Source organism: Manis javanica, chromosome 12 (assembly GCF_040802235.1).
Source record: "Manis javanica isolate MJ-LG chromosome 12, MJ_LKY, whole genome shotgun sequence".
Taxonomy (NCBI): Eukaryota; Metazoa; Chordata; class Mammalia; order Pholidota; family Manidae; genus Manis; species Manis javanica.
This window is the reverse complement of record NC_133167.1, coordinates 62,410,186-62,698,543: the sequence shown is the minus strand read 5'-3', so window position 1 is coordinate 62,698,543 and position 288,358 is coordinate 62,410,186. Positions and strand designations below refer to the sequence as shown.

The 288,358-nt window shown below is 38.9% G+C and overlaps 1 protein-coding gene and 1 long non-coding RNA gene across 5 annotated transcripts; one reads left to right on the top strand and one right to left on the bottom strand.

Moving 5' to 3' along the window:
• Positions 1-48,025: 48,025 nt before the first annotated feature.
• On the bottom strand, positions 48,026-195,901 carry LOC118973279 (uncharacterized). Its single transcript, XR_005062544.2, has 3 exons — positions 195,793-195,901; positions 61,052-61,237; positions 48,026-49,074 (listed from the first exon to the last, which is right to left on the bottom strand). It is a non-coding gene; the product is annotated as an uncharacterized lncRNA (long non-coding RNA).
• Positions 195,902-195,968: 67 nt separating this feature from the next.
• Positions 195,969-269,780, top strand: DYNC1I2 (dynein cytoplasmic 1 intermediate chain 2). Of its 4 annotated transcripts, none has more exons than XM_017655965.3 (18): positions 195,970-196,118; positions 196,224-196,363; positions 197,464-197,580; positions 199,916-200,033; positions 209,142-209,232; positions 220,286-220,345; positions 222,028-222,143; positions 233,004-233,099; positions 233,304-233,466; positions 233,570-233,669; positions 234,143-234,268; positions 235,152-235,298; positions 235,651-235,764; positions 236,068-236,201; positions 237,032-237,176; positions 260,354-260,494; positions 262,295-262,420; positions 263,962-269,780. In XM_017655965.3, exons 3-18 carry the CDS (start codon positions 197,473-197,475, stop codon positions 264,070-264,072), a joined length of 1,896 nt encoding a protein of 631 aa, XP_017511454.1. In that variant the 5' UTR covers positions 195,970-196,118; positions 196,224-196,363; positions 197,464-197,472; the 3' UTR covers positions 264,073-269,780. The 4 variants fall into 4 exon arrangements, 3 of the variants coding, with proteins under 3 accessions (XP_017511454.1, XP_017511452.1, XP_017511456.1); XM_017655963.3 differs by having other exon boundaries at positions 195,971-196,118; positions 263,959-269,780; XR_005062540.2 differs by lacking the exons at positions 262,295-262,420; positions 263,962-269,780 and adding an exon at positions 237,793-237,850 and having other exon boundaries at positions 195,969-196,118; positions 260,354-260,482.
• Positions 269,781-288,358: the final 18,578 nt, after the last annotated feature.

The following is a 288,358-nucleotide window of genomic DNA, read 5'->3' as shown; positions in this document are numbered from 1 at the left end:
ATTACTAGGGCTGGTTACTTAGCAGTCCTGTGCTTCCACTCCCTCCCCACTCGATTCTTTTCCTCCCACTGGTGAGATGGGGTTGGGGGAGTGCTCGTGTCCTGCTGGGTCACGGCTTTGTATCTTACCCTTTCGTGGGCTGCTGAGTTCTCCCAGATGTAGATGTAGCCTGGCTGTTGTACTGTATCTTCTGGTATTTCTTTTAGGAATAGTTGTATTTGCTGTATTTTCAAAATATATATGGTTTTGGGAGGAGATTTCTGCTGCCCTACTCACACCACCATCTTGAGCACCTTTCTCTGAATTGAATTTTTATATTACATCATACTTTATCACTGACATATTATTAATTTCAGGGGTACTGTATTTCTTTTCAGATTGGTCTTAACTAGCAAGCACTTTTGAGATTTTATAAATATATGGCTCACCCACACCATCACATAATTTTACATATATTAGCTCATTTAATTTAATTTGCAGTTACTCCCAGAGGCAACCCAGCACACATGGCCACATTCTTTCTCTCTCATTTCCAGAGCTCTGAGTTGTGGATGGGGTACAAGTGGAGACTGAACATCACCACTGCAGTGACTGTCTTTGTGGAAAATCAGCTTTAAAGATTTCTTGTCTTTGGAAACAATGTTCTGTAGGAAGAGAATGGACAAATACAATGTCATACTATAAAAAATTTTGTCATCAAAAATTATGTTATAGGTGAATATTTAACAATATGGAAAGATGTTCATAAAATATAATAAAATAAACATATGAAACAATTTGTAAATGTCAGTGTGTGTACATATTATATATATGCATATACACATATTTGAAAGCACAATGTACTGACCAGTTATGTAGTTAGCAATGGTTATTTCTGGGGCAGAAAAGGCTAATAGACCTTTTAAATTTCCCTCTCTTTGTTTTATCTGCATTTCCTATCATTAACACATATTACTTTTGTACTAAGAAAAACATTACAAGTACTGTAAAATATGTATTATCAGAAATCCGTCTGCTTGGTTGACATCATCCAAACCTATGCTTAGTCTGATTTAACAAGAATCAAAGACAATGTTTTTTAAACCAAAATAAGTGCTTTTGTAACACCAGGGAAGAGGAACCAAAGCATTTGCCAAGAACCCAACTTGGTCAGATACCAGACTGACCTGAGAAACCACTTGCCTTTGCCACACTGTTGATCCCCTACGGTAATGCAAATTACCGGAAGCTGGGCAGTGTAGATTAGAATTGTGAGTCGTGGATAAAACAAGATCTGGATTCTTGTAAGAGCTCTATCATGTTCCAGGAGTGTAACCTAGGACAAGTCACTTGATCTTTCACCTACAAAAACAGGCAATTCTCTTTCACTCACCAGTTATTTATTGAGGCATCCTGTGTGCATAGGCTCATGTTAGAACGCTATGATTCTGTATTATTTTATAGACTTGCACCCAAGTTAATTTGTACCAAAATTTCCATCCTTCTGTACAGAATAATCCAGAATTTCAATGCTTAAGCGTGAAAAAAACCTTTTCTGATCTAGGTACTGAGGGCTCCAGAAATGAGAGAAAGTTAGCAGGCTTTGTAAAGGTGACAAAAGAGGCAAGATTGAGTTAAGGGGTAAACTGAGCAAAGAGAAATGGACCAGAAGGGAATTCACTTGGCTCAGAACAGCTTGGAAGAAGGAAGCAAGGGGGAGAAAAACCCAAACAAAATCAATAGGGAAAATTATAGATCATGGTGGTAAATTCCCAAGCATGATACTCCAAATTCCTTTTTCCCTCAATGTACAATTCATTATTCCTCTCAGGCAACAACAATCTGAACTGAATATGTTAATGTGTTTGATATTACTATAAGAGAGGGAAAGATTAAGCCAAACATTTTTGTCCTTGAAGATTTAATACTATACATAATAGCTGAGATAATAATTTTGACAAATATGGGGAACATGAGCCAAAATCAATAGAGACTGGTGTTTTGTTCCAGAAAAACTACACAGAGTAAGCATGAGTAGAAAGGATATAATAGTGTCAGAAAAGTAATTTTTATACTTCTCAGAAGATATTTCAACATATTTCTAGGTACAGTATTTGTTTTGGCTTTGGAGTATGATAATTGTGTTGTTTTTCCTCAGTGCAAAACAACATGCTTACCAAGAAAATTTTAAAGTCTGCCAGTAATAAATAATGGGGAAACAAACTAGCTGGAACATGCTCACATAGGGATATGCACTCACATTCAGACTGGACATACACAGACACGGATAGATGCCATCTGAGAAGTGTTCAATAAGGAAAACTGACCACTAATCAGAAATTTAACTGAGGCCTGTTAAGTATGAGGAGTCAGCTCTAACTCCTGAGCTGTCATATAGTGGTAGAAAGTTTAGCAACACTGTCAACTATGGTAACATGGAAATAGAAAATGTGCAAAGTTAACTGAGTGGCCTATCCAAGGAGATTTTCAGGAAGCATGATGAAGGTGCCACCTAGTTTTTCTCATTTACTGTAGTAAAATGTAACAGGAGAGAGATTAAGTTAAGAAAGAAATGTTAGATATATAACAGCCAGGAATTGCTGGACTTGAAAACAACAATTTCTCCTTCTTCAATTCTCCATATGGCGAATAAAATGCCTTACAGGTAAAAATCGAGTCCAAAGTGGTGTCAGGAAAACATGGTCCAAAGGTAAGGCCAGGGATGTGACTATAAAACTGTTATGACCTTGGAAAATGTTAAGATGCTGCCTCATAGACCTTTGCAAGCAGACAAAAGGCTCACAAAACATAAGGGTGTTGTCAGGGAGCAGCTCTGGACAGTCTCAGGTAGAGAAGGGCTAAAGGAGATTTATGGATGTGGCTTCTGCCTCATGGTCTTGGTTATAATTGATTCATAAGAAACCTACAACATTTTTTGAAGAATCATAATCAGCATGGATTGAAAGGGATATTCAGGCTGTGGGATCCCCAGACTTCTAAGGCAGGAAGCAGTTAAAGTGAGCTAGTCATAGGCAGAGATGGCCTCTTTTAGTGGAGAAAGAACAGCTCGAAAGGTAGAACCAAGAGTCAAGCAGGTAGCACCAGAAGTACGGTGAACGACTTCCAGGAAGTAGTACTGAGTCCTAACAGGGAACTGGCAACCCATGCTCAGCTGGATTTCAGAACTTCTGTGGACCCATGACTACTGTGTGCCTCCTATTTTCTCCTCTTAAACAGAAGTGTCTAAAGCAGTTATCCTGTGCTTGTCCCACTGCTGTATTGGGGGGCCGTGGGTAGAGATAGATGGTTTATCTGTCTCTTGGTGCACAGGTCTTCAGATTAAGAGGAACTACACTTGCAGAACAGTGCTCAAGGAGCATCTGCCCCTTCTGGACTTGGTTTACATGTCCAGATCATGGATCTCAAGCTTTAGCATTATGTTATAGTAGGTACAATGTCTACGTGGTATAGGGAGTGGGTAGTGAGTATATTTTGCATGTAGGGTAAAATATAAATGATTTATGTCCAGTGGGTGAATTGTGATCATCTTAAAACATGCCCACAAATTCTCTGATATTCTTCCCAACAAAAAGTACAGATATGATAAAGGAGTCATGGACATACAATGGGGAAATGACAGCCTCTTCAACAGTTGGTGTTGGCAAAACTGGACAGCTACATGTAAGAGAATGAAACTGGATCACTGTCTAACCCCACACACAAAAGTAAATTTGAAATGGATCAAAGACCTGAATGTAAGTCACGAGAGCATAACACTCTTAGAAAAAAACATAGGCAAAAATTGCTTGGACATAAACATGAGCAACTTCTTCATGAACCTATCTCCCCGGGCAAGAGAAACAAAAGCAAATATAAACAAGTGAGACTATATCAAGCTGAAAAGCTTCTGTACAGCAAAGGACACCATCAGTAGAACAAAAAGACAGTATGAGGGAATATATTCATAAATGACAGATCTGATAAAGGGTTGACATCCAAAATACATAAAGAGCTCATGCACCTCAACAAACAAAAAGCAAATAATCCAATAAAAAAATGGGCACAGGAGCTGAACAGACAGTTCTCCAAAGAAGAAATTCAGATGGCCAACAGACACATGAAAAGATGCTCCACATTGCCAATCATCAGAGAAATGCAAATTAAAACCACAATGAGATGTCACCTCACACCAGTGAGGATGGCCAACATCCAAAAGACAAACAACAACAAATGTTGGCGAGGTTGTGGAGAAAGGGGAACCCTCCTACACTGCTGGTGGGAATGTAAATTAGTTCAACCATTGTGGAAAGCAGTATGGAGGTTCCTCTGAAAGCTCAAAATAGAAATACCATTTGACCCAGGAATTCCACTCTTAGGAATTTACCCTAAGAATGCAGCAGCCCAGTTGGAAAAAGACAGATGCACCCCTATGTTTATCGCAGCACTTTTACAATAGCCAAGAAATGGAAGTAGCATAAGTGTCCATCAGTAGATGAATGGATAAAGAAGATGTGGTACATATACACAATTGAATATTATTTAGCCGTAAGAAGAAAACAAATCCTACCATTAGCAACAACATGGATGGAGCTAGAGGGTATTATGCTCAGTGGAATAAGCCAGGCGGAGAAAGACAAGTATCAAATGATTTCACTCATATGTGGAGTATAACAACAAAGAAAAAACTGAAGGAACAGAACAGCAGCAGACTCACAGAACCCAAGAATGGACTAACAGTTACCAAAGGGAAAGGGACCGGGGAGGATGGGTGGTAAGGGAGGGATAAGGGGAGAACAGGGCATTACAATTAGCACACATAATGTAGGGGGTATGGGGATATGGGGAAGGCAGTATATACAGAGAAGACAAGTAATGATTCTATAGCAGCTTATCACATTGATGGACAGTGACTGTAATGGGGTATGTGGGGGGGATTGATAATGTGAGATTCTAGTAACCATAATGTTCAAATAATTGTACATTAATGATATCAAAAAAATAATAATAATAATTCATGAGTATTATATAACAACAAGGAAAATGATCATGTATTACAGGTTGTAAAACTAGATTCAAGTGATTACAACCGTAAAAATGTACAGATAGGAAATGGGTGGATTTGATTACTGGGTTTAAAAGTAACTTTCCTTCCATTGTCCAAGTTTCTTTAAGATTATTTACTTTATAATATAAAAAAGAGTTTAAAAATTCCATTGTGCATTCCCAGTCCAAAACCAGGGAGGGAGTTGGTTTATTTCTTCACACTAACCTTCCTGCTAGTTAAATGAGGGCAAGAGGTTTGGAAGAAGAACAGGGACAAAATGGCATCCTGTTGCTTGGAGTTTGGAGATCAGTCCTGGCTTCAAATCCAAAATTTCCTGCCTCCCAGACAGCCTGCCATTTCCTCACACTACAGACTCTCAATGCTAGCTAGTTTTCACCTGTATGGGCTAAGCTTTCAAATCAGTCTCACATCAAATGTCCATTACCTAAATAACCAGAAGTCCCAGTTATATGAGCTTAAAGGCCATTTAATCCAATGGTCAAGAGAATTGGACAAAATGCATGGGTTGGAAACCTTGCTTCCATTACATATTACCCATGGTTTTTGCAGATGCAAGTAAGGATCTTGAGAGGAGACCATTCTGGATTACACAGACGGGCCTGAAACCCAATGACAAGTGTCCTAATAAGAAAGGATGACAGAGAGCAGAAGGCCATATGGGGACAGAGACAGGGTCATGTAGTCACAAACCAAAGACTGTCTGGAGGCCCCAGAAGCTGGAAGAGGCAAGGAACAGATTCTCCCTTGGAACCTAACAGGGAATACAGCCTTATGGACACCTTGATTTCAGGTTTCTAGCCCTCAGAACTGGGAGAGAATTAATTTCCATTGTTTTAGGCCACCATTCATGGTAATTTGTTATGGCAGCCTTAGGGATCCAATGGATGAGTGAATCTCACAATCATAACATTGAGTGAAAAAAATTCAAGTTACAGGAAAAAAATATGCTACCATTTAAATAAAGTTTTAAAAACATGGAAATGGATACTTTATATTACTTATAGATACACATATATTGGTAAAAGCATAAAGAAACAAATGGGAATGAAAAACACCAAATTCAGGAGGGTGAAAATTGTGAAGTGATGTGAAGGAAGTAGACACGATGAGGTCACAGAGGCTTCACCTGTCTTGATAACATGGTGTTTCTTGAACTGAGTGGTAGGCTCAAACAGAATCAATATCATATTTTTATACTGTTGTGTAGGATCTAATTATTTCATAATAACCAAATTTAAAATAAAATTTAAAAGGCAAAAGAAAAAGGGGGAGAGCCCCCTGAAGGCGGGGAACTTCTTTCTTGAATAACACATGAGACCCTTCAAGTGTCAGTCAGAACAACATGATTTGGTGCATATGTATCTTCTGATACTTCATAAGCAGATGAAAATCACTTTGTTAATATTCAGAGTTCTGATGTTTATAAATAATTCCAATAGTAACCCTTTTCATTGGAAAAACACCTGTACAGTGCCAACTGATTACTCCCTGTGGATGTTGCTTAGCTAAAAATTAATATATCATACTTCCTAGGATGGCAGACTGTGGGCTGAATTAAGAGAAAACAGTAATTTATAAGATGGAGTAATTACTGGAGGATCCAGGTACTATTTACTGACTTTCTTCTTTGTTCTCAAACCAGCAAAATAATTGAGTCCACATCCCCAAAGTCCTTTATTAGCCTTAATCTTAGGTTGTCTATCAAAAACAATACTGGTGTGGATTAATAAACACTACAAACCCATAATAAACAGCACAGACCCTTCATTTTCTGCCGTAATAAGTGAGCTCAGATGAAGCATCATCAAAGTGTGACAGACTAGCTGGGCTGTGGAGCCCTTGATCTCTTCCTGTGGCTGAGGCCCCCTCCCTGGCTGCATTATCTGGAATATCCACCAGGTGGCAGCAACTCCACAGCTGCCAACCAGTGGCCTCCAAAGGCAAGTGAGGCCTCCTTTGAGTTCCTCACCAGCAGGGCCCATTGTGATTTCAAAGTCAGATTTTGATTGTTTCTTTTAAGTTGGGATTTAGGAAAAAACATAATGACCATTTTCAATTAAATATTATTCAGGTTTAATAACAACATAAAGAGTAATTGGATATCTGGTATAAGCAGCCTCACATTCTTTTCCTTTCCCTTTTCCCCCCTTTTTTCAGGACACTTGGTGAAATTCTTTATTTTAAAAACATGCATATTTCCCAGAGTGCAATAGGCATGTGAATAATTTTAAATAATAAGACATACATTTATATTGGGAAGGTACAGTAGGAGTCAACATCTATAATATTCAGAGAAACAGCCTTTTGAACAATTTGCATTTTATAAAGGGCAGAATCATTGGACAGCAGGTAAATTATAGGTGGTTCCAGTGGTCTCTGCTTGTAGAGCACTATTGCTAGGATACAGATTCGGCTGGGAAATGCCATATCAAGTCTCTAGTTGGATTACTCTGTCTTAAAGGGTACAGATTAAAGCTCTGAACCCTTGAGTACCTACGCCCCCAAAAGGATGATTAAACAATGGTCTTAGGAAATTTCTGAGCTGACACTTCTTAACTTTCAAGTAAAGGAAGACTTTTTCACATCTCTCAGATGTAAACATTCTAAACGTTCTTGAGATAAATAAAGAAAAAACAGACCCTTGAACTAGAAAAGTCCCTTCTCTAAACTGAACATAAAATGTGGAACACTAGAAACAGTATTGTAACAGAGACAATGCTGGCTTTGGCATCTGGGGACACAGGTCTGAGCCCTTTCCCTAAGAAACTGTGGGATCTGGGATATCTCGTTCGTGTAATGGATGTACTAATACCTCTCCTACTAACCTTCTGGGTTGTTGTGAGACTCACAAGAAACGAATAACCTAGATGCTTAATTAGTGTTTGTTTAATATTGTTAAATAAAATGATGGTGAGAGAACTTTAAAAACTGTACTTTAATAAACAACCCAACTACATAACCATAGGGTTTCATAACCACAGCAGATAATGTCTGATGGTTTTCAGAAATACATTAGGTGTAAATATCTTGCCATCCATACTGAACAGTGATTCCCAACTCTGGGAGGTTTTTTAAAATTGCCATTGCCCAGCGTGTTTGGTGGAAACCAGCCACCATTTTTGTGTTGGTTGGTTGCCTGGCTGGTTGGTTGGTTGAAGCCCTCCAAGTGATAGTAACAAGCAGCCAGGATTGAAAACCACTGCTCTAAAGCAAAAGTAAGTTAGTGTCATTGAATATTGACTATAATTAAGTCAGAGTAAAAATGAATTTCTAGCTGAATAAATTTTCTACTATTACGGCCAGAAATACAGGACTGTTTCTTGATCACTTTTCTTTGTTATGATGACTCTCTTTTTCTCCTTGTACAAAAGAAATAGTGTTTGATGCAGAAAATGTGCACAGCATAATGAAAATAGAATGCACCAAAAGAGCACTCTAAATCTGTAACCACTATTAATATATTGGAGCATACTTGTAGGTTTTTTTTCTTGCACATATATGTATATTTTAAAAATGAAAATGTAGACAGCCTTGTTCACTAGGGAGTACGATGTGAACATCTTCTCATGCCAATGAACTTTATTCTGTGACATGGTTTTTCATGGCTACTTTGCAGCTATTAGAAGCACCATAATTTCTTCAATCTCTTGCTATATAACATTAGATTATTCTCACTTATTCTGTTAAACAAATATTACAGTGAATTCTTGTGATTTTTTTTTGCAAAAAGGTCTGATAATTTATTAGAATAATTACCCATCTTTCTTGTTTACTCCTGATAAGTTGGAGTAGACTTTAGATGAATCAACAGACAGATAGATAAACTTCTTTTAAGTGCTGACAGCAGTGACCTACCTCCACATTCCAGAACAAAGTGTTGGTAAGGATGCTGTGCACTGCTAGTGGGAATGCAAAATGGTGCAGAGACTATGAAAAAGAGGATGGAGGGTCCTCAAAAAATTAAAAGTGCCTGCAGAATAACCAGATCTGTTAGCCAATACTGTCAGGTAGGAAAGCTCAAAATTAGCCAAATATTCACCAGGTCAGTGGTTCTCAAAGTTTTTCTACTAAAGTATAGTTGACATACAAATATTATATTACTTTCAGGTGTAAAACATAGTGATTCAATATTTGTATACATTATGAAATGCTGACCATAAACCTAGTTGCCATCTGTCAACATACAAAGTTATTACAATATTATTGACTATATTCCCTACGCTGTACTTTACATCTCCGTGACTTATTTATTTTATAACTGGGAGTTTGTGGGTCTTAATTCCCTTCACCCAGTTTGCCCATCTCTCACACTCTCCCGTATAGCAACCACCAGTTTGTTCTTTATGTTTATGAGTCTATTTTGCTTTGTTTGTTCATTGGTTTTGTTTTTTAGATTCTACAAATAAGTGAAATCACACAATATTTATCTTTCTCTGTCTGATTTATTTCACTTAGCATAATTCCCTTTAGGTCCATCCATGTTGTTGCAAATGGCAAGATTTCATTCTTTTTTTATTATTTCTACTTTTTTTATTTTGATATCACTAATGTACAATTACTTGAACAACATTATGGTTACTAGACTCCCCCTATTATCAAATCCCTACCACATACCCCATTACAGTCACTGTCCATCAATGTAGTAAGCTGCTATAGAATCATTACTTGTCTTCTCGTCTTCTCTGTATATACTGCCTTCCCCATGTCCCCACCCCTCTACATTATGTGTGCTAATCATAATGCCCCGTTTTCCCCCTTATCCCTCCCTTCCCACCCATCTTCCCCAGTCCCTTTCCCTTTGGTAACTGTTAGGCCATTCTTGGGTTCTGTGACTCTGCTGCTGTTTTGTTCCTTCAGTTTTTTCTTTGTTCTTATACTCCACAGATGAGTGAAATCATTTGGTACTTGTCTTTCTCCACCTGGCTTATTCCACTGAGCATAATACCCTCTAGCTCCATCCATGTTATTGCAAATGGTAAGATTTGTTTTCTTCTTATGGCTGAATAATATTCCATTGTGTACATATACCACACCTTCTTTATCCATTCATCTACTGATGGACACTTAGGTTGCTTCCATTTCTTGGCTATTGTAAATAGTGCTGAGATAAACATAGGGGTGCACACGTCTTTTTCAAACTGAGCTGCTGCATTCTTAGGGTAAATTCCTAAGAGTGGAATTCCTGGGTCAAATGGTATTTCTATTTTTAGTTTTTTGAGGAACCTCCATACTGCTTTCCACAATGGTTGAACTAGTTTACATTTCCACCAGCAGTGTAGGAGGGTTCCTCATCCTCACCAGCATTTATTGTTGTTTGTCTTTTCTATGTTGGCCATCCTAACTGGTGTGAGGTGATATCTCATTGTGGTTTTAATTTGCATTTCTCTGATGGCTAGCGATATGGAGCATCTTTTCATGTGTCTGTTGGTCATCTGAATTTCTTCTTTGGAAAACTGTTCAGACCCTGTGCCCATTTTTTTATTGGATTATTTGCTTTTTGTTTGTTGAGGTGTGTGAGCTCTTTATATATTTTGGATGTCAACCCTTTATCAGATCTGTCATTTATGAATATATTCTCCCATAATGTAGGATGTTTTTTTGTTTTACTGATTGTATCCTTTGCTGTACAAAAGCTTTTTAGTTTGATATAGTCCCACTTGTTCATTTTTGCTTTTGTTTCCCTTGCTCAGGGAGATATGTTCATGAAGAAGTTGCTCATGTTTATGTCCAAGAGATTTTTGCCTATATTTTTTTCTAAGAGTTTTATGGTTTCATGACTTACAATTTCATTCTTTTTTATGGCTGAATAATAGTCTATTGTATCTTTTTCTTTATGTATATATGTATCACATCTTTATCCATTCATCTATCAATGGTTGCTTCCACATCATGGCTGTTGTAAATAATGCTGCAGTAAACATAGGGGTGTATATATCTTTTCAATTACTATTTTTGTTTTCTTTGGATAAATACCCAAAGGTGAAATTGCTGGATAATATGGTAATCTCTGTTTTTAGTTTTTTTTTGAAAAAGCTCCATGGTGTTTTCCACTGTGGCTATACCATTTTGCATTCCCACTAATAATGTACAGCATCCTTGCCAACACCTACTTTTTTTGCTTATAGTCATTTTAGCAGGTGTGAAGTACATATCTCATGTTGGTTTTGATTTTCATTTCCCTGATGATTAGTGATATTGAAGATATTTTCATGTATCTGTATGTATGTCTTCTCTTTTTTTTGTTTAAGTATTATTGATATACAGCCTTATGTTGGTTTTAAATATACAAAACAGTGAGTGCTTCACCAGTAACCCATATTATTAAATCCTCACACTCTCTAGTGCAATCACTATCAATGCTATCAATGTAGTAAGACGTTACAGAATCATTAACTGTATTCTCTGTGCTGTACCACTGTCCCTGTGACCAACTTATATTTTGATTGTGAATTATTGTGCCACTTGATCCCCTTCACCCTCCCGACCAACCCTCCCCACAACCCTATGGGTAGTCACTAGTCCCTTCTTGGTGCCTGTGAATCTACTGCTACTTGATCCTTCTGTTTTGCTTTTTTTTAATACTCCGCAAATGAGTGAAATCATTTGGTATTTGTCTTTCTCTGCCTGGCTTGTTTTACTGAGCATAATACCTTCTAAATCCATCCATGTTGTTGTAAATGGGAGGATTTCTCTTCTTTTTATGGCTTTATAATATTCCATTGTGTATACGTACCACCTCTTCTTTACCCATTTATCTGTTGCTGGACACTTAGATTGCTTCCATATCTTGGAAAGAGTGCAGCAATAACCGAAGGGTTGCATATGTCTTTTCAAATCAGAGATTTTGTTTTCTTTGGGTAAACTCCAGGAGTGGAATTACTGGGTCAAATGATATTTCTATTTTGAGTTTTGTGAGGAACCTCCATACTGCTTTCCACAATGGTTGAACTAGCTTACATTCCCACCAGCAGTGTAGGAGGGTTCCCCTTTCTCTGCATCCTCACCAGCATTTGTTGTTCTTAGTCTTTTGGATGGTGGCCATCCTAACTGGTGGGAGGTGATATTTCACTGTGGTTCTAATTTGCATTTCCCTGATGATTAGCAATATGGAGCATCTTTTCATGTGCCTGTTGGCCATTTGCATTTCTTCTTTGGAGAAGTGTCTGTTCAGATGTTCCATTTTTTAATCAGGTTATTTTTTTGGGGGTATTGAGGCATATGAGTCCTTTATGTATTTTGGATGTTAATCCCGTATCAGATGAGTCATTTATAAATATAAATGTAGGGTGCCTTTTTGTTCTGCTGATGGTGTCCTTTGCTGTATATAGAAGGTTTTTAGTTTTATGTAGTCCCACTCATTCATTTTTTATTTTGTTTCCTTTGCCCAAGGGGTAGTATCCAGGAAAAAGTTGTTCATGCTTATATTCAAGAGATTTTGCCCATGTTTTCTTCTTAAAGTTTTATGGTTTTATGACTTACATTCAGGTCTTTGATCCATTTTGAGTTTACTTTTGTGTATGGAGTTAGATAATAATCCAGTTTCATTCTCTTACATGTAGATGTCCAGTTTTCCCAACACCAACTATTGAAAAGGTGGCTTTTCTCCATTGTATATCCATGGCTCCTTTATCATATATTAATTGACCATATAGGCATGGGTTTATATCTGGACTCTCTATTTTGTTCCATTGATCTGTGGGTCTGTTCTTGTGCCAGTACCAAATTGCTTTGATTACTGTGGCTTTGTAATAGAGCTTGAAGTTAGGGAGCATAATCCCTCCAGGTTTGGTCTTTCTCAGGATTGCTTTGCCTACTGGGGATATTTTTGTGGTTCCATATGAATTTTAGAACTATTTGTTCAGGTTCATTGAAGAATGCTGTTGTTATTTTGATAGGACTGCACTGAATCTGTAACTTGCTTTGGGAAGGATGGCCATTTTGACAATATTAATTGTTCCCATCCATGAGCATGGGATAGATTTCCATCTTTTGGTGTCTTCTTTAATTTATCTCATGTGTCTTACAGTTTTCAGGGTATAGGTCTTTCACTTCCTTGGTTAGATTTATTCCTAGGTATTTTATTCTTTTTGATGCAGTTGTAATAATGGAGCTGTTTTTCTGATTTCTCTTTCCGCTAGTTCATTGTTAGTATATAGAAATGTGACAATTTTTTGCGTATTTTGTATCTTGCAACTTTGCTCAGTTCAGTTATTCTATAGTTATTTTAGTGCAGTCTTTAGAGTTTTCTATGTATATCATGTAATCATGTCACCTCCAAATAGTGACATTTTAAGTTTTTTCCTACCAATTTCGATGCCTTTTATCTCTTTGTGCTGTCTGATTGTCATTGTTAGAATATCCAGTACTATGTTGAATAAAAGTGGTGAGAGTGGGCATCCCTTGTTCCCAATTTTAGAGGAAAAGCTTTCAGCTTTTCTCTATTGAGTATCATGTCATCTGCAAATAGTGACAGGTTTATTTCCTCCTTACCAATTTGGATGGCTTTTAATTATTTTCTTATCTGGTTATAGTGGTTGGGACTTCCAGTACTATGTTGAATGTAAGTGGTAAGAGTGGGCATCCTTATCTTATTCCTGATCTTAGAGGAAAAGCTTTCAGCATCTCATTATTAAGTATGATGTTGGCTGTGGGTTTGTCATAGATGGCCTTTATGATGTTGCAGTATGTTCCCTTATTGCCATTTTTTGAGAGTTTTTATCATGAATGGATCTCAAATTTTGTTAAATGCTTTTTTATCATCCTTTGAAATGATCATATGGTTTTATTCCCTAAAATGAAGGGTTTATCTATTTTGTTTATTTTCTCAAAGAATCAGCCTTTCTTTTTTTAATGTGGTGTATGATATAGTTTGATTTATAAATATTGTACCATGCTTGCATCCCTGGAATAATTCCCACTTGGTCATGATGGATGATATTTTTGATGTATTTTTGAATTGGGTTTGCTAATATTTTGTTGAGTATTTTTGCATATATGTTCATCAGAGATACTGGTCTATAATTTTCTTTTTTTGTGGTGTCTTTGTCTGGTTTTAGCCTTAGAATGATCTTGGCCTCATAGAATGATTTTGGAAGTACTCCTTTCTGTTCTACTTTTTGGAATATTTTAAGGAGGATGGATATTAGGTCATTTTTAAATGTTTGATAAATTAAGCTGTGAAGTCTTCTGGGCCAGAGGTTTTGTTCTCAGGTAGATTTTTCATTGCCAATTTGATTTCATTGCTGGTAATTTGGTCTGTTCATATTTTCTGTTTCTTCCTGAGTTAGTCTGGAAAGTATATATTTTTTCTGGGAAGTTTTCCATTTCTTCTAGGTTGTCCAATTTATTGGGATATAATTTTTCATAGTATTCTGCAATAATTCTTTGTATTTCTGTGGTGTCCTTTTTGATTATTCCTTCTCATTTCTGACTGTTTATGTGTGTACACTCTCTTTTTCTCCTGATAAGTCTGGCTAAGGGTTTATCTATTTTGTTTTTTTCTCAAAGAACCAGCTTTTGCTTTCATTGGTTTTTGCTATTGTATTATTCTTCTCTATTTTATATATTTCTTCCCTGATCTTTATCATATTCCTCCTCCTACTGACTTTGGGTTTCATTTGTTCTTCCTTTTCTAGTTTCTTTAATTGTAAATTTAGACTCTTTATTTAAGGTTTTTCTTGTTTTTTTGAGGTAAGCCTGTATTGCTACACACTTTCCTCTTAGAAGTGCCTTCAATGCATCCCACAGGTTTTGGGCTGTTGACTTGTTGTTTTCATTTGTCTCCATGTATTGCCTGATTTCTGTTTTAATTTGATCACTGATCCAATGATTATTTGGAAGCACGTTGTTTAGCCTCCAGGTGTTTGCAGGCTTTTTGTTCTCTTTGTATAATTTATTTCTAGTTTCATACTATTGTAGTCTGAAGAGCTTGATACAATATCACTCTTTTTAAATTTATTGAGCATCTTCTTGTGGTCTAATGTGTCACCTATTCTGGAAAATGCTCCATGTACACTTGAGAAGAATGTGCATCCTGCTGCTTTGGGGTGGGGCATTCTACAGATGTCTGTTAAGTCCATCTGGTCTGGTGTATTGTTCAGTGCCTATCTTTCCTTACTTATTTTCTGTCTTGTTGATCTATTAATGTGAGTAGTGTGTTAAAGTCTCCTAAAATGAATGTGTTGCAGTCTACTTCCCCCTTTAATTCTGTTAGTATTTGCTTTACATATTTAAGTGCTCCTATATTGGATGCATAGATATTTATAAAATGGTTATATCCTCTTGTTGTACTGACCCTTTTATCATATAATGTCCTTTTTTGTCTCTTGTAACTTTCTTTTTTTTTTAAAGTAAATTTTGTCTGATATAAGTATTGCTATTCCTGCTTTTTTCTCCCTATTATTTACATGAAATATCTTTTTCCATCCCTTCACTTTTAGTCTGTGCATGTCTTTAGGTCTGAAATGAGTCTTTTGTAGGCAGCATATAGATGAGTCTTTTTTTAAAAATCCATTCTGCCACTCCATGTCTTTCACTTGGCACATTCATTCCATTTACAATTAAGGTGATTATTGATGGATATGTGCTTACTACCATTTTATTGTTTTCTGGTTGTTTTTATATATCCTCTCTGTTCTTTTTTTCCCCCTCTTAAACTCTTCCCTTGTTATTTGATGTATTTCTTTAGTGTTATGATTTGACCTCTCTCCCTCTTTCATTCTTTTTTGTGTACCTATTGTAGGCTTTAGTTTTGTGGTTACCAAAGGTTGATGGATAGCCTCCTTACTATATAACACTCTATAGTAAATTGCTGATTAGTCTATTTTAAACACAATCTAAAGGTACTTTCCCCCCTTTTTCTTTCTCCTCCTCCACAGTTTTTGTATTAGGTGTCATAAAATGCACTTTTTGTGTATCCCTTGACTGATTTTTGTGAGTAGTTGATTTTGCTTCTTTTAATTTTGTACTTGCTTGGTAATTAATTGGTCTTACTTTTACTGTGGGTTTATTTTCATTGGTGAAAGCTATTTAGCCTTAGGAGCATTTCCATCTACAGCAGTCCCTTTAGCATAGCCTGTAGGGCTGGATTACTGATAGTAAATTCCTTCAACTTTTGTTTATCTGAAAATTGTTTAATATCTGCTTCAAATTTAAATGATAATTTTTCCGGGTAGAGGATTCTTGGTTGGAGGTCCTTCTGTTTCATTACATTAAATATATCATGCCACTCCTTTCTTTCCTGTGAATTATCTGCTGAGAAGTCTGCTGATAGCCTGATGGGGTTTCCTTTATAAGTAATATTTTTTATCTCTCTGGCTGCTTTCAATACTCTTTCCTTGTCCTTGATGTTTGCCATTTTAATTATTATATATCTTGGTGTTGTCTTCTTGGGGTTCCTTTTGATAGGTGCTCTCTGTGTTTCTATGAGCTGAGTTTCTATTTCCTTCCCCAGATTGGGAAAGTTTTTGACAATTATTTCCTCAAAGATACTTTCTATCCCTTTGTCTCTCTTCTCCTTCTGGTACTTCTATTATGTGAATATTGTTTCATTTGAATTAGTCACACAGCTCTTATTATTCTTTAATTCCTGGAGATTCTTTTTTCTCTCTGTTTCTCAGCTTCATTGTTTCCTGCTCCCTAATTTCCATATCATTTACAACTTCTTCAACCTGTGATAATCTGCTTTTAAATCCCTCCTTTGTATGTTTCATTTCAGATCCTGTATTCTTCAGCTCTGAGTAACTTTTTCAGGTCTTCTTTTTGTTGAGGTCCTCCCTGAGATCTTGAATATTTTTCTGTAGATCTGTGAGCATGTTTATAACTTTTCATTTGAAATCTTTATCAAGAAGATTGGTGATTTCTGTTTCATTAAGCCCTCTTTCTGGTGTTTTGTCATTTAGTTTTGTTTGTAACATATTCCTCTGCTTCCTCATTTCGCCAGAGTTTCTGTGTTTTTCCTATGGAGTAAAAGCTTTATGAAGGAGACTTACTTTAGTGCCGAGAAGCTGCAGGCTCTACTTTTCAGTGCAGGGCCCCCAGCAGTTGGTGTGCAGTGGGCAGGGCTGCCTTTTTGTCTGGCTTGTAGTGGGCTGATTCCAGGCAGGCAGTTTGCTTCATGTGTACCTTTGTGATCAGTCTCTGCTAGAGGTGCTGTGGGCAGGGTTGCCCTCTACCTGGCCTACAGCATTGGCAAGGATTGTGGGTGTATAAGACCTAGTGCCCATGAAGAGGAAGGAGCTCTTGGGCCTGGTCCCCACAGGCACCTCCCTGGTTGAGTTAAAATGGAGCAGAGAAAGCTGGGAGGGCCTCCCTCTACCTACCTGGCTGCAAAGTCTGACAGGACTTCTGGGCCAAATGGGTTGTCTACCAGCCATGTGCACAGGGAGGAGCCTCAGGGCTGTGTTGCCAGTGAGGGGGTTGGAGTGTCTGGGGCTCCTGAAAGTTTCTGAACTGTTGGGCCAAGGGCAGGCTGGGGAGGTATCACCCAACTGTCCTTTCTCCTGAAAGTAGAGCACCATCCAACACTCATTCCTTTGGCCACCACTCTTGCTGCTGGGAAGTCTTTCAAACTGCCTTCTCTTTGCTTTTGTTTCAGGGGGCCAGTAGAGAGTACCTGTTCTCCACAAGTGGCTAGAATCTCAGCTTCCCCAAGTGCTCCACCTGTCTTTGCTGTCCAGCCTCACTAATCACCAGAGCACCATGTAATGTGGGCTCATGCTCCTGGAACAGATCTCCAGAGCCAGGTGTTCAGTGATCCTGGGTTTCTATCCCCTCCCCACTCAGTTCCTTTTTTTCCCACCTGTGGGCTGGGCTGGGGGGAGGGCTTGGGTCCCGCCATATCTCAGCGTTGCCACTTTACCCTTTTCTGTGAGGTCTTCTCTTCTTCCCCATATATAGTCAGTTCTGCAGTGTTCAGGTCATTTTCAGGACTAGTTGTATGTGCTGTATTTTCATGTTTTATGTGTTTTTGGGAGGAGGATTCTGCCCTGCTTTCCTATTTCACCGTCTTTTTCTCCACATATATGTTTTCTTTGGAAAAAATGTCTTGTCAGGTGATTTGTACATTTTTTAATCAGATTGTTTATTATTTTTTTTTGGTGTTGTGCTGTATGAGTTCTTAATATATTTTGGACATTAACTTCTTATTGGATATATCATTTGTAAATATCTTCTCCCATTTATGAGGTTCCCTTTTTGTTTTGTTGATAGTTTACATCACTGTGAAAAAAACTTTTTAATTTGATGTAGGCCTTCTTGTTGATTTTTGCTTTTTGCTGTTATTGCCCTAGCCTGAGGAGACAGATCCATAAAAATATTGCTAAGACTGATGTCCAAGAGTTTGCTGCCTATGTTTTCTTTAAGGACTTTTATGGTTTCAGGTCTTACATTTAGGTCTTTACCCATTTTGAGTTAATTTTTGTAAAGAGTGTAAGAAAGCAGTCCAGTTTCATCCTTTTGCTTCTGGCTGTCCAGTTTTCCCACCACCATTTATTGAAGGACTGTCTTTTCCCCACTGTAAATTCTTGCCCCTTTGTCATAGATTAATTGACCATTTTTTGTGAGTGTTTATTTCTGGGATGTCTATTCTGTTGCATTTATCTGTGTCTTTTTTGTGCCAGTACCATACTGTTTTGATTACTATATATTTATAGCATAGCTTGAAGTCAGGGAGCATCATACCTTTAGCTTTGTTCTTCTATCTTAAGATTGACTTGGCTGTTCTCAAAATATAATGTGCATATGAAACACCTGCCAAATGAAGAGCTTGTTAAAATGTAGATCTGGTGTTGTGGCTGAGATTCTGATTTGTCTAACAGGCTACCAAGTGATGCCAATGCTGCTGGACAGTGGACCACACTTGAGTAGCCAGGACCAATATTACAGCCCCTTTAGGCTGAAAATACCTGTATCTCATGTTTGGGCTTCCCAATTTTATAAAACACAATGACTTCCACAAATAAAGGGACAGGGTTGGAATGATTGTCTTCTTTCAATTATGTGATTGTTCAAGCCAGTTCATTTGGACCTTGCTTTGGAAAGAAAAAAAAATTCATCTTTATTTTTAGTGTTCTTTCTGATATTCAGTTTACTATAGGAAGCTTTTCTCTCAATATTAGAACAGTTGATCCCTGAACAGCATGGGTTTGAACTGTATGGGTCCATTTATATGCAGATTTTTTTCCAGTAAGTACATTGGAAATATTTTTGAGATTTTAGATAATTTGGAAAAACATTTTGTTTTGTCTAGCTTACTTTATTGGAAGAATACAGTATATAATACATATACAAGCATGTATTAATAGACTGTTTGTTATTGGTAAGGCTTCCAATCAACAGTAGGCTATTAGTCCTTAAGTTTTGGGGGAGCAAAAGTTAAATGCAGACTTTCAACTGCAGAGCACGTTGCTGCCCTAACTCCGTGTTGTTCAAGGGTCAAATGTAATTCTTTTTTTTTTTTGAGAGGGCATCTCTCATATTTATTGATCAAATGGTGTTAACAACAATAAAATTCTGTATAGGGGACTGAATGCACAGTCATTAATCAACCCCAAGCCTATTTCTCAACAGTCTCCAATCTTCTGAAGCGTAACAAACAAGTTCTTACATGGTGAACAAGTTCTTACACAGTGAATAAGTTCTTACATGGTAAACAGTGCAAGGGCAGTCATATCACAGAAACTTTCGGTTTTGAACACATCATGAACTACAAACAATCAAGTCAGATATGATTATTCATTTGATTTTTATACGAGATTTATATGCAAATCCCACATTTCTCCCTTATTATTATTTTTTTTAAAATGTTGAAGTGGTAAGTAGATGCAAGATAAAGGTAGAAAACATAATTTAGTGCTGTAAGAGGGCAAATGTAGATGATCAGGTCTGTGCCTATAGACTAAGTATTAATCCAAGCTAGACAAGGGCAACAGAACATCCACGGATGCAGAAGATTTCTCTCACAACAGGGGGGTGGGGTAAGGTTCTAAGCCTCCCCTCTGTTGATCCCCAATTTCTCACCTGATGGCCCCCTGCGACTGTGCCTGTCTTAGGTTGTTCCTCCCTTGAGGAATCTTACCTGTCTCTGGCTAACCAGTCATCTTCTGGGGCCATACAGGGAAATGTAAAGTTGGTAAATGAGAGAGAAGCAATATTGTATGAAAAGGTTAGCTTTTTACTTCTTTGCAGATTTATGCCGTGTGGCTTCTATGCCCAGCATTTGTCTTGAGGTATCTTTACCACTTGGAAGAATTATGATACTTAGTAATTTTCGATATGGGGCACAAATTCCACTAAAGGGTTGTAATTAGGAAGGAAGAAGAAAAGCTATAGAAGTAGCAGATGGAAGAAAACATGGGAAGATTGATTATTTCTTTGACATATCTTCTTGTAGAGTAACATAAGCATGTATAGGTTTTAAACTACTAATTAAATTGCACACACACATTAACATAATAGGAATGCAGCTACATAACAAAAGCAGACCTATAATTACCAGCCATATCCAGTGAAACCAAGAAAACCAGTTAGGTACTCTAGGCATTTGTGAAAACTTATCAATGATATGATGGATATTGTCTAACTGAATTTGAATAGTTTGAGAAAAATCAGACAAATTAAAACAACACATTACTGGAAACTGTTCACATCCCATATGTTCTTTTAACAGTAGATAGTCTATGGTTGCATGATTTTGGAGCACTGCAACTTGCACTTCTAATTCTTGGTTGAGTTCTGACAATATAGATCCAGTTAAATTTGTTGTTTTACTGTATGCACAGGCCAGCTTAGATATCTCCTTCTTCATTCCAATGGCAAGTCCAGGAACTGGTGGGATGAATGCAGCTACAACTGCAACAGCGCCAGGATCTTTGTTGAAGTTTTTTGATGATCATCTTCTGGAATGACTCTTCTAGAGGATGTTGATGTTGGAAGTTCTTCTTCATATCGTATCTTAATTCGTTTTCTGTGTAGCCAAATTAGGCTTTCATCCTCTGTATAAACACAAACAAAACCTTTACCCACACTTTGTTATGACCTTTATACCATTGTGAGGAACCTATTGGAGATCACCACACAGGAACTGCTTTTTTTCTTTTAAGAGAAAGGAATATTATCAGCAAAATGTACCTCCATAGCTGATCATCTGACACCTTTTAAAAGATCAAAATTAAGGATATGTAAAGCATGCATTACTCATTGATTTGCAGTTAGTTTTATCCTATCAGGTAGTAATCACCCTTTTCTTTCTCTCTTTTTGTTGTTATCCTTAATCTACAGTTATATGAAGAATATTATGTTTACTAGGCTCTCCCCTATACCAAGTCCCCCCTGACAAACCCCATTACAGTCACTGTCCATCAGCATAGCAAAATGTTGTAGAATCACTACTTGTCTTCTCTGTGTTGCACAGCCCTTTCCTTTCTCCCACTACCCACATTATACATGCTAATCATAATACCCCCTTTCTTCTTCCCCTCCTGTCCCTCCCTACCCACCCATCCTCCCCAGTCCCTTTCCCTTTGGTACCTGTTAGTCCATTCTTGGGTTCTGTAATTCCGCTGCTGTTTTGTTCCTTCAGTTTTTCCTTTGTTCTTATACTCCACAGATGAGTGAAATCATTTGGTATTTCTCTTTCTCCACTTGACTTATTTCACTGAGCATAATACCCTCTAGCTCCATCCATGTTGTTGCAAATGGTAGGATTTGTTTTCTTCCTATGGCTGAATAGTATTCCATTGTGTATATGTACCATATCTTCTTTATCCATTCATCTACTGATGGACACTTAGGTTGCTTCCAATTCTTCGCTATTGTAAATAGTGCTGTGATAAACATAGGGGTGCATCTCTCTTTTTCAAACTGGAGTGCTGCATTCTTAGGGTAAATTCCTAGGAGTGGAATTCCTGGGTCAAATGGTAAGTCTATTTTGAGCATTTTGAGGAACCTCCATACTGCTTTCCACAGCAGTTGAACTAATTTACATTCCCACCAGCAGTGTAGGAGGGTTCCCCTTTCTCCACAACCTCACCAACATTTGTTGTTGTCTATTGGATGGTAGCCATCCTTACTGGTGTGAGATGATATCTCATTGTGGTTTTAATTTGCATTTCTCTGATGACAAGCGATGTGGAGCATCTTTTCATGTGTCTGTTGGCCATCTGAATTTCTTTTTTGGAGAACTGTCTGTTCAGTTCCTCTGCCCATTTTTTAATTGGATTATTTGCTTTTTGTTTTTTGAGGTGTGTGAGCTCTTTATATATTTTAGATGTCAAGCCTTTATCAGATCTGTCATTTTCAAATATATTCTCCCATACTGTAGGGTACCTTTTTGTTCTATTGATGGTGTCTTTTGCTGTACAGAAGCTTTTCAGCTTAATATAGTCCCACTTGTTCATTTTCGCTTTTGTTTTCCCTGCCCAGGGAGATATGTTCAAGAAGAGGTCACTCATGTTTATGTCTAAGAGATTTTTGCCTATGTTTCTTTCTAAGAGTTTTATGGTTTCATGACTTACATTCAGGTCTTTGATCCATTTCAAATATACTTTTGTGTATGGGGTTAGACAATGGTACAGTATCATTCTATTACATGTAGCTGTCCAGTCTTGCCAACACCATCTGTTGAAGAGACTATCATTTCCCCATTGTATGTCCATGGCTCCTTTATCAAATATTAATTGACCATATATGTTTGGGTTAATGTCTGGAGTCTCTATTCTCTTCCATTTTTCTGCAGCTCTGTTCCTGTGTCAGTACCAAATTGTCTTGATTACTGTGGCTTTGTAGTAGAGCTTGAAGTTGGGGAGCGAGATCCCCCCCCACTTTATTCTTTTTTCTCAGGATTGTTTTGGCTATTCGGGGTCTTTGGTGTTTCCATATGAATTTTTGAACTACTTATTCCAGTTTGTTGAAGAATGTTGCTGGTAATTTGATAGGGATTGCATCAAATCTTTATATTGCTTTGGGCAGGATGGCCATTTTGACGATATTAATTCTTCCTAGCATGGGATGAGTTTCCATTTGTTAGTGTCCGCTTTAATTTCTCTTAAGACTGTCTTGTAGTTTTCAGGGTATAGGTCTTTCACTTCTTTGGTTAGGTTTATTCCTAGGTATTTTATTCTTTTTGATGTAATTGTGAATGAAGTTGTTTTCCTGATTTCTCTTTCTATTGGTTCATTGTTAGTGTATAGGAAAGCCACAGATTTCTGTGTGTTAATTTTGTATCCTGCAACTTTTCTGAATTCCGATATTAGCTCTAGTAGTTTCAGAGTGGAGTTTTAATGGTTTTTATGTACAATATCATGTCATCTGCAAATAGTGACAGTTTAACTTCTTCTTTACCATTCTGGATTCCTTATATTTCTTTGTTTTGTCTAATTGCCGTGGCTAGGACCTCCAGTACTATGTTGAATAACAGTGGGGCGAGTGGGCATCCCTGTCTTGTTCCCAATCTCAGAGGAAAAGTTTTCATCTTCTCGCTGTTCAGTATGATGTTGGCTGTGGGTTTGTCATATATGGCCTTTATTATGTTGAGGTACTTGCCCTCTATATCTATTTTGCTGAGAGTTTTTATCATGAATGGATGTTTAATTTTGTGAAATAGTTGTTCAGCATCTTGATAACGATGGAGATTATCATGTGGTTTTTGTCCTTCTTTTTGTTGATGTGGTGGATGATGTTGATGGATTTTCGAATGTTGTACCATCCTTGCATCCCTGGGATGAATCCCACTTGGTCATGGTGTATTATCCTTTTGATATATTTTTAAATTCTGTTTGCTAATATTTTATTGAGTATTTTTGCATGTACATTCATCAGGGAATTTGGTCTGTAATTTTCTTTTTTGGGGGGGTCTTTGCCTGGTTTGGGTATTAGGGTGATGTTGGCTTCATAGAATGAGTTTGGGAGTATTCCCTCCTCTTCTATTTTTTGGAAAACTTTAAGGAGAATAGGTATTATGTCTTCTCTGTGTGTCTGATAAAATTACGAGGTAAATCCGTCTGGCCTGGGGGTTTTGTTCTTGGGTAGTTTTTTTATTACCGTTTCAATTTCTTTGCTCGTAATTGGTTTGTTTAACTTTTGTGTTTCTTCCTTGGTCAGTCTTGGGAAGTTGTATTTTTCTAGGAAGTTGTCCATTTCTTCTAGATTTTCCAGCTTGTTAGCATATAGGTTTCATAGTAATATTTAATAATTCTTTGTATTTCTGTGGAGTCTGTCGTGATTTTTCCATTCTCATTTCTGATTCTGTTGATGTGTGTTGATTCTCTTTTTCTCTTAGTAAGTTTGGCTAGAGGCTTATCTATTTTGTTTATTTTCTCAAGGAACCAGCTCTTGGTTTCATTGATTTTTTTCTATTGTTTTATTCTTCTCAATTTTGTTTATTTCTTCTCTGATCTTTATTATGTCCCACCTTCTGCTGACTTTAGGCCTCATTTGTTCTTCTTTTTCCAGTTTCGATAATTGTGATGTTAGACTATTCATTTGGGATTGTTCTTCTTTTGTTAAGTGTGCCTGGATCGCTATATACTTTCCTCTTAAGACTGCTTTTGCTGCGTCCCACAGAAGTTGGGGCTTTGTGTTGTTGTCGTTTGTTTTCATATATTGCTGGAACTCCATTTTAATTTTGTCATTGATCCATTGATTATTTAGGACCATGTTGTTAAGCCTCCATGTGTTTGTGAGCCTTTTTGATTTCTTTGTACAATTTATTTCTAGTTTTATGCCTTTCTGGTCTGAAAAGTTGGTTGGTAGGATTTCAATCTTTTGGAATTTACTGAGGCTCTTTTTGTGGCATAGTATGTGGTCTATTCTCGAGAATGCTCCATGTGCACTTGAGAAGAATGTATATTCTGTTTCTTTTGGATGTAGAGTTCTGTAGATGTCCATTAGGTCCATCTGTTCTAGTGTGTTGTTCAGTGCTTCCGTGTCTTTACTTATTTTCTGCCCAGTGGATCTATCCTTTGGGGTGAGTGGCTTGTTGAAGTTTCCTAAAATGAATGCATTACATTCTATTTCCACCTTTAGTTCTGTTAGTATTTGTTTCACATATGCTGGTGCTCCTGTGTTGGGTGCATATATATTTAGAATGGTTATATCCTCTTGTTGGACTGAGCCCTTTATCATTATGTAATGTCCTTCTTTATCTCTTGTTACTTTCTTTGTTTTGAAGTCTATTTTGTCTGATACTAGTACTGCAACCCCTGATTTCTTCTCTCTGTTGTTTGCCTGAAATATGTTTTTCCATCCCTTGACTTTTAGTCTGCGCATGTCTTTGGGTTTGAGGTGAGTTTCTTGTAAGTAGCATATAAATGGGCCTTGCTTTTTTATCCATTCTATTTGTCTGTTATGATTGGTGCATTCAGTCCATTTACATTTAGGGTGGCTATTGAAAGATATGTACTTATTGCCATTGCAGGCTTAAGATTCGTGTTTACCAAGGTAAGTTTCTTTAGTATCTTACTGCCTAACTTAGCTCACTTATTGAGCTGTTATATACACTGTCTGTATATTCTTTTCTTCTCTCCCTTCTTATTCCTCCTCCATTCTTTATATGTTGGTTGCTTTATTCTGTGCTCTTTCATGTTTCCTTTAACTGCTTTTAGTGGGTAGTTGATTTTATTTTTTGCCTTTACTTTGTATTTGGTTGGTCTGCTTTCTTTGCTATGATTTTATTTTATCTGGTGACATCTGTTTAGTCTTAGGAGTGCTCCCGTCTAGAACAGTCCGTGTAAAATACCCTCTAGAGGTGGTTTGTGGGAAGCAAATTCCCTCAACTTTGGCTTGTCTGGGAAGTGTTTAATCCCTCCTTCATATTTAAATGATAATCGTGCTGGGTACGGTATCCTTGGTTCAAGGTCCTGCTGTTTCATTGCATTAAATATATCATGCTATTCTCTTCGGGCCTGTAAGGTTTCTTTTGAGAACTCTGATGATAGTCTGATGGGTTTTCCTTTATAGGTGACCTTTTTCTCTCTAGGTGCCTTTAAAACTCTTTCCTTGTCCTTGATCTTTGCCATTTTAATTATTATGTGTCTTGGTGTTGTCCTCCTTGGGTCCTTTCTGTTTGGAGTTCTGTGTATTTCCATGGTCTGTTCAATTATTTCCTCCCCCAGTTTGGGGAAGTTTTCAACAATTAATTCTTCAAAGACACTTTCTATCCCTTTTTCTCTGTCTTTTTCTTCTGGTATTGTTCCTTTTGGATTGGTCACACAGTTCTCTTAATTTTGTTTCATTCCTGGAGATTCTTTTATCTCTCTCTGTGTCACCTTCTATGCATTCCTGTTCTCTGGTTTCTATTCCATCAATGGCCTCTTGCATCTTATCCATTCTGCTTATAAATCCTTCCAGAGTTTGTTTCACTTTTGTAATCTCCTTCCTGGCATCTGTAATCTCCCTCCAGACTTAATCCTTTAGCTCTTGTATATTTCTCTGCATCTCCATCAGCATGTTTATGATTTTTATTTTGAATTCTTTTTCAGGAAGACTGTTAGGTGTGTCTCCTTCTCTGGTGTTATCTCTGTTATCTTTGTCTGCCTGTAATTTTGCCTTTTCATGGTGATGAGATAGTTTGCAGAGCTGGCACGAGTGACTGCTGAAAGAATTTCCCTTCTTATTGGTTTGTGGCCTTCCTCTCCTAAGAGAACAGCAACCTCTAGTGGCTTGTGCTGGGCAACTGCTTGCAGATAGGGCTTCTGCTTCCTGCCCAGCTGCTATGGAGTTTATCTCTGCTGTTGCTTTGGGCATGGCCTGCCTCGGGCTGCTGCTCTGATATGGCCCAGCCGTGTTGGAGGGGGAATGGCCGGGAGGCTATTTATCTCCATGTGGGGCCTCTGTGCTCCCTGCTGCCCATGGATTAGAGTGCCCAGAGTTCATCAGATTCCCTGCTGCTAGACTAAGTGTCCCAGGATGCTTCCATCCAGTTTTGGGGTCCCTGTCCCTTTAAGACTTCCAAAAAGCACTCGCTTTTCTATTCCCAAGTGCGCCGGCTGTAAGGACCCACTCACAGGTCTTACTGTCCTGTTTCCCTAATTTCCAGCATGCAACACATGCACTGTGTCTGTACTCTGGTGCAGATGGCTGTGGATGGCTATTTAGCAGTCCTGGGCTCCCTCTCCCTCCCTGCTCTGATTCCTCTCCTCCCTCCCAGAGCTGGGGTGTGGTGTGTTCTGGTACTGCCAGGCCGGGGCTTGTATCTTACCCCCTTCGCAAGGTGCTGGGTTCTCACAGGTGTGAATGTGGGCTGGCTGTTTTCCTGTGTCTTCTGGTCTCTCTTTTAGGAAGAGTTGTCTTTGTTGTATTTTCGAAAATATATGTGGTTTTGGGAGGAGATTTCCACTGCTCTACTCACCCTGCCATCTTGGCTCCGCCCCCTCCAAATGTAATTCTTTAAAAGAGAAAATTCAAGGATTTATAGTTAAGCCTGATTATATATTGTTATATCAAGAATCCCAAAATTGAATAAAGGAATCTTTTTCTATGTTCATGGGTGACTTATTTTGGAAATCTGAAGTGTGAAGAAAATGCTTAGTAATTGGTATGGTTTTCCAGGAAACATGTTTTTTTTTTACCAGAAAAAACTTCACAGATTTTGTTTTAAAAAGATAATATAACCCATCTACTTTGAATATTGACAACACTTATTATTTAAACAACTTTTATTACAAATGAACAGTTCATGCTTATTGTAGAAAATTTAAACAAATTAAAAAGTAGAAAAAAGAATTACCCTTAAATCTTATTACCCAGAGATAATCATTCTTGAAAGTTTATTACAAGCATCTCCAAGTACCCCAGCAAGTTAGGAAAATCCTCCTTTCCTTTCTGGTTAATAAAATCTACTTCTGGACATAAATATTGTCCAGTTTTTCTGCTCCTATTCCTAGGAAGTAGGCATAAAAATCTGAGACACTCTTATTTCTTCTTCACGTCCTTTATCAGTCATATTAAATGTTTTATTTGGGGAAAATTTTATTAAATAATCTAAAATTTTATGATATTTATTTTTATAGTGAAATTATTCAATTTGTCTTCATAAATAGAAATTTAATTGTCTAATGGTTTCTAAAGTTTTTCCAAAATGAGTTTAGGCACGTTTCCTCTGTGAGTTGGCAGCCTGACACTATGACAAGCTAATTAAATACTTTAACCTCTGCATGTCAGCTCACACACTGTGTTCAATCAGTTAAAAAACTATAGGGTACTGTAAGATAATTACTAGAACCATGATTCAGTCAGTACCTTTGCTTTATAATAGGTTCATATACAGTTCACATGGAATTTAATATGTTGTCATCATAACAATTCTGTGAAACACTAGTTTTATCTCTGTTTTATAAGTGACAAAACTGAGGTTCAAAAATGTCAAGTGATTTGCTAAAAATCTCACAATCAGGGAGTAACGGAAGAGAGAAAGCGGCCCCTTTTTTGATTTTCTACTACTGAAGGTTTTAAAAAGCTTTCATTAAAAAATATGATACAAATATGCACATGTTCATGCTTCTTGCTATGCTGTAATAAATTCCTTTTTCTCTGAAAATAAAATAAAAATATCAGATGTATATGGGAACTCTGCACCACTTGCTCTTTCTGTAAATCTAAAACTTATAAAAAAAAGTTTATTTAAACATAAAAAGTGTGTCCTTGGGAGCCAAGATGGCAGCATGAGTAGAGCAGCAGAAATATCCTCCCAAAACCACATATATCTATGAAAATATAACAAAGACAACTCTTCCTAAAATAGAGACCAGAGGAAACAGGACAACATCCAGACCACATCCACACCTGCAAGAAGCCAGTGCTTCATGAAGGGGGTAAGATACAAGTCCAAGCCCGGCCGGGGTCCTGAGTGCCCCTTCCCCCAGCTCCCAGCAGGAGGAGAGGAGTCAGCAGTGAGGGAGAAGGAGCCCAGGACTGCTGAACACCCAGCCCCAGCCACCCCAGAGTGCAGACACAGTGCATGCGCGGGGTCCTGGATACTAGGGAAGCAGGATGGCAGGACCGGTGATCAGGTGCCTGAGGCTGACACCGGAGAATAAAGAAATGGGAGTGGCCATTTTTTTTCCTTTTTTTTTGGCAAGTGCTTTTTCGAAGTCTTAAAGGGACAGGGATCCCAATACTAGGGAAACAGGGCAGCAAGACCAGTGAGCGGGTGCCTGAGACTGGTGCCTGAGGACAAAGAAAATAGTGTGTTTTACTTTTTTCTATTTTTAAAAAATTATTTATTTAATTATTATCACTATTATTTTTTTTTCTTGTTGTTTTGGTTTGGAGAGTGCTTTTTGGAAGTCTTAAAGTGGCAGGGCAGGACACTTAGTCCAGAGGCAGGGAATCTGGGGATCTCTGGGCACTCTAACCCCCTGGGCAGCAGGGAGCACGGAGGCCCCTTACAGAGATAAATAGCTTCCCGCCCGCTCCACCTCCCATGGGGCTCCACCATTTTGGAGCAGCAGCCGGAGCCAGGTCACGCCCACAGCAACAGCAAAGATAAACTCCATAGCAGCCGGGCAGGAAGCAGAAGCCCTGTCTGCGCAGAGTTGCCAAGCACAAACCACAAGAGGTCGCTATTCTCCCAGGAGAGGAAGGCCACAAACCAAAAAGAAGGAACACTCTTCCAGACGTCACTCGTACCAGCTCTGCAAACTCTCTCTATCACCATGAAAAGGCAAAACTACAGGCAGACAAAGATCACAGAGTCAACACCTGAGAAGGAGACAGACCTAACCAGTCTTCCTGAAAAAGAATTCAAAATAAAAATCATGAACATCCTGACGGAGATGCAGAGGAAAATGCAAGAGCAATGAGATGAAGTCCGGAGGGAGATCACAGATGTCAGGAAGGAGATCACAGAAGTGAAACAAACCTGAAGGATTTATAAGCAGAATGGATAAGATGCAAGAGGCCATTGAAGGAATAGAAACCAGAGAACAGAAATGTGTAGAAGCTGACACAGAGAGAGATAAAAGGATCTCCAGGAATGAAACAATATTAAGAGAACTGTGTGACCAATCCAAAAGGAATAATATCTGTATTTTAGGGGTACTAGAAGAAGAAGAGAGAAGAAAAGGGATAGAAAGTGTCTTTGAAGAAATAATTGCTGAAAACTTCCCCAAACTGGGGGAAGACATAATCAAACAGACCATTGAAATACACAGAACTCCAAACAGAAAGGACCCAAGGATGACAACACCAAGACACATAATAATTAAAATGGCAAGGATCAAGTACAAGGAAAGAGTTTTAAAGGCACCTAGAGAGAAAAAGGTCACCTATAAAGGAAAACCCATCAGACTACCATCAGACTTCTCAAAAGAAACCTTACAGGCCAGAAGAGAATAGCATGATATATTTAATGCAATGAAAGAAAAGGGCCTTGAACCAAGGATACTGTATCCAGCACGACTATCATTTAAATATGATGGTGGGATTAAACAATTCCCAGACAAACAAAAGCTGAGGGAATTTGCTTCCCACAAACCACCTCTAGAGGGCATCTTACACGGACTGCTCTAGATGGGAGAACTCCTAAAAAGAGCGCAGAACAAAACACACAACATATGAAGAATGGAGGAGGAGGAATAAGAAGGGAGAGAAGAAAAGAATCTCCAGACAGTGTACATAACAGCTCAATAAGTGACCTAAGTTAGGCAGTAAGATACTAAAGAGGCTAACCTTGAAACTTTGGTAACCACGAATTTAAAGCCTGCAATGGCAATAAGTACATATCTCTCAATAGTCACCATAAATGTAAATGGAGTTAATGCACCAATCAAAAGACACAGAGTAATAGAATGGATAAAAAAGCAAGACTCATCTATATGCTGCTTAAAAGAAACTCACCTCAAACCCAAAGACATGCACAGACTAAAAGTCAAGGGATGGAAAAACATATTTCCGGCAAACAACAGTGAGAAGAAAGCAGGTGTTGCAGTACTAATATCAGACAAAATAGACTTCAAAACAAAGAAAGTAACAAGAGATAAAGAAGGACACTATATAATGATAAAGGGCTCCATCCAACAAGAGGATATAACCATTCTAAATACATATGCACCCAACACAGGAGCACCAGCATATGTGAAACAAATACTAACAGAACTAAAGAGGGAAATAGACTGCAATGCATTCATTTTAGGAGACTTCAACACACCACTCACCCCAAAGGATAGATCCACCTGGCAGAAAATAAGAAAGGACACAGAGGCACTGAACAACACACTAGAACAGACAGACCTAATAGACATCTATAGAACTCTACATCCAAAAGCAACAGATATACATTCTTCTCAAGTGCACATGGAACATTCTCCAGAATAGACCACATACTAGCCCACAAAAAGAGCCTCAGTAAATTCCAAACTATTGTAATTCTACCAATCAATTTTTCAGACCACAAGGTATAAAAGGAGAAATCAATTCTACAAAGAAAAAAAAAGGTTCACAAACACATGGAGGGTTAACAACATGCTTCTAAATAATCAATGGATCAACAAACAAATCAAAATAGAGATCAAGGAATATATAGAAACAAATTACAACAACACAAAGCCCCAACTTCTGGGGGACGCAGCGAAAGCAGTCTTAAGAGGAAAGTATATAGTGATCCAGGCACACTTAATGAAGGAAGAACAATCCCAAATGAATAGTCTAACATCACAATTATCGAAACTGGAAAAACAAGAACAAAGGAGGCCTAAAGTCAGCAGAAGGTGGGACATAATAAAGATCAGAGAAGAAATACACAAAATTGAGAAGAATAAAACAATAGCAAAAATCAATGAAATGAAGAGATGGTTCTTTGAGAAAATAAACAACATAGATAAGCCTCTAGCCAGACTTATTAAGAGGAAAAGAGAGTCAACACACATCAACAGAATCAGAAATGAGAAAGGAAAAATCACGACGGACTCCACAGAAATACAAAGAATAATTAGAGAGTACTATGAAAACATATATGCTAACAAGCTGGGAAACCTAGGAGAAATGGACAACTTCCTAGAAAAATACAACCGGACCCAGACAGAAACAGAAAATCTAAACAGACCAATTACCAGCAAAAAATTGAAGTGGTAATCAAAAAACTACCCAAGAACAAAACCCCAGGGCCGGACGGATTTACCTCGGAATATTATCAGACATACAGAGAAGATGTAATACCCATTCTCCTTAAAGTTTTCCAAAAAATAGAAGAGGAGGGACTACTCCCAAACTCATTCTATGAAGCCAACATCACCCTAATACCAAAACCAGGCAAAGACCCCACCAAAAAAGAAAATTACAGACCAATATCCCTGATGAATGTACATGCAAAAATACTCAATAAAATATTAGCAAACAGAATTCAACAGCATATCAAAAGGATCATACACCATGACCAAGTGGGATTCATCCCAGGGATGCAAGGATGGTACAACATTCGAAAATCCATCAACATCATCCACCACATCAACAAAAAGAAAGACAAAAACCACATGATCATCTCCATAGATGCTGAAAAAGCATTTGACAAAATTCAACATCCATTCATGATAAAAACTCTCAGCAAAATGGGAATAGAGGGCAAGTACCTCAACATAAGAAAGGCCATATATGATAAACCCACAGCCAACGTCATACTGAACAGCGAGAAGCTGAAAGCTTTTCCTCTGAGATCGGGAACTAGACAGGGATGCCCACTCTCCCCACTGTTATTTAACATAGTACTAGAGGTCCTAGCCATGGCAATCAGACAAAACAAAGAAATACAAGGAATCCAGATTGGTAAAGAAGAAGTTAAATTGTCACTATTTGCAGATGATATGATATTAAACATAAAAAACCCTAAAGACTCCACTCCAAACTACCAGAACTGATATCGGAATACAGCAAAGTTGCAGGATACAAAACTAACACACAGAAATCTGTAGCTTTCCTATACACTAACAATGAACCAATAGAAAGAGAAATCAGGAAAACAATTCCATTCACGATTGCATCAAAAAGAATAAAATACCTAGGAATAAACCTAACCAAAGAAGTGAAAGACCTATACCCTGAAAACTACAAGTCACTATTAAGAGAAATTAAAGGGGACTCTAACAAATGGAAACTCATCCCATGCTCATGGCTAGGAAGAATTAATTTCATCAAAATGGCCACCCTGCCCAAAGCAATATACAGATTTGATGCAATCCCTATCAAACTACCAGCAACATTCTTCAATGAACTGGAACAAATAATTCAAAAATTCATATGTAAACACCAAAGACCACGAATAGCCAAAGCAATCCTGAGAAAGAAGAATAAAGTAGGGGGGATCTCACTCCCGAACGTCAAGCTCTACTACAAAGCCTTAGTAATCAAGACAATTTGGTACTGGCACAAGAACAGAGCCACAGACTAGTGGAACAGATTGGAGACTCCAGACATAAACCCAAACATATATGGTCAATTAATATTTGATAAACGAACCATGGACATACAATGGAGAAATGACAGTCTCTTCAACAGATGGTGCTGGCAAAACTGGACAGCTACATGTAGGAGAATGAAACTGGACCATTGTCTAACCCCATACACAAAAGTAAATTCAAAATGGATCAAAGACCTGAATATAAGTCATGAAACCATTAAACTTGTGGAAAAAAACATAGGCAAAAACCTTTTAGACATAAACATGAGTGACCTCTTCCTGAACATATCTCCCTGGACAAGGAAAACAACAGGAAAATGAACAAGTGGGACTATATTAAGCTGAAAAGCTTCTGTACAGCAAAAGACACCATCAATAGAACAAAAAGGAACCCTACAGTATGGGAGAATATATTTGTAAATGACAGATCTGATAAAGGGTTGACATCCAAAATATATAAAGAGTTCACAAGCCTCAACAAACAAAAAACAAATAATCCAATGAAAAATGGGTAGAGGAGCTGAATAGACAGATCTCTAAAGAAGTAATTCAGGTGGCCAACAGACACATGAAATGATGCTCCACATCGCTTGTCATCAGAGAAATGCAAATTAAAACCACAATGAGATTTCATCTCACACCAGTAAGGATGGCTACCATCCAAAAGACAAACAACAACCAATGTTGGCGAGGCTGTGGAGAAAGAGGAACCCCCCTACACTGCTGGTGGGAATGTAAATTAGTTCAACCATTGTGGAAAGCAGTATGGAGGTTCATCAAAATGCTCAAAACAGACCTACCATTTGATCCAGGAATTCCACTCCTAGGAATTTACCCTAAGAATGCAGTACTCCAGTTTGAGAAAGACAGATGCACCCCTATGTTTATTGCAGCACTATTTACAATAGCCAAGAATTGGAAGCAACCTAAATATCCATCGGTAGATGAATGGATAAAGAAGATGTGGTACATATACACAATGGAATACTACTCAGCCATAAGAAGATAGCAAATCCTACCATTTGCAGCAACATGGATGGAGCTGGAGGGTATTATGCTCAGTGAAATAAGCCAAGCGGAGAAAGAGAAATACCAAATGATTTCACTCATCTGTGGAGTATAAGAACAAAGGAAAAACCGAAGGAACAAAACAGCTGCGGAATCACAGAACCCAAAAATGGACTAACAGGTACCAAAGGGAAGGGGACTGGGTAGGATGGGTGGGTAGGGAGGGATAAGGGGGGAAAAAGAAAGGGGGTATTAAGTCTAGCATGCATGGTGAGGGGAGGGAGAAAGGGGATGGCTGTACAACACAGAGAAGACAAGTAGTGATTCTACAACATTTTGCTATGGTGATGGACAGTGACTGTAAAGGGGTTTATAGGGGGGACCTGGTATAGGGGAGAGCCTAGTAAACATAATATTCTTCATGTAAGTGTAGATTAAAGTTAAAAAAAAAGAAAGAATGAAAAGGGGGATTACTCCTTGATAGGATAAAACTAACTGTAAATCAACGATTAATGCATGCTTTAAATATCCTTAATTTTGATCACTTAAAGGGTGTCAGATGATTGCCTATGGAGGTACACTTTTCTGATAATATTCCTTTCTCTTAAAAAAAAAGCAGTTCCTGTGTGGTGACCTCCAATGAGTTCTACACAATGGTATAAAAGGCATATCAAAGTGTGGGCAAAGAGTCTGTTTGTATTTATACAGAGGATCAAAGCCTAATTTGGCTACCCAGAAAATGAACTCAGATATGATATGAAGAAGAACTTCCAACATCAGCACTCTCTGGAAGAGTCACACCAGAAATGATCATCAAAAAACCTCAACAAAGATCCAGGCGATGCTACAGTTGTAGCTGCATCCATCCCACCAGTTCCTGGACCTGCCATTGGAATGAAGAAGGAGATATCTAAGCTGGCCTGTGCTTTCAGTAAAACAACAAATTTAACTGGATCTATACTGTTGGAACTCAACCAAGAATAAGGAGTAGTGCAAGTTGTAGCGCTCCAAAATCTTATGACTACAGACTATCTACTGTTAAAAGAACATATGGGATGTGAACAGTTCCCAGGAATGGGTTGTTTTAATTTGTCTGATTTCTCTCAGACTGTTCAAGTACAGTTGGACAATATCCATCATATCATAGACAAATTTTCACAAGTGCCTGGGGTGCCTAACTGGTTTTCTTGGCTTCACTGGAGATGGCTGGTAATTATAGATCTGCTTTGGTTATGTAACTGTATTCCTATTATGTTAATGTGTGTGCACAATTTAGTTAGTAGTTTAAAACCTACACATGCTTAAGTTACTCTACAAGAAGATATGTCAAAGAAATAATCAATCCTCCCATGTTTTCTTCCATCTGCTACCTCTATAGCTTTTCTTCTTCCTTTCTAATTACAACCCTTTAATAGAATTCATGCCTCATATAGAATTCACCGAGGATCATAATTCCTCCAAGTGGTAAAGATACCTCAAGACAAATGCTGGGCATAGAAGCCACAGGGCATAAATCTGCAAAGACGGAAAAAGCTAACCTTTTCAAACAATATGGCTTCTCTCTCACTTACCAACTTTACATCTCCCTGTACGGCCCCGGAAGATGACTGGTTAGCCAGAGACAGGTAAGATTCCTCAAGGGAGGAACAACCTAAGACAGGCACAGTCGCAGGGGGGCCATCAGGTGAGAAATTGGGGATCAACAGTGGTGAGGCTTAGAACCTCATCCCCCCTGTTTTGAGAGAAATTTCTGCATCCGTGGATGTTTTATTGCCCTTGTCTAGCTTGGATTAACACATAGTCTACAGGCACACACCTGATCATCTACATTTGCTCTCTTACAACACTAAACTATGTTTTCTACCTTTATCTTGCATCTACCTATCACTTCAGCATTTTATTAAAAATAAAAATAGAGGAGGGCAGAGCCAGGATGGTGGCGTGAGTAGAGCAGTGGAAATCTCCTCCCAAAAACACATAGAGCTATGAAAATATAACAAAAGAAAAATATTCCTAAAATAGAGACCACAGGACACAGGACAACATCCAGACCTCATCCACACCTGCAAGAACCCAGCACCTTGCGAAGAGGGTAAGATACAATCCCCGGCCCAGTGGGACCCGAGCACCCCTCCCCCCGGCTCCCGGCAGGTGGAAAGAAACCGGAGCGGTATTTTTTTGGTGAGTGCTTTTTGGAAGCCTTAAAGGGACGGGCCCCCGTTGCTAGGGAGGCAGGGTGGCGGGACCGGTGAGCAGGTGCCTGGGACCGGCGTCTGAGGACAAAGAATATTCCACGTTTCTCCCTGTGGGACCGGCGGGCGGGTGCCTGAGACCGGCGCCTGAGGACGGAGGAAATCACACGTTTTCCCCCCCTTTTTTTTTTCTCTTTTTGGCGAGCGCTTTTTGGAAGCCTTAAAGGGACAGGGACCCCAGTGCTAGGGAGACAGGGTGGCGGGACTGGTGAGCGGGTGTCTGGGACCGGCGCCTGAGGACAAAGAATATCCCACGTTTTTCCCTGTGGGACCGGTGGGCGGGTGCCTGAGACCGGCACTTGAGGACAGAGGAAATTGCGCGTTTTTCCCCCTTTTTTTTTCTCTTTTTTGCGAGTGCTTTTTGGAAGCCTAAAAGGGACAGGGACCCCGGTGCTAGGGAGGCAGGGCGGCGGGACTGGTGAGTGGGTGCCTGGGACCGGTGCCTGAGGACAAAGAATATCACGCGTTTTTCCCTGTGGGACCGGTGGGCGGGTGCCTGAGACTGGCACCTGAGGATGGAGGAAATTGCGCTTTTTCCCCCTTTTTTTCTCTCTTTTTGGCGAGTGCTTTTTGGAAGCCTTAAAGGGACAGGGACCCCGGTGCTAGGGAGACAGGGCGGTGGGACTGGTGAGTGGATGCCTGGGACCAGCGCCTGAGGACAAAGAATATCGAGCATTCCTTCCCTGCGGGACCAGTGGGTGGGTGCTTTTTGGAAGCCTTGAAAGGACAGGGACCCTGGTGCTAGGGAGACAGGGCAGCAGGACCAGTGAGCGGGTGCCTGGGACCGGCACCTGAGGACAAAAAAAAAAAAAAAAAACATCGTGTGTTTTTTCCTTTTTTTTTTCTTTCTGTTCCCTCTCTCATTGTTGCTGTTGTTGTTTTGGTTTGGAGAGTGCTTTTTGGAAGTCTTAAAGGGGCAGGACAGGTCACTTAGACCAGAGGCAGGGAATCTGGGGATCTCTGGGCACTCTAACCCCCTGGGAAGCAGGGAGCACAGAGGCCCCTTACGGAGATAAATAGCCCCCCGGCCGCTCCCCATCCAGTGGGGCTCCACCATTTTGGAGGAACAGCCCCAGCCAGGCCAAGCCCACAGCAACAGCGGAGATAAACCCCAAAGCAACTGGGAAGGAAGCAGAAGCCCTGTCTGCGCACAGCTGCCCAGCACAAGCCACTAGAGGTCACTATTCTCCCAGGAAAAGGCCACAAACCAACAAGAAGGGAAGCTCTGCCAGCGGTCACTTGTAGCAGCTCTGCAAACTATCTCTATCACCATGAAAAGGCAAAACTACAGGCAGACAAAGATCACAGAGACAACACCTGAGAGGGAGACAGACCTAACTAGTCCTCCCGAAAAAGAATTCAAAATAAAAATCATGAACATGCTGACAGAGATGCAGAGAAACATGCAAGAGCAATGGGATGAGATGCAGAGAAAAATGCAAGAGCAGTGGGATGAGATGCACAGAAAAATGCAAGAGCAGTGGGATGAAGTCCGGAAGGAGATCACAGAGGTCAGGAAGGAGATCACAGAAGTGAAACAATCCCTGGAAGGATTTATAAGCAGAATGGATAAGATGCAAGAGGCCATTGAAGGAATAGAAGCCAGAGAACAGAAACGTATAGAAGCTGACATAGAGAGAGATAAAAGGATCTCCAGGAATGAAACAACACTAAGAGAAATATGTGACCAATACGAAAGGAAAAACATTCATATTATAGGGATACCAGAAGAAGAAAGAGGAAAAGGGATAGAAAGTCTCTTTGAAGAAATAATTGCTGAAAACTTCCCCAAACTGGGGGAGGAAATAATCGAACAGACCATGGAATTACACAGAACTCCCAACAGAAAGGATCCAAGGAGGACAACACCAAGACACATAGTAATTAAAATGGCAAGGATCAAGGACAAGGAAAGAGTTTTGAAGGCAGCTAGAGAGAAAAAGGTCACCTATAAAGGAAAACCCAAGAGGCTAACATCAGACTTCTCGAAAGAAACCCTACAGGCCAGAAGAGAATGGCATGATATACTTAATGCAATGAAACAGAAGGGCCTTGAACCAAGGATACTGTATCCAGCACGACTATCATTTAAATATGATGGCGGGATTAAACAATTCCCAGACAAGCAAACGCTGAGGGAATTTGCTTCCCACAATCCACCTCTACAGGGCATCCTACAGTGACTGCTCTAGATGGGAGCACCCCTAAAAAGAGCACAGAATAAAACACACAACATATGAAGAATGGAGGAGGAGGAATAAGAAGGGAGAGAAGAAAAGAATCTCCAGACAGTGTATATAACAGCTCAATAAGCGAGCTAAGTTAGGCAGTAAGATACTAAAGAAGCTAACCTTGAACCTTTGGTAACCACGAATCTAAAGCCTGCAATGGCAATAAGTACATATCTCTCAATAGTTACCCTAAATGTAAATGGACTTAATGCACCAATCAAAAGACATAGAGTAATAGAATGGATAAAAAAACAAGACCCATCTATATGCTGCTTACAAGAAACTCACCTTAAACCCAAAGATAAGCACAGACTAAAAGTCAAGGGATGGAAAAACATAATTCAGGCAAACAACAGTGAGAAGAAAGCAGGTCTTGCAGTACTAATATCAGACAAAATAGACTTCAAAACAAAGAAAGTAACAAGAGATAAAGAAGGATACTACATAATGATAAAGAGCTCAGTCCAACAAGAGGATATAACCATTCTAAATATATATGCACCCAATACAGGAGCACCAGCATATGTGAAGCAAATACTAACAGAACTAAAGAGGGAAATAGACTGCAATGCATTCATTGTAGGAGACTTCAACACACCACTCACCCCAAAGGATAGATCCACCGGGCAGAAAATAAGTAAAGACACACAGGCACTGAACAACACACTAGAACAGATGGACCTAATAGACATCTATAGAACTCTACATCCAAAAGCAACAGGATATACATTCTTCTCAAGTGCACATGGAACATTCTCCAGAATAGACCACATACTAGCTCACAAAAAGAGCCTCAGTAAATTCCAAAATATTGAAATTCTACCAACCAATTTTTCAGACCACAAAGGTATGAAAGTAGAAATAAATTCTACAAAGAAAACAAAAAGGCCCACAAACACATGGAGGCTTAACAACATGCTACTAAATAATCAATGGATCAATGAACAAATCAAAATAGAGATCAAGGAATATATAGAAACAAATGACAACAACAACACTAAGCCCCAACTTCTGTGGGATGCAGCGAAAGCAGTCTTAAGAGGAAAGTATATAGCAATCCAGGCACACTTGAAGAAGGAAGAACAATCCCAAATGAATAGTCTAACATCACAATTATCAAAACTGGAAAAAGAAGAACAAATGAGGCCTAAAGTCAGCAGAAGGAGGGACATAATAAAGATCAGAGAAGAAATAAACAAAAATGAGAAGAATAAAACAATAGCAAAAATCAACGAAACCAAGAGCTGGTTCTTTGAGAAAATAAACAAAATAGATAAGCCTCTAGCCCAACTTATTAAGAGAAAAAGAGAGTCAACACAAATCAACATAATCAGAAATGAGAATGGAAAAATCACGACAGACTCCACAGAAATACAAAGAATTATTAAAAACTACTATGAAAACCTATATGCCAACAAGCTGGAAAACCTAGAAGAAATGGACAACTTCCTAGAAAAATACAACCTCCCAAGACTGACCAAGGAAGAAACACAAAAGTTAAACAAAGCAATTACAAGCAAAGAAATTGAAACAGTAATTAAAAAACTACCCAAGAACAAAACCCCGGTGCCGGACGGATTTACCTCGGAATTTTATCAGACACACAGAGAAGACATAATACCCATTCTCCTTAAAGTGTTCCACAAAATAGAAGAAGAGGGAAAACTCCCAAATTCATTCTATGAGGCCAACATCACCCTAATACCAAAACCAGGCAAAGACCCCACCAAAAAAGAAAACTACAGACCAATATCAGTGATGAATGTAGATGCAAAAATACTCAATAAAATATTAGCAAACACAATTCAACAGTATATCAAAAGGATCATACACCATGACCAAGTGGGGTTCATCCCAGGGATGCAAGGATGGTACAACATTCGAAAATCCATCAACATCATCCACCACATCAACAAAAAGAAAGACAAAACCACATGATCATCTCCATAGATGCTGAAAAAGCATTTGACAAAATTCAACATCCATTCATGATAAAAACTCTCAGCAAAATGGGAATAGAGGGCAAGTACCTCAACATAAGAAAGGCCATATATGATAAACCCACAGCCAGCATTATACTGAACAGCAAGAAGCTGAAAGCATTTCCTCTGAGATCGGGAACCAGACAGGGATGCCCACTCTCCCCACTGTTATTTAACATAGTACTGGAGGTCCTAGCCACGGCAATCAGACAAAACAAAGAAATACAAGGAATCCAGATTAGTAAAGAAGTTAAACTGTCACTATTTGCAGAACATATGATACTGTACATAAAAAACCCTAAAGACTCCACCACAAAACTACTAGAACTGATACTGGAATACAGCAAAGTTGCAGGATACAAAATTAACACACAGAAATCTATAGCTTTCCTATACACTAACAACGAATCAATAGAAACAGAAATCAGGAAAACAATTCCATTCACCATTGCATCAAAAAGAATAAAATACCTAGGAATAAACCTAACCAAAGAAGTGAAAGACTTATACTCTGAAAACTACAAGTCACTCTTAAGAGAAATTAAAGGGGACACTAATAAATGGAAACTCATCCCATGCTCATGGCTAGGAAGAATTAATATCATCAAAATGGCCATCCTGCCCAAAGCAATATACAAATTTGATGCAATCCCTCTCAAATTACCAGCAACATTCTTCAATGAATTGGAACAAATAATTCAAAAATTCATATGGAAACACCAAAGACCCCGAATAGCCAAAGCAATCCTGAAAAAGAAGAATAAAGTAGGGGGGAATCTCACTCCCCAACTTCAAGCTCTACTACAAAGCCATAGTAATCAAGACAATTTGGTACTGGCACAAGAACAGAGCCACAGACCAGTGGAACAGATTAGAGACCCCAGAAATTAACCCAAACATATATGGTCAATTAATATTTGATAAAGGAGCCATGGACCTACAATGGCAAAATGACAGTCTCTTCAACAGATGGTGCTGGCAAAACTGGACAGCTACATGTAGGAGAATGAAACTGGACCATTGTCTAACCCCATATACAAAGGTAAACTCAAAATGGATCAAAGACCTGAATGTAAGTCATGAAACCATTAAACTCTTGGAAAAAAACATAGGCAAAAACCTCTTAGACATAAACATGAGTGACCTCTTCTTGAACATATCTCCCCGGGCAAGGAAAACAACAGCAAAAATGAGCAAGTGGGACTACATTAAGCTGAAAAGCTTCTGTACAGCGAAAGACACCATCAATAGAACAAAAAGGAACCCTACAGTATGGGAGAATATATTTGAAAATGACAGATCCGATAAAGGCTTGACGTCCAGAATATATAAAGAGCTCACATGCCTCAACAAACAAAAAACAAATAACCCAATTAAAAAATGGGCAGAGGAACTGAACAGACAGTTCTCCAAAAAAGAAATACAGATGGCCAAGAGACACATGAAAAGATGCTCCACATTGCTAATTATCATAGAAATGCAAATTAAAACTACAATGAGGTATCACCTCACACCAGTAAGGATAGCTGCCATCCAAAAGACAAACAACAACAAATGTTGGCGAGGCTGTGGAGAAAGGGGAACCCTCCTACACTGCTGGTGAGAATGTAAATTAGTTCAACCATTGTGGAAAGCAGTATGGAGGTGCATCAAAATGCTCAAAACAGACCTACCATTTGATCCAGGAATTCCACTCCTAGGAATTTACCCTAAGAACGCAGCAATCAAGTTTGAGAAAGACAGATGCACTCCTATGTTTATCGCAGCACTATTTACAATAGCCAAGAATTGGAAGCAACCTAAATGTCCATCGGTAGATGAATGGATAAAGAAGATGTGGTACATATACACAATGGAATACTACTCAGCCATAAGAAGTGGAAAAATCCAACCATTTGCAGCAACATGGATGGAGCTGGAGAGTATTATACTCAGTGAAATAAGCCAAGCGGAGAAAGAGAAATACCAAATGATTTCACTCATCTGAGAAGTATAGGAACAAAGGAAAAACTGAAGGAACAAAACAGCAGTGGAATTACAGAACCCAAAAATGGACTAACAGGTACCAAAGGGAAAGTAACTGGGGAGGATGGGTGGGCAGGGAGGGATAAGCGGGGGAGAAGAAGAACGGGGGTATTAAGATTAGCATGCATGTGGGGGAGGGAGAAAGGGGAGGGTGGGCTGCACAACACAGAGAGGACAAGTAGTGACTCTACAACATTTTGCTAAGCTGATGGACAGTAACCGTAATGTGGTTGTTAGGGGGGACCTGATATAGGGGAGAGCATAGTAAACATAGTATTCTTCATGTAAGTGTAGGTTAAAAATTAAAAAAAAAAAAAAAAAAAAAGAAAGAAAGAAAGAAAAGGGGGATTACTCCTTAACAGGATAAAACTATTGGTAAATCAAAGATCAACGCATGCTTTAAATATCCTTAATGTTGATCACTTAAAGGGTGTCAGATGATCAGCTATGGAGGTACTCTTTTCTGATAATATTCCTTTTTCTTAATTAAAAAAAAAAAAGCAGTTACTGTGTGCTGACCTCCAATGAGTTCTGTACAGTGGTATAGAGGGCATGTCAAAGTGTGGGCAAAGGGTCTGTTTGTTTCTATGCAGAAGATCAAGGCCTAGCTTGGATACCCAGAAAATGAACTAAGATATGATATGAGGAGGAGCTTCCGGCATCAGCACTCTCTGGAGTACTTGTGCCGGGGGATGATCATCAAAAAGCCTCCACAGGGATCCGGACGATGCTGCAGTTGTGGCTGCATCCAGCCCACCGTCTCCTGGACTTGCCATAGGAATGAGGAGGGAGATGTCTAGGCTGGCATGTGCATACAGTGAGACAACGAATTTGACCGGATCTGTACTTTTGGAACTCAACCAGGAGTTGGGAGGGGTGCAAGTTGTAGCACTCCAAAATCTCATGACTATAGACTATCTATGGTTAAAAGAACATATGGGATGTGAACAGATCCCAGAAATGGGCTGCTTTAATTTGTCTGATGTTTCAAGTACAGTTGGACAATATCCATCATATCATAGATAAATTTTCACAAATGCCTAGGGTGCCTAAATGGTTTTCTTGGCTTCACTGGAGATGGACGGTAATTATAGATTTGCTTTGTTTATGTCACCGTATTCCTATTATGTTAATATGTGTGTGCAAATTAGTTAGTAGTTTAAAACCTATACATACTTAAGGTACTATACAAGAAGACATGCCAAAGAAATAATCAATCCTCCCATGTTTCCTTCATATGCTACATCTATAGCTTTTCTTCTTCCTTCCTAATTACAACCCTTAAATAGAATTCGTGCCTCATATCGAATTTACCGAGTATCATAATTCCTCCAGGTGGTAAAGATACCTCGAGACAAGTGCTGGGCATAGAAGCCACAGGGCATAAATCTGCAAAGAAGTAAAAAGCTAACCTTTGCAAACAATATGGCTTCTCTCTCACCTACCAACTTTACATTTCCCTGTATGGCCCCGGAAGATGACTGGTTAGCCAGAGACGGGTAAGATTCCTCAAGGGAGGAACAACCTAAGACAGGCACAGTCGCAGGGGGGCCATCAGGTGAGAATTTGGGGATCAACAGAGGTGAGGCTCAGAACCTCACCCCGTCTGCTTTGAGAGAAATCTTCTGCATCCGTGGATGTTTTGCTGCCCTTGTCTAGCTTGGATTAATACTTAGTCCATAGGCACACACCTGATCATCTGATCATCTACATTTGCCCTCTTACAGCACTAAACTATGTTTTCTACCTTTATCTTGCATCTACCTACCACTTCAGCATTTTATTAAAAATAAAAATAATAATAACAATAAAGGGAGTAATGTGGGATCAACATATAAATCAAGTACAAAAATCAAATGAATATTCATATTTGACCTGATTGTTTATAGGTCATAATGTGTGATCAAAACCGAAAGTTTCTGTGATGAATGCCCTTGTACTGTTCACCATGTATGAATTTATTCACTACATAAGAATTCGTTCACCATGTAAGAAGTTGTTCGTTATGCTTCAGAAGATTGGAGACTGATGAGAATTAGGCTTGAGATGGATTAATGATTGTACATTGAACATTGACCCCCCTATACTGAATTTTATTGTTGTTAACAACCATTTGATCAATAAATATGAGAGATGCCCTCTCAAAAAAGAATGTAAAAAGTGATACTTTTATAAAATTATATACATTACATATAAATATTTTATATAAATATTTATTTCCTAATTTCCATTTCTGCCTTCACTGTTTCATAATCCTGTTATATCCTACAACCACAGACCTGCAGTCCCCTTGAGATTCAAGACTGGATGGCTGAAAAGTGATTCTAAGAGGGAAGTACTTAGCAATACAGGCCTACGTCAAGAAAAAAGACCAATAAACAATCCAACCTCACTACTTATGGAACTAGAAAAAGAACAAACAAAGCACAAAGTTAGAAGGAGGGACATAATAAGATCAGAGAAGAAACAAGTAAAATAGAGAATAAGAAAACAATAGAAAAAAAGTAATGAAACCAAGAACTGGTTCTTCAAGAAGATAAACAAAATAGATAAACCCGTAGGTAGACTTATCAAGAAAAAAAGAGAGGACACAAATAAACAAGATCAGAAACAGAAAAGGAGAAGTTACAACTGACACCACAGAAACTCAAAGAATTACAAGAGAATTCTATAACAAATTATATGCCAACAAATTGGACAGCATAGAAGAAATGGAAAAATTCCTAGAAATGTACAATCTTCCAAGACTGACCCAGGAAGAACCAGAAAATATGACCAGACAAAGTACCAATAAAAAAATTGAATTGGTAATCAAAAAACTCCCAACAAATAAAAGTTCAGGACCAGATGGCTTTACTGGTGAATTCTACCAAACATTTAAAGATAAGCTAGTATCCATCCTTCCTAAGTGTTCTGAAAAAATAGAAGAGGGAATATTTCCAAACTTATATGAGGCCAGCATCATTTTAACATCCAAACCAAGAAGATGTTACAAAAAAAGAAAACAAAGACACTATACAAAAAGAAAAAAAACCTACCAATGTCCTTGATGAACATAGATGAAAAAATCATCAGCAAAATCTTAGCAAACCAAATTCAATAATACATCAAAAATTTCGTCCATCACAACCCAGTGGGATTTATTACAGGGATGCAATGATGGTACGATAGTCATCAATCAATCAATATCATACACCACATTAAGAAAAGAAAGGCTAAAAACCATATGATCATCTCAAAAGATGATAAAAAAGCATTTAACAAAATTTGAGATCCATTCATGATAAAAACTCTCAAAAAATGGCAATAGAGGGAACATACTGCAACATCATAAAGGCCATCTATGACAAACCCACAGCCAACATGATACTTATTAGTAAAAAGCTGAAAACTTTTCTTCTAAGATCAGGAATAACACAAGGATGCTCACTCTAACCACTTACATACAACATAATACTGGAAGTCCTGGCCAAAAACAATCAGATAAGAAAAATAATTAAAAGGCATCTAAACTGGTAAGGAGGAAATAAAACTGTCACTATTTGCAGAAGATATGATATTATACATAGAAAACCCTAAAGACTCCACCAAAACACTATTAGAATGAACAACTGGGTTCAGCAAAGTCTCAGAACACAAAATCAATATACAGAAATCTGTTGTATTCCTGTACACTAACAATGAACTAGCAGAAAGCGAAATCAACAAAACAATTCCATTTACAAATGCATCAAAAAGAATAACATACCTAGGAATAAACCTAACCAGGGAGATGAAGGACCTGTACTCTGAAAACTATAAGGCAAATGAGAGAAATTGAAGAAGATACAAATAAATGGAAATCTATCCCATGCCCATGGATAGGAAGAATTAAACTAGCAAAATGGCCATCCTGCCCAAAGCAATTTAGAGATTCAATGCAACCCTTATCAAAATACCAATGACATATTTCAATGAACTACAACAAAAAATTCTAAAATGTATATGGAACCACAAAAAACTCTGAACAGTTAAGGCAATTTTCAGAAGTAAGAACAAAGTTGGTGATATCGTGCTCCCTAACTTCAAGCTATACTATAAAGCTATAGTAATCAAAACAGTATGGTACTGGCACAAGAACAGATCCATAGGTCAATGGAACAGAACAGAGGGCCCAGAAATAAACTTACAACTATATGATCAATTAATATATGACAAAGGAGGCAAGAATAAACAATGGGGGAAAATACAGTTTCTGCAATAAATGATGTATTGGAAAAACTGGGCAGGCACATGCAAGAGAATGAGGCTGGATTACTAACACTATACACAAAAGTAATCTCAAAATGGATTAAAGACCTTAATATAAGACATGAAACCATAAAACTCTTAGAAGAAAACATAGACAAAGATCTCTTGAACATAAGCATGAATGATTTGTTTCTGGATATGGCCACCAGGCAAGGTAAATAAAATAAAAATAAACAAGTGGGACTAAAATAAAAATAAACAAGTGGGACTACATCAAACTAAAAAGCTTCTGTACAGCAAAGGCACCATCAGCAGAACAAAAAGGCATCCTACAACATGGGAGAATATATTTGTAAATGATATCTCTGATAAGGGATTAACAGTCAAAATATATAAAGAACTCATATGACTCAAAACAAAAAAACAAATTACATAATTAAAAAATGGGCAGAGGATATGAATAAACATTTACCAGTGAAGAAATACAGATGGGCAACAGGCACATGAAAAGATGCTCAATGTCACTGATTATCAGGAAAATGCTAATCAAAACCATAATGAGACATCACCTTACACCAGTGAGGATGGGTAATAGCAAGACAAGAAATAACAAGTGTTGGCGAGGATGTAGAGAAAAGGGAGCCCTCAGACACTTTTGGGAATGTAAAATGATGCAGCTACTATGGAAAGCAGTATGAAGATGCCTCAAAAAACTAAAAATGGAAATACCATATGACCCAGTAATTCCACTTCTAGGAATTACCCAAAGAAAACATAATCTCCAATTCAAAAAGACATATGCACCCCTATGTTTATTGTTACATTATTTACAATAGCCCAGATATGGAAGCAACCAAAGTGTCTATTAATATATAAATTGATAAGAAGAGGTGGTACATATATAAATGGAATATTATTCATTCATAAAAAAGAAAGAAATCCTACCATTTGTGACAACATGGACGGACTAGAGGGGATTATGCTATGTGAAATAAGCCAGGCAGAAAAAGACAAAAACCATATGATTTCACTTACATGTAGAATCTAAAAACAAAACAAAATGAACAAAACAGCAATAGATTCATAGATGCTGAGAAGTGATTGATGATTACCATGGGGAAGGGGCTGTAGTGGGTGGGTGAAATAGGTGAAGGGGGTAAAATGTCAATCACAATATGTTAGTCATGAGGATGAAAATACAGCACAGATTATATAGTCAATAGGTGTATAACATTTTTCTATGTTGACAGTAACTACACTAGTTGGGGCGAGCATTTATAATATAGGTAACTGTTGAATCACTATATTATACACTTGAAACCAATACAATATTGTGCATCAATTATACTTCAATGAAAAAATATTTTAATTAAAAAAAAAAGACTGGACTGCAGAGATCTTCCAGCCAAGAGACAACATTCAGCATAATCTAGAATCTCTAGTATAATGAAGCAGCTTTTCTAATGTGCCAAAGACACAATTCCTTTCTAGGTTTCTAATTCTTTCAGTTCCAGAAATGTGCTGGCATCCATTGGTTAAATCTCACCCCATTAGAGACGAGCATGACTAGGGATGATTGTCAGAACACTTCAGGCCCCAATTCCACAAGCACGTGCCCCTCACTGTCCAAGAGCCCATGCGCCCCATCAGTCTTCTGTGGAGCTTCACATCTGTGGCACACACAATTTCTGGCGACTCTTCTGGTAAAAGTGGGACCCTGTCACAAGATCAGGTCACTTTGCCTGCTTGATAGCATTATACTGAAAGGGGCCTTTCTTTTAGGAGTAAGAAAATATAAGTGTTTAGCAACACCTTTTTGTTCAAGAGGACTCCATTTTGCCCATTCTTTTTCTTATCTTCAGTCTTCCAAGGATGGATTTGCCAGACAGGTTCTTGAGGCTTTGAATTTGGAGAAAGACTGAAAACAAGAAACACTCAGGTTAGTGGTGGTAGAGAGAAAGGCCTCAGAGAGAATCCCTGATTTTTATCTGGGCATGTGGTCTTCTAGAATCTCGGGTTTCCTTCACAGGTGTGGCTGTACGGTGTGGCCAAACGCCTAAGTTTTGGCCAGTGGGATATAGGTCAAAATGATGCGTGCAACTTCTGGGTTATGCCTTTGAGATGTGTGTATCCTCCTTTCTCTCTCTCTGTAAGCGGGAATGCAGGCATGTCAATGAGTCGTTGTGGTCACAAAGATGAGGATGACAATCAGAAGACAATAGAGCCACAAGGGGGAAAAAGCCCAGACCTGCAACTGCTTTGCGGAGGAAGCCGCCGTACTGCCACGTGAGAGAGAAATCATCTTCTAACTTGTTAAAGCCATTGGAAAGCTTTCCTTACCTGAGTGAGTGAGTTTCCTCCCAGTGTTAGTATCTGTGTCAGCTCCTGGAGTACCTTTCCAGCTCCGGGCCCTCCCAGCACCCACTACGTCACTGTGATTAACTAGGCCAGCTTTAAGATACTGTACGGTACAATTTGTTCTGTACCTGCTCTCTTTATTCTCTCCCTCCTGTGGTTCTCAGATATATTATCTGCCAAAAGCATTCCACTATGTTTTTTCCCTTATTCTCTTCTCTGCTCTAAGCTTTCAGTCAATCAGTCTCAGTCCTCTCTCTAAGGATCTATTATTAACTTCACCACCTTTGTGCTGTTAGCGTTCATTAAAGCTGCAATTCTGTCGTTCTGCTGCTCACTCCTGACTGACTGACTTGTTGCATAGTCGAATGGTTCAATTTATTGCCTTCAGAAAACTTAACCTCCACTTACATTAGAAAAGGACAGTCTCTCTCACATAAAACCACTGGGAAGATTACTTTCCCAAGAAAAACAAATTCTCACTGACCTATCTTGTTACGGAGCTGCTCTTGATGGAGATCCAAGAACACATCTCAACTAGATCCAAAGACTGAAATCACTCTCATCACAACCCGCAGGAAAACTTGCAGCTGTGTGTGGGTGGGAGTGGGCCGGGGCTGGGGTGGGTGGAGGATCATTCACTCAAGCCAGGAAAATTGTTTCTTGAAACAGAAAAATTGGTAGTCCAGGCAAGCCTCTGGCACCAGAAAGATGCTTCAGGAATTGCAGCTGTCTCATAACATAGGGCAGGGCATCAGGAGAGCCAGGAGCAAGCTATATTTGGAGAAACAGGCTAGTAGTCAGATTTAGGCAAGTCTGTCAGTACATAACAGAACGGCAGGCATCAGGCAGAAGTCTAAGGACAGGACTTTGGGCCTAGAGTAGAGATTCTCAACTGGGGGTAATTTTTGTCTCTCCAGGGAACATGCCAATGGGCAATGCCTGAAAACATTTTTACTTGTGTTAACTGAGGAATGCTAATGGCATCTACTGAGTAGAGGCCAGGGATGCTGCTAAACACACTGTAATACATGCAGCAGCCCCTATGCACAGACACGCACAATAAAACAGTTGTCCAGCACAACATGTCAGTGGCGCCAATGTTGAGCAACTTTTCCCTAGAGGGATTAATATTGACAGGGCAGGACCCCTATCTCAGGGATCAGGGATCCTGAGCAGTTGGCCAAGGCACCAGATCAAGAACAGGCACTGGCCCTCATTACCAAAGCTGGGTTGCAGGTCAGAGAAGCAGGACTGAATCCCACTGATTAGAATTGAGGCACAGTGTCATAGCCAGACTGGGAGCAAAGCAAACCAATCCCAGTCCCCAGGGCACCCCACTAGAACAATTTAAAGCAGTCGGGAGAACCAGGAGGATTGTTCTACAGCAGGATGCTTCGCTGATTCCACAAAGCTTTTGGAGGCAAGCAAAGGTCCATGCACGCAGACAAGGGGATCTTGATCTTCCTCAAATTATATGCAAAATTATGTGTTTTTGCATTTTCCTGGGGTGAGGATCCAAAGCTAATATCTAAGAGTGGGTATAAGAGCCCAAAAGCTAGAAAAAAAAACACTGCTGATGGCCTATGGCATCAGGTTGAGCCTGTAGGAGGGGAACACAAGGACTTAAGTAAGGGATGAGGAAGGATGTAAAAATAAGGGTACCAGCTATCAGTGATTAAACACTCAACTATGGACAGGTACTGTTCCATTGCCTAACTTGGTTTAACACTTTTAATCTTCACAACATCTTATGAAGCAGATACTTCTCCACCATTTTATAGAAGAGGAAACCCAGGTCAGACTGTCTCTAAGGCAATGCTTTCTGACTTCCCACACATCACAGCACATATACACAAGCTATTATAGACAAAAGCTACTGCAATTCATAAGAGAGTTTAGTAAGTTTGCCTTAAGTAAGATCAACAAACTACAATTGCAAATCTATATTTTAGCAACAAATATTTAGAAAACACAATTAAAAGAAAGATGCCAATTACAATGACAATAAATTATAAGGGATCTTAGAATAAATCCAATGAAACGTGAAATATCTTTATGGATAAATTTTCAAAGAACTTCAGTGACATATATCAAAGGTTCAGTGGGGTAAAAGTATGAAGATGCTTATGACCAAAGAAGACTAAGCCAGGGGCTCCTGCAGCCCCATATTCACCTCACACCTCTCTGCCTTAGCCTCCTCAGGGCTGAGGGTTAAAAACCTCTGAAGCCCATCAAGAACACATTAGTTTGCGAACATGGCACACAAGATAGAAACCTCTGCTATTATCATTAAAGAAACTTAGCTTGCAGTTATAAGTCTTCCAACAAAGAAAATATTAGGTCTACCTCTTTCTAAAAGCAAGCAAGCCAAATATTCAAGAGAGAATTCCAATCATGTGAAATCTTGCAGAATAGAAAAAGAAGGAAAAGTGCCCAATTTATTTGAGGCTAGTTCATCTTTGTAACTAAAACCAGGCAAGACCTGGGAAAAGAAACTCTAAGGCCATGTAAGATGAATAGGTAAGAAATATCTGCAAATCTACATGTTAGCAATAAATACATAGAAAACACAATTTAAAAAATTATACTAATTACAATGAAACAGAAAAATGTAAGTCACCTTGGAATGATCTAACAAAAGAGGTACAAGTCCTTTATGGAAGAAAATCCTAAAACTTCAGTAAAGGACATTAAAGAAGATGTAAACAATATTTCCCTAAAATGACCTGTAGTTAATGATATTATATTCATGGAACTTGATGAGCTGATCCTAAAATACAGGAGAATGAAGAACCAAGAATAGCCAAAACAATCCTGGTGAACAAGGAGAAACAATGATCCTACAACCAAATGTTAAGATTTGTTATTAAGTCATTAATACTTAGGAGCATGTTATCAGTTCAGAGATAGATCTATGGACCAAAACAAGAGTCCAGAATAAGACCCATGAATAGATGAATATACAGAAAACTTCTCTATTACATTGCACATTAGGAGGGGGCAGGGTATTCAAATGAGTATTAATTGATTACCCATAAAAGGGAAAAAGTTAAGTGAACTCCTACCTCACACTACACACAAAAATAAATTCTAGATGGATAAAGGACTTAAAGACAAAACTTTAAAACTTTAGAAGAATATGTAGAATATTATCATTCTAACTTTCAGGTAACAGGATTTCTTAATGCAAAACTGGAAGCATAAATTCAACTACATTAAAATAATAAAACAGCTCCTCCTCAAAAGATAGCAAGAGAGTGAAAACAGAAGCCTCAAGTCTCAGGGTTAGTACACAGATAAGTGAACTTCTTTGAATCAGTAAGAAACATATTTTTTTAATCTAATATAAAAATGGAGAAATATGAATAGCCCTGCATATAAAAACACATCTACACAGTAAATAAAGATGAAAATATGCTCAACCTCATTAGTTACTAGAGAAATACAGTAAGTTCCTGTTTTATACCCACCAGATTAGCAAAAGTTAAAAGTGCAACAATAGCAAGTGTTGGTGAGAATCTGTGGTAATGCTAACTATTGCAAACTATCAGATAGTAATACCCAACCACCCAGTGATTTCTTTTCGGGGCTGCATGCAGACTTCTAAGATAGCCCTCAGATACCCACCTTCTAGTTTTTATGCCCATGTGTAATTCCCTCCCCTCAAGGATGAGCTGTGCCTAGTAACACTTGCTTGTAACTAATAGAATACACCAAAAATGCCACCTCTGAGAAATAACTTCTGCTTAACTCTTTTCTCTCTGTTTCTTCTTGCTTACTTGCAGGAAGCGAGTTGTTGAAGCAAGCTGTACCTATGCAAGGACCCACATGATAAGGAACTGGGGGCTCCAGCCAAAAACCTGAGAGGAACTGAGGCCTTCAGCCGAACAAGCTCAGGGGGAACCCGCTCCTGCCAACAACCAAGTGAGGGAGCCTGGAAGCAGACTCTTCCCCAGCTGGCTGCAGCACCTGTTGGCATTTTGAATAGCAGCCTCATTAGAGCCCAGAGCCAGAGGACCCAGCAGTCATGGCTGGATTCCTGATTCATAGAAACTGTGGGATGATAACTGCATGTTGTCTTAAACTTTTAAATCTGGGGGTAATTTTTATACACAAAATAGCTAAAACACCTAAGTATAAGTACTAGGCCAGAGCCTCCCAGCAGGTGAGCTGAGACATACTGGTATGGGGAGCATGGATTACAGGTGAGCCCAGGATATTGATCCTTCAACCATTAGGACTGTCAAGAGCAGGTAGATCAAAGCAGGGCTGGGGTAAGTAGAGTTCAGTAATAAATTATCCCCTGCCAAGAGCAGCTTCATGTGTGCAGTACAATGTTATTAGGGGTTTGTGTGTATGTGTCATGGTGTGACAAAGGTAGGAAAGTACTGGATTATAAAATAATTGGTTTCCTCTAGAGTATTTTTGGTAATTTATATCTTCTAGGACAATATTCCCAATGTTTCAACAGCTGGAAATTTGCTTAAAATACACATTATCAGACTCCATCTTAGACCTACTTAGTCAGGAGCTGTAGGGGTGGGTCCCAGCATTCTGTGTTTTTAAATGTCTTCCCAGTGATTCTTTTTTTTAATGTAAATTTTAATTGAAGTAAACATACACAGGAAAAATAAATGAATCTTATACATTTCAATAGACTTTCACAAAATGTACCTAGTCATGTAAAAAGCATTTAATTAAAGAAATAGAACATTACTAGGAAAAAAAATTACTAGAACCTCAAAGTTCCTTCATCCCATTTCCAGACACTATACCTCCACCTAAATTTGAACAAATGTTGGTTTTACCTATTTCTGAACTTTATAAAAATGGAATCATACTGTATGTTCTTTTCAATCTAGATTCTTTTTCTTCCTTACTATGTCTGTGACATTTATTTATTTATTTTTAAATTTTTTATTAAGATATTTTTTGATATACGCTCTTTCACTTCCTTGGTTAGGTTTATTCCCAGGTATTTTATTCTTTTTGATGCAACTGTGAATGGAATTGTTTTCCTGATTTCTCTTTCTGCTAGTTCATCGTTAGTGTATAGGAAAGCAACAGATTTCTGAGTATTAATTTTGTATCCTGCAACTTCGCTGAATTCAGATTTTAGATCTAGTAGTTTTGTAGTGGATTCTTTAGGGTTTTTTATGTACAATATCATGTCGTCTGCAAGCAGGGACAGTTTTAACCTCTTCCTTGCCAGTCTGAATGCCTTTTATTTCTTTGTGTTGTCTGATTGCCGTGCTCCAGTACGATGTTGAATAGAAGTGGGGAGAGGGGGCATCCTTGTCTTGCTCCCAATCTTAAAGGAAAAGCTTTCAGCTTCTCACTGTTAAGTACAATGATGGCTGTGGGTTTGTCATATATGGCCTGTATTATGTTGAGGTACTTGCCCTATATACCCATTTTGTTGAGAGTTTTTATCATCAGTGGACGTTGAATTTTGTCAAATGCTTTTTCAGCATCTTTGGAGATGATCATGTGGTTTTTGTACTTCTTTTTATTGATGTGGTGGATAATGTTGATGGATTTTCGAATGTTGTACCATCCTTGCATCCGTGGAATAAATCTTACTTGATCATGATTGATGACCTTTCTGATGTATTTTTGAATTTGGTTTGCTAACATTTTGTTGAGTATTTTTGCATCTATGTTCATCAGGCATATTGGTCTGTAATTTTCTTTTTTGTTGTTGTCTTTGCCTTTTGTTGTTGTTTTGGTATTAGAGTGATGCTGGCCTCACTTCTTCTATTTTTTGGAAAACTTTAAGGAGGGTAGATATTAGGTCTTCACTAAATGTTTGATAAAATGCAGTGGTGAAGCCATCTGGTCCAGGGGTTTTGTTCTTAGGTAGTTTTTTGATTACCAATTCAATTTCGTTGCTGGTAATTGGTCTGTTTAGATTTTCTGTGTCTTTCTGGGTCAGCCTTGGAAGGTTATATTTTTCTAAAAAGCTGTCCATTTCTTCTAGGTTATTCAGTTTGTTAGCATATAATTTTTCATAGTATTCTCTAATAATTCTTTGTATTTCTTTGGTGTCCATAGAGATTTTTCCTTTCTCATTTCTGAGTCTGTTTATTTGTGTAGACTCTCTTTTTTTTCTTGACAAATCTGGCTAGGGGTTTATCTATTTTGTTTATTTTCTTGAAGAACCAGCTCTTGCTTTCATTGATTCTTTCTGTTGTTTTATTCTTCTTGATTTTATTTATTTCTGCTCTAATCTTCATTATGTCCCTCCTTCTACTGACTTTGGGCCTCATTTGTTCTTCTTTTTCTAGTTTCAGTAATTGTGAGTTTAGACTGTGCATTTGGGATTGTTCTTTCCTGAGGTAGTCCTGTATTGCAATATACTTTCCTCTTTGCATGGCCTTCATTGCATCCCACAGACTTTGAGGTGATGAATTATTGTCATTTGTCTGCATATATTGCTTGATCTCTGTTTTTATTTGGTCATCGATCCATTGATTATTTAGGAGTGTATTGTGAAGCCTCCATGTGTTTGTGTGATTTTTCATTTTCTTTGTGTAATTTATTTCTAGTTTCATACCTTTGTGGTCTGAAAAACTGGTTGGTACAATTTCAGTCTTTCTGAATTTACCAAGGCTCTTTTTGTGGCCTAGTACATGATCTATTCTGGAAAATGTTCCATGTGCACTTGAGAAGAATGTGTATTCTGATGCTTTTGGGTGTAGAGTTCTGTATATATCTGTTAGGTCTATCTGTTCTAATGTGTTGCTCAGTGCCTCTGCCTCCTTACTTATTTTCTGTCTGGTTGATCTGTCCTTTGGAGTGAGTGGAGTGTTGAAACCTCCTAGAATGAATGCACTGCATTCTCTTTCCTCTTTTAATTCTGTTAGTATTTGTTTCACATATGTAGGTGCTCCTGTGTTGGGTGCAAAGATATTCATAATGGTTATATCTTCTCGTTGGATTGACCCTTTTATCATTATGTAATGTCCTTCTTTGTCTCTTGTGACTTTCTTTATTTTGAAGTGTATTTTATCTGATACAAATACTGCAACTCCTGCTTTTTTCTCCCTTTTAGTTGCATGAAATATCTTTTTCCATCCCTTCACTTTTAGTATGTGTATGTCTTTGGGTTTAAAGTGAGTCTCTTGTAGGCAGCATGTAGATGGGTCTGGTTTTTTATCCATTCAGTGACTATGTGTCTTTTGATTGGTGCATTCAGACCATTTAAATTTAGGGTGATTATTGATAGGTATGTACTTACTGCCATTGCAGGATTTATATTCTTGGTTACCAAAGGTTCAAGGTTATGTTTCTTACTATCTAAGAGTATAACTTAACTCACTTAGTATGCTGTTACAAACACAATCTAAAGGCTCTTTTTTTCTCCTCCTTTTTCTTCCTCCTCCATTCTTTATATATTAGGTATCATATTCTGTACTCTTTATCTATCCCTTGATTGACTTTGGGCATAGTTGATTTAATTTTGCATTTGCTTAGTAATTAACTGTTCTACTTTCTTTACTGTGGTTTTCTTACCTCTGGTGACAGTTATTAAACCTTAGGAACACTTCCATGTATAGCAGTTGCTCCAGAATACACAGTAGAGATGGTTTGTGGGAGGTAAATTCTTTTAGCTTTTTCTTATCTGGAAATTGTTTAATCCCTCTTTCAAATGTAAATAATAATCTTGCCAGAGAAAGCATTCTTGGATTGAGGCCCTTCTGTTTCATTGTATTAAATACATCATGCCACTCCCTTCTGGCCTGTAAGGTTTCTGCTGAGAAGTCTGATGTTAGCCTGATGGGCTTTCCTTTGTATGTGATCTTATTTCTCTCTCTGGCTGCTTCTAATAGTCTGTACTTATCCTTGATCTTTACCATTTTAATTACTATATGTCTTGTGTTGTCTTCCTTGGCTCCCTTGTACTGGGAGATCTGTGCACCTCCATAGCCTAAGAGACTATCTCCTTCCCCAGATTGGGGAAATTTTCAGCAATTACCTATTCAAAGACACTTTCTATCTGTTTTTCTCTTTCTCCTTCTTCTGGTATCCCTATAATGTGAATATTGTTCCATTTGGATTGGTCACACAGTTCTCTCAATATTCTTTCATTCTTTGAGACCCTTTTTTCTCTCTGTGGCTCAGCTTCTTTGTATTCCTCTTCTCTAATTCCTATGTCATTTATCATCTCCTCCACCATATCTAATCTGCTTTTAAAACTTTGCATTGTATGTTTCATTTCTGATACTGTGTTCCGTAATGATTGGATCTCCTACTGGAATTCATTCTTGAGTTCTTGAACATTTTTCTCTACCTCCATGAGCATGTTAATGATTTTTATTTTGAAATCCCTTTCAGGAAGATTTATGAGGTGGATTTCATTTGAATCTTTCTCAGGTGTTATATTCATAATTTCACTTTGAACCAGGTTCCTTTCGCTTTTCATATTTGTATATGGCACCCTCTAGTGCCCATAAGCTCTACTCTCTGGAGCTGCTTAGTCCCTGAAACAATGTTGGGGGTTGCATGGGAATAGTGTTGGTCCCTGGGGGGAAGAGCTGTTTCCTGCTTCCTGGCTGCTATGCCTGTCTCCACTGCCTGAACCATTGGGCCTAGCACACAGGTATAATCCTCTATGCTTTGCATTTATAGTTGTTGTAGACAGGGCTTCCCTCTGGCTGGCCTAATGCCAGGGTAGTGTTTGCTGGTTTGTGAGTCAGGTGGGGCTGGCTGGGAGAAAGGTGCAGTAGGCTGTGTATCACAGGGGGCATCCTTGGAGCTGTGTAGCCAGCCAGGGAGCTGGAGTGCCTGAAGATTGTGAAAGTTCCCAACCTGCTGGACAGAGTGCACCTGGACAATTTTGTCTACCTGTCCTTTCTCCTGAGCAGTAAGCTCTGTGCAATCCTTGCCCCTTTAGCAGTCCTCTTGCTGTTAGGAAGTGTCTCAGACTGCTCACCTTTCTTTTGTCCCAGAGCAGCCAGATATAGATCCCTGCTTGTCACAAGCAGCTGGAATCTCAGTCTTTTCAGGTATTCTGCATGTCCTAGCTTTCCAACCCTCTAATCACAAGAGTACCATGCACCACGAAATGTATTTGTGCTCCCAGAGCATATCTTTAAAGTTAGATATTCAGCAATCCCAGGCCTCCACTCCCTCCTCACTCCATTTCTCTTCCTCCTGCCAGTGAGCTGAGATGGGGGAAGGGCTCAGGTCCCACCAGGCCACAGCTTTAGTATGTTACCCTGTTCTGTGAACTTCATTCTTTTCTCCAGGTGTATGCAGTTTGGCACAGTCCTCTTTCCTGTTTCTCCTTCAGGATTAGCTGTATTAATTATATTTTCATATTATATGCACTTTTAGGAGGAAGCCTCTGCCTCAGCTCTCATGCTGCCATCTTTAATCCTTTCTTCCCAGTGATTCTGATAAAATGCTAAAGTTTGAGAAACACTGTTTAGGAATTTGTGCATTTCACATGTTTTCAGATTTATTGGCAACAGTTTCCCTGTGGAGAATTTGGGGTTCCTATAGCCAGGATCCTCAGTGAACTTAAACCACCTGATGATGTAACTGCCAGTTGCTAGGCTACCGCTTCCACACCTTTAACCAATAAGCTATTATTGCACTATATAGAGAGCTCCGCCCAGTGTTCTGGGCAGAGGCAGAGACACTAGAGCTCAACCTGCCAACAGGGGAACAAGCCAAAGAACGTTTTGCTGTCAATTTCTTTGGTCACATTGAATCCACAGCAAACTTGCCCAGAGCTGAAACCCATTGGCAAGACATTCCCAAACAATTTTTTAGATCCTTTTAGCATCCAAATAACGTCCTCTTTTCATTACTAATATTGCTTGTATTTTCTCATTTTTGGTCAAGATCTCCAAAGGTTTGTCACTATTATTAGTCTGTTCAAAATATGTACTTTACTGTTTCTTCATTTTCTATTTCATTAAGTTTTTCTTCTATTATTTCCATCCTCTGCCTTCTTTAAATTTATTCTGATATTCTGTTCCTGTTAACCAAATATTTGGGAGCACTTTTAACCTTTATTTGGCTTAGGTTTATTCGTGGGGGGGGGGGGCAACACAAATGGTATAAATTCTAGTCCTAAACACATGTGATAATAAACGTGTGCTTAGATATTCCCCAGGTATTTTCCCCATTTTTAATTTTCCTTTAAGTCTAAAGATAATAGGCAAATTCTCCCCACTGTCTTTCTCTCTAGGGCACCCCTACCCTCACCAATGTACCCCAGGTCAATGCTCTTGAATGAACCTAGTATAACTTCTCTGAAATTCTGGCTTCCGAAGATGTTTTCCAGTCCATTCCCTCAGCTTTTATAGGGTTTGTGTTTTTGTCTATCCTCCTCAGCATATGGCTATCTAAGAGCCAGAAACCTCCATGAAAAACACCAGCATCAATAGGCTTATCTCAATGGGTTTATACTGTATTAATCTACGGCAAGGATATCCTTCTTTTTCCCAATAGACCAGCCAAATTTTTTTTTGTTAAGATATGCTTGATTCAGAATTTTTAGTTCCATGCTTGAAGATCTTATCAAACATCTAGTCTTCTATATAACCAGAAAGGGAAGGTATATTTATAACTCAACATTTTCTTTGTCTTTTTCTAGCTTTTTAAGTTGGATGCTTATTTCATTTTTAAAGCTTTCTTATTTTTTAAGCTACAAATTCCTCTGTGAATATTTTATAACACAATAATGATCAAGATAACAAAATTTTATTGGGTACTTACCATTCAATGCAATATTATTATTATACTTACTATTACTATATTACTATATTAACATTACTATTGCAGAGGTGCAATGCAAAATACTCCTTATATATTATGTCATTAATCTTCACAAAGCCCAAGATGTGGACTATTATTATTCCTCATTTTATCAGTGAGAAAATTGAAGTGAAGAAAAATTAAGTAATTTCCCTAGGATCACAAAGAGAGGTAGCATGCAGGAAAGCTAGGTTTCCAACCCAGGTTTGCCTGAATTCAAAGAGTTCTTGCCTCTAACTCAGTGTATTTTATAGGAAAAAATGGAACAGAGAAGTGACATCATTTGGCTTTAGAGTAGTGTTAGAGTAAAAAAGCACCTCACAATTTAAACTAAGGGAGAGAAAAAGATACAGTTTATTAAGGGAATAATAACAATGCAACCCAAATTCAGAGAGCACAGTGCAAAGAGCAAGCAGTAACAGGTGTGCACAAACACCATCTGGGTTTCCAGGAACTTGATAGAAACCCCTTTTTCCCTACCTAATTCAAATTGTTATTAATTTGTGCTTTCCTGGCAGTATCTCAATTTACAAGAAAAAAAACCCAATTTTAATCCAAATGGCCATATTTTTAATGTACAGAACCATCACTGACAAGCATATTTTTATCCCAGAATAAAAATCGTCTGCTAATCCCAGACCTTGGCTCCAAGCCAGCTGGCTTTTTGATTTTATTATTTGCAACAGAATCGAAGATTCAGAGGGAATAAAAGAGCTGAACAGGAATATAACTCCCGACAATATTGTCTCTGCGCCTTGCACACTTACCCTTTTTGTCTCTCCCCAGGGGAAAAGCAGTTATTCTCACTTATGCCAAATCCAGTTGTTCCCCATAGCGGCGGAGTAAATCTTGGCACCAAGCACGCAGCCCAATAAAAAGTCAAGGCAGTGGGAGGTGCTCACGCAAGAGCGGCAGGTGGCTCCAAAGCCCCAAACTGTTCCATCCATTTTCTCCTAAAAATAAAAGGCTCTATTCACCAAAAACTTTTATATATTCTTGTAATTTTTCTTACAAAAAAGCCAATATGATAAGCAGGCAAAGAATAACAACAACTGGTTCACAAACCACGCCATCCTCTCATTACCCAGAGTAAGCAAATAATCCGGAGAGAGAACAAGTGGGAGAGGTTCGGCGTTCACTGTGTTCGCCAGACAAAACACGTCCTCTGCCTAAAGGGACCTGACCTCAAATTAGACATCTAAATTGCTCAGTTTGAGGAAAAGAATGTCCTTTCTGCACACCCATTTAACAGGAAATGAACCACCCAAAGCCTATGAGAGATGTGATGCTTTGTTTTAATATGATTTCTAAACACCATAGATTTCTTGTCATTTCTTCCCAGCCAGGGAGAATTGATCAATTGGAATTTACCAAAATTCAAGTTATTTAACCTTATTCTTGTCTCCTCCCTTCCATTTCCTCTCAATCTTTAAAAATCATTTTGTTGTAAATCCCCAGTGATTGTATGTAATTTTAACACAGTAACACTAGCTAAAAATTTTAGAGTTAAAATAATCACAATCCCACCCCACTGTAAAGTCAGCTAGTTTTCATTTTCCAGGCTTCCTTTCTCCTCTGAATTTGCATGCATTCAGTCTACATAGTGTAATCCTAGCATAGATTGATTTTTTTTAAATCCCTAACATTTTATCATGTTCTGATCTCTTTCTGTTTCTGTCTTCCTTAGTATCTATCTTCCTCAAGGATTGGGAAAGAAGGAAAAATCCAAACTAATGTTTTAATTATTTTACTAGGTATGATTGCTCTTGCCTATAAAAAGAATATGCTTAGATAAATGTTAAAGATACTAGTAAAAATGATGTGGTTACCTTATCAGTGGATTTCACTTATTTTACAGGTAAAATGGAAAGAATTGGTCATGTAGAAAAATCTAGTAATGAAGCTATTTTGAAGTTTGGTTGTACTGTGGATTGGATCGTTTCCTGTGGAGCAAACGATGTCCTGCAAGTACCACACTGGAACTCAGGAAATCTGTACCATGAGTATCCTGGAGCCCAAATACCAGCATTTTAAAGGGGATTTCTGTACTGTGTTGCACAGGTTGTAAGAAATTTAATTAAGATATACAAGTATTGTAATATAGCAGATGGCATTTTGCAATCTTGATTAAGTTTTTCTCCTCAAGCATTCTTGTAACCATTATATTCCTGTTTCCTTCCAGACAGCAGGTAACTTTCCATGCTTGCTGTCTTTAGGAAAAGAGAGTATGAAGGCAAGAAGAAAAAAATCATTGTTCAGCTCTGAGTCCCAATTCAGAGTCTTAACAAAAGTAGTCTTGGAAGTAAATTTTCTAACACAGGAGCCAGACAGGTTGAAAGAGAAGTCAGGTCTTCTCCAAAAGGGCTCAGGGCCTGCAAACCTGAGAGAGCAACCTGAAGAGAGAAGTATGGACACACAAGAGCAGGTTACCTGTCCCTCAAAAGTGAATTTTGAGCAGGGAAAGGGTGGGAAAGATTATAGAAGAACTCATCCACTACTTGGGTTTCATTCAGCATGAGCTAATTCATGTGTGACAGAGTCCAGACTATTAAATGGAAGCTAACATTTGAGGGGCTCTGTGGACAGAGGGGCTGATCTGGTGCCCAGGACTGCAGCTAGGGGGAGTGCAAGCCTCACAGAGAAGTGCTGTATCTCACATATCTCTGAGCAGACAGTGATGGCTGGGGGTGGGAATGGGAGTGGGAGGGTTCAGGCAGATACTAGATGTTCTGTGACTAGATTAGGGCATCCTCTCACATTCGGTGAATTCCTGCATGGTTTGGAAACACCGTCAAGAATCTCAGACCCTCCAAGAGAAAGTGGAGTTAATTAACATATTAGGTCACTGAACGAGGAAGACACACAGTGCAGGGGCAGCCGCAGAGCTGCTGGGCTTACAGCTCTCAGCCAGGGGTGCAGTAGCAAGAAAGGAACCCAACCAGGGCCACATGTGCCTCCAGGGGAGGGAGAACGTCTCACAGGCCAGAGCTCCCTCCTGATGCCAGGACTCCATGTACATGCCCATTCCTCTCCACGTGGGAATTTGTGTTCCCCCAGACAGAAAGGAAGGAAAAGAGGGAAGGGAGAGTTCCATACTTAATGTGTATTCACCCAAAAGAAGCTGAGTTGAAACCAAAGACAACAGTTGAGATAGAAAAACATCCCTGCACATATGTGTCCTCAGACTCTAAAATTAATAGCAGCTATGGAAGGATAAATATGCAAAGAGACCTTGGAAAATCCAAATAATTATTCCTTAGAAAAAGCAGAACGGGTAGCTGGGTTGGGCTACAGCAGCTTCTCGCCAGTGGCTAGCCATCAGTGGGGTCCAGCTTCTTGCTCTTCATGTGTCTGCCACCTCCTCTGCCCTGCCAGCGAGCCCATCTTCCCATGTGTGCAGATCAGCTTGCCTAGAGAAGGGATCGCCTTGGCCCAGCTCGCCTATTCGCTCCAAAGACTTCCTCAGGTGAGTCCCGCTGCCTGTCACAAGCTCTCTGCCCCCCCACCCCCACCCCATGCAGGCACACACATAGACCAGCTGAAGTTGAGTGAGGCAAACTTGGAGAGTAATATTGCCCGTATCTATATTAAATATGGAAGAATAGTACCCATTACATGAGTCACTGGGATCTAGATATTCCTGTTTGTAAATATGAGCTTTAATGAGGTAGTTTATGTGAGTTCTTCATGCAAGGCCTAATGTACAGAAGCCCTCAGTGTTAGCTGTCATTACCAAAAAAATTAGCTTAGAACAAAACCTTTGCCTGCTTTTTATTCTAAGTCTGCTTGAAACCTTGTTTTTTTCTTTCTTTCTCCCCTCTCTTTTTTCTTTAACTTTCCTCAGAAATTCTCTAATTATTCTCTGTAATTATTCCACACAAAAATCCTACCTCTCTAACAATACCAGAAAATCCTTTAGGAGTCTTTGCTGTTTTCTTCTGGAGCCTCCCCAACCCTGGAGGAGCAGTGTCAGGGCATAGGAAGTGCTTACATGACGGAACATTTTCAGTTATTCGTTTGCTTCGCTAGTTATTCATTTAATTGAACTGAAAATTTATTGAATTGAATTTGTTGAATTGGACTGAAATTTCCCATTAAAAAGACAGTAATTATTTGAAATACATAGGAATTTTACTAATGATACCTCTATAGCAGTGAGGCACTATGTGTGTGTGTAGTCTCCCAGACATGCCAGCCTTTTCCAGGCCTGTCTGACTTTGCTTGTGCTGTCAACCTGGAAAACACAATTTCATTCTTTCAAGATGTGTGCAAAGCCCATCTTCTTTATGAAACCTTTTTTAACATCACCCCAAGGTATAATGGACCAATCCCTTCTTCAGACCTCTCTAAACATTGTGCCTACCTTGTTATTATAGTAATTTATTTACTATGAATCATATGAACACCTCCTCCATGACAGTGTAAGCTCCCTGAAATCAAGAAGTATATTTTATTCATCTTTGTACTTTCAACATCTTCCATGGTTCTTTTGATGTCAAGATCATGTCATAGCATTCATTGAATATCAGATTGCTGCTGGACACCTACCTACGTGGTTTTACAGCTAGTGTAATGGGAAAGCAAGTTTAAGTAACCAATACAGAGTGAGAAAGCAAGTCAGAGAACAAAGAAGCTCAAGGTGATGCCACCATTTCTATGCTCCAGACCTTCTGACATGGGGAATCAAAAAGACACAACAGCAGAAAATACAAAATGGTTTCAGACCTACTTTATGAATCTAAAAGATAAACTGTCATTTTTTAAACATTTGTCATGGGAAACTTCAGATATACACAAAAAATAGACAGAATAGTTTAATGGAATCTCCAACTTCAAGAGTTATCAACATGTGGCAAGTCATACCATCTATGCCCTGATTCATTTTCTCTCTCTACTAGATTACTTTAAAGCTAAATCTAGACATCAAATCATTCCTTCTGTAAGTATTTCATGATATAGCTCTAAAAGATAGTGAATCTTTTATTAGAAATAATCATAATGTCACTATCCTAAAAATATTTTCTTAGTGTCATCAAATATACAGTGTTCAAATTTCTTCCATAGCCTCGTTATTGTTTTTTCAGAGTTTAATTATCAGAATCCAAATGGGGTCCACACTTTACATTTGGCTGGTGTATTTCTTATCTCTTTTAGACTATAGGTCTTTCCCTTTTTTCCCCTTCTAATTTATTTGTTGAAAGACCTGGGTAATCTGTCCTATAGAGTTTCCCACAATCTGGATGGGGTGAATGAATCCTCATACTATGTAAATCATGTCCTCCAGTTCCCTGTACTTCCTGTAGACTAGTAGATAGATTTTCAGCCCTGATAAGTAGAATTTTTTGTTATGATGGAAATGTTCTATATATCTGTACATGTGGCTGCTGCACTAGTGTGATTGAAGGATTTAACTATTTTATTTTATTTTGATTAATTTAAATTTATGTATCACAAATGGCTAGTGTCTACCATACTGGACAGCACATAGAGGTTAATTCAAATTTAAATTGAAATAGATACATGTTGCTAATGGCTACCGTATTGGATTCAGGTTTTCTTATCAAGAAAACTTTACAATGGTGAGCTTCCACTAGGGGGTGAAAATGCCTGGTTGTCTGTAATGTTAGCTGCCCATTGATGATCATTATAGATATTCATTAATTCACTGGGGGGTAGCAAAATGATCATATGCTATTTCTATCATTCCTTCCTCATTTATTAGCTTACATCTATCAAGAGAAATTTCTCATCAGCGATTTGATTGTTCTGAGGTATTACTCATCTTGATGCTTGAATTGCTCCATTTTTGGCCCATGGAAGCCTCTTCAGATTGGCTCCTGGATCCTTTGTCATGACACCAGTAGTCTTCCATAGCTTCCTTCCTTTCTGATGTAACAAGATATTCCAAGATTGCCATAATCACTTACTGCCCCAGATAATCAGCCACTTCCTCAAGAGGCTCTGGTTCCTTTTGTAGGGAAGTTGTATTTGGAAACCACAGTCTGGGGGCTGGGGTGGATCACTGAGACTGGGTTCATTATTGGTCCTAGGACTTTCCAGTAGACAGAACTAGGAAATATTTTAATAGAAAATAATTTGAATTCAAATTTAGGATTTCATGGTTTTTACTTAACTTCTCTGATTTGCATTTGTAACTCTTTTATGTTGAAAATCTTGGACCTTAATGAATTAACATAATTATTTGTCTTCTTTATTCTATTACATACATAATAGTTTAGAATAACTATACCAATATTATTATTAACAATGTGGCTACTGGAAAAAATTTGAGTTTGTTCATTTTTGCAGTTCTTTTTGTCTTAGGGTACAACTCAGTCCAAATTGTTGTTTTAAAATATCTTGAAATAATTCTTCTCAAGTAGTTAAGCTACCCACTCAATCCGCAATTGGGTTTATTAATCTCATTTTTTTATTTTCATAGTTATTTTATTTTATTTTAATCATGTAAAATATTTACATGACTCCAAAATCTCTAAGAAAAGTATTTCGGAAATGTCTAGCTTCTATCACTATCTCTCCTTGTGTCCCTTTCTACCTCTCTAGAAAAATTTTTTTAAATTAAATTTTAGTTTATCTTCCACTTAAACTGTTAAGTCTGGAACTTAAAAAAATTACCTTGAGCCACAAGCATCCCCACTTTATTTCAGCAGGCCTGTTCTGTCCTTCCTTCTTTCCATTTGATTTGCCCAAGGTGAGAAGGATGGCGGGAACACCACCAATGACAGCTTGTGTGAATGTGGTTCTGGTCAGCAGTCAGAAATACCAAGTTGTTTCATACTGCTTTTAATGTTTGTTAGGGTCACAAAGTAAATCTGAAACCATTTCATATTTTCTGCTGTTATATCCTTTGCTCTCTCAGAATCAAAATGACTGCAGCCATGAATCAGCAGCATCAAAAGTAGTATATCGTCAGTGAGAATTTCAGGATCATGCAGTTCCTGAATCCTGGGAAAAGAAATCATTTGGGGAAATAGTTTAGTCATTATTCTGCTAGGTCTGCATTTTATGCACTTTAGGTAACTATTATTATAATCAACACCAAGAATAGAGCTTTCATGATAACCATGAAAATGAACCTCAAAGATCTGCAGCTACAGGGAATGCAATTGACTGGGACCCCTAGCAACTGATGTGCTCTGAAATCTGTTGCAGCATTTTTCAAAAACAGTGTCTTTACTCAGATACTATATATAAACCATAAAACTCATCCTTGGAAAGCATACAATTCAGTAGTTTTTTTGTACATACACAAAGTTGTGCAACCACCATCATTATCTACTTCCATAACATTTTAATCACGCCAAAACAAGTACTGTAACCATCAGCAGCATCCTCATTTCCAGCTCCCTTCAGCTATGGAAACCACTGTCTTACTTTTTGTCTCCATGGATATGCCTAGTCTCAATATTGCATATAAATGGAATTATATAACATGCAGTCTGGCTTCTTTTGCATCCCACAGTGTTTTCAAGTTTCATCCATTGAATTGCTGAGCATACGTTTAACTTTTTGAGGAACTGTTAGACTGTTTTCCAAAGCAGCTCCACTATTTTACATTCTTACCAGCAATGTGTGAATGTTCTCCTTTCTCCACATTATGGCCAACACTTGTTATTGTCCATCTTTGTAATCATTGTCCATCCCAGTGGATGTGAAGTGTACCTCATTGTGGTTTTTATTTGCATTTTCCTAAGATTAGTGATGTTGAGCATCTTTTCATGCTAATTGGTTACTTGTGTATCTTAATTGGAGAAATTTCTATCCAAATCATTTGCCTACTTTTGTGTTACTCATCTTTTTATTATTGGATTGTATGCTTTATATATTCAGATACAAATCCCTGATCGGATATTTGATTTGCAAATATTTTCTCCTGTCTTGTGGGTTGTCTTTCACTTTTTTGCCCATCATGGCAGTTGCACAGAGACCATGATGCTCATAGCTGCTCCCAGCCAATGGCTGAATAGGGTATGATACTAAGGCAGCCTCATTCCTAGCAGATGCAGGACTACTCAACTTTGGCTCAAGGTGAACCTGGCTCAAAAGTCATTATCTCCATAGCTGAGTTTACCTCAAGAACTCCTGGAAGACTTATCAACCCTTCTTAAGACTGCTCCGTGGTAGAGGATGCCTCCATCCAATCTTCCTTCCATTTCTTCTTCATTGGGATCAGACTTGCATCATAGTGTGACAGCTCTCAGTCTTTCCCAGCTTCTGCCCCATATTCTCCACATCAGCATTTCCCCTTCTAAATCTTTGCAAATCGAATTCCATCTTGGGTCTGCTTCTTCGAGGAGCTGTACTAACACACTGTGCACTGGCAATCCCTACAGTAAAAAATGAGTTTAAAGGTTCAAGTTTTTTCTCATCAGCGATTTGATTGTTCTGAGGTATTATTCATCTTGATGCTTGAATTGCGCCATTTTTGGCCTTCTGCAATAGATGGTGGTAGTAACCACAGGCAAAAGCAGAAGTAGAGATTTGAACTCTAATTTGCTATGATGTTTCTAATCAGAGGAAAGAACAATAATTTTTTTAGCCAGATGGATCATTCAAGCTCTGCCACTTGCTAATTTTGTGATTTTTTAAAAAATTTTATGTTGGTATCATTAATCTACAATTACATGAAGGACATTATGTTTACCAGGCTCCCCCTTCACCAAGTCCCCACCACATCCCCGTTCACAGTCACTGTCCATCAACATAGTAAGATGCTGTAAAATCAAAAATCACTACTTGTCTTCTCTGTGTTCCACATCCCTCCCAGTGCCCCCCCAAGCACTATACATGTTAATCGTAATGCCCCTTTTCTTTTTTACCCACCCTTATCCCTCCTTTTTCATTCGTTCTCCCAAGTCCCTTTCCCTTTGGTAACTATTAGTCCATTCTTGGGTTCTGTGCTTCTGCAGCTGTTTTGTTCCTTCAGCTTTCTTTTATTCTTATACTCTACATATGAGTGAAATCATTTGGTGCTTGTCTTTCTCCACCTGCCTTATTTCACTGAGCATAATACCCTCTAGCTCCATCCATATTGTTGCAAATGGTAGGATTTGTTTTTTCTTATGGCTGAGTAATATTCCATTGTGTATATGTACCACATCTTCTTTATCCATTCCTCTACTGATGGACATTTAGGTTGCTTCTATATCTTGGCTATTGTAAAAAGTGCAGCGATAAACATAGGGATGCATCAGTCTTTTTCAAACTGGAGTGCTACGTTCTTGGGGTAAATTCCTAGGAGTGGAATTCTTGGGTCAAATGGTATTTCTATTTTGAGCATTTTGATGAACCTCCATACTGCTTTCCACAATGGTTGAACTAATTTACATTCCCACCAGCAGTGTAGGAGGGTTCCCCTTTTTCCACAGCCTCACCAACATTTGTTGTTGTTTGTCTTTTGGATGGTAGCCATCCTTACTGGTGTGAGATGATATCTCATGTGGTTTTAATTTGCATTTCTCTGATGACAAGCAATGTGGAGCATCTTTTCATGTGTCTGTTGGCCATCTGAATTTCTTTTTTAGAGATCTGTCTATTCAGCTCCTCTGCCCATTTTTTAAGTGGATTATTTGCTTTTTGTTTGTTGAGGTGTGTGAGCTCTTTATATACTTTGGATGTCAACCCTTTATCGAACCTGTCATTTACGAATATATTCTCCCATACTGTAGGATACCTTTTTGTTCTATTGATGGTGTCCTTTGCTGTACAGAAGCTTTTCAGCTTGATATAGTCCCATTTGTTTATTTTTGCGTTTGTTTCCCTTGCCTGGGGAGATATGTTCAAGATGAGGTCACTCATGTTTATGTCTAAGAGATTTTTGCCTATGTTTTTTTCTTAGAGTTTTATGGTTTCATGACTTGCATTCAAGTCTTTGATCCATTTCGAATTTACTTTTATGTATGGGGTTAGACAGTGATCCAGTTTCATTCTCTTACATGTAGCTGTCCAGTTTTGCCAGCACCATCTGTTGAAGAGCCTGTCACTTCCCCATTGTATGTCCATGGCCCCTTTATCGAATATTAGTTGACCATATATGTTTGGGTTAATGTTTGGAGTCTCTATTCTCTTCCATTGGTCTGCAGCTCTGTTCCTGTGCCAGTACCAAATTGTCTTGATTACTGTGGCTTTGTAGTAGAGCTTGAAGTTGCGGAGTGAGATCCACCCCCACTTTATTCTTCCTTCTCAGAATTGCTTTAGCTATTCAGGGTCTTTGGTGTTTCCATATGAATTTTTGAACTATTTGTTCCAGTTCATTGAAGAATACTGTTGGCAGTTTGATAGGGATTGCATCGAATCTGTATATTGCTTTGGGCAGGATGGCCATTTTAACGATATTAATTCTTCCTAGCCAGGAGCATGGAATGAGTTTCCATTTGTTAGTGACCTCTTTAATTTCTCTTAATAGTGACTTGTAGTTTTCAGGGTATAGGTCTTTCACTTCCTTGGTTAGGTTTATTCCTAGGTGTTTTATTCTTTTTGATGCTATTGTGAATGGAATTGTCTTCCTGATTTCTCTATTAGTTTATTGTTAGTGTATAGGAAAGCCACAGATTTCTGTGTGTTAATTTTGTATTCTGCAACTTTGCTGAATTCCGATATTAGCTCCATACTAGTTTTGGAGTGGAGTCTTTAGGGTTTTTTATGTACAATATCATGTCATCTACAAATAGTGACAGTTTAACTTCTTCTTTACCAATCTGGATTCCTTGTATTTCTTTGTTTTGTCTAATTGCCATGGCTAGGACCTCCAGTACTATATTGAATAACAGTGGGGAGAGTGGGCATCCGTGTCTTGTTCCCGATCTCAGAGGAAAAACCTTCAGCTTCTCACTGTTCAGTATGATGTTAGCTGTGGATTTATCATATATGGTCTTCATTATATTGAGGTACTTGCCCTCTATACCCATTTTGCTGAGAGTTTTTATCATGAATGGATGTTGAATTTTATGGAATGCTTTTTCAGCATCTATGGCCTTGATCATGTGGTTTTTGTCTTTCTTTTTGTTGATGTGGTGGATGATGTTGATGGATTTTCGAATGTTGTACCATCCTTGCATCCCTGGGATGAATCCCACTTGGTCATGGTGTATGATCCTTTTGATGTATTTTTGAATTTGGTTTGCTAATGTTTTGTTGAGTATTTTTGCATCTATGTTCATCAGGGATATTGGTCTGTAGTTTTCTTTTTTGGTGGGGTCTTTGCCTGGTTTTGGTATTAGGGTGATGTTGGCTTCATAGAATGAGTTTGGGAGTATTCCCTCCTCTTCTATTTTTTGGAAAACTTTAAGGAGAATGGGTATTATATCTTCTCTGTATGTCTGATAAAATTCCGAGGTAAATTCTTCAGGCCTGGGGGTTTTATTCTTTGGTAGTTTTTTGATTACCGCTTCAATTTCGTTGCTGGTAATTGGTCTGTTTAGATTTTCTGTTTCTTTCTGGGTCAATCTTGAAAGGTTGTATTTTTCTAGGAAGTTGTCCATTTCTCCTAGGTTTCCCAGCTTGTTTGCATATTGGTTTTCATAGTACTCTCTAATAATTCTTTGTATTTCTGTGGAGTCCGTCGTGATTTTTCCATTCTCATTTCTGATTCTGTTGATTTGTGTTGACTCTTTTTCTCTTAATAAGTCTGGCTAGAGGCTTATCTATTTTGTTTATTTTCTCAAGGAACCAGCTCTTGGTTTCATTGATTTTTGCCATTACTTTATTCTTCTCAATTTTATTTATTTCTTCTCTGATCTTTATTATGTCCCTCCTTCTGCTGACCTTAGGCCTCATTTGTTCTTCTTTTTCCAATTTTGATAATTGTGACATTAGACCATTCATTTGGGATTGTTCTTCCTTCTTTAAATATGCCTGGATTGCTATATACTTTCCTCTTAAGACTGCTTTTGTTGTATCCCACAGTAGTTGGGGCTTTGTGTTGTTGTTGTCGTTTGTTTCCATATATTGCTTGATGTCCATTTTGATTTGGTCATTGATCCATTGATTATTTAAGAGTGTGTTGTTAAGCCTCCATGTGTTTGTGAGCCTTTTTGCTTTCTTTGTACAATTTATTTCTAGTTTTATGCCTTTGTGGTCTGAAAAGTTGAATGGTAGGATTTCAATCTTTTGAAATTTACTGAGGCTCTTTTTGTGGCCTAGTATGTGGTCTATTCTGGAGAATGTTTCATGTGCACTTGAGAAGAATGTGTATCCTGTTGCTTTTGTAAGTAGAGTTCTGTGGATGTCTATTAGGTCCATCTGTTCTAGTGTTTTGTTCAGTGCCTCTGTGTCCTTACTTATTTTCTGTCTGGTGGATCTGTCCTTTGAGTGAGTGGTGTGTTGAAGTCTCCCAGAATGAATGCATTGCATTCTATTTCCTCCTTTAATTCTGTTAGTATTTGTTTCACATATGTTGGTGCTCCTGTATTGGATGCATATATATTTATAATGGTTATATCCTCTTGTTGGACTGAGCCCTTTATCATTATGTAATGTCCTTCTTTATCTTTTATTACTTTCTTTATTTTCAAGTCTATTTTGTCTGATACTAGTATTGCAACACCTGCTTTTTTCTCTCTGTTGCTTGCATGAAATATCTTTTTCCATCCCTTGACTTTAAGTCTGTGCATGTCTTTGGGTTTGAGGTGAGTCTCTTGTAAGCAGCATATGGATGGATCTTGCTTTTTTATCCATTCTATTACTCTGTGTCTTTTGATTGGTGCATTCAGTCCATTTACATTTAGGGTGATTATTGAAGGGTATATACTTGTTGCCAGTGCAGGCTTTAAGTTTGTGGTTACCAAAGGTTCAAGATTAGCTTCTTTACTATCTTACTGTCTAACTTAACTCACTTATTGAGCTATTATAAACATGGTCTGATGATTCAATTTCTCTCCCTTCTTATTCCTTCTCCTCCCTTCTTCATATGTTGGGTGTTAAGTTCTGTGCTCTTTTTAGGAGTGCTCCCATCTAGAGCAGTCCCTGTAAGATGCCCTGTAGAGGTGGTTTGTGGGCGGCAAATTCCCTCAATTTTTGCTTGTCTGGGAATTGTTTAATCCCTTCTTCATATTTAAATGATAATCGTGCTGGATACAGTATTCTTGGTTTGAGGCCCTTCTCTTTCATTGCATTAAGTTTATCATGCCATTCTCTTCTGGCCTGTAGGGTTTCTGTTGAGAAGTCTGATGGTAGCCTGATGGGTTTTCCTTTGTTCGTGACCTTTTTTTTCTCTCTGGCTGCCTTTAATACTTTGTCCTTGTCTTTGATCTTTGTCATTTTAATTATTATGTGTCTTGGTGTTGCCCTCCTTGGATCCCTTGTCATGGGAGTTCTGTGTACCTCTGTGGTCTGAGAGGCCATTTCCTCCCCTAGTTTGGGGAAATTTTCAGCAATTATTTCTTCAAAGACACTTTCTACCCCTTTTTCTCTCTTTTCTTCTTCTGGTACCCCTATAATGTGGAAATTGTTCCTTTTTGGTTGGTCACACAGTTCTCTTAAAATTCTTTCATTCCTGGAGATCCTTTTATCTCTCTCTGCATCAGCTTCTCTGCATTCTTGTTCTCTGTTTTTCTAGTCCATTAATGGTCTCTTGTATCTCGTCCATTCTGTTCTGAAGTCCTTCCAGAGCTTGTTTTATTTCTGTATTCTCCCTCATTAGTTCTTGCATATTTCTCTGCAAGTCCATCAGCATGGTTATGACTTTTGTTTTGAATTCTTTTTCAGGAAGACTGGTTAAATCTATCTCCCCAGGTTCCTTCTCAGGGGAAGATGTAGAAGATGTCGAAGCTGTCTGGGTTAGTCTTGTCTGGATCAAATTTTTTTGCCTTTTCATGTTGATGGGTGCAATTATGAACTATGGACTCATCTGTCAGCTGGCAGAACCAAGACTTTCCACTTGCTCCTGGCCTCTTTACTGGGACAACTGTGACCCCTAGTGGCTTGTGTTGGGCAATTGCGTGTAGACTGGGTCTCTGTATCTTGCCCAGCGATATGGAGGAAGCTCCCTTGCTGTGGGCATGACCAGCCTCAGGCTGCTGCTGTGCTATGGTGGGGCCCCAGAGGGGTAATGTACGGGCGGCTGTTTGGCTGTTTACCTCTGTGAGGGGTCTCAGAGCTGTTGCCCAGGAGGTTAGTGTTTCCGGAGTTCCCTGGAATTTCCAGCTGCTGGACTGTGACCCGGGATGCTTCCATCCAGCTGTGGGTTCCCTGTCCCTTTAAGACTTTCAAAAAGCACTCGCTTTTCTTTGTCACAGGGGCGCTGGCTTTGGGACCCACTCACAGGTCTTACTGTCCTGTTTCCCTAGTTTCCAGCACCCCATGCATACACTGTGTGTGCACTCTGGCATGGATGGCTAGGTCTGGGTGTTTAGCAGTCCTGGGCTCCCTCTCCCTCCCCATCCAGCTCCTCTCCTCCCGCCGGGAGCTGGAGTGAGGGGCCTCGGGTCCCATCGGGCTGCGGCTTGCATCTTACCCCTTTCACCAGGTGCTGGGTTCTCACAGGTGTGGATGTAGTCTGGCTATTGTCCTATGTCTTCTGGTCTCTCTTTTAGGGATAGTTGTATTTGTTGTATTTTCAAAAATACATATGTTTTTGGGAGGAGATTCCCACTGTCCTACTCATGCCGCCATCTTGGCTCCTCCTGCCAATCTAATTTTGTGATTTTGATGAGTTATTTAACCTCCCTGCACCGTAGTTTCCTTATCTGCAAAATGTGCACAACAGTGCTGTCTCCCTGAATTGTTTGGCAAGTTAATTAAGATAATGTAAAAAGCTTCTAGTCAAGTTCTTGTCACATAGTGGGAGCAGACCAAGTGTTAGTATCCTTCCCATGGGCCCTCAGCTGGGACTCAGCAGCATCACGTTCAGCTAACTGTTCCAAGGCAGGCAACAGCTTCCCTCTAGGATGAGGCGCACACACCTGGTAGGAGTGAGCAGGGTGGCAGCAGTCAACTTCTCACTTGTGTGTCCCTTGGGCTCCCTTTCCCTGATCTGGTCTGGCCCAGCCATTGCCCTCACAGGCTCCTGGCCACTGGGGGCATGTGCCTTTTTGATCAGGGTTCCGAACCAGGTCCGGGCACAGAGCTTCCCACCAGGGCAGCTCAGACTTCATGCTGGCAGAGCCTTCCCCCCACTTCCCTCAGTAGAATGTTTGTGCTGCTCTGGATCGGCTCCCATTCGCTTCCAGTCACCATTGGCTTCCCAAGAGCTCTGCCTCTCACCTGCAGTTTTAACCAACTTCCTGCTTTCTTTCTTTTTCTTTAATCTTTAAACAAAGTCTGCTCCTTTCTATTGTGGTAAACTTCTTCATACTGGCACCCCTCCAATCTGTCTCTTCCCTTCCACAGACACTCAAAATTCCAAAGAGTCTTTGCAGTAAGGAGGAATTTTGAAGAAAATCTCTAGGCATCCTTGCATGTCCCAACTCCAACAAAAATCATGTTGTGGTTGCAAGTGTAGATTATTGGTATATAACACTGTGCGGTGAAGATTACAAAATTAGTTTTTACCTATCAGAAAGTACATAGAAAATAAAAATATAATTTTAATTCTGTAAGCTTATATTTTAAAGCTTTAAACTCTATAAACTCCCTGTTAGCTAGAAATGGTCTAGAAAGTATAATTTAAAAGCCAGGATAATACCTAAAGAAAAATAACTTTCACCGCCATGTTAAGTAAAAACATCTGACAAAGTATGGGGTTCTGTGTAAAAAAAGAGTAGGGTGACCCTACGAGGCAGATGGGACCCCAAACCTGGACCAAGAGTCAAATAATTTGTTTCTCAATACATCACCCTTTGTCTGGTCTATATCTGATGAGTAAATAGAAATCTCAGCGAATTCCCTTCACAGATCCCAGGGAGCGCTCTGGCTCTCCGTCAGTCTTCCAACCAACCCCCGGCGCTCTGCCTGTAGCCTTGGCCACCTCTTGGGCCCAGCAGGCCGTTTCTGTGTCCAGTCCCCCCCCGGACTCACCTCCCCTGCCCTCCTGCATCCTCGGCACCCTCAGACTCCAGAGGTAGGAGGGGAAGCAGGAGAAAGGAATACCATCTGTTAGCCACAGGCCCTTTCTGCTCCTTTCTATGCTCCTGACTTACTTCAGGACACAATGGTCGGCTACAAAGCCCAAAGGAATCTTAATAAATCTTAAATAATCTAAATTAATTATTTGAAACCAACTCAAGCATTTGCTATTATTTTATTTACCCTCTTGCATGTACTAAGTACTCATATGTACAACTATTTTTAAATTATAGTGTTTTATCTTTTGATTTTGTAAATAATATAAGCTTATTAAAAAATATATCAAGTACATAAAATTATAAAGATAAAAACCACCTGAAATCCCACTATCTAGAAATGGCCACTTTGTCTAATTTAGCAAACATCTTTCATAATATTTCTATATACCACCCATGTATTTAACCTTCTTCCAATAAATCTTGGCTAGAGAACACAAGGTGGGGGAGCTACTTATTTAGGACACATACATCCGTGTATGTTGGCTTATAGCTGACATTCTCAGAGGAGAGACAAAGGCGATACAGAACTTTCCTGAGATTTGAATTGCATCTATCAGATTCCGCAGAACTTCTCTCCCTTTGTCCCCCTCTCCCAGGGCCACCTCCTCCGTGAGCACCTGCGTCCCTATCAGAGAACATGTAAGGGTTGGCTTCTTTCTCTTGGGACCATGTTGTGTTTCAGGGGCTCAAAGGCCACCTCCTCTTTTCCTTCAAGGCAGTGTTTTTATTGGGTACTCTTCTGTTCTTAGGCCAAGAAACTTGTCAACTCTGAGGTCATTTGGGAAAACAGATTGTTTTTTTGTTTATGGAAGCATTTGAAAGCCTGATGTTTTCTTGGGAGCCTTTAGCAGCATCTTGTGTAAATCGTGGATACCACTGTAAATAGGAAGAGAATTTCCCTGCATTTTTCACCTCTGTAAGTCTGTAGAATAAATATTTGGAAGACAGGAAGTGGCTTTAAATTAAATCTTCTTCCCTTACTATTTCTAAATTATGAAAAATAAAACCACTAAACATACCAACAATTCTCAAAGTTTGGGGTTACTTCTATTCACAAGAGGAGCTCAAATACACATATTTTTAGGCCTGAACCCTAGAAACCCAATCAGAAGGCCTTGGATGGGTCTCCAGAATTTGTATCTTTAACAAACACAACAGGGAATTCTGAGGAAGTAGCCTTTGTTGTGGGTTGAACTGTGTCCCCCAAAAAGATTTGATGAAGTCCTAATCCTTGGTACTTGTGAATGTGGCATTATTTAGAAATAGGTTGTTTGCAGATGTAATAGTTAAGATGAGCTCATATTGGACTGGGACAGGCTCTAAATCCAATGACCGATGTCATTAGAAGGAGAAAGAGACAAAGACACAGACATACAGGGAACAAGACCATGTGAAGACAGGAGTTTGGTCGGGCAGCTGTGTCTGGGGAGGTCGCTCCCTGAGCACTGGGTGAGACCTCAGCCTGGACGGGGAGGCTTCTTGACTCTGGTGGAGAAAGAATTCAGGAACAGGTCTGACAAGAATAGGTAAGGAAGGAATTCTTCAAGCGAGAGTAGTAGTGAATGGCAGCAGCCGTGCAGGCAGCAGAGAGCGAGGAAGAGCAGAGGGAGGAGGGGGAAGCTCACTGAGTGCCTTCTCAGCACTGGACAGATCCCTTGTCCACTCCAAAGCCAGGCTCACCTGGCGCCGGTACCTGCACAGCATGAGAATTAAGCCCCTACCACCCCAGGATTTGGGGGAACTGCAGAGCACTGGATGGAGTGAGTTTATGTTCTGAAAACTTCCCAAAGACAAAGAAAGGAGATTTTGGGGGCAGGTTACTAAAGAGCATGATTGTACAGCCACAGTCCTGTCTGGGTCACCCAGGTGACAGGAACTTGCAGGCCCAAATCAGAGCTCTCAGCAGCCCTTCCCTACTTGTCTGAAGTAGGACAGAGAGAGTGAAGACTTGACTTAAGTGTAGAAAATTGAATGAAATAGTGAAGTAACAAAGATGCTTATCACTGGAAGAGGGAAGAAATAAAACACAATAATTTGTACAGTGAGAAGTATTTATTTAAGGCAAAGTATACACTCGAAGGAAGGGGAGTGCGGGTAACTTCAGAGAGGAGGTGCACTTAAGGCCTTAGGATTCTGTCTTTTAAGGCTTTCAAGAATAGGGCAAAGGGGTGGTGTAGACTTGACTTGTGGTGTCATGATGTCTCTCTCTGGTGAGAGACATTATGTCACCATCCATAGTCTGTCCTCTAGATGTTCTGTAAAATTAACTTAACACAAGGAATTTTTTGATCCTGTTCTTCTCCAAGGTAGTGGTTACCCTCAAGCAGTGGGGACATATCATTTAGGACTGCTTGCCCAGCCTTAAGATAGGGTCGGTTATTGGCTGATTACCATAAAGTATGTTAGGAATCTTACCTCTACTCCCTGGTTTAGAAATGGAGTCTTAGCCTTAAGAAAGAGTCACTTCATTCTCACTATACTGTTTATATCTGCATCACAGGCAGGAAAGCTTAATCACGATGCTTGTCCCGTGTCCCTGCCCCAACTCAGGGGCAGAGATCAGCTTTGCCTCCACAGGCCCAGGGGACACCAAAGACTGCCAGCAACCACCAGAGGCAGATTCTTCCTTAGAGCCTTCCGAGGGAGTTTGTCCCTGCTGACACCTTGATTTCAGCTTTTTAGCCTCAAATACTGTGAGAGAATAAATTTATGCTCCTTTAAACCATCCTAGTTTGTTATGAAGCCATATGTTGCTGAAAGGTTCATTAAAGTCACCTTGAAATAAGGACCGGGTTTTAATTGAGCCAAACTAAGGATTTAAGCCTGGGAAGCATAGCTTTTGCTAAAATAGGATGTGCTCCGACACGCTACAATCATATGATGGTTGTATATCCTTGGGGAGACAAGCAAAAAAGAACTTCAAAGGGGTACATTTCTTTACATGAGATACATGATGTGAAGAAATGGGGGTAGAATGCATCCTGGTGCTGAAGGAAGCTGAGAGGAAGGGCACACATTCTTGCTTATATTTCAGCAGGAATCAAGATACTGATTGTTTAAATTTTAAGTTAATTAGCAGATGAGTTTTCACTAAGTTTTGTTCAGTTTTCATGGATGGCCATTTTGAAATACCCACAGTTTATGAAACCTTCAGTACTTAGGCTTTTTTGGTGGTCCCTAGTTTGGTAGCCAGCTTTTCTTCAGTTCACACCTAGGAGATTAATAATATGCCTCACACTTCATTTTAGGAAACATTGCTATGCATAACTAACACAAACATGTTAAATACATATCAATTTAATGTGCTTAATGGTTGATTCTATGACATTTCAAATTAATGAGGAACTGGGAGACTTACCCATGGGTACCTTAGGTTGTGCTAGACAAACATTTGACGATGGTTAATAATCTAGAGAGACCCATTCTTGTTCTTCGGTGCCAAGGACAAATGCTGTCTAAAACATTTAATAGTATCTGTATTAGATTTCTATGGGTGCTAAAACAGATTACTGTAAACTCAGTGGCTTACAACAACACACATTTATTAGTTTACAGCTCTGGAGGTCAGCAGTCCGAAAGGGGTATCACTGAGCTTAAGTCAAATTGTTGGCAGGGCCATGGGGAGGCCTTCAGGAGGCTATAGAATCTGTCTCCTTGCCTTTTCCAACATGCATTGCTTGGCTTCTATATGTAAAACCAGCAATGGCTGGTTGAATCCTCCCACATCACATTACTTTTATACTGACTCTCCTGCTTCACTCTTCCACATTTGAAGATTTGTGATTCCATTGGGCCTACCTAGATAATCCAGGCTATTCCTGTATTAAGGTTAGTTAATTAGCAACCTTTATTCCATCTGCAGCCTGAATTCCTCTTTACCATGTAATGTAGCATGTACAGGTCTGCAGGTTAGAACATGAACATCTTTAGGAGGCTGTTATTCTGCTACCACAATAACCAGTCTTTGTACTCATTTAAAATTCTTTGTCATTTCCTCCTTTTAAAAATCTTTACAATGATTCTCTGTGAGAAATCAGATATAATCACCATTGCTGTTTTATAAATGGGCTGAGAGGTAGTAAGAGGTAATGATAAACCCCACATCACTGAGGCAACTTGTTTTTTAATTCAAAAAATATTTATAAGTAATAGCAAAGTTGGAATTAGAACCCAGATGCCTGGTTCTCTACCAAGTTTTCTCTCCACCATTTGACTCAGCTCTGCTCTTCTCAAGAAATGATTTAAAACTCATGGCCAAGTCAGTTGATGGAGATATTTAAGTCTATATTGTCTCACAGTTGTTAAGAGATTCAAAAGAATAAAAAGATCATTCTTCTCCTCCTGCCTCCCAAAAGGAGAGCCAAACCTAAGAGCTCTGGGTCCGGATCCTGGGTCCAGCCCCATAGCTCCACAGCATCACACTCCACCACTCCTTCAGGGAGGGGCGTTATGGGCTTTGTGCTATAGGGACTACTTGGGGTTTTTTTTGAAAGGTTGGCCCCAGGAGAAGCTAAGCTAACTCTGCTTCCTGACAGCAATGGTGACGTGGCTAGCATGTGTGTTAAAGACATGGTGGATCACCTAGAGTGGAGAGTGTCAACTGTCTTGAGACTGGAAAGGGAGAGGATTGGGGTTATGGGAGTTTCTGTGAGTGCCGGACTCCTGGCACCTACTGGTAAGGAGCACTGCAGATGGAATGGCTATGTGGATACTCTAAGGCAGCTGAGTAAGTAGGTAGTGTTAAATAAATAGTTATTAAATAAATGTAGCTGAAATTCTAAAACTGGCTCTCAATAAAAAGTGAATTAAGCTGTGATTTTGTTGTATCTTACTGTGATCATTAAATTTTATGTGTCAACTTGGCTAGGATATGGTACTCGTGTGTTTGGTCAAACACTAGTCTAGATGTTATTGAAAAGATGTTTCATAGGAGTGATTTCTATATACAATCAGTTGACTTTAAGAAAAGGCAATTAAGCTTGATAATGTGGGTAGGCCTCATCCAATCAGTTGAAAATTTTCAGTGCAAAACTGAGGTTGCCAAAGAAAGAAGGGATTCTGCCATGAGACTGTAGAACAGAACTTCTGCCTGAGGTTCAAGGCAGCTGGCCTGCTCTCTGCATTTCAGACTCAAGACAGCACCATCAACTCATGCCTAGTTTTCAGCCTACTGAGCTGTCCTAGAGTTCAATGTTGCCAGCCTTCACAATCACATGAGCCAATTTCCTAAAACCTCTCCCTATGCACAACACAGAGGAAATGCCACTGTCACTCACTTTAAAGGAAGACTCATCATAAAGAGGTAAATGAAAAAAAAAAGAGAGTCTTTATTAAATTAGAAGACACTGGAAACTGGGGGCTGTCATTCTGCTCTGATGGGTTTTAAGGACAGGTGGTTTTTTCAAACCCCGAAATGGCTATTTGAGGCTGGTCAGCCATCTCCATCCTGATTTTCCTTTATACTGTCTGTGCCCCATGACACGTCCCCATTCTGCCCCACACAAGCTGAACCAGCTTAAGTAGAGGGGGGAATTCATTGATTCCTGTAGAAGTGCTGGACCATAGACAAAATGGACCGAATCCAGAGTCTGGAACCTGGGCTCATACTCCCTGGTCTTGTCTCTAATTGCTTTTTAAGTCTGCCTCGTTCTCTTCTATTCTAGAAAATTCAACCATATTGATTTTCTCCATGCGCGGAGGAAAGTGACCTCTAGCAGGTCTGGGCTTTCACCTTCCCACTGTCTCCCATGTCAGAGAGAGGGTGCGCGAGCTTCTTGTAAGGCCCAGACAGCATATACTGGAGGCTTTGCAGGCCTCTGGGGGTCTTCGGTGTCTTTCATATGGTCTTTATTGCAAGTATTCAATTCTGCCATTGTAGCTTGGAGCAGCTGTAGACAATATGTAAATAAATGAATAAGTTTATCTATGCTGCAATAAAAAGTTTGTGTATGAAAATCAGAGAAAGTTCTAAAAAAACTTTGCTTACTAGAAAAGGCAGCAGATAGACTGGAATAAAATATTTGCCAAGCACGAATCTTACAAAGAACTCCTATCTAAAATATGCAAAGAACTCTCTAAATGTGACAATAAGAAAAAAAATGATCCAATTAGAAAATAGCAAAAAATTTGAATAGGCACTTTACCAAAGAAGATAAACAGATGGCAACTAACCACATGGAAAGATGTTCAAAATTGCTAGTCACTAGGGAAATGCAAATTAAAACCACAATGAGATATTACTACAAACCTGTTGAAATGATTAAAATAAAAATACTGACAGTTCTAAATGGTAGCAAGGATGCAAAGAAGCTGGGTCTGTCACATGTTGCTGGACATATGATCCAGCAAGTGCATGCCTGAGCACTTATCCTAGAAAGTGAAAACTTTTCACGCAAAAGCCTATATACAAATGTTTATTTTTAATAGCCCAAAACTGCAAGCAACCTAAATGTCCTTCAAAAGGTGAATGGTTAAAAAAACTGTGGAACATCCATATCATGGAATACTACTCAGCTGTACAAAGGAACAGACTACTGACACACATGACAACTTGAATGGCTTTCAAGCATGAGAGAAATAAAACAAAACAGAAAGAAACTACTCAGCTCTGTCATTGCAGTGCAAATGCAGCCATAGACAATACAATGAATAGGTGTGGCTATGCTACATTAAAACTTTATTTCCACAAACAGGCAGTGGTGGTGGGCTAGATTTGGTCTTTAGGAGGTCCAAGCTGTAGTGCTGCTTTTGTCATTTGAACTTGGTTGTATCATTTAAACTCAGTGAGCCTCACTCAGTTTCTTCATCTGTAAAATGAACAAGTTACACTTGATCTCAAAATCTCTAATAACTCCATGACTCTACAATTTCAGACCATCACATTCTTTTGCACTCAACTTCTAGCCTGAATGTATTTTTTGAGGTGTGTATGTACTTTAAGAGATACATAAAATACTGAAAATTTATTTCACACAGTGTCTTACAAAAGCCAGAAAAAACTAACTAAAAAATATACAGCAATTAACCATTCTTTCTCCAAGTTTGACGGAAAGTAGGGGAGAAAACTGCTGGGAGAGGAAGCATCAGGTCCTTCTACAGTTTATAGAATTTAACAGATTAAATACAGCAAGCAAGTTAGTGAATGAGTTCCAAGTATACACTCTCATTGAACCAGAACACAGGGTATTGGGGCTTGATCACAGCCGTCACACAAGAGGAAAATTGAAAGTCTTTCTTTGGAAACTTCACAGCATCACTTATTAAATAAGCACCCTGGGAGCTAAAGAATTATTTAGCTCAACAGCAGCAAGACATCATAAAAAGAGGAATGGCGACATGAGTCCTTCCAACAACTGAGCAGTTTGTTCAGAGGAGGGAAGTTAACATGTTAAAAAAGCAGTATCAGTTATAATGATAGTAATAATAACTGAGTTTTATATATGTGTTTAGGCTACAACCTACTTTCAAGGAGAACTGAGTACATTAACCCTCTCAACCCTACATTGCTGGAATACTAACAAATACTACACTATTATTCTCATCAAACAGGTGAAAAACCAATAAAGGCACTCACATCACATTTACACATGTTCAAGTTTCAGTATGCCCAGTATAATTTCAGGGGACATATTTCGTTGAATATTGTATGGAACTTATTCCATATCACAAACAATATACTATTTTGGTAGGAATAGTAAACAATAAATAGGAACAATAAAACTCAATTTTCAAATAAAAGGTTCCATGTTATTTTAATCCTTACAATAACCCAGTAAGGTAGGCTGAATTTGTGATGTGAATCCCAAATGATAGCTGAGGAAATTGATGTACAGTGAGGTCAAATGGCATGCCCACACTCACCTCACTAGCCAGAAGCCCTAAATGAATGCCAGAATCCAGGTCACCTAGCTTAGAAAACAATTCCATGTGTTATTCATAATTCATAAGCAGAAGTTTCATCTTGGATGACTGAAGTGAAATAGGAACAGTAATGTGTCTTTAGGACTGGCATCATAAACTGTCTCTTCAAATACCCACATTTTTTTATATTGACATCTTAAGGTGGGTGCATGTATACTAACTGTGGTCCTACACATGGAAAGTGTCCTGTCACAGTCACATAGCAAGGTTGGGGGAGTAACAAGAGCCAGAATAGTCAACTGAGGAGATGAGAGGGTACCGCTCATGTTTTTCTCCAACTCTGCCCACAAAGGCATTAACCAATCTTTCTCAGCATACACAAGTATTCACTAGTTCCTCCACCCTGAATACTCTGCCCCCAATCAGTTATTTCCAACCCAGTCCTCAGCTTTCATTTCAAGCACCGCTTCCTTAAGGAAGCCTTCTCTGACCTCTGGTCCTTTGCAATGTGTTCTTCTTTTCTTCAGCACACTTAACTTAGCTAGCACTTATGTATCCACTTTGGTGATTATATGATTATTGTCACTCTTCCCAGCTACAGAAGTTGGAAATCCCATGACAGCAGGAATCGTGTGTATATTCACTCATCACCACATCCCCAGCACTTAGCTAAATGTCTGGCCACATGGTGGCACCCAATAACTATTTACTGAATAAATCTATAGATGGATAGATGGGTGCATGGACAGACAAATGAGAAAATTTATGGTCTAACACAGGATGGCTGGGTAAAATGCAGGATGTCCAGTTAGATTTGGATTTCAGATAAACACTTACATGTATATCACTTACTTACAAGTATGTCCCATGCAGTATTTGGCACATACCTACCCTAAAGAACTATTCATTGTTTATGTGAAGTTCAAACTTACTATATTTTTATTTGTTAGATCTAAATGTTGAAGCTGGAAAAACCTTGGAAACAATAGTCCAAATCTTACATTTTAAAAGAGAGAAATACTAACAGACAGCTACAGAACTCTACACCCAAGAGCAGCAGGATACACATTCTTCTCAAGTGCACATGGAACATTTTCCAGAATAGACCACATACTAGGCCACTAAAAGAGACTCAGTAAATTCAAAAAGATTGAAATTCTACCAACCAATTTCTCAGACCACAAAGGTGTAAAACTAGAAATAAATTCTACAAAAAAAAACAAAAGGCTCACAAACACATGAAAGCTAAACAACATGCTCTTAAATAATGGACCAATGATCAAATTAAAATAGAGATCAAGCAATATATGGAGACAAATGACAACAATAGCACAAAGCCCCAACCTCTGTGGGATGCAGCGAAGGCAGTTCTAAGAGGAAAGTATATAGCAATCCAGGCCTATTTAAAGAAGGAAGAACAATCCCAAATGAATAGTCTAAAGTCACAATTATTGAAAATGGAAAAAGAAGAACAAAGGAGCCCCAAAGGCAGCAGAAGGAGGGACATAATAAAGATCAGAGAAGAAATAAACAAAATTGAGAAGAATAAAACAATAGAAAAATCAATGAAAGCAATAGCTGGTTCTTTGAGAAAATAAACAAAATAGATAAACCCCTAGCCAGACTTATTAAGAGAAAAAGAGAATCTACACACATCAACAGAATCAGAAATGAGAAAGGAAAAATCACAACAGACCACACAGAAATACAAAGAATTATTAGAGAATACAATGAAAATCTATAAGCTAACAAGCTGGAACACCTAGAAGAAATGACTGACCAAGGAAGAAACAGAAAATCTAAAAAGACCAATTACCAGCAAAGAAATTGAATCAGTAATCAAAAAACTACCCAAGAACAAAACCCCTGAGCCTGGATTTACTGTAGAATTTTATCAGACATATGGGTATCTCTCTTTAGAGAAGACATAATACCCATTCTCCTTAAGGTTTTCCAAAAAGTAGAAGAGAAGGGAATACTGCCAAACTCATTCTATGAAGCCAGCATTACTCTAATATCAAAACCAGGCAAAGACCACAACAAAAAAGAAAATTACAGACCAATATGCCTGATGAACATACATGCAAAAATACTCCACAAAATATTAGCAAACCAAATTAAAAAATACATCAAGAGGATCATACACCATAATCAAGTGGGATTCATCTCAGGGATGCAAGGATGGTACAACATTCAACAATCCATCAACATCATTCACAACATCAACAAAAAGAAAGACAAAAACAACATGATCATGATCATCTCCATAGACACTGAAAAAGCATTTCAACAAAATTCAACATTCATTCATGATAAAAACTCTCAACAAAATGGGTATAGAGGGCAAGGAACTCAACATAATGAAGACCATATATGATAAATCCACAGCCAACATCATACTGAACAGTGAGAAGCTGAAAGCTTTTCCTCTGAGATCGGGAACAAGACAGGGATGCCCACTCTCCCCACTGTTATTCAACATAGTACTGGAGGTCCTGGCCATGGCAATTAGGCAAAGCAAAGAAATACAAGGCATCCAGATTAGTAAAGAAGTCAAACTGTCACTATTTGTAGATGACATGATATTGTACATACAAAACCCTAAAGACTCCACTACAAAACTACTAGAACTAATATCCAGATTCAGCAAAGTTGCAGGATACAAAATTAATACACAGAAATCTGTTGCACTCCTTTACACTAACAATGAACTAGAAGAAAGAGAAATTAGGAGAACAATTCCATTCACAATTGCATCAAAAAGAATAAAATACCTAGGAATAAACCTAACCAAGGAAGTGAAAGACCTATACCCTGAAAAGTACAAGAGACTCTTAAGAGTAATTAAAGAGGACCGTAATAAATGGAAATTCATCCCATGCTCTTGGCTAGGAAGAATTAATATTGTCAAAATGGCCATCTTGCCCAAAGCAATCTACAGATTCGATGCAATCCCTATCAAAATACCAACAGCATTCTTCAATAAACTGGAACAAATAGTTCAAAAATACAAATGGAACTACAAAAGACCCCGAACAGCCCAAGCAATCCTGAGAAGGAACAAAAAAGCAGGGGGTAATCTTGCTTCACAACTTGAAGCTCTACTACAAAGCCACAGTAATTAAGACAATTTGGTACTGGTACAAGAACAGACCCACAGACCAGTGAAACAGAATAGAGAGTCCAGATATAACGTGAATGTATATGGTCAATTAATATATGATAAAGGAGCCATGGATATACAGTGGGGGAAATGACAACCTCTTCAACAGCTGGTGTTGGCAAAACTGGACAGCTACATGTAAGAGAATGAAACTGGACCATTGTCTAACCCCATATAAAAAAGTAAATTCGAAATGGATCAAGGACCTGAATGTAAGTCATGAAACCATCAAACTCTTAGAAAAATACATAGGCAAGTATCTCTTGGACATAAACATGAGCGACTTCTTCATGAACATATCTCCCTGAGCAAGAGAAACAAAAGCAAAAATGAACAAGTGAGACTATATCAAACTAAAAAGCTTCTGTACAGCAAAGGACACCATCAATAGAACAATAAGGCATCGTACAGTATGGGAGAATATATTCATAAATGACAGATCTGATAAAGGATTGACATCCAAAATATATAAAGAGCTCATGCACCTCAACAAACAAAAAGCAAATAACCAGATTAAAAAATGGGCAGAGGAGTTGAACAGACAGTTCTCCAAAGAAGAAATTCAGATGGCCAACAGACACATGAAAAGATGCTCCACATCGCTAGTCTTCAGAGAAATGCAAATTAAAGCCATAATGAGATGCCACCTTACACCAGTAAGGATCACCACCATCCAAAAGACAAACAACAACAAATGTTGGCGAGGATGTGGAGAAAAGGGAACCCTCCTACACTGCTGGTGGGAATGTAAATTAGTTCAATCTTTGCAGAAAGCAGTATGGAGGTTCCTCAAAAAATTCAAAATAGAGATACCATTTGACTCAGGAACTCCACTTCTAGGAATTTACCCTAAGAATGCAGCATCCCAGTCTCAAAAAGACATATGCACCCCTATGTTTATTGCAGCACTATTTACAATAGCCAAGAAATTGAAGCAACCTAAGTGTCCATCAGTAGATGAATGGATAAAGAAGATGTGGTACATATGCACAATGGAATATTATTCAGCCATAAGTAGAAAACAAATCCTACCATTTGCAACAACATGGATGGAGCTAGAGGGTATTATGCTCAGTGAAATAAGCCATGTGGAGAAAGACAAGTACCAAATAATTTCACTCATATGTGGAGTATAAGAACAAAGAAAAAACTGAAGGAGCAAAACAGCAGCAGACTCACAGAACCCAAGAATGGACTAACAGTTACCAAAGGGAAAGGGACTGGGGAGGAGGGGTGGGAAGGGAGGGATAAGGGTGGGGAAAGGAAAGGGGGCATTACAATTAGCATGTATGATGTGTGGGGGGTCATTGCAAGGGCTGTACAACACAGAGAACACAAGTAGTGGTTCTAAAGTATCTTATTACACTGATGGACAGTGACTGCAATGGGGTATGTGGGGGGAACTTGGTGATGGGGGGAGTCAAGTAGACATAATATTCCTCATGTAATTGTACATCAATGATACCAAAATAAAAATAATAAAAAATAAAAAGTAAAAAGAGAAAGAAAGTGGGACCAAGAGATATGAGTGTAGAGGGAGATTTTTCTTAATGGTGATTGTAAGTGTAACCTCCAAGAGTTCAAATTGTAGTTTCCTTTGTAGCTCATCTACTCCTTCAGAGGAAGGTGGAGCCAAGAGATAAACAAAGAGAGGGGACATTGAGATCAGGGACCCAGCAAAGCCTGAAGCAATTCTTGAACTTTTCAGTAAAAATTCCCTTTACCACTTGAGCTGCTTTGAATATTATTTCTGTCTCACTAATATTTTAAGTGCTTCCATATTTTCTTATTAACTTTGTTAGGCTAATCATCATAGCACCATTCACATAGCAGAAACTCAATAAATACTAAATAAATCATAGCCTTGGTTTAGAATTATTTCATATTACCATTTAAACATTTTGCTTACCCATACTACGTTGTTATTTTTTTAAGAAAGTCTGAATTTCTTTGCCTGAGCACAAAAGAACTAAACTAAATATATATATATATTAAATGTAAACATGCAAAATAAGGAAACCAAGGGTCAAATTATATATCTGTACCACTTTCTGGGAATAGCTTGAGCATCAAAATATCCAGATTAAAGAATTTTATGTTTACAAACTATTTCCATTCTTCTCCAATTATTCTCAATTTCTCAGAGTAAGACACTGAGAGACCTCCATAGTACTTTCAGGAACATAACAGGAATTTTAACATTAATACATTCCTGGATAATATATTTCTAAACCTAAAATCCCCTTTCTTATAATTTATTAAATTTCTTTCTCAGGACAAGCCTCAACTTTACAGAAGGGTGACTTCAGTATATTTACTTATTCACACCCACATGTAAACACTTAGCCTCATGCCTGAAAAGCCACTTATATGGCTGAATTGCTCATTTCGTTTTCCTTTCCCTTTCTCTTAATTCCCTAAGGCACTTACATTTCTGAATCCAGATTTTGCTGTCTTCCTTCAAGCGGCAGACTTTCCATAGCTGAGCTTCCCAGACATTTGAGAGCCAAATTCTGAGATAGTTTATACCCAATTTCACGTGAATATCTATTTCTGGATTCAAAATGGACCCACATGTGCAACTAAGCACAGTCTTCCAAACAACATGGTTTCCAAACATGACTTTCTCACCCCACTAACCCCCACATCAAATGAATCAATTGCTTTAGATTGGATTCCAGATCATTCCATCAATAGGCAGTTCTAAATCTTTTTCACATTAACATCTTGTTTGGGTTGCTGAGGCTTTTCCTAGTAAAATTAACATCTGAATAAAATGTTCGAGAAAAACATAATCCTTTAGATGATTATATCTTGTTTAGTATGCAAACCCTAAATCTCAATGTTGTTGTTAAAAGTGAATTTTCTTAATATGATGATGTTGCTCCAGCAGGGAAGGTATTCCTGGCCCTGGGGTGAATCCTCTAGGAAGCCGGCGAAACCAAAATAAATCAAGGGAAACGATAGGTCAGGAGAAAACGTTTTTATTGCTCACAGCTTGCTTGAATTTGCTAGCTCTGCCTGGCTTCATTCATCTTCTCCGCCACTGCTCATGCTCTGCCCCTCAGCATGCTCTCTACTTCCTGCTCACACCTTCTGGAAGGAGCTCCATTGGGGGGTTCTCAGTGACTGGCAAATGCCAGACCAATTATGTACCAGGAATGGAGGGGAGGAGAATATGGCTGTTTCTCTCCACCCCTTGCTCTAAATCAACAGGAGGCTTTGCAGCGGTAAACCTCTAGTGATATGTAAACGAACTAAGGCTAGGTGGAAGATTCTGGAAATTCTGCAATTTACTCCACACATGACAACAAATATGCTTCTCATTCCAGTGAACACCATGACCATTTGAATAAAATTGATAACTATAATGTTTGAGGAACTTCAGTAGTTTTCCCAAAAAGTTGTTTGTCCGTCTTTCTCATGTCTTACTCTAAATTTACCAGGCTTTCTCTGACCTTCAAAAATAAAAGCCTTGAGATTCATTTTGCCTGTGAGTTCCTGTAACATTTAAATTAAACATTATGAGGTTTGGTTATTTGTTTTCATTTTTGTTTGGTCTGTTTTTTAGAATCTGAATTGTCACTGTTTCCTTAGGCCTTAGGCTGCTAGAAGGTAGAGTTTGGTCACATCTCAGTATCGGGGGTTGGTTGGCATCATTTGTGCCAAGAGTTTTGCAAGTTCACAGAAGTCCAATGCCATTCAGCAGAATTTTGTAAGCTTCCCACTAGGGTTAGAAACACATATTTTTTGCTTGATATCTGATTAGGTTCTTTCAGTCTTTTTTAAAATTAAAGTATCATTTATATACAATCTTATGATGGTTTCAAATACACAACACAGTGATTCAACATTTACCCATATTATCAAGTCCTCACTCCCTCCATTGCTATTACTGTTTATCAATGCAGTAAGATGTTATAGAGTCATTAATTGTGTTCTTTGTGCTGTACTACCATCCTCATGACCTACCTATATTGTGATTGTGAATTATTGTGACCTTTAATCCCCTACTCCCTCCCTTTGTACCCTCCACAACTCCTCCTCTTTGGTAACCACTAGTCCCTTCTCAGTGTCTATGAGTCTACAGCTATTTTTTTCCTTCTGTTTTGCTTGTTTTTATACTCTGTGAATGAGTGAAATCATTTGGTATTAGTCTTTCTCCAACTGACTTATTTCACTGAGCATAATACCCTCTAAATCCATCCATGTTACTGCAAATGGCAGGAATTCTTTTCTTTTTATGGCCGAATAATATTATAGTGTATATATGTACCACTTCTTCTTTATCCATTCATTGATTGATGAACACTTAGGTTGCTTCCATATCTTGACTATTGTAAATAGTACAGTGATAAACATAGGGGTGGATCTGTCTTTTCAAATCAGGAAGTTTGTTTTCTTCAGGTAAATTCTTTGGAGTGGAGTTACTGGGTCAAACAGTATCTGCATTTTTAGTTTTTTGAGTAATTTCCATATTGTTTTCCACAATGGTTTCACCAATTTACATTCTCATTGCAAGTGTAGGAAGGTTCCCCTTTATCCACATCCTCACCAGCATTTGTTGTTTCTTGTCTTTTGGATAGTGGTCATCCTAACTGGTGTGAGGTGATATGTCATTGAGGTTTTTTAATTTGCATTTCCCTGATGATTAGCGATGTGGGTCATCTTTTCATATGCTTGTCAGCCATCTGGATTTCTTCTTTGGAGAAATGTCTGTTGAAGTCCTCTGCCCATTTTTTAATCAGGTTGTTTGTTTTTTGGGTGTTGAGGCATATGAGTTCTTTATATAGTTTAGATGTCAACTCTTTATCAGATGAGTCATTTATGAATATATTCTCCCATACTGTAGGATGCCTCTTTGTTTTTCTGATGGAGACTTTGTTGTACAGAAGTTTTTAGTTTGATGTAGTCCCACTTGCCATTTTTATTTTTTATTCTGTTTCCCTTGCTCAAGAAGATGTGTTTACGAAAAAGTTGCTCATGTTTATATTAAAGAGATTTGTGCCTGTGTTCTTCTAAGAGTTTTATGGTTTCATGACTTACATTCAGGTCTTTGACCCATTTTTAGTTTATTTTTGTGTATGGGGTTAGACAATAATCCCATTTCATTTTCTTACATGTAGTTGTCCTTACACCAGTTGTTGAAGAGTCTGTCTTTTCCCTGTGCATTCATAGCTCCATTATCATATATTAATTGACCATATATGTATGGGCTTATATCTGGACTCTCTATTCTGTTTCATTGATCTATGGGTCTGTTCTTGTGCCAGTACCAAATTTCTTTGATTACTGTGGTTTGTAGTACAGCTTGAAATCAGAGAACGTAATCCCCCCAACTTTGTTCTTCTTTCTCAGGATTGCTTTGGCTATTCGGGTCTTTTGTGGTTCTATATGAATTTTAGAACTATTTATTCTGGTTCATTGAAGAATGCTGTTGGTATTTTGATGGGGATTGCATTGAATCTGTAAATTGCTTTGGGCAGGATGACCATTTTGTCAGTATTAATTCTTCCTATCCATGAGCATGGGGTAGATTTTCATTTATTGATGTTTTCTTTAATTTCTCTCATGAGTGTCTTGTAGTTTTCAGAGTATAGGTCTTTCACCTCTTGGTTAGGTTTATTTCTACATATTTTATTCTTTTTATGCAATTGTAAGTGGAGTTGTTTTCTTGATTTCTCTTTCTGCTAGTTCATTGCTAGTATCTAGGAATGCAACAGATTTCTCTGTATCAATTTTGTATCCTGCAACTTTGCTGAATTCAATTATTAGTTCTAATAGTTTTCTGGTAGAGTCTTTAGGGTTTTCTGTGTATAATATCAGGTCATCTGCAAATAGTGACAGTTTAACTTCTCCCTTACCAGTTTGGATGCTTTTTTGTTTTCTGATTGCCATGGCTAGGACCTCCAGTACTATGTTGAATAAAAGTGGTAAGAGCAGGCGTCCTTGTCTTGTTCCCAATCTTAGCGGAAAAGTTTTCAGCTTTTCACTGTTAAGTATGATGTTGGCTGTGGTTTGTCATATATGGCCTTTATTAGGTACATACCCTGTATACCCATTATGTTGAGAGATTTTAGCATGAATGGATGCTGAATTTTGTCAAATGTTTTTTCAGGATCTATTGAAATGATCATGTGATTTTTGTCCTTCTTTTTGTTGATGTGGTGTGTGATGTTGATTGATTTTTGAATAGTACCATCCTTGCATCCCTGGAATAAATCCCACTTGGTCATGATGGAAATTTTTTATGTATTTTTGAATTTGGTTTGCTAATATTTTGCTGAGGACTTTTGCATTTATGTTCATCAGGGAACTAGGCAATTCTAAATTATTGTCTATAATTTTTTGTGTGGTGTCTTTACCTGGTTTTGGTTTTAGAGTGATGCTGACCCCTTAGAATGTGTTTGAAAATATTCCCTCCTCTTCTACTTTTTAGAATACTTTAAGAAGGGTGGGTATTTGGTCTTCTTTAAATGTTTGATAAGATAAATCTGGGAAGCCATCTGGGCCAGAGGTTTTGTTTTTAGGTAGTTTTTTCATTACCAGTTTGATTTCATTGCTGGTGATTGGTCTGTTCTGACTTTCCTGTTTCTTCCTGGGTTAGTCATGGAAGTTAATGTTTTTCTAGGAAGTTGTCCACTTCTTCTAGGTTGTCCAATTTATTGGCATATACTTTTCACACTATTCTCTGAGGATTCTTTGCATTTCTGTGGTGTCCACTGTGATTATTCATTTTTCATTTCTGATTTTATGTGTTTACACTCTCTTTTTTTCTTTGTAAGTCTATCTAGGGGTTTACCTATTTTGTTTATTTTCTCAAAGAACCAACTCCTGGTTTCATCAAGTCTTTCTATTGTTTTATTTTTCTCAATTTTATTTATTTCTGTTCTGATGTTTATTATGTCCTTCCTTCTACTGACTTTGGGCTTCATTTGTTCCTTTTTTACTTTCTTTAATTGTGAGTTTAGACTGCCTATTTGGGTGCTTATGCTGTTTAACTTTTTTGAGGGACCTCTATACTGCTTTCCACTGTGGTTGAACCAATTTGCACTCTGTAGACTGTTTATTTGGGGTTGTTTTTGTTTCTTGAGTTAAGCCTGTTTTGCTATGTACTTTCCTCTTAGAATTGCCTTCATTGCCTCCCACAGGTTTTGGGCTGTTAAATTATTTTTTCATTTGTCTCTATATATTGCTTGATCTCTGTTTTAATTTGGTCATTGATCCATTGATTATTTTGAAGCATGTTGTTTAGCCTCCATATATTTGTAGGCTTTTTTGTTTTCTTTGTGTTTATTTCTAGTTTCATACCATTGTGCTCTGAGAAGCTGCTTGATACAGTTTCAATCTTTTTTAATTTATTGAGGCTCTTTTTGTGGTCTAGTATGTGAGTTATTCTGGAAAACATTCCATGTACACTTAAGAAGAATGTGTATCCTGCTGATTTTGGGTGGCATGTTCTGTAGATGTCTGTTAAGTCCATCTGTTCTAATGTATTGTTCCATGCCTGTGTCTCCTTACTTATTTTCTGTGTGGTTGATCTGTCTATTGATGTGAGTAGTGTGTTAAAGTTTCCTAAAATGAATGTGTTGCAGTCTATTTCTCCCTTTAATTCTGTTAGTATTTGTTTTACATATTTAAATGTAAATACTTCTATATTGGATGCATAGATATTTATAATGGTTATATCCTCTTGGACTGACACTTTATCATTATGTAATATCCTTCTTTGTCTCTTACTATTTACTTTCTTTGTTTTGTAATCAAAGTATTGCTATTCTTCCTTTTTTCTCCCTATTATTTGCATGAACTATCTTTTCCCATCCTTTTTTTTTCTTCTATGTTTTTTTTTTGAGAGGGCATCTCTCATATTTATTGATCAAATGGTTGTTAACAACAATAAAATTCTCTATAGGGGACTCAATGCACAATCATTAATCAACCCCAAGCCTAATTCTTAACAGTCTCCATTCTTCTGAAGCATAATGAACAAGTTCTTACATGGTGAACAAGTTCTTACATAGTGAATAAGTTCTTACATGGTGAACAGTGCAAGGGCGGTCATATCACAGAAATTTTCAGTTTTGATCATGCATCATGAACTATAAACAATCAAGTCAGATTTGATTATTCATTTGATTTTTATACTTGATTTATATGTGAATCCCACATTTCTCCCTTATATATTTATTTATTTATTTAATAAAATGCTGACATGGTATGTAGATGGAAGATAAAGGTAGAAAACATAATTTAGTGCTATAAGAGGGCAAATGTAGATGATCAGGTCTGTGCCTATAGACTAACTATTAATCCAAGCTACACAAGGGCAACAAAACGTCCATGGATGCAGAAGATTTCTCTGAAAACAGGGGAGGTGAGGTTCTAAGCCTCCCCTCTGTTGATCCCCAATTTCTCACCTGATGGCCCCCCTGCGACTGTGCCTGTCTTGGGTTGTTCCTCCCTTGAGGAATCTTACCCGTCTCTGGCTAACCAGTCATCTTCCGGGGCCATACAGGGAAATGTGAAGTTGGTACGTGAGAGAGAAGCAATATTCTTTAAGGAGGTTAGCTTTTTACTTCTTTGCAGATTTATGCCCTGTGGCTTCTATGCCCAGCATTTGTCTTGAGGTATCTTTACCACTTGGAAGCATTATGATACATGGTAATTTTCAATATGAGGCATGAATTCTACTAAAGGGTTGTAATTAGGAAGGAAGAAGAAAAGCTATAGAAGTAGCAGATGGAAGAAAACATGGGAAGATTGATTATTTCTTTGACATAACTTCTTGTAGAGTAACATAAGCATGTATAGGTTTTAAAAAACTACTAATTAAATTGCATACACACATTAACAGAATAGGAATACAGATACATAACAAAAGCAGACCTACAATTACCAGCCATATCCAGTGAAACCAAGAAAACCAGTTAGGTACCCTAGGCATTTGTGAAAACTTATCAATGATATGATGGATATTGTCTAACTGAATTTGAATAGTTTGAGAAAAATTAGACAAATTAAAACAACATGTTACTGGGAACTGTTCACATCCCATATGTTCTTTTAACAGTAGATAGTCTATGGTCGCATGATTTGGGAGCACTGCAACTTGCACTTCTAATTCTTGGTTGAGTTCCGACAATATAGATCTAGTCAAATTTGTTGTTTTACTGTATGCACAGGCCAGCTTAGATATCTCCTTCTTCATTCCAATGGCAAGTCCAGGAACTGGTGGGATGAATGCAGCTACAACTGCAACAGCGCCAGGACCTTTGTTGAAGTTTTTTGATGATCATCTTCTGGAATGACTCTTCTAGAGGATGTTGATGTTGGAAGTTCTTCTTCATATCATACCTTAATTCGTTTTCTGGGTAGCCAAATTAGGCTTTGATCCTCTGTATAAACACAAACAAACCCTTTGCTCACACTTTGATGTGACCTTTATATCATTGTGAAGGACCTCTTAGAGACCACCACAAAGGAACTGCTTTTTTTTTTAAAGAAAGAAATATAATCAGAAAAATGTACTTCCATAGCTGATCATCTGACACCCTTTAAAAGATCAAAATTAAGGATATGTAAAGCATGCATTAATCGTTGATTTGCAGTTAATTTTGTCCTATCAGGGAGTAATCCCCACTTTTTTGTTATCATTAATCTACAATTACATGAAGAATATTATGTTTACTAGGCTCTCCCCTACACCAAGTCCCCCCCACAAACCCCACTACAGTCACTGTCCATCAGCATAGCAAAATGTTGTAGAATCACTACTTGTCTTCTCTGTGTTGCACAGCCCTCCCCTTTCCCCCACCCCACACATTACACATGCTAATCATAATACCCCCTTTCTTATTCCCTGCCCTTATCCCTCCTTACCCTCGCATTCTCCCCAGTCTCTTACCCTTTGGTAACTGTTAGTCCCTTCTTGGGTTGTGTGATTCCGCAGCTGTTTTGTTCCTTCAGTTTTTCCTTTGTTCCTATACTCCACAGATGAGTGAAATCATTTGGTATTTCTCTTTCTCTGCTTGGCTTATTTCACTGAGCATAATACCCTCTAGCTCCATCCATGTTGTTGCAAATGGTAGGATTTGTTTTCTTCTTATGGCTGAATAATATTCCATTGTCTATATGTACCACATCTTCTTTATCCATTCATCTACTTATGGACACTTAGTTTGGTTCCAATTTTTGGCTATTGTAAATAGTGCTGCGATAAACACAGGGGTGCATCTGTCATTTTCAAACCTGAGTGCTGCATTCTTAGGGTTAATTCCTAGGAGTGGAAATCCTGGGTAAAATGGTAAGACTATTTTGAGCATTTTGAGGAACCTCCATACTGCTTTCCACAATGGTTGAACTAATCTACATTCCCACCAACAGTGTAGGAGGTTTCGCCTTTCTGCACAACCTCGTCAATATTTGTTGTTGTTTGTCTTTTGGATGGTAGCTATCTTTACTGGTGTGAGGTGATATCTCATTGTGGTTTAAATTTGCATTTCTCTGATAACTAGCGATGTGGAGCATCTTTTCATGTGTCTGTTGGTCATCTGAATTTCTTTTTTGGAGAACTGTCTGTTCAGTTCCTCTGCCCATTTTTTAATTGGATTATTTGCTTTTTGTTTGTTGAGGTGCATGAGCTCTTTATATATTTTGGATGTCAAGCCTTTATCGGATCTGTCATTTACAAATATATTCTCCCATACTGTAGGGTACCTTTTTGTTCTATTGATGGTGTCTTTAGCTGTACAGAAGTATTCAGCTTGATATAGTCCCACTTGTTCATTTTTGCTTTTGTTTACCTTGCCGAGGAGATATGTTCATGAAGAAGCCACTAATATTTATGTCCAAGATATTTTTGCCTATGTTTTTTTCTAAGAGTTTTATGGTTTCATGACTTACATTCAGGTCTTTGATCCATTTTGAATTTAATTTTGTGTATGGGGCTAGACAATGGTCCAGTTTCATTCTCTTACATGTAGCTGTCCAGTTTTGCCAACACCAGCTATTGAAGAGACTGTCATTTCCTCATTGTATGTCCATGGCTCCTTTATTGAATATTAATTGACCATATATGTTTGGGTAAATGTCTGGAGTCTCTAATCTGTTCCACTGGTCTGTGGCTCTGTTCTTGTGCCAGTACCAAATTGTCTTGATTACTATGGCTTTGTAGTAGATCTTGAAGTTGGGGAGTGAGATTCCCCCCCACCATTTTATTCTTCTTTCTCAGGATTGCTTTGGCAATTCAGGATCTTTGGTGTTTCCATATGAATTTTTGAACTATTTGTTCCAGTTCGTTGAAGAATATTGCTGGTAATTTGATAGGCAGTGCATCAAATCTGTATATTGCTTTGGGCAGGATGGGCATTTTGACAATATTAATTCTTCCTAGCCAAGAGCATGGGATGAGTTTCCATTTGTTAGTGTCCTCTTTAATTTCTCTTGAGAGTGTCTTGTAGTTTTCAGGGTATAGGTCTTTCACTTCTTTAGTTAGGTTTATTCCTAGGTATTTTATACTTTTTGATGCAATTGTGAATGGAATTGTTTTCCTGATTTCTCTTTCTATTGGTTCATTGTTAGTGTATAGGAAAGCCACAGATTTCTGTGTGTCAATTTTGTATCCTGCAACTTTACTGTATTCTGATATCAGTTCTAGTAGTTTTGGAGTGGAGTCTTTAGGGTGTTTTATATACAATATCATGTCATCTGCATAATAGCGACAGTTTAACTTCTTCTTTACCAGTCTGGATTCCTTGTATTTATTTGTTTTGTCTAATTGCCGTGGTTAGGACCTCCAGTACTATGTTAAATAACAGTGGGGAGTGTGGGCATCCCTGTCTTGTTCCCGATCTCAGAGGAAAAGCTTTCAGCTTCTCGCTGTTCAGTTTGATGTTAGCTGTGGGTTTATCATATACGGTATTTATTATGTGCTTTCCCTCTATACCCATTTTGCTGAGAGTTTTTATCATGAATGGATGTTGAATTTTGTCAAATGCTTTTTCAGCATCTATGGAGATGATCATGTGGTTTTTGTCCTTCTTTTTGTTTATGTGGTGGATGATGTTGATGGATTTTCAAGTTTTGTACCATCCTTGCATCCCTGGGATGATTTCCACTTGGTCATGGTGTATGATCCTTTTGATATATTTTTGAATTCAGTTTGCTAATATTTTACTGAGTATTTTTGCATCGACGTTCATCAGGGATATTGGTCTGTAATTTTCTTTTTTGGTGGGGTCTTTGCCTGGTTTTGGTATTAGGGTGATGTTGGCTTCATAGAATGAGTTTGGGAGTATTCCCTCTTCTTCTATTTTTTGACAAACTTTAAGGACAATGGGTATTATGTCTTCTCTGTGTGTCTGATAAAATTCCGAGGTAAATCCGTCTGGTCCGGGGTTTTGTTCTTGGGTAGTTTTTTGATTACCTCTTCAATTTCTTTGCTCGTAATTAGTTTGTTTAACTTTTGTGTTTCTTCCTTGGTCAGTCTTGGAAGGTTGTATTTTTCTAGGAAGTTGTCCATTTCTTCTAGGTTTTCCAGCTTGTTCGCATATAGGCTTTCATAGTAGTCTTTAATAATTCTTTGTATTTCTGTGGAGTCTGTCGTGATTTTTCCATTCTCATTTCTGATTCTGTTGATTTGTGTTGATTCTCTTTTTCTCTTAATAAGTTTGGCTGGAGGCTTATCTATTTTGTTTATTTTCTCAAAGAACCAGCTTTTTGTTTCACTGATTTTTTTCTATTGTTTTATTCTTCTCAATTTTGTTTATTTCTTCTCTGATCTTTAATATGTCCCTCCTTCTGCTGACTTTGGGCCTCATTTGTTCTTCTTTTTCCAGTTTCGATAATTGTGATATTAGATTATTCATTTGGGATTGTTCTTCCTTTTTAAAGTGTTCCTGGATTGCTATATACTTTCCTCTTAAGACTGTTTTCGCTGCGTCCCACAGAAGTTGGGGCTTTGTGTTGTTGTTGTCATTTGTTTCCATATATTCCTTGATCTCTATTTTAATTTGTTCATTGATCCATTGATTATTTAGGAGCATGTTGTTAAGCCTCCATGTGTTTGTGAGCCTTTTTGTTTTCTTTGTAGAATTTATTTATAGTTTTATACCTTTGTGGTCTGAAAAATTGGTCGGTAAAATTTCAATCTTTTGGAATTTACTGAGGCTCTTTTTGTGACCTAGTACGTGATCTATTCTGGAGAATGTTCCATGTGCACTTGAGAAGAATGTATATCCTGTTTCTTTTGGATGTAGAGTTCTGTAGATGTCTATTAGGTCCATCTGTTCTAGTGTGTTGTTCAGTGCCTCCGTGTCCTTACTTATTTTCTGCCCAGTGGATCTATCCTTTGGGGTGAGTGGCGTGTTGAAGTCTCCTAAAATGAATGCATTGCATTCTGTTTCCCCCTTAAGTTCTGTTAGTATTTGTTTCACATATGCTGGTGCTCCTGTGTTGGGCGCATATATATTTAGAATGGTTATATCCTCTTGTTGGACTGAGTCCTTTATCATTATGTAATGTCTTTCTTTATCTCTTGCTACTTTCTTTGTTTTCAAGTCTATTTTGTCTGATACTAGTACTGCAACCCCTGCTTTCTTCTCTCTGTTGTTTGCATGAAATATATTTTTCCATCCCTTGACTTTTAGTCTGTGCTTGTCTTTGGGTTTGAGGTGAGTTTCTTGTAAGTAGCATATAGATGGGTCTTGCTTTTTTACCCATTCTATTACTCTGTGGTTTTTGATTGATGCATTCACTCCATTTACATTTAGGGTGACTATTGAAAGATATGTACTTATTTCCACTGCAGGCTTTAGATTCATGGTTACCAAAGGTTCAAGGTTAGCTTCTTTAGTATCTTTCTGCCTAACTTAGCTCACTTATTGAGCTGTTACATACAGTGTCTGGAGATTCTTTTCTTCTCTCCCTTCTTATTCCTCCTTGTCCTCCTCCATTCTTTATATGTTGGTTGTTTTATTCTGTGCTCTTTTGTGTTTCCTTTAACTGCTTTTAGTGAGTAGTTGATTTTATTTTTTGCCTTTAGTTAGTATTTGGTTGGTCTGCTTTCTTTGCTGTGATTTTATTTTCGCTGGTCACACCTGTTTAGTCTTAGGAGTGCTCCCATCTAGAATAGTCCCTCTAGAATACCCTGTAGACGTGGTTTGTGGGAGGCAAATTCCCTCAACTTTTGCTTGTCTGGGAATTGTTTAATCCCTCCTTCATATTTAAATGAAAATCATGCTGGATACAGTATTCTTGGTTCAAGGCTCTTCTGTTTCATTGCATTAAATATATCATGCCATTCTCTTTTTCCTGTAAGGTTTCTGTTGAGAAGTCTGATGATAGCCTGATGGGTTTTCCTTTATAGGTGACCTTTTTCTTCTCTCTAGGCATTTAAAACTCTGTCCTTGTCTTTGATCTTTTCCATTTTAATTATTATGTGTCTTTGTGTTGTCCTCCTTGGGTCCTTTCTGTTGGGAGTTCTGTGTACTTCCATGGTCTGATCGATTATTTCCTCCCCCAGTTTTGGGAAGTGAGTGTTCAGCAATTATTTCTTCAAAGACACTTTCTGTCCCTTTTCCTCTCTCTTCTTCTTCTGGTACCCCTATAATGCGGATATTGTTCCTTTGGCCTTGGTCACACAGTTCTCTTAATGTTGTTTCATTCCTGGAGATCCTTTTATCTCTCTCTACGTCAGCTTCTATGCGTTCCTGCTCTCTGGTTTCTATTCCATCAATGGCCTCTTGCATCTTATCCATTCTGCTTATAAATCCTTCCAAAGTTCGTTTCACTTCTGTAATCTCCCTCTGGACTTCATCCCTTAGCTCTTGTATATTTCTCTGCATCTCCATCAGCATGTTTATGATTTTTATTTTGAATTCTTTTTCAGGAAGACTGGTTAGGTCTGTCTCCTTCTCAGGTGTTGTCTCTGTGGTCTTTGTCTGCCTCAAATTCTGCCTTTTCATGGTGATAGAGATAGTTTGTGGAGCTGGCACGAGTGACCACTGGGAGAATGTCCCTTCTTGTTGGTTTGTGGCCTTCCTCTCCTGGGAGAACAGTGACCCCTAGTGGCTTGTACTGGGAAGCTGCATGCAGACGGGGCTTCTGATTCTTGCCCGGCCGCTATGGAGTTTATCTCCACTGTTGCTGTGGGCGTGACCTGCCTCGGGCTGCTGCTCTGATATGGCAGAGCCGCGTAGGAGGGGAAACGGCCGGGAGGCTGTTTATCTCCATGAGGGGCCTCTGAGCTGCCCTGCTATCCAGGGGTTTAGGGTGCCTGGAGTTCCCTGCTGCTGGGCTAAGTGTCCTGGGATGCTTCTGTCCAGCTGTGGGGTCCCTGTCCCTTTACGACTTCCAAAAAGCACTTGCTTTTCTTTGTCCCCAGGGCACTGTCTGTGGGGACCCGCTCACAGGTCTTACTGTTCTGTTTCCCTAGTATCCAGCACCCCACGCATGCACTGTGTCTGCACTCTGGTGCGGATGGCTAGGGCTGGGTGTTTAGCAGTCCTAGGCTCCCACTCCCTCCCTCCATGCTCTGACTCCTCTCCTCCCATGGGGAGCTGGGGTGTAGGGCACTCGGGTCTTGCTGGGCCATGGCTTGTATCTTACCCCCTTTGTGAGGCACTGGGTTCTCACAGGTGTGGATGTAGTCTGGCTGTTTTCCTGTCTTCTGGTCTCTCTTTTAGGAAGAATTGTCTTTGTTTTATTTTCAAAAATATATGTGTTTTTGGGAGGAGATTTCCGCTGCTCTATTCACGCTGCCATCTTAGCTCCCTCCTCCCCTTTCACTTTTTTTTGGTCTTTTTTTGTTTTGCTATTATTAATGTACAATTACCTGAGCAATATTATGGTTACTAGACTCCCCCTATTATCAAGTCCCCACCACATACCCCATTACAGTCACTGTCCATCAGTGTAGTAAGATGCTATAGAATCTCTACTTGTCTTCTCTGAATATACTGCCTTCCCTGTGTCCTCCCCCTGGTACATTATGTATGCTAATCATAATACCCCTTTTCCCCCTTATCCCTCCCTTCCCACTCATCCTCCCCAGTCCCTTTTCCTTTGGTAACTGTTAGTCCATTCTTGGGTTCTGTGATTCTGCTGCTGTTTTGCTCCTTCAGTTTTTTCTTTGTTCTTATACTCCACAGATGAGGGAAATCATGTGATACTTGTCTTTCTCCATATGGCTTATTTCAATGAGCATAATACCCTCTAGCTCCATCCATATTGTTGCAAATGGTAGGATTTGCTTTCTACTTATGGCTGAATAATATTCCATTGTGTATATGTACCGCCTCTTCTTTATCCATTCATCTACTGATGGACACTTAGGTTGCTTCTATTTCTTGGCTATTGTAAATAGTGCTGCAATAAACATAGGGGTGCATATGTCTTTTTGAGACTGGGCTCCTGCATTCTTAGGGTTAATTCCTAGGAGTGGAATTCCTGGGTCAAATGGTATTTCTATTTTGAGATTTTTGAGGAACGTCCATACTGCTTTCCACAATGGTTGAACTCATCCTTTCACTTTTAATCTGTGTATGTCCTTAGGTCTGAGATGAGTCTCTTGTAGGCAGCATATAGATAGGTCTTTTTTTTTTTATCCATTCTGCCATTCTATGTCTTTTAATTGGTGCATTCACTCCATTTACACCTAAGGTGATAATTGATAGATATGTGCTTATTACCATTTTAGGCTTTAGGTTTGTAGTTATCAAAGGTACAAGGATAGCTTCCTTACTATATAACAGTCTATCTTAAATTGCTAATTACTCTATTTTAGAATCAATATAGTGATACTCTCCCACCCCATCGTATTATTATTATTAGGTGTCATATTCTGCCTTTTTGTGTATCTCTTGACTGATTTTGTGTAGTTGATTTAATTTCATGCTTGCTTGAAAATTAACTGGTCTACTACCTTTACTGTGGGTTTATTTTCACTGGTGAAAGTTATTTAGCCTTAGGGACATTTCCATCTACAGCAGTCCCTTTAGCATAGCCTGTAGGGCTTGCTTAGTGGTGAATTACTTCAAATTTTGTTTACCTGAAAATTGTTTAGTACCCACTTCAAATTTAAATGATAATCTTGCCATGTAGAGGATTCTTGGTTGGAGGTCCTTCTGTTTCATTGCATTGAATATATCATGGCACAACCTTCTGTCCTGTAAAGTTTCTGCTGAGAAGTCTACTGATAGCCTGATGGGGTTTCCTTTACAAGTAATATTTTTTTCTCTCTCTGGCTGCTTTCAATACTCTCTTCTTGTCCTTGATCTTTGCCATTTTGATTATTATATGTCTTGGTTTTGTATTCCTAGGCTTCCTTTTGTTAGGGGCTCTCTGTACTTCCATGGCCTGAGTGTCTATTTCCTTCCCCAGATTGGGAAAGTTTTCAACAATTGTTTCCTCAAAGAGACTTCCTATCCCTTTGACTCTCTTCTCCTTCTGGTACCCCTATTATGTGAATATTTTTCCTTTTGGATTGGTCACACAGCTCTCTTATTCCTAGAGATCCTTTTTCTCTCTGTTTTTTGGCTTTATTTTTTCCTGCTCCTTAATTTCCATATCATTTACAACTTCTTCAACCTGTGATAATCTGCTATTAAGTTCCTCCTTTGTATTTTTCATTTCAGATACTGTATTCTTCAGCTCTGAGTAACTCTTTCACAGGTCATCTATCCTTTTGTTGAGGTCCTCCCTGAGATCTTGAATATTTTTCTGTAGATCCATGAGCATGTTTATGACTTTTACTTTGAAGTTTTTATATAGAAGGTTGTTGATTTTCATTTCACTCCATCCTCTTTCTGGTGTTTTGTCTTATAGTTTTCTTTGGACCAAATTCCTCTGCCTCTTCATTTTTTTCAGTGTTTCCTATGGGATAATACCTTTATGGAAGAGGCTATCTCTAGTGTCCAGAAGCTCGAGACACTTCACTTTCCAGTGCAGGAGCCCTCACTGCCACCATGCAGTGGGGAGAGTGCCTTTCTGTCTGGTTTGTAATGATCTGATTTCAGGCAGGCTGTGTGGGTTGTCAGGTGACTGTGCACACAGGGAGCAAACTCAGGGTTGCACCACTGCCCAGCCTGCAGCAATGGCAGGGGCCACAGGTGAGCTGGACTGGAGCCTGCTGGGAAGAAGGAGCTCCTGGGGCTGGATCCCACGGTACTTCCCTGGCTGGGCCGCAACAAGGCTGAGAAAGCTGGGAGGGTCTCCCTCTGCCTTCCCACCAGCACTGTCTGCCTCTACTGCTGGGTCAGGTGGGCCACACATGCAGGGTGGGGCCTCAATGCTGTATGGCTGGAGCTGCCATGGGTAGAGCCTCCCCCTTCCTGGCCTGCAGTAATGGCAGGGGCTCCAGGTGAGTGGGACTGGCACCTGCTGGGAGGAAGGAGTTCCCAGGGCTGGCTCCCAGGCAGTTTTCCTGGCTGGCCCAAAACATGGCTGAGATTGCTGGGAGGGTCTCCCTCTGCCTACCTGGCTGCAAAGTCTGACTCAAGTGCTGGCCAACCACAGGCTACATGCCACAGGGGAGCCTCAAGGCTGTGTTTCCAACCAGGGGGATGGAGTGTCTGAGGGTCCCGAGAATTCCTGACCTGTTGGGCCAAAGGCAGGTTCAGAGGGTATTGTCCACCTGCCCGTTCTCCTGATCAGAGAACTCTGTGTACCCTTGCCTCTCTGGCGCCTCTCCCACTGCTGGAAAGTCTTTCAAACTGCTGGCTTTGCTTTTGCCTCAGGGGTCCAATAAAGTGTGCCTGTTCTGCTACTTTACCCTTTTCTGTGAGATCTTCTATTCTTCCCCAGATGTGCATAGTCAGTTCTACAGTCTTCAGGTCATTTTCAGATATAGTTGTATCTGCTGTATTTTCATGTTCTATGTGATTTGGGAGGAGGACTCTGCTTTCCTTCTTACTCACTATCTTTTTCCATAGTCCATCTTTTATTGGATTATGCCTTTCATTACCTTCTTGCAAGGCTTTGGAAGTCTCTTGGTAAATTTTAGTCTGCCCTTTTTCTCTACTACTTGTCCCTGGTCCTCAGATCACAGGTTAACCCTTTCTCAAAACTGTGAATGACTCAAGGTCTTACTCTTCTGATTTTCAGCTTTATCCATCCCCATGGCATATGCAGAGTAACAAACTGGACAAAATAAAATCTGAAACCAAGAGCTGGAAGGGGTATTTCCTAGAAAGGCAGTAATGTTTTTCAGAACTTGTCACTTAAAAAGTAAGGTCTGGGATAAATCCTTCTTTCTGCCAAAGCTGATCCTGCTCAAATGACCTGGGACTTAACTCTGTCTTCCAAAAATTGTGGGATGGAGAATCAGGATAATGTCCACAGAGAATTTCAATTTAAATGTTTCTGACATTTACTGGCTCTCTCAGCAAGGGGAAAAACATTATGTATGTTCTTTTAAAAGCTATGTTTTTGAAATTGCATCTTTTGATACCTGCTCTTGGTCACTGTTACCCACTAGGATGACCTATATGCTAGTTCCAGCAAATGGCAGCAGTTTCCTGGGCTGAGACTACTCTCAAAGCTTATGGGAGAGAGGAGAGAAAGCAATTAAGTTGAGGTAGGCTTGTAAAACAATGAATTAAACTCCAAAGGGAGCAGAGAATGTACTAATTTCTTTGCCATGGCAGTTTCTCTTTATTATAAATGTCCTTTTTTTTTTAACATGAGTTTCCAAGGTGCTAAACCAATTAAATTGAGGATATGCTTAAATATTCTCTCTTAAGGCCTATTTTAAAATGTAAAGTAAAGCTTGACTTGAAATTAACCTTTCTGAAATAAATAGTTCTGACTTTTTACTGGGGAATGAAAGAGTTAGCTACTGTCACACATGTATTTTCTTACAAAATGTACAATTACAGTTTGTAAAAATCTGAACAGAGAAGATAAAGGCAACTTGGTTTCAGAACTATTTCAGGTAGCTGTCGGTTGATTTTACAGGTGAATGTAATATTGTCATCATCTGCTCTTTAGATATGTTTATGTCTTGGATGTCAAATTTCTGTTGATTTCCTTTGTGTGTGTGTGTATGTGTGATATTTCTTTATTGAAATAGCATTTAGGAATTAACCATAAGCTGAGACGTGTTAGGAACAGCTCTACTTCTGTCCAAATGTACATAACATTCACACTGAGCAATTTTTTCCTAATACTTCTTGCTTCGAATCTTAACCAATGTTTTCTAAGCATCAATCAATAATTTCAATGTTATTTTTCCTACAAATAAATACATCTTAATTTTTTTTGCCATATTGTTTTCAGTCAGCAAGTGTTTCTCTATGAGTGTCTGGCTTTTTCTCTTGCCATTACATAAAAAGTCTCAAAAGAGATTTCAAACATGTATTATTAAGTTTAATAACATCTAACAAACAGGACTGATTTTTCATGACTTTTAAACATTGCTGAAAAGCTGTAGAGATGTGCTTTCTTATTTAGGGTATTTAATATTTTTTATTTATTTATTTTAATTTATTTTGTTTTTATTGAAGTATCATTGATATTCAATCTTATATTGGTTTCAAATACAAAACACAGTGGTTCAACAGTTACCCATATTATTAAATCCTCACCCCCTCTAGTGCGGTTACTGTCAACATAGAAAGATGTTACAGAATCATTGACTATATTCTCCATGCTGTGCTACTATCCCTGTGTCCACCTTATATTATGACTGAAAATGTTTGTGTCCCTTTAACCCCCTCACCCTTCCCATTTACCTACCCTAACCCTTCCCCCATAATAACCACTAGTCATTTCTCAGTGTCTATAAGTTTACTGCTGTTTTGTTCATTCTGTTTTGCTTTGTTTTCATATTCCACAAATAAGTGAAACTATATGGTATTTGCCTTTCTCTACTTGGCTTAATTTAAAATTCAAGATATGAGCACAGGGGTGACCAATCTGAGCCATTTATGGCTCTTGAAACCTTGTCTAACTAACCTTTTATGTACATTTTGAAAATTTTGGACTTGCTTCTACTTTTTAAAAAGTCATTATTAATTATATGACTGACACTGAATGAAAATAACATATCCTTCAGATGATTTAAAATGACATTACAAGGCAGAGACGCATGAGGGCACTGTAACCAACCCCAGCAATCTGAGAGGTGTTTTCAGAATAACCTTTGTGAGGTGGTGGGAACAGATGAACAGAGGGAGAATGGGTGAGGACGGTGGGCTTTTAACCATGACATTGGTAAGTTCTGACTTCTAACCTCAGCCAAGAGGTTGCATTGGCTTCCTTTTAAAAGCCAATTCAACGTTTGTTTGTTTTTTAAGGTTGCTTTAATGATATTTGCTTTCCTAAGTGTAGCCACATTCTTTGGAAAAGAAAAAGAAGAAATGGTGATTATAATACAAAGCAAGTAGCAACAGTGTGAATGGTCAGCAACTCAGTGTAAGTCACAGATTGGATATATAGGTCAACTTAGAGAAAGGTTGACCTGGAACCAAAAGTGAGTCCTTTTAGACATGCCAGGAAGGAGCGGGGACCCAGGAGTAAACCTCCCCCTCATCTGAAATTGAGGTGTGTGGGCTGGTGCTGGAAAAATTACGGAGGGCAGAAACAGAAAAAAGTACACTGCACCAAGGGTTCTCCTGCTCTTGGTGGTTCTGTTTGTTGGTTTGTTGCATGGTGTTTGCCTGTAGTGGCCATTTGCATCAGGGGCTGCAGGGCTTCAAGTATACTCAACTGGATATAGACCGCAGTGTCTGAGTGCTTGGACTATAGATCGCAGTGTCACTCTCACCTGCATCATGGACTGTGACCTCCAACAGCCTCCCAGCAGCCCAGCAGCCGCATCTGAGCTGCGCTGTTTTCCAGGGCCTGTGCGATGTCCGCCTTGGTTTACTCTTGCTCTTGCACGAGACCGTGCTGCCGTGAGCTGAGGGCCCCAGGAAATAAATGTTGGCTGGCATGACTGAGGGCCACGGCACCAGCCCTTACTTCATTATGACTCCAAGCAATTATTTGTCAGCTGTTCAAACACAGCCCAGGCTTTTGCTAATGGAACAGATATTGTTTGCCTTCAGTCTGAGTCAGTGAGACGGGTCCTCACAGATTTCTACATAGGTTTTAGGTAGATGTTTATTCTTGTCAAATGCATTTAAGCTTTACATACTTTTATTGGGCCTGGCTTTTAAAAAATAAGTCTTATTTTAGGCTCTAATTCTCCTTTTAAAATTAAAGCTGAGCTCACTTTTTTTCACATTAATTACTTATCTATGTTTTCAGTTCTTATTTACACCTAGTCTGAAGGCCAGAGTTTCTGAAAACATTAGAAAGTCACCAAAAGTGGCTTTGTAAAATTTACTCTAAAAGAACTTCTTGAAAAATATTTTCTTTTTTCTTGCAGTCTTTAAAATTATGTGTATGAGTCAATTAACTTTGAGGGCAGCCAAGGTCAAACCCAGATGCCAATTTGCCCCTCATAAAGAAATATATTTTTATTCTTTGCCTACATAAAATAAGAATATTTTCTCTTTTATTGGTTTGTTAATGGGTCAGTTGCTGGTAATTTAACAAAGTGGTTCAGAGGGAAAATATTTCAGTTCATTTTAGCATTGGCCCATATTATGTAGTATTTAAAGGTGCTCAAAGGAGTTGGTTTGCAGAACATTTTGTGTCTTTGTTACAAGCCAGTCTCATATGCAATTATCTATATGCTTTTGTGTGAATCTATGTAACAGTAATGCAGGCATCCTTTGTGCTGATTTAAACTTTGTACATTCCTAGACCTTCCTTCTATACCCACTGAATTAGATTCTGTAGAGACTGGGCCTAGAACCTGCATTTTCAAAACATTCCTCATGTTTTTTATTACAGCAAATTTTTAGAAGAAGCATTCTAGAAAGTATATAAGTATAATCAGTTAACCTTGGTTAATTATAGCAACTGTATTTCTATTTTCCAAGTGTATAATGATTAATAACTCAAAATGGATCACAGACTTAAATGTAAAATACAAAACTATAAAATTCCTAGAAGATAACATAGGAGAATACTTAGATGACCCCTGGATATGACAATGACTTTTTTTTTTGAAGTTGGATCAGCTGATCTAGAGTGCCTATCATTTACTGATTACTTTTATATGTCAGACAGATTATGCAAGGACCCTACAATGTAGGAAACTGAGACTTAAATAAGTGAACTGCCCCCAGTTCTTGCTGCTATGAAAAAGAGGAGACATGTTCAAAGCCCAATACACTGGTGTCAGAACTCATTATTCTGCCCTGCCCTGCGGCGTCTAGATCAGCAGCTTATCATGAAAGGACATAACTTAGGAACAGCCAGATGGAAGAGATGTAGAGGGCACGGTGTGTAGTAAGAGGTGAGGACCTTCCATGTTTTCTCTAGACATACCACTCTCCTAGAATCTCCATGTGTTCACCAACCCAAAAGCTCAGAGATGACATTTTCAGATACACCAAAAGCATAATCCATCTAGGAAATAATTGATAAACTGGACCCCATTAAAATAAAAAACTTCTGCCCTGTGAAAGACAATGTCAAGAGAATAAGAAAACAAACCAGACTGGAAGAAAATATTTGCAAAAGCCACATCTGACACAGGACCATTATCCAAAATATACAAAGAGCTCTTAACACTCAACAATAAGAAAACAAACAACCTGATTAAAAAATGGGCCAAAGACCCTAATAGACCCCTCACCAAACAAGATATGCAGATGACAAATAAGCATATGAAAAGACGCATTACATTATGTATCATCAGAGAAATGCAAATTAAAACAAGGAGATACCACTATCTCCTTGAACTGTGGTAACATCAAATACTGATGGGGATGTGGAGCAACAAAAGCTCTCATTTGTTGCTGAGGGAAATGCAAAGCTGCACAGATACCTTGGAGTATAGTTGATGGTTTCTTGCAAAACTAAACACACTCTTATCAAATGATCTAGCAATGGTACTCTGTGATATTTACCCAAAGGAGCTGAAAACACATGAACACCTGCATGTGAATGTTTATAGCAGCTTTATTCATAATTGCCAAAACTTGGGTGCAACTAAGACATCCTCCAGTAGATAAATGGATATATAGGCTGAAGTACTTTCAGACAATGGAATATTATTCATTACTAAAAATAAATGATCACTCAAGCCATGGAGAAACCTGAAATGCATACTGCTAAGTGAAGAAGCTGATCTGAAAAGGCTACACACTGTATAATTCTAACTATATGACATTCCAGAGAATGCAAAAGTATGGATACAATAAACAGATCAGTGGTTGCCAGGTGTTGGGGGAAGATGGCTGAATAGACAGAGCACAGAGGATTTTAATGGCAGTGAAATGCTCTGTATGATACAACAATGATGGATACACGTCATTCATGTACACATTTATCTAAACCCATACAATACGCAACACCAAAGTGAGTCCAAGTGTAAACTATGAACCTTAGTGTTAATGATATGTCACTGTAGGTTCATCAGTGGTAATAAATGTACTACTCTGGTGAAGGATGTTGATGATGGAGGAGGCTAGGCATGTATAGGGGCAGGGGATATGTGGGAAATCGCTGTACCTTCCTCTCAATCTCTGTACTTCCTTCTCTGAATCTAAAACTGTCTAAAAAAGTCTTAATTAAAAATATGTGCCAGTGGAAGAAGACTGAGGGCTCTCCCAGGAAGTCAATATTTTATATCTGGAGCCTTCCAAAGCACACCGCCAAGACACCAGGTAGGTAGGTGTTTATTCTCTGCATTAGAGAAGATGGATTGGTGACATTTCTAAGTGCAATATTTTTTGAGATAAAAAATACTTTTAGCCCCATCTGGAAAGTTCTTCTTTCCTTTTCTCTGTCTTTCTATTATTCTACTTTCTAGCTTCCTATTTCTTCTGACTTTTTGTACTCCTTTTTCCTTGGGTTATTAAGATTTCCCATTAACACATTGTAGACTTGGATTAAGCTGATAAGCACAAGTAAGGGTCTCAATTGTGCCATTTGTAAAATCAGAATTATTTTAGCTCTAAGAGTAGAGCTGAGGTGGTGTTGGCTTCTTCTGTCTGAAATATTTTATAAACTAAAAATACATGTATATTTCATCATCCAAGTAAATTAAAGAAGAAAAATAAAATGAACTCCTCATACACACATTTGCCCATTGTTTGCCTCTCCCTACTCCCTCCCCCTACTTTCAAATAACCACTATCCTAAAACTGTATTCATGATTCTCTTGTTTTAATTTTATGGTCTTACCACATGTAGTTACAATCCTAAACAATATGTGGTTTAGTTGTGTACATGTTTGGACTTCATTTAACATGCTTTATATTTCTGCAATTTGCCTTTCCTCTCAATATCATGTTTATACGTTTCACCTCTTGATGTGAGCAGCCATAGTTCTCCTACACTGTTCTGTGGGAGTGTATAATATTAACACATCACCATCCTTTTGTTGGGAAACATCTGAGTTGTTTCCAATTCTTGTATACTACAAATGTCTGTTTTTTATGAATATATGAATACATTTCTGAATGTAACTATCTATATATTAGTTGCCAACATACTAGATGTAAAATGGTATCTCCTTGTGATCTTAATTTGTGGTTCCCTGATTACTAATAAGGTTAAGAGTCTTTTCATGCATTTATTTGGTATCCATATTTCCTGTCTGTGAAATGCCTGCTCATGCTTTCTGCTCATTTTTCTATGGGTTGTTTTTTCTTTCTATATTGCTATGTAAACTTTTTATGTTCTGAGTGACAATAATGTGTTAGTTATGTATGTTGCAAATATCTTCTTCCAGATAACTTGTCTTTTCATTTTCATTTTTTTTAAATTTACTGAGATATAATTGACATACAATTTTATATTAGTTTCAGGGGTACAGCGTAGGGATTAAACATTTGTATATACTGAAAACTGTTCACCACAATAAGTCTAGTTCCCATACACCACCTTCCAAAGTTAATACAATATTATTGACTATATTCCCATGATTTATTTATAGCAAGAAATTTGTACTTCTTAATTCCTTTCATTCACCCAGTCTGGCTTCCCCTCACCCCCTCATTCTGGCAATCAATCTGTTCTCTGTGTCTGTGAGTCTGGGTCTTGTTTTGTTTTTTAGATTCCAAATATATCATGTGATATTTATCTTTGTATGACTTATTTCACTTAGCATAATACCCTCAAGTTCATCCCTGTTGTTGCAAATGGTGAGATTTCCTTCTTTTTATGACTAAGTAGAATTCCAGTGTGTGTGTGTGTGTGTGTGTGTGTGTGTGTGTGTGTGTCTACATATATGTATATATACCATAATCTCCTTTATCCTTTCATCCATTGAGGGACACTTACTTAGGTTGTTTTCATATCGTGGCTATTGTAAATAATACCACAATGAACATAGGGGTGAATGTATCTTTTTGAATTATTGTTTTCATTTTCTTCATATAGATACCCAGGAATGGAATTACATATCATATAGTAGCTTCATCTTTTATTTCTTGAGGAACCTCCGTACTGTTCTCCATAGTAGCAGCACCAATTTACATTCCCACCAACAATGTACAAGGGTTCCCTTTTCTCCACATCCTTGCCAACAATTGCTGTTTCTTGTCTTTTTGATAATAGCTATTCTGAACAGGTGTGAGGTGGTACTTCATTGTGATTTGGTTTGCGTTTCCCTGATGATTAGTGATTCTGAGTATCTTTTTCATGTGCCTATTGGTTCATTTTCTTAATGGTGGTCTTTAGATGATCAAAAGTTCTTAATTTAAATGTAATAAAACTCATCAAACTTTCTTTGTTAGAACATGTGTATCTTAAGAAAACTGAGGTCATAAAAATATTCTCCCATAATTACCTTCTAAAAATTTTAAAGTTTTGCTTTTTACATTTGAATCTTTAATCCAAACTGAAATTGAGACTTGGGATATGGTACAAGGTATGGAATCCAATTTCATTTTTTTGCCATATGGCTATCTAAGCACTATTTCTAGTAATATTAGTTGACCAACCCTCCTTTCCTGAGTGCTCTACAACACTACCTCTGTGCTTGAGAATTTCCTCACATGTGTGGGTCTGCTTCTGGGCTTTTCATTCTGTTTACCACTACATCAATGCCCCAGTGGCTTAATTCCTATAGCTTTATATTAAGTTTTGCTATCTGGGTAAAATAGGTCCCCTTACTTTGTTATTCTTCAGGAGTACTTAGCTATTCTTAACCTTTGCTGTTCCTTACATGATTTCAGAATTAACTTGCCAAGTTCTATTAGCAAGCCCTGTTGGGATTTTAATTGTAACTACATTGATTTTTAGATCAATATGGAGAAGATTTATACCAGAAGAAGATACATCAGAAGAAGATATTGATTCTCTCTTCCTATGATTACCATATTTCTCTTCAGTTTACTTAAGTCTTCTTATTAAACTCTCTGTATTGAGTTTTATAATTTTGCCTATTAAAATCTTGTGCATATATTGTTAGGTAAAATCTTAGGTACTTTATGTTTTTAATTCTTTTCAAGCTACATTTTCTTACTCCTTGCTACTGGTATATAGAAATAAAAAGTCAGTTTTTGTATTTCTCTTGTGTTAAACAACCTTGATAAACTATCTTATCACTCTAATAATTGGTTTGTAAGTCATTACCTTTTCTTATCTAATTGTACAACCTTGATCCTCCAATGCAATGCGGAGCAGAAGTTGTGACATCATTTGTTTGTTCTTAGTTTACAGAGAATGCAATTATCTCACTACTGAGTATAAGGTTTGCTATGTGTTGATGAAGCTTCCTTCTATTCCAACTGTGCTAAGAGATTTATTTATTTAACTTATAAAGAGCTACTGAATTTTATTAAATATTTTTCCACCTATTTGTTGATAATATGGTTTTTCTTAATCTAATTTTTAAAATATTTTATAAATTCCCTGACCTATGAACATAATGTATTTCTCTATTTATTTACTATCATCTTTAATGTCTTTCAATTAACTTTTATAATTTTCTCTATACAAGGCTCTCATGTTTTTCATTTTATACCTTTTTGAACAGTATTTTAAATGAAAATTATTTTTAGAATTACATTTCCTTCCTGTTTCTGGATTCTAGAAATGTATTGATTTTGAGGGTCTTGATTTGTAATAATTTATCTGTATGTTCTTTTAGCTTTTTTATGTAGACAATCATATCCCCTGCAAATATTGACAATTTCACTTATTTTTCTTCCTTCTTTCCTTCAGTACAAAATTGAACTGGAAGTAATAATAATAAAGGCATCTGTGTCTTCTTCACAACTTTAAAGAGGATGACTTTAACATTTCACATAATGTTTGCTCTGTGATTGGTCGATACCTTTTATCAGAGTGAAAGTTCCTTCCTGTTCTTGTTTTGCTAAGCATAGTTTAAAATCATGAACTCTTCTCATTGTATATCAAACCCTTTTTCTATATTATCAAAATATTCATGTGCTTTTTTTCTTAATTTTGCCAATATGGTAATGATAAAAAGATTTTCTAAAGTTAAACTAACTCTGTTTTCCTGAAATAACCCTAACTTTATCATGGCTTATTATCTTTCATATACATTGCTGGATTCGGGCTGCCAATATTTGATCTGTGATTTGTGCACCCATGTACATGAGAAAATTGCCCTGTAAATTTTCTTACTTATACTTCCCTTGTCTGGTTTTGGAGTCAAAGGTATACTGGCTTAATAAAATGAGCTAAATAGTGTCCTCTGGTTTTCTATCCTCTAGAAGAGTTTGTTTAAGACTGGAAATCTCTTTATTGAATGCTTGTCCTATTTGTCTCTGTGCTTTTTGGTTTCGTTCCTCTCATCCATCTCCCCAGTCTTGCTTTCCCACATCTTTCTCTCTTGTTCCCTCCTGCTCTATTCACTTTTTCCTTAAAAACTTCTTTGACTTAAAAGCATTAAGGAAATTGAGCTGAAGCCCAAATATCAGGATATTTTAACTCATGTTTTTAAGCAAAAAACATTTCTTTATGTTCAATGTGACTGATTAGTACTGCCTAGATGTGAAAAAACAATCTTGCAGTCATTTAAAATAATACTGATTGTTAAATGAGAATTTCAATCCTCTGCTCATAACTACCTATTTTGAAATATTTTGAAACCAGTTCAGTCACATTCATTACATGGTAATTCTAGACCTCTGCCTGGTGACACTCAACAATGAAAGGAAACAATTCCACTACATAAAGAACACATCAAAATTCCATGGGGGCAAGAGCCTTTTCACAAATAAGCTATGAAGATTTACAGGTTTTTCTATAAACCTTCAGTTCCGTTTTTTTATTTCATAGATACATATCCTCTCCTTTCCTTTCAGATAACACAAACGTAATTTTTCCTGATAGATCATTATTTCTGAATGGTAAAGATTAATTCTCTGTAAGAAAAACCTGGAACTCTTCTTTCCCTTTTATTTTAGTTTAAATGTAAATATTTAAAAACCCTCCTTATCAATTCGATTTTTTTCTTCTAGTACTTAGTGGCTAAATACCAAGTGCTCTTACAAAATGCAAATCTCTATTCAAAATATAACTAAATTATAGCATACACAGTTTCTAAGCAACTATAGTCACATAATGTGTATAATGTGGACTTTTTTTTGTAAAAAGTCCAAAAGTGCACAGCTACCACATCAGAACAAATAATACTATAGTTCTTTTAGGAAATGAGAAATTTTTAAAATAAGAAACTAGAGCAAAAGCACCATTTCTAGATAAAAAGGTAAAGTAGGTTTCTCTGAAAGAATACCAGTTAAGCCTGCCTCTATGGGTATTTTGCAGGGTCCTGACAGTTATCTAAGTCACCTTACACTGAGAACAGACATCAAACTCAGAATCTTAACTCTTATTCATGTGTACTGACTGTTAAGATTACTAGTGTACGTTTTGTATTGCTTCTTGTAAGCAGTCCCATCCCCAAACAACTTAACTGGATTAGAATATTCCAAAACAGACTTCTGAGATTTCACTGGTTTAACCAAAAACCCCATTTTTCTCAATCTTAGTGTTTATAGACACTGTGATGAGTTGTCCAGATCCCTATTCAGGGTGAGGGACTTTGTTTTAGTTTCCTAGGGATCCTGGGGAAAAAAAATGGCACAAAAAACACAAAAACTTATTTTCCCCCAGTCTGGAGCCAAAAGTCCAAAATCAATGTGCCAGCAGGATCTCACCCTCTCTGAAAGCTCTGGGGCAGAATCCTCCCTTGTTTCTTCTGCCTTCTGATGGCCCCAGGCATCCATTGGCTTGTGGTTACAAAACTCCCATCTCTGCCTCCACCATCACATGGTCGTCTTCCCTGTGTCTCTGTCCCTTCTCTTCTCTCTTTTATAGGGACACTTGCCACTGGATTTAGGGGCCAGCCAGGTAATCAAGAATGATCTCTTGAGATCTTTAACTTAATTACATCTGCAAAGATGCTTTTTCCAAATGAAGTCACATTAACAGGTTCTGGGGGTGAGCATGGGACATATCTTTTTGGGGGCCACGATCCAGCTTGCTGCAGACTTATTCTGGTAGTGGGAAGGTAGTCTCTGCTGTCAGAGCTCTTTTGGGGATTGCGTCTTTGTGGAACTGCCTTGTCCAAGGCTTCCTCCTCGGGCAGCCCACATCCAAAACTGATCAAAGTGAATAAAAAGGCCAGGCCCCTTTGGGCCAATCTGGAACAGCGCTAAAAGACCACTTCAGTTCTAGAGCCCCCCTACCCTTGTGGTTAACTAAGGCCCTCAATCAGACTGCACCAGAGCTCAACTTCTCTGCCTGATTGTTTTATTCCCTCCCCTGCCTCCCTTACCTCCTCTCTGTCTCAGTGAGTCTGCTTAATAGGAAACCCAGCTCAAAACAGTTTGAAATGATGAGAATTATTCATTCATTTATTCAGTCATTTATTGATGCAATCACTCAATTTATTTGATTATGTCAATAAATATTTATTGATCACCTCCAGTGTGTGAGGTGCTTCCTTTCATAAATATGACACAGTGAATATATTTGATCTTTCTCTGGAGAATCAGAATCTCTTAGTGCCTAAAGCCGACTGTCCTGGGGCCTCTTTTGCTATAGATGCTAAAGGCTTAGGAAAAGACCTTACAATTTGTCTTGAGAGCTCTCTTCTGTTCTGAATAAATCCCAGTCTGATGTAAGCTTCTTTTGCTGTGATTTTCAGTTTCCCCCTGACAAAGGCACCCACAAAATCTGTCAACTGGGGGTCCTGATCTGTCAGAGTTTGCCTTAATTCTAGACATTCTGTGTTGTTTTAGACCTATCTCTTAACCTTATTAAATCTCAGTATGGTGATAAGGAAAGAGGAAATAATGACAGATTTACAGTGTTAAAAGGATCACAGAAGGCTGAAGTTCTGTCCGAACCAAGAAGTTATGTGGCCAGCCCAACTTCATTTGACTGCAGTTGGGAAAACAAACTTCATCCTATAGTTGCCCGAATCACTCAGTGTGTGGGACTTCTTTCTGATTGCTTTATATCAGGGCAGTCATGTCACCATCTAGTTTGCAAACTCCTTTTGGGCAGAATCTGAATCTCATACTTTCTACTCTGCTTGACATCTAGAAAAATAAGAGGTGGATTTTGAGTAAATGACCGATTGAGCCCTTTTCATCCAGAATAATTGCTTCAATCACATGGGTAGAGTCTTAATCTTTTATATGCAAAAACCTCTAGAGGAAATCCAATAACCTCCCTCATCACTTGAATCCTAGGCTTAACATTTGAAGGGCCCCCACCAGTAAGATGGTGAACTTGCGGCTTCTCTTCCGGGTCCTCAGTTCCCAACGGTGCCACCTGAAGACCAATCACCTCTCTCCCCCCTCCCACTCCCAGCACCTTGCCAATAGCCACCAGCCCCGTAGAAGTAACACCACAATCACCCCATGCCCCTTCCTATATAACCCAGCACCTTTCCCTAATAAAGTGGATTTCTCCGGTGAATTGCTGCTGTGTGTCGCTCCTTTCCTTTCATTGGTGCCAAAACCCGGGAGATGGGACACCCCAATTGGGCCCCATCTTCCCCCCAACACCAGCAGCAGCTTTCCCTCATCCTCTTTTTCCGGCACTGGCTCATCACACTCACCACTCCTCTCTGGCCTTTAGGTAAGTTTTCCCCCCAGAGTGGGCCACTCTTCCCCGAGCTATCGCAGTGCCATTGACCGTGATCATCCGGCAAGGCACTGACGCTCAGGGATGAGGAGGGAACTCGCCCCGCCTCAGGCCTTCACAGCTGCGGTGGACCCTCAGGCCCCTCCTCCAACAGCCATAAATCCCTGCCTCAGGCCTTCACGGCTGCGGCGGACCCTCAGGCCCCTCCTCCAACAGCCATAAATCCCCGCCTCAGGCCTTCACGGCTGTGGCGGACCCTCAGGCCCCTCCTCCAACAGTCATAAACACACTCACCGTCCCTTCCATCAGTGCGTAAACTTTTTAAGCAAAATTTCCCTGGGGTGGGCCACTCTCCCCCGAGCTATCGCAGTGCCATTGACCGTGATCGTCCGGCAAGGCCCTGATGCTGGGGGACGAGGAGGGAACTCTCCCCGTCTCAGGCCTTCAGGGCTGCGGCAGACCCTCAGGCCGCCCTCCAACAGCCATAAACGAGGTGACTCCTTTGCGGATGAGAACGCTCCCTTTTTCCCCCCTCCTCCTTCTGTTCCGTCCGCCGAAATCTGTTCTGTCTGCCGAAAACTCCTAGTACTAGGTACCTCGTGACTCCGGCACTCTGCCTTCTTAGAGAAGTCTGGGTGACGACCCACACTTTCTAAGAAATTCCGACTCGTATACGAGTTTCCACAGACCACCAAGGATCATCGGGGACGCCCTTTGTCTCCTTGCGGTCTGCTTCCAGTCCGAGGATCTCTGTTCGTCTTCCCCTGTTTGTCTCCTTCTCTGTCCTTTAGCCATGGGAGCCTCCTCATCCTTCCCTGAAAGTTCACCTCTTGAATGCCTGCTTAAGCATCTGGCTACCCTCTCCCTGATGCCTGATATAAAACCAAAACTTCTCTGTAAATATTGCTCCCAAGATTGGCCGACATACCCCCTAGACAATAACAACCAATGGCTCGCAGGGGGAACTCTTGATCCTAACACAACTCGCGATCTTTTTAACTACTGCCAGCGCCTGAAAAAATGGAAGGAGATTCCCTGTATCAAAGCTTTTTGCCTCCTAGCTCAAAATCCCAGCCTCTGCACCACCTGCTCCCTGCCCCAAGTTCTCCTAGCCTGCAAGCTGTCTCCCTCCCCTCCCCACACTCCCAGTCCCTCTTCAATTACCTTTGACCCAGCTAAGGAGCCTCCGCCATACAGGCTTCCCCCTTCGGCCCCTCCCTCTCCTACAACCCCTCCACCCTCCACCACAGCTGCTGCCTCCACCCCCACAGAAGCCTCCCGTCCTCTCCCTTTCCCCTCTTCTCCTACAACAGCCCCTCCCCCTTCCTCTACCTCCGCCGCCGCTGCTGCCTCCACCCCCACAGAAGCCTCCCGTCCTCTCCCTTCCCCCTCCTCCCCTCCCTCCACGACGATCTCCTCCCCCACCTCACCCCCTCCTCCTCCTTCCCCCTCACCTCACCCCCTCCCACAGATCGAGCCTGAGCCTTTCAGCCCCCCTCTAACTAATTTCCAGGATCCTCTCCGTCTTTGCCCCCTCAGACTCAGTACCGAGGGCCTCCCAAAATTATCGCGTCTTTGCCCCCATCACCTGTTTCCCCCCCACAGACTGAGCCAGAACCCTTCAGTCCCCCTCAGACTCAGTCCCAAGGGCCTCCCAAAATTATCTACCCCCTCCGGGAGGTAGCAGAATCCGAAGGCATCGTGCGCGTTCACGTCCCTTTCTCCTTAGGAGATTTAGCTCAACTAGAGAAACGCCTAGGTTCCTTTTCCACTGATCCCATGACATACATCAGGGAGTTTCAATGGACCCTCCAGTCTTACAACCTCACACATCATGACATTTTCATGCTCCTGGCCAATACTCTCCTCCCTGAAGAGCGTAGACGAGTTTGGGACTTCTCCCAAATGCACGCTACTGAAACCCACAGGACTGACCCCACCTATCCCCCTGGCCCCACTGCTGTCCCCGAACAAGACCCACACTGGGATTATAACAGCGCCATGGGGCTCCGCTCTCAAGATATTTTTGCCTCCTGCTTAATAGCAGGTCTGAAAAAGGCAGCTCGTAAAGTAGTCAATTTTCAAAAGCTCCAAGACTTAAATCAAAAGAGAGACAAACCCCCTCCAAGTTCTTAGACAGACTCACTCAAGAACTATTACAGTATACCAGCCTGGACCCAGAAACACCTGAAGGAAGACATGTCCTTATGACATACTTCCTAGCTCAAAGCTACCCCGACATTAAAGCTAAACTCAAAAAGTTAGAACAGGGCCCTGCTACCCCACAGACTGAGATCCTAACAGTGGCCTTTAAAGTCTTCCATAACTGGGAGGAGGAGAAAGAACGCAGTAAACAAAAGGCTGATCAGGCCAATTTCCAAATGTTGGCCCAGCTGATAAAACCACAACCTGGGTGCCCCTCTACAAACAAGACTCCCCCCAGGAGCTTGTTTCAAGTGCGGAAAAGAGGGACATTGGTCAAGGGCATGCTCCTTCCCCAGATCTCCTACCATCCCATGCCCCAGATGCCACAAAATGGGCCACTGGGGGTCTGATTGCCCAACCATCTGAAGGGGGGGCTGGACAAACAACCCCCATCCTAAGCCTGCCGTAGTGGGGCTGGCAGAAGAAGATTGACGGGGCCCGGGGGCTTCTTGCCCGACCATTTCCATCACCAAACAGGAGCCCAGGGTTACTTGAACAGTAGATGGTTGCCCCATCTCCTTCCTCCTAGATACAGGAGCCACCTTCTCAGTCTTGCGAGAATACCGGGGTCCTACCACGCCAGCCATTACTCCTATAGTTGGGATAGGAGGTAAACAGATTTTCCCATTAAACCCCCCACCTTTTATGTACAATCCAAGACAATTCCATACCTTTCTCCCACTCCTTTCTGGTTGTGCCCCAGTGTCCCAATCCTTTACTAGGACGGGACATCCTTTCTCTCCTCCATGTTTCCATAACTATATCCACTCCCACAGCCCCCAGTACTCCCTTTCTGATGGCCCTCATAGCCAACGACCCCCCTCTACCCAATGAAAGCTCCGGTTCCGCCCTCATACACCCTGTAAATCCCAAAGTTGGGGACATTACAAGCCCCTCTGTGGCCCTATGTCCCTCTGCCTCTATCAAATTACGTGACCCCTCTCAGTATATCTGTCACGCCCAATACCCCCTAACCACTTCAGCCCTCATAGGCCTCCAACCCATCATTCAAGATCTCTTGAACAAAAATTACCTCAGACCCACTCACTCCCCATTTAATACCCCCATATTAGCTGTTAAAAAAACCAACGGGGGGGCGGAGCCAGGATGGCGGTGTGAGTAGAGCAGTGGAAATCTCCTCCCAAAAACACATAGAGCTATGAAAATATAACAAAGAAAAATCTTCCTAAAATAGAGACCACAGGACACAGGACAACATCCAGACCACATCCACACCTGCAAGAACCCAGTGCCTTGTTAAGGGGGTAAGATACAAGCCCCAGCCCGGCGGGACCCGAGTGCCCCTCCCCCCGGCTCCCAGCGGGTGGAGAGAAACCGGAGAGGTTTTTTTTTTTTTTTTGGCGAGCGCTTTTTGGAAGCCTTAGAGGGACGGGCCCCCGTTGCTGGGGAGGCAGGGTGGCGGGACCGGTGAGGAGGTGCCTGGGAACGGCGCCGGAGGACAAAGAATATCCCGCGTTTCTCCCTGCGAGACCGGCGGGCGGGTGCCTGAGACCGGTGCCTGAGGACGGAGGAGGTCGCGCGTTTCCCCCCCCTTTTTTTTTCTCTTTTTGGCGAGCGCTTTTTGGAAACCTTGAAGGGACGGGGACCCCAGTGCTAGGGAGTCAGGGTGGCGGGACTGGTGAGCGGGTGGCTGGGACCGGCGCCTGAGGACAAAGAATATCCCCCGTTTTTCCCTGCGGGACCGGTGGGTGGGTGCCTGAGACCGGCACTTGAGGACAGAGGAAATCGCACGTTTTTCCCCTTTTTTTTTTCTCTTTTCTGCGAGTGCTTTTTGGAAGCCTAAAAGGGACAGGGACCCCGGTGCTAGGGAGGCAGGGCGGCGGGACTGGTGAGCGGGTGCCTGGGACCGGCGCCTGAGGACAAAGAATATCCCCCGTTTTTCCCTGTGGGACCGGTGGGTGGGTGCCTGAGACCAGCACCTGAGGACGGAAGAAATCGCGCGTTTTTCCCCTTTTTTTCTCTCTTTTTGGCGAGTGCTTTTTGGAAGCCTTGAAGGGACAGGGACCCCGGTGCTAGGGAGGCAGGGCGGCAGGACTGGTGAGCGGGTGCCTGGGACCAGTGCCTGTGGACAAAGAATATCAAGCATTCCTTCCCTGCGGGACTGGTGGGTGGGTGCTTTTTGGAAGCCTTGAAAGGACAGGGACCCTGGTGCTAGGGAGACAGGGCAGCAGGACCAGTGAGCAGGTGCCTGGGACCGGCACATGAGGACAAAAAAAAAAAAAAAAATCGCTTGTTTTTTTCTTTTTTTTCCTTTTTTTTTTTTTCTCTTTCTTTCTGTTCCCTCTCTCATTGTTGCTGTTGTTGTTTTGGTTTGGAGAGTGCTTTTTGGAAATCTTAAAGGGGCAGGACAGGTCACTTAGACCAGAGGCAGGGAATCTGGGGATCTCTGGGCACTCTAACCCCCTGGGCAGCAGGGAGCACAGAGGCCCCTTACGGAGATAAATAGCCTCCTGGCCGCTCCCCCTCCAACGGGGCTCCACCATTTTGGAGGAACAGCCCCAGCCAGGCCAAGCCCACAGCAACAGCGGAGATAAACCCCAAAGCAACTGGGCAGGAACCAGAAGCCCTGTCTGTGCACAGCTGCCCAGCACAAGCAACTAGAGGTCGCTATTCTCCCAGGAAAAGGTTACAAACCAACAAGAAGGGAAGCTCTTCCAGCGGTCACTTGTACCAGCTCTGCAAACTATCTCTATCACCATGAAAAGGCAAAACTACAGGCAGACAAAGATCACAGAGACAACACCTGAGAAGGAGACAGACCTAACTGAAAAAGAATTCAAAATAAAAATCATGAACATGCTGACAGAGATGCAGAGAAAAATGCAAGAGCAATGGGATGAGATGCAGAGAAAAATGCAAGAGCAGTGGGATGAGATGCAGAGAAAAATGCAAGAGCAGTGGGATGAAGTCCGGAAGGAGATCACAGGTGTCAGGAAAGAGATCACAGAAGTGAAACAATCCCTGGAAGGATTTATAAGCAGAATGGATAAGATGCAAGAGGCCATTGAAGGAATAGAAGCCAGAGAACAGGAACATATAGAAGCTGACATAGAGAGAGATAAAAGGATCTCCAGGAATGAAACAACACTAAGAGAAATATGTGACCAATACGAAAGGAAAAACATTCATATTATAGGGATACCAGAAGAGGAAGAAAGAGGAAAAGGGATAGAAAGTGTCTTTGAAGAAATAATTGCTGAAAACTTCCCCAAACTGGGGGAGGAAATAATCGAACAGACCATGGAATTACACAGAACCCCCAACAGAAAGGATCCAAGGAGGACAACACCAAGACACATAATAATTAAAATGGCAAGGATCAAGGACAAGGAAAGAGTTTTAAAGGCAGCTAGAGAGAAAAAGGTCACCTATAAAGGAAAACCAATCAGGCTAACATCAGACTTCTCAACAGAAACCCTACAGGCCAGAAGAGAATGGCATGATATACTTAATGCAATGAAACAGAAGGGCCTTGAACCAAGGATACTGTATCCAGCACGACTATCATTTAAATATGATGGTGGGATCAAACAATTCCCAGACAAGCAAAAGCTGAGGGAATTTGCTTCCCACAAACCACCTCTACAGGGCATCCTACAGGGACTGCTCTAGATGGGAGCACCCCTAAAAAGAGCACAGAACAAAACACACAACATATGAAGAATGGAGGAGGAGGAATAAGAAGGGAGAGAAGAAAAGAATCTCCAGACAGTGTATATAACAGCTCAATAAGCGAGCTAAGTTAGGCAGTAAGATACTAAAGAAGCTAACCTTGAACCTTTGGTAACCACGAATCTAAAGCCTGCAATGGCAATAAGTACATATCTCTCAATAGTCACCCTAAATGTAAATGGACTTAACGCACCAATAAAAAGACATAGAGTAATAGAATGGATAAAAAAGCAAGACCCATCTATATGCTGCTTACAAGAAACTCACCTTAAACCCAAAGATAAGCATAGACTAAAAGTCAAGGGATGGAAAAACATATTTCAGGCAAACAACAGTGAGAAGAAAGCAGGGGTTGCAGTACTAATATCAGACAAAATAGACTTCAAAACAAAGAAAGTAACAAGAGATAAAGAAGGCCACTACATAATGATAAAGGGCTCAGTCCAACAAGAGGATATAACCATTCTAAATATATATGCACCCAATACAGGAGCACCAGCATATGTGAAGCAAATACTAACAGAACTAAAGAGGGAAATAGACTGCAATGCATTCATTGTAGGAGACTTCAACACACCACTCACCCCAAAGGATAGATCCACCGGGCAGAAAATAAGTAAAGACACACAGGCACTGAACAACACACTAGAACAGATGGACCTAATAGACATCTATAGAACTCTACATCCAAAAGCAACAGGATATACATTCTTCTCAACTGCACATGGAACATTCTCCAGAATAGACCACATACTAGCTCACAAAAAGAGCCTCAGTAAATTCCAAAATATTGAAATTCTACGAACCAATTTTTCAGACCACAAAGGTATGAAAGTAGAAATAAATTCTACAAAGAAAACAAAAAGGCCCACAAACACATGGAGGCTTAACAACATGCTACTAAATAATCAATGGATCAATGAACAAATCAAAATAGAGATCAAGGAATATAAACAAACGACAACAACAACACTAAGCCCCAACTTCTGTGGGATGCAGCGAAAGCAGTCTTAAGAGGAAAGTATATAGCAATCCAGGCACACTTGAAGAAGGAAGAACAATCCCAAATGAATAGTCTAACATCACAATTATTAAAACTGGAAAAAGAAGAACAAAGGAGGCCTAAAGTCAGCAGAAGGAGGGACATAATAAAGATCAGAGAAGAAATAAACAAAATTGAGAAGAATAAAACAATAGCAAAAATCAACGAAACCAAGAGCTTGTTCTTTGAGAAAATAAACAAAATAGATAAGCCTCTAGCCCAACATATTAAGAGAAAAAGAGAGTCAACACAAATCAACATAATCAGAAATGAGAATGGAAAAATCACGACAGACTCCACAGAAATACAAAGAATTATTAAAGACTACTATGAAAACCTATATGCCAACAAGCTGGAAAACCTAGAAGAAATGGACAACTTCCTAGAAAAATACAACCTCCCAAGACTGACCAAGGAAGAAACACAAAAGTTAAACAAAGCAATTACAAGCAAAGAAATTGAAACAGTAATCAAAAAACTACCCAAGAACAAAACCCCGGGGCCGGACGGATTTACCTCGGAATTTTATCAGACACACAGAGAAGACATAATACCCATTCTTCTTAAAGTGTTCCACAAAATAGAAGAAGAGGGAATACTCCCAAACTCATTCCATGAAGCCAACATCACCCTAATACCAAAACCAGGAAAAGACCCCACCAAAAAAGAAAATTACAGACCAATATCCCTGATGAATGTAGATGCAAAAATACTCAATAAAATATTAGCAAACAGAATTCAACAGTATATCAAAAGGATCATACACCATGACCAAGTGGGGTTCATCCCAGGGATGCAAGGATGGTACAACATTCGAAAATCCATCAACATCATCCACCACATCAACAAAAAGAAAGACAAAAACCACATGATCATCTCCATAGATGCTGAAAAAGCATTTGACAAAATTCAACATCCATTCATGATAAAAACTCTCAGCAAAATGGGAATAGAGGGCAAGTACCTCAACATAAGAAAGGCCATATATGATAAACCCACAGCCAGCATTATACTGAACAGCGAGAAGCTGAAAGCATTTCCACTGAGATCGGGAACCAGACAGGGATGCCCACTCTCCCCACTGTTATTTAACATAGTACTGGAGGTCCTAGCCACGGCAATCAGACAAAACAAAGAAATACAAGGAATCCAGATTGGTAAAGAAGAAGTTAAACTGTCACTATTTGCAGATGATATGATACTGTACATAAAAAACCCTAAAGACTCCACTCCAAAACTACTAGAACTGATATCGGAATACAGCAAAGTTGCAGGATACAAAATTAACACACAGAAATCTGTAGCTTTCCTATACACTAACAACGAATCAATAGAAACAGAAATCAGGAAAACAATTCCATTCACCATTGCATCAAAAAGAATAAAATACCTAGGAATAAACCTAACCAAAGAAGTGAAAGACTTATACTCTGAAAACTACAAGTCACTCTTAAGAGAAATTAAAGGGGACACTAACAAATGGAAACTCATCCCATGCTCATGGCTAGGAAGAATTAATATCGTCAAAATGGCCATCCTGCCCAAAGCAATATACAGATTTGATGCAATCCCTCTCAAATTACCAGCAACATTCTTCAATGAATTGGAACAAATAATTCAAAAATTCATATGGAAACACCAAAGACCCCGAATAGCCAAAGCAATCCTGAAAAAGAAGAATAAAGTAGGGGGGATCTCACTCCCCAACTTCAAGCTCTACTACAAAGCCATAGTAATCAAGACAATTTGGTACTGGCACAAGAACAGAGCCACAGACCAGTGGAACAGATTAGAGACCCCAGAAATTAACCCAAACATATATGGTCAATTAATATTTGGACATACAATGGCAAAATGACAGTCTCTTCAACAGATGGTGCTGGCAAAACTGGACAGCTACATGTAGGAGAATGAAACTGGACCATTGTCTAACCCCATATACAAAGGTAAACTCAAAATGGATCAAAGACCTGAATGTAAGTCATGAAACCATTAAACTCTTGGAAAAAAACATAGGCAAAAACCTCTTAGACATAAACATGAGTGATCTCTTCTTGAACATATCTCCCCGGGCAAGGAAAACAACAGCAAAAATGAGCAAGTGGGACTACATTAAGCTGAAAAGCTTCTGTACAGCGAAAGACACCATCAATAGAACAAAAAGGAACCCTACAGTATGGGAGAATATATTTGAAAATGACAGATCCGATAAAGGCTTGACGTCCAGAATATATAAAGAGCTCACACGCCTCAACAAACAAAAAACAAATAATCCAATTAAAAAATGGGCAGAGGAACTGAACAGACAGTTCTCCAAAAAAGAAATACAGATGGCCAAGAGACACATGAAAAGATGCTCCACATCACTAATTATCAGAGAAATGCAAATTAAAACTACAATGAGGTATCACCTCACACCAGTAAGGATAGCTGCCATCCAAAAGACAAACAACAACAAATGTTGGCGAGGCTGCGGAGAAAGGGGAACCCTCCTACACTGCTGGTGGGAATGTAAATTAGTTCAACCATTGTGGAAAGCAGTATGGAGGTGCATCAAAATGCTCAAAACAGACCTACCATTTGACCCAGGAATTCCACTCCTAGGAATTTACCCTAAGAACGCAGCGATCAAGTTTGAGAAAGACAGATGTACTCCTATGTTTATCGCAGCACTATTTACAATAGCCAAGAATTGGAAGCAACCTAAATGTCCATCGGTAGATGAATGGATAAAGAAGATGTGGTACATATACACAATGGAATACTACTCAGCCATAAGAAGTGGAAAAATCCAACCATTTGCAGCAACATGGATGGAGCTGGAGAGTATTATGCTCAGTGAAATAAGCCAAGCGGAGAAAGAGAAATACCAAATGATTTCACTCATCTGAGGAGTATAGGAACAAAGGAAAAGCTGAAGGAACAAAACAGCAGTGGAATTACAGAACCCAAAAATGGACTAACAGGTACCAAAGGGAAAGGAACTGGGGAGGATGGGTGGGCAGGGAGGGATAAGGGGGGGGAAGAAGAAGGGGGGTATTAAGATTAGCATGCATGGGGGGGGGGAGGGAGCAAGGGGAGGGTGGGCTGCACAACACAGAGAGGACAAGTAGCGACCCTACAACATTTTGCTAAGCTGATGGACAGTAACCGTAATGTGGTTGTTAGGGGGGACCTGATATAGGGGAGAGCATAGTAAACATAGTATTCTTCATGTAAGTGTAGATTAAAAATTTAAAAAAAAGAAAAGAAAGAAAGACAGAAAAGGGGGATTACTCCTTAACAGGATAAAACTATTGGTAAATCAAAGATCAACACATGCTTTAAATATCCTTAATGTTGTTCAGTTAAAGGGTGTCAGATGATCAGCTATGGAGGTACTCTTTTCTGATAATATTCCTTTCTCTTAATATAAAAAAAAAAAAAAAAGCAGTTACTGTGCGCTGACCTCCAATGAGTTTTGCACAGTGGTATAGAGGGCATGTCAAAGTGTGGGCAAAGGGTCTGTTTGTTTCTATGCAGAAGATCAAGGCCTAGCTTGGATACCCAGAAAATGAACTAAGATATGATATGAGGAGGAGCTTCCGGCATCAGCACTCTCTGGAGGACTCGTGCCGGGGGATGATCATCAAAAAGCCTCCACAGGGATCCGGACGATGCTGCAGTTGTGGCTGCATCCAGCCCACCGTCTCCTGGACTTGCCATAGGAATGAGGAGGGAGATGTCTAGGCTGGCATGTGCATACAGTGAGACAACGAATTTGACCGTATCTGTACTGTTGGAACTCAACCAGGAGTTGGGAGGGGTGCAAGGTGTAGCACTCCAAAATCTAATGACTATAGACTATCTATGGTTAAAAGAACATATGGGATGTGAACAGATCCCAGAAATGGGCTGCTTTAATTTGTCTGATGGCTCAAGTACAGTTGGACAATATCCATCATATCATAGATAAATTTTCACAAATGCCTAGGGTGCCTAAATGGTTTTCTTGGATTCACTGGAGATGGATGGTAATTATTGATTTGCTTTGTTTATGTCACCGTATTCCTATTATGTTAATATGTGAGTGCAAATTAGTTAGTAGTTTAAAACCTATACATGCTTAAGGTACTCTACAAGAAGATATGTCAAAGAAATAATCAATCCTCCCATGTTTTCTTCCATATGCTACCTCTATAGCTTTCCTTCTTCCTTCCTAATTACAACCCTTCAATAGAATTTGTGCCTCATATCGAATTTACCGAGTATCATAATTCCTCCAGGTGGTAAAGATACCTCGAGACAAGTGCTGGGCATAGAAGCCACAGGGCATAAATCTGCAAAGAAGTAAAAAGCTAACCTTTGCAAACAATATGGCTTCTCTCTCACTTACCAACTTTACATTTCCCTGTATGGCCCCGGAAGATGACTGGTTAGCCAGAGACGGGTAAGATTCCTCAAGGGAGGAACAACCTAAGACAGGCACAGTCGCAGGGGGGCCATCAGGTGAGAATTTGGGGATCAACAGAGGTGAGGCTCAGAACCTCACCCCCCCTGCTTTGAGAGAAATCTTCTGCATCCGTGGATGTCTTGCTGCCCTTGTCTAGCCTGGATTAATACTTAGTCCATAGGCACACACCTGATCATCTGATCATCTACATTTGCCTTCTTACAGCACTAAACTATGTTTTCTACCTTTATCTTGCATCTACCTACCACTTCAGCATTTTATTAAAAATAAAAATAATAATAATAATAGGAGAAATGTGGGATCAACATATAAATCAAGTACAAAAATCAAACGAATATTCATATTTGACCTGATTGTTTATAGGTCATATTGCATGATCAAAACCGAAAGTTTCTGTGATGACTGCCCTTGTACTGTTCACCATGTAAGAATTTATTCACTATGTAAGAATTCGTTCACCATGTAAGAACTTGTTCGTTATGCTTCAGAAGATTGGAGACTGACGAGAATTAGGCTTGAGATGGATTAATGATTGTACATTGAGCGTTGACCCCCCTATACTGAATTTTATTGTTGTTAACAACCATTTGATCAATAAATATGAGAGATGCCCTCTCAAAAAAAAAAAAAAAAAAAAAAAAACCAACGGATCTTTCCACCTTGTCCAAGACCTTCGCCTCATCAACATGGCCGTTGTCCCTATCCATCCCTTAGTTCCAAATCCATACACCCTTTTATCGCAGATCCCTGCCTCGGCATCCCACTTCTCAGTACTAGATCTCAAGGACGCATTTTTTTCTATCCCTCTGGACCCCTCCTCCCAAGATTTTTTCGCCTTCACCTGGATGGACCCATGCACCAGACATTCTGAACAACTTACTTGGACAGTTTTGCCACAAGACTTCTGAGATAGTCCCCATATTTTTGGACAAGTCCTAACTCAGGACCTCTAACAGTTTCATCATGATCACTCCGAGTCCACTTTATTACAATATGTAGATGATCTTCTACTCTGCAGTCCCTCGTGGGAACAGTCTCAACTTGACACTGCCTCTCTACTTAACCTTCTAGCTTCCAGAGGTTACTGGGTATCCCCCGTCAAAGCTCAAATATCTTCCCCTTCTGTCACTTACCTTGGATTCCTTCTGTCTCAACAAAGAAAGTCCATTACCTTAGACAGAAAACGACTCCTCTCTGACCTGCCCGTTCCCAAAACCAAGACAGAAATCCTTTCCTTTCTAGGCCTGGATGGGTATTTTAGAGCGTGGATCCCTAACTTCTCCCTGTTGGCAAGACCCCTATATGACCTCAGCAAGGGCCCCCCTGAAGAACCATTATCATCCTCACCCCGACACTCCTTCATTAAGCTCCATCAAGCCCTTGTGGAAGCTCCAGCTCTCCATCTCCCTGATTTGTTTAAACTCTTCTCATTATACATTCATGAGAGGTCCAGTCAAGCTCAAGGAGTCCTAGGCCAATATTATGGCCCATCCTTTGCCCCAGTAGCTTATCTCTCCAAGCAATTAGACCCCACTGTTCGGGGATGGGCCCCTTGCCTACGGGCATTGGCTGCTGGGCAGCTCTTGCAGAAAGAAGCTCATAAACTAACATTCGGGGCACCCCTTACCATTCTGTCCCCACATCACCTAAAAGATCTCTTGACCTACAAAAGTTTACAGACTCTCCCTCCCTCCAGACTCCTGACCTTACTGTCCTCTTTCCTCCAAAATCCAGACATTTCTTTCCTCCCCTGCCAGCCCCTGAATCCGGCCACTCTTCTTCCTCTACCCTACTCTCCTCATACTCCCTCGCATGATTGCCCAGAAGCTCTTCACAACTTCCTTCCGTGCCACTCCATGATCTCCGAAGGAGCCCTCTCACACTCCAACCTCATCTGGTTTACTGATGGGTCCTCCTTTAAACATGAGGGCACCCACTATGCAGGATATGCAGTAGTCTCCCTCGAAGATGTCATTGGGGCATGAGCCCTACCCCCTGGTACAACCAATCAACAGGCCGAACTCATTGCAGCCACCAGAGCTTGCACTCTGGTGCGGGACATGTCTTTCACATTGTACACTGACTCCAAGTACGTATTCCACATTCTCTTGTCTCATGCGGCAGTATGGAAAGAGGCCTCCTCACCACAAAAGGAAATTCCAGAACTAATTCAGCCTTAATTACTAAACTTCTAGAGGCTTCACAACTCCCACACCGACTAGGCATAGTCCACTGCAGATCACATCAAAAGGATGACTCCCCAATTGCAAGAGGTAACAACAAAGCCGACAGAGTAGCCTGGTCAGTTGCCCTATCAGAAGACACACCAGACAACAATCCATCTGCCCTTGCAGTTTTAGCCTTATCACAAGACACCCTCTGCTCCCAGGACAAAGAGTCTCTCTTCCACCTCTTACATGATCTGTTCCATCCCAGCCCCCAATCCTTGATCCATTTTTTACAATCTTTTTTTTCTCTCTCTCCTGAAGACAAAACCCTACTTAACCAAATCACCTGCAGGTGCACCATCTGCCAACGCACTAACCCTAATACCCCCCTCAAGGCCCGACCCTTCCCAGCTCATCAAGCAAGGGGTAATGTCCCCGCCGCAGATTGGCAAATAGACTTCACTAACATGCCCCCTGTTCAATGTACCAGATACCTACTCGTGTTAGTAGATACATTTTCAGGATGGGTCAAAGCTTTCCCCACCACTAACAAACGAGCGTCCACGGTTGCCTCTATCCTCCTCACCCAGATCTTTCCTAGGTTTGGGATGCCCACTTCCCTCCAATCAGATAACGGCCCTGAGTTCACTGCCCAAATTATCCAGAACCTCTCCAAGTTGCTCTCGCTCCCCTGGCATTTACATTGTCCTTATCAACCACAAGCTTTGGGAAAAGTAGAAAGAGCCAATAGGACTCTAAAGGACATCCTGACCAAACTATCTCTAGAACTACACCTTGACTGGGTTCGCTTACTTCCCTTAGCTCTACTCCACATTCAGGCCCTCCCAAAGAAACCTTCCTTCTTGTCACCCTTTGAGATCATGTACGGCCGCCCGATTCTACCCCTGGGGCTCCCTTCCCACAAAGGACCAATTCCTCCCAATACGGCCCTTCCACTACTCTCTCTCCTCCGCACTGAATTGTGGAAATATCAGGATTGGCTCCTTCCTGATCCATCCGCCTCCCAAAATCCTCCTGTCTTACAGCCTGGCCAACTAGTGTTTTATAAGCCACCAGAGGATCGGCCCTCTCTCACCCCGAAATAGGAAGGTCCACTCCCAGTTATTCTCTGCACCCCCTCGGCCGCCAAGCTCTCACTGCCTGATAACTCTGTCAACCCTTGGATTCCTATCTCCAGGTTGAAACCAAATACCCAGGACCCACCTTCTCTGGACACCGAAGACCCATCAGTCACAATCCAGAGTCCTTTGGATACAGCCCAAGACGCTGTCTACTCTACCACGCCTCATCCCTCTGATCCCTTGAAACTCCACATCTCCTGTTCACCCCCTTTGCCATCCATACCCGAATCATGACTTTTTCCTCCTTTACTGCTCTCTCACTTTTTTTCCTCATTCCTATTATCTTCCCCGCCACCCCAGCCTCCTTTGTATGGTGATTCAAAGTCAGACAGACTTACACACAGCATCAAACAAAAGTTACTGCCCTCATTGCCACATCAGACTGCCCTCTGAAAGGCTGCTCTGAGCCTTTATACCTCCACTTTCCTCCCTCCACAGAAGTGTTCACTAACAGCTACCTTTATTCTCCCTACCTCTGCTTCCTCTATGACCAAAAACAAGCCTACTGCAGGCGATGGCAAGACACCTACAGGGGATGTCCCTACTGGTCTTGCGCCATTCACTACATGGGTAACTTCCAGTACCCACAGTATTACTCCTCCAACCATTTCATGAAATATGCCAACGGCTCATTCTCCTTATCAATCCCAGATCCCTGGGACTCTCGATGGGCCGCTGGAGTCACAGCCTCAGTTTACTATGGAGGGTCCTCCACCCCCCACGGTACCCTTCATATCTCTCAAGAGTATGTTCCCTCTCACTCCCAGATCTCTCAAGTTGCATCAGATATTGGACATTCCGAAAAAGTCATTATCCAAACTCTTGACGGTGCCTCTTCATCTTCTTATTCCTCCTACTCTTGGTTACAGCTCATTCAAGACACCACCATCTTTCTTAACCACATCCTCAACACCGCCAATTGTTTCTTGTGCGCATCACTACAGCGCCCACTGCTGGCCGCCGTGCCCCTTAATATTTCCAACTACTACTTCCATGCAGAAGGACAACCCCTCCTCCCCCTGGCAGACATACCCCTATGGGAACCAGAATACGCAGATAATCTCACCATCCACCACTGTGTAGGCCCAACTCCACCCCCCTCCAGCGCACTTCACTGCCTCTCTTTCTACACCCCTACCTCCGGCTCTAAGACTTTCACGCAACTGGGACACTTCTTTTGGTGTAATGGCAGTCTTTTCAACTCACTGCCTCCCAACTCCGATACACCCTGCATTCTCATCACCCTAATCCCACAGGTTACACTTTACAGCATGGCAGAATTTCTTGAGCTCCAACCTCCCTTGCCCTCGCGCACAAAAAGAGCTGCTTTCCTTCCCATCATGGTCGGTATCTCTTTGATGACCTCAGCCATTGGGGCAGGGTTTTGGGGAGGAGCCTTGGGTCACTCTCTATGTGCAGTTAGAGATCTCAACACCAAACTTGAGGGAGCCCTGACATCCACTGCTGATTCCCTAGCCTCTCTCCAAAGACAGGTCACTTCGCTAGCTAAGGTCACCCTTCAAAACCAGCGGGCCTTAGATCTGCTTACAGCCGAGAAGGGCAGCACCTGCGTCTTCCTCTGGGAAGAGTGCTGCTATTACATCAACGAATCCAGCATTGTAGAAACTGACATTACCAAACTCACCGACCCTGCCTCCAGTCTCCACTCTGCTTCCAATTCCAACCCATTCTCATCAATACTAACAAACCCCTTCCTCACCTGGCTCTGGCCCATTGCAGGCACCATAATAATCATTCTTCTTGCCTGTCTCTTCTTACCCTGTATAATAAAGTTCATCAAATCCCAAGTCAGAAAAATCTCTAATCAAGCTTTCAACCAGCTTTTACTCAGGAATTATCAGCTTCTGGCGACAGAAGATCCCTCACCCTCACGTGACCTCCTCACCACACGCTGAGATGGACCCCTCTCTCCGCTGGAAATTGTTCCTGAAAACAATGGCCACAGACGCCTGGCTCCTGACACCCATATCCTCTTGGCACCATTGGAATCAACAGTTCCTTGACCTATGGTTACAGGGAACCTTCATTGATTTCCAACCTGAAGAAGTCCACATCTACTCGTCCTTACTGTGGGGAGTCCTATCAATCCTTTCCTCCCAATCCTCAAGCCCTCACTCCCTTCTCCGCCCCTGTTCAGCAGGAAGCAGCCAGAGAGAAAGCAACATCCACAACCCCATAGAGGAGAAAGGGGGGAATGAAGGGCCCCCACCGGTAAGATGGCGAACTTGCGGCTTCTCTTCTGGGTCCTCGGTTCCCAACAGTGCCACCTGAAGACCAATCACCTCTCTCCCCCCTCCCACTCCCAGCACCTTGCCAATAGCCACCAGCCCCATAGAAGTAACACCACAATCACCCCATGCCCCTTCCTATATAACCCAGCACCTTTCCCTAATAAAGCGGATTTCTCCAGTGAATTGCTGCTGTGTGTCGCTCCTTTCCTTTCAACATTGATCACTGTCAAGTAGCTCCACTTAAAAAAATGAATCAGCCTTGCAGAATGGCCCAAAAGTGTCATAAATATGTACATTATTTGTATTAGCCCTGTTCCTTCATTAGAAGTTCACAGGTAAGAACGCAGGTTAGAAATAAAATCACCATTTTTAAATTTAAGTGTTTATAAAGCTACTTAATCATTATTATTCTTATTCTACCTCATTCTAAAAAGGTCATTTACAATAGAACACATATCTCAATATATTAAAAAAACAAGAATGTGAGAAAACTGAGGTAGAAAGTAAGATAAAGCTTGGTGTAATGTTAATATCCAAAGTTCATGACATTTTTAGTGATAAGCCTAAAACCTGGCTCTGAGCTTTGCAATTAATTAATAGCAGTTGCAAATGAGTGGTCCAAGCTCCCAAATCATCAGTTTCTGTCTCACCCCAGATAATTAATCTAAGTCAATCATGATAATCCTTCCTCTTATCGGTAAGTGGTTTAAGAATGTGCATATGACCTATTTCTGCCACAACAGACATGGGAAAAAGGCTTTTGGAGGTCGGGCAAATTTCTAGGAAAGGTCTTCTCATTCTTATCCTTAAAGGGGAGACAGGTAATTTATGGTCCCTTTCTTCCTCTGGATGTTGTTGTGTCTGGATTTGATTCATTCCTGGAACTGATGAGCTATCTTGGTATCAGCCTGAGAAAGAAGCAAAACATAGGAGAGAGGTGGGACACAGCCAGGGCAAATCCCTGTGTGAGGGGAGCTGGGCCCCGACACTCTGCCCTGGAGCCACATTCTCTCTAGACCTCTGGCCGTTTTAATTATGATATTTTCTTTGTTTAAGGCAACTTGAGTTGGGACTTTTCTGTTATTTGCAGACAAAAACATCCTAAATGGTTTAAAAGCAGCTGTTCAGTTTAAGGCTTTGAAATCAAACATGGTTCTACCATTTAACTTGTTTTATGGAAAAAGAATTAAAATCCTTAAGCATCAGTTCTTTCACCTGTATTCTGGGGATGTAATACCTACCAAAGAGAGTTGTACAAATTTAGTGGAGAAAAAAAAGCATGTGAAATGTTTAGCATAGAACCTCATGCATTATAAGTGCTTAATAAAGAGTAGATTTTTTAACACTGAAGAGAAACACAATCATACTTGAGGGACTGGCTCTTTCAAACAGCAACTGAACTTCCTCGGCCTGTAATTTAGGCTCTCAATCTGTCTTTAGTGAGGATGGAAGACAATTGGCCACGTCTTGCTTGTAAAACAATCCATACATGCTGGAAGGTCATTATTAGAGGTCTCATTTGTTAAACTCACCTAAACATCTAAAACCAAAACTGTGAACTAATTGACTTGCATCCAGTTACCTGTGCTCTTACTAAAGGGACACAGTAGTGTGACGAGGGTAGGCTCATATGTCACTGCCAAGTGTCCAACAGTCACCAACATGGTTTCTACTGTGTCAGCTCCTCTGGGCTCCCGTCTCCTTGTCTCTGCACACAAATCCTTTTCAAGTCTCCTGGTTTCTCCTGATGCTGGCGACGTTGGTGTGAAGCTTCCTTCTTCCTGCAGGCCTTGTGCAACCAAATTATTTCAAGCCAGCCCCCAAGAGATTTTGACAATATTGTTTTGTTGTTTTCAAGGGGCTGCATATGGTCAGTTACTAGTCCAGCGATCTCCCAACATCAGGTGCTGTCCATTCTCCTGGAAGAGGATCTCTGTCTAATGCTGAATGATCCAACTGACTAAATGATTTAGTGGCAAGGTTTGGGAGGATGGATATGAAAAGAGGTGTGGGCTGAGGGGAAAATGCAGCTGACTGCCCTAATCACGTTGTCTGTCTATAGACCTGCTTTTTACCTTTCTCCAGGAAGCAGTGAAAAATGGTTAGTTTTATTTTGTTTCTTGGGAACAAGATTGTGTCTTCATTGGCTGAAAGTATTGAGAATAGCTGGCTGTTGTTCTTGAGTAATATCTTTCTTTTTGTTTTTGTTATATGTTGAATACTGTTAATTTAGGAAGAAAAAAGAAAGCATTTCTCTTCCCAAGCCCCCACCTGCACCACCACAAAGTTAGAAGGCTGAGTGGGTACTTGGGCATTGAGCACTAAGCCCCAGTGAAGGTCCCTGTGGCCACACTGAGCAGAAAGCAAGTGGCTCCCAGCAGAGCTGTCCATCTTCAGATGGAGCATGCTACCTCAGTAAGGAGAATCAGGGCCACCAGCCACAAGGAACTGAAGAGCAGAGGTCGTTCTACAGTCTGCTAGGGCTTCTTTTATAATATAAAATTACTGAGATTGGAGTTTCACAGTTTTAAGAGAATAACTGCAAAGCCAGATGGAATTCTAGTACTTTTGGTGCTATGGAAAAATTCATGCCTGTTATATTTGATATTTTTTTAGTATACAAATCAAAAATAGAGAAAAAAGAAGAAAATAGAATTCACAGATATCTCACCACTCAGAAATCACTGTAATATTTTGGTGACTACTTTTCTTAAAAACACATACATACACCCATATATATATATATTCCTGTATGTGGGCTCATACTTATATTCTGTTGTATAAATTGGGCACTTTTTTATACAGAGCAGAACATTGCAAATAAATTTCCATATCAGTAAATACATTTCTGCAATTCTATTTCTACAATGTAATTTTAATTAGCTATATAGTGTTCAATTATATAGAAGCTATATGCTCTATTTTATAAATAATGTGCACAACCAAACCATCAGTGTGGGATTCTTACAGTTTTCCAATGTTCTTGTTGTTACTAATTAATAGCACAATGATAATTGTAACTAAATTCCTTTAAGCTTCCTTATTAAACTCTTAATTTCTTTGATGTAATTTCTTAAGAGTGGAATTGCTAGTTCAAAATGTTTATACAAATGTTCAGTTTTTAAATATATATTGCAAACATTAATAGGCACACATATTTTGGTGGATTATATTCCCTGCTTAGAGAAAATTCTATTGGCCTATTAAATCATCATACCAAAATTTTCACTTTCTTTTTCTATCTTAATAGATTCATAACAAGTTTACATTTTGATGGCAATGAATTTACTACCCTGAAATTGTAATAGGTCTTATTTTTACTCAAGTTAAAATTCTTTTATTTACTAGCTGTTCACATTCTCAAATTTCTTCTGTACTTGGAATCTCAATCCTGAGTTTGTAGCCAATCTTTTACAGACAAATCTCTCTAGTATTTCTAGTAATTTTTTGATTAAGTCAATCTTATTGTATATAAGAGTAAACTGCCACTATTTAAATTAAGTGAATTTGAAGTAGAACATGCTAGGCCTTTTTGATTTGCAAATTTACTTGTAAAAGCAACATCCATATAGCAGTTAAATAAATGCTCAGTCTTTTGATATTAGCACAGCATGAAAAGCAACAGTTTTTATGTTTAAGTAGCATACATTAATTTTAAAAATACAAATATATATATTTAAAATATAAATAAATGCATATATTTAAAAATATAAATATATATACCACATGCATTCTAGAGATATGCTTACAAATATAGAATGAATTATTTGATTACAGAGCTGTCTTGCCAATGGGTTTCAGCCCCAGACAATTTCACTATGGATTCAATGAGAGTGAAAAATGACAATGGAACGTCCTTGGGGTGAAAGGATTTATACCTAACTTTACTCCCACAGTGGCAGGTCAATCACTAGAATACCGCCCGCTCAGAGCGAGTCCAAATGCAGCAAGCCAGTCTCTGCCTCTGGGCCTCTCTGCCCCCCACAGCTGTCTAAGTGTTCTTGGCACTGCCACCACTCCAGCCTCTGCTCTCCTGCAGCCCTGCTATACTTAACAGATTCATAACAAGTTTACATTATGATGGCAATGAATGTACTACTCTGCAGCCATGCCCCCCTGATTGCCCAGAGAACTGGGCGGAGCTCTTTACATAGAGTCAGTAACAATGTACTGCCCACACCTGGGCAGCGAGCTAGCTGATCAGAGCCAGCTGAGAATCCTGGCCACAGGAACCTTCACTTTCTCTGCAAGAGCCAAAGTTTTGAAAATGTGTTTTGTTACTGCTTCTAATCTATATAAAAGACCACTAGCTTAAAGAGCCCTTTTCTGCTATCTCAACCTTAGCAAAAAAGAGTATAATTTAGCCCTTGGCTGGTCAAAGGCTCAGAAAACACTAATGGTTAGATAAGGGGCAGAGTGTTTTAACTTTAAATTTTAGCCTAAGTTCACAGTGTGGACTACTTCCTCATTCACATGAAACTGAGAAAAGTGTAGGAAAATATGACCTGTTACAGACAAGGATTATGACGTGTAGTTCCCTAAAGTAAATGTAATGCAAGCATACAAGATGCATTAAGAGACAATATACTAATTCTATGTATTTGGGAAACATCATGGACATGGGAATTGGCAGATCATTTTTATAGGAAAATCTGATTTTTAGAAACACAATAAATTGAGCAGTGGTATTATAACTTTAATCATCTGAATGAAACAATGAGTTAATTATGTGTAATGACTCAGTGCTATACTTTCAACACCTTTGGGCATCAATTTCACCCAAAAGTGAACAGAGCCAGAACCACATGGTCTGCTATCAAGCCCCGACCTCTCTGATTCAAATGCAAAATGCTGTTGCAGATAAAATTCACTGGGACAAAATGTTCAATAGAATGATTACATTTCCAGTGGGGCTCTGCTAACATCTCATTAAGTCTTCCATACCAAGTCTTGGATTTCAATCAACATTGAGACAGAATTCTATAATCCCGTAGCAAGAAAGTAGCTAGAGCTTTGTTTCCCATAGCATTACACATTTTTCCCATCTACAATAAAATCTTGAAAAAATTTCTGAGGAAATAGATATGGAAAGAAATAACCTTATAGTCATTTTAATGTCGGCCACACAACGCATTCAGTGAAGCCGCTGTGGCCTGGTAACTGCCTCTCACTAGGGCAGGAGGAGGTTACATCATTTACATTTAGTCCAACAAGTGAAAAAGCCTGAAATTCTCTGCACTGTAAATGTAACATCAATTCTTCCACCTTTGCAGCCCCACCTCCCATCATTAATACAGTCCTGTCATTTTATCCTCTTCCCCTAGAAGTAATTTACTGACTTAATGGAAATGTGAGAGATTTGCTTTAACAGATTTTATGAATTTAAGCAAAAGGTCCCACTGAACATTTCCCTCTGGAGAGAGGTTATTCTTTGGCCAAGAGACATTTGTAATAGTTCAGTAATCAAAAAAAGATTTGCCTCCAACTTGCTAATTTTCCCAGTCTCTTAAATAACAAAAAGGTCTAAACTCTGCCTCTCAATTTAAAATGAACCAATAAAAGCTTCCAGTTTAGCAAGAAATGTAAGAATCCACAGTCTGAGCTTTTAACCCCATTTCAATTTGTGCAACTGTAATATCATTAGGGACTGATTTCTACTACCAGGTAGCAAGCTGTGGCTGTTGATGGAATTCATTCTTTATCCAAAAGGTGGTGGGGTGGGAGGACACTTTGAAGAAGGCAAACTACTGCAGAAATAAAGCTTGGTTCCTCTGAAGGATCAACAGCTGGGAACACCACAGATTTCATGGGAAAGTCTCTTCCCTATGAAACTTTTGGTCAAATGTAGCCAGGTGAGAACTCTGGATTAGATTTTGATTAGGGGGTGGAAAATTCCACTGTAGTTTTCTTAATTTGTATGGCTGCATCTGAAGAAGATAAAATCAGGCAAAATCATGACACTGTATCCACAGCTGTATTGCCAGCAACTAGACCAGAGCCAGGCACTGGGATGCTCAGTAAATACTGGCTGAATTACTGAACTATACTTGAACTGAGCCACTGTCATTGTCTGGTTGGGGAAGGACACTTTGCCTCAAGCTGCGTATCAACGCCCTGCTATTCTTTGGCTTCTTTGGGCTGGTTGCTCCAACTCCTCTTGCTTCCAGATAACTCTCCCTGGATCCAACTAATCAAGCTGCTCATCATACTGGGAAAATGTGTAATAAAGATTACATCCTCTTAATCCAGAAAGCAAGGAGAGGACAATAACCTATAAATCTATGATCTTGCCCAACAAACTTGGTATATTTTTAAAAATCTACACAATTGAGAACATGGGATAACCGTATTTACTGGAATTCCTGTGTGGGTAAAACTGTAATATTTCCAGAACCTTTCACTTGGTTTTAGTGCATCTCCATGTCAACAGGTGTGTTTCTAAGGGGAGGAGAGAAGTTGTTCATCTCCATATTAGGGGGTGTGGATAAAATGTAAGTTCCTGTGGCCAGGATTCTCACCCGGCCCTGGTTGGCTAGCTCACTGCACATGTGTGGGCAATGCATTGCTATTGACTCAATATAAGGAGCTCTGCCCAGTGCTCTGGGTGACATGATGGCATGGCTGCAGGAGAGCAGAGCAGGGTCTGAAGCAGTGGTGGTGCCAAGGATAGAGCCAGAGGACAGCTGTGCTGGCAGAGAGGCCCGGAGCCAGAGACCAGTCTGCTGCATGCAGACTCGCTCTGAGTGAACAGGATTCTAGTGACTGACCTGCCACCATGGAAATAAAGCTGGGTATAACCCTTTCACCCCAAGAACATTCTACTATCATTTCTTTGGTCACATTGAATCCATAGTGAACCTGCCCGGGGCTGAAACCCATTGGCAAGACAGGGTGTAATTACCTGGGCAACCAAGGACTTACATGAACCTGAGAGGTTGGGGGGAGGTTTCACTTGTTTTACTTGTTCTGCCAGAGCAGGAGAGAGACATCCCCCAGACAGCAGTTTGTAAGCAATAAACAGGTTTTAAACTTTGACTGATTGTGGTTTCAGCTACGTATTTTGCTTCGGGATTTCCTCTCCTTGGAGTTACATCTGGTAGTAGTCGGCAGATCCTCTGAATCTGAAATCTGTCTAAATGGGTGCAACTTTTGGGAGGGTGCCCCTAGAGATGGTGGGGAGATGCCCAGAACCCCCAGCCCCCAAGGATGGTGGGGAGGCCCCAATGGGTGCGGCAGCAGAGGATGCAGCTTCACCTGTTATTGTTCCCCTATTTGTGGGGCTTCCAATTTGGGAGCCCCTAGTGGGGAATTGGTCTAGCGTAAAGTACCCCCTAGAGGGGTGGGGCCTTCCCCACATCTGGGGAAGGGTGGAGACATGGGAAGCTGCAGAATTAGCCCTCCATGAGATAAAGACTGCTTAGAGACCCTTAATAGCCGTGTAGTAGCTGGTATTATAGGGTCTCTTTTCCTCTAGATAGTGGAAAGTGTTATCGAGGAGAGAGAGAGGGTTACACAGGAGACAGAGAGAGCTATCAAGAAGAAAGAGAGGGTTATGGAGAAGATTAGTGAGGAGAGAGAGGGACTTAGGCGGGAGAAAGACACACTTCAGCATTGCTTGGAGGAGCTGGGCAATAACCTATGGGATGCCCTTAAGGAAGAGAGACAGGTCACACTCCTGGAAGATTCCTTAGCAGCAGAGAGTGGGGAGGCAGCAGGAAAAGCTGCATTGCAGCAGGCCGTGGGGGAGGAGGAGGAAAGAGCGGTGCCTTCAGCCCGGAGATGGTGGAGGACCCTGGGGAGGTGGGGGGTAGTGAGGGGCGCAAGGAGGTGGGGCTGAGGGCCAATCTGCTGCCAAAGCCATCACCCCAGGCACCAGCCTCTCCTGTATTAAAGGCCAACCTGGCTGTAATTAAGAAAGTAAAAAGCGCAATAACCGCAGGCTCCTCAGGGGGAGGAGCGGCCCTCTCCCAAGGCTGTGGAGTGCTCCATGCTTCCCGCCTATACCCAGGATGAGCGGGTGGACATGAGCGTCCGATATCGGCAGAGGCCATCGGAATCTCTGCCTACATGGCTTTTACATCTCTGGGATATGGGGGCGGAAAACATTGCTATGTCAGGTACTGACATGAGTAGACTGGCTTCCCTGATGACTCACCCTTCCCTCAGACAGCGGTTGCAAAGTGTCTGTCACACCTCAGGGAATCAGACACTTTTGGAATGGCTGACAGCTGCCATCAGGGAAGTCTGGCCTAATTAGCCTCATTTAGCATATTTACCTACTAGCTGGAAAACATATGTAGAGCTCCAACAGCAAGAATTGATATAAAAAATATCATCTATAATATGCATGGAGGATGGAGAGGAGAAGAGCAGCCAATGGGCTGAGTTGGGGACAGTATGGCTTGTGATCACCCAGGAGCCTTCCCCTGTAGTTGTCTGCACTGACAGCTGGGCCATCTATAGGGGCTTGACCCTGTGGCTACCAACATGGTACCATGCCAACTAGATGGTTGATCACTGACCCCTTTGGGGGCAAGAGTTGTGACAAGACCTATGGGCCTCTGGTCAGACTAAGACAGTTGCCATATATCATGTGACTGACCACTTGCCTTTGGCATCCCCAGGGAATGATGAAGCAGCTACATTGGCCCAGGTGTGCTGCTACAAGGAAAAACCTGCCTCTGATGTGGCCCAATGGTTACATCAGCATTTGTTGCACATGGGGCAAAAGACAGTGTGGGCTGTAGACCATCAATAGAGCTTGCCATTGACCTCTGAAGAAGTCAGCAGAGCCCGGAAGGAGTGCATTGTGTGTTCTAAGAGGGACTTACACCGAGTCTGACAGCAACATGGAACAGTAGTAAAGGGGCCGATACCCTTGTCAGGTGGCAGATAGACTGTATTAGGCCTCTGCCCATATCAGAAGGATATCAGTATGGCATAACTTGTGTGGACACGGCTATTGGACTATTGGTTGCTTTTCCTGAATGTCATGCAGATCAACAGACCACCAATAGGGACCTGGAGCATCTCTTTGCAGCCTATGACTGGCCACATATGGTTGAGAGCGATCAAAGCACCCACTTTACTAGACATGTATTACAAGAATGGGTGCAGCAATTAGGAATAAAGTGGAAGTTTCATGTATCATATAACCCTACTGGGACGGGCATGATAGAGAGGTACAATGGTTTGTTGAAATCTGGCCTGAAGTCAGACACCAATAGTCTATGGGGCTGGTCAGTTCACCTATGGACAGTGTTGCAGTGTTTGAACGAGAAGCCCCGAAAAGGAGCCTTGAGCCCTGTGGATATGCTAACACACATTACTTCCTCTCCTATACAACTGTATGTGTAAACCAAAGAAAAGTTATTGAAGCCGGGATATGGCCAGCAAAGCAATATTCTGCTGCCAGCTCCAACTGTATTAAACCCTGGAGACACCGTTGAATGGACCTGGCCCTGGACATTTCAACACATGTACCAATGATGGCTGGCCCTTCTGGCACCTTGGGGAACAGGCCTGGAAGCTGGCCTTCTGTGTATTCCTGGAGTAATAGCAGAGTGGTCCCTAAAGATTACAGTAGTGTACCAAAAACATCCAGGAGGTAAGAGCATCTTACGGGGAAGTTCATTTTGTCTTTATGGCCAGTGCATGTACCTCCTGTAGCCCTATATACTGACCCATCTGTAGCTCCCACAGGGAGTGGAGTGAAAGTCTGGTATACTATACCAGGATGAGATCCATTCCTGCCACTGTTCTGTGACAGCACCACTCTCTTACATGTATCCTACCTGATGGACAAGATTCGCCTATGCTGGTGTCATTAAAACAAAATCTTATCACCCTTAAGGTTATTTTCTTCCACAGTCCTTGTGGCCTGGGTGCATTTCTTCCACAGTCCTTGTGGCCTGGGTGCATCCACTGGCTGCAGCTGCCACATGATGATTGCTCTGAAGTCCCTACCTGTTCACCTCCTGACTGTCTGTGGAATGGGAGAGCGACAGACTTAATCTGATAGGACTTTGAACCTAGCTGAATCCTCCGGTTTGAGGATTATCATGATTTTATTGCTGTTGCTGTTGTTATGTCATTGGTCTGGTCACATTGCTCCAGTTTTCTTGCCCAGGACCATTGCAGAAGAGGGAGAACAAGTAGATTGTATGGCGAGATTTCTGGAGGGGTGGCCTGTGGGTAAAATTGTAATATTTCCATAATCTCTCACCTGGCTTTAGTGCCTCTCCATATCAACAGGCGTTCTAAGGAGAGGAGAGAAGTAGTTCATGTCCATATCAGTGGGTAATTACTTGGGTGACCCAGGGCTTGTGTGAACCTGAGAGGTTGGGGGAAGGTTTCGCTTGCTTCTGCCAGAGCAGGAAGGACGCAGCCCCTGGACAGCAGTTTGTAAGTGATAAACAGGTTTTAAACTTTATTTCTCCCTTTGATTGATTTCACTATCAGCTCAGTATTTTGCCCCGGGATTTCCTCTCCCCAGAGTTACATCCTGTTTTAATTTTTAAAATCTTATCTCACTGCTTCTTAAATCATTTACTAACCATGTATTCATCATAGACTGGAAGGTAGGGAGAGAGAAAAAATAAGACAGGAGAAAGGAGAGAAGTTTTGCTTAAGTTTAATTGAATGGAACTATCTTCTCTGGATATGTCTTTCTGAGAATTGCTAAAACCCCCACAAAGCAAACACAGACCCTCCCCTCCCAGATAAGGTAAAAGGGTTAATAAGGCAAGTATCAGTCACTCAGCATCTTCTGATACCCAAGATACTATCAGTAGTAGTGAGACTAGTTATGTTTGTTTCATAAATGTATATGAAGAACCAACTAGAAAGAAAACATGGTACACAGCTGTGGATAAAGTGAAGGTTCCTGTGGCCAGGATTCTCACCTGGCCCTGGTCGGCTTGCTCATTACACACATGTGGGGAAAACATTGCTATTGACTCTATATAAAGAGCTCTGCCCAGTGTTCCGGGCCACACAGTGGCACAGCTACAAGGCTGTAGAAGAGTAGAGATGAGACTGGAGTGGTGGCAGTGCCGAGAACAGAGACTGAGACAGCTGCTGTGTAGAGAGCCCCAGAAGCAGAGACTGGCTTGCTGCATGCAGACTCACTCTGAGTGGACAGGATTCTAGGGATTGACCTGCCACCATGGAAATAAAGTTGAGTATAACCCTTTCACCCCAAGAATGTTCCATTGTCATTTTTCGATCTCATTGAATCCATGGTGAACTTTCCTGGGGCTGACACCCATTAGCAAGACAATTAGAAATAGTCAGCAAGATTCATTACTGATCAAGGAAAAGAACAGGCTTCCCTCATGGGAGGAGTGTTTCAGTGGGCTGTGTCTATGGATGGGGAGACATTCGAGTGTCCCCGGGTGGATATGTGGTCCAATGTGGCTTGTCTCCTAGTGGACTGGGACCCACCCCTAGACTGGGAAGAGTTGAGGCATAGGCAACACCAGAGGCAGTAAAGCTGGCCCTCAGCAAAATAGGGAACTCCTTAGAAAAACAGAGTGCCCACGAGGCTGCAGGAATGGTAGGGAGTTTTCTTCTCACAATACTGAGAAAGGCTATAAGGGAGAAAAACACCCTCCTGCAGGAAGTAGGAGAAGAGGCAGCATGAGAATGTGAGCTGCAAAGTGCAATTGAGGAGGTAAAAACTTTGTTGGTGACTGAAATGGCATCACTATAAGGTGCTGTGGAAACGGTAAAGGACGCCATGGAAGCCCGAGAGGAAGTAGCTCAAGAAGTGGAGGCTGGAGAAGAAGCAGCATGAGAGCGCAGGCTGCCAGGTGCCATGGGGCAGGTGAAGGATATAATGGAGCTGTCAGCCCCAGAAATGGAGGAGTGGAGGTTTGATGGACAGTGGTGGTGGAGGCCCTTCCAGTGCCAGAGGCATAAGCCCCTCCTCAGTTGAAACCCCACCTGGTTGAAAGCCAGTGGAAAGCCTGAAATTAAATAAAGACTTGGCAACTGTGGGTTCCTCCAGGAGAGGTGCAGCCCCCTCCCCGGGTCATGGAGTACTCTGTGCTCTGCCCCTATACTCAGGCTGAGCTGGTAGATTTGGGCTCCCAGTTCAGGCAGAAGCCCTTGGAGTCAGTATCAACTTGGCTCCTGCATCTGTGGGATTTAGGGGTAGATGGAATTGTTCTGTCAGGATCAGAGATGGGAAAGCTGGCTTCCCTGACAGTTCATCCTGCCTGAGGCAGGGATTACAAAATGCACATCAGACCCCAGGAAATCACTCCCTCCTCAATTGCCTTATGGATGCACTTTTTGCTGTGTGCCCAGTCAGGGTGATTTACCATCCTCCTCTGCTAGATGGCAGATGTATGCTGAGCTCCAATAGGTGTTACGAGAGCTAGGCATAAGAAATGCCATCTATACTCCAGGGAATTATGACCCAGATGAGGAACCTTTTACTGCAGGGATAAGAAATGCTGTGTTTCAAATGGCTCCCACAACCCTCTTTGGACCTCTAGTGCCCATTCTCTCCCCTCACTTAGGGCAGCCCATAAGTGAGGTTATCCTTACAGTAGCAGACTTAGAAGAGACCGAAGCAATGAGAGAATGGAAATAAATAAGTTCTGCTACTCAGAGGAAGAATTTAAAGGGCCCTATGAAGGTTATGAGGATCCAGATGTGGGTTGATTTAATACAGGCAGGAGCAGACAGAAGTAAATCAGGTAGGAAGTCCAATAGAAACTTAGTGGAGGTGTGGAAACAACTGAAACTGGAGCAGCAATTCCAGCCATTAACAACAAAGAGGCAGGGGCCAGAGACAGGGCCACAAATCTGGCCTGTGTGTTTACAAGACTTCCTGCTGGAGAGTGAGTCTACTCACTTGAACTCACACAAGAAGATGATTGGGGAACACCATTAGATTGAGGAGAAGGTCAAGGTACCTGCCCTGAAGGACCTGGGGCATGTTGAAATAGCAATACACTGGTCCCCAGTGAACTACAATGTGTCCTGGCTCTGGTGGACACAGAGGATGAATGTTCACTGATTTACGGCAACCCTGGGCAGTTTCCTGGGACCCCTACTATTATAGATGGATATGCAGGTAAGGCTATCAGAGTGAAACAAGCCCAAATCCCTTTGGGAATAGGGCATCTACCCCCAAAGGAGTATAATGTATATATCTCTCCCATCCCCAAATATATTTTGAGGATAGATATCCTGCAGGGTCTATGGTTGTAGACCACTGCAGATGAGTTCAGACTGCGAGTAAATATGGTGAAGACAGTTCTGAGGGGATGAGCTAGGCACCCGCCCATAGCTTTGCATGTGCCTTGGCAGGTGACTATTAGCAAACAATAAAAATTGCCTGAGGGCATAAAAAATTGGAGAAACCCTCCAGGAATTGGAAAGGGTGAGTATTATAAAGCCCACCCATAGTCCTTTCAATTCCCCAGTGTGGCCAGTAAAAAAGCCAGATGGCTCCTGGCATATGACTGTGAATTACAGAGAACTGAATAGTCATACCCCCTATGCATGCTGCTGTCCCCTCTATTGCAGGCTTGATGGATACCCTCAGCCATGAACTAGGAACTTACCATTATATGGTAGATCTTGCTAATGCCTTCTTTTCCATTGACATTGAGCAGGAAAGTCAGGAACAGTTTGCCTTCACATGGGAAGGATGACAGTGGACTTTCACCACCCTTCCACAGGGATACCTCCCTAGCCACACCATCTGTCATGGACTTGTAGCCCAGGACTTGGCTACATGGGAGAAACTGCCCAAGGTGCAGCTGTACCATTATATTGATAATATCATGGTCACATCTGATTCTCTTTCAGATTTAGAAGGTGCAGCACCTAGACTGCTACAACATCTACAGGAGAAAGGATGGGCTGTGAACAGCACCAAGGTTCAGGGACCTGATTTATCAGTCAAACTCTTGGGAGTGGTTCTGTAGGGTAAGACTAATGTTATACCAGAGCAGTCATAGATAAAAGTCAAGGTCTTTCCTACCCTTACAACTCTAGCATTGTTACAGGAGTTTTGGGGTCTTCTAGGCTACTGGAGAGTGTTTATCCTGCACTTGGCACAAATTCTGAGGCCTTTTATACCAGTTGGTATAAAAGGGCATAACTTGGAATGGTGATGAGTGTTGGAGACGGTTGAAACCCAAAGGGAACTGAGAGAGGACAGCTGAGGGACTGGGGTGAAAGAATGGTCAAGGGATAAGGGAACTCACTAAGAAAAATAACAAGTCCCAGTTGAGTCTGAGCGTGCTGAGATAGGATCTATCCTGAGGACAGAATATGCTTGTTTTGCAAAAAGGTATGTCAATACTCAGGCACATGCTTCTTGATCCTTGGTTAACCTACCCTTCCTGAGTGTGTATAAAAAAGAGGAGAATAAAAGCTATACGTTACGTTCCAGCTTGACTGGGCATCTTCTCAGAGTGAGTTGTACATATAGTCAGCTCCACGCCTCCCCTTCGTGACTGTTCAACTTTGACGGCAGGCACCATCAGATGCATGCACATCTGCCTTTACTACAGCAAACAGGCAGTCAAGGCCATGCAGGCCTTGAGTGTGATAGACCCATCAAGGCCCTGTGAGCTTGATGTTCATGTGACCGAAGACAGTTATGGCTGGGGTCTTTGACAACAGCTAGAACAAACTCACCAACCTATTAGATTCTGGTTGCAACTTTGCAAAGGAGCAGAGGTATGATACACCTTGATAGAAAAACAATTGGCTACCATGTATCACGCCTTGCTGGCTATAGAACCCATCATTGGGATGGCCCCAATAAGGGTAATAATCACCTATCCATCATGGGGTAGGTACAAGACTGGACCCAAAAGCCACAGAGTGACATGGGACAAACACCTACACTGACCAAGTTGGGTATGAACCTACAGCAGTGTAGCACCCTCTCTAGTAGGCCCTTGAGTGAAGAACTCCAATGCTCATTGGGGCCAGTGACATATGCTAGTGACAAACAAGAAGAATTTGCTTTAGAACCATTATTAGCAGAGAGTCCTTTTCAGGAGGGAAGAGCCCCTATACCCAAAGATGCATGGTACACAGATGGCTCCAGCCATGGGCAGCTCCCAAAATGGAGGCCACAGCTTTCCATCCTAAGACTGAGACAATATGGATGGAAGATGGTGAGGGGAAGAGCAGTCAATGGGCAGAGCTGTGGGCAGTGTAGCTTGTTATCAGCCAGGAGCCCTCCCCTATAGTTGTCTGCACTGACAGCTGGGCCATTTATTGGGGCTTGACCATGTGGCTACTGACATGGTACCATACCAACTGAATGGTTGGTCACCTACCCCTTTTGTGGCAAGATTTGTGGCAAGATTTACGGGCCTGTGGTCAGACTAAAACAGTTACAGTATATTACGTGACAGGTCATTTGCCGCTGGCATCCCCAGGAAATGATGAAGCCAACACATGGGCCCAGGAGCATTTGCTAGAAGGAAAGCCTGCCTCTGATGTAGCCCAATCATTACATCAGCATTTGTTGCATGTGGGGCAAAAGACAATGTGGACTGTAGCCCATCAATGGAGCTTGCCTTTGACCTTTGAAGAAGTCAGCAGAGCCCAGCAGGAGTGCATCATATGCTCTAAAAGGGACTTACACCAAGTTCCACAGCAACATGGAACAATAGCTAAGGGGCTGAAAACCCTTGTCAGGTGGCAGATAGATTATATTGGGCCTCTATCCAAGTCATAAAGATATCAGTATGCCATGACTTGTGTGGACACAGTACTGGACTTCTCGTTGCTTTTCCTACCCGTTGTTCAGACCAGCAGAAGACCAAAAGAGGCCTGGAGCATCTCCTTGCCACCTGTGGCTGACCACAGGTAATTGAGAGTGATCAAGGCATTTACTTTACTGAACATGCACTACAAGAATGGGTGCAACAGTTGAGAATCAACTGGAAGTTTCATGTGCTGTACAATCTCACCATGGCAGGCATGATAAAGAGGTGTAATGGTTTAAAATCTGGACTGAAGTCAGACACCAATAGTCTGTGGGGATGGTCAGTCCACTGATGGGCCGTGCTATGGCATCTGAATGAGAAACCCCAAAAGGGAGCCCTGAGCCTTGTAGACAAGCTAACACATATGGCACCTGCCCTATACAACTGCAAGTACAAACCAAGGAAGAATCATTGGAGTCAAGGTTTGGCCACCAGAATAATATCTTGCTGCCAGCACCAAATGTACTAAGCCCTGAAGACTCCATTGAGTCTTGGACATGGCCTTGGACCTTTTGACACATGGGCCAGTGATGGCTGGCCCTCCTGGCACCTTGGGGACAAGGCTTGGAAGTTGGCCTACTGTGTATCCCTGGGATAACAGCAGAGTGGTCCCCAAAGATCACAGTAGGATATCCTAAATGGCCTGAAGGTAGGAACATCTTAGTGGGGGAGTTTTGTTTTATCATTATGGCCAGTGCCTGCACCTCTGGTAGCACTATGTATACACCCCTCAGTAAGCCCCCCACAGGGAGAGGGGTAAAGGTATGGTATACTAGACCTGGACAGGCCCCCTTCCTGATACAGTCCTATCACAGGACCACTTTCTTGCATGCATCCTACCTAATGGACAAGATTTGCCTATGTTGCTGTTGTTAAAACATGTGTCTTAAAAAGGTCTTTGTGGATTAGGCACATACCCTATAAAAAAAAAACTGCTACTCACTGGGGTGCATGGAGCTCCCTATCTGTACTATTACTAAGTGAGAGTCATGAACTTATCTAAGTAAAACTGGTTTTGAATATAGCTGAAGAAACCTCCTCAGGCTTGAGGATTATTATAATTTGTTACCTGTATCAAAACTTTGTTGTATATTAATTTTTGTTATTATCTCTATGTTGATGTTATCCTCTGTTGCTGTTGTGGAATCTGGTTACAATGCTCAAGCTTTCTTGCACAGGGACCATTGCAGAAGATTGAAAGTGTGTATACTGTGAGGTGAGAATCCTGGAGGGGTGGAATGTGGATAAAGTGAAGTTCCTATGGCCAGGATGTTCACCTGAACCTAAACTAATTGATGATGTAACTGGATGCTGCTAGGCTACTGTTTCCACACCTGTGGGAAATAAGCTATTATTAACTGAGTCACTGTGTAAAGAGCTCTGCCCAGTGCCCTGGGTGGAGGAAGAGATGAAGGAGATTACAGACGTGCAGACGTAATTCTAGTGCTCGACCTGTAGTTGGGAAAACAAACCAGGTTTTCCCAAGAATGTTCCACTGTCATTCCTCGGTCTCATGGAATCCATAGTGAACTTCCCAGGGCTGAAACCCTTTGGCAAGACAGGGAGTTGAAAATCTGTGTATAACTTTTGACTCCACAAAATCTTAACTACTAACAGCCTATTGTTGCCTGGAATCCTTTCTGATAAGATAGTCGATTAACACATTATTTTGAATATGTATTATGTTTTAAGTTACAATAAAGAGAACTAGAAAAGAAAATGTTTTTTCCATTGTCACAAATCTCCAAAATTTTTTCTAATATATTTATTGAAAAATATGTGTGTGTAAGTGGACCCATGCAGTTCAAGCTTGTGTTGTTCAAGGGTCAACTGTATACTATAAATACATTTTTTGTCAACATTTTGTCTTCTTTTCAATAATCACCTCTGTGTTGCTGTCTTGCCAGTGGGTTTCATTGCCTTTGTAAAGCACCACCTGAGGACCTTAACCTGGTGTGACTCACTGGCTTGTTAAATGTGTAGGGGAAATGGAAGTTCCTATGGCAAGGATTCTCACATGACCCTAAATTACTTGATGATGTAATTGGCCTACTGCTAGTCTACGTCTTCCACACCTGTAGGCAATACACTATTACTGACTGAGTCACTATATAAAGAGCTCCACCTAGTTGGGCAGAGACAGAGACAGAGGAGGATTATGGACCTGCAGACTAGGGGATACAGACATGATTCCACTGCTCAACCTGTTGCTGTGAGACTAAAGCTGGGTTGTAACTCTGGGGGGGAAATCCTGGGGCAAAACACCTTTGAAACTGAAATAAAAGGGAGAAATAAAGTTTATGAAATCCATTTATTTCTTACAAACAGTCCACTTCTGCTCTCCCAGTCTCTAGTGACCTAGCTGCAGAAGAAGCCCCTACCCAACCTCTCCAGATATACCCTAGCACGCCCTTGTAATTACATATTGATACGGAGATGTACTACTCCTCTCCACCCTGTGGATAAAATGAAAGTTCCTGTGGCCAGGATTCTCACCTGGCCCTGGCTGGCTGCCTCACTACACACGTGTGGGCAATATGTCATTATTGACTCTATGTAAAGAGCCTTGCCCAATGCTCTGTGTGACATGGTGGCATAGCCACAAGGTTGCAGGAGAGCAGAGCAGAGGCTGGAGTGGTGGCAGAGCTAGGAGAGAGGCCCAGAGGACGGCTATGTGGGCAGAGAGGCCCACAGAACAGCTGTGCAGGCAGAGAAGCCCAGAGGCAGAGACTGGCTTGTTGCATGCAGACTCATTCTGAGTGGACGAGATTTTAGTGATTGACCTGACACCATGGAAATAAAGTTGGGTATAACCGTTTCACCCCAAGAATGTCCTACTGTTATTTCTTTGGTCACACTGAATCCATAGTGAACTGGCTCAGGGCTGAAACCCATTGGCAAGACACAACCCCTGGAAACACACATTGTATGGAGATGCACTAAAGCCATGCTAGAGATTCTGGAAATAATGCAATTTTATCCACGTGCCATCCCTACAGAAATCTTGCCTCAAAATCTACTCTTTCCCCATCTTCCTCAATGGCCCCTGGGCATGAAAACTGGAGCATTGTAACTAGACTACTAACATAAAATCATGATAGTCCTCAAGCCAGAGGATTCAACAAGGTTCAAAGTCCTATGTAGATTAAGTCCATAGCTCCCCTGTTCCACAGGCAGTCAGCAGAGCAATCATCACATTACAGCTGCACCCAGGGGGCAGGTCCAGGCAACAGGGACACCAAAGAAAATAACCTTAAGGGTGATGAGATACATGTTTTAATGACACCAGCACAGGCAAGTCTAGTCCATCAGGTAGGGTGCATGCAAGACAGTGGTCCTGTGATAGGACAATGGCAGGAATGAGATCTCATCCTGGTCTTGTATACCAGACTTTCACCCCATCCCTGTGGGAGTTACCAATGGGCCAGTATATAAGGCTACAGGATGTACATGCACAGGCCATAAAGATAAAACAAAACTTCCCTGTAAGATGCTCTTACCTCCTGGACTTTTGGGGTATGCTACCATGATCATTGTGGGCCACTATGCTGTTATTCAATGTGGGTAAAATTGTAATATTTCCAGAATCTCTCACCTGGCTTTAGTGCATCTGTATATCAATAGGTGTTTTCAAGGGGTGGAGAGAAATGGTCCATCTACATATCAGTAGGTAATTACAAGGGTGTGTAAAGGCTTATCTGGACCAGAGAGGTTGGGTAGAGCTCTCTTCTCTTCTGATGCAGCCTGGTCAAGAGACAGAGATGGGACGACTGCTTGTAAGAAATAAACGGGATTATTAACTTTATTTCTCTCTTTGATTTTGGATTCAAAGGTATTATGGCCCAGGATTCCCCCCACCCCTGGAGTTACACTCAGTATTACACAGGAGGCCACTTTCCAGGCCTTTTCCCCAAGGTGACAGAAAGGCCAGCCATCACCTGTCCATGTGTTGAAATGTCCAGGGCCAGGTCCACTCAACAGTGTCTCCAGGGTTTAAAACAGTTAGAACTGGCACAGAATGTTGCTCTGCTGGCCATATCCTGGCTTCAATAACTCCTCTTTGGTTTGCACATACAGTTGTATAGGAGAGGCAACAATGTGTGTGAGCATATCCACAGGGCTCGAAGCTCTTTTACAGGGCTTCTCATTCAAATGCCATAGCACCGTCCATAGGCGAACTGAAGAGCCCTATTGTGTCTGACTTAAGGCCAGATTTCAACAAACTGTTATACCTCTCTATCATGCCTGCCCCTGTAGAGTTATATGGTACATGAAATTTCTACTTCATTCATAATTGCTGCACCCATTCTTGTAACGCATGTCCAGTAAAGTGGGTGCCTTGATCGTTCTCAATCACCTGCAGCCAGTTGAAGGCTGCAAAGAGACACTCTTGGTGGTCTACTGATCTGCATGACATAAAGGAAAAGTGACCAATAGTCCAGTAGCCACATCCACACAAGTCATGGCATACCAATATCCTTCTAATATGGGCAGAGGCCTAATATTGTCTATCTGCCAGCTGACAAGGGGTATAGGCCCCCTTACTATTGTTCCATGTTCCTGTTGGACTCAGTGTAAGTCCCTGTTAGAACACACAAGGCACTCCTTCTGGGCTCTGTTGTCTTTTCCAAAGGTCAACGGCAAGCCCCACCAACAAGCTACAGCCCACATTGTCTTTTGCCCCACGTGCAACAAATGCTAATGTAACCATTGGCTATATCAGAGGCAGGGCTTTCCTTCTAGCCTTTCCCAAATCAACCCATATATGGGTCCTGGAGACTTCCATGGGGCCCTTTGTTCCTCTTCTTTCAGTTGTAGGCCATACTTCCATCTGTGCTTTTATTGTTTCAACCTCCCCCAGATCTGCTAAAGTAAAAGTAGCCTCACTTATGGGTTGCCCTATGTGGGGGCAAAAGTATTCACTAGGGACCCAAAAAGAGAGGTGGGAGCTGTATGCAGCACCAGATTTCTCATTCCTAAGGTGAACAACTCCTCATCCAGGTCCTAGGGGTCCATATTATAGATGTTGTTCTTCATGCCCCACTCCCATAACACCTACTGGATCTCTGAATATGTTTTCCAACTAGTGAGTAAGAATGGTAAATCAGGCTGATTAGGCCAAACTGCCCTGATGGCTGCTGTCAGCCAATCCAGAAGCATCTGATTCCTTGATGTTGACAGATACTTTGCAACCACTGCTAGAGGGAAGGGTGAGTCATCAAGGAAGCCAGTCTACCCATTTCAGAACCTGACATAATGTTTTCCACCCCCATATCCCAGAGACACAGAAGCCATATAGGCAGAGGTTCCAATGACTCATGTCCACCAGCTCATCCTGGGTATAAGGGTAGAGCATGGAGTGCTCCACAGTCTGGGGAGGGGGTGGCTCCTGCACCTGAGGAACCCATGGTTGTTGTGCTTTTACCTTCTTAATTACAACTGGGCAGGCCTTTAATACAGGAGAGGCTGGTGCCTCAGATGGTGGCCTCGGCAACAGATCAGCCCTCAGCCCCCTCATCCTCTCCCAACATCTCTACCATCTCCAGGGCTGAAGGCACCACTCTTTCCTCCCCAACTCCCACAGCCTCCTATAACGTGGATTCTCTGGCTGCCTCCTCCATTGCTGCTAATGTATCTTCTATCTTCTCAATAACTGTCTCTTTCTTAAGGGTATTGCAAAGGTCATTGCCCAGCTACTCCAAGCGATGCCAAAGTGTGTCTCACTCCTTTTGAAGTCTCTCTCTCTCTCTCTCCTTGATAACCCTCTCTCTCTCCTTGATAACATTTTCCATTATCTCGAGGAAAAGAGATCCTACAATCCCATCTGCTACATGGCCACTCAGGGCCTCTATGAAGTCTTCTATCTCATGGAGGGCTAATTCTGCAGCTTCTGGTGTCTCCACTCTTCCCCAATCCTGGGGAAGGCCCCACCACTGTAGAATGTGCTTTACCCTAGACCAATTCCCCACTAGGGGCTCCCCAGTTGGAAGTGCCACATATAAGGGGTTCCCGAGTGGAGCTGCACCCTCTACTGCTGCAGCCACTGAGGCCTCCACACTGTCCCTAGATGCAGCCCTCCCAAGGGTCATACCCATGGAGACAGATTTCGGGTTCAGAGGTCCTGCCAACTACTGCCAGATGCAACTCCAGGGGCAAAATACCTTTGAAGACTAAATCAGTCAAAGGAAGAAATAGAGTGGGAGAAACCCATTTATTTCATACATGCAATCGTCCCACATCTCTCTCCTTCTGACTGCTGAAGAAGAGAGATCCACCCAACTTCTCCAGTCCAGATTAGCCCTACTTGCCCATGTAATTACTTATTGATATGGAGATGGACTACTTCTCTCCACCCCTTGGAAACACCTATTGTTATGGAGATGCACTAAAGCCAGGTGAGAGATTCTGGAAATATTGCAATTTTACCCACACTCCCCCAATCCAAGTTGTAGTTACTCCTAGTGCTTTACCTACAGTGCAGGAAGAAACCTCTCCAGACATAACTGTCCAACAACAGTATGCTATCATCCTATGGACTTTTTTTGTATCATTACTGTACAATTACATGAGGAAGATTATGGTTACTAGACTCCCCCCATTATCAAGTCCCCACTACATACCCCATTACAGTCACTGTCCATCAGCATAGTAAGATGTTATAGAATCATTACTTGTCTTCTCTGTGTTATGCTTCCTTCCCCGGGCCCCATACACACATTATGTGTGCTAATCATAATGCCCCTTTTTCCCCCTTATCCCTCCCTTCCCACCCATCTTCCCCAGTCCCTTTCCCTTTGGTAACTGTTAGTCCAGTCTTGGGTTCTGTGAGTCTGCTGCTGTTTTGTTCCTTCAGTTTTTTTTTTTTGTTCTTATACTCCACAGATGAGTGAAATCATTTGATACTTGTCTTTCTCTGCCTGGCTTATTTCACTGAGCATAATACCCTCTAGCTCCATCCATGTTGTTGCAAATGGTAGAATTTGTTTTCTTCTTATGACTGAATAATATTCCATTGTGTATATGTACCAAATCTTCTTTATCCGTTCATCTACTGATGGACACTTGGTTGCTTCCATTTCTTGGCTATTGTAAATAGTGCTGTGATGAACATAGGGGTGCATATGTCTTTTTGAGACTGGACTCCTGCATTCTTAGGGTTAATTCCTAGGAGTGGAATTCCTGTGTCAAATGGTGTTTCTATTTTTAGTTTCTTGAGGAATCTCCACACTGCTTTCCACAATGGTTGAACTAATTTACATTCCCACCAGCAGTGTAGGAGGGTTCCCCTTTCTCCACATCCTCACCAACATTTGTTGTTTGTCTTTTGGATGTTGGCCATCCTAACTGGTGTGAGGTGATATCTCATTGTGGTTTTAATTTACATTTCTCTGATGATTAACAATGTGGAGCATCTTATGTGCCTGTTGGCCATGTGAATTTCTTCTTTTGGAGAAGTGTCTGTTCAGATCCTCTGCCCTTTTTAATTGGATTATTTGCTTCTTGTTTGTTGAGGTGCATGAGCTCTTTGTATATTTTGCTTTATTCTTCCTTCTCAGGATTGTTTTGGCTATTCAGGGTCTTTTGTGGTTCCATATGAGTTTTTGAACTATTTGTCCCAGTTCATTGAAGAATGCTGTCAGTATTTTGATAGGGATTGCATTGACTCTGTAGGTTGCTTTAGGCAGGATGGCCATTTTGACAATACTAATTCTTCCTACTCAAGAGCATGAGATGAATTTCCACTTATTAGTGTCCTCTTTACTTTCCATTAAGAGTATCCTGTAGTTCTCAGGGTATAGATCTTTCACATCCTTGGTTAGGTTTATTCCTAGGTATTTTATTCTTTTTGATGCAATTGTGAATGGAATTGTTTTCCTGATTTCTATTTCTGCTAGTTCATCGTTACCGTATAGGAATGCAACAGATTTCTGTGTATTAATTTTGTATCCTGCTACTTTGCTGAATTCAGATATTAGATCTAGTAGTTTTGGGGTAGGTTCTTTAGGTTTTTTTATATACAATATGTCATCTGCAAACAGTGACAGTTTAATTTCTTCCTTACCAATCTGGATGCCTTTTATTTATTTGTTTTGTCTAATTGCCATGGCTAGGACGTCCAATACTATATTGAATAAAAGCAGGGAGAGTGGGCACCCCTGTCTTGTTTCTGATTTAGGAGAAAATCTTTCAGCTTCTCACTGTTAAGTATGATGTTGGCTGTGGGTTTGTCATATATGGCCTTTATTATGTTGAGGTACTTGCCCTCTGTACTCATTTTGTTGAGAGCTTTTGTCATGATGAATGGATGTTGAATTTTGCCAAATGCTTTTTCAGCATCTATGGAGATGATCATGTGGTTTTTGTCCTTTTTGTTGATGTGGTGGATGATGTTGATGGATTGTCAAATGTTGTACCATCCATGCATTGCTGAGATGTATCCCAGTTGATCATGGTGTATGATCCTCTTGATATATTTTTGAATTTGGTTTGCTAATATTTTGTTGAGTATTTTTGCATCTATGTTCATCAGGGATATTTGTCTGTAGTTTTCCTTTTTTGTGATGTCTTTGTCTGGTTTTGGTATTAGAGTGATGCTGGCTTCATAGAATGAGTTTGGCTGTATTCTCTCCTCTTCTATTTTTTGGAAAACTTTAAGGAGAATGGGTATTATGTCTTCTCTAAATGTCTGATAAAATTCAGTGGTGAACCCATCTAGTCCAGGAATTTTGTTCTTAGGTAGTTTTTTGATTACCAATTCAATTTTATTGCTGATAATTGGTCTGTTTAGATTTTTTGTTTCTTCCTGGGTTAGTCTTAGATGGTTGTATTTTTCTAGAAAGTTGTCCATTTCTTCTAGGTTATTCAGTTTTTTAGCATATAGATTTTAATAGTATTCTCTAATAAATCTTTGTATTTGTGCGGTGTCCATCGTGATTTTTCCTTTCTCACTTCTGATTCTGTTATGTGTGTAGATTCTCTTTTTCTTTTAATAAGTCTGGCTACAGGTTTATCTATTTTGTTTATTTTCTCAAAGAACCAGCTCTTGGTTTCATTGGTTTTTTCTATTATTTTATTCTTCTCAATTTTATTTATTTCTTCTCTGATCTTTATTATGTCCCTCCTTCTGCGGACTTTGGGCCTCATTTGTTCTTCTTTTTCTGTTTCAGCAATTGTGAATGTAGGGAAACTGCACACAGGGAGCAGCCTCTGGTTTGATCCCCTGAGCTGCCATGGTTGAGATGGCCCTTGGTATGGCCTAGGGCACTGGCAGTGGCTGCAGGCGAGCAGCCCATGTTTGCCACTAGAACAGAGACCCTATGTGCTTCCTGGACTCTACTCCAGTTTCGTCTGCCTGTGCCCATCAAGCAGATACAGGGAGCAGCCTCTCGGTTAATCTTCTGAGCTGCCAGGGGCAATGCAGCCCCTGGAATTGCCTAGGGCACTGGTGGTGTTTGTAGGCCATCAGTGCATGTTCACCATGAGAAAAGAGCCCCTACATGCTTCTTGGACTCTGCTCTGGTTTCCCCTGCCTGTGCCAATCAGCCACACACAGGGTGCAGCTCCTGGGTTAATCTCCTGAGCTGCTGTGGACAGGGCGACTCTCAGGATGGCCCAGGGCACTGGTGGGGGTTGCAGGCAAGCAGTGCGTGGTTGCCACAAGAGTAAAACTCCTCTATGCTTTCTGGACTCTGCAGTGGCCTCCGCTGTCTGTGCCAGTCAACTGCGGGCAGTGGACAGCCTCTGCATCTGGCACAGTTAGCCACGTGCTGGGAGAAGCCTCTGTCTGGTGCTGTGGGCAGGGCTTTTCCCTGGCTGCTCTGCAGCAATGGTGGGTCAGCCAGTTTGCTTGCAGTGCCAGTCGGGGGTTGTGAACAGCAGGTTGCTTATTGCCGTGAGGGGCTTCAGAGCTGTGTTGCCACCCAGGAGGTTAGGGCGCCTGAAGTTCCTTGAGATTTCCAGCCTGCTGGGCTGAGTGTGCTGGGACGATTTTGTCCACCTGTTAAACACTTGTCCCTTTAAGACTTTTAAAGCACCCGCTTTTCTTTTGCCCCAGGGAGCCAGCTCTGGGGACCTGCTCACAGTCTCATTTTCGGATTTTACTTTTCCGTTTCTCTAATATCCAGTACACCCTGCAATGTGTGTCTGTGCTCCTGGTGCAGATTACTAGGGCTGGTTATTTAGCAGTCCTGTGCTTCCACTCTCTCCCCCCTTTGATTCTTTTCCTCTTGCTGGTGAGCTGGGGTGGGGGAAGTGCTTGGGTCTTGCCTGGTCACAGCTTTGTATCTTACCCTTTATGTGAAATGCTGAGTTCTCACAGATGTAAATGTAGCCTGGCTGGTATACTGTATCTTCTGGTCACTCTTTTATGAATAGTTGTATTTGCTGTATTTTCAAAATATATATGGTTTTGGGAGATGATTTCCACCACCCTTCTCACCCCGCCATCTTGAGAATCCCTCTCCATCCTATGGACTTTCATTCAGCTGTTTCTGTTCATAATTGGACACTTCTCTTACCTGAAAATATACATGTTAAAAAAATACCTTTGAGAAAGCATATCTTCATCTCTGTAAGAAACCTTATGTGCTATAATCTTGTGTGCTATTATCTTGTGTTTTCTTAAAGAGAACTTCATAATTGAGATTTAGAAGAGGCCATTAATAACTAATGATTTTCCATCTGTGTGAGGATCTGAGATCATTAAACCTTTTCAGGAATGTCTTCCTCACTAATACACTTTTAAATCCCTTAATGGTGCCTTAACTGGTCCTTTTACTGACTGCAGCAGCTCAGTTAATGTTTTTAATTCATCTTTAGCTTTACAGTAATGAGTAATATCCACCTAATCATCACTTCCAACAAGTAGACTCCTGGCCTTGTGCCTCTGGATATTGAGTATAAATTTGGTCTAATACTTCTCCACCACAAGAATATGAGACCCTGATGGCCAGGGCCTTGTCTTATAGATCTCTGCATTTGCCATAATGTTCAGCATAGGCCTGGACACACATTATTACTCCATGAATGAGGCTAACAGCTATTTAAATTTTCTTTAAAATGGGTATGTGTCTGTCTCCACATCTGGTATCTGTTGTAAATGCAGCTGACTTGCTGTCCCACCACCCCAGGGTTTATGCTAGAAGGGCTCTTAAGGATCCTTAATCCCAGTCACCAAATTATGTGCAATATTTTTTGTGTAGGTGAATTTATTCAAAGAGAGATTGTATTTCACATCACCCTTTCTAATGAAGTAGAAAAGTTTAAGGACTACTGCTCCAAAGGCTTTTAAATCTCAAATAATCTGGTTACAAATACAGGTGGAGACATTACTAATCATCAGGGAAATACAAATTAAAACCACAATGAGATATCACCTCACACTAGTTAGGATGGCTAAAACCCAAAAGACAAGAAATAATAAATGCTGGCAAGAATGTGGAGAAATTGGAATTCTCCTACACTGTTGGTGGAAATGTAAATTGGTGCAACCATTGTGGAAAGCAATATGGAGGTTCCTCAAAAAACTTAAAAATAGAAATACCATTTGACCAATAATTCTACTTCTAGGAATTTACCCAAAGAAAACAAAATTCCTGATTCAAAAAGATATATGCACCCCTATGTTTACTGCTGCACTATTTGCAATAGCCAAGATATGAAAGCAACCCAAGGTCTATCAATAGATGAATGGATAAAGAAGTGGTACATATAATATACACAATGGAATATTATCCAGCCATAAAAAGAAAATAAATCATAAAGCAGGGGGGATCTCACTTCCCAATTTCAAGATCTACTACAAAGCCACAGTAATCAAGAAAATTTGGTACCAGCACAAAACAGACCCATAGACCAGTGGACCAGTACAGAGAGTCCAGATGTTAAATCAAGCTTATCTGGTCAATTAATTATGATAAAGGGGCCATGGACATACAATGCAGAAATGATAGCCTCTTCAACAGTTGTGTTGGCAAAACTAGACAGCTACATATAAGAGAATGAAACTGGATTATTGTCTAACCCCATACACAAAAGTAAACTCAAAATGGATCAAATACCTGAATGTAAGTCATGAAACCATAAAACTCTTAGAAAAAAACATAGGCAAAAGTCTCTTGGACATAACATGAGCAAATTCTTCATGAACATATCTGCCCAGGCAAGGGAAACAAAAGCAAAAATGAACAAATGGGACTGTATCAAACTAAAAAGCTTCCATACAGCAAAGGACAGCATCAGTAGAACAAAAAGACATCCTACAATATGGGAGAATATATTCATAAATGACATATCCGGTAAGGTTTGACATCCAAAATATATGAAGAGCTCATTAATGCACCTCAACAAACAAAAAACAATTAATCCAATTAAAAAATGGGCAGAGATTCTGAACAGACACTTCTCCAAAAGAAGAAATTCACATGGCCAACAGGCACATGAAAAAATGCTCCACATCGCTAATCATCAAAGAAATGTAAATTAAAACCACAATGAGATTTCACCTCACACCAGTTAGGATGGCCAACATCCAAAAGACAAACAACAAATGTTGGTGACGATGTGGAGAAAGGGGAACCCTCCTACACTGCTGGTGGGAATGTAAATTAGTTCAACCATTGTGGAAAGCAGTGTGGAGATTCCTCAAAAAACTAAAAATAGAAACACCATTTGACACAGGAATTCCACTCCTAGGAATTAACCCTAAGAATGCAGGAGTCCAGTCTCAAAAAGACATATGCACCCCTATGTTCATCACAGCACTATTTACAATAGCCAAGAAATGGAAGCAACCAAGTGTCCATCAGTAGATGAATGAATAAAGATGTGGTACATATACACAATGGAATATTATTTAGCCATAAGAAGAAAACAAATTCTACCATTTGCAACAAAATGGATGGAGCTAGAGGGTATGATGCTCAGTGAAATAAGCAAGGTGGAGAATGACAAGTATCAAATGATTTCACTCACCTGTGGAGTCTAAGAACAAAGAAAAAACTGAAGGAACAAAACAACAGACTCACAGAACCCAAGAATGGACTAACAGTTACCAAAGGGAAAGGGACTGGGGAGGATGGGTGGGAAGGGAGGGACAAGGGGAAAAGGGGTTATTATGATTAGCACACATAATGTGTGTGGGGGAACGGGGAAGGCAGTTTAACACAGAGAAGACAAGTAGTGATTCTATAGCATCTTACTATGCTGATGAACAATGACTGTAATGGGGTATGTGGTGGGGACTTGATAATGGGGGGAGTCTAGTAACCATAATGTTGCTCATGTAATTGTACATTAATGATACCAAAATTTAAAAAATAAGAAAAGGAAAAGAAAAGAAATCCTCCCATTTGCAACAGCATGTATGGATCTAGTGCTTATTATGCTCAGTGAAATAAGCTAGGCAGAGGAAGACAAATACCATATGATTTCACTTATTTGTAGAGTATAAAAACAAAGAAAAACAGAAGGAACAAAACAGCAGTTCACTCACAGACACTGAGAAGGGAGTAGTGGTTATCAAGGGGGAGGGGTTATAGCGGGTGGGAGGAGGGGGTGAAGGGGCAAAGGGGTACAGTAATTTGCAATCATAATATAAGTATGTCACCAGCATGGAAAATACAGCTAATGATTCTGTAACATCTCTGTACATTGACAGATTGTAACCACTGTAGAGGGGTGAGGATTTAATAATATGGGTAGCTTGAAGCACTGCGTTGCATATTTGAAACCAACATAGACTGTATATCAATGATATTTTAATTTTTAAAAAAGTACAAGTGGAGAAAGGTCCTACCTATAGGCACATTCCCTCTATCCTTGAATTTCCTTGCAAAGTGGTAGTAGTAGTAGCAACAGTAAAAACAAACATTCACTGGACTCTTACTATGTGATGGTCATTTTTCTAAATACTTTTCACGCATTTTTTTTCTTATTTGCCCTGAAACCGTATGAGATACGTCAGTCAAATAATAAATTTAAGAAAGACAGATACAGTTGTAGTTTGGCATGGACCTTGTTATTTTTCTAGGTTTTAGCCTCAAGTTTTGTATGATCATCTGTTTACTATGTATGTAGGCATTTCCTTTGACGTTTCTTTAAATAGAACCAACACAGTGTCAAAATTTATGATTTGAAGCAATACATCTTAGTATGCTCATCTGGTTGAGAAATTGGATGTAACAGATACTTTATCTTTTCAATTAACTGATAGTTTACCAATAAATGCTTCATATGTGCATAAATCAAAAATATTCATGAATAAAGTGTAGAGACATTTGCCTTTGGATATTTCCTAAGTTTGGGGCCCTATTTCACTGTTATCAAACCTGATCAGGCCACACTCTTGAATGACTTCTTACTGCCCACTAGCCAACTCAGATGTTATCAGGGGCCTCACAGTCCGAGAAGAGGCTAAAAGTTAAATCAGAGTATCTTTCCAACTTTGGGCAAATTCCCATGTCTTCCTAATTTCTGCATTCCCCACCTACCCCCTTGTACATGCGCTTAATAAAAATCCATTAAATTGAACTCAGAATCTGTGTTAGTTCATTCCAAATGAGTCATTGGGTCTCTCTTAAAACTAGTTCACTAAGGTAACCCTGACCAAGTCGGATACAAATAGTGTAGCATAAAACGGTGTCACAACTTGAGCAGCCTTGTTTAACAGATTGTGGTTTCCTTCTGGAATCTGCAGCTTACACAGTACCATCTTCTCTCACCTACTTTTCTACATTATCTTTTTACAATCATGTTCTTCCACCTGTTCTTTGAATTCTAGTGTTCTCCAATGTTTCATATAGAGATATCTTCTCTTTTTACATGCATTAAACTGAAGGCATAATTATCCACATGTATCTTCCACTATCATTTATCTGTATGCATATGACCCTCAAATCTACATTTCCAGCCAACATCTCTCTTAAACTCCAGATCCATATACAACTGCCTATTATACACCCTTATCTTGATGCCCACTGGCTCCTCAAGTCAAACACTTCCCAAACTAAGTCACAACTTTTCCTCTCCCCTTACATTCCATAGTAAGACCCAGTTAGCCAAGACATTGGCTTCTATTGGAGAAAAACCTCCTTTCTTCTCACTGTATGCATGATTCCTTGTGGTGAGATGTCTTCCAAAGTACCACCCCTGACCTCTTTCTAATCCCTCCCTCACTCCTCCCTGTAGGAGGAGGAGCAAATTACCTGATTGGTGAGTTTGGGAGAAAAAACCTGTGTATAGTTGGCTTCCTCCTTCCTCTCTACTTTCTTCTTTCCTTTGGCATCTGTGTGCCTAAATAAAAAACCCATATGCATTCCACTCTGTTCTCTGCTGTGAGTTTTCTAGAAACAGGACCCCCAAGGAGACCTGGTGCTATTCAGGGCTGCCAAAGACAGAGTGGATGAGGCTGCCTAATTCAAAGGTGAATATTAGCATCCACATCATCCAACAGCTTTACCAATAATAAGGTCATGTTTTGATCCATCTGCCTGAATTTGTCTCTCTCTGTCTCTCAGTTTCTCTGCCTATCTCTTTCTCTTCTCTTCTCTTCTCTTAAATGACTCTACATTTTGGTGGAAAAATAGGATTGGATGGGTCTATCACCATCAAATATAATGCCTTTAAAGTATTCTACAGTTTTCCATCTCCTTTACTCCTCTACATTCAGTCAGTTCAAAATAAAGGTCAGTATTGGGCTATTGCCCAATAAGAGATCCTATTATTTGAATCAATTAGAAACATGGTATAAATTAACTCAGGTTTCCACATGCAATTTCTTACATAAGTGGTAAAATATACATTGTTCTCATTCCTGGAAAATGTTTCCCTTGACTAGTAAAAAACAAACACACGTACATACATGTGTAACACACACACATACATACACCCCTTGCAAGCATTGTTCAAATCTCCATTGTTTTGTCATACGCACCTACCTTGAGATGAGTTGTTTACCTAAAGTCAGTAACTGTAGTTAGCTGAAACCCAAACCTTAATAATGCAAAGTTATCTACCAGATGCAAGTGCTTTATTGCATGATCTGAATTAAAACCTCCTTAATATGTCATCTGATATTTTCCATTTGCCCCTCCAGATGTACTTTCCACCTTCTCCATGCTGCTTTCTGCCTCAGGAGGCTGACCTGCATGGATCCTCTCCTGTGTCCTCTGGCTTTCAGTTGTTTTGGCCAATAGGCAGCCCCAAGAGATCAAAGTGAGAGTGACATCACCATACTTATTCCCTTAGTTGCTTCCCTGTGGGATCACCTTGAGCTGCCTGGGTTCCTGGGTAGAAGGTCACTGCTCCTATCCTAGGATGCAGCTCACACCCTAGCATCATCTCTCCTCTTGGGATTCTGTATTCTCCTTTGCCTTATCTTTCAAGCCTTGGGACTGGTGCATTCCAAGCTGGTTCCTTCAGTATCACTTGTAGTTCTTTCATGCCTAGGAAATTTATAGTGCTTTGGCAAATAAACCCTCCCTGAATTATTCTAATTGAGTGTGTCATCTCTTTCAGCCTGCTAAATTCTGCTGTAGCCAATAAAAATTAATTCATATACAAATTTATACATTCATTTGTTTCTATATTCAAAATCTATTTCATAGAAAATCATTTGTTTCCTAAACACATTAAGTAAATGTTGAGCAAAATTATTATGCTTATAACTTTCATGTGTCCCATGCCCTGGAATCTTACTGATTCTGCCCTATAAATATATCTCAAATCTATTCTAACTCTCCTGTTGCCTTCTTTCATCTTATCCTTTCTTATTTATATTACTAACTGGTTTCTCTACCTCTGTTCTTGCTTTGCCCACCTGTCAATCTTCTATACAGCTAGTAAAAGTATGTTTTAGAATATAAATTAGAACATGTCACCCTTCTGCCTAAAAAAGCCTAAAAAAATTAATCAGTGCATTTTATCAAATATATAAAGAAGAGCTAATACCCACCCTTCTTAAAGTATTCCAGAAAGTAGAAGAAGAGGGAATACTTCCAAACTCATTCTATGAGGCCAGCATCACGGTAATACCAAAATCAGACAAAAATACCACAAAATTACAGGCACATATCGCTGATGAACATAGATGCAAAAATCCTCAACAAAATATTAGCAAACCGAATTAAAAAATACATCAAAAAGATATCCATCATGACCAAGTGGGATTTATTCTAGGGTTGCAAGGATGGTGGAAATCAATCCACATCATCCACCATGTTAACAAAAAGAAGGACAAAAATAACATGATCATCTCAATAGTTCCAGAAAAAGCATTTAACAAAACTTAACATCCATTTATGATAAAAACTCTCAACAAAATGGGTATGGGGTAAGTACCTCAACATAATAAAGGCCATATACAACAAACCCACAGCCAACATCATACTTAACAGTGAAAAGCTGAAAGCTTTTCCTCTAAGATCAGGATCAAGATAAGGATGCCCACTCTCACTTTTATTCAACATAGTGCTGGAGGACCTAGCTACAGCTATCAGACAAAACAAAGAAATTAAAGGCATTCAGATTGGTAAGGAAGAAGTTAAACTGTCACTGTTTGCAGACAACATGATATTATACATAGAAAACCCTAAAGAATCTACCAAAAAACTGTTAGAACTAATAACTGAATTCAGCAAAGTTACAGGATACAAAATGAATACACAGAAATCTGTTGCATTCCTACATACTAACAACAACAAATTGGCAGAAAGACAAACCAGAAAAACAACTCCATTTACAATTGCATCAAAAAGAATACAATACCAAGGAATAAACCTAACCAAGGAGGTGAAAGATCTATATTCTGAAAACTGCAAGACACTTACGAAAAAAATCAAAGAAGACACCAATAAATGGAAATATATCCCATGCTCATGGATAGGAAGAATTAATGTTGTTAAAATGGCCATCTTGCATAAAGCAATCTACAGATGCAATGCAATCCTTATCAAAATACCAACAGCATTCTTCAATGAACTAGAGCAAATAATTCTAAAATTCATATGGAACCATAAAAGACCATGAATAGCCAAAGCAACCTTGAGAAGGAAGAATAAAGCTGGGGGGATTATGCTCCCTGACTTCAAGCTCTACGACAAAGTTACAGTAATCAAAATAATTTGATACTGGCACAAGAACAGACCATAGATCAATGGAACAGATTAGAGAGCCCAGATATAAACCCAAGCATATATAGTCAATTAATATATGATAAAGGAGCCATGGATATACAATGGGGGAATGACAGCCTCTTCAACAACTGGTGCTTCGAAAACTGGACAGCTACATGTAAGAGAATGAAACTGGATTATTGTCTAACTCCATACACAAAAACACTTAAACTCAAAATGGATCAAAAACCTGAATGTTAGTCACAAAGCCATAAAACTCTTAGAAGAAAACATAGGCACAAATCTCTTGAATTTAAACATGAGCAACTTTTTCCTGAACACATATCCTTAGGCAAGGGACACAAAATAAAAAAATGAACAAATGGGACTACATCAAATGAAAAAGTTTCTGTACAGCAAAGGGCACCATCAGCAGGACAAAAAGGCACCCTACAGTATGGGAGAACACATTCATAAACGATTTATCTGATAAGGGGTTGACATCCAAAATATATAAAGAACTCACATGCCTCCACACCCAAAACACAAATAACTTGGTTAAAAAATGGGTGGATGATCTGAACAGACACTTCTCCAAAGAAGAAATGCAGATGGCCAACAGGCACATGAAAAGATGCTCCACATCACTAATCATCAGGGAAATGCAAATTAAAATCACAATGAGATATCATCTCACAGCAGTTAGGATGGCCAATTACCAAAAGACAAGAAACAACAAATGCTGGCATGGATGTGAAGAAATGGGAACCCTCTTATTACATGCGGTGGGCATGTAAATTGATACAACAGCTGTGGAAAGCAGTATAAGGTCCTTCAAAAAACTAAAAATAGAAATACCATTTGACCCAGTAATTCCACTCCTAGGAACTTACCCAAAGAAAACAAAATCCCTGATTCAAAAAGACGTATGTACCCCATGTTTATTGCTGTACTATTTACAATAGCCAAGATATGGAAGCAACCTAAGTGTTCACCAACAGATGAATGGAAAAGAAGAAGTGGTACTTATACACAATGGAATATTATTCAGCCATAAAAAGAAAAGAAATCCTGCCATTTGCAACAACATGGATGGCCTAGAAGGTATTACGCTCAGTGAAATGAGAGGTGAGAAAGACAAATACCAAATGATTTCACTCATTTGTTGAGTATAAAAACAAAAGCAAAAGTGAAGGAACAATATAGCTGTCAATTTGTAGACACTGAGAAAGGACTAGTGGTTACCAAAGGGGAGAGGTTGGGGAGCGTGGGTGGGAGGGTAAAGGGGATTAAGGGGCACTATAATTTGCTATCACAATATAGGTAGGTCATGGCGAAAGCAGTACAGCATGAAAAGGCAATGGCTCTATAACATCTTACTATGCTGATAGACAGTGACCGCAATAGAGAGGGTGAGGACTTGATAATATAGGTGAATGTTGAAACCACTGTACTGTTTATATGAAACCATCATAAGATTTTGTATCAATGATACTTTAATAAAATTTTTTTAAAAGCATCAGTGCTTTTCTATTGCCTTTAAGATAAAACACAGACTCATTAGCCTTTGTAATATGGACTTGACTCAACTTCCTCAATTTTTGCAGTGGGCAGCTTCAGGATGTGGACTGTGGACCACAGCCCTGGGAACCAAAAGGCAGCAATTTTCTCTGTTTTTAAACAGCAGAACTTTTCTTTCCCTAATAAAATTGACATTAAAACCACAATATGCAAGATAGATAAGGTCGGAATTTTATCAGCATGTGTTTTTTATTTCATACTTCTGGCTTGGTAACATTTACTTATTATAAAGTTAAGCAAAGAGCACACTTTTGATAAACATAAACATTTGAAACTGAGGGTAATGGATGACAATGGCAGTCATTAACAGCTGTAAATGTAATAAACATTGAAGAAATTTGAGCAGAGGCTTATGGACTTTTCAAAGCACTTCTACAGAATTCTGGGGTTATATGGAACACAGTTTAACAAACACCGTTTCAGCATCAAGTTCTTCCCACAAGGCAGGACTTTCTCAGCCTTCATTGTCCAGAAGCTGCTAAAAATGTCACATTCTCTAATGTCACATTCCCTATGTCTGTTGTGTAGATGATATACTTTCTGAGAAGGTTTGAATCTCCCTGATTGGTTTTTATATCCACACCTACTTGATGAAATTTTTCCCTTTAGGACCATTTAACTCTTCTTTGACAACTTCTCATCTGAGTCCTGTTTCTCACTACCCAGAGGCTCTCACTGTTAACATTTGGGGGAATTTCTCTCTAGTTTTGCTCTGCATAATTCTTTGCAAGTAATTGAAATCATACTCTATATACAAACTTATAGTCTTTATTTTTTCACTTGCCATTATAACAAAGGGTTTTCTCACATTATCAAAAATTTCAGAAACATAAATTTTAGCAGTGGTAAACAGTTCTGCCATTATGCGTGCATTATCCTCTATAGTTGGACATCTAGATTGTGCCTAATTGCTCACAATTATTAAAAAATCCATGAAAATCTTTGTAAATATTCTTTCAAAATTATTTATTAGGATAGACTCTTGGGTACTGAACAAACTATTCAATGATGCAAACATTTTTCAAACACTGAAAATAATTTTCCTAATGACTGCAACAATGTGCACACTTACATCTGAGAGTGTCTACCTCAGAGGCCTACAAGTTCTAAATAGTTTCTAACTGGACAGTTACAAAATTATATTTCCTCGTTTAAAGTGGCATATCTTCACTACAAGGGGTTGAACATTATCACACATATTAACCATTTATAATTACTCTATTGTAAACTTTTTCTTTGCCTATTTATTTTCTAGTGTACTGGTAATTTTTCTGATTTCTATGAGTTCTCTGAATGTCAAAAGATAATTTATAAGTAGCACATTTATTGATTTTAATCCAAACATTTTGCTACAGAGCTGCTTGAAAATAATATATTGGGCATCACTCCTAATTCTCATTTTTACTTTGTAACAATTTTAAAAAGCGACATTACAGTTCATGATGTCTGAGCTTTTAGAGTTGTAAATCTGCAAGATCCAAATTTGTAAGTACCACTATAATTACATTGTAATTCATCAAAAATTCAACAACTAAAAAAAAAAATTCAACAACTAGTTCTTAAGTGTTCACCATGGGCTGGACACTGTTTTCAGGCTTGAGGAAGGTGGCCTGCCCTCTTGCAATTCACTGTCTCTACTCAGATACCTTGACAGTCTAGAATACACCTGAGAACAGCCAGATCAATGGCACAAATACTTTTCTTTTGAAATTGTGCAATTATTCGGAAAAAATCTTCTTGACCAGTAAGTTAAAATGGTGAGGGACTAATACAGAATTATACATGGCACACAGTGACAGCTGATATCATGACCTCTCTGGCCCCAAAGTCCTAGAAGCCAACAGTTCAGACATCTAACCCCATCTGTCCCTTCATTCCTATTCCAGCTCTGAGATTAATTTGACTCCAAGGCCATGGAAATATAAGGACTAAGGGATCCATAGCTCTGAGGCTCAAGTCACCCTTATTGCTGATGCAGTTCTCACTTTATATCTTCTAGGGTGGCTTCTTGTTTTTTAGGCCACGTGTGACCAAGTCCCTGTCTACCATCCCAATTCTAGGAACATATCCCATATCTTATGTCTTCACCAGTGACTTCCCTCATCACTACCTAATTTTCCGCCTAACCAAATACTTCTCTGAGCCCGGGCTGTCTTGTTTGAACCTTAGCACCATTAGTCCCTGTGGCTGAATTCTCTTTTCCTGCTGCCACACTTCTTTCAGGATAACCAGGTGTCTGGACCTGGTGCTAGCTAGAGTCATGTCTGCTGCAACCACAGATGTCTTTCTGTTGCCTCCAAAAAATATTTAGGAGAAGGAACCATCAGTAGTAGATGTGGGAGAGATGAAATCTGAAAAGGATGATTTTGCAGGACTGTGGCTTAGATGTCTATAGAAATGACGGTTGCATTCAGTGAGACTGAGAACAGGTGGGAGCAGGCTTGCTGGGAAAGAGGATAGGTCAGTTTTAGACACATTGAATTTGAGGAGCCTGTAGGATCTCCAGGAGAGAGCCAGTGGAGAGTCGGATGTATGGCTTGGCTCAGGAGATATATTACATTGTGTAAACAATTCTTAGGGCATAAATATGTGTGTGTGTGTGTGTGTGTGTGTGTGTGTGTGTGTGTGTGTGTGTGTGTGTATAACTACATATATACATATATATATTTATATGTTATACAGATAACATTTCAAAAGCTAATTATCTGTAAGTCATCAAGATTTCTATATTCATGTATAGCTGGAAAGATCACTGAGCAAAACAAACCAAAGTTCTTTCACAATATGCAAATTTGTACATATTATTAATCAACTGTTCTGTATAATTAGAGGATCATTTCCATGTTAATGTAGAAAGTATCAACCACCCCGAAATTTGCCTAAAGTCAGTAAGGTCAAATGTTGAATAAATATGTATTCAAAGAGGAATATTACAGGTCAATGCTTCTAACCTGAAAATTAATCAGTCTGGGTCTGATTTGGGTTTTACATAGGCTGGTTTGAGGCTGTTTTAACTGTATTTCATTTGCCAATTATTATTTTCTACCCTACATCTGAAGACAATATATAATACCCAAGAGTAACTTGTTAAAAATGATACAAGATTTGATTCTACCACGAGAAACTAAATCAACCCAATAAATTTTGGAGGAGAAAGTGTAACTCCCTATTACCCTTGTGGGGTATATACTCCTTTAATGAGACACCCATAATTCCCATTACAGTTAATGGGAGTTGCGTGTATGTATCAAGAAGCACACATGCCACACTGTCTCTATCAGAAAATGATTCCTTTTGTGTTGATCTTCCAGCTGTGTTTTCATTCTACCTTTTAAAACCATTACCTAACAGAGTTTTGAGTGCATTACAGGTAACTTTAAGAAGCTGTGATTATCTCCTCTCTCTTAACCACGTAATAGAGGGTAGAAAGTGAGAGCACAGAACATACACCACGCTGAGGAGAAGGAAGTTGCCTTGAATTTTTGAACCCTCAGCCTATTTTCTGTAATGCTCGGTGGTGAATCACTCCTTAAGTGCTCCATCATTCACTAGGATATGTGCTTCCTGCCAAAGGTTACCAGATTACAAAAGTATCCTCAGCTCAGAAGAGACTCAAAATTTATCATCACCTTATTTTGACACTAAGAAGAAAATATGTGCATCAAGACAAGTAGAACAAATAATGAAAAAAAAAACCTATATTAAGTTAACAACGTAGCAAACACTCCAAAGGAAAAAAGACAGACTAGAACAATAATAAGGATAATAGAAAAGTAATGTTGTTAAGTTATGGAAAGAGATTTGCTGGTCAGCTCACGAACACCCCTCTGAGTGAAGATGATTTCTTAAAGAGCTTCCCTTAGGCATGAGAGGAAATGGGAAAGTTAAGATAGTTCCTAAAGTTGGAAGAAAATAGTTTTTCTATAAGGCAAGGTAAAATACATTTCTTGAAGGTGAAGTGGAAGTATTTAGAAAATATTAAAAACATAAGTGAATTAGAAGACCTGTTAAAATGCAAAAGATGAGTACTCTCAAATTCACAGAGTGGTGGGAACCTCATGAACTAAGATGACCAAAGTGAAATCTCTGAAAATCTCTGAATAACATGTGGAAAAAATAAGAGATACGATATTTATGAACAGGTCCTGGGAAATGTGCTCTTTGCCCAGTATGAATTTGGGTACATTACATTTTAGCAAAGTTATAACTAAATAAGTGACATTTACAAAAGCATACTAGAAGTTCAATTTACCAGAAAGCTTCCTGCACTGCTAAGGCAGTTGCAACTTTCTTTTTTACAACATAATTTCATTATCAACTTACTGTGATGAGTGTGCATATCACAAGGTTGTTGACAACAAACAGTTATAAATGCTATAGTTGACTATTTGGGAAAGACTTACTGGGATCCCTTAAATATTTTGAGATGCCCAGATCACCGAGCAACAGAACACTTTTCTAACCCTTTCAAATTCTTCCTCTTCTGATTTGGGTATTCCACCTTGCAGATGGCTTGTATGTTTGTTTATTTGTTTAAGTGCCACAGTTTAGTATGCTACTTTTTTCTTAACTTCTCTATTGAACGTGGCATATATAAAGAGGACTCTTCAAAGAGTAGAATTTTTTATGGATTACACAAACCCATAACATTTGTACAATGTTATGATGTAAAATGAATTTTTTATAGATTACATAAATTTGTGTAATCCCCCCACCCAGATCAAGATATGGAACATTACCTGCGCTTCTCAAAGTCCTTTTCCAGTAAACACCCCCATACTTCAATAGCTACTACTCTTAGATGGTTACATTAGTTTTGCCTGCTTTAAAACCTTCAAATAAATAAAATCTTACAGTATGTTCAAGTTGTTATTTACATAAAATTTTTCCAAATTGGGAATAATTTTAGATATGGATGTGTTCCACAAACACAATTTTTATCTATTCCTATCCTCCTTACAAACTATTCTGAGAAGTTTTAAAATACAAATGTCCCAACTGTCCCAACAAAACAAAATACCAGTAATGCTTACTATGACTCTTCCTCTGCCCTGTCACCAAAAGAAGTAGGAATAACATAGTGGTTTGAGCTAAGTAATATCTGGAGTATTAACCTTTTCTCAGACATTACAGTCTTTCTAATCAATGCTGATAAGGGGTTTTTAAAGTGTTAAAAATGAAACAAAACAAAAATGAGTAGGATTTTTGTTATTATTTACATATTTAAAAAAAAATTCAAGTGGGCCACAGGAGAAAGTGTTTTGCTTTAGATCCCAAGAGTGCTAAGCCTCTTCTCTAAAGACAGTCATTATTACTCACTTCTTATATATCCTTGCAAAAATAGCATATACATGGATATGCTTCTTTTTTACACACATGAAATCACATTATGCAAATTGTTCTGTACCTAATTTTTTTCAATTATAAATTATATTAGAAGTTATTTGCCATTAACACATAGAGAACTACATGTCAGTTTTAATGGCTTCATAGTACTGTGTTCCACAGCTGTTCATTTATTTTCTTAATCAGATTTTAAGATTTGAAAAACAGGTAAGCAGCCTTATTTAACCAGTGATTTTTTAATCACAATAAAATAGAAATTTTAGGACACTAAGAGATAGAAACAAGTTAAAGCATTTCACATATCATTTATATTCTATTAAGTGGATGGAAAATCCAAGCAATATCTAGATATTTCCCATACCACTTTTAGACCCCTGCCTGAAAGCAGGTATCTTCTTTGGTCCCTGGAACACAGAGCTGACACAATTCCCCAGGGTGGGCAAGGCCAAATAATAGGTGAGAGGTTGTCCATAGTTTTAGAGACCAAACTCCACATTATCTTGGCTACTCTTCCAATGAAAGGAGAGGCATTCTGATTTTTAGTTTCAAGACAAAATGTTCCCCTAAGATTAGGAACAAGGCAAGGATGCTCTCTTTCATGATTTTTATTCAGCATTGTACTACAAGTTCTAGTCAGAGAAATTAGGCAAGAAAAAGAAATAAAAGGCATCCAAATTGGAAAGAAAGAAGTAAAACTATCTCTTAGCATGTTACATAATCATGTGTAGAAAATCCTAAATAATTTACAAAAAAACTGTTAGAGCAAATAAATGAATCCAGTGAAGTTGGAGGATACATTATTAACACACAAAACTCGGTTGTATTTTTATACAACTGCAATGAACAATTCAAAGAGGAAATTAGGAAACCAATTACATTTAAAATAGCACAAAAAGAATTAAATAGGTGAAATTTAATCAAGGAGGGCAACACTTATATACTGAAAACCAGAAAAATATTGCTGAAAGAAATCAAAGAAGGACTAAGTAAATGGAAAGGATACTTTGCGATTATAGATTGGAAGACTTAATATTGTTAAGATGGCAATACTTACCAAAGCTATCTACACATTCAATACAATCCTAACCCAAATCCCAAAGAGATCCCCAAGTCCTTTTTTTTTTTGCATAAATAGAACTATACATCCTAAAATTCATATAAAATTTCAAGGGACACCAAATAGCCAAAACAATCTTGAAAAAGAGGAATAAAGTTGGGGGTCTCCCACTTCTATATTTCAAAACCTACCACAAAGCCATAGTAATCAAAACACTCCCATCACTCTAAAAAGTTCCTTTATGTCCCATTGGCAGCCACGCTCTCCATCTGAGCCCCCAGCAACCACTGATGTGTGTTTGTGACTGTAGGTCTGCCCTGTCTAGGATTTCACAAAACACAATCATATAGTATGTACTCACTTATGCCTGGCTTCATTCACTCAGTATGATGTTTCCAAGATTCATTCTTGCCTGCTGCACACATAAGTAGATTATTCATTTCTGTTGCTGAGTAGCATTCCATTGAATGGATATATTACAAATTCATCCATTACCAGTTGATGGACATTGGGTTATTTCCAAGGTTTTTGTTGTTTTGTTTTCTTTTCTACAGATTTAGTCTGCTGTGTCAAGTTCTAGATTTCACTTACCCATTTGCCACTAATTCCTTTTATTTTTTCAACGTCCTAACAATATTTATTTTCTATTCTGATAATTCTAATATCTCTTTAGGTCTTGCTCTTCTATTGTTTTGGTTGGCTGGCTCTTGCTGTTGGTTTCTTTCTTCTTTGTGTGTTTTGTGGTTTTGAGTTCATATTTCTTGAAATTTATCTATGAGGAATTCTTCAAAGCCAGGAATAAAGATGGGCTTCTACAAAAAATTTTGTGTTTGCTTCTCCTAGGCACATGAGTACATAACAGGTCTGGGACAACTTGAAACCAAATTTTCAGTCCATGTTTTTATGCACCATCCAAGTACTGAAATTTCAGGCTGAAAATCCCTGTGGAGTCCCACTTGTGACTGTACATTTTCAGTGGAGATTTGGCTCCTCACTCCCATCCCACTCAGTGCAGAGTTTTCAGAAGTGGGGGTGGATTTCTTACATCAAGGATGTATTGGGCAGTTTTCTTTTAAAACTCCAGTCTAGGGTAGGCCTTGGGTTTTGTCTCCTGTTGTCTGAGCCCTACAGGGGCTGTGAAAATTCAGCAGGTTAGGCAAATGCTCTCTAGGTTTCCACCTTCTTTTGTCCCACATATTCCTTACTTTCTTGTCAGCTAATTAAATCAAGAAGGAAAGTGTTTTATCCTGCAATTTTAGTTGTTTTCAGTGGGAAAGTCAGTTGGGGGTACCTAGTTTGCTTTATTACTATAAAAGTCTTACACACCCTTAATATTTCTTCAGTCTATCTATTTTTCTTAATTCCCATTGGTAATGCATTGGTTTATACACATGCAATTTCTGGCTCCATCCAAAAGCCTTCCAATTGTATTCCCTGCTTCCAGTTTCTACCCTGCCTTTTCTCTCCTTTTCCCATCCCTCCAACCAAACTTTGTCAATAAGAGTCTAAGCAAGAAACAGAATTTACCTAGATTCTTCAAACATACTTTAATGAAAGGACCGGTTACAGCAAGGCTGGCAAATAAGGTTGATGAGACTAGCTAGAGAGGATGCTAAAGAGACAAAGGGAGAACATAAAGTTTCCAGAGTCCATTAAAAAGTAGAACTAGAGGAGGAGTCCCCCAGCAGGAACTCTAGCCATGTAGGGACAAAGCTACTGCTGGATATGCAACAGCAAAAGAGCAGAGTGGGGAAGAGATGCCCATTCACTTTCCACCTATCTTCTGATACCTTGCTTAAGCCTTTCTTTGGTCAGACCCAACCACAAGGCAATCTTCAGAGAAGCAGAGGTCAATCCCCAGAGGCACAGAGCTTGGCAAAGAGGGCAGAAAATGAGTCTGAAGGTCAAAGACAAAATACTAGTATACCAGCTTTTTCTTCAGACCACTTTGAAAGATTAGGTGTCTGATATACTAAGTTCATCATACCATCCTCCTACTTAAAATCTGTCAGTGGATTCACATCATCTTCAGGACTAAATACAAACTGGCATATGTGACTTGTTCCTACTTATGGCTTCATTCCCCCATTCTGATCCCTGCCTACAACCATTCTGAACTATTTCCAGATTCTCCAGTAGTGCTTGCTCTCATAATGCTGTACATTGGCCATATTATTTCCTCTTCCTAAGGAAATTTCTGGCATAATTCTTTGCTTGGTTAATGGCTAGTAGGCCTTCTAGAATCAGAGTTACCTCTGGAATCACCCTCTCCTGAAAATTTTCTTTTCCAGAGTGTTTCCATTACTTCCCTACTTAATCCCATCATAATACTTAGTTGAATTGAGTGTCCTGATATCTTACCCCATTGAGAACAGAGAAGTACACATTTTAGGTCTTAACATACAGCACCCAGCAACAGTCCTGGCACATGCTAGGCAATCGATAACAATTTTTCAAATTAATTAATGAAACCTAAATACTAGGAAAGAAGAGAGAAAACAAAAAGGTAGTATGGTTATGTGGGTAAAATTGTAATGTTCCAGAATATCTCCCCTGGCTTTAGTGCATCTCCATATGAACAGGCCATCTTAAGGGGTGGAGAGAGGTCGTTCATTTCCATATCAGTGGGTAATTACCTGGGCAACTGAGGGTTTATCTGAACCTGAGAGGTTGGGGGAAGGTCTTGCTTGCTTTTGCCAGAGCAGGAGAGAGAAATGACCTGGACTGCAGTTTGTAAGCAATAAATGGTTTTAAACTTTATTTCTCCCTTTGACTGATTTCGGTGGTCTTGCAAATGGGTTTCAACCCCCGGCAGGTTCGATATGGATTCAGTGTGACCAAAGAAATGACAGTAGAACATTTCTTTGGGGTGAAACGATTTATTAACTGACTTTTTCTCCTGGTGATACATCGAGCCCTAGCATCTCTGCCTCTGCCCAGAGCACTGGGCCAAGCTCTCTACATAGTGCAATAATAGCTTTTCGCCTACGGGTGTGGAAGCAGTAGCCTAGCAACAGGCCAATTACATCATCAAGTGGTTTAGGTTCAGTGAGGATCCTGGCCATAGGAACCCCAACTTCCCTACACTCCACGCCTCCAGGATTCTCACCTTACAATCAACATGCTCTCAATCTTTTGCAATGGTCCCTATGCAAGAGACTTGGAGCATTGTAACCAAATTCCACAACAGCAACAGACAATAACAACAACTTAGAGATAATAACAAAAGTTAAGATACAAGATTTTGAACAAAATATAACAATCTTCAAGCCAGAGGAGGTTCCCAATCCACAAATACCTTAGGGGCGATAAGGCACATGTTTTAGTGACACCAACAAAAGCAAATCTTGTTCATCGGGTAGGATGCATGCAAGAGAGTGGTCCTGTGATCAGACTGTATCAGGAAGGGGGTCCCATCCAGGTCTAGTATACCATATCTTAACCCCTCTCCCTATGGGAGTTACTGAGGGGCCTATAGTGCTACTGGAGGTGCATGCACTGGTCATAATGATAAAACAAAACTCCTCAGTAAGATGCTCCTACCTTATGGCTGCTCAGGATATACTACTGTGACCTTTGGGGGCCACTCTGCTGTTATTCCAGGAATACACAGAAGGCCAGCTTCTAGGCACTGTCCCCAAGGTGTGAGGAGAACCAGCCATCACTGGTTCATGTGTCAAAAGGTCCAAGGCTACCTCCACTCAGTGGAGTCTCCAGGGTTCTGTGTAGTTGGTGCTGCCAGCAAGACATTATTCTGGTGGCCGAACCTTGGCTTCACTGATTCTTCCTTGGTTTGTACTTGCAGTTGTATAGGGGAGGCAGCCATATGTGTTAACATGTCTAAAAGGCTCAGGGCTCCCTTTCAGGGTCTCTCATTCAAATGCCATACCACAGTCCATAAGTGGACTGACCATCCCCTCAGACTGTAAGTATCTAGCTTTAGTCTAGATTTTAACAAGCCATTGTACCTCTCTATCATGCCTGCTGTGGTAGGATTGAATGGCACATGAAACTTCCATTTGATTCCCAGTTGTTGCACCCATTCTTGCAGTGCATGTCCAGTAAAATGGGGGCCCTGATCACTCTCAATTACTTGTGGTTGCCCATAGGATGCAAAGAGACGCTCCAGGTCTCTTTTGGCTCATCTGCTGGTCTGAACAATGGGAAAGAAAACCAACCAGAAGTCCAGAAGCTGTGTCCACACAAGTCATGGCATACCAATAATCTTCTGACACAGGTAGAGGCCCAATATAGTCTATCTGCCACCTGACAAGGGGTACAGACCTCTTAGCTATTGTCCCACGTTGCTGTGGAACTCATTGTAAGTCCCTTTTGGAGCATACGACACACTCCTGCCAGGCTCTACTAACTTCTCCAAAGGTCAAAGGCATGCCCAACCAACAGGCTACAGCCCTGTAGCCTTACATTGTCTTTTGTCCCACATGCAACAAACACTGATAAAACCATTGGGCTACATCAGAGGTAGGCTTTCCTTCTTACCAACATATCTGGGCCAATTTATCCACTTCATCATTTCCTGGGGATGCCAGTGGCAAATGACCCATCACATGGTATACTGTAATTATTTTAGTCTGACCACAGGCCCATAAGTCTTGCAACAATTCTTGCCCTAAAGGGGTCAGTTACCAACCAGCCAGTTGGCATGTTAACAGGTTGTAGCCACAGGGTCAAGCCCTGATAGACAGCCCAGCTGTCAGTACAACCAACTATAGGAGAGGGCTCCTGACTGATCACAAGCCACATGGCCTGCAATTCTGCCCATTGGCTGCTCTTCCCCTTACCATCTTCCATCCACATTGTCTCAGTCTTAGGATGCAAAGCTATGGCCCTCCGTTTTGAGGGCTGCCCACAGCTGGAGCCATCTGTGTACCATGCATCTTCAGGTATAGGGGCTCTTGCCTCCTGATAGGGGCTCTTTGCTACTAATGGTTCAAAAGCAAGTTCTCCCTGCTTTTCACTAGTATATGTCACTGACCCCAATAAGTGTTGGAGTTCTTCACTAAAGGGACTACTAGAGAGGGCACTACACTGCTGTAGGTAAGCACCCCACTTGGCCAATGTGGGCATTTGTGCCACACCACGCCTTGGCTTTTGGGTCCAGTCTTGTACCCAACCCAAGATGGGATAGGTGGTTATTACCTTTATGGGGGCCATTCCAGTGATGGGTTCTATAGCCAGTAATGCATGATACATGGCAGTCAGTTGTTTTTCTATCAAAGTGTATCATAACTCTGCCCCTTTCCAGAGTTGTGACCAGAATCCAATAGGTTGGCAAGTTTGTTCAAGCTGTTGCCAGAGACCCCAGCCATAACCATCTTCAGTCACATGAATGTCCAGCTCTCAGGGCCTTGATGCGTCTATCACACTCAAGGCCTGCATGGCCTTGACTCCCTGTTTTGCTGTAGTAAAGGCAGATGCACATGTCTCATCCCAGTCCCACCTGATGCCCTTTCATACCAATCAGTATAAGGGCTTCAGAATTTGTGCCAAGTGTGGGATAAACACTCTCCAGTATTCTAGAAGACCCAAAAACCCCTGTAACAATGCTACAGTTGTAGGGGTAGGAAAGGCCTGGACTTTATCTATGACTGCTCTGGTATAATATTAGTCTTACTCGGCAGAACAACTCCCAAGTGTTTGACTGATAAACCAGGTCCTTGTACCTTGGTGCTGTTCATAGCCCATCCTTTCTCCTGTAAATATTGTAGCAGTCTAGGTGCTGCACCTTCTAGATCTGAAAGGGAATCGGACATGTGCATGACATCATCAGTATAATTGTACAGCTGCACCATGGGTAGTTTCTCCCATGTAGCCAAGTCCTGGGATACAAGTCCATGACAGATGGGGCTGTGGAGGTATCCCTGTGGAAGGATGGTGAAAATCCATTGCCATCCTTCTCACACGAAGGCAAACTGTTCCTTACTTTCCTGCTCAATGTCCATGGAAAAGAAAGCATTAGCAAGATCTACCACATAATGGTAAGTTCCTAGTTAATGGCTGAGTGTACCCATCAGGCCTGCAATAGAGGGGATAGCAGCATGCATAGGGTATATGACTATTCAGTTCTCTATAATTCACAGTCATACGTCAGGAGCCATCTGGCTTTTTTACTGGCCACACTGGGGAATTGAAAGGACGATGGGTGGGCTTTATAATAACCCTTTTCCAGTTCCTGGAGAGTTTCTCCAATCTCTTTATGCCCACCAGGCAGTTTGTATTGTTTGATATTAGTCACCCACGGAGGCACAGGCAAAGCTATGGGCAGGTGCCTTGCATGTCCCCTCAGAACTGCCTTCACCACATGTACTCTCACTCTGAACTCACCTGCAGTGGTCTGCAACCATAGACCCTGCAGGATATCAATCCCCCAAATATACTGAGGGTTAGGAGACATATACACAGTACACTCTTTTGGGGGTAGATGCCCTATTCCGAAAGGGATTTGGGCTTGTTTCACTCTGATAGCCTTACCCACATATCCATCTATGATAGTGGGGGTCCCGGGAAACCGCTCAGGGTTACCATGAATCAGTGAACATTCAGCCCGCATGTCCACCAGATCCAGGACACTTGTATGTTCACTAGGGACCAATGGATAGCTATTTCAACATGTGGCCTCTGGTCCCTCAGGGCAGATACATTGACCTTCCCCTCAGTCGAACCATGTTCCCCAATCATCTTCCTGTGTGGGCTTGAGTGAGATTGGCTCGCTCACCAGCAGGAAGTCTTGCAAACACACAGGCCAGACTTGTGGCTCTGTCTCTCTCCTCTGCCTCTTGTGTCTTAATGGCTGGAACTGCTGCTCTGGTTTCAGTTGTTGCCATAGTTCTAGTAAGATCCTATTTGACTTCCCATCTAATTTCCTTCCATCTGCTCCTGCCTGTATTAAATCAACCCACATCTGGGTCCTTGTAAACTTCATGGAGCCCTTTAAGTTCTACTTGTGAGTAGCAGACCTTATTTCTTTCTGTGTTCTCAATGCTTCAGCCTCTCCTAAGTCTGCTACTGTGCATGTCACCTTGCTTATGGGCTGCCCTAAGTGAAGGGAAAGAATCACCACTAGAGACCCATAGAGGGATGTGGGAGCCATTTAAAGCACAATATTTCTCATCCCAGAAATGAAAGTCTCTTCATTTGGGTCATTTTTCTCTGGACTACAGATGGCATTTCTTATGCCTAGCTCTCGTAATACCTGTTGGAGCTCAGCATACATCTGCCATCTAGCAGAAGAGTATGGTAGATCACACTGATTGGGGCACACAGCATGAAGTGCAGCCATAAGCCAATCGAGGAAGGAGTGATTCCCTGGGGTCTGATGTGCACTTTGTAACCGCTGCCTCAAGGTGGGCTGAACAGTCAGGGAAGCCAGCTTTCCCATCTCTGATTCTGACAGAACAATTCCATCCACCCCTAAGTCCCATAGAGGCAGGAGCCAAGCTGATATTGACTCCCAGTATAGGTATCTACCTAAACCGGGAGCCAAAATCCACCAGCTCAGCCTGAGTATAGGAGCTGGGCATATAGTGCTTCACGACCTGGGGAGGGAGCTGCTCCTCTCCTTGGGGAACTCTTGGCTGCTGGGTCTTTATTTTCTTTACAACCACTGGGCATGCTTTCAATAGAGGAGGAGTCAGTGGCCCCAGCACCACCCCTTCATCTTTCCCCAGCTCCTCCATTTCCAGGGCTGATGGCAACTTTCTCTCCCCTCCCCCGAGTGCCTCCTCTGCTACAACCTTTACCTTTCCTGCTGTGCCTCGCAGCAATGCCAGCTCAGTCTTCAGCAGCTCTCCTACCTTCACCTCAATGCTTCACAGCTGGTGTTCTCGTGCTACCTCCACTTGTGCTTCCCTCAGGAGTTCATCTTTTTCCTTTATGGCCTTTTCTTCCTTCAGAGCATCTGGCAGCACTGCCATCTTGTTCTGTAAGGAATCTTTTGCCTCTTCAATGGCACCTTGCTGCCAGCATACTTGTGCTGCCTCCTCTCATATTAATGCCATTTCTTTCATCAGGGAATCCACAGAAGTTTGCAGCTCACATTCTCATGCCACTGTTTCATGGGTCTTTTTCAGGTGCATGTCCTTCTCTTCTGTAGACTTTTTTAATATTGTGAGGACCAGCCAACCCACAGTCCCCACTGCCTCATGGGCACTCTGTCTCTTAAAAGACCTACTTACTATACCAAGGGCTATTCTTACTGCCTCAGGTATCACTTTCACTTGCCTCCAGTCCTGGGGTGGGGCCCAGCCCTCTAGGAGGCAAGCCACTTCACACCACATACCCATTGGGAAACAATCCACTGTCTCCCCATTCATAGGGGCAGCCCTCTGAAGCACCCCTCCCATAAGGGCAGCCTGTCTTTTTCCTTGGTCAAAAATGAACCCTGATGACTTCGCCAATTGTCTTGCCAATGAGTTTCAACCCCTGGCAAGTTTGCTATGGATTCAGTATGACCAAAGAAATTACAGTAGAATGTTTGTTTGGGGTAAAAGGGTTTATTACCCGGGTTGTTCTCCTGGCGGTATGCTGAGCACTAGTATCTCTGCCTCCACCCAGAGCACTGGGCTGAGCTCTCTATATAGTGCAATAATACCTTATTGCCTAAAGCTGTGGAAGTGGTAGCCTAGCAACAGGCCAGTTACATCATCAAGTGGTTTAAGTTCAGTGAGGATCCTGACCATAGGAACCCCAACTTCTCCACATCATTTTAGAGGTATTTTGCCCCGGGATTTCCTCTCCCTGGAGTTACAAGTTATAAAGCTTTTTAAAATTTTACATTATGGGGGAAAGTCTTAGAATTTAAAGGAGTTTCTTTCTCATATATGTTTCTGAGATACTTATCTTGCATATGGACAGAGCAAGATATGGAAAAATGTAGACACAGGCCTAAGGACATAGAATAGAATATGAGTCCTAGAGGCTAATCCTAGACTTGGGCAATGTCCTTCTTGAAAATAGGATGGACATTATTTTGGTGTTTGCTTTGTGTTGCCAAATAATGCTATAAAGCTTTTTTTTTTTTGGTATCATTAATCTACAATTACATGAGGAACATTATGTTTACTAGGTTCCCCCCTTCACCAAGTCCACCCCATAACCCCATTACAGTTACTGTCCATCAGTGTAGTAAGATGCTGTAGAAACACTACTTGTCTTGTCTGTGTTGCACAGCCCTCCCTGTGCCTCCCCCAACATTATACATGTTAATTGTAATGCCCCCTTTCTTTCCCCTACCCCATTATCCCTCCCTTCTCACCCATGTTTCCCAGTCCCTTTCCCTTTGGTAACTGTTAGTCCATTCTTGGGTTCTGTGAATCTACTTCTGTTTTGTTCCTTCAGCTTTTTCTTTGTTCTTAAGACTCCACAGATGAGTGAAATCATTTGGTATGTGTCTTTCTCCACCTGGCTTATTTCACTGAGCATAATACCCTCTAGCTCCATCCATGTTGTTGCAAATGGTAGGATTTGTTTTCTTCTTATGGCTGAATAATATTCCATTGCATATATGTACCATATCTTCTTTATCCATTCATCTACTGATGGACACTTAGGTTGCTTCCATTTCTTGGCTACTCTAAATAGTGCTGCGATAAGCATAGGGGTGCATATGCCTTTTTGAGAGGGGGCTGCTGTATTCTTAGGGTAAATTCCTAGAAGTGGAATTCCTGGGTCAAATGGTATTTCTATTTTGGGCTTTTTGAGGAACCTCCATACTGCTTTCCACAATGGTTGAGCTAATTTAGGCAGTATAGGAAGGTTCCCCTTTCTCCCCAACTTCGCCAGCATTTGTTGTTGCTTGTCTTTTGGATGGTGGCAATCCTTACTGGTGTGAGGTGACATCTCATTGTGGTTTTAATTTGCATTTTCTCTGATGTCTCATGATGTGGAGCATCTTTTCATGTGTCTGTTGGCCATCTGAATTTCTTCTTTGGAGAACTGTCTGTTCAGCTCCTCTACCCATTTTGTAATTGGATTATTTGCTTTTTGTTGTTGAGGTGCGTGAGCTCTTTATGTATTTTGGATGTCAACCCTTTATCGGATATGTCTTTTATGAATATATTCTCCCATACTGTAGGATGCCTCTTTGTTGTATTGATGGTGTCCTTTGCTGTACAGAAGCTTTTTAGTTTGATATAGTCCCACTTATTCATTTTTGCTTTTGTTTCCCTTGCCCGGGGAGATGAGTTCATGAAGAAGTCACTCATGTTTATGTTCAAGAGATTTTTGCCTATGTTTTTTTCAAAGAGATTTATGGTTTCATGACTTACATTCATGTCTTTGATCCATTTCAAATTTACTTTTGTGTATGGGGTTAGACAATGATCCAGTTTCACTCTCTTACATGTACCTGTCCAGTTTTGCTTACACCAACTGTTATAGAGGCTATCATTTCCCCATTGTATGTCCATAGCTCCTTTATCATATATTAATTGACCATATACGTTTGGGTTAATGTCTGCAGTCTCTGTTCTGTTTCACTGGTCTAGGCTTCTGCCTAAACTGGGAGCCAAAATCCACCTGCTCGGCCTGAGTATAGGAGCTGAGCATAGAGTGCTCCATGACCTGGGGAGGGGGCTGCTCCTCTTCTTGGGGAACTCTCAGCTGCTGGGTCTTTATTTTCTTTACAACCATAGAGTGGGTCTGTTCTTGTGCCAGTATCAAATTGCCTTGATTACTGTGGTTTTGTAGTAGAGCTTGAAGTTGGGGAGTGAGATCCCCCCTACTTTATTCTTCCTTCTCAGGATTGCTTTGCTATTCAGCATCTTTGGTGTTTCTATATGAATTTTTGAACTATTTGTTCCAGTTCATTGAAGAATGTTGGTAATTTGATAGGGATTGCATCACATCTGTATATTGCTTTGGGCAGGATGGCCATTTTGATGATATTAATTCTTCCTGGCCAAGAGCATGGGATGAGTTTCCATTTGTTAGTGTCCTCTTTAATTTCTTTTAAGAGTGTCTTGTAGTCTCAAACTATTCAAATTCAGTTAGACAATATCCATCATATCATTGATAAGTTTTCACAAATGCCTAGGGTACCTAACTGGTTTTCTTGGTTTCACTGGATATGGCTGGTAATTGTAGGTCTGCTTTTGTTATGTAGCTGTATTCCTATTATGTTAATGTATGTGCACAATTTAATTAGTACTTTAAACCTATACATGCTTATGTTACTCTACAAGAAGATATGTCAAAGAAATAATCAATCTTCCCGTGTTTTCTTCCATCTGCTACTTTTATAGCTTTTCTTCTTCCTTCCTAATTACAACCCTTTAGTAGAATTCATGCCTCAGATTGAAAATTACCGAGTATCATAATTCTTCCAAGTGGTAAAGATACCTCAAGACAAATGCTGGACATAGAAGCCACAGGGCATAAATCTGCAAAGAAGTAAAAAGCTAACCTTTTCAAACAATATGGCTTCTCTCTCACTTACTAACTTTCCATTTCCCTGTATGGCCCCAGAAGATGACTGGTTAGCCAGAGACAGGTAAGATTCCTCAAGGGAGGAACAACCCAAGACAGGCACAGTCACAGGGGGGCCATCAGGTGAGAAATTGGGGATCAACAGAGGTGAGGCTTAGAACCTCACCCCCCATTTTGAGAGAAATCTTCTGCATCCATGGATGTTTTCTTGCCCTTGTCTAGCTTGGATTAATACTTAGTCTATAGGCACAGACCTGATCATCTACATTTGCCCTCTTATAGCTCTAAATTATGTTTTCTACCTTTATCTTGCATCTACATACCACTTCAGCATTTTATTAAATAAATAAATAAGGGAGAAATGTGGGATTCACATGTAAATCAAGTATAAAAATCAAACGAATAATCATATCTGACTTGATTATTTATAGTTCATGATACGTGATCAAAACTGAAAGTTTCTGTGATATGACTGCCCTTGCACTGTTCACCATGGAAGAACTTATTCACTATGTAAGAACTTGTTCACCACGTAAGAACTTGTTCATTATGCTTCAGAAGATTGGAGACTGATGAGAATTAGGCTTGGGGTGGATTAATGATTGTGCATTGAGCATTGACTCCCCTATACAGAATTTTATTGTTGTTAACAACCATTTGATGAATAAATATGAGAGATGCCCTCTCAAAAATAAATAAATAAAAATAAAAATGACCAATTCAAAAATAAAAAAGAGTGTCTTGTAGTTTTCAGGGTATAGGTCTTTCACATCCTTGGGCAGGTTTATTCCTAGGTATTTTATTCTTTTTGATGCAATTGTGAATGGAATTGTTTTCCTGATTTCTCTTTCTGTTAATTCATTGTTAGTGTATAGGAAAGCCTCAGATTTCTGTGTATTAATTTTGTATCCTGCAACTTTGCTGAATTCTGATATTAGTTCTAGCAGTTTTGGAGTGGAGTCTTTAGGGTTTTATAGGTACAATATCATGTCAACTGCAAATAGTGACAGTTTAAGCTCTTCTTTACCAATTTGGATTCCTTGTTTTTCTTTGTTTTGTCTAATTGCCATGGCTAGGACCTCCAGTATTATGTTGAATAACAGTGGGGAGAGTGGGCATCCCTGTGTTGTTTCCAGTCTCAGAGGAAAAGCTTTCAGCTTCTCACTGTTTAGTATGATGTTGGCTGTGGATTTATCATATATGGCCTTTATTATGTTGAGGTACTTGCCCTCTATACCGATTTCTTTGAGAGTTTTTATCATGAATGGATGTTGAATTTTGTTGAATGATTTTTCAGGGTCTATGGAGATGATCATGATCATGTGGTTTTTGTTTTTCTTTTTGTTGATGTGGTGGATGATGTTCATGGATTTTCGAATGTTGTATCATCCTTGCATCCCTGAGATGAATCCCACTTGGTCATGGTGTACAATCCTCTTAATGTATTTTTGAATTTGGTTTGCTAATATTTTGTTGAGTATTTTTGCATGTATGTTCATCAGGGACACTGGTATGTAATTTTCTTTTTTGGTGGGGTCTTTGCCTGGTTTTGGTATTAGGGTGATGTTGGCTTCATAGAATGAGTTTGGGAGTATTCCCTCCTCTTCTATTTTTTGGAAAACTTTAAGGAGAATAGGTATTATGTCTACTCTGTATGTGTGATAAAATTCCAAGGTAAATCCATCTGGTCCAGGGTTTTTTCTCTTGGGTAGTTTTTTTATTACTGCTTCAATTTCTTTGCTCGTAATTGGTTTGTTTAGATTTTGTGTTTCTTCCTTGGTCAGTCTTGGAAGGTTGTATTTTTATAGGAAGTTGTCCATTTCTTCTAGGTTTTCCAGCTTGTTAGCATATAGGTTTTCATAGTATTTTCTAATAATTCTTTGTATTTCTGTGGGATCCGTTGTGATTTTTCCTTTCTCATTTCTGATTCTTTTTTGCTCTTAACAAGTCTGGCTAGAGGCTTATCTATTTTGTTTATTTTCTCAAATAACCAACTCTTGGTTTGATTTATTTTTTCTGTTGTTTTATTCCTCTCAATTTTGTTCATTTCTTCCCTGATCTTTATTATGTCCCTCCTTCTGCTGACTTTAGGCCTCATTGTTCTTCTTTTTCTAATTTTGATAATTATGACTTTAGACTATTCATTTGGGATTGTTCTTCCTTCTTTAAATATGCCTGGAAGCTGTATACTTTCCTGTTAAAACTGCTTTCGCTGCATCCCACAGAAGTTAGGGGTTTGTGTTGTTTTTGTCATTTGTTTCCATATATTGCTTGATCTCTATTTTGATTTGGTCATTGATCCATTGATTATTTAGGAGCATGTTGTTAAGCCTCCATGTGTTTGTGAGCCTTTTTGCTTTCCTTGTACAATTTATTTTTAGTTTTATGTCTTTGTGGTCTGAGAAGTGGGTTGGTAGAATTTCAATATTTTTGCATTTACTGAGGCTCTTTTTGTGGTCTAGTATGTGGTCTATTTTGGAGATGTTCCATGTGCACTTGAGAAGAATGTGTATCCTGTTGCTTTTGGATGTAGAGTTCTATAGATGTCTATTAGGTACATCTGTTCTAGTGTGTTGTTCAGTGCCTCTGTATCCTTACTTATTGTCTGTCTGGTGGATCTGTCCTTTGGAATGAATGGTGTGTTGAAGTCTCCTAAAATGAATGCATTGAATTCTATTTCCCCCTTTAATTCTGTTAGTATTTGTTTCACATATGTTGGTGCTCCTGTGTTGGGTGCATAGATATTTATAATGGTTATATCCTCTTGTTGGACTGAGACCTTTATCATTATGTAATGTCCTTCTTTATCTCTTGTGACTTTCTTTGTTTTGAAATCTATTTTCTCTGATACTATTACTGCAACACCTGCTTTTTTCTCCTTGTTGTTTGCATAAAAGATCGTTTTCCATCCCTTGATTTTTAGTCTGCGTATGTCTTTGGGTTTGAGGTGAGTCTCTTGCAAACAGCATATAGATGGGTGTTGCTTTTTTATCCATTCTATTACTCTGTGTCATTTGATTGGTGCATTCAGTCCATTTACATTTAGGGTGATTATTGAAAGATATGTACTTACTGCCATTGCAGGCTTTAGGTTCATGGTTACCAAAAGTTCAAGGTTAGCTTCTTTATTATCTTACTGTCTAACTTAACTCTCTTATTAATCTATTATAAACACAGTGTGATTCTGTATTTCTCTCCCTTCTTATTCCTCCTCCTCCATTCTTTATATGTTAGGTGTTTTATTCTGTGCTGTTTTGTGTTTCCTTAGACTGCTTTTGTGGGTGGTTTATTTTATTTTTTGCCTTTAGTTAGTATTTGATTGTTTCGATTTCTTTCTGTGATTTTATTTTCTCTGGTGACATCTGTTTAGCCTTAGGAGTGCTTCCATCTAGAGTAGTCCCTCTAAAATACCCTGTAGAGGTGGTTTGTGGGAGGCAAATTCCTTCAACTTTTGCTTGTCTGGGAATTGTTTAATCCCTCCTTCATAGTTAAATGATAATCATGCTGGATACAGTATTCTTGGTTCAAAGCCCTTCTGTTTCATTGCATTTAATATATCATGCCATTCTCTTCTGGACTGTTAGGTTTCTGTTGAGAAGTCTGATAACCTGATGGGTTTTCCTTTGTAGGTGATCTTTTTTTCTCTCTGGCTGCCTTTAATACTCTGTTCTTGTCTTTGATCTTTGCCATTTTAATTATTATGTGTCTTTGTTTTGTCCTCTTTGGGTCCCTTGTGTTGGGAATTCTGTGTGCTTCCATAGTCTGAGAGGCTATTTCCTCCCCAGTTTGGGGAAGTTTTCAGCAAGTATTTCTTCAAAGACACTTTCTATCCCTTTTTTCTCTCTCTTCTTCTTCTGGTACCCCTATAATGTGGATATTGTTCCATTTCGATTGTTCACACAGTTCTCTTAATGTTCTTTCATTCCTGGAGATCCATTTATTTCTCTCTGCAGCACCTTCTCTGCGTTCATGTTCTCTGATTTCTATTCCATTAATGGCCTCTTGCATCTTGTCCATTCTGCTTCTAAGTCCTTCCAGAGATTGTTTCATTTCTGTATTCTCCCTCCTTAGCTCTTGCATATTTCTCTGCAATTCCATCAGCATGGTTATGACCTTTATTTTGAATTCTTTTTCAGGAAGATTGGTTAAATCTATCTCCTCAGATTCCCTCTCATTGGAGGTTGTCTGTGTGATTCTGGTCTGTATCAAATTATTCTGTCTTTTCATGGTGATAGAGGTAGTTGTGGGCAGTTGGCATGTGTTTCAGCTGGGACATCCAAGACCCTTTCCACTTGCTTCTTTCCTTCCTTTCCTGGGAGAACAGCAACCCCTAGTGTCTTGTGCTGGGCAGCTGCACACAGACCAGGCCTCTGAGTCTGGCCTGGGGGTTGCAGAGGATGCTCTGCATGGCTGTTGTGAGTGTGGCAGGTCTCAGGCTGCTGCTCCACTATGGTGGCCCACACTGGAGGGGGAATGGGCTGGAGGCTGTTTATCACCATGAAGGGCCTCAGAGTTGCGCTTCTGCCCAGGGGGTTAGTGCACCCAGAGTTCCCCGGGATTCCCAGCTGCTGGGCTGAGTGTGCCATGATTCTTCCATCCAGCTGTGGGGTCCCTGTCCCTGTAAGACTTTCAAAAAGCACTTGCTTTTCTTTTGTCACAGGGACGCCACCTCTGGGAACCCACCCACAGGTTTTACTCTTCCATTTCCCTAGTATGCAGCACACCACGCACTGTGTGTCTGAGCTCCTGGTGCAGATGGCTAGGGCTGGGTATTTGGCATTCCTGGGCTCCCACTCCCTCCTCCCTGCTCTGACTCCTCTCCTCCCGCCAGGAGCTGGGGTGAGGGGCTCTCGGGTCCCGCCGGGCCACGGCTTGTATCTTACTCCCTTCATGAGGCACTGGGTTCTCAAAGTTGTAGATGTAGCCTTGCTGTTGTCCTATATCTTCTAGTCTCTCTCTTAGGAATAGTCGTACTTGTTGTATTTACAAAAATATATATGGTTTTGGGAGGAGATTTCTGCTGCCCTACTCACGCCACCATCTTGGCTCCTGCTCTCTGCTTTAAGTTATTTAAATAAACATTTAAAAAATGTGTATCAACCCATACATTCTGATAAATTCATATTCCAATAATTTTGCTTTCTTTGTTTATTAAAAAAAATCTAACTGTGGAAACCATTCTTGCTTGGTTTAGCTTTCAACAGTATAAAATTCTTTCTGTTCAAAATTCTTTGAGAAGAATGCAAAATAGACCTACCACACTGACAAAATACAGAATTTTATTTGCAACTTTGGTTAATATAGTGTGGATAAAACTGTAATGTTTCCAGAATATCTTGCCTGGCTTTAGTGCATCTGTATATCAACAGGCGTTCCTTGGGGGTGGAGGAAGGTTCTTCTCCATATCAATGGGTAATTACCTGGGCAATGGAGGGCTTATCTGAACCTGAGAGGTTAGGAGGGAGGTCCTGGCTTGCTTCTGCCACAGTAGGAAAGATGGCTCCAGACTGCAGTTTGCAAGCAATAAATGGATTTTAAAACTTTATTTCTACCTTTTACTGATTTCAGTTTTAGAAGTATTTTGCCCTGAGATTTCCTCTCCCTGGACTTACATGTAGAATTATTTATTGCAACTGAAATCATTTAATTTATAGGCTCAAATGGATATTCCGTGTGTACATGATGAAATTTAAAAGGAATAAAGGAATCAGAAGTTTGTATTACTAATTTTCATAACTGCAACACTCTAGCTCATCAAGTTTACACCCACAAATGCTAGTAAAAACTGAGTAAAGATTTACAAATCTTTTTGTGATAAAACAATTTCTCACATTTTTTTGACAGAATGGTGTTACACTAAATTTTCAAACTTTATATTTTACATTTTAGATATTGCTTAAGCTGCCCCCACGAAGCCTCTGTAAGACTTTTTTTTTCTAAAACTGGTGTATATACCCTAAAATGTGTTAACCAAATGTGCAGTGGAATACATAGGTTCACCACTGGAAAATAACCCTTCTTAAAACTCGGCAGTACTGAGTCAAATAATTTAAGATACATTACCACATTGTGAGCACTGACCAATGCACGAGAATCCATTAAAGAGAGGTGCTGGAAGGTTCTCTTCAATCCTGAAGGAAAAAGGCCTCGAAATGGGAAATACTACAAGACCCAGCATAATTTGCGACCACCATTGATAATTCCCAGAATGCAGTGCTCGCCCGCACTCAGGTTTCCCTTGGAGCTGGGGCTTGTAGTTCTCCTGCATTGTGTCAGACAGTTCGGCAATGGCAGTAGTTTCTTACCCTGCCGGAGGATATTAGGTGTAGTCTTCCAGCTTTTGGCAAAGCGGGAACTGACCCTGCGCCGGCCGGGTTCTTTCATCTCTTGGCTGCTGCTTTACCCAGGTAAGTCACGGAGCGGCTACAAATCCCCGCAGCAAGGCCCCACCCTCCCTTTCGGGGAGCGACCTCGTTCTACTGAAGCCTTTTGTCCCTGCGCTCTCGCCGTAGAAGCCGCCGCCTATCCTCCTTTGTGTGCTTCAGGAAGTCGCGGAGCTGGTGGCGGCAGCTCTGGGCGTTGGGGGCGAAAGAGAGGGAGTGACCGAGAAGTCGCAGGCGCACCGATTCATCCTCGTCCCGCCACTTGGCAGGTGGGTTAACTGTTCTCTCCTCAAGGCTGTTGTGTCTGCTGTTTCTCGTCCTGGGGCTCTCAGAGCAGGTTGGCAGTTGCTGGTGACAGCGCCGCCCTGCCCGGCTCCTGAAAGGAGAGGCGCGGACAGCCGGGTGCGGTGACACGGGAAGGCCAGGGGTACGAGCCCGTCGCCTTCCCTCTGCGACCCTGCGCAGGTGGCCTGAGGAGCCTCGAGGCTTGTTTGGCTCCCACGGGCCCCCTCGCCCGGACGCCTTATTCTGGACTCGGCGTCTGGGCCGTGACCCCACGGGAGAATGACTTCTTGCTCCAGTTTGTAAATAAAAGTCATTACTTCTTGCGTTGACAGCGTTTTCAGTCACTGTGTGTGTGTGTGTGTGTGTGTGTGTGTGTGTGTGTGTGTGTCTCGGAGAGTACCCAAACACGGGGGTTGTAGCACAAAATTGCAGAGAATTTATTTTCCTTGGAGTTTTAAAAAAGTGAACTTATTGATGGAGGCTCTGGCCTCCGTGAGAATGAGCAGGCTGGTCAGCTGTATGTAGTTCGGCCAGTCATACTCCGTTGGGCCTTGACCGAAAATACACTTACCTTAACTAAGTATATTTAATTGCTAAAGATGGTAATTTTTGTGTTTTGCTTGTCCTTAGTATTACTATTAAATGGCAGCTACAGAATTTACAGAAATTTTCTGACTGCATATTGTTGTTACCAAATTTCTAGGAATGAATGAAAAACTCTGGTAATAGATTTGTTTTGTGTCATATAACCTAAGAGCTTCTTAATGCCAACTCATGTCCTCTGTTTTAAGGACCAGCGACATTGGGTTAAACTTGGGCATGTGAGCATTAAAGAAGTTACTATGTGGTAGTTACTGTGCTCAACTCTGAATATTTATTTATTATACACATTTGTTTAAGATGTTTTTCAAGTCTTAGTGACATATATGCTTCCACTATTTCAAAAGTAGAGATTATATAAAGTTCCCCTTAAAGAACATTGGAATTCATGGCCTCTTGAGACAATTCTTGAAGACTAATTTTCTTAAAAAGTGATGCCTTTACCAGTGTAATGATGATTATAAATGATTGTATGCTTCTTAAGGTCACAAAGATGTCAGACAAAAGTGAATTGAAGGCAGAGTTGGAAAGAAAGAAGCAGCGGTTGGCCCAAATCAGAGAGGAAAAGAAGAGAAAAGAAGAAGAAAGGAAGAAAAAGGAAGTATGTTTGATTTTTTAGAAAATAAACTGAATATTAAATAATTGGATTTATCTCAATTACTTATAGTTTTATGTAATACTTTCAGAATAGTTAAAAAATTCAGCAGGTGCCTATAGCACTATAGCACTATAGGTGGATCTTTGAAGAAACCAGGTATGTGAAAATGACAAAACTGGAAAGGAAAATGTTTTTTTTACTGAATAAAAATATATATAGGTTAATGCATTTCTAGGATTTGATTCATGAAAGTTCAATTTACATATTTACTCTTCTAGGAGTATGTTTATCATATAAAATAAGGGGCATCTGCCTTGTAATAGCTCATACAACAGCATATATCATAACCTAGTTTGGATTTTGAACTTATTTATCTGAACATTTTACTAGTCTGAAATGCTAATAATTTGTCAGAATAGATAACAGCAAACAGAAACATACAATAGATTATTTAATTGATTAGGGGATTTGTTCTTACCTCCTTTATCATGAGTTAATCATTGAAATATTTTTATCAAGTAGTTGGTTTGATACTGCCATAAAGGTGGACCAGGTACTTATGTCATCTGATTTTTTACATCACCTTTTATTGTGTGTGACAAGTATACACTGGCCCTGAGCTGGAGATATTTCATGTGCCCCTATAATGAAATGTACATTTATCGCTATGGAAACTTTTTAAACAGATGGGTACACTTTTACCACACATATATTTTAAATGGTCTGGGTAAAATAGTTTGGCCTAAGTGTCCTAAGATATTAGTACTACGTTTTTCTATGTGATAGCCTAAATAATAGCCAAGATTTCTAGAAATCTCAGGGGAAAAAAATCAATAAAAGAAAAAAAGTAGAATTTACGTATATCATTGCCATGAAGCTGTAAAAGCTCCTAATTGAAGAATTTTCTAGTTTATTCTGAATCTTTCTGTGGTACATTATTATAAGGGGGTTTGAGTTTTAAGTTAGCTGTTTGATTAAAAACCAGCTTATAGAAACATGAGTCAGACTGGCAGAGCTATTTAAGTAGTATCCATACCCTTCAGTGCTGAGAGCAAATTTGATTTTTGTTTGCTAAGGATGGCTATAAGTGGCATAAGTGGTCTCTAAGGGGTATCTATTACATGATTAATATCTAATTTAAGGTTTATAAAACATTACAAAGAGATAATTTAATAATGTTGAACTATGAGTCTACTAATTTATTTTTACATACAGCTAAAGTGTCAACTTGATAGTATTGCCTGTTTGGCTATTTTGATGAAACTTTCTGAGACTTCATTAGGTTAAAATGGTGTCATAGACTATTATGGCTTAGGAAATTCTCTGCAGACAATTGTATGAGTAATAACTGTGTAGCTGAAATAGACATTTGAAGTGTGTATATAAAACCTTTCCTTTAAAGTCTTAATTTCACTTGAGATGTTTTGATGATCTGAGGGTATCGAGGCTTATCTAATTTAACTGGAAGATTTTGCTAAAACTATAAATGGCTGAAATAAAAGCTGGAAAGAATTTCAATAACAAAATGTTCCGTGCTGTGTAGAAGTGAATTTTAATTTTACCAAACCCAACCACATTTATACTATTGTAAAAAAAAGACATATAGTTTGAAAAATAGAAATAAAAACCTTTCTCCAGATGAATTTTTGACAAAGATCCTCCAAATAAAGTTGCATAAATAAAATGAAAACTTCATACAGCAATTTAGGGTATTTTTCAACAAATCAAATTGTCCATTTACTTAAAATTTGCTACCTCTTAAACAATTCCATTTTTTTCTCATAGTATTGTGATAATTATATCTAAGCTTTTGTGTGTCTGGGGGAGATTTCCACAGTCCTGACGGGGTATAGCATTTTCACACTACATATAATTAGAAGTAGTTGTGCTTTTTGAATGTACTTATTAGGAAAATTTTTGTTGGCACTCCTTGATTACATATAAAAATGAATCGATTTAGTACCTACTGTTTAGAAATTATTTACTAGAGCTCTATTAAGAATGATTTTCATATACTGACTATAATATGTATTCAAAACTAAGTCCACCCCCAAAAGTATGCAGTATTAGTACATTATTTAAAATACATTTTTTTCGCAAACAGACATGTAAACTTTAGTTTTGTTTTGTTTTTTGTTTTTTTTTTTTTGGTACCCTTAATCTACAATTACATGAGGAACATGATGTTTACTAGACTCCCCCATCACCAAGTCCCCCCCACATACCCCATTATAGTCACTGTCCATCAGCATAGTAAGATGCTATAGAATCACTACTTGTCTTCCCTGTGTTGTACAAACCTCTCCGTAAACTTAAGTTTTTAACTTAAAAAATTTAGACGGATCAGAAGAAAGAAGCAGTTGCTCCTGTGCAAGAAGAATCAGATCTTGAAAAGAAAAGAAGAGAAGCTGAAGCATTGCTTCAAAGCATGGGGCTCACTCCAGAATCTCCCATTGGTAAGGATACGAATATATCCATTTATATATGAGAGAAACATATAGTCTGTTCAGCTTAGAAATACCTGAGATGAGTGAATTGACAGTATATTTTGCATATTTTTTCTTATTTGTGTCTTAAAAATCATTAATCTTATAATTATTTGGATTGTCTTTCTTTAGATATGCTAATACATGGTTATTTTGTTGGTCAAAAGAGCTGCAAGATTAATTATATTTATTAACATATACCAAACAACCAATGGACTTTTCTTGTTAAATAGTAATTTATTTCAACAAACATTTGTTAAGGCAGTTTTCAATGCCATTATGTATTATGTTCAAAGATGACTGTGATTCTAATTTTAATTCTATATTCCTTTCTGTAAGTTAAAGAGAGATGTAATGCATCAAATTTCTAAAAGCATTCTAAAATACAGGAGTGGAAGGAGAAGCTGATAGATAGCTTTCTGCTCTAAATTCCAATAAGGGAAATACTGACTGGTAGCTTATTTTTGGCAGTGATTTGACTTAATCTTATTCTTTTTTTTGTGCTGTTCATTTTGGAAACCGTAGACCAAAAAGCTGAAATAGTGGAGGTACTGAAGACAATCTAGTTACATATGAGAAAGCATTAAATGCTTATTTAACATAATTCTAAGATGGGTGCTAGTACATAGTATTTTAGTTGGATGTAATCTTTGTAATTTAGGGACCTAAACTTCAGGATTGGTTCATAGGCTAATTCCATCTAGTCCAGGGAACAAATACCAGAGATATTAACTGCTGTGTACCTGTTGTTCTGAAACTGCAACATAACTGTCTTTAGACCTGTATTTCTAAAAGGTTTCAAGATGGACACTCTCATAGTCTGCTTCATTGTTCTTTTGGCTCATTTGCCTTTTCCTTAATGATAGAATTTGAAGATTGAAATAGATTAATTTTTGCCTTTATTTAATGTTTATGTTACATATTGCAATTTTAAAAGTAAATAAACCAGAACACTTATTTAAAACAAAACAAAACCCTAGTAATTAAACCACGCTGTTTCTTGGTTATATGGTATTTGAGTGATCTGTTTTCTGAGACTGGCTTTATTTTTCCCCTATGGGATTTTTTTTTTCTATTCTGTTTAGGACCTCAGTTTCACTGAATTCATGGCCCACCTCCATCAATTCTTGAAATACTGTTCTTTAGGGAGTGTGTGTGTGTGTGTGTGTGTGTGTGTGTGTGTGTGTGTGTGTGTGTCTACCTACCTCATTTCCCATCTCCAGATTCCATCCTCTATCCCAGTATCCCAGTATTGCATTAAGTACCCATTCTTGCATTTTTAACATATATCCATTTGATCTGTCCTACATGTGTTTACCTTTTTCAAGGTTTCATTATCTATGTGTACATATGCTTTATGTACATAAATGGCACTGTGCTGTATGTGTCATCTGTCAAGCAGCATTGTATTTGAGATCTACCCAAGTTACTGGATCTGGTTATTTATTTACAGATCTAGGTTATTTATTTCTGACTGCTGCATAATAGTCCATCACATACCGTGTTTTACTTGTCCATTCCCCAGTAATAGGCACTTACACTGTTTCTCTCTCTTTACTTTGTTATACTGCAAAGAACATATTCTTTCTCCTTGAGGAATGTGAAGAGTTTCCTACAGTATATGCCCATGAATTGACTTGTTCTGTCATTGTGTATAGGTTTATCTACATTTATTAGGTTCTATATACCTCTGAAGAATGATTACAAAAGTTTACTCTCCCACTATCAGTGCATGAGAATTACTATTTTGCCATATCCACATCATCACTTGGTATTACCCAACCTTCTAATTTTTGCCAACTTGTTGGGTTTAAAGTGGTATGTCAAACTGTGTTAATAGCATAAAAAACATTTATGTGTTTATAGTGAGGTTGACCATTTTTTCATACATGTATTAACCATTCAGATTTTCCCTTCTATGAGTTGCATATTCATGCCTTTTATCCATTTACTATTGGGGGGTCTTTATCTTGCTGTAGAAGTTCCTGTATATTTTTGGGAAGGACTTCTTTTTTAAAAATACCTTCTCCCAGTCTATTGCCTGTTAACTCTGTTTATAGTACCCTTCACTGACCAGAATCCTTCATTTTGATATATTCATATCCTTTATTTTGATAATTGTCAGATCTACCTATTATAACTCTTTTTGTGTGTTTATTTTTGCCTCCTTTACCATAATTGCCCAGGTAGGCATGGATTTATATGCAATGAGGGAAAGACAGTCTTCAATAAATGGTGTTGGCCAAACTGGACAGCTACATGCAAGGGAATAAAACTGAATAACTATCTATCCAAAAGTAAACTCAAAATGGATTAAAGACCTAAAGACATGAAGCCATAAAACTCTTAGAAGAAAACATAGGCAAAAATCTCTTGAACATGGGATGAGTCATTTTTTTCTGGGTACTTCTCCCTGGGCAAGGTAAACAAGAGCAAAAATAAACAAATGGGACTGCATCAAACTAAAAAGCTTCTGTATAATTTGTTATAAAAAATCACACCCTCATCTTTCCTCTTTTTCAGAATAGCTCTAGCATCACAAAATTTTTCTTCCCCTCAAAAAAATTAGCTTATTAAGTTGTCCCCTTCAAAATCTTGCTGCACCATACATTGCATTCAGTTATATGTCTTTAGCCTATCTAAATTTAGAAGATCCTTCTCACACATACTACTTTTTTTGCCCCTTTCCTCAAGTTGTTGAGTGGGCCAATTGGTCTCTAGAATGTCCTTCCTCCTGGGTTTGTCTCTCACATCTTTTATTTCTCTATTATTAATATTTCCTCTAAACAGGAAATAAGATTTAAAACTTTATTAGCTTCAGGTTGAACATATTTGGCAAGAATATCTCATGAATGATTCTGTGTACTTCATACTGCATCCCATTAGTAGCGCATATGTCAGGTTATTGAGCTATTAGTGGTGCCAAGATTGGTTTCTGGGTTATGATTGTGACAAATAGGTTTCTCCATTATAATCACATTTTTTTCTCCTTATGCCTAGCAAGTAATATTTGGAGGTGATACTCTGGCACCGAGTGAATATTCATTTCTCTGTCGGCGTTTCACCAAATCATTTTAATACTTACTGATGATCCTTGTCTAAACCAGTTATTTAATTAGGAGTTGCAAAATTGTTTTTGTAATTCCATAATTCCTTTTACATTTATTGGCTGAAATTTTTCTTGAAGTTGAGTTTTTTCTCAGTAACTAGGACTATTTGGTTACCCTAAATGCATTTCCTATTAGAAAAGCAGAAGACATACTTCATTTTTTTTCATAATTATTAATAGTTACCTCCAGGGGTGGCAGATGAGTTTTTGTGTGTATTTTTAAAATGCATTAACTAATATTTTATTGAGAATTTTTGTATATATACCCAAAAATAAAATTGGCCTGCAGTTTTCTTGTATTGTCTGTGGCCATCATGGTTATGGTGTTAAGTAAACAGGGCAGCTTTCCCTTTTGTTATTTTGTAGAATAGCTTATAAAAGGTAGATATTACCTCTTCCTTAAAAACTTGATAGAATTTGACTGTAAACTGCCTGGGATTATGACTTCTTACCCAAGGGGATAGTGAAGAAGCAGGGGTTATTCCCCATTTCAAGTTTTTTTAAATGATTATAATCATCAACTTTTTAGTGGTTGTAATCATCAATTCTGCCACATTCTGTTGCTTGGAAAAGAGTCTTTAAGTCCAGTCCACATTCACAAAGAATTTAGACCTTCTGTAAAACCACCAAGTTTTAGGTCTCTTCATACACTTTTTTTTCTCAATGTATTAATATGATTTATATTGGTAGATTTTCTAATGTAAAAGCATGATTACATTCTAGAATAAATCCATTAATTGTGAAGTAATTTTTTCTTGTACTGCTGGATTCATTTGCTGACCTTTTATTTGAAAGTTCTTCTTCTGTACCCATGAGAGAGTCAGACCTGTAACTTTTTTTTCCTTTTACTGTATCTCGTATGGTTTTATTATACTAGCCATAAAACAAGTTATGTGGTTTTCCACCTTCTTCTGTTCTCTGACAGATGCCTAAAGATCTTTCTGATATTTATTTAAAATTAGGCCTGAAGAATACAGGTACAGATGAAGGCAGCAGTAACTCACAATAAATAATACATTTTGTATCACGACCCAGGATACTTGTTTTTTTTTTCACTATAGAGTGTATTTATCAAATATTTTTTAATTGTATAAGCATAAAAAAACACTACTACAATATTCAAGAGGACGTATTAAAAACAGCAATCTATTGTTTTCCTTTTTTTAATGGACTTTTTTCCCTTTTTTTAATTCTACTGAAAATAATTTTTTTAAAAGATACAGCCATAAAACCTCTCTTAGCTTATTTTTGTTGGTAGGTTTTTAATAATTTGGTCATTTGACTTCTTTATATCAGAGATCCTTGAGAGCAGGGACAGTATATTAACATTTGTACCCCTGATGCCCAGCACTGGCTAGACAGTTCAGTGTCTGTTTAGTTACTGTTAAGTCACATGTCCTCCCACCTGGTGAAGCCCAATACAAACCACCTGCTTTAAAAGCAGTGGTAACAACAAATTTCAGGAAAATGCGTAATAGAAATTGAAATTTGAATATTTCATAAAAGAGTTATGGCTTGGTTTGTTTGTTTTTTAATTAAACTTAAGTGGCCAGTCTTAAAGTTAATTTTAGGTACAACTTTCAAGACTTATTTTTTCAAGTGTGTAGTTCTTAAATGTTGATGATCAAAAAAAATTAAGTGAATCTCTTTTTGTGTATGTAACTGCTGTTTTAACCATCTTGTAAAGAGGTGAAAACAGACATTGTCAGATTACACTGTAGCCTGAATATGTATCAATAGAGCAGAGTACATTGATTAATGTGATAGTTTATTAACTGGATTTTCTTTTATTAGGAAGAAAAAAGGTTGCTAGTCAAAATAAGTGTGTCATTTATTTCCCTCCCTCTCCTTGTAACTTCTGAATATTTTTAATTGATTTTTTCCAGTTTTACATAGAAATAATAAACATACATCACTGTATGATTTTTTGTCCAGTTTTTCTGAAAAATTATTGACATACACTGTATGTCATCCTGTATGTATAAGGTATACATCCTGATAGTTTGATCTACACATATTGTGAAATGATTACCACAGTGTTGAGTTAACATCTGTCATCCCATGTAGATACAATAAAAAGCAAAGAAAAAAAGCTCATGATGAGAACTCTTAGGATCTATTCTTAACTTTCCTATATATCTATCATATTACATTTCCTGTATATCATGTTAACTATAATCATATTATACATTACATCCCTGATACTTCTCTTATTATAACTGGTAAATCTGATTTTTAGATAGAATACTGTCCATGTACTAAGTCATTTTTTCAAGGTTAGTCTAATTTTAAAAAGGGGTTCCTTGTATGTTTTAGTACTATAAAATTTTATTTTTTTATTTCTTTAAAAATTGTATCTGATACTCTGAATTACAGGAAATGAAATATTTAGGGGAGATTAGTGGAGAGTGTTGAAACTTCATTATCAGGAGAAGAGTCCGTAGGAAAGGGAGAAATTAACATTTAAGAGAGTTAAGGTTTAAAGCAATTGGTTTAAAGCAATTCCTTTCAAGACAAAGAGTAAGGTATGAAAAAGTTACCTCAATGTCGACATTCCAGGCTAGGAACACTTGTATCCACAAGAGGGCGTTATTGTAGTGCGGGCTGTGTTTGAGTATTAAGTATCTGGTGAGCTAGAGAGGCCTCACAAACTTCAGGTTCTCAGAATCTCACTCCTTCCATTTCAGTGTCTTCTACCAACACTCCCACGCCCCTACATTCACTTTCCTTGGCTGTCTGCTTTTTCTAAGGCCTTCCTGGCAGAAGCCCCTTCTTGCCAAAGGCTTTCTTCTACTTGAAAAATGATTGGGCTGTGTACTTTTCTTCATCTCTGAAACTTCTGTATAGTTCTGAGTGATTGACTCAATTCTAATTCTAAATCTAGGTACATTCCCAAGTCCATTGAGGTTTTAAAACATTCCACTTATTTCTTCACAGCCCAAAGACAGCAGTGTTAATTTTATATCCTTAGAAAGACAAGATCTAAGCTGGCAGGAAAGGCCTTCTTGATTGCCTTTTTGTTCTAGACTTTCAGTATTACTTACATGATCACTGAATGCCATAGTGTATATTTTTCAGTTTACTTCATATTTCTGCTTTGGTCCTCAAAGGAAGAAATAGGTGCTTTTGTTTGAAGCTTAAATTCATTCATATACTCATGGGTTAATGTTAATTTTTTATTTTGTACCACTTAATGGTTTTTTTAGGCTTTTAAATACAGTACTGTGGAGTAAAGGTAATTTGATTGAATCACTGTTCTTACTAAGCAAATCCTATCAGATAATTTGGCAAAAACTAATTAGTGGCTTATATTATTGTTAAAGCTGTTTGGACTCTCAACCCATCTTTAAGAATGAATTCTAGAATAGAGTATTTTCTGAGATTTGAGGGTCTGGGTTCATTTTTCTTTAACCTAGATTGCATGCTTTTATTTGTTCTTAGGGTCTTTTGTTGGAGTCTGGGAGTGTAGCAGCATTGCTTTATTGCCCAATTACTGTATTCTTTGATTTTTCTAGACTGTGTGAGTTAAAATATGATTGTCATCAAATAATGCTGCTATTCCAATTTTTTCTATTAACATTCCTCCTTTTCCAGTGATAGTAATTTTCTTTTTCTAGATTTGTCCCTTCTATGGTGTATATTATTTAATATTGCAAGATGAAGTTAGTGGGTCCAGATAATAACTTTGATTCCTTAATGAGTCCTGTCCATCAACTGGCCTGACAACTATCTTTTGACAGAAAGAATATAGTCTGGGATGGAGAAAACTATATTTTTATCTAATTACAAATGTGAAATGGCAGTTTATTTTGCTCTGGCTGAGAAACTGTGATAATTTGGTAACCTCACCCTTGTAATTTTTTTTTTGAAACTTTTTTTGGCTAGATTAGTGTATTTTTTGTGTATGTGTAATTACTATTTAACCTGTTTCCATATAGGATTTGAAGAAACATTTTTAAAAAATGTAGTCTTAACCAAGTAAGATGCTGTTGAACTTGCTGAGTGGAGTCTTTGATACTTAAAGTCACCAGAAAGGGGGGAAAAACATTAAACTGGAGAAGAATTTTATAATTCATCAGAAATATTTTGATTGTTAGAATATTAGTATTTTCCTGTAATCTTTCTATATGTCTACTTAGAAAAATTATTTTCCTAAGCATGAGGTATGTAATTTAAAGAATACAAAATTTCTTGTTGGAAAAGCTGTAGTATGAAAACATTATGGTACCTCACTATAATTTAATAAACACATATTTGTGCTTATAGCATAGTAGGCAAACCACTGTTAGTTATTATTCTTTATTCCTGTATCATTTGGGACTTGGACTAGGGGAAGTCTCATAGTAAGAGATGGACAAAAAGTTGAAGAAATGAAACCTAAGAGAAGTTAGGGGACATTAATATTCTTTTACTTTAGATACAAGTCAGGTCTAGCTACTTTGAGTTATACATGTAGCACCTAGCACAATGCCATCTGCATGTGAACTATATGAAGGTGATCTCGTTTTATCATTGTTTTGGACAAATTTAATCACAAAATTAGAAACATTTGAGTATGTTTCATGGTTCCTTGCAGTTTAAGCAAGAGTTAACCACTGCATATCAGGAAACATTCTAGCTATTATTTGTTTTCTTCTAATCTTATTATGGTTATCAGTATATTTGCCATTGAAAAAATAAAGATGTTCAGTTTATACCTATGTTTAAAATGTGATTCATCATACTATACTTGTACATTCATATTGGTAAACCCACTGTTTTTACTGAGTATGTAAAAAACATTTAAACATAATTTTATGGGCTCAGTGACTGTAATTATTCTCCAAGTATAGGCTTTTAATTAAATGCATATAGATTAGTTCCTTAATAAGTAGGAACTTACCTTCTTTTCAGTAGACTATTAAAAAAAGGGCTGGCAGCTCAAAATAAAATGCATTAGTCACTTAATGTTGTACATTGAAAAATTATTTTAAAAAGATACTTGGGATTGGGGATATTTATGGTAAAATTTAACCAGAAGATGGCAGTGATGATCCTTCTATACATGCCCTGCAATGGTAATCAAAAAGTTTTACAAATGTAATAGCATGAAATACGCACATTCAGCAGTTCGTGTATAATGTTAAAAGTGAGAATTTAGAGGAAAGCATTTGTTGTTTGTTTTATATACTATGAAAAATGTGTATTTTTCTATAAGAAGGGATTAAGAATATTTTGGGTGTCTGTATCTTTGTCTGTACACTTCAGTTTTTTCTGAATACTGGGGTAAGGAAGTTACCATAAGTCTTGCCTTGTTTTTAAGTTGCATGTATCACTTTATGTTATGCATCATGTCTAGAAGGCATGCTGTTTTATAGCCTGTTTGGATTTTTCACCCAAGTAGCTGGACACTAATGGACATTTTAAAGGAACTACAGTCATTTCTCTAAATTGGCCTTTTTTTTTTATGGGGGGAAAATGAAATAATTTAAGACATGAAAGAAAAAAATTATTAGTCAAAAATTAACATTTTAAAATAAGTTTCAGAAAACCAGAGAGTAAATGACCTTTCAAGTGTATTTCAGAGTTTTGATTTTGACAGCAAGTATGAATAATACCTGTAATCTAGTGATCTAAAAAGTGAGACTTTAGGAAGGGGAGAAGGAATGCTCTCCTTTGAAAATTAGTGCCCACATTTGGTGTTGGTTTGAATAAATATGCATCCTCCATAATCTTGCTTTTTTTTTCTCAACATAAATCCCAAATGCATTTTGCCAGAGAAATTGCATGAATTGTCAGCATGCATTGTTAACTTTGTCTTTCTCCTCTTCTTTCCGTTGTTCATTTTCATTCATGTATTTATGTTTTTTGGTTTGCCATTACTCTTTCTTTTTTGTGAATTACTTCATGTTAAATTACTTTTGAAACGTCATAAGCTGAGCAACCTCTCCTTGTAGTAACAGCAGATACCTGTCTATTTCACTGTTTAGTCCCTGCTCCTATGTCTCCATCCTCCAAATCTGTGAGCACACCAAGTGAAGCTGGAAGCCAAGACTCTGGAGACGGTGCAGTGGGGTCCAGGTAAAGTAAATTTCTTCTGATATTTTAGTGGTAGAATGCATTTAGTGCCCAGATACTGTCAGTGCTTTAAAGAGGCTCTACATAGTTATGTTGAGGTAGCCCTAACATTTTGAGATCTAAATGGTATAAAAATTGTTTGTTATAAATTGGTGATGTGTGTGTGGGGGGTGGGGGGGGTTACAGTATTTTAATGGTCATACTTGATTAACTTAGTATTGAATAGCTAAATGACTTTATGCTAATGATATTACATTAAAAATAGAGGTATTAATAGATTAAGTTTTTTTTTCTGTTTAAGCAAACTTTATACTGGTTATTACATGGATGTTTTAGGTATGAATAATGTAAAACCTCTCTGCTGTGCTTAACTCCCCATTCAGGAATTGAAAATCTAAACAATTTATATAGCCCAGTTCTGGTCTATTAACTTGGTACTTCTAATTAAGATAAAAAATAATACGTAAAATACCAAGATTAAGGAAAATTCCTTATGAAACGTTAAGAGTGTTTATACTGCTTTGAGGGCATTATGCTAGGTGAAATAAGTCAGAGAAAGACACTGTATGATCTCACTCATGTGGAATCTAAAAGATTCTTATAGATACAAAGAATAAAGTGATGGTTGCCAAAGGCAGGGGATGGGGATGGGTAAAATGGGTGAAAAGGTTCAAAGGTACGAACTTCCAGTTATAAAATAAGTCATGGGGATGTAACATACAGTGTGGTAACTACAGTTAATAATAGTGTATTGCAGATTTGAAAGTTGGTAAGAGTAGATCTTAAAAGTTCTCATCACAAGGAAAAAAATTTTGTTGTTATAGTGACAAGTGTTAACTAGACTTACTAGGTGATCATTTCACAATATATACAAATATTGAATCATTACATTGTATGCCTGAAACTAATGTAATGTTAGATGTTAGTTATATCTCAATTTTTTAAAAAGTGTTTACTGCCAGGTTTTCCTGAATTCTCATCTTCCTTGTAAAACTTTTTTTAATGTTTGTTTTAGGATGCTGCACACATTTTGGGACTTGCATTTCAAAAGTTCAGTACGATTTCAGCTTCTTTTCAAAGATTGTATTGGGAAAAGTATTATTACTTACTCTCTTTGTCATATACACACATGCACACACGCACAGTAATAGCAAGTGTTTATTTAATAATGCACTTTTTGACTTCTGTGAAAGCTGAAATGAGATTAAACATAGCTAGTTAAAATGTTTATTCAGAATCCTTATTTTGGGTCCTGGAATTAAATGGCCTCTTAAGGAAAATTTCTTAACACACATTTTGATGAGAAATAAAATGAGAAGTTTTATCTGGTTTGTGCCTGAACTCCTGTGATCAAAGTTACAAATAAGTAATGAGTATGTAAAAGACAGGACAAGAAAAAAAGAAGCAAAGAAGGTAGATAATCTATAAACTCAATATTTTAGTCAATTCCTGAAGAATCAGGTCATTAACAATTAGAAGGCACAGAAGGCTCACTATTTGAATTTGAGATGTGTTTTCCAGAACTGTTCTGTATGTAAAGCCAAAATGATGAATCTAAGCAATATTATCATTAGAGATAAATGACATAAATCTATATCATTTTGAAAAAAATCAAAACTTTCTTTTTAGAAATAATATTACCTTATAAAATAGTATGTGTTACAAAGTAAAAACTTAACTTGTTTAGTCTAAGTTCATTTTTAAACCAGATTTGTTTCATATTTCAGTATTTTTATATAAATATGTTACTATTCCTTTGCTGATAAGCAAGTGATATTTTCAAGAGAAGGGTTTTTCCTTTTTGTAACATAACAAAGTAAAAATATCCCGCAAATAAAAAAACTACATTTATTAATTTATTGGATATTATATACTTTTTTTTATAGTGATACTATACTCTGTTCATGCCAAACTCAGTATTTTTTATTTTGAATAGGAGAAAGATGATTTTAGTGCATTGTCAATAAGCTCTCTTTCAAAAATACTATGTAACATCTTGGCTTTTTAAGTCTTTGTGAATTAAAACATGTCCTCCTGAGTTTTGTTGGAAAACCTAGAGATTATTAGAGACCCAGTAGGATATTGTAAATTGGTGCAGGGAGTAAATACTGTGAAGAAAAATATTTTTGTATAGAATACATATTCAAATTGCCAATTTAATGTTAAACTATAGGCTACCACTGAAAATAAAATGTTCATGACCCTTACCTTCATGGAACTTACATTGTAGTGAATACATCATTAATTTAAAGATATTCGCTGTATTGAAAAGGTCTAAGGATAGTGTGCTAACTTGTGATTAAACTGTAGATTTTTTTTTATTAAGCTATCATTGATATACAGTCTTATGTAGGTTTCACATGAGCAACGTTGTGGTTACTACATTCACCCATATTATCAACTCCCCCACCCACATCCCATTGCAGTCACTGTCCATCAGCATAGTAAGATACCCTAAAGTCAATCCTTGTCTTCTCTGTGCTGTATTGCCTTCCCCATGACACCCCTATATTATGTGTGTTAATCATAATGCCCTTTAATCCCCTTCTCCCTCCCTCCCCCATCCACCCTCCCCAACGCCTTCATTTTGGTAACTACTGGGTCTTGGAGTCTGCTGCTGTTTTGTTTCTTCAGTTTTGCTTTGTTCTTATACTCCACAAATGAGTGAAATCATATGGTATTTGTCTTTCTCAGCCTGCCTTATACAGTGAGCATAACACCCTAGTCTAGCTCCATCCATGTTGTTGCAAATGGTTGGATTTCTTTTCTTCTTATGGCTGAATAATATTCCATTGTGATTATGTACCACATCTTTATCCATTCATCTGCAGATGGACTCTTAGTTTGCTTACACATAATGGCTGTTGTAAATAGCTCTGTGATAAACATAGGGGTGCATATGTCTTTTTGAAATTGGGATCTTGTTTTCTTTGGGTAAATAGGAGTGGAATTCCTGGGTCAAATGGTATTTCTATTTTTAATTTTTTGAAGAAACTCCGTATTGCTTTCCACAATGGCTGAACTAATTTATCTTCCCACTAGAAGTGGAGGAGTTATTTATTCCCCTTTCTCTGCATCCTTGCCAGCATTTGTTGTTCCTTGTCTTTTGGATATTGGCCATCCTAACTGGTGTGAGGTGATATCTCATTTTGGTTTTAATTTGCATTTCCCTGATGATTAGTGATGTGAAGCATCTTTTCATGTGCCTGTTGGCCATCTGAAATTCTTTGCAAAAGTGTCTGTTCATATCCTTGACCCATTTTTTAATAGGTTTATTTGCTTTTTGGGTGCTTAGGTGTGTGAGTTCTTAATATATTTTGGATGTCAATCCCTTATCAGATAAATTGTTTATGAATATGTTCTCCCATACTGTAGGATGCCTTTTTGCTCTGCTGATAGTGTCCTTTGCTATACAGAAGGTTTTTAGTTTGATGTAGTGCCATTTGTTCATTTTTATTTTGTATTCTTTGAGGAAATGTGTTCAGGAAAAAGTTGCTCATGTTTAAATTCAAGAGATTTGTGCCTATGTTTTTTTCTAAGAGTTTTATGGTTTCGTGACTTACATTCAGGTCTTTGATCCATTTTGAGTTTACTTTTGTGCATGGAGTTAGACAGTAATCCAGTTTCATTCTCTTACATGTAACTGTCCAGTTTTCAAAGCACCAGTTGTTGAAGAGGCTATCATTTCCCCATTGTATATCCATGGCTCCTTTACCATATATTAATTGACCATATATGCTTGGGGTTATATCTGGGCTCTCTAATCTGTTTCATTGATCTCTGGTCTGTTCTGTGCCAGTATCAAATTGTTTTGATTACTGTGGCTTTGTAGTAGAGCTTGCAGTTGGAGACCATAGTCTCCCAGCTTTATTCTTCCTTCTCAGTGTTGCTTTGGCTATTCATGGTCTTTTGTGGTTCCATATGAATTTTAGAACTAGTTGTTCCAGTTTGTTGAAGAATGCTGTTGGTATTTTGATAGCGATTGCATTGAATCTGTAGATTGCTTTAAGCAGTATGGCCATTTTGACAATATTAATTCTTCCTACCATGAGCACAGGATGTATTTCCATTTATTGGTGTCTTCTTTAATATCGCTCATGAGAGTTGTGTCAGTTTCAGGGTAGGTCTTCTACCTCCTTGGTTAGGTTTATTCCTAAGTATTTTATTCTTTTTTGATGCAGTTGTAAATGGAATTGTTTTCCTGATTTCTCTTTCTGCTAGTTCATTGTTAGTGTATAGGAATGCAACAGATTTCTGTGTATTAATTTTGTATCCTGCAGCTTTGCTGAATTCAGTTATTCTAGTAGTTTTGGGGTAGATTCTTTAGGGTTTTTTACGTACAATATCATGTCATCTGCAAACAGTGACAGTTTAACTTCTTCCTTACCAATCTGAGTGCCTTTTATTTTTTTGTGTTGTCTGATTGCTGTGGCTAGGACCTCCAGTACTATGTTGAATAAAAGTGGTGAGAGTGGGCATTCTTGTCTTGTTCCCAATCTTAGAGGAAAACCTTTCAGCTTTTCACTGTTAAGTATGATGTTGACTGTTGGATTTTTATATATAGCCTTTATTATGTTGAGGTACTTGCACTCTATACCCATTTTGTTGAGAATTTTTATCATGAATCAATGTTGAATTTTGTCATGTTTTTTCAGCATCTATTGAGATGATCATGTGATATCTGTCCTCCTTTTTGTTGATGTGGTGGGTGATGTTGTTGGATTTTTTAATATTATACCGTTCTTGCAACCCTGGAATAAATCCCACTTGATTGTGATGGATGATCTTTTTGATGTATATTTGAATTCAGTTTACTTATATTTTGTTGCATATTTTTGCATCTGTGTTCATCAGGGATATGGGTCTGTAATTTTCTTTTTTTGTGTTGTTTTTGCCTGATTTTGGTATTAGAGTGATGTGGCCTCATAGAATTGGTGTAGAAGTATTCCCTCCTCTTCTTTTTGGAAAACTTTAAGGAGGGTGGGTATTAGGTCTTCTCTAAATGTCTGATAAAATTCCGCATTGAAGCCCAGGGTTTTTTTTCTTAGATAGTTTTTTGATTACCAGTTCAATTTCATTGCTGGTAATTGGTCTGTTCAGATTATCTGTTTCTTCCTGGGTCAGTCTTGGAAGGTTGTATTTTTATAGGAAGTGTCTGTCCATTTCTTTAGGTTATCCAATTTGTTAGCATATAATTTTTCATAGTATTCTCTAATAATTCTTCGTATTCTGTGGTATCCATAGTGATTTTTTCCTTTCTCATTTCTGATTCTGTTTATGTGTGTAGACTCTCTTTTTTTTCTTGATAAGTCTGGCTAGGGATTTATCTGTTCTGTTTATTTTCTCAAAGAACCAGCTCCTGCTTTCATTGATTCTTTCTATTGTTTTATTCTTCTCAATTTTATTTATTTCTGCTCTGATTATATCCCTCCTTCTACTGGCTTTGGGCCTTATTTGTTCTTCTTTTTCTAGTTTCATTAATTGTGTGTTTAGACTGTTCATTTGGTACTGTTTTTCTTTCATGAGGTAAGCCAGTATTGCAACATACTTTCCTCTTAGAATAGCTTTTACTGCATCCCACAGGTTTTAGGGTGTCGAGTTGTTGTTTTCATTTGTCTCCATATATTGCTTGATCTGATTTTATTTAGTCATTGATCCGTTGATTATTTAGGAGCATGTGGTTAAGCCTCCATGTGTTTGTAGGCTTTTTTGTTTTCTTTGCATAATTTATTTCTAGTTTCATACCTTTGTGGTCTGAGAAGCTGGTTGGCACAATTTCAGTCTTTGTGAATTTTACTAAGGTTCTTTTTGTGGCCTAGTATGTGAACTCTTCTGGAAAATGCTCCATGTGCACTTGAGAAGAATGTGTGTCTTGCTGCTTTTGGGTGGAGTGTTTTGTAGATGTCTGTTAGGTCTGTCTGTTCTAATGTGTTGTTCAGTGCTTCTGTCTCCTTATTTGTTTTCTATCTGATTGATCTGTCTTTTGATGTGAGTGGAGTGTTGAAGTCTCCTAAAATGAATACACTGCATTATGTTTCCTCCTTTAATTCTGTTAGTATTTGTTTCACATATGTAGATCCTCCTGTGTTTGGTACATAGATATTTATGTGTATATATATATATTTAAAAGGTTATATCCTCTTTTTGGACTGACCTCTTTATCATTATATAATGTCCTTCTTTGTCTCTTGTTACTTTCTTTGTTTTAAGTCTATTTTGTCTGATGTAAGTACTGCTACTCCTGCTTTTTTTCTCCCTAGTATTTGCATGAAATATCTTTTTCCATCCCTTCAATTTTAGTCTGTGTATGTCTTTGGGTTTGAAGTGAGTCTCTTGTAGACAGCATATAGATGGGTCTTGTTTTTTTATCCAATCTGTAACTCTGTCTTTTGATTGATGCAGTCAGTCCACTTACATTTAGGATGATTATTGATAGATATGTACTTATTACCATTGCAGGCTTTAGATTTTCATTACCAAAGGTTCAAAGGCAGCTTCCTTACTATCTAACAGTCCAACTTAACTCACCTATTATGCTATTGCAAAAACAATCTAAAGGTTCTTTTGGCTTTTTTCCTCCTTTCTTCTTCTTCCTCCACTCTATATATTAGGTGTCATATTTTGTACTCTTTGTGTATCCCTTTACTGACTTTGTGGGTAGTTGATTTAATTTTGCACATGCTTTGTAATTAACTGGTCTACTTCTTTTACTGTGTTTTTTTCCTCTGGTGACAGCTATTTAGTCTTAGAAGCACTTCCATGTATAGCAGTCCCTCCAGAATACACTGTAGAGACAGTTTGTGGGAGGTAAATTCCCTCAACTTGTGCTTATGTGGAAATTTTTTAATCCCTGCTTCAAATTTAAATGTTAATCTTGCTGGGTAGAGTATTCTTGATTTCATGCCCTTCTGTTTCATTGCTTTAAATTTATCATACCATTCCCTTCTGGCCTGTAAGGTTTCTGCTGAGAAGTCTAATGGTAGCCTGATGGGCTTTCCTTTGTATGTGATCTTTTTTCTCTTTCTGATTGCTTTTAATACTCTGTCCTTGTCCTTGTCCTTGATCTTAGCCATTTTAATTATTGTGTGGTCTTGGTGTTATATTCCTTGGGTCCCTTGTGTTGGAAGATCTGTGTACTTCCATGGCCTGATAGACTATTTCCTTCCCCAGATTTGGGAAGTTTTCAGCAATTATTTCCTCAGAGAAACTTTCTATTCCTTTTTCTCTCTTCTTCTTCTTCTTCTGGTATCTCTATAATGCAAATATTATTCTGTTTTGATTGGTCACAGAGTTGTCTTATTATTTAATTTCAGGAATATATAAAAGTTGAAATATTATTATTTCATTTCATTTTTTCTCTCTGTGCCTCAGCTTCTTTGTACTCCTGTTCTCTATTCCATTTACCATCTCCTCTACCTCTTCTTATCTGCTTTTAAACCCCTCCATGGTATGTTTCATTTAAGATACTGTTTTTTTCCAAAGTTTCTGTCTCTTTCTTAACATCATTCTTGAGATCTTGAATATTTTTCTCTAGCTCCATGAGCATGTTTATGATTTTTATTTTGAAATCTTTATCAAGAAGATTGGTGATTTCAGTTTTACTTATCCCTCTTTCTGGTGTTTGAGGCATCTTTGTACAAAATTCTTTAGTTTTTTCATATTTCTAATGATTATTAAGGAATAATAACTTTGTGTAGGCATTTCCCTTTAGTCCCCAGAAGCTCCACTTTCTGGAGCTCTCCAGCACCTACAGCCATGGCGGGGCTTGCAGGTGAGCTGTGCCAGTGCCTGGCAGAAGGAAAGAGCTCTTTTCTGCTTCCCGGCTGCAGTGCCTGCCTCCACTGCCAGGGCCAGTGGCCAGGTGCACAGGGAGGAGTCTTTCTGTTATGCCCCTGTAACTGCCATAGGTGGGGCCACCCTCCAGCTGCCTGGCCCAGTGGGGGCGCAGCAGGTGAGCACACCAGTGCCTGCTGGGAGAAAAGAACTCCTTTCTGCTTCTGGCTGCAGTGTCTGCATCCACTGCCAGGACCAGTGAGCCAGGCATGCAGGGAAGAGCCTCTGCATTAAGCCCCTATAGCTGCTATAGGTGGGCCACCCTCCAGCTGGCCTGACGTGATGGTAAGGGCAGCAGGTTTGTGAACCTTTGACAGCCAGGTGGAGGGTGTGGCAGGTTGCTTATCACAGTGGGGAGCCTCAGCACTACATTGCCAGCAATGGGGATGAAGCACCTAAAGCTCCTGAAAGTTCCCAACGTGCTGAGCTGAGTGTGCCAGGATGATTTTGTCCACCTGCCCTTTCTCGTGAGCAGCAAGTTCTGTGTAATCCTTGTCCCTTTTTCAGCCCTCTCGCTGTTGGGAAGTCTTTCAAAGTGCCCACCTTTCTTTTGTCCCAGAGTGGCCAGTTGTTCTCCACAAGCAGCTGGAATCTCTAGAGCACCATGTAATGTGGCTTCATGCTCCTGGAGCAGATCTCCAGGGCTGGGTGTTTAGCAGGCCTGGGCTTCTACTCCCTCCCCGCTCTATTTCTCTTCTTCCCGACAGTGAGCTGGGGTGGTGGAAGACTTGGGTCCCACCGGATCCCGGCTTTGCTACTTTACCCTTTTCCATGAGGTCTTTTTTTTCCCCCAGATGTAGGCCATCTGTTGCAGTTTTCTTTCTGGTCACTCTTTCAGGATTAGTTGTATTTGCTGTCTTTTTGTATTATATGTAGTTTTGGGAGGAAGTTTCTGCCTCACTTCTCACACTGCCATCTTTTTCCCAGCATGCTGAACTGTAGATTTTTAATGGTAAGTTGTAAAACAAGAGAACAGGTTTTGAAATATCTTTAGGGGTATTTGTTCTTATTAGAAAATGAATACAAAATTATTTATTGTGAGTTTAACAGGAGAGGAAAAAATAGTCTTTCCAAATGAGGTAATTTTATATCTTTTTAATCTTAATGCATACATGGTTTCCTTTGAGAGCACAGATTCTTTTTTAACCATTAATTTTCAAGAGGGCTAAGTATGCTCATTATATATATATATATATATATATATATATATATATATATATATATATATATATATACATGCACACAAGAGTAGAAAAACTGAATTTCAGTAAATCTCCAGATTCCGTAGTAGAGAGATCATTAATATTATTGTTTAATCGGTGCTACCAGCAGTAAAATAATAGCATTTGTAAATATATGGGTTTTAAAAGAAATGCAAGGATCTGAGAAACAAAATGAACTTGAATTGAGCAGACATGATGATGAAAGAAAGAATAAGAAGAAATACCATAGGAGAATGCATGAAGATGTGTGAGATGTATGAAGCTGCACAAAACGCCTATTGGCTGGCCAAGACAGTCTGACATTATTGTACCCTGAGAGTAGGAAAATATACATAAGATATTGCCAAATATGATGCTGAAACATGTATGAATCAATATTTGTAAGTGCCAAAATTTTCTGTTGGTCTTGGTGGTAATTTATGAATAAGTATATAAAAAGCCATGAAAAGTGCTATTTCCCTAACTTTGTACTTCAGGAAGTTGTATTTCATTAAGTTTCCCTGTCTCAATTACTTCTATTATCTCTAAAATTTAGGTGAGTTATTCAGTTGGTTAATCTATGCCTCTTGTTCCCTTTTTCCATCCTTGATCAGTTTATCTCTCAGGCTTTTGGATTATATGGGAATTTTGCTTTATATGTCTGTGGATGCCTTTAATAAATACTCAATGTTGGGCAAGTGTTTTCAGTATTGGTTGTATTTTGAGGTAAAATTTAATAGATGTTAGACTAAAATGACATCCTCAACAAGGAGCTCTATGTCATTGATAACAGAGCTCTCGTGTAATGTAAAAGCTGTAGATAGCACATTCTTCAGGAAGCATCTCATAGAACCCCTCTGATTTAACAAAGCCTACATTTGTTGCTGCTCATTGCTTAGGACAAAGTAAATCATCGTTGTGGCCTATTTCTTTGTGTACACACACCTGTTTAAATGCCAAGACCTTTTCTTTGTGTTTTTGAAGTGGACAATTTCTCTAGTTCAATTCATCTGATTGTTCTTACTGATAAATTGTATAGGCAAGTATAGAAATCATTTTATGGCAGTTTTAATTATACATTATAATTTATTTGCTATACAAGTCAGAAACAAATACATCTGATAAAAATGATAGCACTGACTATATTGTGATTAATTTTTTTAATAGGGACTGTGAGCATGATATAGTACGGCATATAATTATCTTACATGTTACTAACCTACAAGAATGCCAGTGGGATAAAGTACCTTTGTTCTAGTAGTGACAAGATTTAGCTTAAGTGGAAAAGATCTCATGTAAGTTATTTGCCTAGCAGTGAAAGCTAAGACACAACTGAATATTAAGGATTGATATTTTCTAAAGGTTTGATTAGTTTAGGTAAATTCTTTGAAAATAAAATACATTTTCTGGGAAAAATCTTTTTTTTTTTCCTTGAGACATAAATATATTGTTGCTTTCTAAAGCAGATGACATGTAAGCCAAGGCAGTGTTTAACTCGTAAATTACACAAGGGTCACATTTTGGAAACTTTAGCTATTTTGTGTCCCAGTGGACTAGTCTTCCATTTTCTTCTCAAAAGGCTTATGTGTTGATTCATTTCCTTTACCAATATGACAATTTCCTGGACATATTTAGGGCTTTGGGCAAGATTATACTATGTTAATTAAAATGTTTTTACTAATGTCTTTTTAACTGTTTATAGCCTAGATTGTTCTAGGCTGTGTCGTTTGGGTTGTTGGATGCTTTGGCTGTTCTTATCCATTATTATCCAATGTTAGTTTCCTATAGTCTAAAAATATTGCCTTTTAACTATTCTGGGTTGTATGTTTGCATATTTAACCATATTGTGCTTACTGCGTACACTGAGCATTGAGTAATTCCTGGTCTTTTTTTCATACTAACGATAATAATGTGTTTAATTGTGAACAATATTTTAGCTTTAGCTATTCATAAAATGTTTTCGCTTGACTAACATATGGCCTTTTTTGCTAATGCTTCATGGTTGTCCTACAACCATTTAGGACGCTGCATTGGGATACAGATCCATCAGTTCTTCAGCTTCACTCAGATTCCGATTTGGGGTATTGAATAGATTTATTACCTTTCCTCTTTATAATTTGATGCCGTGTGAAACTATCCTCATTTTATTTTGCTTAAGTTCTCGATATGCAGTTTATAGTTAGGAAAGTTATATTTTTATTGTGACACCTCATTTATCCTCTATCATTAGTGAAAGAAATATTTTGCATATCTGATTTTCTAGGTACCCTAAGTTGACCCATTTCTGTCCAGTTTCCTTTTATTATTTCTACATTTTTATTAGATGTTTTTCTGAGATGTGTTAACAAACATTCCAGACTTTTTCTAATACATATTCTACATGTCATTGAACCTTCTTTTCTAGGTTAGTTGATGTTAATATTAACTAATTTTCCAATATTCAAATCCATTGATTATTTCTAAAGTTTTGAGAGGAACAGAGCTGTTGACCTTTATACTCTGGGCCCAGATTTTTGTTGATTTATTAATTTATTTATTGACTCATCTGTTTATTCTAGTTTCAATGCTGCCATTGTACCTTACTTAGCTCTCTTCTCTTGATAATTTGCAACTTCAAAAACATATGACCAATAGCTTATGGAATTATGTTTAAAGTAAGAGTAAATAGGCCTTGAATTACAGCATATAAGAAAAGTATATGAGCTTCTTATATGTTGACTGGAAGGCCTCTCTGCCCTGAGGCTCCCCCCGCCCCAACTTGCTTCCTTATTGTCAGTAACAGTGGCTTTTGGATAAGTGAGGTACCACCTCCCTACCATTTTACCCCTAAATCTTAGACTATTTTGTTTGTTTGTTCTAATATTGTGATTTTTATCTGTTAGATCCTATATGCACTCAAATTAGTAACTTGTTCCTAACATTGTTAGCTTGACCATTTACTTTTCATATAGTTTACATTTTAAAAATCAGAATATAAAATTTCTTTAAATTTTATTCATAGAAACTAGATTACTTCAAATATACTACATTCCCCATTTAATTCTTTGATTATACACTTTTTTTTTTCCTTTAGGGCTAAGATATTCCTGAAGTAGAAAACATATTAAAAATTTCTTATGGCCCACATTTGGGACCTTTGAGAAAATTAATTTTTTAAATGTACTGATCTTCTATCCTGCTTGATATTCTGGGACTTACAGCAATGTTTTTATTAAATATCCTTTTAAGACAACTTCATAATTGAAAACTTCTTTGTGAGTTTGGAAGCATACTTTATTTGGTTTAGAGTTTATGCATTTAATATAATAACCAAAAAAAGATACCCCAGATATCTAATAAAATATATTTTTCATTTGGTCCATTCTCCTCAGCTGTAATTCTATTCTTCTGTTTGTCAAAAAAGAATGTATTCCCTTTATTTAAAACAGAAGTGACTTTAGTCATTTTATGGTATTCAAAGATCTGTTGCTTTAGTTTAAGTATAAAATACCTGCACTGTAGATACTCACTTTAAAACTGTCCTTTTAAAAATGTAAAGCACCTTGAATGATTCATAATATATTTGTTTTGCTACCTTCTAATTCTTCTATTAAAATAAAGTCAATTCATCATTCATCAGAAATTTGTTGAATAAAGCAGGGATTTAAATTATAATGTTGGATATACAGTATTAAATTCTTATTTTTCCAAAATAACATGGTTTAATTGTAGTTAAAATATATCAGTTGTTGTATTGAAAAACGTTTGTGTTCACTTTATTTAGACGAGGACCTATTAAACTTGGAATGGCTAAAATTATGCAAGTTGACTTTCCTCCTCGAGAAATCGTCACATATACAAAAGAAACTCAGACTCCAGTTATGGCTCAACCCAAAGAAGGTGAATATCAGTTATTAATGTGATTGTCACTAAGTCATATTAAATAGTTCTTCTTTCTCTTTTTTTCTTTTTTTGGTATATTTTCTTAGGGAAACATAAAACTAATGCTTTAGGGTTTCTGTACTTATGTGGTTTTTAGTTTTAAAACTTTTCCTTTTAGAAGTTAATAAAAGTATAACCTTTTGTTGACATAAATTTAAGTCTTTCAGTCTTCATTTTGTCATTGATATGTGCTGCTTTAGAAGCATAAATGCTTGAGTGTTCTATTTCTGCATCATCAAGCATAATTCTTGTCTAAAAGAGTGTATCCCATAGTAAATGAAATTACGTAACTTATTTTTTGTATAGCATACTATATTCTGATATGCTGCTATTGTTAACCATATTAGTGAGCAAATCTAGGCCTAATTCTTAAACTCCTTATTATATGATCTAAGGGCTCTTCTATGTTGATTGTATAGCAACCTTTAAATCTGTGTGTTGGAGGGAAGTATACACAGATATAATATTGAATGTGAATGTGGTGTTCTTTGATTGTTAAACCAGAAGAAGTTAACATTTTTATGTTGGGACCAATTTTAAAATCTCATCAGATAAGCTATTCAAATATAAAGTTAATATGATAGTTCTTGTTTTTCCCAGTGAGTCTAATAAATTTCTGTCACACTTAAAAGAGGTTTACATTAAAGATTTCTAATGCAAGTCCATAGTTTCTTATCTTAAACTATTAGAGCTATATATATATTAGAATTCAGAATTTTTCAGACTTCAGAAAAGTAACAAAACATATGTACTCTATGTAAACACTCCAGCAGCATCTTGGGCATTATTATTTTAGCAGCAAAATATATGAATATTCAAACTAAGTGGGACAAATAATGATTACAAATAGTTTTACTTCTTGTCATATCAGGTTTACCACTAAATGAGTTAAGGATTTTAGAGTTGATACTTTGGGATTGTGGGTCATAATAAATTATTCTTTTAGCAGTGTGCATAAAGAACGTATTTTCTCCTTAGCCAGGAAAATTTATTCCTATTTAATTAGAGAATATCAAATATTAAAACTTTATCAAATGTTAAATTTACTTTTAAAATTTCAACTAAATTAGCACATTTCTCCATTAAAGAGAAACAAAAGTAATATTCATTGCAGAAAACTCAGAAGATACAGGTAAGCCAAGGGGAGAAGTCCTTGAAATCCCTAGCTATTACCAAAGAAAAATCTTTAAATTTTCATGTTTATATATCTCAAAAGAAAATAGGCTTATAACTGTTTACCTTTCTTGACCATCACGTGCACATTTACCAACTCTCCTTTCCCTGCCCACTAAGGAATTGAAATAAATACCTTGAACTTTTCCTTTCACTTCCATCTTATCCTCAAAAGGAGTAGACATTATCATACATACAATTTACACTTTGAAAAAATTTGAGGAAGTCAGGATAATGTTTTTATCCAACTGATTTTTTACTCAATCATATGAATGTTCATGTCCGTGGATACTTTTTTTAATTCGCACTGCTCCGTTGACTGGTAAGATAGCTTTCATGGATGCAAAATCCTCATCTTAGCAGAACAAAAAGCCACTAATGGTAAACTTTGTTGAGACATAAGCAGCTTAAAAGAAAAACAAAAAAGGAAAGATAAAGTGTTGAACTGTCAGTATGGAGAATACTAACACTGTAGGATTCCATAATTTCTAGAAAATATTATTATCTAGTATATTAATTCAAGTATTATAATGTCTGTCTTCTTGGAGCTGTATTAGATACATTAACTCAGAAAGTGAGTGAAATAGCCATGATGAGGGCACAATGACTCATTTTAAGAACAAATTAGACTTTTTTTTCTTCACCTAATGATTTGGAGATTAATTTTTAGTTATACCATCATACTTATGAAATGCATTTTGGATTGTTTCAAATGTAAAGCATTCTGAAGCTATTTGGGGTAGTGGCTGTTATACCTATAATATTCCGTTTAAGTGAAAACTTACCTTTTTTTAAAAGATTTTTTCTTATTATTATAGTATGTTATAGAGAGTTTAGGAAAGAATGAAACTGGACTACCACTACCTTAACACCATATACAAAAACAAATTCAAAATGGATTAAAAACTTGAATGTAAGACCTGAAACTATAAAACTCCTAGAAGAAAATATAAGCAGTAAGCTCTGACATTGGTCTTAGCATTATATATATTTTTGGACCAGTCTCCTCAGACAAGAGCAATAAAAGCTAAAATAAACAAATGGGACTACATCAAACTAAAAAGCTTTTCCACAGTGAAGAAAACCACAAAATAAAAAGGCATCATACTAAATGGGAGAAGATATTTGCAAATCATATATCTGAGAAGGGATTAATATCCAAAATATATAAAGAACTTAACACAATTTAATATAAAAAAAAACAGACACTTCTTCAAAGAAGACATACAGATGGCCAAGGGACACATGAAAAGATGCTCCACATCATTAGTCATCAGGGAAATGCAAATCAAAACCACAGTGAGATATCACCTTTCACCTGTCCGATTGGCTATTATCAAAAAGACAAATAGCAAGTATTATTGAGATTGTGGAGAAAAAGGAACCCTTGTATACCGTTGGTGGTAATATAAATTGGTACAGCCACTATGGAAAACAGTCTGGAAGTTCCTCAAAAAATTAAAAATAGAACTACCATCTGACCCATCAATTCCACTTCTGGATATTTTTCTGAAGAAAGAAAAACACCAACTCAAAAAGAGATAAGCACCTCTAACTTCATTGCAGCATTATTTACAGTAGCCAACATAGGAAGCAACCTAAGTGTCCATTGATAGATGACACTTGGATAAAGAAGATAATGTGTGTACGTGTGTGTGTATGTGTATACACATAGCCTTTGTTTTGACCATAGAAAAGAATCAAGTCTTGCCATTTGTGACAACATGGATGGACCTACAGGGTATTATGCTAAGTGAATTCAGACAGAGAAAGACAAATACTGTATGTTTTCTCATATATGAGATCGAAAAACAAACAAACATACTTACATACAGGAAACAAACTGTTCGTTATCAGGGAGTAGGCAGAATAGATGAAGAGGATTAAGAGATACAAACTTGTACGTATAAAGTCAGTCAGTCATGGGGATATAATATACAGTATAGACAGTATAGTCAATAATACTGCAATAATTTTGTATGGAAACATGATAACTAGACTTACTGTGAGGATCATTTCATAATGTATAGAAATATCAAATAACTGTGATATACAGCTAAAACTAATAGGATATTGTATGTCAGTTATACTTCAATAAAAACAAAGGCTTAAAGAGGAAATGTCTGTAATACCACTGTGAAATAGCCCTTGTTAGTATTTTGTTTCCAGTTTTCTATGATAGATTTTTTTAATTCTACAAATGTGTATGTATACACACACACACACACACACACACACACACACACGGTTTTATAGCCTACTTGAAATTTGCATTTTTAATTACTTATTTTTAAGATGCATATAAATTTTTTAATGTAAACAGCTTTTTAACTCATATGAATGTATAGTTGCAATATAAGCTGGCCTTTTTCACTAAATTCTCTTTCCCATTTTAATTTTGTAAGGAATTAAAAATTTAAAAAGATCATAATTTGTTAGGTAAGCTAATGATCCAGAAGCACAAGATGATGTGATTATTTTCAGTTGGAGATTGCTTGGCATCATCATACTTTAGCCTCTTTGCCAAATTCTCCATGAGTTGAAGGGACTGTTTCTTCTTCATTGCTATAATGACTGGTCTGAATAGGGCCTGGTGTGTAGTAAGTACTCATTACGTTTTTGGTAAGGAAGAAGGAATTAATTGCTTTTACCTACTCAGGAAAATCATTTTGCTTACCTGAGATAACTATTTCCAGGCATTTACTCTGAAAGTAACTACTTGGAAAATAGGTTATTTTCAGGTGTTAATACTACAATATTATTATTAATGTTGGGTGAAAGAATTGGTCTCAGTTCTTAGTTTTTAATATATCATATTCTAATCATTATTTGCTCTTAGATCTATAAATGAAACCATTGCAGGTTCTCCATTATAGTCTTCTTGAATTAATGATGGCATACTTGCTCTGTAGATATAAACATGCTATTTTGTGTTCTTTGTATCTTTCTGAATGCTGTGAACAAATTGAACCTGTTAACATTCAGCTACATTAATTTAGGTATTCATTTGTACAGTTCTTCAAAATTCATGCTTAAATTGATGACTGAAAATTTTAACAGCAAAGAGTGCCTACTACATATCAAGTATAGTGTAAGGCACTTTACATTATCTCTTAGTTCTCTCACCAAAACTTTTAGGGTTAAGTATTGGTTCTTTTTACACATGAAGAAGCTGAAGCTGAAAGAGATAGTTTATCAAGGGTCACAAAGCTAGTAGTTAAGATTCTAAACCAAGTCTACCTGAATCCAAGGTGTGCTGTCTCATGCTGCCACTGAAGCAGCACTTTCATGCATTTATGATAATAGCCTGTGGTAGGGAACAGTTTATGTTACAATCCAGTACATAGATACCGATACATAACTGAAACAAAAGTTTTATGAAATAGCACTTTCCTGTCTCTTAACTGTATTTCATCTTTTAAAATGTTGACCATGATGTACTAAATTTATTGGCTTAGGCTCGTAGTTTGAAAAACACTTCATTAAAGGGTTCCTGGTTTAGCTAACTTATTTACTGATATATCTGCATCAGGATACCACTTTATACTGATTGCCTAAGAGAAATGAATAAACAGCTTTAATCTTCCATAGTGTTAAATAGAGTTTTTGTTATTTTCACTGATAGAAGGTGAAAATGACAGGATGGGTGTTGAGTCCAGTTTCTAATGGATATGTCTGCATCAACACCAGTTCCTTTAAAATTTTCCTATGAGGGCTAGACTTAGATGATAATTTTTTTAAGATCCATGTTTATTCATTTGCAACAGAACAAGTATTCACTGATTCTACAGGTTTATTGAGTATACACTACATAAGAAGGCATTAGATTATCCTTTCTTTTTTTTTTTTTTTTTAGCTTCAGGTGAGTTGTATAAGTGAAGGTGAACAAAAAAATGTATCCTGATACATGGAAGCCATCCTTACCCTTTTGGAACTATTTATAAAAATTAGATCATTTCCTTTCTATATCATTACAATTATTTTCCAGTCTAGAGTTCTTACATTAAGTTTCTTTTTTCAGTGTGTGGAAGTTTTGAAAGAGGGAAAGAAAAAAAACCCTGAAATTTAGGCTTTATAATGAAAACACTGTGTTTAACTATACTCATACTTATCCATTCCTTTAATACAGTGGTCTCATACTTAAGCTGGCTGATTTCCATTCAAGAATTATGTAACAAATTCCAAAACTCACCATGAGACAAAATTGCTGAAATCACAACATAAGTGTAGCAGAAAGTAAATTAAACTCCGATAGGCAGTGTAATCGGTGCAGAAATAATGTGAGTTACCAAGTTAAAGATAAAAAACTGATCTGCTACTTAACTCTCCTATTTAAAAAAAAAACGGCTGAATCTGTTCTTTTAAAAAGCACTGGTTTTTATTCTCCCTTGTTTCATTCCCCCCATTCTAGCCATCTTCTTGCTTTCAAGTTTACTCTGTAAGTTGGTGGTACTGTGTCTGAACTGAGGTGCTTTGCTGTCTTAAAGCACCTACTGTGAATTAAATTGACTAGGAACATGTGACCTCAGTCAATTTTGCTCTCAGCAGGTAGGATTCTCATAGCAGGAGCAATGTGTCCACAGATACATTCCTGGAAAAGTTATTATTTTCCCTTAACTTTTACAAGTTTTTAACTCTTTTGAAAGTGGCATTATTTTTTCTTACCCACCTCTTCAGTATGGATTTTTTAATGCTATTTTTAGACCCAGATTTTTAAAGAGGAAGAAGTCCTAAAAGCTACCTAATTCAGTCAGTTTGTTTACACCCTAGGGAAATTGAGGTCCAGGGAAGTTAGTTGAGGAGCCTATATGATCATAGTGTGAGAGAATTATCAGGGCTACAACCAGAACCTTGCTTTTAATTTACAGTGAAGCACTGTTTTTCTTACACCATTCCATTTTCTTATCTGGGTGGGCTTTTATAATTAATTGGTGTTTCCTCAAGGTGCTTGTTGATTAGCATTTGTAATGTGTTGAAAAGTATCATATGTAAATAGATCTTAATTTTTTTATTGCATGACCTCAACACCTGGTAGCCATGCTTTCCAAGGAAATTAAATTTGTAGGCCTTCTGGCTAGTATTATCATGTCTAAAATGGATTTTTTTTAAATTCTGGAATAAATAAAACATTGAATGAATTAGTTTTAATCCTCAGAATCTAAGAATATGAATGCAATTGAAAATTGAACCATTTGTTCTTAATCCTTCTTGAAAGTCTTTAATCAGCATATCTGAAATTATGGCCTCAGAAAAATGTAATATTTATGAGATCACAGATAACAGGATCTATGTAAGTGATGCCAGTACTGCCTAAGTAAAAATCTAAATTTTATATTAAAAAAAGACCATGTAGAAGGACAAATTGTGTTAAATGGTATAAAGTATTATTCATTTTTTATTTCCCTCCAAATTAGCATTAGATCTGTATTCAAAATATTTCCTGATTTAAAAAATCTGCTATATATTTTCCCTTGTTGAAGATCTAAATTATTAAGGAACCTCAAGTGACCTTGCAGCTTATTCTAGATGTTTAAAAAAATCATTCCTTTTAAGGATATTTAAGATTCTCAATATTGATTTTAAAGAATAAAGCATAAGAAACTGAAATCATGAACAAATAGATTGAAATGAAGTGATTCCAAATGTTAACCCAGAAAAGAAAGGATTATTTTGAAAATATTGAAGGAAATTCATTCATGTTAACCTTTTTTTATTCTCATTTTATGAAATGTTTTTGAAGTTATTCAAAAGTTGACTTTTTGCACATTAAATCATAATTTTATATGCAATGAACTTCCTATTTTTAGAACTTAGGGTCAACTTCCTTTGTACCATGAATAATCAGACTACTTTGTAAATTAGGAATTCTTCGTAAGATATTAAACTCTCTTAAAATAGGGTATACCAGTATAATGAAACTATGTAATAAATTTATAGGCAACAGATGTATTTCCTAAACAACATTAATGCACTAATGGATTTGTCACTTCATAGTGAGAATTAATCATGATAAATGAAAGTTTAAGAAGAATCAGTGTTCAGTGGCAGTTTTCTGTGATCTTGCATATTACCTGTTAAATGTGTTTGTAATATTTTTAAATAATTCCGAGTATACTTTGTGGCTTATTCTTAGCTGTCTCTTAAGTGTAATATGACATTCAGATGAGAAAACTTGCTCTTGAAGATTTCTTCCTTCAGCTTAACAAAAGCCACCCATTTCACAGATGATTTAACTTTGATTAACCTACCCCATTGTAACAGATTATTCTGACAACTGGAAATTCATTCTTTGGTGTTATTTCTAGGTGCAGCTTAATTTACAGAATAGCTTTTCTTTCCATCTTACCAAAATACATCACAATTTTGATGTTAACTCAAAGTAAAAATTCAATGGTTCATTAAACCTAGTCTTGGTATTCATTGTCAAGAGATTTGTCATTTTAAAAGTAACTGCTACTTTTATGCATTCTTTACTGCTCAGTTTATAACCTTAGAGTCCCTGTCAGAGAAAGCATGGAGTTAACCACTTAGCATATTGTAATGAATATTCATCAATAAATTGATGTGACATGGCAGTCCCATTTTTCAGTCTTCCTGCTCTCTTGCAGTCTTTCTCAGTTTTAAATATATTATAGTTCATCATGTAATAGGGACTAGCTTTGAAACCTTTGGAATTACAATACTGTATTTTTGGTTGTGTTAATAGTCCTTTAGTAGCTGTCATTTTAGTTTTTAATAAGTGTGTTTGTTTCAGAAGAATATTCTGTAATCTTATGTTACTGATGTATTTTTGCTAAATATTTGGTATATATAGATAATGGTTTAAGACCAAGTTTATAATAAAAATAATGTGTTCTGCAGTTTTTAAGAACAGGAGGTCATTTGTTTTTATTTTCCTTGAAATTTTCTTTAGCTTAATCTTTTTATGAAGGCTGATTTTAAAGTACCTGTTAAAGTTTGTAAATCAGTTTTTAATCCAAGGGAGATAAGTATATTTGTTTTAAAATCAGATCTTGAAAATGTGTATTTAAATAGCTAATACTCATCATTCAACTATAATTAAAATATATGGACAAATAGGTAAGGCAAATGCCATGTATTAGGCAGATATAGATCACTGTCAACATAATCTACATTTTAAATTTTAAAAGGAAAAGAGTATCAATACAGATTGTTTCTGTTAAATATGTAGATTATGAGGTCACTTAGCACTAAAATACTGACCATATGCATTATGACAGGAATTTGACACCTGTCATCAGGAATGGTACTTAGAAGCCATATAATGCAACAAAGTTGAGGGAGGAAAATATGATGGGGATGGGAGGCTATAATTTATAATTCAAGTGCTCAAGAATGACCTGTCCAGAGAGGCTTCAAGTCCCTATCTTTGACTTTAGGATTTACATACAGTAAACCGTACTGGTGAACAAAATTGATTAGAATAACTGGTAGTATTAGCAGAAAATGGGAAAATATATATTTTTTCAGACTTAATTTTTAATTGAAGTAAACATCCTATTACTCTAAAAGTCAACTTTTAAGTTAAATGTAATTATTTTCTTACATTACTCCTGCAGGTGTTTTTATGGTAGAAGTTCATCCTAGTGTTTGAGCAGTATGGTAGAAAATTGTTACTAGTTATACTGTTTTCAGATTAATAATCTGTTGTATATGAAAATTCATCTAAAAAGGAGTACTGCCTTTCTGTTTCCCTGTGTGATTATTTTGCCCAAAAAAAGCTTTCATTTTTTTAAGTAGCACAAAAGCTGTAATTGGCATGCTTTGTAAGGAAGTGTCAATGTGCAAGAGAGTGGCGATCACGAAGAATTCTTTTACGTGTTCTTTCCCCTTTGCACCACCGCCTCCTCAGCAGGGTCACTGAGATCACTAGCTTTTCTTGAAATGGCCATTTTCACTGGCAGGTGCATTATACCCTGTATTTTCAGATTGTTTTTCCATTCTGAATGTTTGGCAGGTTGATTGCTCTGGCTGCATTGACGGAGAAAGGGCTGACAAATGCGGTTGGGCTGGCTGAAAAGACAGTGATTACTGTTTTCCTTTGTAGCTGATTGAGGCCCTTGAAAGGAAAAATTTTAACCTTCACCATTTGGTTCAAAAGTATGAGCATATATTGAAATCATTCGTGCCATTTATCCTAGTTCTGTAAACTTGTCAGAACGTAAAAATCGCTCAATTTCAAGTAATGTAGGATTGGCATACGTCATTATCATTTTGATTAAGTTGGAGGTTGTATCATTGTGTGCATTATACAGTGTCATTTAAAGCTTTCTTTCCTACAGGTACAGTATGTTTTTATTGCTTATACTATGGAGTTAGAAAGATTTTCATAGCCCTCCAAACCTAAGACTATGCGTGTGGTTTGGCAGCTGGTGTGGCCTACAAGCTGCATTTTGTTTGCAGCATAAAGGCTTATCTGTAGGCCTCCTGGAGTGTGGGTAATTGCACAGGCTTGCTATTGGGGATAGATGGGATTGGAGGCAGTCAGGCAGAAGAATGTTATGCCATCCTGTTGCCACCTTGCAGCAGAAAGACACAATCCCAGCAGTGCCATCTGGTTGTAGCTGTCTAGTCAGCTGGCCTGGCTGCTGGGACCATGACTTGGCAGCTGGTTCCCATCCTTGACCATTCTTTTGTGAACATTGTATATATGTGTGTTTTAGGTAATTTTGAACATGGGTCGGGGAAATGACTATAACTAACAAGACCCTATATTGAATAGGCTCTCATTACTGCAGATACAGTCTGCTGCAGATGTCTGCTGCCAATCCCTTATAAACAAACGACACATCTGTGTTAGCAATAAAAATAAGCATTTTCTTCATAAAAATCCATCTCAGTATGTAGTGAAAGAGAAGGTAGGCAGAGTTTATGTTCCATAACATTTTAAAATAAGTGATTTTGTTATTTTCTTATAAGAGGAGATTTTAATAATTTTTTTAAAGTCTTACTATAAACATTGTATACTATCTCAATATGTATTTTTCTTCAAGGAAACATTTTAAGTGCTTATTGCCACATCGTACAACAGTAGATAATTAGACTTGCATTTAAAATGACAGAATAGAAAATGTGGTCTAATAGCTATTATCTTTAAAATCTTCCTCTCAGATAGCAACCTGAGACTTAATGTAAGCCGTCTTTATGCCATATGAAAACCCATTTGACATTGATGGTTTCAGATCACAAGTAAGCAGCCAGCTCTGTAGGCTATTTTAGACATTTGATTTTCTTCATTCTACAATATTAATGTGTCAGCTTGCTATACAGAACTGTGCAGGAGCTGCATGTTGTTCTGTCTGGAATGATAAATGCTTGAAAGCTTTGAGAGATTCCCATGAGGAATTCATCTTAGTTGCTTGTGTTTCAGTTTATGTAGCTACAGAATTGAGTATGACTACTGATGAGGTATCATATAGGTATGTATAAAAACCAAGAGGTCTCACTTAATTCTTTCTTTAAAATTGTGTTGATAAAATTCATTTTATTGGTACTTGTTCTGTCTTATCAATGGTTTACTTTTGCTTTTGTCTAAAGTTAGTTGAGCTGCTTTCTGAAATACTACCTCAAATATTATCAATTATTTTCACAAAAATAATTTTTGTGTTATACTGGTTTTTTCAGATGAAGAGGAAGAAGATGATGTAGTGACTTCTAAACCACCAGTTGAACCTGAAGAAGAGAAAACTTTAAAAAATGATGAAGAAAATGAGAGTAAAGGTATGTTAAAGAGTTTAACTTTTAAAAGTTTTGGTGATTCTTATTAAGATTTCTTTTATTACTTATATATTAAAATACAATAAAATGCTCTAAACCAAAGGGGTGAATCTGGTGGATGTGGCATTCATTGACCCAAACTATGATTGTTAGTTGACATGATATGACTGACGTAAATCAGACTTCAGAAAAACATTTGTTTTCCAGCTCCCCCTCATGAACTGACTGAGGAAGAAAAGCAGCAAATCTTGCACTCCGAGGAATTTTTAAGTTTCTTTGACCATTCTACAAGAATTGTAGAACGGGCTCTTTCTGAGCAAATTAACATCTTCTTTGATTACAGTGGAAGAGATTTGGAAGACAAAGAAGGGTAATGTTTAATTGCAAAAATTATGGCTTTAGCAATGCTAAATTAAGATTAAGAGTGAGAAGTTATAACACCATCTTTTTGGGGGTTTGTTCTTTTTCTTTAGAGAGATTCAAGCAGGTGCTAAACTATCGTTAAATCGACAATTTTTTGATGAACGTTGGTCAAAGCATCGGGTTGTTAGTTGTTTGGATTGGTCATCTCAGGTAAATTGTAACAAAAATTGGTTGCTATTAACTCATTTTTTAATTATAATTAGCAGGTAGTTTTACTTTAATTATGGAAATCTTGTGTAATTGATGTATGTCATTTAAAATAATGGTGGTTCTAATGTCATATTTATTTTGTCTTATGTACTTTGGAAGAAAGGATACATTATATTTAAAACTCAAGATTTTATTTATGCCACAATCCAGTTTTTTACCAAATTTCAGTTTTTTACCAAATCCTTTGGATAAGATAGCAACACATATTTTAATATTAAAAAATTTTAAATAACTACTAATTTAAAATTGTATTAACATCCCAGTGAGCCTGGCTAACTGTAGATATATTTTTCTTGGTGAAGTGTTAGATATTTGTATTTTCAGAATAATTTGATAAAGACAGTTGAGTAACTAGGAATGTAAAATAATTCTTACTATACATAGCATTTTTTTCCACTTGATTTTGTGAGCAGTACCCAGAGTTACTTGTGGCTTCCTATAATAATAATGAAGATGCTCCTCATGAACCTGATGGTGTAGCCCTTGTATGGAATATGAAATACAAAAAAACTACCCCAGAGTATGTGTTTCACTGCCAGGTAAGATGGCCTTTTAACAGTCTTCCCCAAGTTTAAGAATTCATTAATGAATTTAGACAAGTGCCTTTTTTCTTTTCTTGTCAACGTAATGATTTCATTGGATTGGCATTTACTAAACCACCCTATATTTGCAAACAGATGTTAACGGAAAACTAAAGACTTCTCAGTTCAGCATGATCTGCCTTTTGTAGCTTTTCTGACATCTCTTATGTTTAATCACACCTAAAGTCCTTTGCTGTTGTGATTTTCTGTTATTGTGATTGATTGCATAAAAGGAATCTTTTATAAAATGTCTTTTCTACAAGGAGTTTCTCAGGAACTTATTTGTTGAATATACAATTAGACGGTTGGCCCACTGAATTACTTATACATAGCCTGAGGAATTGGAGCTAAATAGTTTTAAGTAGAAGCATATGTTTGAAGTAGGAAACAGATCCAGATTTTAAAAGTGGAGTTAGTGGGAGGTTAGAATTTGCAAGCCTTTTCTGGTTGCATAAGTTACAATCTTTTAATAATATCATAATTCTGAAAAAACACTTAACTGAATAAAAACCAGTATATACTCTGTTGTCAGATTACTGTCAGTGACTAATGCAGGGCCATTTGTCTTTTGATCTAATGCTGTAATCAAATGAATAATTTTTTGCTTTTTTCAAAAATTGCTTAAACTTATTTATGTAAATATATTACATTTTACTTTTAGGCAAAGCTATTTTAAAGATAATTTTTATATTCTGAAACAAAATGAAAATTTTAAGTGAAGTTATTATTTTTATAATCTCTTACAATAAAGAGGAAAATATTTTGGATATAAACTTATTTTTCTAAGTTGTCAGGCTTCTTCTATTTGAATCTTAAGCATAAAAATTTTACTTATTTGCAGTCAGCTGTAATGTCTGCTACATTTGCAAAATTTCATCCAAATCTGGTGGTTGGTGGTACATACTCAGGCCAAATTGTGCTGTGGGATAACCGTAGCAATAAAAGAACTCCAGTGCAAAGAACTCCACTGTCAGCTGCTGCGCACACAGTAAGTAAAGAGGTTATTTCCATTAGACTTCTGAGCTCCTTCACCATTAAATACATAGTAGTGTCCATTAGAGTACTCTCAGGATGTGGTTTCTTTGATATATGAATTCCTCATCATTTAGCAACCATGAAAGAATATCCTCTGTATTTTTGGAAATCTTTTATTAGAAACTCATCTGTCTTCTGAGACAAACTTTGGTAGGCAAAAGAATAGCATCAAACTTCACATTAAAAATACCCTCAAGATACGAGATTGTTTTGATATGAAGCAGAATACCTGTGATTATACAGTAAAATTTGTTTCATTTTTGGTAAAATAATTCCAGAAAACTGTCCTTACTGTCTTTGTTTAGCATCCTGTGTATTGTGTAAATGTTGTTGGAACGCAAAATGCTCACAATCTGATTAGCATCTCTACTGATGGAAAAATTTGTTCATGGAGTCTGGACATGCTTTCCCATCCACAGGTAAGTTAGACATAGAAAACTTGGAATTTTTTTAACAAATGTAATTTTTTAAGTCTGCATAAACCCAGCTTACATTTTTTCATAAATGGTGTATAATAGTATTATGGTAAGAGTGTATAAACCTAAACATGTGTTATAGTTTGTCATGTTTATACTTTATTTTCAAACCTGCTTCATTTAATCAGATTTATGTAAGTAGTATGATAAAAGAATTGTTTACAAGCCAATTAATAGTAGAGAGTTTCTTTAAAAAGTTAAAAATTGCAAGCTAACAAAGTAATTTTCTCAATTTTTCCTATGTAGGATAGCATGGAATTGGTTCATAAACAGTCAAAAGCAGTAGCTGTGACATCTATGTCCTTCCCTGTTGGAGATGTCAACAACTTTGTTGTTGGGAGTGAAGAAGGTTCTGTGTACACAGCATGCCGCCATGGCAGGTAAATCTAAACTGGAATTTCCAATTATTTAAAATTCTCCTTTGAATAATCTCATTAAAACAAATTGCCATTTGTTTAAGTAGAAATCTCTCCTGGAGTCACTTACTTGTGACAAATTATTTGAGTTTAGGTATATAAAATTAAAACAAACACTTTTTAAAAATGAAAGGTTATTTGGATCATGATGTGTTCTGGATTTTGGTGGTCGTGGTATGTTGTGGTTGTATATGTGTGCATGTGCTCGCAAAAGTTAGTGGTAGGAAGTAACAATATGTAGATGTCATCTACTGACCTTTAAAGTTGTAAATAAGATTTTCAACCATTTTCCATTTTGATTTATTTGGATATTGAGCTTTAGTTCAATCCTCCTGATAATTGTACAGTAATGCCACATACACATTTTAAGTTGACTAATATTTCTCTTGCTGTTCAATCTGTTTTGAAATTGTATAGCTGTACTTTATCAATTACTTCCTTAAAAAAATTGATTATTCAAATTTCATCTTAAATACAGATCAACTACACTTCAAAGCTTTTGATTTAAAAGTAGCCCAAATTTTCTCTCTTAACATGTACATCTCTTTGTCTCTACTACACCACTTCAGATATTAGACTTTTGAGTTCTTTCTTCAACAGCATGATCTTTATTTTATGGTTCCAAAATGTACTTACTGCCCTAGTAGTGTTTCAGATCTGGATAGAGTAATGCTCAACATAAGTTGTTCTTATGTGTTATGAGCACAGAGTTAAGTTTGTTGAAATTATGTCAAAGTCTGATATATCCATGATCTACTTAAGATTTCCCTAACATTTTTACTTTTGTGAAATAGTAAAGCTGGAATCAGTGAGATGTTTGAGGGACATCAAGGACCAATCACTGGCATCCATTGTCATGCAGCTGTTGGAGCAGTGGACTTCTCACATCTTTTTGTGACTTCATCATTTGACTGGACAGTAAAACTTTGGACAACTAAGGTATCTAGAAATGATATCTGCTTATTTGATCAGGTTTCTGACACAAGGTGGTGCTCTAATACTACACGGGAAAGGCAGAAAGCTTTCTAACAGCTTAGAATGATTTACTGATAAATCAAACCTGGTAAGAAGTTACAGAGAACATGAATGAGGTGCTACATGTTGTATATGTATATATGCTGACAAATATGTTAACCCGAGACATAACCAAAGACCAGTCTTCCCACCACTTCCAGCTTTTCAAGCACAGAACTGTTTATCCTGATCTCAGTTGGGGAAAAAGCCCCTGAATGTCTTCCATAGCACCTTACCTAGCTCTCATACAGTGCAGCACAAAAGCCATACATTTGCTCCTTGAAGAGCTTTTAGAGGCTTGTTCAGAACTACAGTTGCTCTCTGAACTGATGGAAAATGGAGGAAGACAGATAACTGATGTACAATAAGTCTTACACAATAAGGCTGTACATAGTAAACTTGAATTATATTGTGTAAAGGCATGGATGCATATGTATTTTTGTTTTCCACAATAAATAGTTTAAATAGCTTGTTTTGGTTTTAGTAAGCTTCAATTATTCAAAAACCCAATTATGTTATAAAGTGCTTTCTGATCCTCCAGTAATTCCAGATAAATGTGACATTGGCCTGTCTCATTGGAAGTCTCAAGGCAAATCCAGGTAGGGAATGTTACTTCCTGTCGTAGGCCTTTTAGTTTCATTTGACCCCATTTTAAAGTTAAAGTGCCTTGACTTTGCTGTTTAGCTTTTCTCACAGTATTACGTTGTTGCTGGCAAAACTGCATATTTGGAATATCAGATTGTATTTAAGTTAAATTTTAAGCTGTATTTTTTCATCTTCCCATCTGCCTTATCCTATATGCTAACATTTGAATAGTTTGTATGAAACAAAGTTTAGAGACCTTATTTGGTTCTTCAGTTAATCTTTCAGAAAACCTAGTGGTCTTGAGCTCTTCTTCACTATTACAGTGAACTCCTACTTATTTGTCAAATGCTGGCCTCAGAAATCTCAGATGAACTCACTGTTCACTCTTGTCCTTTCAGCGTGCTTTTTTTTTCAGCCTAAGATGGAGTGAGTTAGAAAACTGTGCCTCTAAAAGCTTGCCTTTTAAAATTGAGAGTTTTCAAGTTTGGCAACAGATGATAGAAAAATAGCACCTACCTTAAGTGTAATGAAGGAAACATAGAAAAGTGCTTACCACAGTGTCTAGCATGGAACAGGTACTTAACAATGTTCAGTTCCTCCTTTTCCCCTTCTGGGGATCAGAGAAAGACTGAATGCATTCAGTCAATCATCTGTTTTCATTCTGGGATTGTTCTTGAATTTTTGTTCTTTTAATGAGATTTATACAGTGGAAAGGTAGAGCAAGATGATGATTTTCACAACCACAGGCAAAGACATGCATAATTAGCTAACAAAACCAAAGCAAGATGAACAATTGGAAAGATGAAGCCAACCATTTCTCTCTACATTCTGGCAGCCATATAAATGGCTAGATTTCTAGATATGCTTTTACCTTAGTAGTTCTTTGTGTAGACACAGGAGACCATTACATTACATCTTTGTTAGGTTGCCAGCTTTCATTTTCAATTGAGTCTTTTATCTGTTTGTAGATTTATTATTTTTAATACCTCAGGGCTTCAGTTTGCCAGCCTTTATTTAGCTTTAAATTTGAGGCTTCCATCATTACATATACTATCAACAGGACTAGAAAATGAAGAGTTTGTCTTCCTAAACAACAGAACTTATATCTGCGATAGCAGACTGATGCCTGCTCCTGTGGTACTACACAGCTGGTTAATTGGTGGTTGATATTTTTTGTTCTTATATTTTGCTGTATTTCAACCTAGAACTGCCTGAACTGAGTACTGAGTAAGAATGACAGGCAGGTGTATCTCTTCCTTTGCTTATTGAGCTAGGCATTGCTTCCTTATGTGAGCTTCATTATTCACTCAGCTGTGATATATGCCTCTCCCTATCCCCTACCAGACATCCCTCCCCATTAGTGGCCAAAGGATAGTCAAGCCAATATAGAATAGAGTGTTTTCGTACATGTCCAACGGCCCTCTAAAACTTAATCAGAAGAATTACTTTTTTTTTTAAATTCATAGTATTTATTTTGCATCACAAAATTTCTTCCTCATACAATTTTATGATTTGCTTGTAATTAACAACAATGGTATAAGGTACAGCTACATAGTTGTGTAGGCTTCACTATTCTTTGAAATCATGCTTTGACACTTTGCTATGGAGCTATTTGGAGGTCTGGCTCTAGTTGAGTTTATTTATTTCTTTATTTATTTTTAATTTTTAAACATTTTATTAAAGTGTAGTTGATATACAATTATTATATTGGTTTCAGGTATACAATGCAGTGATTCAACAGTTACCCACTTTATTAGATCCAGACCCCAATTAGTACAGTTAGTATCTATGAACATAGAAAGATATTACAGGATCATTGTATTCTCCATGCTGCACTTCCATCCCTGTGACCAACTTATACTATGATTGAGAATTTTTTGTTTGTTTGTTTGTTTCTTTGTTTTTGTTTTTGAGAGGGCATCTCTCATATTTATTGATCAAATGGTTGTTAACAACAATAAAATTCTGTATAGGGGAGTCAATGCTCAATGCACAATCATTAATCCACCCCAAGCCTAATTCTCGTCAGTCTCCAATCTTCTGAAGCATAACGAACAAGTTCTTACATGGTGAACAAATTCTTACATAGTGAATAAGTTCTTACATGGTGAACAGTACAAGAGCAGTCATCACAAAAACTTTTGGTTTTGATCACGCATTATGAACTATAAACAATCAGGTCAAATATGAATATTTGTTTGATTTTTATACTTGATTTATATGTGAATCCCACATTTCTCCCTTTATTATTATTATTATTATTATTTTTAATAAAATGCTGAAGTGGTAGGTAGATGCAAGATAAAGGTAGAAAACATAGCTTAGTGTTGTAAGAGAGCAAATGTAGATGATCAGGTGTGTGCCTGTAGACTATGTGTTAATCCAAGCTAGACAAGGGCAATAAAACATCCACGGATGCAGAAGATTTCTCTCAAAACAGGGGGGGTGAGGTTCTAAGCCTCACCTCTGTTGATCCCCAATTTCTCACCTGATTGTGCCCCTGCGACTGTGCCTGTCTTAGGTTGTTCCTCCCTTGAGGAATCTTACCCGTCTCTGGCTAACCAGTCATCTTCCGGGACCATACAGGGAGATGTAAAGTTGGTAAGTGAGAGAGAAGCCATATTGTTTGAAAAGGTTAGCTTTTTACTTCTTTGCAGATTTATGCCCTGTGGCTTCTATGCCCAGCATTTGTCTTGAGGTATCTTTACCACTTGGAGGAATTATGATACTTGGTGAATTCGATATGAGGCACGAATTCTATTTAAGGGTTGTAATTAGGAAGGAAGAAGAAAAGCTATAGAGGTAGCAGATGGAAGAAAACATGGGAAGATTGAATATTTCTTTGACATATCTTCTTGTAGAGTAACTTAACCATGTATAGGTTTTAAACTACTAATTAAATTGTGCACACACATTAACATAATAGGAATACAGTTACATAACCAAAGGAGATCTATAATTACCAGCCATCTCCAGTGAAGCCAAGAAAACCAGTTAGGCACCCTAAGCATTTGTGAAAATTTGTCTATGATATAATGGATATTGTCCAACTGTACTTGAAGAATCTGAGAGAAATCAGACAAATTAAAACAACCAATTCCTGGGAACTGTTCACATACCATATGTTATTTTAACAATAGATAGTCTGTAGTTGTAAGATTTTGGAGCACTACAACTTGCACTTCTCCTAATTCTTGGTTGAGTTCCAACAGTATAGATCCAGTCAAATTTGTTGTTTTGCTGTATGCACAGGCCAGCTTAGATATCTCCTTCTTCATTCCAATGGTAAGTCCAGGAACCAGTGGGATGAATGCAGCTACACCTGCAGCATCACCTGGATCTTTGTTGAGGTTTTTTGATGATCATCTTCTGGTATGAGTCTTCCAGAGACTGCTGATGTTGGAAGTTCTTCTTCATATCGTATCTTAGTTCATTTTCTGGGTAGCCAAATTAGGCTTTGATCCTCTGTATAAACACAAACAGACCCTTTGCCCACACTTTGATATGCCCTTTATACAATTGTATAGAACTCATTGGAGGTCACCACACAGGAACTGCTTTTTTTTTTTTTAACAGAAAGGGATATTAACAGAAAAGTGTACCTCCATAGGCGATCATCTAACACCCTTTAAGTGATCAAAATTAAGGATATTTAAAGCATGCATTAATCGTTGATTTACAGTTAGTTTTATCCTATCAGGGAGTAATCCCCCTTCTCTTTCTCTTTTTTTTTTTTTTTTGTTATCTTTAAAGTACACTTACAAGAAGAATATTATGTTTACTAGGCTCTCCCCTATACCAGGTCCCCCCTCTAAACCCCTTTACAGTCAGTGTCCATCAGCATAGCAAAATGTTGTAGAATCACTACTTGTCTTCTCTGTGTTGTACCGCACTCCCCTTTCTCCCACCCCCCCATGCATGCTAATCCTAATACCCCCATTCTGCTTCCCCCCCCTTATCCCTCCCTACCCACCCATCCTCCCCAGTCCCTTTCCCGTTGGTACCTGTTAGTCCATTCTTGGGTTCTGTGATTCCGCTGCTGTTTTGTTCCTTCAGTTTTTCCTTTGTTCTTATACTCCACAGATGAGTGAAATCATTTGGTATTTATCTTTCTCCACTTGGCTTATTTCACTGAGCATAATACCCTCCAGCTCCATCCGTGTTGCTGCAAATGGTAGGATTTGCCCTCTTCTTATGGCTGAGTAGTATTCCATTGTGTATATGTACCACATCTTCTTTATCCATTCATCTACTGATGGACATTTAGGTTGCTTCCAATTCTTGGCTATTGTAAATAGTGCTGTGATAAACATAGGGGTGCATCTGTCTTTCTCAAACTTGAGTGCTGCGTTCTTAGGGTAAATTCCTAGGAGTGGAATTCCTGGGTCAAATGGTAAGTCTGTTTTGAGCATTTTGGTGAACCTCCATACTGCTTTCCACAATGGTTGAACTAATTTACATTCCCACCAGCAGTGTAGGAGGGTTCCCCTTTCTCCACAGCCTCGCCAACATTTGTTGTTGTTTGTCTTTTGGATGGCAGCCATCCTTACTGGTGTGAGGGGATACCTCATTGTAGTTTTAATTTGCATTTCTCTGATAATTAGTGATGTGGAGCATCTTTTCATGTGTCTGTTGGCCATCTGTATTTCTTTTTTGGAAAACTGTTCAGTTCCTCTGCCCATTTTTTAATTGGATTATTTGATTTTTGTTTGTTGAGGCGTGTGAGCTCTTTATATATTTTGGACGTCAAGCCTTTATTGAATCTGTCATTTACAAATATATTCTCCCATACTGTAGGGTTCCTTTTTGTTCTATTGATGGTATCCTTTGCTGTACAGAAGCTTTTGAGCTTGATGTAGTCCCACTTGTTCATTTTTGCTGTTGTTTTCCTTGCCCGGGGAGATATGTTCAAGAAGAGGTCACTCATGTTTATGTCTAAGAGGTTTTTGCCTATGTTTTTTTCCACGAGTTTAATGGTTTCATGACTTACATTCAGGTCTTTGATCCATTTTGAATTTACTTTTGTATATGGGGTCAGACAATGGTCCAGTTTCATTCTCCTGCATGTAGCTGTCCAGTTTTGCCAGCACCATCTGTTGAAGAGACTGTCATTTCGCCATTGTATGTCCATGACTCCTTTATCAAATATTAATTGACCATATATGTTTGGGTAAATGTCTGGAGTCTCTAGTCTGTTCCACTGGTCTGTGGCTCTGTTCTTCTGCCAGTACCAAATTGTCTTGATTACTATGCCTTTATAGTAGAGCTTGAAGTTGGGGAGTGAGATCCCCCCTACTTTATTCTTCTTTCTCAGGATTGCTTTGGCTATTCGGGATCTTTGGTGTTTCCATATGAATTTTTGAATTATTTGTTCCAGTTCATTGAAGAATGTTGCTGGTAATTTGAGAGGGATTGCATCAAATCTGTATATTGCTTTGGGCAGGATGGCCATTTTGACGATATTGATTCTTCCTAGCAATGAGCATGGGATGAGTTTCCATATATTAGTGTCCCATTTAATTTCTCTTAAGAGTGACTTAGTTTTCAGAGTATAGGTCATTCACTTCTTTGGTTGGATTTATTCCTAGGTATTTTATTCTTTTTGATGCAATGGTGAATGGAATTCTTTTCCTGATTTCTCTTTCTATTGGTTCATTGTTAGTGTATAGGAAAGCTACAGATTTCTGTGTATTAATTTTGTATCCTGCAAGTTTGCTGTATTCCAATATCAATTCTAGTAGTTTTGGGGTGGAGTCTTTAGGGTTGTTTATGTACAATATCATGTCATCTACAAATAGTGACAGTTTAACTTCTTCTTTACTAATCTGGATTCCTTGTATTTCTTTGTTTTGTCTGATTGCCGTGGCTAGGACCTCCAGTACTATGTTAAATAGCAGTGGGGAGAGTGGGCATCCCTGTCTAGTTTCCAATCTCAGAGGAAAAGCTTTCAGCTTCTCGCTGTTCAGTATAATGTTGGCTGTGGGTTTATGATATATGGCCTTTATTATGTTGAGGTACTTGCCCTCTATTCCCATTTTGCTGAGAGTTTTTATCATGAATGGATGTTGAATTTTGTCAAATGCTTTTTCAGCATCTATGGAGATGATCATGTGGTTTTTGTGTTTCTTTTTGTTGATGTGGTGGATGATGTTGATGGATTTTCGAATGTTGTACCATCCTTGCATCCCTGGGATGAATCCCGCTTGGTCATGGTGTATGATCCTTTTGATATACTTTTGAATTCGGTTTGGTAATATTTTATTAAGTATTTTTGCATCTACGTTCATCAGGGATATTGGTCTGTAATTTTCTTTTTTGGTGGGGTCTTTGCCTGGTTTTGCTATTAGGGTGATGTTGGCTTCATAGAATGAGTTTGGGAGTATTCCCGCCTCTTCTATTTTTTGGAAAACTTTAAGGAGAATGGGTATTATGTCTTCTCTGTGTGTCTGATAAAATTCCGAGGTAAATCCGTCTGGCCGGGTGTTTTGTTCTTGGGTAGTTTTTTGATTACTGTTTCAATTTCTTTGCTCGTAATTGGTTTGTTTAACTTTTGTGTTTCTTCCTTGGTCAGGCTTGGAGGTTGTATTTTTCTAGGAAGTTGTCCATTTCTTCTAGGTTATCCAGCTTGTTGGCATATAGGTATTCGTAGTAGTCTTTAATAATTCTTTGTATTTCTGTGGAGTTTGTCATGATTTTTCCATTCTCATTTCTGATTCTGTTGATTTGTGTTGATTCTCTTTTTCTCTTAATAAGTTTGGCTAGAGGCTTATCTATTTTATTTTCTCAAAGAACCAGCTTTTGGTTTTGTTGATTTTTGCTATTGTTTTATTCTCAATTTTGTTTATTTCTTCTCTGATCTTTATTATATCCCTCCTTCTGCTGACTTTAGGCCTCCTTTGTTCTTCTTTTTCCAGTTTTGATGATTGTGATGTTAGACTATTCATTTGGGATTGTTCTTCCTTCTTCAAGTGTGCCTGGATCGCTGTACACTTTCCTCTTAGGACTGCTTTCTCTGCGTCCCATAGAAGTTGGGGCTTAGTGTTGTTGTTGTCATTTGTTTCTATATATTCCTTGATCTCTATTTTAATTTGTTCTTTGATCCATTGATTATTTAGGAGCATATTGTTAAGCCTCCATGTGTTTGTGAGCCTTTGTGTTTTCTTTGTAGAATTTATTTCTAGTTTTATACCTTTGTGGTCTGAAAAATTGGTTGGTAGAATTTCAATATTTTGGATTTTGCTGAGGCTCATTTTGTGGGCTAATATGTGATCTATTCTGGAGAATGTTCCATGTGCACTTGAGAAGAATGTATATCCTGTTGCTTTTGGATGTAGAGTTCTATCGATGTCTATTAGGTCCATCTTTTCTAGTGTGTTGTTCAATGCTTCCGTGTCCTTACTTATTTTCTGCCCGGTGGATCTATCTTTTGGGGTGAGTGGTGTGTTGAAGTTTCCTAAAATGAATGCATTGCAGTCTATTTGCCCCTTTAGTTCTGTTAGTATTTGTTTCACATATGCTGGTGCTCCTGTGTTGGGTGCATATATATTTAGAATGACTATATCCTCTTGTTGGACTGAGCTGTTTATCTTTATGTAGTGTCCTTTTTTATCTCTTGTTACTTTCTTTGTTTTGAAGTCTATTTTGTCTGATATTAGTACTGCAACCCCTGCTTTCTTCTCGCTGTTGTTTGCCTGAAATATGTTTTTCTATCCCTTGACTTTTAGTCTGTACATGTCTGGGTTTGAGGTGAGTTTCTTGTAAGCAGCATATAGATGGGTCTTGCTTTTTTATCCATTCTGTTACTCTGTGTCTTTTGATTGGTGCATTCAGTCCATTTACATTTAGGGTGACTATTGAAAGATATGTACTCGTTGCCATTGCAGGCTTTAAATTTGTGGTTACCAAAGGTTCAAGGTTAGCCTCTTTAGTATCTTACTGCCCAACTTAGCTCGCTTATTGAGCTGTTATATACACTGTCTGAGATTCTTTTCTTCTCTCCCTTCTTATTCCTCCTCCTCCATTCTTTATATGTTGGGTGGTTTGTTCTATGCTCTCTAGAAGTGCTCCCATCTAGAGCAGTCCCTGTAAGATACCCTGTAGAGGTGGTTTGTGGGAAGCAAATTCCCTCAGCTTTTGCTTGTCTGGGAATTGTTTAATCCCATCATCATATTTAAATGATAGTCGTGCTGGATATAGTATCCTTGGTTCAAGCCCCTTCTGTTTCATTGCATTAAATATATCATGCCATTCTCTTCTGGCCTGTAGGGTTTCTGTCGAGAAGTCTGATGTTAGCCTGATGGGTTTTCCTTTATAGGTGACCTTTTTCTCTCTAGGTGCCTTTAAAACTCTTTCCTTATCCTTGATCTTTGCCATTTTAATTATTATGTGTCTTGGTGTTGTCCTCCTTGGATCCTTTCTGTTGGGGGTTCTGTGTATTTCCTTGGTCTGTTCAATTATTTCCTTATCCAGTTTGGGGAAGTTTTCAGCAATTATTTCTTCCAAGATACTTTCCATCCCTTTTCCTCTCTCTTCTTCTTCTGGTACCCCTATAATACAGATATTGTTCCTTTTGTATTGGTCATACAGTTCTCTTAATATTGTTTCATTCCTGGAGATCCTTTTATCTCTCTGTATGTCAGCTTCTATGCGTTCCTGTTCTCTGGTTTCAATTCCATCAATGGTCTCTTGCATCTTATCCATTCTGCTTACAAATCCTTCCAGAATTTGTTTCATTTCTGTAATCTCCTTTCTGGCATCTGTGATCTCCCTCCGGACTTCATCCCATTTCTCTTATGTATTTCTCTGCATCTCTGTCAGCATGTTTATGATTTTTATTTTGAATTCTTTGTCAGGAAGACTGGTTAGGTCTGTTTCCTTCTCTGGTGTCTCTGTGATCTTGGTTTGCCTGTAATTTTGTCTTTTCATGGTGATAGGAATAGTTTGCAGAGCTGGGACAAGTGACAGCTGGAAGAACTTCCCTTCTTGTTGGTTTGTGGCCTTCCTCTCCTGGGAGAATAGCGACCTCTAGTGGCTTGTGCTGGGTAGCTGTGCGCAGACAGGGCTTCTGCTTCCTGCCCGGCTGCTATGGAGTTTATCTCCACTGTTGCTGTGGGTGTGGCCTGGCTTGGGCTGCTACTCCAAAGTGGTGGAGTTGCCTTGGAGGGTGAGCGTCCGGGAGGCTATGTATCTCCGTAAGGGGCCTCTGTGCTCCCTGCAGCCCAGGGGTTAGAGTGCCCAGAGTTCCCTGGATTCCCTACCTCTGGACTAAGTGTCCCACCCTGCCCCTTTAAGACTTCCAAAAAGCACCTGCCAAAACAAATCCAAAAAAAAAAAATGGCCGCTCACTTTTCTTTTGTTCTCCAGCATCAGTCTCCGATACCTGCTCCCCGCTCTTGCTTTCCTGTTTCCCTAGTATTGGGTTCCCTGTCCCTTTAAGACTTCCAAAAAGCACTCACCAGAACAAAACAACAACAACAAAAAGAAAAAAAAGGATGTCCTCTTGCTTTTCTTTTGTCCTCCGGCGCTGGAGCCCATTACCCGCTCACCATTCTTGCTGCGCTGTTTCCCTAGTATCCAGGGCCCCACGCATGCACTGTGTCTGCGCTCTGGTCTGGATGGCTGGGGCTGGGTGTTCAGCAGTCCTGGGCTCCTTCTCCCTCCCCACTCAGACCTCTGTCCTCCTGCAGGGAGCTGGGGGGAGTGGCGCTCGGGACCCACCAGGCCGGGGCTTGTATCTTACCCCCTTTGTGAGGCGCTGGGTTCTCGCAGGTGTGGATGTGGTCTGCATGTTGTCCTGTGTCCTCTGGTCTTTATCCTAGGAAGAGTTGTCTTTGTTATATTTCATAGATATATGTGGTTTTGGGAGGAGATTTCTGCTGCTCTGCTCACGCCGCCATCTTGGCTCCTAGTGAAGAAGAATTACTTTTTATTTTAACTTTTCTGCAGACATATAGTTCTAATCAATGAATGATAGAACAGCAGCAGTCTGCTGAGTAAATATTTTTTAATTTGGCGGCCATATTTTGGCTCCCAGTGTCATTGTTTTTGTCTTGGATTTATACTTCACGGTTAATTGTGTTGCTGTTATTTATTTCTGCCTTGTCAAAAAACTTGATAAGATCCTCTGTGCTCTCCGTCAGAATGGTAATGAATAAAGAGCAAGGTTTTTAAATATATCTCTTTTTAGAAACATTGTTCCAATTCCATTGTAAGTTAAACCAGTATCTTCACATTAATGAATTTAACAAATTTTAAATGTTTTTCCTCTCTGCCTCTACTTTTTAAGTGTTTTCTGACTTTGAGAATTGAGCCCCCAGAATGTGGAAGAATGAATCATCACATATTATTGTATCTTATATCCTTTAAGGTCTGGTTCTGCCCCAATAGCAAAACAAGATTCCTTTTTTCCTCCCTTTTGTAAGTCCTCTCAAAAAAATCCCTAGAAATCTCAGTTTGGCATTGCCTCAGATTTAGTGTAATCTACTTCTGTAGACAGCTTCTACTTTTTGCGTAGCCAGGAATTTATAATGCAGGAATAGTTTTAGGTTATCAAATTACTTTCATTACTTTTTTGAACTCAGTTGTATTTAGTAAAGAAGATAACCAAAGATGATTTTCCACATTTTGGTGAAGTTTAAACCAACCAAGACATTACTTCTAATATGTTTAGAAGGCACTGTTACCTTTTATAAGTACCATAGTTGAAAATTCACAACAGAAGCACTTTGGCAGGACTAAAAAATGGTAGGAAGAATGTGGGGAGTGAATGCATCTTGAAGTTAACCTGAGGATTCCATGAAAATATCAGCATTAAAACAATGTTAAAGAGATTTGACTAATGCTTGTAATAGCAACTATGCACTGAGTTAAAATGAAGAAATGCTTTGAAGTTGGGGTGTTTCCGGGGGAAGTCTGATTGGCCATCAGAACCCAGTCCTGCGTGGCAACATTTACCATAATAATTTCTGTTGGCCAGTGTCCACCTTGTCCTCTCCAAACTCAGAAACTCAGTTTTGTCAGTCAAATAGAGTTGATTGGCTAGGGGATGCTCACAGGCTCCTCAGGCACTGATACATTGGAGGATGTCCATTTATTAATTTACTGTACGAAGCAGTTGCCAGAAGGCCCAGATATTCATCCTGGCCTGACCAGCTCATTGTTTCCTATAGACAACCCACATAGGAAGCCAAATTATAATCAGAAGATTGCTTGGTGAGCAAGGAATTGGAACAAGGAAGTTTTCTAATTTGAAGGTTTAATGGCATCAAGTAGAGATATTCTGATTCATCATCTTCACATAGGGATAGTCTTGCCATGGGTGGTAATTATCAGAATCCGTTGACTGAGACTCTCTCTCTCCTGGGCAATGCTTGAATTGGGTACTATCTTCATTTTTCTTTTAAGATTCTGCATCTTTATATTTCTGTTCCTTTAAATGGACACATCCCCTCTTAAGAAGTATCTTCAGTCAGGTTATGTAGGAAGGTATTTCTGATCTTTGGAGTCATTTCTTTTTGAAGAGAATTTTTATTTCTGTTCTGATCTAAGTGAAGACATACTTACTTCCCAGTTCTCTGGAGAGCATCTCTCAATTATTTCCATGTATTTACTATAGGGACTTTCAGTTATTAATTTAGAAATCTCCAGTTACTCCAGAAAAATACAAAATTACTGCATTAATTTCCTAGGGCTGCCATAACAAAATGCCACAAACTGTGTGAATTAAGACAACAGAAATTTATTCTTCTGTATTCTGGAGGCTTGAAAGTCCAAAATGGAGGTGTTGGTAAGGTTAGTTACTTCTGGAAGTTCTAAGGGAGAATCTGTTCCTCTGTGCTCTGCCTGTTTCCAAGCTTCTGGAAATTGCCCACAGTCCTGCCATTGCTGGGCTTGCAGCTGCCGCGCTCCCGCCTCTGCCCTTGTCACCACGCAGCATTCCCCGTGGGTCTCTCTCTTCAGAGTTTTCTCTTCTTTCAAGACAACAGTCATGCTAGATTTAGGGCTTCTCTAATGCAGTATAAACTAAGCTTAACTTGACTTAACTTACTCTGCAGAAGACCCTATTTTTAAATATCGTCCCATTTACAGATTCCAGGAGGACGTGAATTGAGGGGAGACGGTATTCAATCCAATACATAACCATAAAGAACTTAGAAAAAAAATAGGACTTGTCCCTTGACTGCAAGTGTTCATTTTCACCACTGTACTAGAATGAGCTACCTTTGCTTATTCAGATGCTGTCTGTTGTTGAAAGGAGGCGTTTGGTTTGAATCATTCTTTGGCAGATACGTTTGCAAACCTTTTATTTGTAAGAATTTTAGAGCTGCAGTGACCTTTAGACATTATCTAATTCAGCGACTCTCAGTTTTGGTCATGTTAAAATCCCTGGACTTTTTCAAATTTTTAGCTCACGTGTCACCCTAGACTAATCAGATCAGAATATCTAAGGGAGAGACCCAAGGCAACAATGTATTTTAAAGTTCTTCAAGGTTAGGGGGATTACAATGTACAGTCAAGGTTTAGAACCACTGATACAAAACTTTTGTTTTATAAATAAGGAAATATAGGGGCCTAGAATGATGAAGTGACTTTTCCAAAGGCTTAAAGCTAATTAGCCCTGAGACAAGAGTCTAGACCCTGTGCCCCTCTTCAACTCTTCTGTGCTGCCTAGAGGCCATTTAGGCAGAAGTTCTCCTCAAGTCAAGAAGAAACACTACTATTAAAAAGTACTTTAAGTGATCCACTTGGGTTTGCAGTGTCATATATAAAATTAATATGAAACTATTTGGCTAAGAAGCATGTGCTTTTTTCTGAGGAGAAAAAATTATTAATCCTGGGATGATTAAGTTTTTAAAGTTAAACTTGAAAAAAATTATAAAAGGTCTATCATCACATTTTTTTAATTTGGGAACATGTTGGTATATATTATATTTTTATTTTTAATATAATCTTTTTATCCAATTATGTGTACTGCTTTTTTCCTGGCTGCATCACAGTCCACTGACTAGATGAACTATTACATCTAAATCATTTACTGAGACAGTTAGCAGTCATCTTTTTCATAATAAATGTAAATAAGTTTTCATCTAATTTGCATATACTTTTTTCATAGTTTATAAAAATGGAGTCATGTAGTATATGACTACATCATCCACGTATAGTATATTGTGTATACTTGTATCTGGCTTCATTTGCTCAACATTATGTTTGCTGATTCATTCATATTGTTGAATATAGTTGGTAGGTTGTTTATTCTCAGCTGTATATTATTCTACTATATAATACACCATAATTTATTTATCCCTTCTGTACTGCTGATAGTATTTGGGTTGCTTCCATTTGAGGGCTGTTATGCATACTATTGCAGTGAACATACCTGTAGATATACTCTGATGGACATAAGCACTCACAATAACTTCTGCTGGACATACATCAGAGAGTGAAATACTTGGCCTTAGGATATGCATACATTCTGCTTTGGTAGATACTGTCAAGTAGTTTTCCAAAATGGTTTTACCAGTTTATTTATAAATCACCAGTACTACATGAAGTTTCCCTTGCTGTGCATCCTTGCTAACATTTGGTTCTTTCTGCCTCTTCTCATTTTAATCATTCTGGTGGGTGTAGTTACATTGCATTGTTTTTTTTAATTAATTTATTTATTTTTATTTTGATACTGTTAATGTTCAATTACTTCAACAACATTATGATTACTAGATGCCCTCTATTATCAAGTCCCCCCCACATACCCCACTGCAGTCACTGTCCATCAGCATAGTGAGATGCTGTAGAATCACTACTTGTCTTCTCTGTATATACTGCCTTTTCCTGTGTCCCCCCCCACTACATTATGTGTGCTAATCGTAATGCCCCATTTTGCCCCTTATTCCTCCATTCCCACCCATCCTCCCCAGTCCCTTTCCCTTTGGTCACTGTTAGTCCATTCTTGGGTTCTGTGAGTCTGCTGCTATTTTGTTCCTTCAGGTTTTTCTTTGTTGTTATACTCCACAGATGAGTGAAATCATTTGATACTTATCTTTCTTGGCCTGGCTTATTTCACTGAGCATAATACCTGCTAGCTCCATCCATGTTGTTGTAAATGGTAGGATTTATTTTCTTCTTATGGCTGAATAATATTCCATTGTGTATTTGTACCACATCTTCTTTATCCATTTATCTACTGACGGACACTTAGATTGCTTCCATTTCTTGGCTATTATATACAGTGGTGTGATTAAAATAGGGATACATATGTCTTTTTCAAACTGGGCTGCTGCATTCTTAGGGTAAATTCCTAGGAGTGGAATTCCTGGGTCAAATGGTATTTCTATTTTTAGTTTTTTGAGGAACCTCCATACTGCTTTCCACAATGGTTGAACTAGTTTACATTCCCACCAGCAGTGTAGGAGGGTTCCCGTTTCTCCTTAACCTCACCAACATTTGTTGTTGTTTGTCTTTTGGATGTTGGCCATCCTAACTGGTATGAGGTGATATCTCATGTGGTTTTAATTTACATTTCTCTGATGATTAGCGATGTGGAGCATCTTTTCATGTGTCTGTTGACCATCTGAATTTCTTCTTTGGAGAAGTGTCTGTTCAGATCCTCTGCCCATTTTTTAATTGGATCATTTGCTTTTTCTTTGTTGAGGTGTGTGAGCTCTTTATATAATTTGGATGTCAACCATAAAACTCTTAGAAAAAAATATAGGTAAAAATCTCTTGGACATAAACATGAGCAACTTCATGAACATCTCCCTGCGCAAGGGAAACAAAAGCAAAAATGAACAGGTGGGACTATATCAAACTATGTATCAGATAAACTTATCAGATATATCATTTATGAATATATTCTCCCATACTGTAGGATGTCTTTTTGTTCTACTAATGGTGTCCTTTGCTGTACAGAAGCTTTTTAGTTTGATATAGTCCCAGCTGTTCATTTTTGCTTTTGTTTCCCTTGCTCAGGGAGATATGTTCATTAAGAAGTTGCTCATGTTTATGTCCAAGAGATTTTTGCCTATGTTATTTTCTAAGAGTTTTATGGTTTCATGACTTACATTCAGGTCTTTGATCCATTTTGAGTTTACTTTTGTGTATGGGGTTAGACAGTGATCCAGTTTCATTCTCTTACATGTTGTTGTCCAGTTTTGCCAACACCAGCTGTTGAAGAAGCTGTCATTTCCCCATTGTATATCCATGGCTCCTTTATGGTATATTAATTGACCATATGTGCTTGGGTTTATATTTGGACTCTCTGTTCTATTCCACTGGTCTATGGGTCTTTTCTTGTGCCAGTACCAAATTGTCTTGATTACTGTGACTTTGTAGTAGCGCTTGAAGTCAGGGAGCATAACTCCCCCTGCTTTATTCTTCCTTCTTAGTATTGTTTTGGCTATCCTGGGTCTTTTGTGGTTCCATATGAATTTTAGAACTATTTGCTGTAGTTCATTGATAGGGATTGCATTGAATCTGTAGATTGCTTTAGGCAGGATGGCCATTTTGACAATATTAATTCTTCCTATCCAAGAGCATGGGATGAATTTCCACTTATTAGTGTCCTCTTTACTTTCCATTAAGAGTATCCTATAATTCTCAGGGTATAGATCTTTCACTTCTTTGGTTAGGTTTATTCCTAGGTATTTTATTCTTTTTGATGCAGTTGTGAATGGAATTGTTTTCCTGATTTCTCTTTCTGCTAGTTCATCGTTAGTGTATAGGAATGCAACAGATTTCTGTGTATTAATTTTGTATCTGCAACTTTCCTGAATTCAGATATTAGATCTAGTTGTTTTGGAGTGGATCCTTTAGGGTTTTTAATGTACAATATCATGTCATCAGGAAACAGGGACAGTTTGACTTCTTCTTGCCAATCTGGATGCCTTTTATTTCTTTGTATTGTCTGATTGCCGTGGCTAGGACCTCCAGAACTATGTTGAATAAAAGTGGGGAGAGTGGGTATCCTTGTCTTGTTCCCGATCTTAAAGGAAAAGCTTTCAGCTTTTTGCTGTTAAGTATAATGTTGCCTGTGAGTTTGTCATATATGACCTTTGTTATGTTGAGGTACTTGCCCTCTATACGCATTTTGTTGAGAGTTTTTATCATGAATGGATGTTGAATTTTGTTGAATGCCTTTTCAGCATCTGTGGAGATGATCATGTGGTTTTTGTCCTTTTTGTTGATGTGGTGGATGATGTTGATAGATTTTCTAATGTTGTACCGTCCTTGCATCCCTGGGATGAATCCCACTTGATCATTATGGATGTTCTTTTTTATGTATTTTTTAATTTGGTTTGCTAATATTTTGTTGAGTATTTTTGCATCTATGTTCATCAGGGATATTGGTCTGTAGTTTTCTTTATTTGTGGTGTCTTTGCCTTATTTTGGTAGTAGAGTGATGTTGGCCTTGTAGAATGAGTTTGGGAATGTTCCCTCCTCTTCTACTTTCTAGAAAACTTTAAGGAGGATGGGTATTATGTCTTCACTAAATGTTTGATAAAATTCAGGAGTAAAACCATCTGGACCAGGGGTTTTGTTCTGAAGTAGTTTTTTTATTACCAATTCAATTTCTTTGCTGGTAATTGGTCTATTCAGATTTTCTATTTCTTCCTCTGTCAGCCTTGGAAGGTTGTATTTTTCTAGAAAATTGTACATTTCTTCTAGGTTATCCAGTTTGTTAGCATATAATTTTTCATAGTATTCTCTCATAATTCTTTTGTATTTCTGTGGTGTCTATAGTGATTTTTCCTTTCTCATTTCTGATTCTGTTTATGTGTGTAGACTCTCTTTTTATCTTGATAAGTCTGGCTAGGGGGTTATCTCTTTTGTTCATTTTCTCAAAGAACCAGCTCCTGCTTTCCTTGATTCTTTCTATTGTTTTATTCTTCTCAATTTTATTTATTTCTGCTTTAATCTTTATTATGTCCCTCTACTGACTTTGGCCTCATTTGTTCTTCCTTTTCTAGTGTCATTAATTGTGAGTTTAGACTGTTCATTTGGGATTGTTCTTTCCTGAGGTAGGCCTGTATTGCAATATATTTCCTTCTTAGTGCAGCCTTTGCTGCGTCCTGCAGATTTTGTGTTGTTGAATTATTGTTGTCATTTGTCTCCATATATTGCTTGATCTCTGTTTTTATTTGGTCATTGATCCATTGGTTATTAGGAACATGTCGTGAAGCCTCCATGTGTTTGTGGGATTTTTCATTTTCTTTGTGTAATTTATTTCTAATTTCATACCTTTGTGATCTGAGAAGCTGGTTGGTACAATTTCAGTCTTTTTGAATTTACTGAGGTTCTTTTTTGCAGCCTAGTATATGATTTATTCTTTAAAATGTTCCATGTGCACTTGAGAAGAATGTGTATCCTGTTGCTTTTGGATGGAGTGTTCTGTAGATGTCTGTTAAGTCCATCTGTTCTAATATGTTGTTCAGTGCCTCTGTCTCTCTACGTACTTTCTGTCTGGTTGAACTGTCCTTTGGAGTGAGTGGTGTGTTGAAGTCTCCTAAAATCCTAAAATGAATGCATTGCATTCTATTTCCCCCTTTAATTCTGTTTGTATTTGTTTCACATATGTAGGTGATCCTGTGTTGGGTGCATAGATATTTATAATAGTTTTATCCTCTTGTTGGATTGAGCCCTTTGTCATTATGTAATGTCCTTTTTTGTCTCTTGTGACTTTCTTTGTTTTGAAGTCTATTTTGTCTGATACAAGTACTGCAACTCCTGCTTTTTTCTCCCTGTTAGTTGCATGAAACATCTTTTTCCATCCCTGTTCTTTCAGTCTGTGTATGTCTTTGGGTTTGAAGTGAGTCTCTTATAGGCAGCATAAAGACAGGTCTTATTATTTAATCCATTATGACTGACTCTGTGTCTTTTGATTGGTGCATTCAGACCATTTACATTTAGGGTGATTATCAATAAGTATGTACTTATTGCCATTGCAGGCTTTAGATTCGTGGTTACCAAAGGTTCAAGGGTAATTCCCTTACTATCTAACAGTCTAATTTAACTCACTTCATGTTCAATTACAAACAACCTAAAGGTTCTTTTTTTTTTCCTCCTTTTTCTTCCTCCTCCATTCTTTTTGTGTTATGAATCATATTCTCTATTCTTTGTCTATCCCTTGGGTGACATCTATTTAGCCTGAGGAATACTTCCATCTATAGGACTCCATCAAAAATGCACTGTAGATGCGGTTTGTGGGAGGTAAATTCTCTCAATTTTTTCTTATCTGAAAATTATTTTATCCCTCCTTCAAATTTAAATGATAACCTTGCCAGGTATAGTATTCTCAGTTTGAGGCCCTTATGCTTTATTGCATTAAATATATCATGCCACTACCTTCTGGCCTGTAAGGTTTCTGTTGAGAAGTCTGATGATAGCCTGATGGGCTTCCCTTTGTATGTGATCTTTTTTCTCTCTCTTGATGCTTTTAAAAGTCTGTCTTTATCCTTGATCTTTGCCATTTTAATTACTGTATGTCTTGATGTTGTCTTCCTTGGGTCCCTTGTGTTGGGAGATCTGTGCACCTCCATGGCTTGAGAGACTATCTCCTTTCCCAGTTTGGGGAAGTTTTCCGCAATTACCTCCTCAATGACACTTTCTATCCTTTTTTCTCTCTCTTCTTCTTCTGGTACCCCTATAATGTGAATATTGTTTCGTTTAGATTGATCACCCAGTTCTCTCAATATTGTTTCATTCTTAGAGATTCTTTTTTCTCTCTGTGCCTCAGCTTCTTTGTATTCCTCTTCTCTAATCTCTATTCCATTTACTGTCTCTTCTACATCTAATCTGCTTTTAAATCCCTCCATTGTGTTTCATTACAAATATGGAATTTCTTAATGATTGAATCTCCGACTTAAATTCATTCCTGAGTTCTTGAATATTTTTCTGTACCTCCATAAGCATGTTTATGATTTTTATTTTGAACTCTCTTTCAGGCAGATTGGTGAGCTACTCAGCCCGTAGAGTGAGGTTTGGGGTCATAGGGGAGTGGTGCTGGTGCCTGGGGGGAGGAAAGATCTGTTTCCTGATTCCCATCTGTAGTTCATGTCTCCAGTGTCAGAGCCAGTGGCCAAGCACACAGGTGTAAGCATCTGTGCTTGGCGTCTCTAGCTGTTGTAGGCGGGGCCTCCCTCTGGCTGACCTGACATCAGCACAGTGACTGCAGGCTTGCAAACCAGTGCTGGCAGTCTAGGAGGAAGGCGCAGCAGGCTGCATGTATGTCACAGTTGGGGGACCTCAGAGCTGAGTAGGCAGCCAGGTGCATAAAGCGCCTGAAGCTCCTCAGAGTTCCCACCACTGGGCGGAGCACACCCAGACAACCTTTTCCAGCTCTCCCCTCCCCTGCACAGCAAGCTCTGTGCAAACCCCACCCCTTCAGCAGCCCTCTCACGGCTAAGAAGCCTCTCAGACTGCCTGCCTTTCCTTTGTCCTGTTCCTTCACAAATGGCAGCAATCTCTCTCTCAAACACTCCACCTATCTGAGCTCCTCAACGTCCAGAGCACCACACAGTGTAGGTTTCTGCTCCCAAAGCAGTCCTCCAGGGCTCCGTGTTCAGGAGTTCTAGGCTTCCACCCCCTCCCCCGCTCCATCTCTCTTCCTGCCACCAGTGAGCTTGGTGGGGGAAGGGCTTGGGTCCCGCCAGATTAAAGCTTTCATATGTTACCCTGTTTTGTGAGGTCTGCTCTGTTTGTGAGGTCTGTGTGCAGTCTAGTTCAGCCCTCTTTCTTGTTGCTCTTTTAGGGTTAGTTGTATCAATTAACTAAATCATACTATTTGTGGTTTGGGGAGGAATTCTTCATCTCACCTATCATGCCGCCATCTTGAATCTCTTCCTCTGATAGTTTTTTTTACCCAACTAGAGTTTGAGCCTTCTGAGGGAAGGGACTGTTTATGCTCACTGTTACATTTCCTGTGCCTACTGCATTGTGGTTTTAATTTGCATTACCTTGAAACTAATGAGATTAAGCCCCTTTCTGTGTATTTATTGGCCATTCTGTGAAGTGCCTGTTCAAGTCTTTTGCCCATTTTTCTATTGATATTAACTCCTTTAGAAAATTATGTAGACCCTCTTAACAGAGTAGAGCATGTGAACATGTTTGTGAAGAACTTCTGTTTTCAGCCTTTGATGAGAGACCGTAAAATTGCCTGAAAATGGGATGTTCTTGAAAAAGTACACAATCGCATCAGGAGTAATAGACTTTCGCGCGGTGGTGGTTCATCATTGGTGTGCACTAGAATCACTGGGGAGCAACACTGGAAACACTCATGAAGTGCGTGGAGGGTGGAGCCCTGCATCTGGATTTTCTTAAAGCTCTGCAGATTGCTATGTCCATCCTAAGTTGAAGACCATTACCCAGAGTGAGACTTCATTTGGCATTGTTGCCAAGGAGAGTTATAGGAAAATAATGATCTTAGGAGAAAAAAAACTTCTTAGTTTCTGGTTTTAGTTTACTTTTAAGTTCTGTTAAAAATTTGTTTTCTTAATTTTGGGCTAAGAGTAATGCTGCTGTGAACACTCCCATATAAGTTTTTGTGTGTACATATGCTTTCATTTCTCTTGGGTGTATATCCAGGAGTAGAATTGTTGGGTCATATGGTTAATTCTAATTAGCATTTTGAGGAACTGCCGAACTGTTTTTCAAAGCAGCTGTACCAAATGACATTTCTGCCAACAATGTATGAAGGTTCTGATTTCTCAACATCCTCACAACACTTTTTATTGTCTGTCCTTTTTATCATAGCCATCCTAGTGATGCAAAATGATGTATTGTTGTTTTGATTTGCATTTCCCTGATGGATGATGGTGTTGCGCATCATGTCAAGTGCTTATTTTCTATTTGTAGATCTTCTTTGAAGAAATGTCTATTCAAGTCCTTTGCCCAATTTTTATTAGGTTATTTGCCTCTTTATTAAGGAATTGTAGGATTTCTAGATACAACTGACTTATCAGATACATTATTTCCAAATATTTTATCCCATTGTATAGGTTGTCTCTTCACTTTCTTGAGGGTATTTTTTGAAGCACATGAGTATTTAATTTTGATAAAGCCCAGTTTATCTTTTTTTTTTTATTCCTTTTTTGTTGCTTGTGCTTTTGGTTTTGTATCTAAGAAGCCATTGCTTGAGTCTGTCATAACATTTTATTCTATGTTTCTCCTCAGAGTTTTATATTTTCACCTGTTATGTTTAGATCTACGATACATTTTGAGTTAATTTCTGTGTGGTGTAAGGAAGGGAGGGGTCTAACCTCAGTGTTTTGCATGTGCATATTCAGTTGTCCCAGCATCATTTGTTGACAAGACTATTCTTTTCCCATTTAATAGTCATGACACCTTTATTGAAGATCTGCCACAATAGCTTTTTTGGGATTTGACTGATAACATTTTTTGTTGCTTTTGTTTACTAGTGAAATGAGTCTTTCTCTACTTTTAGGAGGGAGAGAATGAGGAAGGATAGCTTTTCTAGTTTTTACAGTCCAGGTTAAAGCTCTCATGTGTTTTTTACAAAGTGAGTATCTCTATATACTTTCTGAAATGTGTCTTTTCTTTTCTTCATCACTTTTATCTAAGCCTACTCTTTCTTTTGTCCCTATTGTGCTGTATTCCACAACTTGGATTCTACTTACAGCAGTTTCTCTCTGTTGAGACTATTTGGTGAGACTTGGATTTGTTGATTATGAGAGTTTATAATGCTTAGACTGTATCATAAGACCTTCCTTAGGTCACATTGGAGTCTGCTTGGATCTGTTTATAAATGGAATTGTGTTGAACTCCCTCCCAGTTTCTGCTGTTGTTCTCAGACTGACCTCCTTGCTGTCCAGTGAGCAACTGCTATCAGCTTTGAGGCTCTTCTGTTCTGTTTTTTTGTCATAAGTCCTCATGCCTTCCCATACTTCTTCCTGCAGTCATGCTTATATTGTGCAGGTCTTGTAGTTGTCAGAGGTTTGTTTCTACCCACTTACATTTTGAGTTTTGTCTCTTGATTTTGTAGTATGTGTTGTCTATCTTTGGTTTTGCTATTCTCATTGCTTTGTCTGGGTTTATAAGGAGATTTGATTAAAAAATAAACTGCCATTGCTATTATCTTTCCAGAATCCTCTCATTGACAGATGGTTTTTTTTATTAAGTTAACTTAATAAAAAATATCATCTTATGAAGGTTTCACATGAGCAACATTGTGGTTACAACATTCACCCGTATTATCAAGTCCCCCCACACACGTCCCATTGCAGTCACTGTCCATCAATATAGTAAGATGCTGTAGAGACATTATTTGACATTGACAGATGTTTTTAAAGCACGTTCTATTCCTTTTCTGAAACAGGATGGTATCAACAAGTTAAAAAAAAATGCAGTCCAGTAGTTGATTCTTCCTAGTTCATAACTCCAGGTAATTCTATAGTGAAACAAATCAGAGGAACTTTTTCTAGGCTGAGTTAAAGATCATAAAATGTTATCATACCTGTTGAGTGTGTACCATATTTTGGCTGTGCTAAGAATCAACTTTTCCCTTTCAGAATAACAAGCCTTTGTACTCATTTGAAGATAATTCAGACTATGTTTACGATGTTATGTGGTCACCCACCCACCCAGCCTTGTTTGCCTGTGTGGATGGCATGGGAAGGCTGGATTTGTGGAATCTCAATAATGACACAGAGGTAAGCAGGAAAATAACAAAAATTGCTCTGAAAAACAGAAAATTGGAGATTTATTGAATAATTTGTAAAATTCCTTTTATCCCAAGGAATGTAAAAGGGCTCTCTGTGTAGCTTCACAAAGAAACCAAATAAGCTTTGTATCCTAAATAATAAACAGCATGCTGTGCAGAACTGAAGGGAGAAAAATAATGTTGCCAAGAGCACTGGGGCATTTCCTTTTACTTCTGAAAAAACACTATCATGTCTCTAATGTCCTAGCAGAGTCTCATTCATAAGGCAACTGGGTTATTTTTCACTCATAGGCTAGAAAGCGGATAATTACAGGTTGTTGAAGTATATTAATTTTAATTCTGAATTTCTAAGTTACCTCTTGGCCTTTATAGAAATGCATATCATCTGTAAACATTAGTTTTAGCCTGACTTGTTTGAATGAAGGAAAAATTTATTTTGATGACTTGTTCCATAAGAGAGTGAAAACTGTTACTGTTACTATAAAATGAATACAGACACTATCAAATTTCCTAAATTGCTTTACTAAAATCACTATTAGCAATGAAATTTAACTGCCAGTATTATTTATATTTAGCCAGGTACACATTTTTACTCACTTAGGCTTAAAATGATGTTAGGATTCTATATTGCAGTGTGGTGAAGTAACGTTGGCAGTTCCGTCACTAACAGTCACTGGGAAAGTGTCAGTGTCGTCCTCCGCAGACCACTCTTTCTCATGTCTCTTCATGTTTCTGGTGGCATCCTTACCTTGAAGTAAAATATAATTGGTTCCATAGGACAAGGAAGTTATATATTGGAAATATAAGAATTTTAACTGTGCTAACTACTAGTTTAGTAGTTTGAGGCAAAATGTTAAAATACAGCTATGAAAAAGTATTAAGCCCTGGCTAGATGATTGGATTTGACTATACATTTCTAGTTACCTAGAATAGTTACCAATTTTATTTTCCTAGTTTGGGTTTTGGTGTCAGAGATTTGTGGTTACCATTAAATTTGGGTCTTTCTTATAATCGTTAATTCGAAGAACATATCTAAATTACAATTTTTCTCTAGTAATTTTTGCATTCTAGGGGGTTCATCATTTAGGGATGACTGATGTCTGTTAGAAGGTTTATTTTAAATCAGATTTTGTAATTCATATTGTGCTTTAGTCTGAGTCAGGCATTGCATGTTTGCTCTGAATATGGCAAGTTTCTTTTCCCTTAGTGTAGGAGAGATGCAGTCAGATTCCAAGGGGCGGGTGCCATCATCCTGCCCTGTCTCAGACAGTTCATGAAACAAAGGCTTTGGAAAGACCCATACTGCACCTTCAGTATGAGCTGTTTCTAGTAGCTGTGGATGAATTCACAGGTTTCAACTGACAGACAGGCGAGCTACAAAAATAATTCCTGCCCACTAAAATTGAACCATCATTTGTTTATCAGGGCTTTTGAGATATTTCTTTAAAATGGGGTTGTGGCCATCTGTTTTCAAACAGCTTGACTTCTTAAGTTAAAACAACAACAAAGAAACCTTTATTAAAGAGAAGATCTTTCACAATGATGTATCCAGTTATGTGTGAATTTCTTATATAAGGACTTAAGTTATTTTCCCAAACCATTTTCAAGGATTGACTGTAATGTCATATCACTGAACAGAAAGAAGAAAGTTGGGAAAATTTTTTATCTATTTTCATCTTTGTTTTAAAAAAATGTAACCAGATTGGAAGGAAGAATAATTACTGTTTTACATGTCCGTAGAAATCTTGATGAAACTTTTAACATTGCACTGTATTTTAAATGGCTTCAGGTCCCTACTGCCAGCATTTCTGTGGAGGGTAATCCTGCTCTTAATCGTGTACGATGGACCCATTCTGGAAGAGAGATTGCTGTGGGTGATTCTGAAGGACAGATTGTTATATTTGATGTGGGAGAGGTATGGGGCTCACTTCCTGTTATTTTGACATGCCTATTTAGCTTTCACAGCATTGTAGTGATGGTATCTTCATAGGTAAAACTAGTCTTTGAGATTTACGAATTGTATAAGCCACATGATTATAAAGATAAAACTTAACTTTTCACCACAGAAATGACTCTTGAGTTTAGTTTTCTTTTAAATTGGTTATCCTGTGTCCCCATGCAACATACTTTGAGGTTAATATCGTATGTTGGTAGTATGTTGTTTCTTGAAGTATAAATTGTTGGAAATTAGAAATTCTTCAGGCAGAAGAAGAAATTTAGAGCTATTATTGGACTTTGGAGTTTTCCAGAATAGATATTGAGATAAGATTTTATTTTTCTGTATTAATAGATTTGTTTAGGCCAGGTGGTAGAAATGAAACGTAATATTTTTTGAGAGTTATATGATGACTATGTGAAGTGTGCATCTTAACTCCTGAGCCTTGTTGCAAAGCCATTTTCAATGAATCCAACAAGCTGAGTTGCAGCTTTCATCTTTAATGCTTGGGTTGGCTGTACACAATGCCCAGGAGTGATTTCCTCCTTTTATATAGTCCTGGCTAGTGCCTTAGTCACTTCTTTTTGCCTTATGATTCCCCATCCTGTCTGGACACCCTGCAACCTCTAGCAAGTGGATCTGGAGAGAGATAGAATGAATCATTTAGAATAGCTAATTGAACTATCCACACAGGTGAAATTGCTCTGTATCTGCACTGTCCAGTGTGGTAGCCATTAGCTACATATGGCTGTTGAACTCTAACATGTGGCTAGTACCCATGAAGAACTGAATTTTAAAATTTACCTAAGTAATTTAAGTGTAAGCAGTCACATGTATCTGGTGCTACCATATTAGATATCACTGTCCAGTCCAATCTAATCTAATATGGTAGATTTAGAAGCAGGCACATCCATTATCCACACTGAGTGGTTTGTGCCCTAATATTGGCAGTGTCAGATTTTTAGTCATAGGACTGCTTTAGTGAGGTGAAAACATCACAAGCCTCTTTTCCCCTTTTGCTATTGTTATATCATTAAATTGGTAAGAAGCGGCATACTTTCTGATGAAGGGATTAAGATACAAAGCAAGGTTATCTTATGCTCCAAACAAAAATAAATACTTATAAGAAACCAGCTCTTACAAACCTTGTTTCAAAAACTATTTTATGCCAGGAATGTTGCAAGAAGTAAACATTTTTAAGGAATTCCTCACCACCAGCAAAATCCATGAGATAGTGAGTACATCAGTTTTATTTACAGAACATCAGTGTTACTCTCTCTTGCATTGATGATGATAATCACAAAATCACTTCTGAGGTTGTCACAACACATTTCACAAGTACCGTCTTTTGTTTCAAAATGTTGTGAATCACTGTGATAGTCCCTGTAATTTTGAAAAGGCCATTCTGGTCAATTATTACTTTTTAACAGGAAAAGTATTTGAAAATAAACTGAATAATAATGGATAAGGTGATCTTTTATTTCAGTGTACATAAAACATTGTCTTTCTTTTAATAGCAGATTGCTGTCCCCCGAAATGATGAATGGGCAAGATTTGGCCGAACACTTGCGGAAATTAATGCAAACCGAGCTGATGCAGAGGAGGAAGCAGCTACCCGAATACCTGCTTAGCTCCTGAAAGTGGGATATGTACCTTAGTGGATTTGGGGAAGACTCTAATTAGATCCTAAGACTATTTGCATGCTTCTGTCTAAATGATAATTTATAGGAAATTTTTGTGGATTAAACCATGGGTTTAATGCGAAAGGCAAATCTTAAAATGTCCCTTTTGTATAACATACTTCTTGTTTTGGATTTATGTCATTTTTAATACAACTGATTATCTTTACAGAATGCAGCCTTTTCTGAATTCTTATACACAGGTGTATACTTGATGTTAGTTATTCTTTTGAATTCTTTTCAACTTATAACACTATATACAGTTATTTCTAAGGCACAGATTAAATAATAAGTTCTGCATATTTTTAAAAAGTCACAATTTCCTGTTATGCTGATAATGTTCTCACTAACTAGAATATATAGGAACATTGTTTATTCTTAGCCATGGCATGCATACATCTATCCAAATTCCATTCTAATACCCTTTTTCTTCTTTATAATTCATGTAATAATTAAAAATAAAAGCAGATATGCTTTAACTTTTCAGATTTTCATTTTGATTTAGCCCTTGTAATTTACATTTTTCCATCTCTTTTATAAAGTCTTTTTTTAAACAGCCACCTCAAATCTTATAAAGGTTTAAAATGCGTATATGCCTTAACTATACCATATAATATACTGCATTATGAACTAATGGTTTAGAGAATCTGTTGGTGAAAATTTTCTCCTAGGTTAACTTTTTCTTCTTTTCTTTTTTTTCTCTTATTTTCTTTCCATCTAAGATATATTTAAAGAATGACCAAAAAACTGTCTGTTCTTTTCACTGATTGAGATCACTGTGCATGTGAGCTCTCTGAGGCTGAAGTCTCCTTTGAGAGAAATAGATTTCATGGTTGCAGTAGCCATGAAAGAAAAATGCTCAAATGAAGTTTGTCACTGAATCAATCTACATCTTGAGATTTGTTACCACAGTCTTATTTATAAGTCTGAAACGTAAGTGACAAATCTGAGAAGTACTGTTGAAATGAACATATTTCAGGACTAGAGGAAAGGATTATGATCACATCTCAGTTTTTTTCCACTTTGAATAGTCTATACCCTTGATCCTGATCTCATCCTTCTGAAGTTCAACTATCCTTTATTCAGCAGAACTTGAATTAGGAGGAAGAATAGAAATGATAATTTGAATTTTTTGTTTAAATCTTATATCTTCCTGGTGAAAGATGAATTTCCAAATAGTAAGACTTCTTAACTGTGAGTACTGTTTAGTGTAAGGAATAACTGACCAGGAATACTAGACCCAAACTCTAGTTCTGTCTCTCTCACTCATGAGAAGTGTGATTTTAACTAAGTCTTTCTGTCGGTCCCTCATTCTTTTTACCTAGGAATTAAATTTGGATTAAATAATTTCTAGATTTCCTTCCACTCTAAAATTATTAATTGTAAGTACTTCAGGAAATCCTCCATTTTTATATATTCAGTTTTCATAAATTGACACCCTCATAACTGCCTATTATATACCAAAGGTAAATTTTTCCTATCAGCAGACAAACATCTCTAGTTATTATTTCATGGTAGCAATGTCTGTGAGTCAGAAGTTCAATTTCAGCCAGATCTCACTGTCTTTCTATAGAAAAATTCATGTAATCACTATAATAGTTATTATATTTTTGCCCTCAGTTTATAAAAATGACTAGAAAAAGAGAGAACATAATTATGACTGATGTTGGTAATCAAAAGATGTGGTAAATCAGATGCTCATAACTGTGAAAGAATAAAATCAGTATTTACAAAATTCCACCAAAGAGTTTATGCTTTTTAGGAATAATTTCTCCCCTGTTTCTCCCAAAAATGTAGTATGGACCTTTGCCCATGTAACTTCAGTCTATATTTTTAGGAATGCATGAATTTAATCTGAGGAATTGCCTTTTAAGGTTGGCTGTAGAACAGCAAAAGAGAAAGTACTGAGACCGTCAGTGTTGATATAAAATCTTCTGACAAGCTGACTGTAAAAGTGTAGCACATATTACATAGTTTAACCCTTTTGTCTTTAAAAAATATTCATTTATGGAAATTATCCCTTATTTATTACCAGTTACTTTTTTTTTCTGAGTGGGAAATAAGCTACAGCTTTCTGGCTAATTTCTTATTTTTTATTTATTGTTTGGATTCTCTCTTTGAGAATTTAAAGATTACTGGTTTCCCTTGTTTGCAGACAGTAATGAACTTACATTGAGTCTCAAAGAATCATTCCCTGGTATCAAAAAACAAAAATTAAGCCAAAAAAACAAAAATTCATTAGCAGACCCCATCTTCCATTATAGATACAGTTCCCTACAAAATTTAATCTCTAAATATGAAATATTGCAAAAATGCTGAGATAGTGCGTCTTGAAGGAATGGATGACTTAAAATTTTGAGCCTAAGTCAAGGGTAAAAAGCCATCAGCTTTGCTTCATTTGATAGGACTTAGTGACTGGATTACCACTGAGATTTATTTTTCTCCAAGCTACATAGAAGCATGAAAGGAGTTCTAGCTTTCCTGCTGTCATCTTGCTGATTGCTGGACAGCTAGGGACCTTAACAGGTTTGTGAAAAACTTGGGAATATTATTTAAAATGACTCAGTTGAAAATGGTGGAAAATTATTTATCTAGAGATCTAGTTTACAGATTCTAGGGTCTTCTGGTGATACCAAAGAATTGGACATTTGCCCCAAAGTTAAGAACACCTATGTTCGGTATTTCATTTGAAGTAGAGAATTAGAATAAACATTTAAAAACATATTTTTTTATCTTAATGCCCCTAAAAGGTAATTTGCTTGTACTTAGTGTATTATATTTTTATAATCCTTCTTATATAAGAAATGCATTTTAGAAAAAGATCCTACAGTCCTAACCAGACCCCAGCTGGAGCACTTTGAATAGTCACCACATTGTGATGCTTTTCTCAATAGGCTGATGCACTCAGACCTTTTGTTGGACTTTAGGTGTACAGCTCTCTCTCTGTCTGCCATGTTCACAGTTCTCCAAATTCTTAAAGTTTGAATGAATTTCATGGATTTAAGTTTTCAGTATGTGGCTTCTACCCATTGATAGTTTCAACATAGCAAATCAGTCTTTTACAAACTTTTCTAAAATTACAGTGTTTTGTGTTGTTAGTTTCATAGCAGGAATCTCAGTTTTGGCTTCTTAATATTCCATTACCAGTTCCCAGTCAGAGGATGGAGCAGCAGGCACTCGGGTAAGCCTTCAGAAAGGTCTGTTTTACTTTGTGAGGGCACTTATTCAGGTCTCTGGTAATGCATTATCATGCCTCTCTTTTAATGTACTTGATTTGGTCAGAAAGTTGTGGGCGGTGATTGTGTGGGTGTAGAACAAACACACCAGTGTGGTGGTGAACATGCAGAGACCTGACTCTGTGACTCTGGAAATCAGGTATACCACCAGTAAGGCTTTGATAGCAAGTCATTTTATCTTCTGTGAATTTTTGTACTAGGCTTTTTTAAGTTTTCTGAACAAAGCAATGGAAATGCTTTGGGACAAAATCTCTTACAGTTAAGGGTGGCCTGGTATATGAGAAAAAGAACATTGGGCTCAAACGACCCAAGTTCTATTCCTGATAGCCCATTACTAGTAACGTCACCTGGGACTAGGATCAGTATTCTCATCTGTTAGGAAAATGTTTGCTTTCTGTGAAGATTACATGAGATCTTGTATATGTGAAGACTTTTATAAAAAGTACCACAGAAGTAAGTAATTTTATTTTTATTTTTTTTTTAAGAATACAAGAATGGAGACAACCATTTTGGGTAGCCATCTGTGCAATGTAACAAAAGCTCATTTTCTAAGGATTAAGTGGCTTGATGCTCAAGATATTTTTTTTTTAATTCTAAGAAATCACATCACATTTTAACTCTCAGAGGTTTAGGAGTAGCAGCAAAGTGAGGGGAAAATATTAGTTGCCCTTAATAAAACATTTCCTAAGAATATTTTTTTCCAAATAAATAAATAATAATAATGCTTTTTTCCCTTACTACTTCTATGGTAAATGTATAAATTATGCTAGTAGAAAAAAGTGACCCACTCTGAATTTCCAGCCTATACTTCATCTGTTCCGCTTATGTGAATTACATATAGAACATGGACTGTGATGTCTGGAAGCTTAGAAAAGAGGATGTAGAATCCCTTTTTCAAATCAATGAGAAAACAAACTTGATTTAGAACTACCCACCCACATAATAGCAGAACTGGAATCAGTCACATTCACAAAAGTCTGGGAACAACAGTTATTCGTTACAACTTAGGCAGTATCCTTCCTTCTCCCTAGCATCAGTCCCCTTAGAAATACTGTGCTCACTGTAGGAAGATGATCACTAGAAGGAGGGTCTTCATACTTAGGGACCTGTGTGTGGCTGTCAGGTTTAGAGAAAACTTTTAAGATGAGTCCTGTAAAAATATCTTAACTTAAATCTGGATTAGCAGATCTCTGCTGTTTCATTGTATCTAAAATGTGATTTCCAGAAAAAAGTAAAGACCTGACTTGTTAATGAATACAGTTGAGCAGAAACTTAGTAAAATGACTAGGCCCTTCCTAATGAACCTCATTTCCAATAATGTTTGGTACAGTCATGAATTGTCAGTACTTTGAGGGTCGTTAGATGGATTTTGGAGGATCTTTCATCTTCCAAAGGCTAAATAAATGGTCTTTGCGCTCCTGAAATCAGGACCTACTTGAGTAGAGTTTGTATCAGTTGAGAAAAAGACTTGAATTTTGTGTTGCAAATCAGTACAGTGCAATTCATAGAAAACCTGGGTTTTCCTGCTCCTCATCTTAGGTCATCTTAGGTGAGTCTTTTCTCTCTCTAGACTTTCATCCTCTTTGTTGTAAAGTGAATGCGGCAGTAATATCAGCAGTACAAGACAAGCATATAACTGGAAAAATACACCACTTAGGTCAAAAGCTTTGAAAGGCTAACTGAACACCAAGAAGTCATGCTTTAGTCAGAATTATATCAACTGACAGGAAATAATTAACTACTAAATCCGAATGCTTGGTTGATAGGAAAACCCTTTCAAAATACGGTCCTAAGGTTTGTATTTCCAGTTGAAAAACTCTTGGACTTTGAGGCAACTTGTGTTGAAACTCAGTGAACTATACCTTTGAGCATATGGTTTCTCCTCTCTGTTCATTTCCCTCTACCACCTCACAGGGCTGTGACAGAATTAAGCCAGAATCTATATGTGAAAATGGAGTATGTACAAACATGAAGCATTGCAATTATAGGAGGTGATAAGTAAATAATCTTCAACCAGTGCAATAATTTCTCTTCAGTAGCTCCTGCAAGTCTACATACAGCCTCTATCTCTTGGCTGTTAGAGGTTAAAAACAAGCTCTCACAAATTCAGAGATCTCTTCTAACACTTCTCCTTTACCACATGAGGTTTTCTGGCCTGACCAATTAGGATTCCCTTGTAATCTCAGTTTTTTTTTTTCTTGCTCCTTCTACTGAGAGAGACCACAAAGCCAGGATGAAGTAAGTTACAAAGACATGGAATTGGGAAGATCTACTCGAAGATCTTGGCACCAGCACTTTATGCTTACTGAAATATGTCTCGTTTCCAAAATTTATCTACCTTTTACTTCTGCCTTTGAAGAAACTGGTCTTTGTACATTTTGACAATGTAGTATTAATAACTGGTAACATTTATTGATTATATGATTTATTGATTATATGATTTTTTTATATATACACACACACATATACATACATACACATATTCTCATTTATTCTAGCTCCCTTGTAATGTAGGAACTATTATGATTACAAATTTACAAGGACAAAAGTTAATTTGAACCAATTTCTATGGGCCTGATTTGTAGTCAGTATCCATGGTGTAAATGCTTCCACCACGGCCAATAGGAAACTACCAATGTGATGTCACTGAACATGGAGTTGGAAAGGTTCACATATAATGGGCTTTCATTGAGTTGGTGCAAGCCAGGTCTAACAAATCACTAGGCTTGGGGACACTGTGACTCACAATCCAGAAATTAAACCCAGGCTGTCTGATTTTAGAGCTGTGTTGTTATCCACTATACTACACTGCCTTTATGATTGTAGTTAACCAACAAGTCAGTTTTTTATTTGGATAAGCCTACATGTGCCACATGTAATGCCACATGCTTAAAAACCCATAAAGCTGGGGGGGCGGAGCCAGGATGGCGGCGTGAGTAGAGCAGTGGAAATCTCCTCCCAAAAACACATAGAGCTATGAAAATATAACAAAGAAAGATCTTCCTAAAATAGAGACCACAGGACACAGGACAACATCCAGACCACATCCACACCTGCAAGAGCCCAGCGCCTTGCAAAGGGGGTAAGATACAAGCACCGGCCCGGCGGGACCCGAGCACCCCTCCCTCCGGCTCCCGGCGGGTGGAAAGAAACTGCAGTGGTTTTTTTTTTTGGCAAGTGCTTTTTGGAAGCCTTAAAGAGACAGGGCCCCCGTTGCTAGGGAGGCAGGGTGGCGGGACCGGTGAGCGGGTGCCTGGGACCGGCACCTGAGGACAAAGATTCTCCCGCGTCTTTCCCCTTTTTTTTTCTCTTTTTGGCGAGTGCTTTTTGGAAGCCTTAAAGGGACAGGGACCCCGGTGCTAGGGAGGCAGGGCGGCGGGACTGGTGAGCAGGGGTGCCTGGGACCGACGCCTGAGGACAAAGAATATCCAGCGTCTTTCCCTGTGGGACCGGTGGAAGGGTGCCTGAGACCGGCACCTGAGGACGGAGGAAATTGCGCGTTTTTCCCCTTTTTTTCCCTCTTTTTGGCGAGCGCTTTTTGGAAGCCTTAAAGGGACAGGGACCCCGGTGCTAGGGAGGCAGGGCGGCAGGACTGGTGAGCGGGTGCCTGGGACCGGCGACTGAGGACAAAGAATATCCCGCGTCTTACCCTGCGGGACCGGTGGGCGGGTGCCTGAGACCGGCACCTGAGGACGGAGGAAATCGCGCGTTTTTCCCCTTTTTTTTTCTCTCTTTTTGGCGAGTGCTTTTTGGAAGCCTTAAAGGGACAGGGACCCCGGTGCTAGGGAGGCAGGGCAGTGGGACTGGTGAGCGGGTGCCTGGGACCAGCGCCTGAGGACAAAGAATATCCAGCGTTTTTCCCTGCGGGACCGGTGGGCGGGTGCCTGAGACCGGCACCTGAGGATGGAGGAAATCGCGTGTTTTTCCCCTTCTTTTTCCTCTTTTTGGCGAGTGCTTTTTGGAAGCCTTAAAGGGACAGGGACCCCGGTGCTAGGGAGGCAGGGCGGCGGGACTGGTGAGCGGGTGCCTGGGACTGGCGCCTGAGGACAAAAAAAAAAAAAAATCGCGTGTTTTTTCCTTTTTTTTTTTTTTTTGTTCCCTCTCTCATTGTTGCTGTTGTTGTTTTGGTTTGGAGAGTGCTTTTTGGAAGTCTTAAAGGGGCAGGACAGGTCACTTAGACCAAAGGAAGGGAATCTGGGGATCTCTGGGTACTGTAACCCCCTGGGCAGCAGGAAGCACAGAGGCCCCTTACGGAGATAAATAGCCTCCAGGCCGCTCCCCCTCCAACGGGGCTCCACCATTATGGAGGAGCAGCCCCAGCCAGGCCACGCCCACAGCAACAGCGGAGATAAACCCCATAGCAACTGGGCAGGAAGCAGAAGCCCTGTCTGCGCACAGCTGCTCAGTGCAAGCCACTAGAGGTCGCTATTCTCCCAGGAGAGGAAGGCCACAAACCAACAAGAAGGAAAGCTCTCCCAGTGGTCACTTGTACCAGCTCTGCAAACTATCTCTATCACCATGAAAAGGCAAAACTACAGGCAGACAAAGATCACAGAGACAACACCTGAGAAGGAGACAGACCTAACCAGTCCTCCTGAAAAAGAATTCAAAATAAAAAACATGAACATGCTGACAGAGATGCAGAGAAAAATGCAAGAGCAGTGGGATGAAGTCCGGAAGGAGATCACAGATGTCAGGAAGTAGATCACAGAAGTGACACAATCCCTGGAAGGATTTATAAGCAGAATGGATAAGATGCAAGAGGCCATTGAAGGAATAGAAGCCAGAGAATAGGAATGTATAGAAGCTGACATAGAGAGAGATAAAAGGATCTCCAGGAATGAAACAACACTAAGAGAACTATGTGACCAAGCCAAAAGGAATAATATTTGTATTATAGGGATACCAGAAGAAGAAGAAACAGGAAAAGGGATAGAAAGTCTCTTTGAAGAAATAATTGCTGAAAACTTCCCCAAACTGGGGTAGGAAATAATCAAACAGACCATGGAATTACACAGAACCCCCAACAGAAAGGATCCAAGGAGGACAACACCAAGACACATAGTAATTAAAATGGCAGGGATCAAGGAAAAGGAAAGAGTTTTAAAGGCAGCTAGGAGAAAAAGGTCACCTATAAAGGAAAACCCATCAGGGTAACATCAGACTTCTCGACAGAAACCCTACAGGCCAGAAGAGAATGGCATGATATACTTAATGCAATGAAACAGAAGGGCCTTGAACCAAGGATACTGTATCCAGCACGACTATCATTTAAATATGATGCAGGGATTAAACAATTCCCAGACAAGCAAAACCTGAGGGAATTTGCTTTCCACAAACCACCTCTACAGGGCATCCTACAAGGACTGCTCTACATGGGAGTACCCCTAAAAAGAGCACAGAACAAAACACCCAACATATGAAGAAGGGAGGAGGAGGAATAAGAAGGGAGAGAAGAAAAGAATCTCCAGACAGTGTATATAACAGCTCAATAAGCGAGCTAAGTTAGGCAGTAAGATACTAAAGAAGCTAACCTTGAACCTTTGGTAACCACGAATCTAAAGCCTGCAATGGCAATAAGTACATATCTCTCAATAGTCACCCTAAATGTAAATGGACTGAATGCACCAATCAAAAGACATAGAGTAATAGAATGGATAAAAAAGCAAGACCCATCTATATGCTGCTTACAAGAAACTCACCTTAAACCCAAAGATAAGCATAGACTAAAAGTCAAGGGATGGAAAAACATATTTCAGGCAAACAACAGTGAGAAGAAAGCAGGGGTTGCAGTACTAATATCAGACAAAATAGACTTCAAAACACAGAAAGTAACAAGAGATAAAGAAGGATACTACATAATGATAAAGGGCTCAGTCCAACAAGAGGATATAACCATTCTAAATATATATGCACCCAATACAGGAGCACCAGCATATGTGAAGCAAATACTAACAGAACTAAAGAGGGAAATATACTGCAATGCATTCATTGTAAGAGACTTCAACACACCACTCACCCCAAAGGATAGATCCACCGGGCAGAAAATAAGTAAGGACACACAGGCACTGAACAACACCCTAGAACAGATGGACCTAATAGACATCTATAGAACTCTACATCCAAAAGCAACAGGATATACATTCTTCTCAAGTGCACATGGAACATTCTCCAGAATAGACCACATACTAGCTCACAAAAAGAGCCTCAGTAAATTCCACAATATTGAAATTCTACCAACCAATTTTTCAGACCACAAAGGTATAAAAGTAGAAATAAATTCTACAAAGAAAACAAAAAGGCTCACAAACACATGGAGGCTTAACAACATGCTACTAAATAATCAATGGATCAATGAACAAATCAAAATAGAGATCAAGGAATATATAGAAACAAATGACAACAACAACACTAAGCCCCAACTTCTGTGGGACGCAGCGAAAACAGTCTTAAGAGGAAAGTATATAGCAATCCAGGCACACTTGAAGAAGGAAGAACAATCCCAAATGAATAGTCTAACATCACAATTATCAAAACTGGAAAAAGAAGAACAAATGAGGCCTAAAGTCAGCAGAAGGAGGGATATAATAAAGATCAGAGAAGAAATAAACAAAATTGAGAAGAATAAAACAATAGCAAAAATCAACGAAACCAAGAACTGGTTCTTCGAAAAAATAAACAAAATAGATAAGCCTCTAGCCCAACTTATTAAGAGAAAAAGAGAATCAACACAAATCAACATAATCAGAAATGAGAATGGAAAAATCACGACAGACTCCACAGAAATACAAAGAATTATTAAAGATTACTATGAAAACCTATATGCCAACAAGCTGGAAAACCTAGAAGAAATGGACAACTTCCTAGAAAAATACAACCTCCCAAGACTGACCAAGGAAGAAACACAAAAGTTAAACAAACCAATTACGAGCAAAGAAATTGAAACAGTAATCAAAAAACTACCCAAGAACAAAACCCCGGGGCTGGACGGATTTACCTCGGAATTTTATCAGACACACAGAGATGACATAATACCCATTCTCCTTAAAGTGTTCCACAAAATAGAAGAAGAGGGAATACTCCCAAACTCATTCTATGAAGCCAACATCACCCTAATAGCAAAACCAGGCAAAGACCCCACCAAAAATGAAAATTACAGACCAATATCCCTGATGAATGTAGATGCAAAAATACACAATAAAATATTAGCAAACACAATTCAACAGTATATCAAAAGGATCACACACCATGACCAAGTGGGGTTCATCCCAGGGATGCAAGGATGGTACAACATTCGAAAATCCATCAACATCATCCACCACATCAACAGAAAGAAAGACAAAAACCACATGATCATCTCCATAGATGCTGAAAAAGCATTTGACAAAATTCAACATCCATTCATGATAAAAACTCTCAGCAAAATGGGAATAGAGCGCAAGTACCTCAACATAATAAAGGCCATATAATGATAAACCCAAAGCCAGCATTATACTGAACAGCGAGAAGCTGAAAGCATTTCCTCTGAGATCGGGAACCAGACAGGGATGCCCACTCTCCCCACTGTTATTTAACATAGTACTAGAGGTCCTAGCCACGGCAATCAGACAAAACAAAGAAATACAAGGAATCCAGATTGGTAAAGAAGAAGTTAAACTGTCACTATTTGCAGATGATATGATACTGTACATAAAAAACCCTAAAGACTCCACTCCAAAACTACTAGAACTGATATCGGAATACAGCAAAGTTGCAGGATACAAAATTAACACACAGAAATCTGTAGCTTTCCTATACACTAACAACGAATCAATAGAAAGAGAAATCAGGAAAACAATTTCCATTCACAATTGCATCAAAAAGAATAAAATACCTATGAATAAACCTAACCAAAGAAGTGAAAGACTTATACTCTGAAAACTACAAGTCACTCTTAAGAGAAATTAAAGGGGACACTAATAAATGGAAACTCATCCCATGCTCATGGCTAGGAAGAATTAATATCGTCAAAATGGCCATCCTGCCCAAAGCAATATACAGATTTGATGCAATCCCTCTCAAATTACCAGCAACATTCTTCAATGAATTGGAACAAATAATTCAAAAATTCATATGGAAACACCAAAGACCCCGAATAACCAAAGCAATCCTGAAAAAGAAGAATAAAGTAGGGGGGATCTCACTCCCCAACTTCAAGCTCTACTACAAAGCCATAGTAATCAAGACAATTTGGTACTGGCACAAGAACAGAGCCACAGACCAGTGGAACAGATTAGAGACTCCAGACATTAACCCAAACATATATGGTCAATTAATATTTGATAAAGGAGCCATGGACATACAATGGCAAAATGACAGTCTCTTCAACAGATGGTGCTGGCAAAACTGGACAGCTACATGTAGGAGAATGAAACTGGACCATTGTCTAACCCCATATACAAAGGTAAACTCAAAATGGATCAAAGACCTGAATGTAAGTCATGAGACCATTCAACTCTTGGAAAAAAACATAGGCAAAAACCTCTTAGACATAAACATGAGTGACCTCTTCTTGAACATATCTCCCCGGGCAAGGAAAACAACAGCAAAAATGAGCAAGTGGGACTACATTAAGCTGAAAAGCTTCTGTACAGTGAAAGACACCATCAATAGAACAAAAAGGAACCCTACAATATGGGAGAATATATTTGAAAATGACAGATCCGATAAAGGCTTGATGTCCAGAATATATAAAGAGCTCACACGCCTCAACAAACAAAAAACAAAGAACCGTATTAAAAAATGGGCAGAGGAACTGAACAGACAGTTCTCTAAAAAAGAAATACAGATGGCCAACAGACACATGAAAAGATGCTCCACATTGCTAATTATCAGAGAAATGCAAATTAAAACTACAATGAGGTATCACCTCACACCAGTCAGGATGGCCACCATCCAAAAGACAAACAACAACAAATGTTGGAGAGGCTGTGGAGAAAGGGGAACCCTCCTACACTGCTGGTGGGAATGTAAATTAGTTCAACCATTGTGGAAAGCAGTATGGAGGTTCATCAAAATGCTCAAAACAGACCTACCATTTGACCCAGGAATTCCACTCCTAGGAATTTACCCTAAGAACGCAGCAATCAAGTTTGAGAAAGACAGATGCACCCCTATGTTTATTGCAGCACTATTTACAATAGCCAAGAATTGGAAGCAACCTAAATGTCCATCGGTAGATGAATGGATAAAGATGTGGTACATATACACAATGGAATACTACTCAGCCATAAGAAGTGGAAAAATCCAACCATTTGCAGCAACATGGATGGAGCTGGAGAGTATTATGCTCAGTGAAATAAGCCAAGCAGAGAAAGAGAAATACCAAATGATTTCACTCATCTGAGGAGTATAGGAACAAAACAGCAGCGGAATTACAGAACCCAAAAATGGACTAACAGGTACCAAAGGGAAAGGAACTGGGGAGGATGGGTGGGCAGGGAGGGATAAGGTGGGGGGAAGAAGAAGGTGGGTATTAAGATTAGCATGCATGGGGGGGAGGGAGAAAGGGGAGGGTGGGCTGCACAACACAGAGAGGACAAGTAGTGACGCTACAACATTTTGCTAAGCTGATGGACAGTAACCGTAATGTGGTTGTTAGGGGGGACCTGATATAGGGGAGAGCATAGTAAACATAGTATTCTTCATGTAAGTGTAGATTAAAAATTAAAAAAAAAAAAAAAAAAAGAAAGAAAGAAAGAAAAGGGGGATTACTCCTTGATAGGATAAAACTATTGGTAAATCAAAGATCAACGCATGCTTTAAATATCCTTAATGTTGATCACTTAAAGGGTGTCAGATGATCAGCTATGGAGGTACTCTTTTCTGATAATATTCCTTTCTCTTAATAAAAAAAAAAAAAAAGCAGTTACTGTGTGCTGACCTCCAATGAGTTCTGCACAGTGGTATAGAGGGCATGTCAAAGTGTGGGCAAAGGGTCTGTTTGTTTCTATGCAGAAGATCAAGGCCTAGCTTGGATACCCAGAAAATGAACTAAGATACGATATGAGGAGGAGCTTCCGGCATCAGCACTCTCTGGAGGACTTGTGCCAGGGGGATGATCATCAAAAAGCCTCCACAGGGATCCGGACGATGCTGCGGTTGTGGCTGCATCCAGCCTACCGTCTCCTGGACTTGCCATAGGAATGAGGAGGGAGATGTCTAGGCTGGCATGTGCATACAGTGAGACAACGAATTTGACCGAATCTGTACTGTTGGAACTTAACCAGGAGTTGGGAGGGGTGCAAGTTGTAGCACTCCAAAATCTCATGACTACAGACTATCTACGGTTAAAAGAACATATGGGATGTGAACAGATCCCAGAAATGGGCTGCTTTAATTTGTCTGATTGTTCAAGTACAGTTGGACAATATCCATCATATCATAGATAAATTTTCGCAAATGCCTAGGGTGCCTAAATGGTTTTCTTGGCTTCACTGGAGATGGATGGTAATTATAGATTTGCTTTGTTTATGTGACATATTATGTTAATATGTGTGTGCAAATTAGTAGTTTAAAACCTATACATACTTAAGGTACTCTACAAGAAGATATGTCAAAGAAATAATCAATCCTCCCATGTTTCCTTCCATATGCTACCTCTATAGCTTTTCTTCTTCCTTCCTAATTACAACCCTTAAATAGAATTCGTGCCTCATATCGAATTTACCGAGTATAATAATTCCTCCAGGTGGTAAAGATACCTCGAGACAAGTGCTGGGCATAGAAGCCACAGGGCATAAATCTGCAAAGAAGTAAAAAGCTAACCTTTTCAAACAATATGGCTTCTCTCTCACTTACCAACTTTACATTTCCCTGTATGGCCCTGGAAGATGGCTGGTTAGCCAGAGACGGGTAAGATTCCTCAAGGGAGGAACAACCTAAGACAGGCACAGTCGCATGGGGGCCATCAGGTGAGAATTTGGGGATCAACAGAGGTGAGGCTCAGAACCTCACCCCCCCTGCTTTGAGAGAAATCTTCTGCATCCGTGGATGTCTTGCTGCCCTTGTCTAGCCTGGATTAATACTTAGTCCATAGGCACACACCTGATCATCTGATCATCTACATTTGCCCTCTTACAGCACTAAACTATGTTTTCTACCTTTATCTTGCATCTACCTACCACTTCAGCATTTTATTAAAAATAAAAATAATAATAATAATGGAGAAATGTGGGATCAACATATAAATCAAGTACAAAAATCAAATGAATATTCATATTTGACCTGATTGTTTATGGGTCATAATGCGTGATCAAAACCGAAAGTTTGTGATGACTGCCCTTGTACTGTTCACCATGTAAGAATTTATTCACTATGTAAGAATTCGTTCACCATGTAAGAACTTGTTCGTTATGCTTCAGAAGATTGGAGACTGATGAGAATTAGGCTTGAGATGGATTAATGATTGTACATTGAGCATTGACCCCCCTATACTGAATTTTATTGTTGTTAACAACCATTTGATCAATAAATATGAGAGATGCCCTCTCAAAAAAAAAAAAACCTATAAAGCCATTCTGTAATAAAGAGAGGAATTAGAATTAGCCTTCAGGCATCTAGGAACCTACAAAGTGATTTTAGAACTTTCTATTCTGTTGACTCAAACTGCTGGAAGAAACAAGTTAGTTATGGGAATAGTTTCCACTGGCTGAAGAAGATGGTGGTAGCTATAAGTGACTTACCTACAACTGGGCAGAACGTCCTTGTGGCATCAGTGATAAACAAGGACTCTGTCTGAAACCCACTTAGCGATCACTGCCTTTCTCCTTCCTTGGCCCTCTCCTAACATTTGCTACCCTGAGGCAGTAGGTAAGAATATTTCATGTTACAAAATCAAGCTAACAAGCTCTTAAATTATGTTCACAACATGCATGTACAGCTTGATTTAGAATTTTCAGACTTGTCAGAATTCCATGTCAGAAAGTGACAGCCAAGGGAGAACCAGCCCACAGCCCATTCCACCCCTGCTCTTCTGCCAGTTCCATCTGTTCTATGACAGGCCTCAAAGGAAAACTTGTGGATCCTTCAGCCTACATGCCTAAGGTTTGTTCCCCCACAAATAGCCACCTCTTGGCCACCCTTTCGATTTAGGGTTGTGTTTTAGGGAAGATGGACCTGGTAGAAGATGCTCGTGCAGGCTCTGGAAGCTGAGCTCTTTAGGCAGGAAATTTAGTTCCAGGTACATTGAACATGATCTGGAATGGAATGAAATGGGTTCCAGATAGGCACATCCTCTAGTGCCCTGCAGACTCTGTGCCCCTTGAAGAGAGGCACTGCTATAGGAGGGCCTAGGCATAGAATTCTTGATTTATGAGACTCTAAAATGAGGCAGCTAAGGGCAGTGCTGAGCCTTTTCTCCTAAAGTCAACTGAGTGGGTTTCTAAATTTTTTATTGAGGTATAATGTTATATAACAATGTGTGTACCTTTGTTAGATACATTTATGTATTGCATATATAAATTGGTAACCATAAGGTGTAGGGTTAGCTAATACCTCTATCACATGACATAACTCATCACATGATATAACATTTCTTTTGTAGGAATAATTAAGATCTAGTGTCTTAGCAACTTTGAAGTCTATAATACAGTGTGTGTTGTCTAATGCAGTATGTTGTACATTAGAAATCCAGGACTTTTCTACTAATTGCAAGTTGCTACCTTTAAACAACATATTCCTGATTCCCTCCCCTCCCCTTCTCCCCTACCCCCTGTTAATTACCAATGTTCTGTTTTTATGAGTTTAGCTTTTTTAAATTTCACTTATAAGTGATATCATACTGTATTTGCCTTTCTCTGATTGACTTACCTCACTTAACATAGTGCCTCAAGGTCCATCCATGTTGTAAAGAGCAGGGTTTCCTTCTTTCTCTTGGCTGAATAATATTCCGTTGTACATTTACAACTCCTTTATCCATTCATCTGTTGATGGACACTTAGGTTGCTTACATATCCTAGCTATTGTGAATAAGGCTGCAGTTAACGTAGGATTATATATATTTCAATATCCTGTTTTCAGTTCCTTGGGACATATACCCAGAATTGCTGGATTGTGGTGGTACTATTTTTCAGTAGTAGTCCTATTTTTACTTTTTTGAGGAACTTCCACACTGTTTTCCATAGTGGCTGTATCAATTTACATTCCCACCAACAGTGCCTGAGGGATCCCTTAGCCTCACATCCTCACCAACATGGTCCCACCACAGTATCCTGGATGCTACGGCAGAGAATGGGTTTGTTCTGGTGCATCCCACACCCCTTAGGGGAGCTGCACACACACTCATTGCCGTCCTTCTCCCTTGTGAGAAGGGTTGCCACCCCTGGATAGTTCAGCCATGTGCAGTATTGCCATGGAGATTGGGGGCACAGCACTGGGAAAATTCCTCTTATCACTTGCACTGCAACCAGGCTCGTTTTATTTTTTGCTCCAATGGCATGCTGGAATGTCTACCTAGGAAGTCTGGATTTCTGCAAATTCTTTCTTATCTCTGCATATCTGCCCAGTCAGCACTCTCCAGATTTTTTTCCTAACAAGAGGGTTTGGGTCAGTTTCACTGTGTCTACCTGTTACTAGATACACAGGTGGGCAAGTCTTCTGGCCTATGGTGCTCATTCTCATAATTCCTAAAACTGTGCTTTTGTTCATGGATGGGTGTCTAATTCATTGTTTAAAAGGCAGGACAAAAAGGAGGAATGTCTTAAGGCACCCTGATGCTGACCAACTGAGTAGTTTTTAAGATAGTTCTATTGCCCCTAATCTCTCAGTGCAAGTAAAGTTAGTTATCACTAAATACTATTTTATGGCCCCTAAGAGTATTCACTGCTAGGAATTACTTTTTTGTATTGATAGGTTCACCACAAAATTGTGCATGTTAGAAAGCAAAGAGCTGATATTACAGTATTTCCTTGTAATAATACTTTCTGTGAATGGCTAATAAATATGGTGCATTTTATAACTCTAGGACCATTTTATAACATCTAGGACATGAATTCTTTTCAAAGAAATAAACAGGAACAAAAGGCTACAAAGGAGTTTTGCTCTGTTGGCTTAAAGTGTTATTAGTGAGATTGGATCAAGATGGCAGACAAAACAGAAGCATCCATTTTCTCTCACAACCTTAAATCTCTTAAGGTGCTAAAGCAGAAGAAAAATAGAAAATATAATACAGCACTGAAAAATGAGAGGGCTACCAACGGAATAGAAATTTTGAGAAATGCCAGAAAGATACAAAGATGATGGGATCAAGGCTGTAGGCAAATAAAATGAGGACATTATGACACAAAACAGGGAAAGACTACTGCAAATAGAGGAATGGATCAGAACCCAGATCCACAGATGTAAAGAGCAGGAGGGTGCCCGCAGGAACGGAGCAGGGCGATTCATCAGGAAGCTAATCAGAATAGCTAAGCAAACCCTGTTCCCCAACCATGGGCCAAACAGTGGTCTGAAGGGGTGGCTGTGCCCACCCTGTAACATAGCAGTGAGTAAAGCCACTAGAACTGGGAGAAGCAAGGCAGTGCCTCCCAGGTACTTGCTTTGCCCTCAAGAGAAGAGAAGTTTGTACCCAGAATCAAAATATTGGCACATCCTCATCTGGCTGCCTCAGCCCATCCTCCCAATTACAGGCTCTCATGAACAGAACAAAATTCACAAAAAGGCTCTCAAATATAAAAATAAGCAAATAAGTAACTGAACGAATTACAAACATGAATCACCAAACTATTTCAAGAAACCAATAATATGAAAGACCCAAACAATAAACTTCAAAAAAAATCGACAGAAGATAACAAATGAGTACATTTAGTATCCCAAGAGCACAGAAGAGAGAACAGCACAGTCATTTTTAATGTCTGAAGAGTAGAGGGAGTCAGCTGAAGAGTAACTTGTGAGCAAGATGATCATGATGCAGTTACAGATGGGGAAGTATCAAGGAAAGCTACAAGATACAGAGATAGGTCCAAAATTCTAATATCGAACTAAACAGAAATGAGATAAAAGACAAATAGAGTAGAATAAGTTTCTTTGGTCTGAAAAGTTTTAGGATTTAAAGGGCTCATCCCCATTCAGCATGAATTTTTAAAAGTCAAAATTTCTAAATACAATTGTACAGGACAAATTATAAAAACTGACAGAGGCCAGAAAACACTTTATGTATAAGTTAAAACTCAGACCTCTCTTTCTTAATAATGTATGAAGATAAAGGAAATTACTTTGAACAAGAACTCTAGACTTAACGAAGTTTTTGGTCCTGTATGTAAGAAGTTTACACGCTGCCACTCCATCTGAACAGGAGGTAAAAAGCTGAGCAAACTGAAAATCAGTCACTCTTCCTAAATCCATTAGGGAAGGTCACAGAGCAAACTCTATCCCCAGAGTTATACCAACAGGCAAATACAGAGTATCACAACATACTGGAGCAATAACCTCTGTGGGAACCAGTACCTGGGTAGGAAAACCTGAATTTTATTGACAGATTGCATAGTGTGTGGTTTGGTGAGGACAACTCAGTTAAAAACTCCAGGGGTACCCAGTCACGGGGTGGTACAGATGGTGCAGAGCACTTTTGTTTCTAAGTTTCATCTCCTGGGACTCTACCAGTTTCTCACAGTGACTATCTGAGAATAGTCTCCTCATGATTTTGACAGAAAAAAGGGAAAAGGAGAACGATTTTTCAAATATGCCAGAGCATTCTGTTTTACTTAACAAGTTCTGCCTCAGGAGAAACTATTTAACCAGAGCCTAACCAACCAGGGGGAAGGGAAATACCAAACTCCAGCACACTCTAATCACCCTGTTCCATCTAAGGCAGGTGGGTTTGGAGACTATGGAGCATGTTTAATTCACAGTCCTAGAGGCATATGCTCACTAAAAGACTGAGATCCAATTATAGAAGCATATAATGCTTCTCTTCCCCACATACTTCACTACCACTTAAGCAAAGGCCTATTTACAGCAAGTCCTTTTACTAGTTTATCATGTGAAGTTACTGAGAAAAAATTTACACTACAAAAAACAAACATCAAAATTATGTGACATAAATATGTCATATGGCAGGGATGTTGGAATTATCAGACTAGGAATTTAAAACACCATGATTTAACATGTTAAGGACTCTAATGCAGATAGCATGCAAGAACAAATGGGCAACGTAAGCAGAGAGATGGAAATTCTATAAAAGAATGAAAAAGAAATGATAGAGATAAAAACATTAACAAATGAATAATGCCTTTGATGGGCTTACTAGCAACCTCCAAAACTGAAAATCAAAAAGGAAAACACTGAAAAAAAAACACTATCCAAGAAGTGGGACAGCTATAGAAGGTGTAATGTGTGATGGGAATACACGAGGGAGGAGAGGAACAGAAATATTTGAAACAATGACTAGGAATCTCCCCCAAATTAAGGTCAGACAGTAAATCACAGATCCAGTAAGCTTAGAGGACATGAAGCAAGATAAAATTCCCCCCCCCTACAAAAGGCCCAAAAATAAAACAAAAATGAATCTAGGCACATAGTTTAAAACTATAGAGAATCAAAAAATCCTGAAAGAAGCCAAGGGAAGTAAACACCTTACCTATAGATGAGCAAAGATAAGAATTGACATCCAGCTTCCCCTTGGTAACCATCAAAGCAAAAAGAGAGAGGAGTGAAATACTTAAAAGATTGAGAAGAAAAAAACCATCAACCTAGAATTCTGTAGCCTGTGAAATTATCCTTCAAAAGTGAAGGACAAATAAAGACTCATGCAAAAAATTGAGGAATTTGGCAGAGCCAAGATGATGGCATGAGTAGAGCAGAGGAAATCTCCCAAAACCATATATATTTTTGAAAATACAACAAATACAACTATCCCTAAAAGAGAGACCAGAAGACAGGACAACAGCCAGACTACATCCACACCTGCAAGAACCCAGCACCTGGTGAAAGGGGTAAGATACAAGCCATGGCCTGGCGGGACCCAAGTGCCCCACACCCCAGCTCCCAGCAGTAGGAGAGGAGTCAGAGCCGGGAGGGAGAGGGAGCCCAGGACTGCTGAACACCCAGCCCTAGCCATCCACGTCAGAGCGCAGACACAGTGCGTGCGTGGGGTGCTGGATACTAGGGAAACAGGACAGTAAGACCTGTGAATGGGTCCGCTCAGCCGGTGCACCCAGGACAAAGAAAAGCGAGTGCTTTTTGAAAGTCTTAAAGGGAAAGGGACCCTACAGCTGGATGGAAGCGTCCCGGGACACTTAGCCCAGCCGCAGGGAATCTCAGGGAACTCTGGGCACCCTAACCCCCTGGGTGGTAGCGCAGTGCGGAGGCCCCTCACAGGGATAGACAGCCTCCCGCCTCTTTCCTCTCTGACACGGCTCTGCCATATCAGAACAGCAGCCCTTGGCAGGCCACACCCATAGCAACTGCGGAGCTTAACTCCACAGCAGCCGGGCAAGAACCAGAGGCCCCGTCTGCATGCAGCTGCCCAGCACAAGCCGCTAGAGGTTGCTGTTCTCCCAGGAGAGGAAGGCCACAAACCAGCAAGAAGGGACGTTCTCCTCCCAGCTGACACATGCACCAGCTCTGCAAAACTACCTCAATCGCCATGAAAAGGCAGAAGAATTTGATACAGACCAAAATCACAGGGTCAGCAACTGAGAAGGAGATAGACCTAACCAATATTCCTGAATAAGAATTCAAAATAAAGGTCAGAACCATGCTGATGAAGCTGCAGAGAAATATGCAAAAGCTAAGGGATGACGTTCAGAGGGAGATTACAGAAGTGAAACAAGCTCTGGAAAGATTTATAAGCAGAGAGGATAAGATGCAAGATGCCATTGATGGAATAGAAACCACAGAACAGGAATGCATAGAAGCTGATGCAGAGAGAAATAAAAGGATCTCCTGGAATGAAAGAATATTAAGAGAACTGTGTGAACAATCCAAAAGAAACAATATCCGCATTATAGGGGTACCAGAAGAAGAAGAGAAAGAAAAAGGGATAGAAAGTGTCTTTGAACAAATAATGGCTGAAAACTTCCCCAAACTGGGGAAGAAAATAATTGATCAGACCACGGAAGTACACTTATCTCCCAACAGAAGGGACCCAGGGAGGACAACACCAAGACACATAATAATTAAAATGGCAAAAATTAAGGACAAGGACAGAGTTTTAAAGGCAGCCAGAGAGAGGAAAAAGGTCACCTACAAAGGAAAACCCATCAGGCTATCATCAGACTGCTCAACAGAAACCTAAGAAGCCATAAGGGAGTGGCATGATATATTTAATGCAATGAAACAGAAGGGCCTTGAACCAAGAATACTGTATCCAGCACAATTATCATTTAAATATGAAGGAGGGATTAAACAATTCCCAGACAAGCAAAAGTTGAGGGAATTTACCTCCCACAAACCACCTCTACAGGGTATTTCAGAGGGACTGCTCTAGATGGGAGCACTCCTAAGGCTAAATAGATGTCACCAGAGAAAATAAAATCACAGCAAAGAAAGCAGACCAACCAAATACTAACTAAAACCAAAAAATAAAATCAACTACCCACAAAAGCAGTTAAAGGAAACACAAAACAGCACAGAATAAAACAACCAACATATAAAGAATGGAGGAGGACAAATAAGAAGGAAGAGAAATAATCACCAGACAGTGTTTATAGTAGCTCAATAAGCGAGTTAAGCTAGACAGTAAGATACTAAAGAAGCTAACCTTGAACCTTTGGTAACCACGAAACTGAAGCCTACAATGGCAATAAGTACATATATTTCAATAGTCACCCTAAATGTAAATAGCCTGAATGCACCAATCAAAAGACACAAAGTAATAGAATGGATTAAAAAAACAAGACCCATCTATATGCTGCTTACAAGAAACTCACCTCAAACCCAAAGACATGCACAGACTAAAAGTCAAGGGATGGAAAAAGATATTTCATGCAAACAACAGGTAGAAAAAAGCAGGTGTTGCAGTACTGGTATCAGACAAAATAGACTTCAAAACAAAGAAAGTAACAAGAGATAAAGAAGGACATTACATAATGATAAAGTCCAACAAGAGGATATAACCATTATAAATATATATGCACACAACACAGGAGCACAAGCATATGTGAAACAATATACTAACAGAACTAAAAGATGAAATAGAATGCAATGCATTCATTTTTGGAGATTTCAACATGCCACTCACTCCAAAGGATAGATACACTGGACAGAAAATTAGTAAGGAGACGGAGGCACTGAACAACACACTAGAACAGATGGACCTAATTATCTATAGAACTCTACATCCAAAAGCAACAGGATACACATTCTTATCAAGTGCACATGGAACATTCTCCAGAATAGACCACATACTATGCCACAAAGAGAGCCTCCGTAAATTCAAAAAGTTTAAAATTCTACCAACCAACTTTTCAGACCACAAAGGTATAAAACTAGAAATAAATTCTACAAAGAAAACAAAAAGGCTCACAAACACATGGAGGCTTAACAACATGCTCCTAAATAATCAATAGATCAATGAACAAATTAAAATAGAGATCAAGGAATATATGGAAACAAATGACAACAACAACACAAAGCCCCAACTTCTGTGGGACGCAGCGAAAGCAGTCTTAAGAGAAAATATATAGCAATCCAGGCAAACTTAAAGAAGGAAGAACAATCCCAAATGAATAATCTAACGTCACAACTATTGAAATTGGAAAAAGAACAAATGAGGCCTAAAGTCAGCAGAAGGAGGGACATAATAAAGATCAGAGAAGAAATAAACAAAATTGAGAAGAATAAAACAATAGCAAAAATCAATGAAACCAAGAGTTGGTTCTTTGAGGAAATAAACAAAATAGATAAGCCTCTAGCCAAACTTATTAGGAGAAAAAGAAAATCAACACACATCAACAGAATCAAAAATGAGAAAGGAAAAATCATGACAGACTCCACAGAAATACAAAGAATTATTAGAGACTACTATGAAAACCTACGTGCTAACAAGCTGGAAAACCTAGAAAAATGGACAACTTCCTAGAAAAATACAACTTTCCAAGACTGACCACGGAAGAAACACAAAATTTAAACAAACCAATTACGAGCAAAGAAATTGAAGCAGTAATCAAAAAACTACCAAAGAACAAAACTCCCAGGCCAGATGGATTTACCTCGGAATTTTATCAGACATACAGAGAAGACATAATACCCATACTCCTTACAGTTTTCCAAAAAATAGAAGAGGAGGGAATACTCCCAAATTAATTCTAGGAAGCCAACATCACCCTCATACCAAAACCAGGCAAAGACCCCACCAACAAAGAAATTTACAGACCAATATTCCTGATGAATATACATGCAAAAATACTCAACAAAATATTAGCAAACTGAATTCAAAAATATATATCAAAAGGATCATACACCACAACCAAGTGGGATTCATCCCAGGGATGCAAGGATGGTACAACATTCGAAAATCCATCAACATCATCCACCACATAAACAAAAAGAAGGATAAAAACCACATGATCATCTCCATAGATGCTAAAAAAGCATTCAACAAAATTCAACATCCATTCATGATAAAAACTCTCAGCAAAAAGGGTATAGAGGGCAAGTACCTCAACATAATAAAGGCCATATATGATAAACCCACAGCTAACATCATACTTAACACCAAGAAACTGAAAGCTTTTCCTCTGAGATCAGGAACAAGACAGGGATGCCCACTCTCCCCACTGTTATTTAACATAGTACTGGAGGTCCTAGCCACGGCAATTAGACAAAACAAAGAAATACAAGGAATCCAGATTGGTAAAGAAGTTAAACTGTCACTATTTGCAGATGACATGATATTGTACATAAAAAACCCTAAAGGTTCCAGTCCAAAACTACTAGAACTGATATCGGAATACAGCAAAGTTGCAGGATACAAAATTAATACACAGAAATCTGTGGCTTTCCTATACACTATGAACCAATAG

Bases quoted from the DNA above. Each gene is read 5' to 3' on its own strand.
- DYNC1I2 (XM_017655963.3), top strand. From the start codon at position 197,473: ATGTCAGACAAAAGTGAATTGAAGGCAGAGTTGGAAAGAAAGAAGCAG. The intron at 209,233-220,285 runs GTAAAGTAAATT...ACAACCATTTAG, and splicing joins GACGGTGCAGTGGGGTCCAG to GACGCTGCATTGGGATACAG. The intron at 260,495-262,294 runs GTAAGCAGGAAA...AAATGGCTTCAG, and splicing joins ATCTCAATAATGACACAGAG to GTCCCTACTGCCAGCATTTC.